This window comes from Schistocerca serialis, chromosome 3, assembly GCF_023864345.2.
Source record: "Schistocerca serialis cubense isolate TAMUIC-IGC-003099 chromosome 3, iqSchSeri2.2, whole genome shotgun sequence".
In the NCBI taxonomy this organism is placed as follows: domain Eukaryota; kingdom Metazoa; phylum Arthropoda; class Insecta; order Orthoptera; family Acrididae; genus Schistocerca; species Schistocerca serialis.
Genome location: NC_064640.1, coordinates 157,503,287 through 157,791,644, shown reverse-complemented (window position 1 = coordinate 157,791,644; position 288,358 = coordinate 157,503,287). Strand labels below are relative to the sequence as shown.

The following is a 288,358-nucleotide window of genomic DNA, read 5'->3' as shown; positions in this document are numbered from 1 at the left end:
TTGGAGGGCACAGCGTGGAGGGTGAGAGTCGTGGAGGGAGACCAAGAGATGAATACACTAAGCAGATTCAGAAGGATGAAGGTTGCAGTAGGTGCTGGGAGATGAAGAAGCTCGCACAGGATAGAGTAGCATGGAGGGCTGCATCAAACCAGTCTTAGGACTGAAGACCACAACAACAACAAATCCCGAATGTCTGTCGTGAATAAAGATTGGTTATTATAAGCAGCTATTTTGGTGCATCTATTCTAATAACCATGTTGTATATAAATTAGTGCTTATGTTAGAATACATCACGGTCAGATAGAGATTCCGAACCCAGATACTGGATTGTGTAAGACATACCTAGTAACAGATATCGATTCAGAACGCAATTCAGTGATGATGAAGAGGAGACGAAGTTTAAGAGATTAGGCAGGAAGAATCAGCGCCCGAAGAAGTTCTGAAGTTCTGAGGAATGAAGAGATACGCTTGAAGTTTTTAGAGGTTACAGATACTGCGATAATGCTTAGCTCAGTAGGCTGTGCAGTTGAAGAGGAATGGACATCTCTAAAAACGGCAATCGCAGAAGATGGAAAGGAACACATTGATACAAGGAAGATAACTACGAAGAAACCATGGTTAACACAAGAAACACTTCAGTTGATCGACGAAAGCACGAAGTACAGAAATGTTCAAGTAAATTCAGGAACACAGAAATAAAAGTCACTTAGGAACGAAATAAATAGGAAGTACAGTCAAGCTAAGGTAAAAGGGATGCAGGAAAAATGTGAAGAAATCGAAGAAGAAATGATTGTGTGAAGGACTGACTCAGCATATAGTAAAGTCAAAACAACGCGCGGTGAAGTTAAAAGCAAGGGCGGTAACATTAAGAGCGCAATGGGAATTCCGCTGCCAAAATTCAGAGGAGAGTGCGGACAGATGGAAAGAGTATATTGAAGGACTCTGTGATAAGGAGGGCTTGTTGGATGACGTGATGGAAGAAGAAGCAGAAACTAACAGCGAAGAGATAGGGGATCCAGCATTAGAATCAGAATTTAAATAATATTACCTCAGAATTTCTAAAACCATTGGAGGGATTGGCGACAAAACGACTATTGACGTTGGTGTGTAGACTGTACGAGGCTGGCTATATGCCATCAAACTTTATGGAAAAAACGTCATTGGCACAATTCTGAAAACAGCAGGAGTCGACAAGTACGAGGATTATCGGACAGTCAGCTTAACAACTCAGGCATCCAAGTTGCTGACAAAAATAATATGCAGAAGAATAGAAAAGTTTGGCTTTACGAAAGGTAAAGGCACCAGAGAGGTAGTTCTGACGTAGTGATTGGTAATGGAAGCAAGACTGAAGAAAAGTCAGGACACGTTCATAGGATGTGTGGACCTGGAAAAAGCGTTCGACAATGTAAAATAGGGAAAGACGTTCGAAATTCTAAGAGAAATAGGGGTAAACTATAGAAAAACACGGGTAACACGCAGTACCAGAAAAAGAGGGAACAATATCACTGGAAGACTAAGAAGGAAGTGCTCGGATCAAAAAAATGTGCAAACTAAGGATGTTGTCTTTCGCCTCTACTGTTCAATCTATACGCCGAAGAAGCAATAACGGAAATAAAAGAAAGTTTCAAAAGTGGGATTAAAATTCAGGACGGAAGGACATCAGTCATAAAGTTTTCTGATGACATTGTTATCCTGAGTGAAAGTGAAAAAGAACTACAGGATCTGTTGAATGGAATAGACAGTCTGATGAATACAGAATACAGCATGATAATAAATCGAAGAAAGGTGAAAGTAATCAGAAATAGTAGAAATAAGAATAGCGAGAGACTTAACATCGCAATTGGGGATCACGGAATAGACGCAGCTAAGGAATTCCGCTACCTACACAGCAAAATAATCCATGAACGAAGGAGCAGCTGACTAACGCTGGTAAAAAGGGCATTCCTGGCCAAGAAAAGTCTAGTAGTATCAACAAGCATAGGTTTTAATTTGAGGAAGCCATTTCTGAGAATGTATCTATGGAGAACTGAATTGCGTGGTAGCGAAACATGGTAGTGAAACATGGACTGTGTGAAAACAGGAACAGAAGAGAATCAAAGCATTTGAAACGTGGTACTATTGAAGACTGTTGAAAATTAGGTGAACTGATAAGCTAAGGAATGAGGAAGTTCTCTGCAGAATTGACGAGGAAAGGAACATATCGAAAGAGCTGACAAGAAAAAGATACAGGATGACAGGACATATGTTAAGACATCAGGGAATAACTTCCATGGTACTAGAGGTAGTTGTAGAGGGCAAAAACTGTAGAGAAAGACAGAGATTGGAATTTATCCAATAAATTTAAAAAAAGTTGCAGCCAGTTTTGAGCGAAATCTGGACGTAGAGTTTTATTAAGAGGGAGGGGTTGGAACGGGATGAACTGTAGCAGTGCATGGAACTAAGATCAGAGCACCAGGAAACTGGTATCGACCACCGTCGTTCGCTGAAGTGCTTGATCTACACTCCTTATTAGCAGCAAGACGCTGCTGAGATACCAATCCTTGCGCAAACGCCCTGGGGCCAGCCATTGGGGAGCTACTTCGGTTCGATCGACTTAGACATTATGACAGCCACTTCAGCCATTACCTGTGTTCCAGAACATTTCAACATGACACAAAAACCCAGATACTTCACCAAAGTCAGCCAGCCGTGTCTACCCTCACTGGGCTACGAGCCTCTGTGTGCCACTTGGGCGTCCCAGCAGGATCTACATCTACATCTGCATCGATACTCTGCCTGGTAAAGGGTTCGTCGAACCATTTTCACAATTCTCTATTATTCCAATCACGTATAGCGGTTGGGAAGAATAAACACCTATATCTTTCCGTACGAGCTGTGATCTCCCTTATTTTATAGTGGTAATCGTTCCTCCCTGTGTAGGCCGGTGTCGACAAAATATTATCACATTCGGAGGAGAAAGTTGGAGTTTGGAATTTCGTGAGAAAATCCAGTCGCAGCGAAAAACGCCTTTCTTTTAATGATGTCCAGCCCAAACCCTGTATCATTCCTGTGACACTCTCTTCCATATTTCGCGATAATACAAAACGTGCTGCCTTTCTTTGAATTTTTCGATGTACTCCGTCAGTCCTATCGTACGTATCCCGCACCGCGCAGCAGTATTCTGAAAGAGGACGGACAAGCATAATGTAGGCAGTCTCCTTAGTAGGTCTGTTACATTTTCTAAGTGTCCTGCCAGTAAAATGCAGTCTTTGGCTAGCCTTTCACACAACATTTTCTATGTGTTCCTTCCAATTTAAGTTGTTCGTAACTGTAATACCTAGGTATTTAGTTGAATTTACGGCTATTAGATTAGACTCATTTATCGTGTAATCTAAGTTTAACGAGTTCCTTTTAGCACTCATATGGATAACCTCACACTTTTGGTTATTTAGGGTCAACTGCAACTTTTCGCACCATTCAGATATTTTTGTAAATCGTTTTGCAGTTAGTTTTGATCTTCTGATAACTGTATTAGTCGATAAACGACAGCGCCATCTGCAAACAACCGAAGAAGGTTGCTCAGATTTTCTCCCAAATCGTTTATATAGATAAGGAACAGCAAAGGGCCTATAACACTACCTTGGGGAACGCCAGAAATCACTTCTATTTAACTCGATGAGTCTCTGACAGGAAATCACAAATCCAGTCACATAACTGAGACGATATTCCATAATCACGCAATTTCACTACCAGCCGCTTGTGTGGTACAGTGTCAAAAGCCTTCCGGAAATCCATAAATACGGAGTCGATCTGAAATCCCTTGTCAATAGCACTCAACACTTCATGTGAATAAAGAGCTAGTTGTGTTTCACAGGAACGATATTTTCTAAACCCACGTTGACTGTGTGGCAATAGACCGTTTTCTTCGAGGCAATTCATAATGCTCGAACACAATATATGTTCCAAAATCCTGCTGCATATTGACGTTATCGATATGTGCCTGTAATTTAGTGGATTACTCCTACTGCCTTTCTTGAATATTGGTGTGATCTGCGCAACTTTCCAGTCTTTAGGTACGGATCTTTCGTCGACCGAACGGTTGTATATAATTGTTAAGTATGGAGCTAATGCATCAGCATACTCCGAAAGGAACCTAATTGGTATGCAGTCTGGACCAGAAGAGTTCCTTTTATTAATTGATTGAAGTTGCTTCTCTAGGGAGAACATTTTGTCGCCTTCTTGGGCCTACTGCAGGGGTGATGGGGGTGATCCAGTCGTCCCAACCTTGCCGAGGTACCAACAGAGGACTTCCATGCCTTGTTTTAGTGAAATATCCTTGACTGTCTGGTCAAATGATACGGGTGTTTTCGTCAATTTTGGCACATTGAACCACTTTTACTTTTTTGAGAGCTAGCTGACACACTTTGCAACAATGATTGATAAGCTGCAGCTCTTCCTGCATTTTGCAACACTTTCCTAATAATATAACGTCCGTGTATATGATCAGAGCTTGCGGAATCCATGTTGTTTCAAAACTGGTTCAAATATACAGGACTTAACATCTGAGGGCATCAGTCCCCTAGACTTAGAACTACCTAAACCTAACTAACATAAGGACATCACACACATCCACGCCCGAGGCAGGATTCGAACCTGCGACCGTAGCAGCAGCGCGGTTCTGGACTGAAGCTCCTAGAACCGCTCGCCCACAAAGGCCGGCCCACGTTGTTTCCTGCAGGACTTTTCGTTTTCATCAGGTCATTATACGTATGCGCAAAATATTTTTTACATTAGTAAACTGTTACTCTGTTGTACGGATTGTCACTTTTAAATGAATAAACGAGTTAGTTTATTTTTTGGTACTCTGATATGTTCATAATTTCTTTTCACCTCTCAGTATGGACCCACTTTCTTCCATACGTAATCGCAAAACTTATAAATACTGAGTCAACGTTTTACGTTCTCTGTGCTCATAAATTTCACATTCCAGATACACGGCAGTGGCAGCAAGTTATTTGGAGCATGAAAGCTTGCCTCAAAAAATCTGCATGGATTCACCAGAATGAACTCACCAGAACATATAACTATAATCTGTTCATACGATTAAATGCGAGAGTAGCATTCTGGTCTTCGTAAAATTCTTGAATGTGGTATGTGGATGTAAACTGTCTCAACTCCGTCCTGTTGGTGGTTGTAGTTTCCATGTTGTGAAAAAACAATGGCCTGTATTCGCAGATGACATTGTTTCAGTTTGATGACCACAATTCCAATTTACGCATTTTCACATCTAACATTTATTTATTGTTGGTGAAACATCAGAGGAAGAAACATGGGTGGAGACAAACAAGAAATTATGATTTGCTCAAGGGTGCATCTTCAGAACATATTTATCCGCAGATCAGTGGTACATTTCATATTTTCTCATTTATCCTTATACCTTTCGAAGGAACACAGCATCGTAAGTCAACCAGGGAGAAAATCCAAACAGATTCTGGTCGTATGTGAAATATGTTAGCGGCAAGAAACAATCAATACCTTCTCTGCGCCATAGCTATGGAGATACTATCGAAGACAGTGCTGCCAAAGCAGAGTTACTAAGCACAGCCCTCCGAAATGCCTTCACAAAAGAAGACGAAGTAAATATTCCAGAATTCGAATCGAGAACAGCTGCCAACATGAGTAACGTGGAGGTAACTATGCTCTGAGCTGTGAAGCAACTTAAATCACTTAATAAAAGCAAGTCTTTCCAGACTGTATACCAATTAGGTTCCTTTCAGAGTATACTGGTGCAATAATTCCGTACTTAACAATAATATAAAACCGTTCGCTCGACGAGAGATCCGTACCCAAACACTGGAGAGCTGCACAGGTCACATCAATGTTCAAGAAAGATAGTAGGAGTAATCCAGTAAATTACAGGCTCATGTCATTAACGTCGATATGCAACAGGATTTTGGAACATATATTTTGTTCGAACATTATGTCTTACCTCGAAGGAAACGGTCTATTGACACATAGCCAACACGGATTTAGAAAACATCGTTCTTGTGAAACACAAGAAGCTCTTTACTCTCATAACGTCTTGAGTGTTATTGACAAGGGATTTCAAATTGATTCTCTATTTCTTGATTTCCGGAAGGCTTTTGACACTGTACCACACAAGCGGCTACTTGCGTGCTTATGGAATATCGTCTCAGTTATGTGACGGGATTCGCGATTTCCTGTGAGATATGTCACAGTTCGTAGCAATTGACGGAAAGTCATGGAGTAAAACAGAATTGATTTCTGGCGTTCCCCAAGATAGTTTTATAGGTCTTTTGCTGTTCCTTATCTATATAAACGATTTGAGAGACAATCTGAGGAGCCGTCTTCTGTTGTTTGCAGATGACGCTGTCGTTTACCGACTAGTAAAGTCATCAGAAGATTAAAACAATTGGCAAGACGATTGAGAAAAGATATCTGTAGGGGGCGAAAATTGGCAATTGACCCTAAATAACGAAAAGTGTGTGGTCATCCGCATGAGTGCTAAAAGGAATTCGTTAAACTTCGGTTACACGATAAATCAGTCAAATCTAAAGGCCGTATATTCAAGTAAACACCTAGGAATTACAATTACGTTCAACTTAAATTGGAAGGAACACATAGAAAATGTTGTGGGGAAGGTTAATCAAAGATAGCGTTTTATTGGCAGGACACTTAGAAAATGTAACAGATCTAATAAGGAGACTGTCAACACTACACTTGTCCGTCCTCTTTTAGAATACTGCTGTGCGGTGTGGGATCCTTACCATATAGGATTGACGGAGTACATCGAAAAAGTTCAAAGAAAAGCAGCACGATTTGTATTATCGCGAAATGTGGAAGAGAGTGTCACTGAAACGATACAGAATTTGGGATGGATATCTTTAAAACAAAGGCGTTTTTAGTTGCGGACAAATCTTCTGACGAATTTACAATCACCTAATTTCTTCTCTAAACGCTAAAATATTTTGTTGACCCCGACCTACACAGGGAGGTACGATCACCATGATAAAATAAGGGAAATCAGAGCATCCACGGAAAGATATAGTTATTCGTTCCTTCCGCGCGCTGTACGAGACTGGAATACAGGGGAATTGTGAAGGTGGTTCGATGAACCCTCTGCCAGGCACTTAAACGTGATTTGCAGTGGATCTATGTAGATGTAGATGAAACTGACACATGCGGCCTTTTCCGTCCTCCCTGACAGTTTGAATCTTCATTAAGACACTACGTGTAAATTAAAATCGTTGACATCGGACTTTCCACTGAAACCTGGTGACGCTTAGCGGCTTCCAAGATTTCCCCATACGTCGCGCGGTGATCAGCATACACTGCACAGCTGGGCGGTACCGTTGCGACAGGAAGAGGACGCCCTGTCCTCCTGACGCCAGCCGAGGAATTCCCTACCCGCCGGTTCTGACACCGTAAGAACGCCTTGCAGGAAATACGCATCCGGCGTGTTTTCAGACGCACGCCGCTGCAGCTGCCGCTGAACCAGTTTCGGCGTGCGGTTTCCGACTCGGCTACTGCTTCGGGGAATTCTGTGGTCTGAGAATGTGTCCTGCGGGAAAACGGCTGCAAAGCGTCAAGCACTGCGACTACCGGCCGGCCACGGAATTCCCCCTGCTATAAAGGCCCGTAACAGGTGCTTCCCCAAGCTTTCAGAAACCGCACAGGTATTAACTGAATTTTTGCCTTATTGAATTAATGCAAACAGGTGAGACGGGTCACTGGGTCGCTTCTGAACAAGGGAATTGCTACAACACGTTTCTGCTCTTGCCTCGAGTACTTTCGTTTTTGTTAAATACACATTACCAAAGCTCTATTTTTATCTGCAAATGCTCTTTACCACTCCAGCTCTCTGCGCGTTATTTCCGCTCGCTGCCCATAAACGAAATAAAAAGTTGTTATTCGCTGACAACCGTTCTGCGTCCTTGTTAACAGACACGGTGCGATTCAATACAGAATAGGGCTGTAGTTACACACAGAGTGTTTAACAGGGATCGTATCACTTCTCATGCTATACAGTCAGGGAAAAGGCTGAAAAAAGCGTAATTTGATGCTGTATGCTGTATCTTTTCACTCGAAAATAAATCTAGTCAATAAAAAAAGCTTTTTCTTGGCTGTAATATCTGGTACAACTTTAGATCCTCGAACCCCTGCGAGTATGTAACGCCTGTACGAGGGGACTACAAAAAGTACGTTGCACTTTAGCATGTCAAGGCAAGTAATATGTGTTCAGTGCTACACTACATTTCACAGTGACAAAGATCAATTACGCTATTTGGCGGTATAGTCATCAGGTCTCAGCAACCAACGATCGGAACATTCTACAGATCGATCAATTCCTAGACAATAGTAATCCGCGAGTTGTTCACGGAGCCATTCGAGAACCGCTGCGCGAACGTTCTCAACGTTGGAAAATCTGTCATTCCTGCGAATCAGTAAGTCGATTGCCTGGACATTTTCATCTGTTGCTGATGTCAATGGTCTTCCTTCCCCATCGCCACCACCAGCTTCTCTGCGTCCTAGGTCAAAAATGGTTCAAATGGCTCTGAGCACTATGGGACTTAACATCTATGGTCATCAGTCCCCTAGAACTTAGAACTACTTAAACCTAACTAACCGAAGGACATCACACAACACCCAGCCATCACGAGGCAGAGAAAATCCCCGACCCCGCCGGGAATCGAACCCGGGAACCCGGGCGTGGGAAGCGAGAACGCTACCGCACGACCACGAGATGCGGGCGTCCTAGGTCAAACTGTAGGCACCATGTCACTACAGCTGGAGGCGACATAGCATTTGGACCATATACCACCAAAATTTCAAAGTGAATCTCTGCGCAATTTAGATATTATGGCCACAAGAGTGGTACTGTGCTCCGTACTTCAACCTTGGGGTTCATTGGCAGTTACCGCTCCACTTTGCTCGCACGCTGTGGTGCTATGTCTCTAGGAAACCCAGGACGTGTACTTTCTTCTGACAATGACCGAGCGGGTTGCCACAAGAGTGGAGCAAAGTAAGTGTTACCCCGCTCTCCATTGTTGCCAGATTTATTCAAGATGGAGGATCCAAGATGGTGACGATAGATTTGGCAAAGTCGCAATAACGTCATGGCGGGAAGTTCATATACGTACAAAAAAGGGGGTTACTATACTTTCCACTACTTCATTTCAACTACTTTTCAAGGTCATCTGACTACCTACTTTCTACAACCGAGATACATGCCCATGGATCATTGTACATAGGAAATGCCTTAGGAACTTTGGTAGATTAGCGAATAAGACAAGCAAATATTCTAGTACCAAATCTTTATTAACTTTTACATTTACATTTACCTACAGAAAACAACTCTTTCCTTATTTTTGCTAGGTTCAAATGGTTCAAATGGCTCTGAGCACTATGGGACTTAACTTCTGAGGTCATCAGTCGCCTAGAACTCAGAACTACTTAAACCTAGCTAACCTAAGGACATCACAAACATCCATGCTCGATGTAGGATTCGAACCTGCGATATTTTTGTTAGGTCTAGCTTTAATAATGTCCAATTTAATTTTTAGCTTATAACTTAAATCCACATCTGAATCATCTATTTCTGTCTCCAGCCAGTAATTTGAAAATACAGAAGAGGTATGTTTTCGAACTCCAGTATATATCTATATTTTTTCCTATTAACTACCTCTTTTATAGCTTTAACAATTAGTTCTGTTCCTTCTGACAGTTCTTCTAGACGAGAGCATTCGGTAACTTAAATTTTTCCTCTTATTTCCCGCACGAAACTGTTATTATAACACTCCACATCCTTCTGGGTGTAAGCTGTTAGTTCTTCTGCTGCACATTCTTGCGGTATTTCGGTATAGAAATTTAAGTTCATAACTTTTGTAAATGAATTGCCATTAAAGGTTGCTATTCCGTTGGTTTTAAGCTCTGCAATCCGTTGATCTATTGATAAGTGTATGACATCGAACACACCACATTTCGAAATAATGTATCCATCCTTTTTAAGCAGCCACGAGGATGAATGGAGTTTGATAAACAGATATTTCGTGTGTCCTTTAACATAGTAAACATCCTCCAGTCAGTCATTTTCGGCCAGTACTCTTAACATTTGGCCACTTACCACTGCTCTTTACAATAAACGCTGTTATCTTGTGTTCCCCAGTCGTAGCTAGATTTCTCCATACACTTTGTTTAAAGCCATACGTCAACCTGGCCTGCACATCCGCTATAGCCTCTTCCTTTTCCATTTGGAGCTTATATTGTTCCTTTGCAACAATTGTCTTCTCTGTATACTGTAGATTTCTTTTCTATACTTCGAAGTCTTCCATTTCCAGTTTCCTTTACAGTGCACGTAACACGTTAACTGAATTGAAAGGTGTATAATTTCTTTAATGGGAATTGGTTTAAGTCTGTGTGTGTGATACATTTACTCTTTTTCTTAGGATTTATGGAATAATGTTGCTCGTGTCAACCAGTCCCAATTCCGAAATATCTATATAGGACGATATTGTGGGGAACAGTGTTCTAGACTGAGAAAAATAAATTTCTCCTGCTTTAACATAACACTTCTGTATAATACTTATATTGTCTTTATTCGAGTCTGAGTTAAGAATCTCCACATAGTTTATGGATAGATAATTAAAACTGTATGCAGACAGAGCATAGCTGATAAACTTTTCTCTGTCTGGAGTATCTGGAAGACTTACTTGTACACCTGTCAGTTTTCGGGTATTCTTAATTGACCCATTACACAAACTGCAGAACGTTATTAAACACACACAACAGTTACTCTGTACGTTATCCGTTAATTGACGTCACATGGAAGCAAGTGACACAGAGTAAAGTGGAGCACATTGTAAATACTGTTTATTGGTGACTAATACACGTAAACACGCAAACCACAAACCGAAGCATTCGTCCGTTGGTCTTGTCTTCATCCCTAACAGCTGAGAGATGTTCAACACTTTGGAGGAATCCTTGTGGGCATTTTCAATGCGGCACACGTAAGGGGAAAACTGTCCGCTTTGAGAACTGTGAGATGTTGTTGTTGTGAGTTCGACAAAAGCCGTGAAGTATTGCACGACAATAAGCGGTCGGGGAGGTCGCTTTCGTCGCTGACTGACGACAACATTTCCCGCTTGGATGGAATGGTGAAAACAGATCGGCGTGTGCACATCATGGCCATTTCCCGGGAACTTGGCATATCGTATGGGTGTGCTTACGACATCGTTTACGGGTCCTTAGGGTACCGGAAAGTTTCATATCAGTGGGTACCTAAGTAGTTGGATGACATGAAAGGCAAGAGAACGATGTCTTCACTGAATCATCTGGAACGGTACTCCCAGGAAGGCGAAGGTTTCCTGGACCGCATTATCGGCGATGAAACATGAATACTGCATTTTAAGCCGGAATCTAAGCAGCAGAGCATGCTGTGGAAACATCTGGGTTCGCCTGTAACAAAAAAATTCCGTTCAGCATCATTTGTTGGGAAACTGGTGTTAACGGCCTTCAGGGATAGCCGTGCACCGCTCCTACTGGATTTCATGCTACAAGGTGCAACCATCAATGCCGACAGCTATTTTCCACACTGTTACGTCTGAGGGATGCCATCAGGCGAAGATGCCGTGGGATTCTCGATGTGAACAGCCTCATTCCGCTCCACGACAATGCGAGACCACATGTGGAAATCAGAACTGCCGAACAGCTCTGGGCATTTCACTTGGTGGTTCTGGAGCACCCACTATACAGTCCCGACCTCGCCCCTAGCGAATGCTACGTATTAGGGCTGCTGCATAAGTTCCTGGCGGGACAGCTATTCACAAGTAACGATGAAACCACGACAGTAGTCCGAAGGTGGTTCCGTAGTCATCCAGACGAATTGTACCCCAGGGGCACCTCAGATTTAGTGCTGGGATTGGACAAATGTGTGAACCGGTGTGGGGACTATATGGAAAAATAGTGTAAGGTACGCAAGAGGCGTATTCCGAAAGTAAGATCCGATCGGTCGTGAAATGGAAACCACAGTAAAAATTCGATAAAGCTTTGCATAGGTGTACTGGACAGTGTCTCTAGTATGCACGTTGATTGAGTCACGTCTGTCTTTTCGATTGTGAGGGCACAGTGAGGACGTGAAGATACCTAGAAAACAATGTCTCCCGTCAACTATGAGTGCCCGTGGGAGATTTCGCCTGATTTAATGCAGCCCACACAACATAACTATCATACATTTCCTTCTTCATGACAGTTCTCTGCCGCAGTCTGCAGGGGCAATGTGGGCGCCCCTGCAGCGTTTTCGATGGGAAGTGTTTAATCTCGCTCCATACTGCACGGACATTGCTCCATCTGATTTTCATCTCTGCTGACATGAACCTCTGGCTATGAAGTCAACGTTTTGGCACAGACAACGAAGTGCAGATCGGCGTAGAGAATCGGCGTAAAGTGCAGGCAGCTTTCTTCTATAACGAGGGTATTGGAAAGTTGGTACAACGCTACGACAAATGTCGCAGACGGAACGGCGACTATTTAGGGACGTTGCTGGAAGGTGTGGCTAACTATTTCAAATAAAACACTTTTGATTTTCACTGTGGTTTCCATTTCGCGACCGATTGAACCTTATTTTCGGAATACCCCTCGTAGAATTGAATCTACGACGGTTGCTGAGAAAGTAATGTACCGACTTTTTTTCTCCAACAGTTCCTTATTGAACGTAATGAGAATTACACACACTAAAGAATAGTGTTTTATTTAGACACCCTATTTTTCCACGTAATCTCGATCTCGTTCTATGGCCTTCCTCCAGAGCGAAACAAGGGCGTGTGTGCCCTGTAGGTATCAATCCCTGTCCTGGTGGCGGAGCCAGTACTTCACTGTGTGAACACCTCCTCATCGTCCTCAAAATGTCTTCCACGAAGGGCATGCTTTAATGGCTGAAACATCAGCTCGCTGCATGTCAGGTGTGAGAGCCGTGGATGGTCTCCCCGACCGCCGCAAACCGTGGAGCTCCGCCGAACCGCCCTCTGATGACCTCACCCTCCGTGCCCAGCCACTAACTGTATTTCTGTCGACAGCAGATGCTCCATAGACGTAGCACAAGCGTTTCTGAATATTTCCCACAGTTTCTTTCTCTGCAGTGAAAAATTCAATGACAGCACGTTGCTTGTAACGTACGTAACCTACAGACGCCATTTTGAAACTTTCCTGCAGCTAAGCTATCTGTCGAAAGTGACAAAAGCTTGGCGCGCTCACTGAGTGGGATTCAAATAATAAATACGTAATTTTTCGAATTCGTTGATGCTTTCTCAATACAAGCGGAAACTGCCAATGTTGAAGAGCTTTTCAACGTGCAGTATGCGTAAGATACAGAAAATCCGAAATAATAACAGGCTCACTAAGCCGAGAGTGGTGCTGAGATTCTATGCATCGCTTGCGCCGAGTGTTATTAATTAACGTTTCAATATTAATGGCGCCCCTAGGCTACCGCAATAGTCATATGAAAGTTATCGAGTTGTATTACGGTGGCACAGATGGACAGACGGTTCTAGAATTTGTAGACGCTATCCATATGGTGCTGAATCATAATGCCAAACTATCACTACATCAGATTATAGGCCATCTTTAATTTCTACTTGTGAAATAATTGCTGAACAGTGGGTGAATAGCATCAACACCACTAACCCCTCACCCTACGCACAATACAGCGTAGTAGCCGAAGTAAAACACTATTTGCATATCCGACAGAACAAATGGAACCAGTATCATGTTATTAGCCATCAAAAAATTAACCAGTGGTAGTGTCCACTCCCTTTTGACCTCAAAATTCTGCACCAGCAACACTTTGGCAACTGTGGACGACTACGGAGGCAACATGGCTCAATATTTCTGCAGGGGACGTCCAACGACTTGTTGACTCCATGCCACGTCGTGTTGCTGCGCTCCGAGCCGAAGGAGATCCGACACCATATCAGAAGATATCACATGACTTTGGTCCTCTCAGTGTAACTTGGATGCAAACAAAATTTGTACCAACCACGCTATAGTTTCATTCTCGATTACAGGCTTTCGTACTTTGCCGCCATTTTACCGACACATCCCCCAAACCTTACAACACACTAACAACATCCAGTCCCAACGAAATTTTAATCACATCCTCCTAGCTCAGTGGTTCCCAGCCTCTCTTAAACCATTATCCCCGAGTGCAATTAAGACATTAACTAGTGCTGCCCCCCCCCCCCTTGGCCGGTTGGAGTGGCCGGGCTATTCTAGGAGCTACAGTCTGGAACAGCACGACCGCTACGGTCGCAGGTTCGAATCCTGCCTGGGACATGGATGTGTGTGCTGTCCTTAGGTTAGTTACGTTTAAGTAGTTCTAAGTTCTGGGGGACTGATGACCTCAGCAGTTAAGTCTCATAGTGCTCAGAGCCGTCCCCCCCCCCCCTTTCCCTTTCCCACATTATCACCAACTTTAGCATCTAACTAAACTGTAGAATGAAAGATTTTTCTTGGAACTCTTTTAATTCTAAGATTATGAAACATGAATGATATTTAGATTGTGTATGTACGTGTGTGTGTGTGTGTGTGTGTGTGTGTGTGTGTGTGTGTGTGTGTGTATGTGTGTGTGTGTGTATGTGGTAGAATTAATGATGAAAGAATTTTCAAGGTGCATCACAAGCGTTACCCACAACTCTTTCTCAGATAAGAAAGTTAACTACCCACAGTGGGGTTAGACACTTGTTACAAAACATACAGCCCCTGCAATACTCCTCTTCATTGCGGTATTTGCTTGACCTACACACTGCAAGCCCATTTAAAATGAACCAGTTTTAAATTTGTGCACTATACTTACTGATCATAAATCACTTAATTGCTGCACTCCTTACTTCTGAACTGTGAAAAATTGGAAGACTTCAGACTGTTAATGCTTCGTCTCTGACCACAGCTACTGATGGTAATAGTAATAATAATGATAATAATAATAAGACTGCGTGCACCACAGTAGTAGCCCTTATGTAGTTAGTGCTAAGTCATCCTGTCAGTTAATTCATTTATGTGTTTCGTCCTGAGTAATGAAGCAATTTATGGACTACTACAGGTACTATCTACAACTCCAAGGCATTTTCTTGAGATATTTAGCATTTGTTACGTATGTGTCTCACTTTTATATTCAGCGGTGTACGGGAAAAAGCACAGCATACGGGTGTAGTCGATGGATTACATGAGGAACCTGTAACAACCACCGCATTAATTCTATTAAGTGAGAAAAATAAATTGTTGCTAACATACACTGAGGAGCCAGATAAACTAGTACACCAGCATAATACAGTGCAGGGCCCCCACGAGCACGCAGAAGTGCCGCAACACAAAGTGGCATGGACTCGACTAATGTCTGATTAGGCTGGAGGGAACTGACACCATGAATCCTGCAGGGCTGTCCATAAATCCGCAAGAGTACGGGGGTCTGGAAATCTCCTCTCAACAGCACGAGCCGGCCGCTGTGGCCAAGCGGTTCTAGGCCCTTCAGTCCGGAACCGCGCTGCTGCTACGGTCGCAGATTGGAATCCTACCTCGAACATGGATGTGTGTGATGTCCTTAGGTTAGTTACGTATAGGTAGTTATCAGTCTAGGGGACTGATGACCTCAGATGATAAGTCCCATAGTGCTTAGAGCTATTTGAACCATTTTTCAACAGCACGTTGCAAGGTATCCCAGATATGTTCAATAATGCTATGTCTGGGGAGTTTGGTGGCCAGCGGAAGTTTTTAAACACAGAAGAGTGTTCCTGGAGCCACTCTGTAGCAATTCTGAGCGTGTGGGGGGTCGCATTGTCCTGCTGGAATTGCCCAAGTCCGTCGGAATGTACAATGGACATGAATGGATGTAGATTATCAGACAGGATACTTAGGTACGTGTTACCTGTCAAAGTCGTATCTAGACGTATCAGGGATCCCATATCATTACAATTGTACACGCTCCAAACCATTACAGAGCCTCCAACAGCTTGAACAGTGCCCTACTGACATGCAGAGTCCATGGATTCATGAGGCTGTCTCCATACCCGTACACGTCCATCCGCTCGATAAAATTTGAAACGAGACTCGTCCAAACAGACTACATGCTTTCACTCATCAACAGTCCAACATCGGTGTTGACGGGCTCAAGCGAGGCGTAAAGTATTGATCGCGCAGTCATCAAGGGTACACGAGCGGGCCTTCGGCTCCGAAAGCCCATATCGATAATGTTTCGTTAAATGGTTCGCACGCTGACACTTGTTGATGTCCCAGCATTAAAATATGCAGCAATTTTGCGGAAGGGTTTCACCTCTGTCACGTTGAACGATTCTCTTCAGCCGTCGTTGGTCCCGTTCTTGCAGGATCTTTTTTTTGCGGCCGCAGAGATGTCAGAGACCTGGTGTTTTATCGGATTCCTGATATTCACGGTTCACTCGTGAAATGGTCGCAAGGGGAAATCCCCATTACATCGTTGCCTTGGAGATAGTGTGTCCAATCGCTTATGCACTGACTATAACACCAAGTTCAAACTCACTTAGATCTTGATAACCTGCAATTGTAGCTGCAGTAAGCGATCTAATAACTGCACCAGACACTTGTTGTAGTTTCTTTGGCGCTTAAGTGTATATAATCACTATCTGAATCTTACAAAATTGTGATAATGGTAATGAACTTTTGAAAATAATTTAGTTTAGTGACTGAAACAGAATCGAATCGTTCAGTTTTTTCCCCTCAGATAACTTCATTTCACCCATCAGGGGGTAATTACCTACAGGTAATTGACCACTCTCCTAGCTGATCACTAAATGAGCCTAGCGATCTGTCCATCCTTCCAGTTTTAACAGAATGCTCCTTTTCCTGTAAATATAAGGGCTTCGCTTCTGCTCATTTTTCTCCTTCCCTTTCCAAAAGATCACTATTACTTCTTTTCCAGCTCATATAGTTTTCAAAACAGTTCCACATTAACACTTGAAATATACTGTTCATTTCATACGACATGGCGAAAATGATTAGGAACTAAAATGCACTCAATGGTTCTAGCCCGGGCGTAAAAATGTAAAAAAATTATGTGAAACAAAATGGACCCGCACTAGGCTCCAAGATGTAGTATAAATTAAAACAAGGATAAGGTACAACAATAGTTACGTTTATTACTTGTAAGTGACGAATCACAAAAAGATTTATCAGGACTGGGTTTACTGGGCGTAGACACAAATCAGTAATTTGGCATGTAAGAGGGAGGGGGCATTAAGCAGTTTATCTCATCACGTGATGAAACTGGCAGTGCATGAGAACATACGCTGCTCGCGTAGAAGTTTCAGTCTCCCAGAGGGCTGGTGTAAAATCACATGTCTATTGAACGAGAGTGAACGGCTTTTATCCATGCAGCTCCATGCACCTGCGGCTTTACGGGTGGCGCAGAGGGCTGCGTAACCCATGCTCTGTCCACTGTTTCCTGTCGTTGTCCCAGCTGCAGCAACCGTTCACTGTTATCCAATGCTCATGGAGTGTCTTTAGCCTACAGTAATTAGCTGATTTTCAGACATAAAGAACCCATAAGGCCGAAATGTTTTTGCGTAATTGTCGAAATTTGTTTTATGGTCTAAGGCAAATTTTCTCTGCCTAATGTTTCGTCTTCCATTGCTGGACACATCGTCAGAGGCTTTAACTATTCAGAAAGCAGTTACAGCCCCAAACAAACTCAGCTTGCCTAAACAGTGTGAAAAGCTTGTAAGGGTGTTCAAAAATGTTCAAATGTGTGTGAAATCTTATGGGACTTAAGTGCTAAGGTCATCAGTCCCTAAGCTTACACACTACTTAACATAAATTATTCTAAGGACAAACCCACACACACACCCATGCCCGAGGGAGGACCTGAACCTCCGCCGGGACCAGCCGCTGTAAGGGTGTTGCAGGCTAGGTTGTGCTGAGAATAAATGTTAAGAAAAAAATGATGTTTTTCCCCGTTTAGAGTTAATTAGTATTGAAGTTAGCCAATTAGCCTATTGTACTTGGAGGTTTAAGCATCCCGCCAGATACAATCAATGTCGGTTGTTATCATAGCATAGATGATACCGTACGAGATAGTTCAGCCTTTGGATCGTGTTCGATCCTCACCACTGCGCCATGTCTAATTTTGACATTGCAACACGTTTGGCAGCACCTTTGTGGTGGGAGGGGCGCAGGCGGAGTGGGCTTGAATTTGCGCACGCAACGGCCTGTTTGGCTAACTGCAATGCTAATTAACTCAGAAACGGCGTAACGTATCGGATTTTTTCTTAACAGTTACTTCTCAGCACAACCTACCCTACAACACCCTTACAACCCTTTCAGACTGTTCCTAACAACTCTTTATGTATCCACGCAGCTACCGGTTCTTGACGTCATCAGACCGCGTCCTAAGATCGCGGAGTCGTGCCGACGTACAGTACTGGTCATTAAAATTGCTACACCACGAAGATGACGTGCTACAGATGCTGTGATATGCAAATGATTAGCTTTTCAGAGAATTCACACAAGGTTGGCACCGGTGGCGGCACCTACAACGTGCTGACATGAGGAAAGTTTCCAACCGATTTCTCATACATAAACAGCAGTTGACCGGCGTTGCTTGGTGAAACGTTGTTGTGATGCCTCGTGTAAGGAGGAGAAATGCGCACCATCACGTTTCCGACTTTGATAAAGGTCGGATTGCAGCCTATCGCGATTGCGGTTTATGGTATCGCGACATTGCTGCTCGCGTTGGTCGGGATCCAATGACTGTTAGCAGAATATGGAATCGGTGGGTTCAGGAGGGTAATACGGAACGCCGTGCTTGATCCCAACGGCCTCGTATCACTAGCAGTCGAGATGACAGGCATCTTATCCGCATGGCTGTAACGGATCGTGCAGCCACGTCTCGATCCCTGAGTCAACAGATAGGGACGTTTGCAAGACAAGAACCACCTGCACGAACAGTTCGACGACGTTTACAGCAGTATGGTCTATCAGCTCAGAGACCTTGGCTGCGGTTACCCTTGACTCTGCATCACAGACAGGAGCGCCTGTGATGGTGTACTCAACGACGAACCTGGGTGCACGAATGGCAGAATGTGATTTTTCGGATGAATCCAGGTTCTGTTTACAGCATCATGATGGTCGCATCCGTGTTTGGCAACATCGCGGTGAACGCACATTGGAAGCGTGTATTCGTCATCGCCATACTGGCGTATCACCCGGCGTGATGGTATGGTTTGCCATAGGTTACACGTCTCGGCCACCTCTCGTTCGCACTGACGGCACTTCGAACAGTGGACGTTACATTTCAGATTTGTTACGACCCGTGGCTCTACCCTTCATTCGATACCTGCAAAACCCTACATTCCAGCAGGATAACGCACGACCGCATGTTGCAGGTCCTGTACGGGCCTTTCTGGATACAGAAAATGTTCGACTGCTGCCCTTGCCAGCACATTCTCCAGATCTCTTACCAACTGAAAACGTCTGGTCAATGGTGGCCTTGCAACTGGCTCGTCACAATACGCCAGTCACTACTCTTGATGAACTGTGGTATCGTGTTGTCCAGGCGTATCAAGGCCGTTATTAGGGCCAGAGGTGGTTGTTCTGGGTACTAATTTCTCAGGAACTATGCACCCAACTTTCGTGAAAATGTAATCATATGTCAGTTCTAGTATAATATATTTGTGCAATGAATAACTATTTATCATCTGCATTTCTTCTTGGTGTAGCAATTTTAATGGCCAGTAGTGGATGTTATGGAGACTGGAGTGAGAAGAGTCGGCGCTGTTTGTTTTATTTATCACTGAGGTAGACAACTTCTCTAAATTCAGTCCCCCTTTTCTATTAAAAGTGGTTTTGTACTTTCAATTTCTATGGCATGTCTATACATACGTAGATCTTGCTAAGCCACAGTGATCGAGTACCGAATGCACGTGCATGACCTGCTACTGCTCGCTTAACCGTGTTGCCGAGGAGACAATTACTCTTGTGTTAATTAAATCCTAGATGACGCAACCCTCTGATATCATAATCTATGATGATGGTCTAAGATGGCGACCTGTAAACACTAGGAGAGACTAAAGTATCGCATAGTTCTGCAAATTCTAGATGACAATCCAAGATGGCTACTGATTTCCCCCCTCCCCCCATGTCATCACATGCTGCTTGTCCTAAGTTTAAGTCAAGTTTTCTTATGATGGAACGACAGCCCCCCCCCTCCGCCCCCCATCCCTCTGTCCCTCTGACATCACAGTCCAAACAGCTGTCACCCTAAGTTTCAAATCCAAGGGCAGATTTGTTCTAAGTTTGAAATAATATGCTATGTAGTAGGAACAGGACAGGAGCATTTATGTCTTTCCTTAAACAAATGCCACACTGGGAGGGCATCCATGTGCCGCTGACACCATGTCGTGTGACGTGAGATGTCTTTGGGGTAGGCAACGCTTCGTGCCAGGTTAATCTGCAGCCATCTCTGCTGCTGGTGGCCTAATGCTGTGCACGCACCTCGACTGCTGCATCACCCAAGCCCCCGCACCACTCGCCTCACCTGTAGTGTTGCTGCCACTGGAGAGTCAGGATCATGAGCACAGAGTCGCACTCATCGGCTCCTGACAGCTTTGGGCACAGGGACGCCACGCACATTCTGCCGATCCGACTCCCTAATGTGAAGTATATGGCAGTAGTTCCGATTCCCAGCACTAGTATGCTACTTGTGATGGCGCTACTGTCACAGAATATGTGACCGAAGTTCCAATGGCGGGGAAATATGAAAATGCAAAAAGCACATTTACGCTTTAACCCACATTTAAAAATGACGGGAAATTCTGTAGTCTCCTCCAGTTAAAATGAAGAATAACCCACAGATAAAATCTCCAGGGATATTCGCGGAGGCATATCGTTCATCTGGGGGAAGAGCTGTGCAGTGGCTCAGGAGAAAAATGCTTCTATGTTTATCGAAGACACCTCAAAAAAGTACTGCGTAGGCTGGACGGAAGCTATTAAAACACGCAGTAACGGGTCTCGGTCATAGCCAAGCCATACTTCTGCCATAAACATTTCAATCTCATGCATCCAGCAGTGAACTTCACTGAACCTGTAGAGTTTCGTGAGAGTTTTAGAGTAGACCCGACATGACAGGCTGATACAATTTCTGTGTCACCCACATACCGATTGTGCTATTAACAGATGGAGTCTCAGAGATATCGCAAGGATCTCTTAGCTCTTACAGAGCTGTATCCTACTGGGTTTTTCCACGATAACGCTGTAGAAATAGAAGCTAGTTCCAATTTCAAAATTCAAAGTGGCAATCCAAGATGGTGCATCTATGACGTCACCATCCAAGATGATGATCCACGACGCCAACAGTGATGTCAGAATCCAAGATAGCGATCCAAGATGGATAACCTGAGGATATGGGGGCACCATGTAACGTTATCACTCCAAAATAGATGTTCCAGTTTCCGTGGCCCGGCAGTCACATACCCTACCACGCATCGTCACTGTCCAGGGTTACTAGCCATAAGCGGACTCGCCACTTGTGTTCTGCTGACTGTAGTGAAAGGCTGATAATCACTATGAAGTGTTATCAGAGCTCTTGGCAACACCGGGTGGTACCTCAAGACAGAAAACAACTGACACGCACAGTTGGATGTAACTACTAACTCATTCATCTCACTCAACGTTTATTATTATTACTAGCTGAGTTCCTGGTGTTGCCCAGATACACATTTATTCCAATCATCTATTAGTCCAGGTCAACATTCCTGCACTCTTTGTCCACCTCCTTCCTCCACTCCTCTATGTCCATCTGGTCAAACACGTTTCTCTGTTCAGTTCCCCCACCCACCACTCTCCGTCCATCTCCTCGTGGCCCACAATCTGTCCATCTCCTACCCTGTTCTGTATCTGTCTGCTCCTCACCACTCTCTCTGCCCATCTACTCCTCCACCCTTTGTCCATCTACTCCTTTTCCACCTGTTTCTCTCCTCCTCCCCCTTCTGAGTCCATTTCCATCTTCCTACTCTCTTTGTCCGCCTTCCCCTCCCCCCTCTCTGTCCAACTCTTCCTACCCCTCTTTCTGTCCATGTCCTCCTATCCTCTCTTCGTCCATTTCCAACTCACCTCTCTTTCTGTTCATCTCCTTCTCCCTCCTCTCTCTGTCTATCTCCTCCTCACCCCTCTATTTATCTGTCTCTTCCTCTTCCCTTTCTCTTTCTATCTCCTTCTCACTTCTCTCCGTCCATTTCCCTCTCTGCCCGTCTACTCCTCTCCCTCTCTGTGTTCACTTCCTCCTCCTCCTCCACTTCTCTCTCTTTCCATCTCCTCCTCCCCCTTATCTCTCTGCATTATCACACCCACCCCAGTAGGAGATTGCTTGTTTTTACACCTCACAGTATTGCTTGAATATTATTGTTTTCCTTAGTCATCATCCAAGTAGTATCCATCCTATCCCTTTGTATTAACCGAGATAATCAGAAAACGCACTGAAAATGAAGTGAACATTAATTTACTAGATCATCAAAATACAATTTTTACAACTTTTGGACAGTTACATAATAATGAAATCTTTGGCTGTAGTATGAATAATGTCAGAAATAGAATGATGCAAAAGCCAGCATTAATTCATTTGCTTAAATTGAGTAACTTTCATAATAAAAAAATTGGTAGTAAAACTTAACGTAACTTTGACACTGATTTGCACTGTGAAAGCTCAGTTCTAATTTATAGCTTGTGGCATAATTTATAACTTTTACTACAAAGAAATATCAGAGTATCTGCTAGGCATATGACAGTCCATACCAATGAGTAAATGCCAACAATCATTCTGCTTGCTGCAATTACGACAGTCAGTATTACGGTGAGTAACGTAACAAAAAGTTTCTGTCCACAGCCAGTAAACAATCTTGCATTGTATTTTATTGTATGTTAACCGGGGACCTAGAAACAACGGACAGGCTCCGTCCCCGCCGCAGCCGCAGTGGTCCACAACCCCACGACGACTACCACAGTCCACTTCAGCCCTCCGCCGTTCCACACTGAATCCACGATTATTGTGCTGTTCGGCACCCTATCGGCTAACCGGGCGGGCTAACAATCTTACTTTAATTGATCTTTGAAAATTATAATAATATGTTGAATGTGTTTGCTATTTGATTATTATCTGACTACTGTGACATGTGTGGTGTGAAGTACTTGAATGTGTGGGTTAGGTACTGTTCCTGATCGTGATGCCAATAACTATTCTTACGTAAGCTTGATAACGAGTATAAAGTTCAGTTTCAATTTAATTGTTCTTGTTCCGGTGAGAAACTGGTGACCGTTGGTTATTTTCATTAATGATACACACTGAAAACCTTTTTTCCAAATTTTCCACTAACTGCTGTTAATTAAAAACTAGTTTATGTAATAAAAATATACAAAGGTAACCGAACTTTGCTTCTAATCGTCATTGCCAAAATTCTGAACACAGACGATTCGATTATAGCTTCATCTACTTCTCTCGGTTTTGCATTATTCTTCGGACTAGATGCCTTTTCCCCACAGATTAGCAACTTTAGGTACATGGTCATATAGAAAAACCCAATTAACTGGAGATGTAGGAGTGTTATAACTTGATGCTGTATCGTTTGCTGAAATTAAAACAGAGTGAATTACTACACACATCAAAAAAAAGTTTGCATCACCTCGGTTCCGAGAGTTTCTGAACCCGTACAGAAATTTGGAACGCAGATCAACATAAACATCATTTCCGCCCTTTTTATTGCTCATGAAAACCACACATTGCATGTTGTACCACCATACAGCGAGACCTACTGAGGTGATGGTCCAGATTGCTGTACACACTGGTACCTCTGATACCCAGTAGCACGTCCCCTTGCACTGATGCATGTCTGTATTCTTCGTGGCATATTATCCACAAGTTCATCAAGGCACTGTTGGTCCAGATTGTCCCACTCCTCAACGGCGATTTGGCATAGATCCCTCAGAGTGGTTGGTGGGTCACATCGTCCACAGACAGTCCCTTTCAATCTGTCCCAGGCATGTTCGATAGGGTTCATGTCTGGAGAACATGCTGGCCACTCAAGTCGAGCGATGTCGTTATCCTGAAGGAAGTCATTCAGAAGGTGTGTACAATGGGAGCGCCATATGTCGTCCATGAAAACGAATGCCTGGCCAATATGCTGCCAATATGGTTGCGCTATTGGTCTGAGATGGCATTCACGCATTGAACAACCGTTATGGCACCTTCCATGACCACCAGAGGCGTACGTCGGCTCAACATAATGTCACCCCCCAAACAGCCGTGTACCTCCACCTTGCTGCAATCGCTGGACAGTGTGCCTAAGGCGTTCAGTCTGACCAGGTAGCCTCCAAACACGATTGTCTGGTTGAAGGAATATGCGATACTCATCGGCGAAAAGAACGTGATGCCAGTTTTGAGTGGTACATTCGGCATGGTGTTGGGCCCGCCTGTACCACACTGCCTGATGTCGTGGTTGCAAAGATAGAACTCGCCATGGCCGTCGGGAGTGAAGTTGCGCATCATGCAGCCTATTCTGCACAGTTCGAGTCATAACACGACGTCCTGTGGCTGCACTAAAAGCATTATTCAACATGGTGTCGTTACTGTCAGGGTTCCTCCGAGCCATAATCCGTAGGTAGCGGTCATCAACTGCTGTTGTAGCCCTTGGGCTGCCTGAGCGAGGCACGTCAACGACAGTTCCTGTCTCTGCATCTCCTCCGTCTTCGAACAACATCGCTTTGGTTCACTCTGAGACGCCTGGACATTTCCCTTGTCGAGAGCCCTTCCTGGTACAAAGTAACAATGCGGACGCGGTCGAACCGCGCTATTGACTTTCTATCCACGACTGAACTTTAGACAACACGAGCTGTGTACCTCCTTCCTGGTGGACTGGAGTTAATCGGCTGTCGGACCCCCTCTGTCGAATAGGCGCTGCTCACGCATGGTTGTTTACATATTTGGGAGCGTTTAGTGACATCTCTGAAAAGTCAAAGGGACTGTGTCTGTGATACAATATCCACAGTCAACCTCTATCTTCAGGAATTCTGGGAACCGAGGTGATGCAAAACGTTTTTTGATGCGTGTATATTTGGTTATTCAGTGAACAGGTCCAATGGTAGGGGAGCAGATCTGAAGCAAAAAAATGAGACGATCACAGAAAATCTGTGTTAGGAAAAGTGAATGGAAGACATCAGCTGGAAAGTACCTCGGAAAATGCCGTGTCTTGTCAAGGAAATAGCATAGAAAACGCTAAGACGATCTGTTGTAGAGGTTTGTTTGGAGTGATTATGAAATATGCTTTGCAACAGACATGGAACAAAATCAGAGACGTTCAGCTAGGATCGTAATAGGTGCATATAGCCCAGATGAAGTTGTAATGGAAAGGAGCAGACTTGACGCAAAATTAATTGGTTTAGGTACAAATGTCCTCGATTTCGTTACAATGTTAACTGATTTTTGGCGTAAAAAACGTAAAGTTCAAAGATATTCCTTATGCACTATACTGCATATGTCCCAGCTTGCTAGCAAGTAGAAGTATCACTCCCCCACTGATCGAGTGTGGCCTTCCGCGGATCTGTAGCGCTGCCCTCGGCCTCTGAGTTCCCTCTAGGCCAACAGAGCGCGTGATCCTGTGACTTGGTTGCCGGGGGCTGCGTCTTTGTGTAACACAGGACACGACCGCGTGACTCATGTCTCCAGGATCTGTTTACTGACAGACCGCCTGCGGCTGTATACCACTGGACTACTGTGTTCAGCATCCCTACACTAGAGGCACCGAGGTCTGAACCTGACACTGCCGACTATGTTTCTTGCTGAAATGCTGCATTCAGCTAGCTACTATCGTAAAATGTAGTTCTTTTTTCATCATACAAATCTGCAAAGTTTTTGAAGGTTACGATTCGACTTACTGGTTCGAATAAGCATGCTTCGTTCTCAGATGCGCTTGATTCATTGTGTGCGCATAAAAGACGACGAGTTTATGACACAATTGAGGCTTGGCTCCAACCAGGGCATATTTGTGCCTGATTTAATAGGTGCCGTCCAGCCCTCAAATAAACTTTCTGTGATAAATTTTCTAAGCATAGAACCTAAATTTGTTCTGCCTTTGTCTCTTTCTTCCTTTCTTTCGTTTTCTCTCTCCAGAGCCGCTGCGTAAGCCCTTCCGCAAGAGGGTGAATATAGTTTTGTGATTTTTCTAATTTCCTGTGGAATATACGTATCGGTTATTGATCATTTTAAACAAAGGAGTATACTGAATTCCCTTAGCATTTTTCGATGTTGTTATAGTATAAATATAGTTACTGTGTTTTCCAATTTTCCGCTCATTTTAACTTAGGTCACATGGACCGTGACTGCAGCGCCATCACATATAGCTTACTAACGGTGGGAATCGGGATTACTAATCTGTACTTCGTATTAGGCGGTCGGATCGGCCTCTACACCTACAGAACCCTGATCCGACCCATCCTCTTCTATGCAAATGTTGCATGGATTTGAACCTCATCAAAATTCTACTCGAATCCTCGATCGCCACGCTCTCCGTCTAGCTCTCCACATCTGTTTACCTTCTCCCACACGAGTCCTCTACCATCTCATCCAGTTCCCTCCCCTCCCCACCTATACTAACCGAAAACTAGATTCCAATAACTCCATTGTCTCCGCTCTGATCACCGACCCCGGCATGCTGCAGTGCCTTTACAAACACATCACACCGTCCATACACCTACCCACACTCCATGTATACTTTTAATGAACGTAGGAGCATGTGGAATAGGTTCCCAGATATGTGAGTGGCTCGAAGACTTCTTAAGTAACAGAAGCCCGTATGCTGTCCTCGACGGGGAGAGTTAATCAGAGGCAAGGGTATCGTTAGGAGCACTCGAGACGTTATGATTGGACTGTTGTTATTCTCTCTATACATATAAATGATCTGAAAGACAGGATGGGCAGCAATCTGTAACTACTTGCTGATGATGCTGTTGTGTACGAGAAGGTGTCGTCGTTGAGTGACTGTTGGAGAATGCATGGTGACTTACACAAAATTTGTAGTTGGTGTGATGGATGGCAGATAGAGCTAAACGTAGAAACACTGAAGTTAATGCAGGTGAGTAGGAAAAATTAGCTCATAAATTTCGAATACAGCATTAGTCGTGTCCTGCTTGACACAATCACTTTGTTTACGTATCTTGGCGTAACGTTGCAAAGCGATATGAAATTGAACGAATGTCTAAGCATTGGAGTAGGGAAGTTGAATGGTCGACTTCAGTTTAGTGGGAGAGATTTGAGGTAGTTAGTTTCGTCTATACTGTACTGCTCGAGTGTTCGGAATCTGCACCACGTCAGATTAAAGACAGACATTCAAGCAATTTAGAGGCGGGCTGTTAGATCTATTACTGGTACGTACCAACAATACGCAGGTATTACGGAGATGCTTCGGGAATTCAAATGGTAATCCCTGGAGGGAAGGCGACGCTCTTTTCGAGGAACACTAATGAGAAAATTTAGAGAACCATCATTTAAAGGTGACTCAGAACGATACTACTGCTGCCAACGTATATTTCGCGTAAGGACGTCGAAGATAAGATGCTAGAAATTAGGGCTCATATGGAGGCATATAAACAGTCTTTTTCCACCCTTCTCTTTGCTAGTGGAACAGGGTACCCTCTGCCACGCATTGTATGATAGCTAGCGGAGTATACATGTAAATGTAGGTATTTATCCCTCCTACCAACTACCTCACGTGTCCCACTCCACTTCAGGACTCCTCTCCACCTATTTCTCTCCATTCGTCCCCATCCCTTTCCTTTTATTGCCATGGCCCTACCCACACATGGAATTCCTCCCCACTCTTTATCTTTCCCATATTCTGTCTTCTCACTATCCACCCCAGCACCCACCTTCTTTTCCATTGTATTGTATTGTATTGTGTGTTAACCGGGGACCTAGAAACGACGGAGAGGCTCCGTCCCCGCCGCAGCCGCAGTGGTCCACAACCCCACGACGACTACAGCAGTCCACTTCAGCCCTCCGCAGCCCCACACCGAACCGAGGGTTATTGTGCGGTTTGGCCCCCGGTGGACCCCCCAGGGAACGTCTCACACCAGACGAGTGTAACTCCTATGTTTGAAAGGTAGAGTAATGGTGGTGTACGCGTACGTGGAGAATTTGTTTGCGCAGCAATCGCCGACATAGTGTAACTGAGGCGGAACCATCCCGCATTCGCCGAGGCAGATGGAAAACCGCCGAAAAACTACCCACAGACTGGCCGGTTCACCGGACCTCGACACAAATCCGCCGGGCGGATTCGTGCCGGGGACCAGGCGCTCCTTTCCGCCCTTCTTTTCCATAGTTATGCTATCCCTCAGCCCTATGGAACATATTCTCTCCTCCCGAAATAATTTTCTCCCAGTGTTGGTCCTTCTGAATTTAAGTGAAGGAACACTGCTTTAATCCTTTTTCTGGGAACAGTTTCACAATTGTGCAATGTGGTTTTAAATGTATATATTGTCTATGTTAGATATCCGTGTTTTAATTTAAAAAATAAATTCATTTCTCATGATGTTTTCTCATCTTTTTTATATTTTTAAAAATGTCTTTGGCTGAAGAGTGGAATATTGTGCTGCTCACAGCCCAGCCCCCGTCCATATGGAACGAGGACATGAGGTAACAATAAAGAAAAAAAAAACGAATCTGCAGCATGCGTGCGGCGTCCCAGTAGGCGGAGCTGTCACTAACGGGAAAGAGGGACTTTGTACGCACGACTCTGACACTCTCAAGGACGACAGCAGTATCAGTGTGGGGACTTGGCTGACAGAGTGGTGTTACGCGTGCATAGTCGCAGGCTTGGCGGTAGCGTTGACGGCTGCTGCCTAGCCGTGCATGAAATGTTGCCCGCCCCACAGACATCTAACGTCACACAACGCGGTGGCAGTGGCACACGGGGCCCTGCTAATTCTGTCCACTGTTTTGGCAGACAAAGAGAGAAATGTAGTATAAATTTTAAGCTCTTGTGAAATCCCTCAACATACCTAAAACGGAAAAAGATAAGCTTTTAAAAAATGGTTCAAATGGCTCTGAGCACTATGGGACTCAACTGCTGAGGTCATTAGTCCCCTAGAACTTAGAACTAGTTAAACCTAACTAACCTAAGGACATCACAAACATCCATGCCCGAGGCAGGATTCGAACCTGCGACCGTAGCGGTCTTGCGGTTCCAGACTGCAGCGCCTTTAACCGCACGGCCACTTCGGCCGGCGATAAGCTTTTAATGTAGTACCAGAATTATTAGTTTATCCCAATTTTTGTAAGGTATCAGCCAGTAACATTTCTCTGAGTATTTATTTTAGCCTTTGCCGGTTTTAAGAAGGTTTGGGAACAATGACAAAGTTAAAATTTCTTAATGTTTACTATTACTGTGAATGTACGAATGAATGGGGAACAGAATACGAATGAAAATGGAAGAGGGTGAGTGCAATTTTAACTAATGAATATTTTAGCGTTATTACGCTTTGCGAGGTTGAACCACATCCTTGTGCGAATATTTAAACGGTGGGGGTAACTAACTCTCCGCTGAGAGCTCTAAATCTTCTCTCTATCTCTTTCTCTCTCTCACACACACACACATACACAACGCTGATATCGAGACCATCTCAAACTGGTTAGCAGCTAAGACAGACGACGATAAATGTGTGAATAACTATGAAATTATACGAAGTCCCTTCTTATGCAGCGAAGTTTTACAGTGGTAAGACACTGATGCGTATTTTAGAGCACACGGGTTAAAATATCTGTCTGGATATCCAGACTGAGGTTTTACCTGGTTTCCCTAAATCAGTTATGGCAACTTTCTGGATAGTTCCATTGAAAGGGAACGCCCATTTTCCTTTCGAATCCTTCACCATTCTGAGCTTGTGCGCAGGCGGCTCCAGTACTTAAGAAGCTTAAATGAACGAACCCGCAAAGTTACAGACCAATAATCTTAACATCGGTTTGCTGCAGAATTCTAGAGCATATTCTGAGTTCGAATACAATAAACCTCCTAGCGACCGAAAAGTTGATGTCCACGAATCAGCATGGCTTTAGAAGGCATCCCTCGTGCGAAATCCAACTTGCTATTTTCTCACATGATATACTGCGAACTATGGATGAAGGACAACACGCGCATTACATATTTCTATATTTCCGAAAAGCGTTCGACACCGTAGCCCACTGCAGACTGTTAACGAAAGTACGTGCATATGGAATAGGCTCCCAGATTATGTGACTGGTTCGAAGACTTCTTAAGTAATATAAACCAGTATGTCGTCATCGACGGCGAGTGTCCATAGGAGACAGGCACAACATCAGTAGCGCCCCAGGGAAGTGTGACAGAACCATTATTATTTTCTATATATATAAATGATCTCGCAGACAGGATGGGCAGCAGTCTGTGGTCCTTCACTAATGATGCTGTCGTGTACAGGAAGATGTCCAACATAAGTGACTATAGGTCGATACAAGATGACCTAAACCAAATTTGTAGTTGGTGTGATGAATGGCAGCTGGGTATTAATGTGGAAAATTGTAAGTTACTGCGGATAAGAAGGAAAAACAAATCTGTAATGTTTGGATACAGCATTAGTAGTGTTCTACTTGCCCTAATCACATCGTTTAAATATCTGGGCGTAACATTGCTAAGCGATACAAAATGGAACAAGCCTGTAAGGATTGTGGTAAGGAAGGCGAATGGCCGACTTCGATTTATTAGGAGAATTTTAGGAAAGTACGGTTCATCTGTAAAAGAGGCCGCACATAGAACGCCAGTGCGACCTATTCTTGAGTTCTCTTCCAGTGACTGGGATCCGCACCATGTCGGATTGAAAGAAGAATCGAAGCAAGTAAGACGCGAGCTGTTAGATTTGTTACCGGTAGGTTCGATCAGCATGCAAATGTTACGGATATGCTGCAGGAGCTCAGATGGTACTCTCTGGAGGGTGGAAGACATTCATTTGGAAGAGGATTAATAAGAAAGTTTAGAGAACCTTCATTTGAAGCTGACTGCAGAACGATCCTAGTGCCGCCAACATACATTTCGCGTAGGGACCATGAAGATAAGACAAGAGAAATTGGGGCTCATACGGAGGCATATAGACAGTCGTTTTACCCTCGCTCTATCTGCGAGTGGAACGGGAAAGGAAACTACTAGTTATGGTATGGGGTACAATCCGCCACACACCGTGTGGTTTCTTGTGGAGTATGTTTGTAGATGTAGATGTAGATGCTTCATCTCTAATGACTTTGGCGTCGACGGGGCGTGAAACCCTAATCCCTGTTTAGTTTTCTTGTTGGGATCATCGTTTCTCAGCTGAGCAGTTCCTTCGTATCTATAATTAAAAATTTTCCCTCTCACCTGGATAACATACACTCCTGGAAATTGAAATAAGAACACCGTGAATTCATTGTCCCAGGAAGGGGAAACCTTATTGACACATTCCTGGGGTCAGATACATCACATGATCACACTGACAGAACCACAGGCACATAGACACAGGCAACAAAGAAGTCCGCCGCTCGTGGTCTCGCGGTAGCGTTCTCGCTTCCCGAGCACGGGGTCCCGGGTTCGATTCCCGGCGGGGTCAGGGATTTTCACCTGCCTCGAGATGACTGGGTGTTTGTGTTGTCCTCATCATTTCATCATCATCCAGGAAAGTGGCGAAATTGGACTGAGCAAAGATTGGATAATTGTACGGGCGCTGATAACCACGCAGTTGAGCGCCCAACAAACCAAACATCATCATCACCCCTCAGGCAACAGAGCATGCACAATGTCGGCACTAGTACAGTGTATATCCACCTTTCGCAGCAATGCAGGCTGCTATTCTCCCATGGAGACGATCGTAGAGATGCTAGATGTAGTCCTGTGGAACGGCTTGCCATGCCATTTCCACCTGGCGCCTCAGTTGGACCAGCGTTCGTGCTGGACGTGCAGACCGCGTGAGACGACGCTTCATCCAGTCCCAAACATGCTCAATGGGGGACAGATCCGGAGATCTTGCTGGCCAGGGTAGTTGACTTACACCTTCTAGAGCACGTTGGGTGGCACGGGATACATGCGGACGTGCATTGTCCTGTTGGAACAGCAAGTTCCCTTGCCGGTCTAGGAATGGTAGAACGATGGGTTCGATGACGGTTTGGATGTACCGTGCACTATTCAGTGTCCCCTCGACAATCACCAGTGGTGTACGGCCAGTGTAGGAGATCGCTCCCCACACCATGATGCCGGGTGTTGGCCCTGTGTGCCTCGGTCGTATGCAGTCCTGATTGTGGCGCTCACCTGCACGGCGCCAAACACGCATACGACCATCATTGGCACCAAGGCAGAAGCGACTCTCATCGCTGAAGACGACACGTCTCCATTCGTCCCTCCATTCACGCCTGTCGCGACACCACTGGAGGCGGGCTGCACGATGTTGGGGCGTGAGCGGAAGACGGCCTAACGGTGTGCGGGACCGTAGCCCAGCTTCATGGAGACGGTTGCGAATGGTCCTCGCCGATACCCCAGGAGCAACAGTGTCCCTAATTTGCTGGGAAGTGGCGGTGCGGTCCCCTACGGCACTGCGTAGGATCCTACGGTCTTGGCGTGCATCCGTGCGTCGCTGCGGTCCGGTCCCAGGTCGACGGGCACGTGCACCTTCCGCCGACCACTGGCGACAACATCGATGTACTGTGGAGACCTCACGCCCCACGTGTTGAGCAATTCGGCGGTACGTCCACCCGGCCTCCCGCATGCCCACTATACGCCCTCGCTCAAAGTCCGTCAACTGCACAAAGACTGCGATGGAGCTCCGTATGCCACGGGAAACTGGCTGACACTGACGGCGGCGGTGCACAAATGCTGCGCAGCTAGCGCCATTCGACGGCCAACACCGCGGTTCCTGGTGTGTCCGCTGTGCCGTGCGTGTGATCATTGCTTGTACAGCCCTCTCGCAGTGTCCGGAGCAAGTATGGTGGGTCTGACACACTGGTGACAATGTGTTCTTTTTTCCATTTCCAGGAGTGTATATGCTAAGAGAAAAACAGATACATGGTCTCGTCAAGAAAAGATTAACGTTAATAGTAATGGGAAGTATGCCGACATCGACTTGTTCAAACGTAACAGCAGGGGTCCGTAAGTAACGTTATTATGTTAAAGTTTGCTCGCCAAAGTACGTAAGCAGCGAAATGAATGGAAATGCTACCTAGATGAAGTAAAAAGAAATAAAACCGTGGACAACGGTTATCACACAAGAGTGATATTCTGCCACTATATATCGCACTTTAATTGTGTTTATTTTAAAATGTGATATATCAGTTTCGGGCCTGCATAAGAGCTATTGTAGTTAACCATTGAAAAAGTCAGCAATTTTAGAAGTAGGTCGTGAGAGTTGCGCAATACGTCAATGGTAAGAAAGGGATGTAATTGAACTTACTGTGTATTTACCACTTTAATCTTTACACACAGGCAAAAATTAACTGGGCTTCTGTTTCGTTACTTTTCCTGTGCTACTTGCACTTGGACTAATCACTCACACTTGGGGCATATCGTGTATAGCCTTCTCAGCCGTTACGTAGCATATATCCTACACCGAACCATAATTTTTTGTAGCTCAGGCAATTAACTAGGCCCGGTGTTCCTCATTGCAGCGTATACGTTAGAACTTGTGCTTCCAGCGCACCGCCTGTCTTCGTTTCAGCATGTTCCCAGTAGGTGGCGGCATCTGTTTAAAGACAGTAGTTGATCGCAGAGTTAACATGTCTTCAAATGTGCTAATATATCATACACTGTGAAATAAATGATTGTTTCATCACAAAAATGCAGCGATTTTTTTTTCCGATGTACCACTGGGACTACATTCAACAACGGCTTATACCTTCATATTTCACTAACTTTATCTTCATAATTTTTAGATGTTTAATACTGATTTTTCTGAAAATTACAGATATTTCATTTATTTTTCAAAATAATAATTATCAGTATGAGCATGTTCTAAAATTTGGCGAGTCGTACCAATTTTTTAAATTTAATATGTTAATGTAGTTTTATCCCAGATCAGTTGCATTGACCTCGAATATAAATTTTGCATTCATAAAATAAAAGCTCATTACTGCATAGGAAAGTAGGTTGTATTAGAGGAAAATCTTGTCACAGGTGACATTCATAGCAGGTGTCTTAAATTTTGCAGCTGATACGTTTTACAGCTCGTTGTCTGATACTCAAGTATTGAAATACTGCGCGTTTCCGGCGGGACTGGAAAACAGTTTCGGAAATACACATAATGGATTTTTGAACTCATAGTAAGTATGCTTGAATCTTTTTGTTCCTTTCCGGTTTTAACATGCAATCAGTATCACTACTACTACGATTAAGTTAATTTTACGTATTAGTAGGAATACAACATCGATTCTTGTTTAAAAATAACCCTCAATAGTCACAACCCTGAACATCGTCATTGGCCTTCAAAATCGTTACGTGACGGTCATGTGATCATGAAATTCACAAATAACATCATCAATTATCTTTATGCATGCACACATAATATCATAATCTATATCAATTATACCACCAATTAATTAAATCAATCGGCCAATCAATCAATAAATAAATTTTTAGAATCCAACTCTCTCAGTTGCGTTTTACGTACCCTCCCCCCACCTCCCCGGTTCCCCTCCCCCTTCCTCTCTTGTTCTCCCTGCCCCTTCCTCTCACATCCTACAATCTCCTACCAATCACATCTAAGTACCGGATCCTTGCAATTAAAGTGGAGCTACGTTCAGAGTTCCAGTGTTGGTTGTAATTGTCGTATGGCAGCGAAAGATGGTAAAATTCTAATACATTAACGCGGAACCGATTTACGGTGAAAAATAAATTGCTCCAATTTTGGCCACCAGGTGAAAATCTGGCGCTGTAAAAGTTCCCATATGCGAAGGATTAGAATGGGACGTGGGCAGAAATGGTGTAACAAGTAAGAAAGGAATAGTGTTGATTTTGTTATTAACCGCAACTTACACAATTTGTTGAATATGAGCACTGGAGGCGTCGACGAGATGCTGCATACGTAAAACGTCGTGATCAATAGTTGATCGTAGCAGATCAACTTCGATCTGTGCCAGAAACCGAAGAGCAAATTCACAACGTTGCTTCGAATCATGATGTTTCAGTCGCTGCATCGTCTTGTTTTTGTAGGAGTACCAATGTAAAACAGACCGTAGAACTTTCCATTTTGTTGACCATACGAAGGACAATTCTTGTGATACTGCACGAGCACTACCACTATCTGGGGCATCTGGTGCATGGTCAGTCACACCAGCAGCAACCTCGTTAATAGCTTCCACCGGCTTAAATGGTTATTAATGAATGAATAGTTAGCTGGAAAGTGATTCGCAAACAAAAACTGGGAGAAGTTAGCCAATGTGGAATTCTTTCAATCTACTGTTAAGTTCTATGTACCACAAAATTTTGCTGGGTCGCCACCCAGTTGAATTAAAGATCCAAGTGAATAGGTGGAAAGATCATATGGGAACAATTTAAATACACATGATAAATCAAATAATTCAGAGCAAACAGGAACATAAGTAAAAAAAGTGATCAGACAATAATTTAAAAATATAAGGCCTGTCTTTTGCGCTTCAGAAACTCTAGGTTGGATACATTAAAATAGTCTTACGAAAGGGAGGGGTTTGTTTGAGAAACAGTCATCACAGTTTAACACAGTTTGTTGAAACAAAACATCATATTAAACATTCACAAAGCAATTTTAAACTATGATTTATCGTTGCCTATTATTTAATTATTAACTGACTTATTCCATTATTATACTGAGTACAGAGGTATATTGTGGTGATAAATAAAAAAGGAAATCTTAGGTGCGCAAGGGAAAAGCTCACCTAATCATACACGATTGCGGTAGCGTTCTCGCTTCCCACGCCCGGGTTCCCGGGTTCGATTCCCGGCGGGGTCAGGGATTTTCTCTGCCTCGTGATGACTGGGTGTTGTGTGATGTCCTTAGGTTAGTTAGGTTTAAGTAGTTCTAAGTTCTAGGGGACTGATGACCATAGATGTTAAGTCCCATAGTGCTCAGAGCCATTTTTTCATACACGATTCGCACACACGAGAAGACAGATAAAAAGAATTTTGCCCATCGCAACAAGCAAAAGGATCAGAGGTTCATCCCCATAGCTATCATTGATTATTGTGAGTAGTAACACTACGGAACACTTTCCGACAAATGAATTTTACTGTATCATCTTCCACCTGAAACTGAGGTACACTGGCGTGAAACACCCACAAATACCATGTATATTGAGCAACAAAGCAAAATTACGCCGGCCGAAGTGGCCGTGCGGCTAAAGGCGCTGCAGTCTGGAACTGCAAGACCGCTACGGTCGCAGGTTCGAATCCTGCCTCGGGCATGGATGTTTGTGATGTCCTTAGGTTAGTTAGGTTTAACTAGTTCTAAGTTCTAGGGGACTAATGACCTCAGCAGTTGAGTCCCATAGTGCTCAGAGCCATTTTTGAAAGCAAAATTACTAGGACTCGTGAAAACTTCAAGAACGCAAAACATGTAATCCGTATGGACACAAAGAGGTGTAAAATTTCATGCGGAATTAAGAATAAATCATATACAAGGGGGTATAGAAATTACACACAGTGAAATTACCGCCACGTGGTACGAACAAAGGTACCCACCTTAAAACTGAAACGATGATGATGATGACGACGATGATGATGATGATTTTTGGTTTGAGGGGTGCTCAACTACACGGTTATCAACGTCCGTACAAATTCCCAGCCTTTGCACAGTCCAATCTCACCACATTCATGAATGATGATGAAATGATGAGGACAACACAAAAACCCAATCATCTCGAGGCAGGTGAAAATCTCTGAAAAATGGTTCAAATGGCTCTGAGCACTATGGGACTTAACATCTTAGGTCATCAGTCCCCTAGAACTTAGAACTAATTAAACCTAACAACCTAAAGACATCACACACATCCATGCCCGAGGTAGGATTCGAACCTGCGACCGTAGCAGTTCCGCGGTTCCGGACTGAAGCGCCTAGAACCGCACGGCCACCGCGGCCGGCGAAAATCTCTGACCCCGCCGGGAATCGAATCCGGGACCCCGTGATCGAAAAAAACTGAAACGAAATGGAAATCATAAGAAATAAAACACATACATTCGAGAAAAGTTCACACTTACATTCTAAGTAAAAGAGAGGAAAACCTGTGCTAGATTAACGAACTTCCTACATCACGAGTCCTGGTTACACAAAGGAAGGACCGGAAAAACTTACTAAACACAGAAAATACAGTGGTGGCCAAACTTTGAGAAATATACTAACACGACTACAGAACTTGAAACTGAACTGGCAAATTAAACATGTATATCAGTTAGAATAGCTACACACCATCCCACGTTGATACACTCACCAGCGCCAAGTCACTCTTAACATCTTCACTCGCCAAAGGTGACAAGAACTTCTCCCAGGTAATCGGATGGAACGAGAGGGGTCCTTTCCGCCACCGACTTTTACTACTTTCAAATGACTACCGAAAGGGTACAAATCTCTATGCCTGGACTGATAAGCTGCATTGTAGGTGATATGCATAGGATTAGGTGCTTGCTGGAAGTATCGATACTGTAATGTAGCTCTGTATTACTGAATGGTAACAAATGCGAACCAAAACAACTAAATCACAAATTATATTATGGCGACAGCATGAAATACAAATCAAATAATATGAAACGAATCTAACAGAGACATTTCAAGCTCATCCATGTTTTAGAATTTCATTATCATTTTCTTAATCCACTTAATGACATCTGGCCCCTCCTCAGACCTTTCAGTAGGCGATTCTCTCGCAATTCAACACTGTAATTGCTGCCGTTCACGTAAAACAGTTTAGCTAGCAGTACACTGCCTTTCTTCTCGTGTTCACCCACCCTTACGGCTTGTCATATAACAGCATAGATGTCATACCATTCTACAAACCGTGTGCAAATTCGCACATGGTGTCCAAAATTGGAACTAATTTTTTCCAGCATAAATCAGTTCGGCATTAGCACACTAGCATATCTACCAAGTTTCACTGTCGTACGATAATTACAACCCACACTGCACCTCCTTGAGTATCTGCATCTTTATTATAACCACCAAGTATTAAGAATGAATCAAGCAACCAAAAATTCAAAAAGATGGAACTAACTCAACTGTGTTAATAAGAAATCTCCCTCTCCCCTCCACATTTCTTTATTTCCAATCAGTCACAGCGTACTATTAAAAGAGAAAGAGCCAATCAAAAAACCCAGGATGATGAAAATAATCCAGGAATTATAGTGCTAAATTTCAAAGCCACCTCCCCTTCCGGTTTCCAACCAGTCATAGTGAAGTATTAAAAAGAGGTGTAATAAACTGCGTAGCGTCCACTTGAATGTACAAGATATACACTGAGGTGACAAAAGTGATAGGATACCTCCTAATATCGTCCAGGACCTCATTCTGCCCGGCATAGTGCATCAGTTCGACGTGGCATGGACTCAACAAGTCATTGGTAGTCCCCTGCAGAAATACTGAGCCATGATTCCTCTATAGCCGTCAATAATTGCGAAAGAGTTGCCGGTACACGATTTAGTGCACGAACTGACCTCTCGATTGTGTTCCATAAATGGTCGATGGGATTCATGTCGGGCGATCTGAGTGGCGCTTCAGTCTGGAACCGCGCGACCACTCCGGTCGCAGGTTCGAATCCTGCCTCGGGAATGGATGTGTGTGTTGTCCTTAGGTTAGTTAGCTTTAAGTAGTTCTAAGTTCTAGGGGGCTGATGACCTCAGATGTTTAGCCCATAGTGCTCAGAGCCAGTTTTTTTTTTGTTTGAAACCTGCTTTCTCGGATCGCTAGACAACAATTCAAGAAAGTCGTGTTAATGTAGTTTATTACAGTAAGATAAATGACAGTACTTCGCGTATTCACAGAGGTGTGTCGAAAACAAATTGCGACATGCAAATAATCAATGTCCTTCAGTACATACAGTTCCAATATAAGCAAACAATACAGTTCTTAAGTCACTGCTGCAGCGTTCGTAGGACGGCTCGTCTTCAACTCGGCGGGGGCTAGGCGGCGTGGCGCTTATATTCTCTTCGTGAAGAGGCCGCTACTGTCTCGGTGTCGACCTAGAGCGGAGTCCGCCAGCTAGTATTGGCCGACGTCGTCTCACAGCCCCCTCTGCTCTGATATTCTGCACCGACGTGCCAGCGCTTGATGTTACGCTGGAGCACCAAGAGTGGCTGCAAATGGTCACCAAGTAGCCGAACATTCAGAGAATCCCGATCATTCCGTGTAAACACAGCCCACATCATTATGGAGTCACCACCAGCTTGCACAGTGCCTTGTTGACAACTTCGATTCATGACCTCGTGGGGTCAGAGTGTGGTGCACACACTGGAAAGCTATAATTAGTTCTTACCAACTGAAATTGAGGCTCATCTGATCAGGTTATTGTTTTCAGTGGTCTAGGGTTCCGCCGATGTGGTCACGAGCCCAGAAGAGAGGCTACAGGCGATGAAGTGATGTTAGCAAAGGCACTCGTACCGGTGGGTTGCTGCCAGAGCCCGTTAACGCCAAATTTCGCCACACTGTCCTAACGGATACATTCGTTGTACGTCCCACATTGATTTCTGAGGTTATTTGATGCGGTATTGCTTGTATGTTAGCTCTGATAACTCTACGCAAACGCCGCTGTTCTCGGTCGTCCGTCAAGTTACGGCTGTAGACCACTGCGTTGTCTTTGGTGAGAGGTAATGTCTGGCATGTGGTATTCTCGGCAGACTCTTGACAATTTCAAGTCTCTTAATTCCCGTCGTGCGGCCATAAAACGTCGGAATTCTTTCCACATGAATCACCAGAGCACAATTGACAGCGTCGCCAGTGCATTGCCCTTTTATACCTTGTGTACGCGATACTACCGCCATTTGTGTATGTGCATATTTCTATCCTATGACTTTTGTCAGCTTAGCGTACATTGTTTGTGTTGAAGCCTCATACCTCTGGCGTAATGAAATGGTGTCAAAATACATTATTCCCGAAAGACATTTTATGTACACATCAAGTCATGCCCCTTCACCCTCCCGTCGTTCCTATATCCGACCAGTCTGAGCGTAGTATTAAAATGAGACGTAGAAATCTCACCATTAATGTAGTAAAAAATTACGTAACTTCCACCTAGAAGCAAATTATATTCACTATTTCCAGCATAAAAATGATGTCAGGTTACATTGTTTACTTACGCATACAAATCTCTGACATAATATTAAAGCGATACCGGGCCAAAGTCGTGTATTATGAAATGTTCATATAAATTCCTTTGGCGTAATATTAAAATTAATCCATCGTGAAAGATATGCATTATATACCTGAAGTGGCGTACACTCACATACAGAAGCGGACACACACACACACACACACACACACACACACACACACACACACCTCCTTACTTTTTAAACAAACATAGATCTCTGTCATGTAAAGTAATAATTCTCTCTCCTTCTCCCCCCCCCCCCCCCTATCTCTCTCTCTCTCTCTCTCTCTCTCTCTCACACACACACACACACACACACACACACACTCAAACACAAAGACACACACATGCACTACCTTACGTACCACTGACCATTATTGTCCACTGACCATCACAGACCAACGACCAACGCTGTCCACTGACCATCAATGATCACCGACTATCAAAGACCAGTGACTATCCTTAACCGTTGACCATTATCGTCTTCTGACCATCATTTCTAACTGAGTATGTTAAATTCTGTACTCCTTAGAAAGATGTGATGTGTCTATATTTAATACGTCAAATACTATACTCCTTTAACTCACCTGATCTCCCTCATTCACAGTAACCATTTCTGTTTGTATTTCATTTGTCAAAAATACTGTACTCCATAAAACACCTCTAACACCTCTCTCTCTCTCTCTCTCTCTCTCTCACACACACACACACACACACACACACACACACACACAAAATTGTCTCAAATTACGGTACCATTATAATCTACTACTGAGGTAATGGAAGGAAACACAAACACTAGACAGGGTGTCCGTAATTAAAGTTCCAGTTCCCAAGCGCTGTAGGAAGAGAAAGACTGCTCAGAATGGTGTAAAATTTGAATAGAATATTGTCGACGCAGGGGGAAACGTCATGGAAAAAAATAAAAAACAAACGCAAATTTGACCACTAGACGGCACTGAAAGTATCAGATTATGCACACGGCTGTTCTCTGTTCTTCAGCTGGCGTTCGAGACTCTCAACATGACTGTCTCCATGAGAGATAGCGCCCTACTGGAAAATTTCTTTTACAAGAACGGTGAGAGTGCGCCGGTAGCCCTGCAGAAATGCCGTACACTCAAGAATATGTAAGAAGGTAATGGTCCTATATCTGCTAAGGGTCAGGAGAAAATGATTACAAAATTCGAAAAGACAGGTTCTTTTGAAGTTCAGTGTTGCAGAGGGAGGAAAGCAGTTGATTTGATGTCTGTTGAAGATATTGCCACAGCTTTGCAACAGGGGTCGAGCGGTGGTGTGCAAACCATGCAGTAAGCTGTGAATTAAACTTATAGGTAAACGTTTCCAGTTGGTATAAATATAAGTGTTGTTACATCAGTGGAAGTGTTAGTGAAGTGTTAAATAAGATTAAACGGGGTAAGAAGTTTATTTTCCTTCTCACGCCTATAGCACGGATTTTAGGCTTAATTTCACGCGCGCGTATCGTAAGTAAACAGTGACTTAAACTTATATGTAATCACCAGTTTTTTTATTCAATACTTTTTCAATTTATTTATATCTGCGTGAATAGTTTCTAGTCTCCTTTGTTTACGTATTATTCAGTACATAAATCACTTTATGCGATTTCTGTTTTTACCATGAGTGAGAAGTGTGTGACATGCCGGAGGATCGTTAGTTCCGGGGTACAGTGTGATGGGTGCTGTAGTTTCTTTCATTGGTGCGAATGTAGTAGCGTGGGAAATGAGGCTCACCAGTGGTATTGTAGGATCTGCTATAGAGATAGGTAAATACTGGAACAGGAATGGAGAATTGCAGCTCTTCAAGCTGACCTAGATAAAGGAAGGAAGGATCTGGACAGGTTAAAGAGGGAGAAGGGTGAACAGAGGTGGGAAGTGACAACAGGTAATAGGAGGAACAGCCAAAGGAGTGCATCAGACAGCTTTGTGATAAATCTTGAAAATAGATTTGACCTGTTGCCTCAGTCAGAATCGGATAAGCCTCATGTAGCTGAAGCTGTAGCAAGGGCGCAACAAGCTTTCAAGGACTTGAAAAAGGTAGGGAAATTTGTAAAGAGAAAGAAAGTTCTGTTGTTAGGTAGTTCCCATGGTACAGGTGTTGGCCAACTACTGCAGGAAAATCTAGGTCCACAGTACCAGGTCACAAACTTTTTCAAGCCTAGTGCAGATTTGGGTCAGGTAACGGAGGATGTAGGTTCTTTGTGCAAGGATTTCACGAAGGAGGATGCCGTGGTTATAGTGGGTGGTCCAAGAAATAGCATTGACAGAGACTCTGAATATTCCATAGAGAGTGACCTGGTGAAGGTAGCATCAGTAACGAAGCATACGAGTGTGGGATTTGTGTCTGTGTTGAGACGCCATGATCGGCCGCATTTGAATTCTTCTGTAGGGAGGGTGAACTTGGAGTTAGAGTGGCTGCTTAGGACGGAAATAGGGTACCATATTGGTTTGATTCCTGTGGATGCTGTCGATAGGTGGGACTACACTAGGCATGGCCTTCACCTCAATAGGAAAGGGAAGGGAAAACTGTCTGGGTTGATTGCAGAAAACTTAAGGGGGGCACTGTCAAAAGTGGTAAAATACCAGTGGTCACAGGTGTCAGAGGGACACCCACTGGTATAGATATGTTAGACATTTCAGGATTTAAGCTGGCTTCCTACTTCTGCAGAGTAGATATGGATGGAGGAGGAGTTGCCACATTTATTAAAAACTGTCATAAACTCAAGAACATTGACATTAAAAAATTCTGTTTAGAGCAGCATCTAGAAGCATGTGCAACAGAAGTAGAGGTCCATAACAGATCCTATGTAATAGTAACTATTTACCGAGCACCTGCAGGAAATTATAATCTATTCATAAATAATCTAGAACCTCTTTTGGGTTATTTAGCAGGAAGAAACAAACAAATTTTGATTTCTGGTGACTTTAATACAGAGTTTCTATTGCAATCTTCCAGTAAACATTTACTGCAGTTAGTAATGTTGTCTCTCAATCTAACTCACACTGTAAACTTTCCAACTAGGTTCACTAAATCCTCAAGGACAGCCTTTGATAACATTTTTATAGACAAATCAAAGGAACGAAATCATATCATAAAACCTGTAACAAATGGACTATCAGATCATGACATGCAGCTCCTTGTTTTAGATATAAATTCCAAGCAGATTATCAAGACTGCGAAATCTGAGTACAGGAGAGTATTCAATCAACCAAACATTGACTGTTTTAGAAAACTGCTCAATGATATGAACTGGAAAGATGTTTATAGTGCTCATGACATGAATGAAAGATATAACACCTTCATGAACAATGTCAATACCATGTTTGAAAACTGTTTTTCTCTAAAAGTTACTCAAATTAAACAGAAGTCTATAATAAAGGCATGGATCACACAAGGAATAAAGATTTCCTGTAAGACAAAAAGGAAAATGTATCTGTCGACCAAGAATAGCTCCAATGCTGATTATTTAGCTAAATACAAGGAATACTGTAAAATATGAAAAAAAAGTAATTCAGACATCTAAACAAATGCACTACGAGAAGAAGATAGCAATGTCAGGGAACAACATAAAAACAATATGGGTTATAGTGAAAGAGGAGACTGGTAGAACCAGAAAGGAACAGGAGCAAATAGCACTAAGGGTAGATAACACATTAGTAACCGATGGGCATAGTGTGGCAAATCTATTTAACAAGTACTTTATATCCATTACTGATAGAATGGGATTGTCAGGATCAGTAAATAATGCCCTTGAATATCTGAAACTAGCCTTTACAAATAGCTTCAGGTACATGAATATGTCACTCACTTCACCAAAAGAAGTAACTTCCATAACAAAATCTTTAAAAACGAAGCTTTCTAGTGGTTACGATGAAATATCAACAAAGTTAATTAAGGCATGTTCTTGTGAGTTTAGTACAATTCTAAGTTACTTGTGTAAGCAGTCAATTATAACTGGGACATTTCCTGACTGGCTAAAATATGCAGATGTTAAGCCTCTATTCAAGAAAGGGGATAAAGAGATACCATCAAACTACAGACCGATTTCACTTTTGCCAGCGTTCTCAAAAATTTTAGAAAAAGTAATGTACAGGCAGCTTCTCAACCATCTGACCACAAATAACATATTATCAAGAACACAGTTTGGATTTCTGAAGGGTTCCGATATCGAAAAGGCTAGTTACATCTACCATGAAATTGTACTTAATTCATTAAATACCAAGGCGAGCCAAAGGTTGCGTTTCACTGGCAGGACACTTAGAAGATGCAACAAGTCCACTAAAGAGACAGCTTACACTACACTCGTTCGTCCTTTGTTAGAATATTGCTGCGTGGTGTGGAATCCTTACCAGGTGGGATTGACGGAGGACATCGAAAGGGCGCAAAAAAGGGCTGCTCGTTTTGTATTATCACATAATAGGGGAGACAGTGTGGCAGATATGATACGTGGGTTGGGATGGAAGTCATTAAAGCAAAGACGTTTTTCGTCGCGGCGAGATCTATTTACGAAATTTCAGTCACCTACTTTCTCTTCTGAATGCGAAAATATTTTGTTGAGCCCAACCTACATAGGTAGGAATGATCATCAAAATAAAATAAGAGAAATCAGAGCTCTAACAGAAAGGTTTAGGTGTTCGTTTTTCCCGCGCGCTGTTCGGGAGTGGAATGGTAGGGAGATAGTATGATTGTGGTTCGATGAACCCTCTGCCAAGCACTTAAATGTGAATTGCAGAGGAATCATGTACACTTAGATGTAGATGTAGAAGTTACAAGCAGCAGGTATTTTCTGTGATTTGTCAAAGGCATTCGATTGTGTGAACCACAACATCATTTAAATAAATTAGAATTCTATGTTGTCACGGGCAGTGCTGCAAAATGGTTCAAGTCATACCTCGCTAACAGGAAACAAAGGATGTCAGTGCAAGGGACTAGTGAATTAAGTCACCAGTCATCATCAGAATGGGAAGTAATTACATGTGGTGTCCCACAAGGATCCATCTTAGGGCCATTGCTTTTTCTTGTGTACATTAATGATCTCTCATCAGTTACACTGCCAGAAGCAGAGTTCGTTTTGTTTGCAGATGACACAAGTATTGCAATAAATAGTATGTCGAGTGTAGTTCTAGAAAGATCTGCTAATGATATTTTCATGGATATTAATATATGGTTTAAAGCCAACTCACTGACATTAAACTTCGAAAAGACTCACTATATGCAATTCAGAACCTGTAAGAGGTTTCCACCCAGCATATGCATAAAGTATGAAGAAGAGCAGAAGAAGAGGTTGACAGCCTTAAATTCCTGGGATTAAAACTTGATAATAAATTCAGTTGGGAGGAGCACACCACAGAACTGAAGAAACGCCTTAACAAAACTGTATTTGCAATTCGAGTGTTAGCAGACATAGGCGACATAAAAATGAAAAAGCTTGCATACTTTGCCTACTTTCATTCCATAATGTTATATGGTATAATATTTTGGAGTAACTCTTCAAGTGAAACAAAAGTTTTCAGAGTCCAAAAGCCTGTAAAACGTACTATTTGTGGAGTAAATTCACGGACCTCCTGTAGAAACCTCTTCAAAGAACTGGGTATACTAACTACAGCCTCTCAGTATGTTTACTCCTTAATGAAATTTGTCCTAAATAATAAATCTCTTTTTCCAACAAACAGCTCAGATCATACATACAATACCAGGAACAAAAATGATCTGCACTAGGACTTCAAAGTACTTGCTTTAGTTCAAAAAGGGGTCCACTACTCAGGGACACTCATCTTTAATAATTTACCAGCAAACATAAAAAATTTAGTTACAAATAAAGATCAGTTTAAAAGGAGCCTGAAAGACTTACTAGTGGCCAACTCCTTCTACTCCATTGACGAATTTTTTAATAGAAACAAATAATGTATTGTATATATTCATACTATTAGTATTGTTATTTCAGCATTAAAAAAAATGACATGTTCGACATCCACGAGCATCTCCTCAACACGGATCTATGGAACGAAAAACTAATCTAATCTAATCTGCACGGGGAATTGCCCGAATGTTGGACATGCCTACGAGCATGGTCCATGAAATACTACGAAACATCCTACATTGCTGTTCAAACCCAAGTTCAGGAGTTGCTTCCTGCTGACCTGCCAGCAAGACAAACGTTTGCTCTGGAATTTCTTGCTCTCATGGACGTGGGCACTGAATGGCCATGGAACACTGTACACATAGACGAAGCCTACTTCCATCTCCAAGGAAATGCCAATACACAGAATTACAGAACATAGGCAACGGAAAATCCGCACGCACAGCAACCGGTACCGCTTCATTCTGCAAAGATGACTCTGTGGTCGGCATTGACGACATCGGTTTATCGTAAGGCTCTATTTTTTTCCAGAAGACGAGTGCTACGTGTCCTGTTACTTGTGCCAACGCTGGGAAACGCTATGAGAGGTTTCTGCGCACCAAATTTATTCTGACCCTTGAACAGCGTGGATGTGTGGGCAGGATCATTTTTATACAAAATGGGCCTCCTTCACATATTGCGCGGCCAGTGAACTGGTAGCTAAAGAGAGATTTCGGAAATGCTACGAGGGGCGTTCAATAAGTAATGGAGCATATTTTCTCTCTGAAAGAAGTCTAGTTTTATTCAGGATTCCAATACACCACATTATTCAACACAGTTTTGGTTGGTTACAAAATCCTATTTTTCACCATAATCTCCGTTCAATGCGACGGCGTTACGCCACGTTACTGGGAGGGCCTGTATGCCCGCATGGTGCCACTGTACTGGTTGACGTTGGAACCAACCTCTTGAAGCATCAATAACGTCCCCATTATCCAGGTACTGTATCCAACGGAGCGCTTTCTTCGTTGGGTCAAACAGACGGAAATCGGAAGGTGCGAGATCTAGGTTCTAGGGTAGGAAGGAAGAACAGTCCAATGAAGTTTTGTGAGTTTCTCTCGGGTGCGGAGACTTCAGTGAGGCCGTACGTTGCCATGTAGAAAGAGAAGATGGTTTGTACTTTTGTGGCGACGAACACGTTAAAGTTGTTTCTTCAATTTCCTGATGGTAGTAGAATACACTTCAGAGTTGATCGTTGCACCATGATGGAGGACATCAAACAGAGTAATCCCTTCTGAGTTCCAGAAGACCGTCGCCATAACATTATCGGCTGAGGGTGCGGCTTTCAACTTTTTCTTCGGAGGAGAGACGGTGTGGCGCCACTCCATCGATTGCCGTTTTGTTTCGGTTCGAAGTTGTGAACTCGTGCTTCATCGCCTGTGACGATGTTCGACATAAAATTGACACAATCAGGACCGTAGCGCGCAAGCAGTCCCGCAGAGGTGGTCCTTCATAGTCTTTATCGTTTTATGATAAGCGGCGAGGAACACAGCGGTTACACACCTTTAAGTACCCCAGCTGGTGCCCAAGTGTGTCAGCACCACCCAGAGAGGCAGCCAGTTGCGCAGCAAGCTGTTCGATTGTGATCATCCGTCGATCATCTCGAATGAGAGTGTCCGCACTTTCCAACACTGGAGTCACAGCTATGTGCGGCCAGCCGGCACATGGGAGATCAGAAAGGTTTGTTCTACCTTGTTGCGATGATGAGAGGTGCCTCACCCAACGACTCACCGCGCTTTCGTTCACTGTTAGGTCTCCGTAGACATTCTGCAAGCGCCTATGAATATCTGCGATACTCAGTTTTCCCGCTAAAAGAATCTCAATGACAACTCTCTGCTTGGAACGCACCTCCGTAACAGACGCCACTCTGATGGCTAAATATAGTGGCGCCACCAAGTGGAACTTCATGAAACAATAGGAGCTGAAGCGGGAATATTCCGCTATGTCCTACTGCAAATATGTCATTTTTTTTCAAATTTGCCAAACGCCCCTTGTGGGGAGAAGTACACGAATCTTGAGAGCGAATCTTGCATGGCAGTCAGTACTTACGGGACCCGCAAGTGTTCTGGCCCAAAACTCGGAATTTCCTTCATTAATTATTAGTTATTAAAGTCTACTTTTGACATAGCGGATACTAAGAGGAGCTTATGGTCCATAAGGGCTGCAATACCATAAGATTGCTATGCATTAAACCATTTAATTCAGTAGAGAAATGAATACTATCAAATTACCGAATATGTACGTAGAGTTATGAAGTTATGTGATGTAAGATATTTCGGCCGCATGCCAACTAGCCAGTCGGCGACAATATGTGCTCGGAGACTGTTCGTATATGATATCTGGCTTTACCATCTTCTCGAAATTTATTAACATTAGGAGATGAATCGTTTCAGACTACTTAACTGTTACTCTCTGTGGTTTTCGCTACAATCTAATCATAATGGCAACCCGAGACTTATTTCAAGTAAATTAGCTATTCAAATGCCCTCTTATAATCACAGATAGCCTGCTTGCATCTGTTGAAGAACCAAATGCGCTACAAGAATTGTTTCGAGGGACAGCATCTATAAGAGGTTCACAGAAAACAGGAATGAGAAAGCTCTATGTGCCGATTCATTAAGGTAATCCATGAAAGAATTGGCTTAATTAGCGTAGTCTCTGGAGGGAAGGCATAACCAGTTATAGTGTATGCCACGTAAACCACTTCAAACACAATCGAGGCGCAAGTGTGAAACTTTTATGTCTGTTTAGTAAATCGAGGGGATTTTGCAAGCTGGCAGTATGTATGTGCAGTCAGTGCTAGCTACTGAATTTGGAGCCTATAAGATAGCTTAAATTTATTGTCATATGAAGAGTTTGTTAGGTTAGAAATATAATTGCGAGTGTGTGTGTGTGTGTACGCCCGCGCAAGTGCCGTTTTACATAAACACTGCGTATCTCTGACCTTGGAGTCATTTTAATTTTACGCTAGAGTTATGTATTTGTACATAAATAAAGCATAATTTTGATCTTGGCATTGCTTTTACAATTAGATCAGAGGGATGTATGAGTTTGTTGAAAATATAACTTGGCACCGTTTTTATGCCAGGAATAATGAATACCTTTTACTTTCAAAAATATAATAATTCTGTTTGTCTTTTAAGGGGAAGTGTGTATGTGGCGCCATTTATACGTCTCTTTTAATACTACACACATCAAAAAAATGTCTTGCATCACCTCGGTTCCTAGAGTTCCGGAACCTGTACCGAAAAATGCAATAGAGATCAACATAAACATCATTTCCACCCGTTTTATTGCTCATGAAAACCACACATTGCATGTTGTACCACCATACAAACAAAACCTTCAGTGCTACTGGTCCAGATAGTTGTACACACTGGTACCTCTAATACCGAGTAGCACGTCCTCTTGCATTGCTGCATGACTGTATTCGCAGTGGCATACTATCCACAAGTTCATCAAGGCACTGTTGGTCCAGATTGTCCCACTCCTCAACGGCGATTCGGCGTAGATCCCTCAGAGTGGTTGGTAGGTCACGTCGTGAATAAACAGCCCTTTTTAACATGTCCTAGGCATGTTCATGTCTGGAGAACACGCTGGCCACTCTAGTCAAGTGATGTCGTTATCCTGAAGGAAGTCATTCACGAGATGTGCACATTGGGGGCGCTAATTGTCGTCCGTGAAGACGAATGCCTCGCCAATATGCTGCCGATTTGGTTGCACTATCTGTCGGAGGATGGCATTCACATATCGTACAGCCGTTACGGCGCCTTCCATTACCACTAGCGGTGTACGTCGGATTCACATAATGCCACCCCAAAACAGCAGGGAACCTCCACCTGGCTGTACTCGCTGGACAGTGTTTCTAAGGTGTTCAGTCTGACCGGGTTGCCTCCAAACACGTCTCTGACGATTTTCTGGTTGAAGGCATGTGCGACACTGATCGGTGAAGAGGACGTGATGCCAATCCTGAGCGGTCCATTCGACCTGTTGTTGGGCCCATATGTACCGTGCTGCATGGTGTCGTGGTTGCAAAGATGGACTTCTTCATGGACGTCGGGTGTGAAGTTGGACATCATGCAGCCTATTGCGTACAGTTTTCCTGGTGGGATGACTGAAACTGATCGGCTGTCGGACTCCCTCCGTCTAATAGGCGCTGCTCATGCATGGTTGTTTACATATTTGGGCGGGTTTAGTGACATCTCTGAACATTCAAAGGAACCGTGTTCTCTGAACATTCAAAGGGACCTTGTCTGTGATACGATATCCACAGTCAACGTCTATCTTCAGGATTTCTGGGAAACGAGGTGATGCAAAACTTTTTTTATGTATGTATATTGTGACTGGTTGGATATAGGTTGGAGGGGAGGGGGAAAGGGCATGGCTTGAAGTGTATGTAAAATGTCCCTCGATAATAATATAGTTTCAGACTGTTTGTACTCATCATTAAAAAATTCCGCCAGAGGTGTGTGACTTCCCAGTGAACAGTGTGTATCTTTGATTTTCAAGTGGAGGAGGGAAGGGAGGTTTAAAATATCCTGCTAGACAGCTGGGGTATTTCCGCTGTCATGGGTTTTTCGATTGGCTGTTTCAATTTTAATACTACGCTGTTGGTTGGCCATAAGGAGGAGGGGACGGGAGAGGGAAGGGTGGAGGTTTTTAATTTTTCGAAGCACAATTGGGTTAGTTCCACCAGTTTGAATTTTTGGTTGTCTCTTCCATTGCTAACACACTGCTGTGATTGGATGACGATGACGGAGCAGGGAGAAGAGAGGCCGGAAGGGGTAGGCGGCACGACAGAGGTAGTCCGATTTTTTAAATTTATTTTATTCTATTTGTTGATGATGTCACTGATAAGGATCAACACGTCAAGTACTCAAGTATCGAAGACACTGATGACGTCATGCATGACCTTAAAGGTCACGTGACAAGTGGTTGAAGGTCAATGACCGCTATCACGGTCATTTCTGATCCAGAATCGGAATTGTATTCCCAGTTTCATACACAGGAAATGGACATAGTATATTAAAAAACTGTCATGTGTAATGGAATCAAAGGAATATTGCTAACATATTTTTTAGACGAATGAATAAATAATCGTACTTAGTACCCCGACTGTCCATCTGTCACTAAAGGTGTTTGGCAATTGAGGTATGCATGATTCTTTGTTCGCGTTTGTGTGTGTGTGTGTGTGTGTGTGTGTGTGTGTGTGTGCTCGCGAGCATTCTCATGTTTGTGTATGTGCAGAGAGAGAGAGAGAGAGAGAGAGAGAGAGAGAGAGGGCGGGGGGAGTGAGAGAGAGACGCAAACACCTGAAGATGACATCAGCCACTCAGTCTGCAGGCTTCGAGAATTCTAGGTCACAACCGCATTTTCACTTTCTTACCTCCTCCACACTTCTCCTGCGGATACCGTTTACTGAACGTTAGAGGGTTGCCTCAGTTCTGTAGTTCTGTGGGTTTGAAATGTCAGTTTCTGCGCGTGTGTTCTCTTGTAGACGGCAGCGCTTCACACTGAATGTGAGTACATGTCTACTCCTTATAATAAATTATTCACAACTTAAGGAAGCATGTTTAATGTACTATAGTAACTGTTCGTTCTTAGTGAAATTATCAGCATTGTTGTTGTTGTGGTCTTCAGTCCTGAGACTGGTTTGATGCAGCTCTCCATGCTACCCTATCCTGTGCAAGCTTCTTCATCTCCCAGTACTTACTGCAACCCACATCCTTCTGAATCTGCTTAGTGTATTCATCTCTTGGTCGCCCTCTACGATTTTTTACCCTCCACGCTGCCCTCCAATGCTAAATTTGTGATCCCTTGATGCCTCAGAACATGTCCTACTAACCGGTCCCTTCTTTCTGTCAAGTTGTGCCACATAGCCCTCTTCTCCCCAATTCTATTCAATACTTCATCATTAGTTATGTGATCTACCCGTCTAATCTTCACCATTCTTCTGTAGCACCACATTTCGAAAGCTTCTATTCTCTTCTTGTCCAAACTATTTATCGGCCATGTTTCACTTCCATACATGGCTACACTCCATACAAATACTTTCAGAAACGACTTCCTGACACTGTCAGTAGTTCTAATGGAATGTTGTCTACTCCCGGGGCCCTGTTTCGACTAAGGTCTTTCAGTGCTCTGTCAAACTCTTCACGCAGCATTAGTGAAATATAAATCCAGGCGTGTGTACGTTAGGACGAAGCCATCCTAGAACTGGCCTCTGTAAATGAAATAATTAATAACCGGTTTCAAGCCGTAAGTTCTTATCTGCAGATGGTTAATAATCTATACATGTCTCTTCATACGATGCCTGATTCCTCTGATTTGGATTTCCGAACAGTTCACCATCCTATTTAAACGGGATATTGTAGGAAATTTAGAAAATTGACAGCTGTCTCCAGAGACCTTCAACAGAAAAATAGTTTTGTTGCATGCATGTACTAAATAATCTCAAATTTCATGTGCGTGTCAGTGGTAGATGCGCCTGCATCGTATATGACGACTTACAGGCGTGTCAAGCGCTAAATTTATACCTAACTGCCGAATTCGTGCAAATCACTTTATTGCATACATACGAGCATTAACGAGGCACAGACAGAGCGACCAATATCATTTCTAAAGTATCTCCTTATATTTTTATCTTTAAATCACGAAAATATTGCAGTGTATTCAGATGACACTCTTGGTATTTGATTTTATAGTGCCAGGAGCAAACCACTGGAACTTTTCACTACTACCAACACGAAAGTCTTAAATGGCTACACTACTTGAATCCAATAATTCACATTACGCGTTCATTCTTTTCTAAAACTCCCCTACCAATTTATTCTTGTCGATAAATAACTAACTTCATAACGTTTTAAAAATGAAGTGGCATTAACTCAGTTTAGTATTTGCAGCCATTGTTCTTGAAATTAAGTTTACTACAGTGTCAGCCGTAATATGACAACTAAATACCTAAAATTGATAGAGGATAATAACATGAAAGCACTTAATGAATGTGTGTCAATCTATCATCTAGAAACCGCAATTTTCATAAAACACGCACGACCGCATCTGCCTGTCACGGGCAACGAATTGCCGTTAGTGATCACATTACTGCAATAGGAAATATCAGTTCCAGGACGTCGGATTGCCTACAAAAATTGTCTTCCAGGAATTCATTTTAATGTTGGAACCTTAATCCACGCCGTGCGACCGATAGTAACTTACGTTAACTTTTCTACCTTTGACATTTATTGTCAGGTCGACAAAGGGATTTTTAGAGTCAAATTGAGTTAAACAACATCTAACTCCTCCCGGTTTGCCTTAAGAGAAGGTAACTCTGCGTCTGATAATGAAATGCGTAGGCTTCATTGTAAACAGAGCTTCTTTACGGAGCAGATGATGCGGAACCGGAGTATGAAGAAACTTTCGCCAACACAAAGTAGAAGGTTGTTAAACGCCACGAACGCTGCAACCTGGCTCCTACCTACTTCTCCTTCTTCTTCTGAGAACCATGTATTAAAAGTTTAGGCTCAAGATAATTTCTGAACGATGAGAAACTCCATGTCGAAACATGTTCTTAGAGTAGAGTCTTGGTAAAATGCCATTGGGCTGACATTTAATCATGCCGCCTAAGGGCTCATTCGCGCAAGTGTGATACAAATATTTCCGAATTAACATTTTCAAAAAGTTTGGAACATTGTACGATTTGGCTTATTATGTAGACAGACTGTGGAGTTCTGTTGTAAATGACAAAGAGCATCATAATCAAAGAAAATCAGCACTCCACCAATGAAATTTCGGTGGTTATTCAGACACGTAGTCTGAGTATTTATGTATAAGGGACCCGCGGTCTTCGGTGGTTCTTTACAGAATATTTACATTTCGTTTGTCTTCTTAACTCTAGTTATCTTTATACACTGAAGCGCCCTGGAAACTGGTACAGCTAGCGTGTTCAGACATAGAGATCTGTAAATATGCAGAATACGGCGCTGCGGTCTGCAACGCCTATATAAGACAACAAGTGTATGGCGCAGTAGTTCGATCGGTTACTGCTGCTACAATTGCAGGTTATCAAGATTTAAGTCAGTTTGAAAGTGTTGCTGTAGTCGGCACATGAGCAATGGGACACAACATCTCCGGGGTAGCGATGAAGTGGGTATTTTCCCGTACCACCATTTCACGAGTGTACCGTGAATATCAGGAATCCGGTAAAACATCAAACCTCCTACATCGCTGCTGCCAGGAAAAGATCCTGTAAGAACGGGATCAACCAAGACTGAAGAAATTGTTCAAAGTGACAGAAGTGCAACCCTTCACCAAATTGCTGTGGATTTCAATGCTGGGTCATCAACAAGTGTCAGCGTGCGAACTACTTACCGAAACATCATCGATATGGGCTTTCGGAGCCGAAGGCCCATACCTATACGCTTGATGACTGTATGACACAAAGCTTTATGCCTCGCCTGGGCTCGTCAACGCGGACATTGGACTGTTGATGACTTGAAACATGTTGCCTGGTTAGACGAGTCTCGCTTCAAATTCTATAGAGTAGATGGACGCGTACAGGTATGGAGACAACCTCATGGCTCCATGCATTCAGCAGGCGACTCAAAAAAAATGTTCAAATGTGTCTGAAATCTTATGGGACTTAAATGCTAAGGTCATCAGACCCTAAGCTTACACACTACTTAACCTAAATTATCCTAAGGAGAAACACACACACACCCATGCCCGAGGGAGGACTCGAACCTCCGCCGGGATCAGCCGCACAGTCCATGACTGCAGCGCCTGAGACGGCTCGGCTAAATACGCGTGGCTCAGCAGGGGACTATTCAAGCTGGTTGAGGCTCTGTAATGGTGTAGGTCGTGTGCAGTTGGAGTGATATGGGGCCCCTGATACGTCTAGATGCGATTCTGGCAGGTGACACGTATATAAGCGTCCTGTCTGATCACCTGCATCCATTCATGTCCGTTGTGCATTCCGACGGACTTGGGGAAATACAGCAGGACAATAAGACACCCCACACGTCCAGAATTGCTACAGAGTGGCTCGAGTAACACTCTTCTGAGTTCAAACACTTCCGCTGGCCACCAAACTTCCCAGACATGAACATTATTGAGCATACTGGGATGCCTTCCAACGTGCTGTTCAGAAGAGGGTTTATGGACAGCCCTGCAGTATTCATGGTGTCATTTCCCTCCAGCACTACTTCAGACATTAGTTGAGTCCATGCCACGTCTTGTTGCGTCACATATACATGCCTTCCAACGTGCTGTTCAGAAGAGGGTTTATGGACAGCCCTGCAGTATTCATGGTGTCATTTCCCTCCAGCACTACTTCAGACATTAGTTGAGTCCATGCCACGTCTTGTTGCGTCACATATGCATGCTCGCGGGGGCCCTTCACGATATTAGGCAGGTGTACTAGTTTTTCTGTCTCTTCAGTGTATATGTATCACACTGAGAAGATCTGCGCAGCACGGAAATGACGGCGGCAATCGCTATGTGTATTGTTTGGAAACAAACTTGTTCCATGTAAATACATAAATCTGCAACCAGTCACTTTTTCGAAATAGTTATTTAACATTCCAGCCATTTACTACACAACTGTATAGCACATCCTGGATGCTGCCAAAGTTTCTTTATCACAGCGTATATGCAGACATATTGTGTAAAAGTGTGTGATGCGGCACCGACTGGCCATCACAATGGAAGCAGATAGATGGATATTAACAACAAAATCCACCCCTACTGTCGCAAACGAAAATCATCTGAAGATGGGCCTGAAAATGTTCGAAAACCGTTTCATGGGATAACAAATAACTATTTAAAAAAGTGGCTGGTTGCAGTTTTATGTATTTACACTGAATAAACAGTTATGGCTTCTAAAACATCGGTAATGGATAAGCTTAAACTTGTTCCATTCACTCACGTTACCTGAGCTTGAAAACCGTAGTGTCCACCACTTCACTCTTCGCTCTCGAATTCGCATTCACCGGAGACCGCGGATCTCTTACACCAAAATACTCAGAAATATCTTGTAACAATCTCCGGAACATTGCTTATGGAGTTACTTGTTAAAAAGAAAAGAAATAGCCTGTACGGTGTGTGTTCATCCCGGGGGATTCATTTCAGTATCCTACTCACTTATGTAGCAAACGTTTAGTGTAACTTGACACGCAGTGACGTGGAGATCGGTGGAGCAAAAGACAGCCTGAATTGGCCTGTAATAACTAACAGTAAGTTGACGTAGCGAACGGCTAGCTAACAACAGTCCTAAACGCAGCAAAGTCATCATAAGCATATATGATCAGTCCAGAGCGTATGCGGAATGAGAGAAAACCGAAACATATGCAGCAGCTGGACACTATATCAAATCGCGCAGTCTGAAGCCTACAAGTTGTAACAGGTATGTGGCAGTACGTGACCGCGCGCACGTATCAAAGCGCTGAACTCTATCTAGCGTACCTTCTACTTGGGCCGTCTGAGAAGCTGCGAGAAACTGTTATTACATGTCAAACGCAGCAGCTCAGATTACATATCGATACTGTTTATTGGCGGGGAGTTCGAATCACTGTCAGAAACAAGATTTACGCCATTTCACGTGGAGTCTGAAAGTGGTGTGTACAGTGCAGTAAGACCTACAGATAATGTTTGCGTTTCATCTGCAGTGCGTATTTCCCAGTTCGACCCAACCTGAATTGTGATTGATTCAGATTTATCATTCAGAAGAAGCATATCACGAAGCGAAAAAGTTACCTTAAGTGCATTAGTATCAAAGACGTGGACAAGCTACTGCGAAGATACTGACAGACGAAATATCAACAGAAAGTGACAACCATGGAGGTGCAATAGCGGGAGATGGCATTCCAGACTTAACGATGTACATTTATTTGAAGCCAACGCCGCCATGTTAGATGCCCCAAAACATTAGCTGACTAATGTTTACGATTGCTTCTTGTGCTTAATGTCTATTTTTTTTAAATAGAAAGTGTTACTGTGCTTCCGTGAATAACACAGCACCAGGATAGCATTTTCATACTTTTTCAAGTCTTAGATGCATATTTGGTCCAGCATTATGACATATTTCGCCTCGTTAATGCAACTTGCTTTTTTGTTTATTACGTTTCGAGTAACCAAAAAGGGAAGTATGTGACGTGAAAAGGCTGCTTTCGTGAAACATTTTTATTAATACGGTTCGACAAAACTGATGTTCGATGTACGTCCTCTTCTCGAAGTCGCTGTAAACATATTTTTCTGTTTGGTCCGTTTCCAATCTTTCCTTCTCACAGTGGCCACCCAGCGAGCTTCTTATGTTGTACTGATAGGAAATCTAAAGTCAAATGACAGAAATAAATCCACTACGCTAAAAGTACACAGTGCAACCAAAATTCTTGACCGAGGTGGCGCAATGATAGCACACTGGACTCGCTTTTGCGAGGACGACGGTTCAAATCCGCGTCCGGCCATCCTGATTTAGGGTTTCCATGATTTCCCTAAATCGCTTCAGGCAGATGCCGGAATGGTTCCTTTGAAAGGGCACGGCCGATTTCCTTCCCCATTCTTCCCTAATCCGATGGGACCGATAACCTCGCTGTTTGGTTCTCTCACCCAAATCAACTAACATACTAAAATTCTTGTATATGAAAGAAATATAGCTTCGACGAGTCCACTTACGAATGAAATGTGATTCATTTACACATTAGACTATAATCAGAATGAATAGTACACTCGTAAATAGCGCAAGGAAGCATTTTTTTTTATCAAAACACTTCCACCAGTATCTAATGTTTGGAGCAACTAACATGGTGGAGGTTGGCTTCAAGTTTGTGACGTCATGACAGTTCCGCTTATCCAACTTTGATTCCATAAGGCACCGTTGTGCACAGCGATTAATTTAAGGATGCAGCAATCAGTTGCAATCCCACTAGTTTTTTAATATTCTTGGATATGCAGACTTCAGCTTTAAACACCATTCTACAAAAAATAAGCAAAATACCACGTTATCCAATAGAAGTGATCAATACTAGTCAACATAACATTTGAGGGAGTTGGGAGTTACCATCCAATTAACTCGCACCAATACGAGGCGTATAGGCAGAAGGAAATTAAGGTAGTTGTTTACACGTATAGCAGCCTCAGTTTGTGTCATTTAATATAAGTAATGCCTTCTACATTACGAAAATAACTAATCCAGTTTCATTTCAAGATAGTAGTTTAAAACCAGTGTTTGATAAACGAAAGCCGGAATCTGTGACCGAGTGGTTCTAGTTGTTTCAATCTGGAACCACGCGACCGCTACGGTCGCAGGTTCGAATCCTGTCTCGGGCATGGATGTGTGTGATGTCCTTAGGCTAGCTAGGTTTAAGTAGTTCTAAGTTCTAGGGGACTGATGACCGCGTATGTTGGTCCCATAGTGCTCAGAGTCATTTGAAACATTTGTTGTTGTGGTCTTCAGTCCTGAGACTGGTTTGATGCAGCTCTCCATGCTACTCTATCCTGTGCAAGCTTCTTCATCTCCCAGTACCTACTGCAACCTACATCCTTCTGAATCTGTTTAGTGTATTCATCTCTCGGTCTCCCTCTACGATTTTTACCCTCCACGCTGCCCTCCAATACTAAATTGGTGATCCCTTGATGCCTCAGAACATGTCCTACCAACCGATCCCTTCTTCTAGTCAAGTTGTGCCACAAACTTCTCTTCTCCCCAATCCTATTCAGTACCTCCTCATTAGTTACGTGATCTACCCACCTTATCTTCAGCATTCTTCTGTAGCACCACATTTCGAAAGCTTCTATTCTCTTCTTGTCCAAACTAGTTATCGTCCATGTTTCACTTCCATACATGGCTACACTCCATACAAATACTTTCAGAAACGACTTCCTGACACTTAAATCTATACTCGATGTTAACAAATTTCTCTTCTTCAGAAACGCTTTCCTTGCCATTTCCAGTCTACATTTTATATCCTCTCTACTTCGACCATCATCAGTTATTTTACTCCCTAAATAGCAAAACTCCTTTACTACTTCAAGTGCCTCATTTCCTAATCTAATCCCCTCAGCATCACTCTATTTAATTTGACTACATTCCATTATCCTCGTTTTGCTTTTGTTGATGATCATCTTATATCCTCCTTTCAAGACACTGTCCATTCCGTTGAACTGCTCTTCCAAGTCCTTTGCTGTCTCTGACAGAATTACAATGTCATCGGCGAACCTCAAAGTTTTTACTTCTTCTCCATGAATTTTAATACCTACTCCGAATTTTTCTTTTGTTTCCTTTACTGCTTGCTCAATATACAGATTGAATAACATCGGGGAGAGGCTACAACCCTGTCTCACTCCTTTCCCGACCACTGCTTCCCTTTCATGCCCCTCGACTCTTGTAACTGCCATCTGATTTCTGTACAAATTGTAAATAGCCTTTCGCTCCGTGTATTTTATACCTGCCACCTTCAGAATTTGAAAGAGAGTATTCAAGTTAACATTGTCAAAAGCTTTCTCTAAGTCTACAAATGCTAGAAACGTACGTTTGCCTCTTCTTAATCTTTCTTTTAAGATAAGTCGTAAGGTTAGTATTGCCTCACGTGTTCCAACATTTCTACGGAATCCAAACTGATCTTCCCCGAGGTCGGCTTCTACCAGTTTTTCCATTCGTCTGTAAAGAATTCGCGTTAGTATTTCGCATCCGTGACTTATTAAACTGATAGTTCGGTAATTTTCACATCTGTCAACACCTGCTTTCTATGGGATTGTAATTATTATATTCTTCTTGAAGTCTGAGGGTATTTCGCCTGTCTCATACATCTTGCTCACCAGATGGTAGAGTTCTGTCATGACTGGCTCTCCCAAGCCCATCAGTAGTTCTAATGGAATGTTGTCTACTCCCGGGGACTTGTTTCGACTCAGGTCTTTCAGTGCTCTGTCAAACTCTTCACGCAGTATCTTATCTCCCATTTCGTCTTCATCTACATCCTCTTCCATTTCCATAATATTGTCCACAAGTACATCGCCCTTGTATAAACCCTCTATATACTCCTTCCACCTTTCTGCCTTCCCTTCTTTGCTTAGAACTGGGTTTCCATCTGAGCTCTTGATATACATACAAGTGGTTCTCTTCTCTCCAAAGGTCTCTTTAATTTTCCTGTAGGCAGTATCTATCTTACCCCTAGTGAGACAAGCCTCTACATCCTTACATTTGTCCTCTAGCCATCCCTGCTTAGCCATTTTGCACTTCCTATCGATCCCATTTTTGAGACGTTTGTATTCCTTTTTGCCTGCTTCATTTACGGCATTTTTACATTTTCTCCTTTCATCAATTAAATTCAATATTTCTTCTGTTACCCAAGGATTTCTATTAGTCCTCGCCTTTTTACCTACTTGATCGTCTGCTGCCTTCACTACTTCATCTCTCAGAGCTACCCATTCTTCTTCTACTGTATTTGTTTCCCCCATTCCTGTCAATTGTTCCCTTATGCTCTCCCTGAAACTCTCTACAACCTCTGGTTCTTTCAGTTTATCCAGGTCCCATCTCCTTAGATTCCCACCTTTTTGCAGTTTCTTCAGTTTCAATCTGCAGTTCATAACCAATAGATTGTGGTCAGAATCCACATCTGCCCCTGGAAATGTCTTACAATTTAAAACCTGGTTCCTAAATCTCTGTCTTACCATTATATAATCTATCTGAAACCTGTCAGTATCTCCAGGATTCTTCCAGGTATACAACTTTCTTTTATGATTCTTGAACCAAGTGTTAGCTATGATTAAGTTATGCTCTGTGCAAAATTCTACAAGGCGGCTTCCTTTTTCATTTCTTCCCCCCAACCCATATTCACCTACTATGTTTCCTTCTCTCCCTTTTCCTACTGACGAATTCCAGTCACCCATGACTATTAAATTTTCGTCTCCCTTCACTACCTGAATAATTTCTTTTATCTCGTCATACATTTCATCTATTTCTTCATCATCTGCAGAGCTAGTTGGCATATAAACTTGTACTACTGTAGTAGGCATGGGCTTTGTGTCTATCTTGGCCACAGTAATGCGTTCACTATGCTGTTTGTAGTAGCTAACCCGCACTCCTATTTTTTTATTCATTATTAAACCTACTCCTGCATTACCGCTATTTGATTTTGTATTTATAACCCTGTAATCACCTGACCAAATGTCTTGTTCCTCCTGCCACCCAACTTCACTAATTCCCACTATATCTAACTTTAACTTATCCATTTCCCTTTTTAAATTTTCTAACCTACCTGCCCGATTAAGGGATCTGACATTCCACGCTCCGATCCGTAAAACGCCAGTTTTCTTTCTCCTGATAACGACGTCCTCTTGAGTAGTCGCCGCCCGGAGATCCGAATGGGGGACTATTTTACCTCCGGAATATTTTACCCAAGAGGACGCCATCATCATTTAATCATACAGTAAAGCTGCATGTCCTCGGGAAAAATTACGGCTGTAGTTTCCCCTTGCTTTCAGCCGTTCGCAGTACCAGCACAGCAAGGCCGTTTTGGTTAATGTTACAAGGCCAGATCAGTCAATCATCCAGACTGTTACCCCTGCAACTACTGAAAAGGCTGCTGCCCCTCTTCAGGAACCACATGTTTGTCTGGCCTCTCAACAGATACCCCTCCGTTGTGGTTGCACCTACGGTACGGCCATCTGTATCGCTGAGGCACGCAAGCCTCCCCACCAACGGCAAGGTCCATGGTTCATGAACCATTTGATAAACGAAAATAGCAAGTATATTTCCAAAAAAAGTGGTTCTGAGCACTATGGGACTCAACTGCTGAGGTCATTAGTCCCCAAGAACTTAGAACTAGTTAAACCTAACTAACCTAAGGACATCACAAACATCCATGCCCGAGGCAGGATTCGAACCTGCGACCGTAGCGGTCTTGCGGTTCCAGACTGCAGCGCCTTTAACCGCACGGCCACTTCTGCCGGCCAAGTATATTTCCATATCACGTTTAAAATACATCAGTAAATGCCGATTTGCGATGTGTTTGTTCCTGCATTAGGGGTGAAGCGCTTCACCTAATCTTATGCAAGAGATATTAGTAGGTTCCTATAGCTGTCGGATACAGTACTGTTACAACGGCCGGCCGAAGTGGCCGTGCGGTTAAAGGCGCTGCAGTCTGGACCCGCAAGACAGCTACGGTCGCAGGTTCGAATCCTGCCTCGGGCATGGATGTTTGTGATGTCCTTAGGTTAGTTAGGTTTAACTAGTTCTAAGTTCTAGGGGACTAATGACCTCAGCAGTTGAGTCCCATAGTGCTCAGAGCTTTTTTTTTTTGAACTGTTACAACGTATTAGGAATAAAAAATTAAACATCTTTTAAAAATCATCTTGATAAAATATAGATCCACATCAATTTGAAATTCGTCAAATGCCAAAACGTAGCGTAGTCGCTCGTATCATTGCGGTTAAGTGATCCACTAAATAATTAGTATAAAAGAAACGTAAAAAAGTTCATGCAAATCGTTTTTATAAAGTTCTGTTAATATCATTGTAAAATACTGAAGATCAACGTGACAAGACTAATTTAACCATGTACATTTAATAAAAACATACAAATGTCCTCTACTGAAGTCAATTTCTTACGTGACGTAAGGCGTAGCTCCAATTGCAGTACGTGTGATATGTTGATTAGAATGGATCATTGCTACTGGATAATGTGGTGTTCTAATTAACTCTTTATGTAAATCAGTTCTCATTCTGTAATTTCCTTGTGTGTCAGCAAAAAAAAAAAAAAAAAAAAAAAAAAAAAAACTATGTTCAAATGTATGTGAATTCCTAGGCGACCAAACTGGTGAGGTCATCGGTCCCTAGACTTATACGCTACTTAAACTAACTTATGCTAAGAACAAAACACACAGCCATGTCCGAGGTAAGACTCGAACCTCCAACGGGAGGGGCTGCGTAGTCAGTGACATGGTGCCTCTAACCACGCGGCCACTGCGCGCGGCTGTTTTAGCACTGAAGATAGTTATTTATTACTGAAATCTGGACATCCAATAATAATAAAAGAGCACTGGGATCGTGACTGATTGCTGTGTTTCTATGCTTCCTTAAAACTGCTATTATTACACCTCCTTGGTGACAAAGTCACGTCATTGTCATGTTTCATTTCGCAGAGTACTGTCATCTTAAGATTCTTTTTTTCATTGTGATTAATGGACAAAAACATAGAAACTGATAACTTATCATAATCGGGTATAGGTCCTTACCTTAAGTGCTTTGCAATATTTGCTGAAAACTGGTGGAACAATATATGCTTGGACTTGCTGCATCCTGCTGTGCGAAAAAGTCAAGAGTTAAGCAATTTATCATTGGTCAAGAGAAATGCTGTACCACTTAACGACTAGATGAAGCAACCTGATCCAAGAACAGCATTTATAAATTAGACACCTCGATAATTATTTTGGAACATATGTTTCACAGATAGAGCAGCTGTCGAAAATTCCTTTGGGAAGGTCTCTCAGGTTAGCATGCCGATCACCTACAAATTTGGGAAAATGGACTATAGAAACTGCCTCTGTAACTGACACTACTAATGAACACAAGTAGGATGGTGGTTGATATGGAAATATTTATTTTGAATCATGGTCGTGAAAAGCATATTCATTATCAATATCCAACCGTCAAGGGAAGAAGAGGAGAAAGCATTCAGTTCGGGATCACCAGACTGCCCCTCTTCGATCTGTATAATAGAGTGAAGGCATGTGACCCTCTGTAGCTGGCATTTTGATTCCATTCTTGAGAAACAAGGTAACTCCCACCTTCTCATGACCCTTCTTCCGGAGTACTCCATAGCTAATTTAACAGAACAGCACACTGCTCAGACCCATCAGCCAGTATTTTTAGCCTGAAGAACCGCCTAATGCCCAAATAAGTGTGGATTCAAATCTAGTTCAAATGGCTCTGAGCACTATGCGACTTAACTTCTGAGGTCGTCAGTCGCCGAGAACTTAGAACTAATTAAACCTAACTAACCTAAGGACATCACACACATCCATGCCCGAGGCAGGATTCGAACCTGCGACCGTAGCGGTCGCTCGGCTCCAGACTGCAGGGCCTAGAACCGCACGGCCACTCCGGCCGGTTCAAATCTAGTGTTTGGTAAAACTTTATAGTATCAAATAGCGACTACTCTAAACGTAAACGTTCGTCTCCACAATGTCACTACTATATAAAATGTTGCAGTGAAATATGACGTGTCACATACCATAAAATATCACATAAAGCTGAAAGAATATTTGGAAAATTAAAAAAAAAAGTTTGGAAAACCAAAACATGGAATATCGCAGATTCAGTGGAATAATTAAGGTTTATTTATTCTAATTTTCAACGTAACAAACAGTAAAATTCATAATTAAGTCTCGTTTTTTGTGAAGTTTTTCACATCCTCACTTGGCCTCAGTGCATTTACGGTCTCTTCTGTCTTTATGCAAGTCTCTGATAGACTGTGACAGACTTGAGGTCAACTTGATGAAAAAGCGTCCATATAGAAACATGTTCCTATTGTGTACTCTTGATGTCATTCAGTTGGTTTTCAATTCAGTCATGCTGCCTGGCAGCTCATTATAGCTTATTTATTTATGAGTACTTATAAGCAAACACCTTGAAAAGTTTGGAATATTGGGAGACTAGTCATGGACCCCCGCTACAGTTTGACAACTCTGAAAGTGAAGTCCCGGTGACAACGAGCTCATTAGAGACGCTGGACAACTCTAATACGGCCTGCCAGTGCTTATGTAAATTGTGAAAAATCAAAATCAGTCGACTTCAATCTGTCTCACGTGCAGTTCATGTCCGGTGAAGAAGCTAGTCAGTTCACACGGTTCACGCCCACATCAGTCGTGAAGCTGCTGACTGACGCATCACTATGAGGGTGAGATTGGTCATTGATGAAATTGAATACATCGCCACATTCCACCTGCAACTTTTGTACAAATAATCGAAGAAAGCAGTTGGTATACCGCTGGTCAGTTAAAATCTCTCGAATTGTTGTCAAAAGCGTCTTAGCATAAAACAAGACACCGCAACCTCCAAATGCATGCATCTGTTAAAGATTTTGGTACTTTCCATTGTGTTGTTAACGGCATCGAACGCTTTGTCGTCCTGTATGTTCCTTTGGCAGTATCAGTGTTTAATTCCCAAGCGTGATATTACACCATTTAACCTCCAATTATGATACTAGATAATCAATGATATCCTCTTCACACGATGATGATGTTCTGTTCACACAAACGTGCGTCGGCTTCAGTGACTATAATCCGGACTTCATGGAGCCGACTGTCCACAGTTTCTGCATGCACACAAATGCCATTTATCCTCAAGAAGTCCTAGTAATTGGTTAAATGTCGATGACGGACTCCACTGCAGTGTTCGATTGGCATTTTTTAAAGACGAGGTTTAATTTGTTGTCCATGGAGCTTCTGAAGCATCCATTTATACAAGGTTGAGTGCTCGATTTTCTTTTTGTAGAAAGTAACAAGGCTGTCGGACACCGTCGCGTCACGTCCCTGGGCAAATTCATTCGGGAAAGAGACCATAATTGAAAATATTACAGCATCAGTGTAGCACCGTGTGAAAACTGAGACAATATGTAGTCTGGAGAAAGGAAGGAAGATTAGCGTTTAACGTCCCGTCGACAACGAGGTCATTAAAGACGGATGACAGTTTGAAAACACGCTAGTGAGAAATGTTATATTCACCATGAACAGCCTAAATGTCTGCATTTGTGTATCCTTCATCAAAAGACGAGATATGATACGTCATATAAATATTGCTGTATTAGAATGTGATATTATAGCATAAAATTAAAATCTAGCTCAGGTTTTAGAAGTAAAAAGAGTTACTAAAAATATAAAGTTAATTGCGGTTACAGTAACAAGAACTCTCATACTTTGCTCCATCACATTTATTGCCATACAGTGAGCAGACTGAGCAACGATTCATGGACTAAGTTGTCCAGCAGAATGATACATCACTTCAGAAACAATATATTGCAACTGAAGGAAAAACTCTTCCCAGCCCGTTTTGAATGAATGATTTATTTCACCATAACTAGTTTCAGGCCTGGCCTGGGCCATCGTCAACTAGCAGATAGGATTTCTCGCACAAATTTCAGACTTTTGTGCTATAATATAACAGGATATTCATGAATTTCTTGATTATAAAAACTGTTACGTTATGTGCAAGATTATTAAATTTTATTTACTGGAGGAAAGATTTTGGGTTATACGATGAGGTGACAAAACGCATGGGGTACCTATTAACATCGTAACGGACCTCCTTTCGAACGGCGCAGTGCAGCAACTCGACATGGCATGGACTTAACAAGAAGTTTGAAAGCCACTGCAGAAAAACAAGTCGTCGGAAATTCCCGGCGGAAATAATGAGGCATGCTGCCTTTTATAGGCGGCCGCAATTACGAAAGTGTTGCTGGTGCAGGATTTGGTGCGCTAGCTGACGTCTCGATTATGTCCCATTAATGTTCGATGGGATTCATATCGGGCGAACTGGGTGGGCAGATCATTCCCTAGAATTAACCGGTAACATGGTGTTTTATCATCCATAAAAATTACATCGTTGTTTGGGAACATAAAGTCCATGAATGGCTGCAAATGGTTTCCAAGTTGCCGAACATGAACAATTTCTAGTCAATGATAGGTTAAATTGGACCAGAGGAACCAGTCCATTCCATGTAAACACAACCCACACCATTATGGAGCCACCGCTAGCTTGCACAGTTCCTTCTTGGCAACCTGCATTCATAGCTTCAGGGGGCCTGCACCACACTCAAAAATACCATCAACTAAAATCGGGACTCATCTGACCAGACCACGGTTTTCCAATCGTTTAGGGTCCAACTGATATGGTCACGAGCCCAGGAGAGACACTGCAGGCTATGTCGTGCTGTTAGTAAAAACTCTCGCTTCGGTCGTTGTTGCCATAGACCATTAACGCCACATTTCACCGCACTGACCTAACGGATACGTTCGTCGTGTGTCCCACACTGATTTCTGCGATTATTTCATACAGGGTTGCCTGGCTGTTAGCACTGACAACTCTACACAAACACCGCTGCTCTAGGTCTTTATGTGAAGGCGTTGTCCGTGGTGAGAGGCAATGCCCGAAATTTGGTATTCTCGGCACACTCTTCACACTTTGGATCTCAGAATACTGAATTTTCTAACAATTCTGACATGCAGTGTGCCATGTGTCTAGCACCAACTACTATTCCGCGTTCAAAGCCTGTTTATTATCGTCGTGTTGCCATAATCACGTCGGCGACCTTTCCATATGAATCTCTGAGTACTGATGACAGTTGCACCAGTGCACTGCCTTTTTATACCTTGTGTACGTGATACTACCAGCATCTGTATATGTGCATAGCGCTATCCCATGACCTTTGTCACCTCGGTGTACATTAAAACATGAGAGTATGCATAACTAGTATGTGACATGCTGAAAATGAGCTAGGGTGTGAACTAGATGGGGCATACATGTGCAGCATGTCAGCTAATGATTTGATTGGCTGTACCCATGTACAGGGTGCCACAGTGCTGGATTACTTCTACAGCAATGATAGAAATTATTGCTAAGATTCTTGTTTTTAGACTAGATCATGAAGGTAGCTGTAAATTTAATATGTTTATAAAGTGTGCCAATGTCCAATAAAGTTTTATTTTTATTTTTTATTATCTAACCTAGATAACTATGGCAGTATATAAGGGAGATCAGAATCAGTCTGAATAACTTTGAGGGGTGTTCGAGGGTAGCTGTGCTCATAAATTGTTGTTAAGAAAAAAATTCCGTTTGTGTTTCCGAGTTAATTAGCATTGAACTTACAAGGAAATGGTCCCATCTGACATGTCGAACCTGCCCTGAAATTATTCACGCATGAAGAGTACACAGAAACAAATGCGCTGTCAAAATTTTAGCTCCAAAGGCGCACTGTAAATATTTTTATAAAAAATGTTGAAGTTGCTCTTTTTGGCACTCGAAGAACCGCTTGTAACAGCGGGTTGTACAGCCCTTCCTGCCTAGTGCGTGAATCAGGCGAATAAGCAGACGCAGCTCTGGCAAGTGAACGTAGCGCCCGTAGCACAAAGTCCAAAGAGCACACATGTAAGTTTTAAGTTTATACTTTACGTTTTTATTCCCTGTAGTAGTTACAAAAATGCGAAGTGTCTATTGTATGACGGAAACAAACATTTTCCCTACACCAGGCAACCCTGATACGCGGAAAATTAATACATTCAAGAACTTCGCAGTCATTACTAGTTTTATTTACACATAACTGTAACTGAGTAAGAAATGGTCATCGCGTTGTTCTACATATTGCGCTGCGTACTAGGAATACTTGATCAGATTCGTAGAATGTGGTGACACAAACTGACAATGCAGAAAAGACTGTTTTACAGTACAGTTCCGCTGATAAACCTGAAATGGCAAAGAGCTATTGGAAATTATGGAGCCCGACAATTCTCTGAAAAATTCTTTACTCTGTTGAAAATGTTTTTTCGAGAGTTTGAATCACACTATTAGTTCAGTGTGGAACCCGAATTTCTTTTCGTTGTCCGCCTAAAGACAGAGGTGTCATTATGTCCAGGCCAAGAGTCCAACAGAAGCAATGAACCATATTCCGCAAATGGTAAGACGTTTCTGATGTAACAATGAAAATTATTCTTTCTCGTTTTTCCAGAGTTTGCTGCTACGTCGATTACATGATTTTTCCTAGTAACTAGTCTTTGTTTTTTAATTTGTTGTCCCAAACTGAGTTGATGTTCCTGAAGACGGATATACAGAATGTCGAATGGTAATCCAAAATTACTTATCACTGCCACTGTTGTATAAGAAAATATCTTCGCATTCATCGACTGCAAAAGCGACTTTCTGTTTTTCGCTCGAAATAATAAAGTACGATTTTCATGCAGCTCTTGCACAAAACCTGACTGATTGGCTTTATACACAACATTTCAGTGGACAGAGAGAAGCTTCGTCTAAATGTCAGCTACGCATTTCTTTTTAGTATAATCTATTAATGACATCGCCTCTGCAGGTTTACTAGAGGTATACTTCATAATTTTGCGATTTCCTTTCCTTATAGGTTCCTGATCTGTTTAACCAGATCCAAGAAGCCTGGAAATCAGTAATGTTTGTATCACTTGGAACGCATGGTGTCCAGTCTCGTACATCTCCCTGAGTGAAGGTACACTGACTCTCACGAGCAGTCCTAACTCTTCTGAATAGTTTTTATTTCACGCTTTTGAAAGTTTCATTGTGGTACTCATTTCGAACTTCAAGCAAATTCTTCTTCCATTTATACAATTCATGTTCAGATTTTACAGAAGGGAACCTATTTTGCACAATGTTTCTCCCTTCTTCATTTAACTAAAAAATTTTGAGCCTTTGCTTTGTCATTGAGAACTATCACTCTTAAGTGTTTCCTCTCGGCTTGGATCGTACTCCATTTTTGTCCTGCACTTTAGTTAGCGTATCATCATTCGAACCACAATTCGTGAAATCGTCAGAGTTATTTCCTGTTACTTCTAATGTTTTCAGGATTTATAACGAAATGTCGACGTCATTCTAATGAATTTCCAAGAAATTAACTAATAAGTAACACACTTGTAGGTTTTCGGGATAAACAAATGATTTAGATTGCATAACACATTCTTCATATTTCTTCTTACCTCTGGATTTATTGCTACACGGATGTTCACCTGAAGACGTGGCTTGTAGTGCCTCGAAACCGGCAGTGATACAGTAATAAAGGGTTAAATACATCTGAAGCTGTTATTAATACCCAAGATCATCTTTGTAAGGTTGAAAATATTAATTGAACTCCACACTATGAAACTCTGGAATCTGCACAAGGACAGCTGCCATTAGCAAGCATATACAAGGACATCACAAAGAAAATTAATTCAGTTTTATCTTCACTGTTGACACTTAGAGATACTATAAACGCAACTGTTAATTACCATGGATATTAAATGAGTTGCAAATTCGAGTGGATAGTAACTGAGTAATTTTTGTGTCATAGACACTATCTGAAATTAGCTTTACAAATTACGATCGTGTTGTACCATGTTATCTGCTTACTTATGTGCCGCCAACCAAGGACATGTGCACGCCGTGTTGGGCATGTACTGTCTGCTACAGCTGCGGCAGAGATGACTTCCCCAGCCGCCTGGTAAACTACGAATTTGTCAAATTTTCAACATTTTTTAAAAAATCCTTGCAGTGTGTCCTAGCAGCTAAAATTCTGATGTTGTGTTTCTTTCGACGCATTCTTCCTGCACAAAATATTTCAGGGCCATTTCGACATGCCAAACTGGATCATTCCATAGTTAGCCAATCAGGCCATTGCAGATCCAAATACTGGTGGCCCACCAGGTATGGTGTCACCAAACGCGTTCTTCGTTTGGTTTACTAAAACTGAAGAAGAGGATGATACAAAAATTGGACGTGGAACGGTAGTAAGGAACGAACCCGAACTGAAGTGTGACCAGCATTGTGTGCTGTTATGTACGCTATGAGAACAACTGACACTAACTATATCTGGCAAGCAGCTTGAATTTGCAAGTGCAATAGCCTGACTGACTAACTTCAATGATAATTAACTCGAAAACGGCCCAACGTATCTAAATTCTTTCTTAACGTTTATTTCTCAGCATATCCAACCCTGCAGCACTTTACAAGCTTTGCAGAGTGTTTCTGACCATCCTGTATATTTGCTCTATCAGTACAAAATTACAGAATTGGATACAATTCTGTAGTCACACTACTGATCGAAAATATCCGGTCACATATTCCAGGGCAGCAATATGAGACGTCCATCCTCCGCCTAACACTGTATGTTAAGATACAAATGAATTACAGACATTGGGTGCTAGTGGACATTGATGTAAATCAAGGGAGAAAGTTGATTTACATCAATGCCTCCTCACAGCCAACGTAGGTAATTGATTTGTGGCTTAAGTCATAGTGGCTGCCGGATCAAAATTGGTATCTGTTGTTTTGCATATGTCCGAAAGAACAGGCGCCACATATATACAATTAAGGTGAAGGCGGCCAATGATCTCTTCAGTGCGGATGCACACCAGGCTCGAACTCTTACGGGAATCGGCGAAATGCAGTGAGTAATGAGGATAATGGGCAAAGAGGACTACATTCGTAGAGTTCGGATAAAAAAAAGGATGATTTTCTAAGGGAAGAAACTGCTGAGGCTAAAAAAAAAATGGCTCTGAGCAATATGGGACTTAACTTCTTAGGTCATCAGCCCTCTAGAACTTAGAACTACTTAAACCTAACTAACCTAAGGACATCATACACATCCATGTCCGAGGCAGGATTCGAACCTGCGACCGTAGCGATCGCGCGGTTCCAGACTGTAGCGCCTAGAACCGCATGGACACTCCGGCCGGCAAACTGTTGAGCTCATCGGTCCCTAGACTTACACACTATTGAAAGTAACTTATGCTAAGAACAATACACACATCCATGCCCTAGGGAGGACTCGGACCTCCGGCGGGAGGGCATGCGCAATCCGTGTCATGGCGCCTCTAACCACGCGGCCACTCCGCGCAACAGTGTGCGGGTAAGGTGAGGATTTGGGTCTGATGGGAGGCATTCTAAGGTTGCGCTCACGACTGCGTCGGGATGGCTTAGTGGATGCCGGCACGGTAGCTCAACGTCTTCGGTCAGAGGGTTAGCTGCTCACTGTAATAAAAAAAGAACTGAGTGAACGTATCAACGATGAACTTCAACAGGTGTCATTAAACGTGTACCTGGAGCAAATGCAACTAACAGTAATGAACAAAATGAGATCAGAAAAAAAAGTGGTCAGAACATCTGCTTAGAAAGCAGGATACCTGCGTTCGAATCCCAGTCCGCCACAAACTTTCAACTCTCCCCATTGATTGACAACAATGCCCACTCACAGTCAATGTTCGCAATTCATTTGCGTCTTAATTCATAGTGACTGTTGGATCAAAACTAGTCTGTTCTTTTAGACATGTCCGAAAGAATACACTCTGTATGTTATCGTCTATAACAGGGGCCGCCAAGAATTCGGCTCACGAGTCATGCCATGAAACGAGTGCTATAGCACTCAGCCTCGCTGAGTGTTTCCCCCACTACCACGGTAACCGTCACCCATCAACTGAGTGCGTGAAGACGGAAGAGGGGGGGAACTACGAATGAGCCATATTTAAAAGACAGTACAGTCGCACATCACACAACTTGGTTCTATATTTCACATTTCATAACAATATAGATGACAAACAAAACAAATTATCAGTATTATTCAGTTACTTTTGGAGCGCTGAAGACGTAATATAATTTTTATCTGGTGCAAACTGTCGGCATACGGACACACGCAGACAGTTTTACCGATTTTCACAACCAGATCGCCGCGTATCGTGACTTACTTAGTTTCAAACTCGAAATACGCTCCATCATACAGATACGTCGATCGGAATGTCGTAGCACTTTTGGAATCTCATTACGGAAACGTAGACAACCTACCTGAGAAAAATAACGTAGACAACCAGGACAGTTTCAACCTAAAAGTATTTAATATTAAAACTGGAAGTTCCCTGCAGGTGAATCAGTTACATGTACATCGACAGGGGTGCTATCAGCTGAAACGACAAACGGTCTCGAAAGCAGCTTGAAAACTGATGTATGACTAGCAATGTCCTCAAGATGTTTGGGAGACTAACTTCTTAAAATGCCAGGTCTGAAATCCATTCTGGGTGTTTTAATTTTCGTTCCTGCATTCCTTTTACTTTCCTGAATTCAACAATAGCGGGTTATAAATCGAAAAATGGTTGCAGATATGCCTCTTGACTTAATCAACTTACTCTGGAGTAATATATCACATCTCCATACCCTTCGTTCAATTCCAGCCAAAACCTTTGCAATTGACAGTGGAATAATATGTGTGACTTCAGAAATTTTGCTATTCATACCACCAATTTCATCACGTGATATGTATTTCCAAATTTAACACAAAATACAATTAATTCCGTCATTGAGCGTTGTAATTTTTTGCTGTTTCATTGTCAACTAAATCTTTAAATTCTTTCTGCTTGGTATTGTAATATCGTTTCAAAGCAAATCTGCAGTACCTGTCACTTGTGTAACTGCATAATATACAGGGTGATTCAAAAAGAATACCACAACTTTAGGAATTTAAAACTCTGCAACGACAAAAGGCAGAGCTAAGCACTATCTGTCGGCGAATTAAGGGAGCTATAAAGTTTCATTTAGTTGTACATTTGTTCGCTTGAGGCGCTGTTGACTAGGCGTCAGCGTCAGTTGATGCTAAGATGGCGACCGCTCAACAGAAAGCTTTTTGTCTTATTGAGTACGGCAGAAGTGAATCGACGACAGTTGTTCAGCGTGCATTTCGAACGAAGTATGGTGTTAAACCTCCTGATAGGTGGTGTATTAAACGTTGGTATAAGCAGTTTACAGAGAATGGGTGTTTGTGCAAAGGGAAAAGTTCTGGACGGCCGAGAACGAGTGATGAAAATGTAGCACGCATCCAGCAAGCATTTGTTCGCAGCCCAGGAAAATTGACTCGCAGAGCTAGCAGAGAGCTGCAAATTCCACAATCAACTGTATGGAGAGTCCTACGAAAAAGGTTAGTTATGAAACCTGAACGTCAACTACCCGAGGCGATGGATCGGCCGCCAGGCAGCCCATGACAGAGCACTTCATCACTGGCCTCCAAGAAGCCCTTATCTTACCCCCTGCGATTTTTTCTTATGGGGGTATGTTAAGGATATGGTGTTTCGGCCACCTCCCCCAGCCACCATTGATGATTTGAAACGAGAAATAACAGCAGCTATCCAAACTGTTACGCCTGATATGTTACAGAGAGTGTGGAACGAGTTGGAGTATCGGGTTGATATTGCTCGAGTGTCTGGAGGGGGCCATACTGAACATCTCTGAACTTCACTTTTGAGTGAAAAAAAACCTTTTTAAATACTCTTTGTAATGATGTATAACACAAGGTTATATTATGTTTCTTTCATTAAATACACATTTTTAAAGTTGTGGTATTTTTTTTGAATCACCCTCTTATATCGAGAAATCGATCTGTCTCATCTGCCATTCCTATTCAGTTTCATAGGTTTGTGATTATAGATCGCAAGACGTTCTCTTTTTGTGCAAACAGCCACGGGACTTGTGAACGTCTTTCGTAGTACAAACAAAGGAGGGTAAAAACACTGAGCTACAGTAGCAGGTTCCAAACCTACCTCGGGCTTGGATGCGTATGATGTCCTTAGATTAGTTAGATTTTAGTAGTCCCAAGTTCTAGTGGACTGATGACCTAAGATGTTAAGTCCCATAGTGCTCAGAGCCATTTGGACCGTTTGAGTTTGAAAAACACTGACACAACAATTCTGCCGAAATGGGCACTGTTGCGCTGCCAGGAAAATGCCACATCACAATACTAAATAAAATGTCCTGCTGTTGTTGTTGTTGTGGTCATCAGTCCTGAGACTGGTTTGATGCAGCTGGTTCAAATGGTTCAAATGGCTCTGAGCACTATGGGACTTAACGTCTGTGGTCATCAGTCCCCCAGAACTTAGAACTACTTAAACCTAACTAACCTAAGGACATCACACACATCCATGCCTGAGGCAGGATTCGAACCTGCGACCGTAGCAGTCGCGCGGTTCCGGACTGAGCGCCTAGAACCGCGAGACCACCGCGGCCGGCCAAGATGATGCAGCTCTCCATGCTACTCTATCCTGTACAGCTTCTTCATCTCCCTTTACCTACTGCAGCCTACATCCTTCTGAATCTGCTTAGTGTATTCACCTCTTGGTCTCCCTCTACGATTTTTACCCTCCACGCTGCCTTCCAATACTAAATTGGTGATCCTTTGATGCTTCAGAACATGTCCTACCAACAGATCCCTTCTTCTAGTCAAGTTGTGCCACAAACTCCTCTTCTCCCCAATCCTATTCAATACCTCCTCGTTAGTTATATGATCGACCCATCTAATCTTCAGCATTCTTCTGTAGCACCACATTTCGAAAGCTTCTATTCTCTTCTTGTCGAAAGTAGTTACCTTCCATGTTTCACTTCCATACATGGCTACACTCCATACAAATACTTTCAGAAACGACTTCCTGACACTTAAATCTGTACTCGATGTTAACAAATTTCTCTTCTTCAGAAACGCTTTCCTTGCCATTGCCAATCTACATTTTATACCCTCTCTACTTCCACCATCATCAGTTATTTTGCTCCCCAAATAGAAAAACTCCTTTACTACTTTAAGTGTCTGATTTCCTAGTATGATTCCCTCAGCATCACCTGACTTAATTCGACTACATTCCATTATCTTCGTTTTGCTTTTGTTGGTGTTCATTTTATATCCTCCTTTCAAGACACTGTCCAATCCGATCAACTCCTCTTTCAAGTCCTTTGCTGTCGCTGACAAAATTACAATGTCATCGGCGAAACTCAAAGTTTTTATTTCTTCTCCATGGATTTTAATACCTACTTCGAATTTTTCTTTTGTTTCCTTCACTGCTTGCTCAATATACATCGGGGAGAGGCTACAACCCTGTCTCACTCCCTTCCCAAACACTGCTTAACTTTCATGTCCCTCGATTCTTATAACTGGTTTCTGTACAAATTGTAAATAGCCTTTCGCTCGCTGTATTTTACCCCTGCCACCTTCAGAATTTGAAAGAGAGTGTTCCAGTCAACATTGTCAAAAGGTTTCTCTATGTCTACAAATGCTAGAAACATAGGTTTGCCTTTCCTTAATCTAGCTTCTAAGACAAATCGTAGGGTCAGTATTGCCTCACGTGTTCCTATATTTCTACGGAATCCAAACTGATCTTCCCCGAGGTCGGCTTCTACCAGTTTTTCCATTCGTCTGTAAAGAATTCGCGTTAGTATTTCGCATCCGTGACTTATTAAACTGATTGCTCGGTAACTTTCACATCTCTCAACACCTGCTTTCTTTGGGATTGGAATTATTATATTCTTCTTGAAGTCTGAAGGTATTTCGCCTGTCTCATACATCTTGCTCACCAGATGGTAGAGTCAGGACTGGCTCTCCCAAGGCCGTCAGAAGTTTTAATGGAATGTTGTCTACTCCCGGGGCCTTGTTTCGACTCAGGTCTTTCAGTGCTTTGTCAAACTCTTCACGCAGTATCGTATCTCTCATTTCATCTTCATCTACATCCTCTTCCATTTCCATAATATTGTCCTCAAGTACATCACCCTTGTATAGACCCTCTATATACTCCTTCCACCTTTCTGCTTTCCCTTGTTTGCTTAGAAGTGGGTTCCCATCTGAGCTCTTGATATTCATACAAGTGGTTCTCTTTTTTCCAAAGGTCTCTTTAATTTTCGTGTTGGCAGTACCTATCTTACCCCTAGTAAGATAAACCTCTACATCCTTACATTTGTCCTCTATCCATGCCTGCTGAGCCATTTTGCACTTTCTGCCGATCTCATTTTTGAGACGTTTGTATTCCTTTTCGCCTGCTTCTTTTACTGCATTTTTATATTTTCTCCTTTCCTCAATTAAATTCAATATTTCTTCTGTTACCCATGGATTTCTACTAGCCCTCGTCTTTTTACCTACCTGATCCTCTGGTGCCTTCACTACTTCATCTCTCAAAGCTACCCATTCTTCTTCTACTGTATTTCTTTCCACATTCCTGTCAATTGTTTCCTTATGCTCTCCTTGAAACTCTGTACAAGCTCTGGTTTAGTCAGCTTATGCAGGAGCCCATCTCCTTAAATTCCCACTTTTTGCAGTTTCTTCAGTTTTAATCTACAGTTCATAACCAATAGATTGTGGCCAGAGTCCACATCTGCCCCTGGAAATGTCTTACAATTTAAAACCTGGTTCCTAAATCTCTGTCTCACCATTATATAATCTATCTGAAACCTGTCAGTATCACCAGTCTTCTTCCATGTATACAACCTTCTTTTATGATTCTTGAACCAAGTGTTAGCTATGATTAAGTTGTGCTCTGTGCAAAATTCTACCAGGCGGCTTCCTCTTTCATTCCTTAGCCCCAATCCATATTCACCTACTACGTTTCCTTCTCTTCCTTTTCCTGCTACCGAATTCCAGTAACCCATGACTATTAAATTTTCGTCTCCCTTCAGTACCTGAATGATTTATTTCATCATACATTTCTTCAATTTCTTCATCACCTGCAGAGCTAGTTGGCATATAAACTTGTACTACTGTAGTAGGCGTGGGCTTCGTGTCTATCTTGGCCACAATAATGCGTTCACTATGCTGTTTGTAGTAGCTTACCCGTACTCCTATTTTTTTATTCATTATTAAACCTACTTCTGCATTACCCCTTTTTGATTTTGTATTTATAACCCTGTATTCGCCTGAATAAAAGTCTTGTTCCTCCTGCCAGCGAACTTCACTAATTCCTACTATAGATAACTTTAACCTATCCATTTCCCTTTTTAAATTTTCTAACCTACCTGTTCGATTAAGGGATCTGACATTCCACGCTCTGATCCGTAGACGCCAGTTTTCTTTCTCCTGATAACGACGTCCTCCTGAGTAGTCGCCGCCCGGAGATCTGAATGGGAGACTATTTTACCTCCGGAATATTTTATCCAAGAGGACGCCATCATCATTAAACCACACAGTAAAGCTACATGCCCTCGGGAAAAATTGCGGCTGTAGTTTCTCCTTGCTTTCGGCCGTTCGCAGTACCAGCACAGCAACGCCGTTTTGGCTAGTGCTACAAGGCCAGATCAGTCAATCATCCAGACTGTTACCCCTGCAACTACTGAAAAGGCTGCTGCCCCTCTTAAGGAACCACACGTTTGCCTGGCCTCTCAACAGTTACCCCTCCGTTGTGGTTGCACCTACGGTACGGCTATCTGTATCGCTGAGGCACGCAAGCCTCCCCACCAACGGCAAGGTCCATGGTTCTTTGGTGGGGAAAATGTCCTGCTGTACCGAGTATATCTGGGAAGGAATGACAAAGGCTGAGGCAGGCTGAGAATTGGCCCACATGCGGTCTGCGAGATGTTTGGCACGTCGTGGATACCGCTGGATTGAACTAGCCGGAACTGATGCAAGCCATCTAGCCCATTTTATCTGCGAATTCTTTGTGGCACTTAGCGGGGTGGTGCAGTGCTTAGCACTATCGACTCGCATTCGGAAGGACGACAGTTCAAATCCCCGATCGACCATCCAGATTTATATTTCCGGTGATTGCCCTTAAACTCTCCAGGAAAATGCCGGGATGGTTCGCTCGAAAAGCGCACGGCCGATTCCCTCCTCCATCCTTCCGTACTCCGAGCTTCAGCTCCGTCTCTAATGACGGGAGGTAAAACTCTAATCTCCTCCTTTTCATCCCTCCCTTGAGCTACGCTCAGAACTGAAGCTATTTGCAGAAAATAACTATGCGACCGAGTTGCTTCTTCTCGCCCATCGTTCCGTTCCTAGTTCCAGAGCCACCGACTGCTTCGGCTCCCATTAAGCCAAGCACAAAGTCCAAAGCGACTGGAAAAAAACGCAGGTGACTCCAGTAAATAAGAAAGGTAAAACAACCGACCAGCAAAATTAAAGACCAACATCCCAAACTTCTGTTTGCTCCAGAATCCTTGAACACATTCTCAATTCGAATACAATAAACTTTCTTGAGGCTAAGCAGCTTATGTCCACGAATCAGCATGGTTTTAGAAAGCATCGCTCGTGCGTAACTCAGCTTGCCCTTTTCTCACTTGATATACTGAGAACTATGGATCAAGGTCAACAGGCAGATTCCATATTCCTAGATTTCCGGAAATAATTTGACACGGTGCCCCACTGCAGGCTGTTAACGAAGATACGAGTATACGGAATATGTTTATAGATATACGAGTGGCTCGAAGACTTCTTAAGCAATAGACCCCAGTATGTCGTCCTCGGCGGCGAGTGTTTATCAGAGGCAAGGGTAGCGTTAGGAGTGCCCCAGGGAAGTGTGATAGGACGGCTGTTGTTCTCTATATACATAAATGGTTTCGCGGGCAGTGTGGGCAACAATCTGCGGTTGTTTACTGATGATGCTGTGATTTACGGTAAGGTGTCGAAGTTGAGTAATGGCTCTAAGCACTATGGGACTTAACATCTGAGGTCATCAGTCCCATAGACTTAGAACTACTTAAACCTAACTAACCTAAGGGCATCACACACATCCATGAGCAAGGCAGGATTCGAATCTGCGACCGTAGCAACCGCGTGGTTCCGGACTGAAGCGCCTAGAACCGCTAGACCACAGCGGCTGGCGGTTGAGTGACTATAGGAAGATACAAGACGTCTTAGACAAAATTTCCGGTTGGTGTGATGAATGACAGCTAGCCCGAAATGTGGAAAAATGAAAGTTAATGCAGATGAGTAGAAAGAACAAACCTGTAATGTTCCGATTAGGTATTACTTGGGTCCAGCTTGACAAAGTCAAGTCGTTTAAATATCTGGGCATAACGTTGCAGTGCGATATGAGGTGGAACGAGCGTGTGAAAACTGTGGTAGAGAAGGCAAATGTTGACTTCGGTTTATTGGAAGAATTTTAGGTTCAAAAATGGCTCTGAGCACTATGGGAGTTAACATTTGTGGTCATCAGTCCCCTAGATCTTAGAACTACTTAAACCTAACTAACCTAAGGACATCACACACATCCATGCCCGAGGCAGGAGTCGAACCTGTGACCGTAGCGGTCACGCGGTTCCAGACTGAAGCGTCTAGAACCGCACGGCCACACCGGCCGGCAAAGAATTTTAGGAAAGAGTGGTTCACCTACAAAGGAGACCGCATAAAGGATGCCGGTGCGCCCTATTCTTGAGTGCTGCAAGAGTGTTTGCGATCCACACGAGATCAGATTAAAGGAAGAAATGGAAGCAGTTCAGAGAAGGGCTGTAGATTTGTTACCGGTACGTAACTTAAGTATTACGGAGATAGTTTGGGAACTCAAATGGAAATCCCTGGAGGAATGCGGCGTTCTTTGCGGGAAACAATATTGATAAAAGTTAGAGAACCGACATTTAAAGCTGACTGCCGAACGATACTGCTCCCGAAAACATACGTCGCGGGTAAGGACCACGAAGATAAGATACGAGAAACAAGGGCTCATACAGAGGGGCACAGACAATCGTCTTTCCCTGTTTGCGAGTGGAACAGGAGGGAAACCGAGCGAGGTGGCCGGCCGAGGTGGCCGAGCGGTTCTAGGCGCTACAGTCTGGAACCGCGTGACCGCTACGGTCGCAGGTTCGAATCCTGCATCGGGCATGGTTGTGTGTGATGTCCTTAGGTTAGTTAGGTTTAAGTAGTTCTAAGTTCTAGGGGACTGATGACCTCAGCAGTTAAGTCCCATAGTGTTTAGAGCCATTTGAACCATTTTCGAGCGAGGTGGAGCAGTGGCTAGCACACTGGACTCGTATTCGGGAGGACGACGGTTCAATCCCGCGTCCGGCCATCCTGATTTAAATTTTCCGTAATTTCCCTAAATCGCTCCAGGCAAATGCCGGGATGGTTCCTTTGTCCTTTGAAAGGGCACGGCCGACTTCCTTCCCTTTCCTTCCCTAATCCTATGAGACCGATGACCTTGCTGTCTGGTCTCCTCCCCCAAACAACCCAACCCAACAGGAGGGAAATGACAAGTAGTGGTACAGGGCACTCTCCGCCACGCACCTTACGGTGGCTTGCGGAGTATCGATGCAGAAGTAGATGTAGAAATGAGGTATTTCACGACAGCAAATTAGTGAGCCCGGCCGCATAGGCAAGAGGTGCGCAGATCTCGGTACAGTGACCAGGACGCGGGTGTAGAAGGGACGCGGCGTGAGTCAGCTGGCTGCGGTGTTTACGCGGTCGCGGCGCGCGTGCTGGCCGTGGCGGCTAGCGGCGGCCTCGCCGTGGGCAACCGGTTCGTCTGCTCACTCCGGCAGCGCTCGCCCGGCCGCGCGGACGTCGGCGCAGCACGCAGCACGCACCAGGTCAGTACCACCGCACCGCAGCTAACGAGCGCCGATACGCATCGTCTCGCCAGTCCCAAACGCAGCACGTGGCCTCGGGGCATCCCGATTGCTTCTGTGAAGTTGTCGGTCGCCTCGTATATTGCAACTCCGTTGACTGACATTCCGTGTCGCACGGTAGCGAGTGAGGTCGTTTAAGAACACAAAAAGGAATATTAGGTTCAACGTACTATCGACATCGAGGTCATTAGAGACGGAGCACAGGCTCGGATTGTGTTAAGGATGATGAAAGAAACCATCCCGGCATCTGCCTGCAGCGATTTAGGGAAATCACGGTGAACCTAAATCTGCTTGGCTGGACGTGGGTTTGGACCGTCGTCGGGAGGACGAATTCAGTGCTGCACCACCTCCCTCGGTGTTTAAGAACACGCCTCTTCGTGAATACTCGGGGTGGAGATTCAGAGATGACGTTCATTTCTATGTGCCTGGGCAACCCATCAGTGTCGCACTTATTAACGACTGTATAAACTATTTTACTGCTTCACAGATCCAAGAACACAAAGCCGCGTAACGCACCCTTAATGGAAGCGGGACTCCTTCAATTTCAGTACCTTAATGATCATTGTACAGCATTACTAAACGATCAGCGAGGGTCTGGGAATCTTTTTCTAAATTTCGCGTTGGGATATTTTGTAAGCAAATTTCGTCTGTTCTGCAATCGTGTGGCTACAGTGTCAGTATTTTTTGTACAGTTGTTTCAGCTATTTCAGACCTGCCTCTGCAACTAGTAGCAATTAGCAACTGAAAATACGGATTTGAATTTCCGTAAATAAGTTTCGTCGGATTCAAGTGATGTCGCCTAGAAAACCTCTTCATATTGTGATTTCGTGGTCGGAATTGCCGCTGTTCATACATGATTGCAGTTGAAACAATACTGAGTTCCACTGCAACTATGACGAATTCACTTAATTTTGAGCCGGCCGCGGTGGTCTCGCGGGTCTAGCCGCGCAGTCCGGAACCGCGCGACTGCTACGGTCGCCGGTTCGAATCCTGCCTCGGGCATGGATGTGTGTGATGTCCTTAGGTTAGTTAGGTTTAAGTAGTCCTAAGTTCTAGGGGACTGATGACCACAGCTGTTAAGTCCCATAGTGCTCAGAGCCATTTGAACCATTTTTGAACTTAATTTTGTGTTAATGCTGCGGGCTTCTAACAAATCGTGTTGAAAACTGTTACAAGTTCTGCATAATTCCGGCAGAAGTATTGTCAGCTTTTTTGGTGACAATGATTGAACACTCATCACTTCTCACGACAATGGCAGCATCTGCTTGTTTCATCGTCATCAAGAAGCAGATTGGTAGATTAGCGGCAGGACATTCCTGCGTTAACTAAGATACGTTATTTTGTTGTCATCTATAGATTCATTTTACACTCACTTACGAGCTATTTCTTTTGAGCTGTGATGGCTTTTTCTTGCTTGTCCCGGCATTTGAAATACGCTTTGAGGTGCCGTTTCTTCCTCTTCGGCGCTATTCTCGTCTTTAAGGCATCAGCATTTGAGTATTTCCTCGTTTTACACTTTTGTTTCCGCATCGTGACAACATCCCTTTAAATTTCTCGGTAACTAGTATAACTTTTATGTATGATAGTAACACACTGGGGGAGATTTTTATTTATCTATCTAACTTTCGTACCAGCTTTTGCTCTATAGTTCCAGAGATCCGAGAGCCAGTATCCGTGAATTTTTTCTGGAGATATGGAAGTGCATTCTTGTCACTTTCTTCAGACCGATTATCAAAAGCACTAAGCAGCAGAAAATACTGATTAGAAATTGCGTATATGTTCTCCAAGAAATGAAAATTGTATGGAGTGAATTGTACATTTGTGAAATGAATTAATTTCATTCACTTCTTTTAAATATACAACCGAGGAAACTGAAGTTAATTGCCTGAATAAAATAATGTACCTTGAAAATATATGTGACGCAAAGTCGATCCGTGAGGAAGTCCTTTGGGAATAATTTTAATTTTGTGGCTATATAGTACCACTCTCAGATACGTGTGTCGTTAATTGTATTAGTCTCCATCAAAATATATGTCACTTCATTTAAAAGTTAAGCAAATTTTTGATTAAGAAAAAAGGCAGTTATAGTAACAGCACTGGAAAATTTGTGAAGACAGAGAAGCTTCCGATTTTCTCAAATGGAATGTCGTGTATGTTATGCCTGTTAAGGTTTCTGGATGGTATGGCAGAGTGTTGCCGTATGGCGCCAATATTCATGACCATTATAATACATATAGAAAAGAATGGAAAATGAAGACATCAAAACTAGTTCTATTAGTTACATGTCATCCACGTTGTGTTGGAGACAAAGATAATCGTCGTCGTTGCGTATTTGCTGATGTGATAAACAATATAGCATCCAACCAAAAGTGTTCATTCTTTTTTTCAACTTTGAAACGGAACATGCTCTGTTCAGTATTGTTTCATCACTAGATGAACAAGATATGTAGCTTACCAACGAAGAACCGAGGACTGCTGAACAGGATATCTAATTTGAAAACTATACCTTGTGTAGTTCTGAATCAGTTCCAAGCAATGTGCTCACTTCACGAGACCTAGGCGTATACGAAATGATTTACGTGATCATATTCAGTTGCATGCTCTTTGAAAACTCGTATCCTGCCACCAAATTTATCTGAGCATTCAACAACAAAACCACTAGGAACGCTCAGTTTTCTGCCACTCTGCACTGTATATACACGTCACATATTAGCACAAAATGACCTCAGCGGTGAAGTTCCCGCCAACGCAGTGACATGTGCAAACCAGAAACGAGAGTACAGACAAGTCACTGTGCACTCTGAGATATTCCGAGTAGTTATCACATCTCTTCATGGTTCAGATCCTGTTCTGCGGGAAAATACGCTACGTTCGAAGAGTCAGCACTTTCGCCACACAAAGAAGACGGTTTGTCCACACAGGTCTGCACTTCATTAGTGGTCATAACGTGCTGTAAGAAAATAAGATAACAATTATTTACGCACAATTATCTAATGTATGTAAATTATAAGGGGCGTTCAAAAAGAAACGAGCCGGAGGCATAATTACAGAAATCAGTACCTGTATGTTAGAAGTACTGACTCTGGCTGATGAGACATTTGTCCCATTGTGACACAAAGCGGTGAATGGCTGTCTCATAAAATTCTCGGGGCTGCAATGTTAACCAGTTCCGCACGTACAGCTGGGCGTCGTCGTCCGAGGTAAATCGTTTGGCTCTTGCAGAGCCTTTTTAAGGGGACCAAACATGGCGTACCCACAGGGAGAGCTGTCCTGACTGTATGGAGGGTGGCCGAGAGCCTCCCATCTGAATTTCTGTAGGAGTGCCACGACTGTGTTTGCCGTATGAGGCTTTGCGTTGTCGTGGAGCAGAATGACCCCACGCCTGAGATTGCCTGGTCGTTTTGATTTGAACGCTTGGCGAAGGGTAGACAAGGTTTACGAGGAACGCTGGGCATTCACTGTTGCTACAGGAAGCGAATGAGAAGGCGCCATCTAGATCAAAGAAGAACGTCAGCATAACCTTTCCGGTTCACCTCGGACGACGACGCCCAGCTGTACGTGCGGAACTGGTTAACATTGCAGCCCCGGGAATTTTATGAGACAGCCATTCACCGCCTTGTGTCACAGTGGGACAAGTGTCTCAACAGCCAGGGTCAGTACTTCTAACACACAGGTACTGGTTTCTGTAATTATGCCTCCGGCTCGTTTCTTTATGAACGCCCCTTACACGCATCCTTTGAATTAATGTCGTAAGCTAAAGGTGCAATTAAAGATGGGTTTCATAGGAATAGAAAACACAGTAATGAACCACTGAATTAGAGATACGAGTTATCACAATTAATACAATATTACGGGCTGTTATGTCGTGATCGAATGGATTTCACATTAAAACCCAAAGTTTCGTCCCCATCTGCTGAGGACATTTTCAAAGATGATCGTAGCTTCTTTGAGTGTTGGACCCACATCCTGGCTCGCTACTGAATGAATGTGAAATCCATGTGACCACGACTTAATAGTCATAGTATTTTATTAATTGTCACATTTTCGGACGTGAAAAAAAAAATAGCTCTGAGCACCATGGGACTTAACAGCTGAGGTCATCAGTCCCCTAGAACTTAGAACTACTTAAACATAACTAACCTAAGGACATCATACACATCCATGCCCGAGGCAGGATTCGAACCTGCGACCGTAGCGGTCGCACGGTTCCAGACTGAAGAGCCTAGAACCGGTCGGCCAGCCCGGCCAGCTCCGGACGTGAAAGTTTACATTTTACTAACGATGCCACTTGTGTTCGACAGACAGTTGTAGTGTCTCCCCGACGAATGGTATAGCTTAGCATACCACATTGAAACGTTCCTTTCGTCCTTACTTCGTGGCTTCCACGGCGTCGCGTGAAATCAAAGTAATGGCCGCGGCTAGAATCCATGTAACTTGGCGATGTCTGATGCGACACATTGTTCCGCCGTTAAGCGGAAATATTTACTGGAGAACCAGATTAATTCTCTACGCTAATACATCTGTAGAACAAGGTGAAACTAAATAAGTTAAGCTAAATAAAATAAGCTGAATAAGGTCGCCAGATTTTCTTCGACCTGCGAGGGAGGTTTAAACATCTCACTACTCTGACGTCACCAGTTAGGAGCTCTATAGCTATCAACCACTCTCAGGATGATTACGGCATCCGACCACTGGACTGAATGTTTACACAGCTACCAGCTTATACTTCGCCTCCAACTGGCTTTGATCACTTTCCGCAGATTATCTCCGCAACAGCAAATCTGGAATACAGTTCAAAGTCAATAGGGAAAGAGTCACACAAAAGCAACACACTCATATTTCCACGGAAAAGAATATAATTTATTAGCTTCAATGGAAACCCTGTGAAGTCTGTCTCGTTCAGTAAACGCGATGGCCCAGCTAGGTACTTGGATCCACAACGCAGTCTGAGTTCTCTGACTACTGGGCGTCTGCACATTCACGAAGTGGGAACACTCGCCTAGAAACACGTAATGACTAAATCCTAAATTCACATCAACACACTTACGGATTCTGTCCATTTTTATTACTGCAAAACATAACTTTTTTGATCGCGGAGGAGAACCTCCTGGAGTCTTCCGAAATACACCAGCTCCACCCCTGAGACTACACCACCTGTACACTACGTGATGACTGCAGACAGACTATCCGATTTCGCGATTCCAAACTTGTCATGAAACTGTTATAATATTCAGGTAATTCAGCCAACCACAATCAGTAGCAGTAATATAGGTATTTTCATTGCAATTTCCTCTCTCAACTAATAGCACTTCTGTAAAGTGCTGCCTCCTGCCAAGACGATCGGAAGTTTCTTTCCAACCGATGTCGGAAATCACCGGCCATCACTGGAAATAGCGAAAATTTAAGCCAGCATGTAGGATCCAGACACAAACCGTTACGAGAAATAGAGAGATAGATCAGTACATCATCTCGAGGCTGGGGAAAAGCGCCATTGCCATTGCTACGAACAACTGTCCATGGCGACAAAAGGCAGCTCGAAATCTGCTGGGGGCACTTCCAATGACATGTCTGAACGTCTGTGGAACAATGATAGCCCATTCTTCCTCAAGAGCCGAAATCAGAGAAGGTAGTGATGTTGGCCGCTGGCATCTCGAGCGAACTTGACGTTCTAACTCCTTCCTAAGGCGTTCCGTTGGGTTCAGGTCGGGACTATCAGCAGGTCAGTCCATTTCAGGAATGTTAATTTCCGCAAACCATTGCCTTACAAAGGCTGGTTGTATTATCATGTAGAAACAAACACTCATCGTCTCTGAACTGTTCTGCTACTGAATCCAGTACACAATGCTCTAAAATCTATTCCTGCACTTCGGCATTTAGCGTTTCCTAAAGCACAATAAGGATACCACACCCTGACCAGGAAAAACAACCCCCCTCCCCCCCCTCCCCCCAACTTAACACTAGCTCCTTCCTGTACACTTCACTGTTGACCCTACACATAATAGCAGGTAACGTTCTGCAGGCATTCTCCAAGCCCTAACCCTTTAATCGGATTGCGACAGATAACCGTTTCTATTCATCTACTGTCCAGAGAGGTCGCTCTTTACACTACCTCAAGCGTCACTTAGCAGTCACTACAGAAACGTATGACATACAAGGAGATGCTCGACCACTGTACCCCATTATTTTTAACTCCATATACACAGTGATTGTGCTAGCTGGACTGCCGGTAGCACTTCGCAACTCACGAGCGATTCCTTTCGCTGATTTCGTACTATTTTTTACAACTGTTCTCCGCAATGCTCGACGGTCTCTGTACATGATATCTGCTTGGTCTTGTTTTACCTGTGGGTATTACTTTGCGTTTCCTCTTCACGGTCACACCACCAACAGTCGACTACGGAAGTTTCAGAAGGTTTTAAATATCGCTAATGGATCTGTTACTCAGGTGACATCCAATGACTAGTCCACGATCGAAGTCACTGAGCCCTCCAGAATGACCCATTCTGCTGTTACAATTTCTCTACTGACAACACAATACTCCCCGCCTCCTGTTATATTAGCGGGTCCGCCTCTCGTGATATTTAGTGGTGGTGATGATGATGATGCTTTGTTTGTGGAGCGCTCAACTGCGCTGTCATCAGCGCCCGTACAAAGTCCCAATTTTTACAAGTCCCATTTTTATACAATCCAATCCAGGCACTCTCACGAATGATGAAACAATGAAACAATGATGACAACACAAACACCCAGTCCCCGGGAAAAAAAATACCCAACCCGGCCGGGAATCGAACCCAGGACCCCGTGATCCAGAGGGAGCAACGCTAGCCACTTTTTGTTTCTATTGATCTTTATTGCCTTTCATAGTAGACCACGAGCTGCGGACACATTTATTGGTGAATTTCGCGTTGCGTACGGGTGTCTGGATAGTTTTGATCAGATACTGTATGAAACAACGTGACTGGGATTTCATCAGCCATGTACTGGCAGATGGTGTCACAGTCGCACGTAGGTTGGACAAGCTGCGTAATATCACTGTATTTCATCGTGGCCAGAACGTGAGTCGCCTGGACTGATCAGTCAAGGTACATGCTGAAACGGACCGACAGCAGGGGCGTCTAAAACCATTTTTAATTAAGCATACCACTTGTGAACAGGGTACAGGACGGAGTTAGTCTCGCGGGAGATTATTATATCTGGTGGAATGGGGGCTCTGGTACATTTTGGGATTAACCGAGCGGTCTTAGGCGCTGCAGTCATGGACTGTGCGGCTGGTCCCGGCGGAGGTTCGAGTCCTCCCTCGGGCATGAGTGTGTGTGTTTGTCCTTAGGATAATTTCGGTTAAGTAGTGTGTAAGCTTAGGCACTGATGACCTTAGCAGTTAAGTCCCATAAGATTTCACACACATTAGAATATTAGAATATTTATCTCTACCTCTCCTTACGTCGAACGACACAGGAATCTACTGCCCGAGCTTTTGCAGGTACGCTGTACCTTCTACAAGACAATACACCGTACAATTGCCCCCCCCCCCCCCCCTCTACCATAGAAACTGACAGAAGAACACAACGAAAGAGAGTTTGATTGTGTGGCCAGGAAGGTTACCTGATCTCAGTAACCATACCTGCACGCCGTAGAATGAGATGAACGCTCCCGGAATACGGCACCGACTAACTTGGCCGAGTTTTAGGTGACGTATGAGCGCCCATGGATCGCAATGGCATTCCCTTTATTTTCTGCGTTTCCATACCTCTACGTATCACGGCAGCAAACAGAACGAAAGAGGGTGCTAAACGTTACTAGTTGTCTGCCAGTAATTAAACTGCTCGCGAGTGTGCGTGAATGGAGTACTTAGTACAGGGGCAAGCTTAAAGCGAAGCGAACGTATCAGCAATAGCCACCAACATGAATCTGCTGATAGAAAAAGCAAGTCAGAAGTAAAACTTTTCTCTATCCACAATTAATAGTTGCCAGTCAGTTAAACTGTAAAGCGCTAGTAACCTTTTAATAATTGAAAACCATTTCGTAGAATTTACCAACTCAATTTCCGTGAAATGCTGTCCATTATTTTCCATTGTCATATCTTTTGCATTACTATCTAAAGCGAAACCATGAACACTCACTTTGCTCTTCAGTAGATGGCCTCAGTTTTTCTCTTAGTTCATTCCGATAAACCCTGCATTTTGAAGCACTATTCTAGTAAAGATCGTACAAGCTTCATATGAAAATTTGCTTCGTAAACAGTTTCCTGTTTTACAATACCCTATGAATCGTCCGAAACCTGGCAACTAGTTTATTCGCGAATGACCGTCTAAACCTTGTTTTCCACGACATGCGTGCAGATTGTTACTTTCAGGAATTTGGATGATATATCTGCCATTAGTTTTAGTGTCAACACAATTTTTCTCCCAAAATGAGAGAGAAATAGTACACAGACATAGGTGACAAAAAGTCGAACTCTAACATCTGTGCTTGAATTGCATGTATAAAAACGCACCTGTAGAGATAGCTGTAGTCCGTTAATCAATCAGAGAGGTACGCCTGTAATTGAACTATAAAGCTTCTGTCACCCCAGCAGGAAGATACAACCAAAGCTAAATGTCACATACACTGCCAGAGAAGTATCATAATTCTCTCCAAATAAAGCAGAATTTGAACAGAATACACAGAGGCAAACACAAATAGTAGCCTAACAGCTAGATATCGTTCTGCGCGGCTAATGTAATGATTCTGTTACAGAGCGACGGAGCAGGAAGTGTATAGTTGGAAAAGATTCAGACTCTCTTGCTGTAATAGGATCCTTACCCCACTGGAAAGACAAGTGGAAGGAAAAGTCAGAATCATAAAACGACCCCCATACTCCAGTCGAACTTTAAATGGATGACTGACGCATGTGGACGAACTGAAACTTTTAGCAAGGAGATCGCTGTTCTTGTGTATACCAGGCACAAGCTCTTGCTCTAAGTGCATCTAACGTTCCGTAGAAAGAACGACCTCATCTGATGGAGAACTAAACGCTAAGTGGCCGCAGCAATCTTTTTAACATATGCTCCTCTCATAGAGCTTTCCGTACCATTCCTCATAAGGAACATGATAACGTCGGCTAACATGGGTTGAGGTATTGAGAGCCTCATGATATTGGAAAATGTGTGAACATTGGAGAAAACTTACAATATTGTTGTAAGCCATCACGTTCTCCGACTGTGGCAGACACAACTCAGTGAGAAGTGCTCGGCAGTCTTCATATAGATTTTCGTGTCAGGCAGAAAAGTGCCCAAAATTATGTCACCGAGAAAAGTTATTGGCGAGGTAAATTTAACGTTGGAGAGACAACTTGCTGTGCTGAAAAATCGCAACTAGGTCCAGAAATGGGTGAATCATATTACCAACACGATCCACCACTTGGCTGAGGCGCCCATCCATTAGTCGTTAGAGCAACTACGAAGGAGCCTGTCCCATGGTGAATTGATGATTGCTACTTTGCAGTCACGGGCAATCCAACAGTACTGCGAAAGTTCAAATGCCACCAAAAAGCAATGAACTCTGCAGGGTCTTGGTTAAAGAAGGTTAAATGATGATGAATTATGTAAGAAGAGTAAGTCATTCCACACACTCATCGCGTAACAGGTGTCTTTGTTTTCGATGACAAAGCCTACGATATTACTTAAACACGTAACATCCTCGTAGAGCTCCATAAATCGGGCTTCTCGGGACGTTTTTCCAACTTAACGTCCTTTCATTGCTTCCATCCACCCTATTTTAAACATCAAACCAATGACGCTCTGTCTAACTGCTTTGAACAGCAGAACGTGCCAGTAGCAGATTGTAGTTGGCAGGCTGCCGGAGTAGGTAGACAAAACGGGTTTCAATTTTCGATGATGATATAATCATTTGTGTGCTCTCATCGAGATCTTTAGTGCCCATACTAAAATATGATGAAATATGAGTGGTTGAAATGGCTTATCATTAAAAGAAATGGCGGTGCGTTTCTAGGCGCTACAGTCAGGAAACGAGCGACCGCGGCGGTCGCAAGTTCGAATCCTGCCTCGGGCATGGATGTGTGTGATATCCTTAGGTTAGTTAGGTTTAATTAGTTCTAAGTTCTAAGGGAACTGATGACCTCAGAAGTTAAGTCCCATAGTGCTCAGAGCGATTTGAACCAACCATTTTGAACCATAAAAAGAAATCTACACTTAAATGAAAATAAAATATTTCGCTTGAAGTTCGATTGTACAGATATCATCAATACACACACAACCTCTCTCTCCCTCCCCCCCCCCCCTCTCTCTCTCTCTCTCTCTCTCTCTCTCTCTCTCTCCCCTCCCTCTCTCTCTCTCTCTCTCACACACACACACACACACACACACACTCACACAAAATAAAAGCTGTTCATATGACAGTTTTTAAAAGTTTTTCTTTAATAGAAGTAGAACTCAATAAAGAAGTGATTAACAGAGTGTCCGGCCCGCATCTCGTGGTCGTGCGATAGCGTTCTCGCTTCCCACGCCCGGGTTCCCGGGTTCGATTCCCGGCGGGGTCAGGGATTTTCTCTGCCTCGTGATGGCTGGGTGTTGTGTGCCGTTCTTAGGTTAGTTAGGTTTAAGTAGATCTAAGTTCTAGGGGACTGATGACCGTAGCAGTTAAGTCCCATAGTGCTCAGAGCCATTTGAACCATTTGAACAGGGTGTCCGATATATGTGCGTAGCTGATAATTAGATGACAAACGATGAGCCGGTCACTCTCCGACACCCTAAAACTTCCTGTGTAAGACTTTAGGATGGAGTGCGCGCAATGGAAAACACACTTGTCTCGTCATTAGCTAAAGCAGAGGGCATGTCCCCACTTACATTAGCCAGTGCGCTCAAGGCCGAATTACTTTAAACTCTATTAAAATCTAACCCTGGTAAATGGTACGCCACAAGCTCTAGAGACTGGAGATCCTTCTGCTGTAGTAGGAATCCATTCGTTAGTGGACACCGTTCTATTCGACCGCAGTTTATTGTCCCTTACGCGCCGCCAGTCTTCATCAGACAACCTCATGGCTTTTTTACCCAATGCCGAGGTGCCAGCTTGCAAAGGAATCACACAAACTCACATTGAATTCCCTGCAGGCCTTCTTGGCTGCTACATCTACTAGCTAATTTCCCCAAATTCCTACTTGCTCTGACACCCAGAGGAGTGGTAATACCTACTTCTTCTGCTGTTGAAGGAAGAGTAATTTTTCCTGTGTTATTTAGACAAAAAAATGGTTCAAATGGCTCTGAGCACCATGGGACTCTACATCTTAGGTCATCAGTCCCCTAGAATTTAGAACTACTTAAACCTAACTAGCCTAAGGACATCACACACATCCATGCCCGAGGCAGGAGTCGAACCTGCTACCGTAGCGGCCGCGCGGTTCCAATCTGTATTTAGACAATTATTTCTGCCGAGACCGTTTGTTGCAATGCATGTAGAGCACTAAGGGAATCGGAGCAGATAAGAAAAACTTTGACATCACCTCTTTCGCACCATTGCCACCAACATATCGCAAAGCTCATTACTAAAAACTATTAACCGAATGGGTAGTCGATACGTGAATAGTTGGTCAGGGAAGACTGTGGTGAACCTATATCTTTTTGCCTTAAGTCATCTACACATAACTTCAGTAAAATTGCCGTGTTTATCTAGAAGTACTAAAGAAATAGATTTACATTTTATATTAGGAGAGCATGATTTCTTGAACAGAGCCGATTATAAAATAATTCTGTGCGTCTTGAGAAGTGAATGGGAATTTTTATGCGGCCCTCGCCTAAAACATCGATATCTGCGACACCCATTTGTGAAAGGCTGCCGTAGTAGGAATTATTTACGTGTATCGTAAATAACCTCGTTGCTCGCCGTCGTATAATAAAGTATCGTTCAAAATTTGGGCGGTAAATGGAGTGGTATGTATCTGAGAACGGATAAGAATACATTTTGTATGCTTGTCGCACCAAAAGGATTTTCCGTTTGAGGTGCAGTGTTGGTCACCAACCACGGTGCAGAGGCTGGATATGGTTCTCGTCTTAAACGCTACAGTGGACGGCGTTTAATATTTGTAAGTATTATTCTCTGTCTGACTCAAACACTGTACAGCTATACTCGTGACGGGATCATCCAAAGTTCGATAAAAGCGGAGAAGATAAGTTCTGCCTCCTACCCAAGCCATGTGATGAACACATTATATCTACTGCTCTCGGACACCTTGTCTTTACATTTTTGAGGTGTTACTGCCAGAAAATTTTTCATCAAGATTAGGCCCAGTAATCTTACCGCTTATGTGAAGTGGAGTCCCACATGCTCTAATCAGGTAAATTAAAAACAGGGAGTGCAAACGGATAAAAAAGGAATTTTCAGTCGAAAATCTGAAACAGGTTTTACCTGCCCTTTCGTCCCCTAATTTTCAACTGTAGCTCGCGTGTGATACTTGCAGTGCTGGGAGACGAGCTAATAAGAAAGAAGTCGTCCACGATTAGGAATCACTCTACAGGGCACCTCACCGTGAACATAATACCGTTAATAGCAACAGCGAACAAGATCAAACTCAAAAGACTACATTGAGGGTCATGGTTTTCTTGCTCAAAACTATGGGGTAAGATATTGCCGACTGTGTATTTAAAATGGCGTGTTGAAAGGTATGACCGTAGCACTAGTGATAAACTTCCACCAGACGCGACATTCATTGAGCTGTTCGAGGATATTATGCCTCCAAGTGCTATTGTATAACTTCTCAAAGTCGAAGCAACCAATTGTTACGTGATGTCTGCACAGGAAAGCCTGTTCTATAGCAGCCTTCTGGAGGGTCAGATTGTCGATGGTCGTTCGACATCTCCTGAACTCACATTGAGGTCGATTAAGGAGCTATCTGCATTCTAAGCCTCATTCAAAGCCGACGCTTACCACACACTCCATGCTATTTGCGAAGTAGGTAATGTTGGTATCACTACTATAGATACTCAGGTATGATCAGTTCTCGCGAGATTTTAAGAGGGTCATTGTAGTGGACCCTGATACTCAAAACGTCTCAAAGTTTCCTGCTGTCGCTCAAGAACTGATCCTATGCATAGCCCTAGTTTGCACCTGATACTAGAGCGGTATTCACCACTCTACAAGGGAACAAGCGGTCTTCAATGTTGGCTTGAAGACTGTCGTATATATGCTTCATTGGCGTGATGGCTCACCTTTTTTAAATTAGCTAACCATTCTCCGACTTTGTCATCGCGTTCAACAGAGCGGTTCATGTTTACAGGGTCCAGTCCATCGTACTGAGCACCCATTGTGGCGGCTGATATTCTGGCGCAGCTCTATCTGATTGGTGAATCCAGACTGAGAAGACGTTTAGAATGTAAGTCGTCAATCACTTCCCAACCATCAGTGTGTGTGAGGCCGAAATATCGATTGCAGAGAACAATCTCGTAGCAACGCTAAAGGTAATATGGCCACACAGGAAGAATGGGCGGGGAAACTGGGTCATGAAGTTGGAGTTAGCGTCCTGATCGATTGGCTGATGAGGGGGCAGGCAAAGGGAAAATATGTTACCCTATGTTGCACATAAGCGATGGTAGAAACTACTTACGTGTTGGTAACAGCGGGGAGAAGAGAAATATGCATAATCTAAAGTTATCACACTGGACTAGCATTCGGGAGGACGACGGTTCAATCACGCGTCCGGCCATCCTGATTTAGGTTTTCGTGATTTCCCTAAATCGCTTCAGGTAAATGCCGGGATGGTTCCTTTGAAAGGGCACGGCCGACTTCCTTCCCCGTCCTTCCCTAATCCGATGAGACCAATGACATTGCTGTTTGATCTCCTCCCCCAAAACAACCCAACCCATAATCTAAAATGACGAGCGCTTCATTCTTAGCCCTCTCCGCACGCAGGTCGTCCATTGTGTGGAGACTATATCCACTTGGCAGAGGGGTCTCGGAAATCTGAAAATGTGTCTCCTGTAGACAGAAGAGCAGTAGTCTGTCCCGTACTATCAATTTCAGTTCCTTCACGTGACTCCTGAACCCACTGATGCCCCAGTGTAGTATGGAGGTCATTCTAATGGTGACTTAATGTTTTTTATAGTCTCTCTGCAGGGATGGATACCCTACGGCACTTAGCGGATTTATTTGAAGGGCTAGAAGGGTATCTTAGGCAGGTTTCATATTCCATTCACTCCAAAGCGGAATCATTAGAACGACCAGACAGAATTATATCTGCAACGCCTAACGGTTTACAAACTGTTTTCTTCTGTATTTGGCACTTATGTCGTGGTTATTCTGTTGGAGGAGATTCCGGGGGAAATTTCTTGGCACTGGCAGTGCTTGACTCTGCCTTTTAAGTTCTGGAAGCTCTATAATGTTGGCAAACGTTCTCTCAGAGGTCTGTCTGGAGGGAGCTGCCGCTTTTGAGATAATAATACCGTTTGCAATTGCATGTAAAATTGCAGGTATTTCTGCTGGTACTGTTTATCTATGTTTTTGAGAGCAAACGAAATAGTGAATGTGCGAATTGAATAGCTTTATAGGCTGTGTTTGCTTCACCATACGTAATTCGTTTCGTTGTTTTTAGCTCCCGTAACTTCTTTCCTGAGTGGTATACAGTGCAGTCTCTAATGAAGACAGATCGAAAGCCAGAGAAAGGAATAGTCTTCAGAGGCGGCGAATAAACGTGGGAAGTCTTACCACATTTGCCGCCAGTGGCTTCTCTATTATACGCTTGAGCTGACACTTGAAACAGAGAATCGGCTTGTGTATAGAAGGCCGCACTTTTAAACAAATTTATCCTTAAGTGATGTTTCCTAGGAGTGTTGAGCTGTCTGATGAAAAGATAAAAGCTTCTGATTACACTAATTCGCCATCTAAGCTTTTCATTATATTTTACACCCTAGCACGCGTTCTTGAGCTGACTAGTCTTTCGGCTCTGCTTCTGAAACATCTATAATATCTCTGTATGAAGTAATATATTTGATATATCGCCATATGTTGTGCAGAACTGTGTCTATGGCATAAACCCCAGTACATTTAGATACCTTAATTTATGTTGCTTATTGAGAAGTGGATGTTTCAAACAACAGTGTCCTGTTTCTCAACTATGGTACAGGTTTTATGGTGTCAGCAGTGCCGTCAAGGTCCATGTGGATGTAGATAGGTGAAGCTTCCTCATAGATGGCTACTTTCCTCTTAACGATTAAAACACATTTAAAACACACTCCCAGAGAATTTTCATTAGCTTTTGGTACATTAGGAAAGTTTCCTCCTGCCATTAACTCTTCGAAGCATCTTACATGTTAAATAAAATGACCGTTCTGCAGACTGATAGCTTCGCTACACGACAATTTTCTAGACCTCAGTCGCTGGGGTTCTGATAATGAAAATTGTGAATGGATTGGTAATTCTAGATTTTTCATGTACACACGTTCAACAATGAATGTGATATTCTTGTGGTTGGTGGTGGAATATTGCTAAGAACTGATAGCCAGTTCGTGTTTGCGGGAAGAATACACCCTGTGATGAAGCGTATTGCTTCAGTCAGCTGTGTGTCAAATATTTCAGTGCGAACGCTGTTTAGCAAGGTGGAACAACAATATTCTGCTATTGAATATAAAAGAGCTACAGCTGATGATCTGAGGATTGTTGCAACAGTACTTCAATCACATTCGCAACCGGTTGGCAGTGCTGAAGAACCACGATGTTTCGGAAAGATTAACAATCATGATCTGGTGAAGACTTCAGAAGATTACGAGTGCGACATTCGTCGAAGCGCTGCGATATCTCAACACTGCCTCCGGCTAGAGATCCGAGAGCTGTTCTACGGAAGCATACACTAGGAAAGTCTACATTCACAATCGGGGTATGGTCTTGATCGTTCCAGTGGCTTAGCATATATCGTCGTGCTCCAGATTATTCGACCTGACATACCTCTGGTTTGTGAACCGGCTAACACAGTCAATTCCAGAAAATCGGGTTGATAGTTTAATGTGGAATCGGGAGCATCGTACAGCATCTCATTTCGTTTTTGCGCAAAGAGTGAAGAGCTGAACCATAGACTAAACTATGTATCGAAGCAAGAGTGTACCCAGGATATGAGCTAGGGAGGGACGGAGGCGGGGAACGGAAACTGCTATTAGTCTCGTGGATGGTGTAGGCGTGGAATCAACGAAGCACAATTTCTCACAAAACGAATTTAAAAAATATTGCAAAACTAAGTATTAATCACCAAGTATACTAATACTACTACTTTATAACAGGTAATTACTAACTTAAACCTTATACATGATTGACTGACCAATTCATACTGTACAACAGGTGTTTAAATACCGCTGTTGAACCTATTGGAACATAAAACTGAATGAAAAGTTCAGTAGTCCGCTGTAGCTGTACTTATAAATACCGCTACAGCGGACTACTGGACTTTTAATTCAGTTTTATGTTTTAATAGTCTTAACACCTATATTTAAACATCTGTTGTACAGTATGAACTCGTTAGTCAGTTCTGTATAACGATTTTAGTTGTAACTGCCCTGCCGGCCGGGGTGGCTAAGCGGTTAAAGGCGCTACATTCTGGAACCGCGCGACCGCTACGGTCGCAGGTTCGAATCCTGCCTCGGGCATGGATGTGCGTGATGTCTTTAGGTTAGTTAGGTTTAAGTAGTTCTAAGTTCTAGGGGACTGATGACCTTAGAAGTTAAGTCCCATAGTGCTCAGAGCCATTCTTGTAACTGCCCTAGTTTTAAAAACTATCTGTACCTGCAAAATACTTTATTGAGACAGCATAATTAGTATGAGATTAGTGCATGTTATTTTTATGTTAGGCAGGCAATGTTCAGATACATAAAAATGCTCTTTATTTTATTTTAACCACTGAAAACGGTGGTTGAAAGCCTGAGGATGTAAAAAAAGACAATGGATTTGTTATAAAAGCAGCAAAAGTTAAAATTGGGTTGTTTTTAAAATCAGCCTTATGCAAACATAATTTGTTTATTTTTGTATTTACCCAGACATGTTTCGACATCTATGTGTCATCTTCTATGGGTCAAATTTTTTACTTCTGTAAAGTACAATATGAAATTTATAACAATTTAACTGCTGTATGCCTAAGAATTACAATATGTGCTATTTGTTTTGTTTTGTTTAGATGCTCACCTTAGAATTACATCGCTAAATGAACTGCATTATTATACAACGGTTTTTTGTGCTCTTTATCGTCGTTCTTTTGACAGCATGTCATCTGCAAACTAGCCATGAAAGAAAATTAATGTGTGTTTATCAAGAACTGTTTAGTGGATAGAGGTTGGGTTTCTGTACTTATATTTTTTCGTCGTGTTGCGTGTCTGGTTGGTGTCTCGATCAATGGCTATTCAGTGTACTACTTCACACAGTTTTTCACACAATTTGTGCTTACTAATTCACTTCAGATGCACTTACACAAAATGTGACGAGACGTGATCTGAGCAGGCACCACTGACACTATTCTCTGTGAGAGGTGCTATGTTATTGCCACTGCTCACTTGTTCATCGTTGGTCTTGTGTTTGTTGTGGCTCTAATTTTGAATGTTTCGTCAGAACTGGTGTAGTGTGGGTGCTGGGAGAGAGCTGAATATATATACATGGTGGTTAAAAAAATCTGAAACGGTTGTAAGGATGTTGCAGGGCAGGTTGTACTGAGACACAAATGTTAATAAAAAAATTCGATACTTTGCGCCCTTTCCGAGTTATTTAGCATTGAAATTAGCCAATCAGGGCGTCACGCGCTCACATTCATGCGGCCTGCCAAGGGCGGTGCTGCCCAACAAGTGCTTCGTTTGGTTACTGGAACTTGAATTTGCGCGCGCGTCTCCTTGATTGGCTAACTTCAGTCCTAATTAACCCGAAAACGGTGCAACGTATCGAATTTTTTTCTTAACATTTATGTCTCAATACAATATCCCCTACTGCAACCCTACAAGCGTTTCAGACATTTTCAGACCACCCTATATGTGTGTGTGTGTGTGTGTGTGTGTGTGTGTACATGTGTGTGTCTGTGGAATGAGAGAGAGAGAGAGAGCTGAAAAAAAAACGGATGGGGAGGGAACCGAGAAAACAGAAGGTTTTTTTTCTTTTCTTTTTTTTGTTTTTTGACGCTGTTTGAGTGATATGTTTTATGTGGGGAGGTATCTTTGTATAGTTCATTAAGTGTTCCAAACAGTGTTTTGTTGCACTGTGTTGTATTGTCATTCAGGACTCTCTTTCCTTGTGTTATTGGTTTTTGTATGTGGTAGTTCTCCTCTCTTGTGAGGAGCGATGTAATTTTAACCTATCTAAACAAAACAAAACAAATTGCACATATTGTAATTCTTAGGCATGCAAAAGTTAAATTATTATAAATTTCATATTGTACTTTATAGAAATAAAAAGTTTGACCCACAGTAAATGACACACAGATGTCGAAACATGTCTGGGTAAATACAAAAATAAACAAATTGTGTTTGCGTAAGGCTGATCTTCAAAACAACCCGATTTTAAATCGCAAACACGAAAAAACATCAAAAGGAGCTTCAAACCTTAGTACAACAAAAGTTATTTTATAAAAAATGAAACCAATATTCTTCAAATTCACATTCTTAGTAGTTATCACATTGTCTCAAAACACGAGAAAAACATTACGATTTGTGTGTTCGTATGTACAGGAAACTTTTAAACCGCTGATCAGCCTGAAATTTTCAACTGCAAGCACAATAGTGGCGCCGGCCGGTGTTTGCTGTGCGGTTCTAGGCGCTTCAGTCCGGAACCGCGTGACCGCTACGGTCGCAGGTTCGAATCGTGCCTCGGGCATGGATGGGTGATGTCCTTAGGTTAGTTAGGTTTAAGTAGTTCTAAGATCTAGGGGATTGATGACCACAGATGTTAAGTCCCATAGTGCTTAACGCCATTTGAACCACAATAGTGGCGAACAATGAAAAACACTTCCTGACAAAACACGTGAAGCACCTAGAGGACATGGTCGAAAGAAAATGTAACTTTGTACGCGTTCTTAGCATATGCGGGTGTGTTAATGATTAGAACAGTATTCTCTTTGGCAGGTAAACGGCCAACAGAGTGCAGTAATGTTGTTCGTGTTTAGTGTTGTTACCAGTCCTGGCAGGGTATCCAAGCGGCGTGGGCAGCTTCAGATGTTGAGTTATCGCGGCGAAGGACACAGAGATGCCGAGTAGTCGTGTGAGCATCTGACAGAGTATCGAACAGGGCTTCATTGTGCGTCTCCCTTTGGTCGGCTGGTCAAATCGTGGAATGTCGTAATTTGTGGGGGTTTCGGGACGTGAGAGCTGGCGTACTCGTTGTCAAGATTCCAGGTCGACCACGTCTGAACACATGAGGGAGGACCACAGATCGTACACCAAGCACATGATAACCCATTCACATCAGCACCTGCCATCCAAGAACAAGTAATTGACTCCCTGTAACATTCTGTTTCATCCTACGCCATTATTCGGAGACTAGCAGCAACCTGGCTAAGGAATAACCGTCCCAGGGGTAGGCTGCCGTTAACATCGCATCACAAACGGCTCCGTTTGGAGTGGATCGAGACTGGCATGCATGGACTGCTGATGAACGGCGTGAGATTGCGTTCACCGATCAATTGCGTTTCTGAACTACTCTGGAAGAGCTTCGTCGGTCGGTATAGGGACTACTTGGGAAGAGGTCCCAATTGACAATGTTTTAGAGAGGTTGGTTGGTTGATTTGTGGGAGGTAAGCAAACAGGGAGGTCATCGGTCCCATCGGATTAGGGAATGATGGGGAAGGAAATCGGCTGTGCCCTTTCAAAGGAACCATGCTCGCATTTGCCTGAAGAGGTTTAGGGAAATCACAGAAAACATAAATCATGATGGCGGGATGCGGATTTGAACCGTCGTCCTCCCGAACGCGAGTCCAGTGTGTTAACCACTACGCCACTTCTCTGGGTATTTTAGAGAGGCATAGCGGTGTTCCTCCTGATGACATGATGTGGAGAGCCATTGTATATGACTTCAAGTCACAGTGGTGGTGACTGAGGGACCTCTGAAGACCTGCGTTGTCAGATGTCAGCTCTCATTCCACAGTATCGTGGTGACATTTTCCAACAGGACAACCCTCGTCCACACATGGCACGTGTCTCTATGAACTGTCTGCTTCATGTTGAGGTACTTCCGTGACGAGAAAGATCCAGAGATCTGTTGCCGATAGAACATGTGTGGGACTAACTGGGATGTCAGTTCTGTTCCATTGTCATTATCCAGGATCTCAAGGACAAGGTAGAACACTTGTGGCCCAGCTTGCTTCAGGAAAAGATTGAACGTTTTATGACACCTCTCCCAACCACATACCGGGGGTGCAACGTAACGCTGTTAAATGGGTTTATACTTCCAAGTTACTTGTAAATTCTTCTCGATATTGTAATCACTGACGTAATATCGCATATCCTCTCGACTCGTGAAGTTTCATTCCGTTTACTACTTCTTCTCTCGGTCCTTCACTTTTTTTTTCAGTCGAGCAATATAGTTTTGAGATCTTACGACGAATGGCCCTGTGTACTGTTGCGTCTAACCGAGTAGTACGTCTGTGTGTTGGGCGGGCAGAATGCGAGTTAAACTTCAAAATATCATTATTTGTTTCTTGCCGCTCGCTGGGACGCCATTGAATTGAAATCCGCGTTTTTTAATTTGTCTGCCGCTTCCCTTTTGAGCCACGAAGAAAATTTCACAGTGAGGTAGCAGTTACTGAATTACAAAGTTGTAGAATTGCTACTGCTGTGTTTATACCATGAGTACACTAACAATTTCTGATCTAGTTTGTTGGAAGCAGTATCCGGCTTTACAGCGAAAATGTAGGTCCGCAGTGAAAGGAAACTCATACGTATTTGAATGTATAATGTGCAGAGACTACATCATTCGATTCGCTACTGTGCCTTCGCAATTCGGCTCTAGCTTCCCAAAATACACTTCGTTAGTCATCTGTTAGATGTATACAAAGGTTGGCTGTCTTGATTTTTCGGAAGTGGAATTTCTTGAATTCTTGAAAAATAAAAAAATGGAACTGGGTAAATAATGACCACGGAATCGGCTGAGACCAAATCAGAACACTTCATTCATAGATATATTGAATCGTTCTTCAGTTTTTAGACGTACATGCTGATGTTGCTTCACAATATTACATAGAGATTTGCGCTTTACCTGCCTGATTTCGTGTATAGGAATCTGACGAGTTTCTCCTTCAGTTCTAACTCCAGTAAAATACAACAAAAATGAGTGGAATAAAATTCAAGGCAGTGTCTTATCTGAATCGTAGTTTAGCATCACGACAACAGTAGTACTCATTTTAAATTCTTGTACGTTTTTACTGATTTTTCAGGTTTTGCATAAAACTGTAGTGTAGTTTCCTCCGTCTTGTTGCTTGTTCAGTATTCTGTGACAGTGTAAATATATTTGATAATGTGGCAGGAATACCAAATTTTGCTGATCGAGCCCCTGCCAATATATTTTATGTATTACGCTTTGCTTACACCAAGCAAGAGCCTACATCTCTGCTCGGTTTACCGTCGTGTATCCACGCGGCCTTGAGTGATGACGCAAAGCGCCGTCTAGTACAGACGTCCGCACTCTTAACCTGATACGTTTCAAATGCCGGTCTCCCCCAGACGTCAAGGCGCTGGGAAATTCAACTTTTTGCACTTACCAGACGAGAGAGAGCACAATCTCAAGATTGGGAGGATGAAACTTTTTAGTCATGCTTGATAAAATTCAGTACTGTTTTGCTGCATCATTGGTTAAATGTCACAACGAAAATAAGAAATCCAGTGAAGTGGTGCAGTAGCTGAAATCATGAAATTGTATTTGCGAGGAGTAGGTTTCAAATCTCATCCGACCATTGTGTTGAATTTGTCCATGGTTTCCTTATATCATTTCAAGAATCTGCCGACATAGTGTGGTTTCTAGTGACCATGCTGTCCTTAATAATTTCCTTTTAAATCAAAATGCAGGATTCTAATGTCGGTCGGCACTGTAGCATTTAACGTGACTCCCGTCTCCAGGAAATCCTTTCGTAGGTGAAAACCGTCAAGTTGAACAGCGGTTACAATATTGCTTTAGACTGCAGATCCTCAATAATAGACAAATCGAGCCGTTTCGCAGGTTGCATGCAGTAAAGCAGTAGTGTGTAGAAACTATAATCCTGGTTGATAATTCTTTTACTTTAATGACAGACAGCCCATTTCCGATAGTATATCTGGATCATTTGCCATGTTGTAATGCAACAATCTGAGATATCTCTCAGTACGGTGAATTCCAATTTTTCTTTATTTATTTATTCGTATAGCCCGCATGCGGTTTAAAAATACAGTTACAGAACATCAGTAAATGTATGTAACAAGAATACAAGAGGACAAAACTATATGTGAAACTAAGTAGATGTCAATATCTAAGTTCTTAATCAACATAAAAGCTGTATCGTCAGCTTTCATGGGTCGCTTCAACTTCCCTGTTATGAACGCAAGGGGCATTAATCTCTAATGTGCTTGATTGTCTTATTCGGAGCCCCACAGCGACAAACCGGAGACTTTGTAGCACCCCATTTGTAAAGAGAGTCTGCGCGTCGCCTCTGCCGAGTCCGAGCTCTGTTCAATTTGACCCATCGTTTCTTGTCGAGTTTTGTGCCAGCAGTATCACAGTCGTACTTTCGGAACCATTCACGCCCTTCAGGATTTTCAATAAGTTGACATTTTGATCCCACAGGTCTATCACCCCGATATTACTGGTATCTAGCTGTTACGCTTGCCACAGAGGTGGGTTTCTTGAACGGAGACTATTTCGTAGTAGACTTGGTGTGCCTTCCCGTTAGGGCTATTCCAGGTTCTCCTCTAACTTGCGGTATTCACTAAACAATGCCTCGCTTCTACGGACTGCGGATGTTCAGCAGAGGAAACCAGTAAATCGGTATTGGTCGGATTATCCCAGTTATTAAACTGAAGCCAGACAAAATATTGCGTTAATAGCTAACACATGCTGACATTTTCAAAATAAGGTGCCCAAATTCGAGGTGCAGATAGCTTGGTGTTGTTTATATCTACAAAACAATATGCTCCACATTAAAACTTGCAGCTGTTTATATATGTTAATAAGAAAATGAGTTTGTGAACGAAACGTTTCATTTGCAGTATCTGTCATGTTTCATATGTATGCTTATGTATGCATAATTAACACATCGTTGACGGGTTCAGCTGGAGCAACGAACATGAATCTATGTATTATCCTAGCACCGTATGATTCGGACTTCCATCTAAAATAAATTCAGATGAATAGTGTATGCTGAACGGTTTGTATTGATTGTGAATGGAGTTTTGATGGTATGTGCGATTGTCTTTATAACTCATATTTCGCCTCTGATGAAATAAATGTCTCACGGCAAGAGGGAGGGGCTAAAAGTACAACAGGAATATCACGACAAAATAATAACAAAAAATTACCTTCAAACAAGGCAGGTAGGACAGAGGAATGGAGTGCTTTTGCAAATCAACCTCAGGGTTGATCTCTAAAAAGTGAGACCTTTGAGTTCTGCCTCTCAGATAAAAGAGAAATTGTCGATTAGAGCTGAAAAGATATTATATCTGCCTAAATGAACACGCTGCGTATTTGCAGGACACTGTTTTTGTTGCACTCTTAACGAAGCCAACGGTATAAATGATTAATATTCTTTAAGTTTCTACTGGTGAAGCCGGATGCATACTTACAATCTCACAATTAAATCACACGACCATAGCTGAAAAAGTGTTACTATGAGTCAATGCTGTTAGAACAAACTTCTAGTTGTGTTACCAAGCTATCCAAGACGTCTTACCACTCCATCTGTTCATTTCAGCTGTGCCCAAGACAGCGAACGTGTACGAGTGAAGAAAGTGCATCATACTAGATTAGTTAGCAGTTACTAAGAGCTAGTGAGAATGTTAACTGGAATCCAGCAGATGGTAGACTTCAATTTATTGGAATAATACTGGGGGAGTGCAATCAGTCTGCAAAGGAGATTGCTTACAAATCATTCGTGTGATACATTCTAGAATATTGCTCAAGGGTGTAGGACCCGTACCAAATAGGACTAACAGAGGATATTGAAGGTATACAGAGAAGGGTAGCACGAATAGTCACAGGTTTGTTTGATCCGTGGGAAAGTGTCACAGAGATACTGAAGAAACTGAATTGGCATACTCTTCAAGATAGACGTAAACTATCCCGAGAAAGTCTATTAATAAAGTTCCAAGAACAGAATTTAAATGATGACTAGGAATATACTACTGCTCCCTATGTATCGCTCACATAGTGATCGTGAGGATAAGATTAGAATAATTACAGCAAGATGGAGGCATTTAAACAACCATTCTTCCCACACTCCATACGGGAATGGAACGGGAGAAACCGTAATAAATGGTAAAATGGGACGTACGCCCCGCCATGCACTTCACGGTGGTTTGCAGAGTATAGATGTAGACACTTTTAAATTCTGATTGTAGTCACTGAGAAGGACGTCAGACTGGTTGTAAACTATCCCCCATGTTATTAAATCTGTACATGGTTAAACAGGAAAGAAAACCATGTGTTAAAGTTTGCCGATGACATTGTAATTATGTCAGCGAGATCACCTCAGTTGAACTGAATGGATACTTCTTTAAATCTGTGTATAAGGTGGCCACCATCTAAATGAAAAGCAGTGTAACAGAGTGTAATCGAATGAAATCAGGCGACGCATAAAGACTTAGATTGAGAAACGAGACATTAGAAGTAGTAAACGAGCTTTGTTATTTGGGCCGAAAAATAATTGACGATGGTCGAGGTAGAGATGATATAAGACAGAGACTAGCGAGAAATAATTATTTGTGTTATTATCTGATTGACTAGTGTCTACTTACAGTTGGAATTTGCGTATTTATTTCCTGAAGTAGCCTTTGTGTGAGCTGAGTTAGTAGTGTAGATTCAGACCTTCATTTGCACCACCGTCGTCTGATTCGCTGCGACCAGTTGTTTTTTAAACAATCTAGGGTCAGCTAACCACGCAAGAGGAGAGCCCAACAGCGGCAGGCCAGCAGTTTGAGTTGCGACGAGAGCGTGCTGAAAAGTAATGCCTCCGAATTTTTTGTGTGGTAACTCTGAAAGCTCTTTCAATAAAACAAATGTTATTAAAAGTCTCCAACTTTGTTCTTTATGTCTACATATTTCTCTCTCAACATAGTCACCCTGGCACGATCACATTTCCCCCATCGGAAGATCAGTTTTCTGATACCATCGCTGTTCACACAGGGTCGCAGCCTGATTTCTGCTTGCACCGCTTACCCTGTCAAAGTGACGACTTCGAGAGTGTTCTTTAGGTTTTAGAAACAGATTATAATCGGATAGGGCTAAGTCGGGACTGTATGGAGGATGACCGATGACAGCGAACCCAAGGCATCAGAGTTTGCAGATGTCACAGCGCTCTGTGTGTTCTGGTATTGACATACTGAAGGACGAACTCTTCATATTCGAAACTCTATTACAGCACGCTGTTTCTTACTCACGTTACACATTGCCATATTACAGTTCGGACCCTCTAACCACAGGGGGCTCCAGATGTGTAGACATGAATAGTAAAGATGTAGAATGTTAATAAAACTTGTTTTATTTAAAAATCGTTGAGAGTTTTCACATAAAAAATTCGAAGGCATTACTTTTAAGCACGCCCTAATACACTGTGTTTAGTTTATTTCTGAGTGTTTTTCACGTGCTTTTGTGTTTGTGTTGTTATCCGCTTGTCTAGGGTCTGTCTCCATTTAGAGCTCGCATATTTATTTGCTGCAGTAGCTTTTGTGTAATTTGAGTTTCTGGTGAAAAATCACTGTGGTACGTCTGTATTCAGTAGTGAAATTTATTTCTGTTTTAAGCGTTCGTAGAATTCGTGATCTTAGTGTTTAGTGAGAACTGTGCAGGTCAGATTTCAGAGTTTGTTTATTCTTCTCGTTTAAATCAGCGTACACGCGAACCTCAGTAGCGCCACAGTTGGGTAATTTTCTGTCCTACAGTGATTTGTTTGTTCTTTCCCGCTTACTCCCGCTTTTTTGTGTTTTTGAGAATTTATTCAGTGCACACAGTGCAATATGGATTGGGACTGTGTTTGTTGTGTATGGACACTAGGGGAGTTGGCCGCTGTCCGTTAACAGCTGGAAGTTGCTTTGGCTGCAGTTGACAGACTTCAGGCCACTGCTCAAAGCTGCAGCGATATCTTGGCGCCAGTGACGACTTCTGCTACACCTTTGGTGCCATTGGAATCCCTCGTTGACCCGGTTGTCACTGCGCCTTCTGATAAGCGACATCCGACAGACCTGTCGTCACTAGAGAGTCAGCGGTGGATAGCGGTGGACTCGCGTGTCTCTAGTCATTAGGAGAAAGTGGGAACAGGCCGCACGGCAACAGGTAAGAGGTGTTATCCAGAGTTGAAGACACTTCTAAGCCAACACGGGACGCCTCTCCTGTCGAACCAATGGCCGAATTTCCAGCCCAGTCCGGACAAGTGCAGCGGGCAGGAATGTTACTCATTGGGATCTCCCACGTTCGCAGGCTTATGGAGGCCCTCAGGAAAGTAGCGGACATATCGGGAAAGAATGCTTGTGTGCTCTCATTATGTTTGTCGCCATGTCTCATCCGAGACATGAAGGATGCTCTGCCGGCAGCTACCGAGCGCTGTGGTCGCAACAGGCTGCAAATCCGCAGAAATGACACCAGCGGCTAGGGTTTTGAGGCCATCTTCGGCTCCTTTCGGCATATGGCAGATTTGGTGAAGACAGCATGTGGGGTGGAGACTAAGCTCACTATTTGTAACATCATACCCAGAATCATGGTGGTTCTCTGGTTTGGAGCAGAATGAAAGGTCTATACCAAAGGCTGCGATGATTCTGCGACGGTATCGGATGCGAACTATTTGACCCCCACTATCTTCTCTTAGGTTTAAGCCTTCACTCCCCTACCCTCCTCCTCCCCCTCCCCCCCCCCCCCTTGGGATTAAACATCAGGTGCCTACCGAAATCGAAGAAACATCAGCCTCACTGTTCTTAGGCAACGCTCATTCTGCGGATCAGAAATAGAAAAGATTAATATGAATACGTATGTTTTTGGATAGGGCTGCAGCTGCAGCATCTTCTGTGGGCTTTTATTTTATGGCTGTTAAGGATTAAGAATGTTCTTTACTTGTTTGTATGCATGTAACTATTAGTTTTTAAATCGTAATTACAGATATTTGAGAAGAAAAACACATAAAATTATGAATTCCTACATTTTTACCATATGGTGTGCTTTTTCTGATGTGTTTCTACAGAGACTGTTTAGTTCCACAGTTTTTCATCTGCAACCACTCACACCTTAAAGTAGAAAAATTGTTTAATCCAAAATTACGATTTGAAAATTGTTATTTCTATGCCTGAAATTAATTAATTCTGTGTGTGTGTGTGTGTGTGTGTGTGTGTGTGTGTGTGTGTGTGAGTGTGTGTGTGAAAGAGAGAGTATGTGTAAGTCTATTTACATTATGTTTCACTTACGCTTTCTTTTTCCTCATCTTCATCACTGTCAAACACAATATATTGAGCAGTCACTGTCACAGTCACTGTCACTGTTTCACTGTTTACCTGCTGTAAAAACAAACATGGCTGACAGTGGAACAGTTGAAGGTGTTCCTGGCGGTTGTTCTGTATCTTTCAGAGGTGTCTAAGCATATTTTTTATATATATATATATATATATATATATATATATATATATATATATATGTGTGTGTGTGTGTGTGTGTATGTGTGTGTGTGTGTGTGTGTGAGAGAGAGAGAGAGAGAGAGAGAGAGAGAGAGAGAGAGAGAGAGAGCAGGTTTGAGGGTTTGTCATTATTATTACAAGTACTTTTGCGTGTGTGTTTGTGTGGGTGGGTGTGTTGTGTGTGAAAAGGGAAGGGCGAGAGAGAGAGAGAGCTGTTAGAAAACTGCCGGCAGCATTAGGAACAGAAAGCTGATTGAGGCAGGAAGTGAATAGCAACGAAATCCTAAATTCAGATTTATCGTAGGAATAGGCTAGACGCGAAAGGTAGAGGCGTATTTATTGTAATAAAGAAAGAATTCGATAATATCGACTGAGGTTATGATGGTTTCCAAATGTGAATTAAGCAGGATGAAGAAAAGTATAAAAGGTGGATCAAGAATTGTAATCGGATGCTTTTATAGACCACCTGCTGCAGGAGCCTTACTTATAGAGTACCTCAGAGAGAACTTCGCGAATAAGTTTCCAGAACATACTATTGTGAAAAGGGTGAGGATGATGATGATGGAGGGGCGCTCAACATCGTGGGCATCAGCGCCCGTACAAGTTCCAAAACTTTCTATTTCCAGTTTCGGCACTTCCAGAATGATGATGGGATGATGAGGACAACACAAACACCCAGTCCCTGGGTGGAGAAAATCCCCAACGCTGCCAGGAATCGAAGCCGAGATCCCGTTATCCAGAGGCAGCAACGCTAGCCACTAGACCGCGAGCTTCGGACTGTAAAAAGGAGGTGACTTTGACTTGCCAGATATAGAATGGGAGAGTCATGCGATCAAATCTGATGCCGGAGACAGGGATTCGTGAAACATTTTTCTTAGTGCCTTGTCTGAAAATTACTTTGTGCAGACCGTTTGAAAACCAACTCGTTAAGATAACGTCTTACACCTCCTCCCAACAACCAGGCCTGAATTTCCCGAATCAGTTGTCGTAAAACATCGTATCAGTGACCATAAGGCAGTGATTTGGTCTGTCACAATGGGTACTATAAGGAATGTTAAGGAAAGTAGGAAAACAATTTGCTTTGCAAGAGTGATGGGATACAAATTGCTGACTGTCTGAGGCCAACATCAAACATTCAGTCCTGAGGACGATGGTGTGGAGTACAACTGGAAAAAATTCAAAACAATAGTCCAATCTACCATAGACAAATATGTTCAGAGCAATGTATTTAGGGATGGGGAAGACCCACTGTGGTTTAATAACCGTGTCAGAAAATTGTCACGTAAACAAAGAGAGCTTCATCACAGATTCAAGAGAAGTCAAAACCTAGCTGACAAACAAAAGCTGAACGAAGCGGAAGAAGAGCAATGAGAGAAGCTTTCAATGGCTTTGAAAGTAGAATTTTGCTAACCGATCTTACTAAAAACCCTAAGAGCTTTTAGTATCACGTAAAATCAGTGGGTGGATCGAAATCGTGTATTCAGTCACTCAGGCACCGTACAGGCACCGAAATGGAAGCTGACAGACAGAAGGTCGAAATACTTCATTCGGTCTGCCGAAATTGTTTCACAGCGTAAGGTCGTAGTACAGTCCCTCCTTTCAGCCATCGTACGAACATCGGAATGGGAGACAGGTCTATTGAAATAAGGCATCACGGAATAGAAAAGCGGGTACAATCACTTAGTAGTGAAAAGGCATCAAGATCAGATGAGATATATGTAAGATTCTACATAGATTATGAGGGAGAACTTGTTCACCTACTAACAGCACTTCATTGTAGGACGCTCGAACAACGAAGGGCACCTAGGAACTGGAAAAACGCAGGTCATTTCCGCTTCCAAGAATGGTCGTAGGCAGATGAATGTAGCTATAGACCTGTATCGCTAACGTTAGTCTGTTGTAGAATTAAGGAACATGTTGTATGCTCAGATATTATGACATTTTTGGAGAACGAATATCTCTTCCATAAAAATCTACATTGATTCCGCAGAGATCTTACTAAACTCGGTTAGCTCTGTTCCTCCGAGAGATCCATAGCGCTGTATACAGCGGTGCTCAGGTTTATGCCGTGTCCCTTGACTTCAGGAGTACATTGCCATTTAGTGAAAAAAAAAGAGCTTATCGAGTATCGGACCAGATTTGCGACTAGATTCAAGAGTTCCTTGAGGAGAGAACTCGACACGTCGCCCTTCACGAGACAAAATTGACAGATGTGAAGGTAATGCCCGGAGTACCCAAAGGAAGTACCATAGCACCGTTACTGTCTATAGTATATAGAAACGATCTAGTTAAAAATGTCTGAAGTTCCATGAGGCCATTCCCAGATGATGCTGTCGTGTACAAAGTGATAGCAACGCTAGACGACTGGAGAAATTTGCAAAATGTCCTGCAGAGGACTGATGACTGCGGCACGGACTGGCATTTGTCTCTGACCTAAATAAATGTAACCACTTGTGCATACATAGGAGAATAAATCCACTACTGTACAAATGACAAATTGCTGGAACAGTATCTATCGCAAAGTATCATGGAGTAACTATCGAGAGAGACCTTGGGTAGTCCAATGAGACAAACAGCAAGAAAAGCAGATGCTATAGTTGGTTTCACAAGAAAAATTCAAGGAAACGTAACTTATCACCACAGAAGTGGATTACAAAATATTTGTTGGACTAAGGTGTTGAGTAATGCTCATGACTCTGTGCCCCTTACCAGGCAGGACTAGCAGAAAGAGGCAAATATAGATACACAGATAGATAGATAGGTAGATAGATAGACAGAGAGAGAGAGGGAGTGAGAGAGAAAGAGAGAGAGAGAGAGAGAGAGAGAGAGAGAGAGAGAGAGAGAGATACAGAGAGGAGATCCAACGAAGAGAAGTGCGTTTCGTCGTAGGGTCGTTTAGGAGGCACGAGAGCGTTACAGAGATGCTCAACAAACTCCAGTAGCAGACGTTACAAGATAGATGTTGTGTATCACGGACTTGTTTAATTTTGAAATTCCTAGAGAGTACGTTACAGGAAGAGTCAGACAGCATATTACTTCCTCCCACATACGTCTAGCGAAGCGACCACAACGACAAAATTCGAGAAATTTAACCTTATACAGATGTTTACCGCAGTCACTCTTCCCACGTGCCATTCGCGAATGGAAAAGGCAAAGGGAGGTTACTTAGCGGTACCAAAGTACCCTCCGCCGCACACCGTCACGTAGCTTGCGAAGTATAGATATACATATAAAAGCGTTTCTGGAAAAGTGTGGTACGTTACCATCGAATACAATTTTAAGTATTAGGAAGTGTTGGTGTGGGGTGTAGCTTTATTTGGAAGCGAAACATGGTTCAAAATGGCTCTGAGCACTATGGGACTCAACTGCTGAGGTCATTAGTCCCCTAGAACTTAGAACTACTTAAACCTAACTAACCTAAGGACGCCACAAACATCCATGCCCGAGGCAGGATTCGAACCTGCGACCGTAGCGGTCTTGCGGTTCCAGACTGCAGCGCCTTTAACCGCACGGCCACTTCGGCCGGCCGTGAATATACACTCACGCTCATAAATTAAGGATAATGCTGATACATGGTGAAACAACGCTCTAGTGGGCGGTTTGCGGATTGAAACCACCTAGGGGTATGACCATGCGGTGCCTTTGACCTGCGGTCGTCGCACGGTGGCGCTGGCAGCAGTCCACATATACTGAGGTGTGTTGTTGCGTGTCAGAGTACGGTGCAGCGAATAAGTGTGCAGACGTTTTCAGACGTGCTAATGGTGACTGTGTGTTGAAAATGGCTCAAAGAACACATATTGATGACATTATGGGGGGTGGAATACTAGGGCGACAAGAGGCTGATAAAACACAGAAGGTCGTAGCACAGGCCCTCCGTGTGCCACAAAGTGTGATCTCAAGATTATGGCAACACCACAAGAAGACCGGTATCTCACCATCAGTGTCCGGAGACGGCCACGGAGTACTGCAGGTAGCCTTGCTCGGGACCTTACTGCAGCCACTGGAACAGTTGTCTCCAGACACACAGTCTACAGACGACTAAACAGAAATGGTTTATTCGCCCGGAGACCCGCAAGGTGCATTCCACTGACCCCTGGTCACAGGAGAGCCCGTAAAGCCTGGTGTCAAGAGCACAGTACATGGTCATTGGAACAGTGGTCCTAGGTTAGGTTCACGGACGATTCCAGGTATAGTTTGAACAGTGACTCTCGCCTGGTTTTCGTCTAGCTTGAACCAGGAACCAGATACCAACCCCTTAATTTCCTTGAAAGAGACATGTATGGAGGTCGTGGTTTGATGGTGAGGGGTGGGATTATGATAGGTGCACGTACACCCCAGCATGTCTGACAGAGGAACTGTAACAGGTCAGGTGTATCGGAACGTCATTTTGCACCAGTATGACCGCCTTTTCAGGGGTGCAGTGGGTGCCACCTCCCTCCTGATGGATAACAACGCACGGCCCCACCGAGCTGCCATAGTAGAGTAGTACCTTGAAGCAGAAGATATCAAGCGAGTGGAGTGGCCTGTCTATTCTCTAGACCTAAACCCCATCGAGCACGTCTGGGATGCTCTCGGTCGACGTATCGCTACACGTCTTCACACCCCTAGGACACTTCAGGAGTTCCGACAGGCTCTGTTGCAAGAATGGGAGGCTATACCCCAGCAGTTGCTCACCACCTGATACAGAGGTTGTCAATCCGTTGTGCGGCCTGTGTACGTGTGATCATATCTCATATTGACGTCGGGGTACATTCGCGGGAAACAGTGGCGTTTTGTAGCACATGTGTTTCAGGACGGTTTTCTCAACTTATAACCAATACCGTGGACTTACAGATCTGTGTCGTGTGTGTTCCCTATGTGCCTATGCTATTAGCGCCAGTTTTGTGTAATGCCACGTTGTGTGGCACCACATTCAGCAATTCTCCTTAATTTATGAGAATCAGTGTAGTAAGAAAATTAAAGTTGATGCAGTGTGCAGTAGTTATCAGATATGAAACAGTATGCACAAAGTAAATTAGCGTGGAGGACGGCAGCAAAGCAGTCCTTGGACTTATGACTACACACTAAGCGATGCCAGCGAATCACATGCAGCACGTTATACCATGTGTGCATCTTCCTGACGCCTCATTCTCTTACTGTTCGTCTGTGGTCTTGCGTCGTTCCTGGTTTTTGAGTAGAAAATTCCATGGTATAGTGTGTCGTGGTTTAGAATGCTTCCCTTTATGTCACAGTCTGGAAACTATTGACTGACACTGTAATATTATTACAGTTGCTATATTTTTACTGTTCTTTTATAGACATTATTGAACGGCCAACAGTGAAGCGCTTATTTACGCTTCAGCTACATCTACATGGATACTACGCAAGTCACTTTTAAGCGCCTGGCAGAGGGTTCATTGGACCACCTTCTCAATAATTCTCTATAATTCCAATCTCGAACAGCATGCGGAACACACGAACGCCTATATCTTTCCATGCGAGCTCTGGTTTGAGGTCTTTTATTATGATGTCGTTTCTTCCTACGTAGGTCGAAGGCAACAAAATATTTTCACATTCGCAGAAGAAAGTTGTTGATTGAAATTTGGTACGAATATCCCGCTTTTGTTTTAATGATGTCCACGTCACATTCTGTATCATACCCGTGGCACTCTCTCCCCTATTTCTCGATAGTACAAAACATGCTGCTTGCCCTTCTTTGAACTTTGTCAATATACCCCGTTAACCCTATCTGGTAGGGATCCCACACCACACAACAGCACTCCAAAAGAGGATGGACAAGCGTAGTGTAGGCAGTGTCTTTAGTAGGTACGTAGCATCAAATAAGTGTTCTGCCAGTAAAACGCAGTATTTGGTTCCCCTTACCCACAACATTTTCTATGTGTTCTTTCCAATTTAAGTTGTTCGTAATCGTAATTCCTAGATATTTAGTTGAATTTACGGCATTTAGATTTGATGGATTTATAGTTTAACCAAAGTTTAACGAATTCCTTTTAGCACTCATGTGGATGACCGCACGCCTTTCATTATTTAGGGTTGATGCCAGTTTTTGCACCATACAGATATCTTTTCTAAATAGTTTTGCAATTTGTTTTGATCTTCTGGTGAGGTTATAAGACGAAAAACGACAACATCACCTGCAAACAACCTTCATGCTACTATTATCCTGCAGAGTGAAAGTATGACATATACAGCTTAGAAGAACCATATGTAGACCAAAGCTACTGGACTGTTAGGCATCTGACTGTTCCATTTAAACGAAGAATTTCCAATAACCATTGTAGGTTCTTTACGCAACGTAAGATCGCCACTGTGCTTAGCAAATAGAAATTGCTACAGAAACAATTATGAAACAGGAGCTACACGCAAATAATACTTACTGAATTGTGCTTCACGTCCGTTTCACTACAAGATTGCAAATCAAAGGATAACAGGATTTGGAAAGGATGAAACAGAAATTCACAGACTAACATATCCATAACAGAACTTCCTTATCACAATTACACTAAAAAAATAAATAAATTGAAATGAAATATTCAGTATCTCGTAGCAGCGCAAGGTGTCCTAAAAATAAACTGATGTCTAGTTCCGTCTGGTTAAACTATTAAAAGAACGTAGTAAAATTAGGATTTCACCTTGATGTGGTCATTAGAGACGGAGCTCAAGTTCGGACTGGGGAATGAAATCTGTCGTGTTATTTTAAAAGCAACCGTCCCGGATTTTTCCTTAGGGCGACACGCCCATGAACGGGCTGCATTTTTAGCATATCTTCATATTGCATCTGGTCTATAAATGAGAGATAGCTCAAAGTTCTTACACACAATTAGGGACACTTCCCTAAAAATCATTGAGATATTTATCATATTTTGCTACTGACAACTATATTTATCATAGTATAAAAAACGGAACACTATTTCACTGCAGTACCATTTTCTTTGGAACCACTGACTGCACAGCTTGGAAAAAGAGCCAGCGTATAGACAACATCCACATAAGTGTTTTATGCCTCCAGTTTCCTTTCATGATGCTGATCTGTGAAAAGACAAGTAATTTATTTTACTACAACAAAAATGTTTAAAAATGTAGCTCAAATATCAACGACACCATCATCATGTTAAAATTTTTCAGGAAATAGTAGGCAAGGGAGATAGAGGAGGTCATCCCAAATACCTGTACCAGTTTTTGTGAGTTTAACTTCAGTCATTTAGGAGAGAAGTGTACCTGAATGATGAAAATTCAAGTTTTCGGTAAATCGCAAAAGAAGATTTACAGATTTGTTAGCTTACCACTATGCTCGTTTAGAACATTCCAGTTGCATACTCCAGTTGTCCTCCTGTTTTCTTATCCTCCATGCTCTTTCTCTTAATTCTTTTCTTTATCCTTGACTCCTTGGTAGCAGCTTCTGCAGCTGTCTCTGCTTCGGTTACCCGCCGCTTGTCAATAGCGGTTGGAGCTGATTCCATATTCCTTCCCGTCTGGATGTTCAATTTTTTCATGTCATTGATCCTTGAAATTGCACCATCATTGAATGTTATTATTGCATTTATTACACCAACCTTCAGCATTGTCAGCCAAACAAATACAGTTTTGGATATTCTCTCCCATATACAGCTGTTGAAATTTTCATTTACACTCTGAGAGAGACCATGCATACATTTCCTAAGTGGATTTTTATTTGCCAGATCCCTATACATAGGCCTAATGTCCTCCATTACAGCAAGTGTTAAGGAATCCTTGTGTGTATATTGTATGCCTGTAGCATTGCTCACCCAGTACTTGCACCACGAATCTTCCCCTTTCAAAAATGGTTCAAATGGCTCTGAGCGGTATGGGACTTAACTTCTGAGGTCATCAGTCCCCTAGAACTTAGAACTACTGAAACCTAACTAACATAAAGACATCACACACATCCATGCCCGTGGCAGGATTCGAAACTGCGACCATAGCGGTCTCGCGGTTCCAAACTGTAGCGCCTAGAACCGCTCGGCCACTCCGGCCGGCCTTCCCCTTTTGGACACAAACCATGCTGTGGGGTTCCATCTGTTGACACTCTGTGAAACCATGTTGTCCAAACAGCTCGTCTCAGGTTCTCCAAATATCCTACATTTCACCTTATTGCTAGTCCAAATATTGAGCCAAAGAATCAGTTTCTCATTTTGTAAGACTACCTGGACCACCTATGTGTTTTCCGTCTGACAGTTTTTTCCACTGAAGTCTTTACATAATTTCCTCAGCCGAGTTCTCATTCTTTTTTGTACATGCCCAACACATTCAAGCTTTTCTGTCAGAGTGTCCCCATATGGTCTGTCATTAACAACAGTAGTGTGTCCTTTACAGCCTCCATCCCCAAGGTAGCCTACATACGTCACACCACGACTGACTTCTGATCTTCTAAAAATGTTAAAACTCCGTTCGTTTCCATGTTTACACTTAGGCTATCAAAGTTCTTTACTCAAACATGGGTGTCAATAAATTTACTTGAGAAACCTTGGCTGTGCTTTGTTAGACATTCATAATCTAGTATCTAACCAGTTTCGATAAATGTGGTAGTTACAACTCTATTCAGAGAAGTATGACCTCTCTTCTGCCAAGATCCAACAAATGCTGCTGCAATGTCTGTATTCTCAGACAAGGCTACTGCTTCTTCTGCTGCTCTTTTCATTGAATGTTCACTTACACCACATAAAGCATTATCTATTAATTTATTGTATCTGTCAAACATCAGTGGAGGTGGAGGCAAATCTATCACTGCACAAAAAGTCTGGGCAGCTCTCCTTCCCCTTCCAATACATCGCATTGCATAAGCAAGCTGAATATTTACACTGTAATGTCGATTATCAGTTACTGGCGACGTCATAGTATCACTGTGCATATTACATGACTTACAGACAATCACTAAGCGACTTAAAAGACCCTTCCTGGATGAAAAGTCCTCAGAAACGTGAATACTATCTTCACAATTGCAGTACTTACATTTCACAGCACTCTTCAAAAGTCTTGACAGCATAGTTAGGTTCACAATAACATTTCCGTCGTTGTTGCCGCTCAGAGTGTACTATGCTTGTTCTTGTTACATTCAGAAAGCGAAAGCTTACGTCTATAAGCGCTGCCTGTAGACAGTTTCCCTGGGCGACTTTTAAAGCAACTGATGTGTATTATTCGGTTGTGTTTGGAACTGGTTGCCACGAAACTTTCGTTTGGGGCTAAATTTCTTTACTCTCGACGTTTGCATCACAGAAAACACACACACAGAAACAAAACAACACACAATAACTACAATACCACACGCGTATGAAATTCCGAAATTATATATCTCATATCGTTGTTTACATTCGAACCATAGCCTTTTAGACATGACATTAGACTTTGGTTCCGGGAGTCAGTGCCTTCTAGAATACACCTGTGTTGACGATCCGTAACTAACGACGGAAAAAAACAGAAGAACAAAATAATGCGTCACGTATTCTGACGCACTTCAAACTGACAGATGGGCGTGGTCCCTGTGCAACATTACGTTCAACCTCAATTTTAGAACGAACGGAAAATGAGAATAGCCATAAACTATACATTTTTGAAATCAGCATGAAATGCTCTTTTCAATAGACCAAGAAATTTTTTCAAATTTTTGTTCATTTTCACGACCATGTCCCCTTATGCTATGTCGGGAAATAACGCGGAACTTAAATCACAATGACCGTACCGGGATTTGAACTGTGGTGCTCTCGAACACGGATCAAGTATCTCAATCGCTGCGCTGCATTGCTGAGTGTCAAACAATTACAGCTACACTCCTGGAAACGGAAAAAAGAACACATTGACACCGGTGTGTCAGACCCACCATACTTGCTCCGGACACTGCGAGAGGGCTGTACAAGCAATGATCACACGCACGGCACAGCGGACACACCAGGAACCGCGGTGTTGGCCGTCGAATGGCGCTAGCTGCGCAGCATTTGTGCACCGCCGCCGTCAGTGTCAGCCAGTTTGCCGTGGCATACGGAGCTCCATCGCAGTCTTTAACACTGGTAGCATGCCGCGACAGCGTGGACGTGAACCGTATGTGCAGTTGACGGACTTTGAGCGAGGGCGTATAGTGGGCATGCGGGAGGCCGGGTGGACGTACCGCCGAATTGCTCAACACGTGGGGCGTGAGGTCTCCACAGTACATCGATGTTGTCGCCAGTGGTCGGCGGAAGGTGCACGTGCCCGTCGACCTGGGACCGGACCGTAGCGACGCACGGATGCACGCCAAGACCGTAGGATCCTACGCAGTGCCGTAGGAGACCGCACCGCCACTTCCCAGCAAATTAGGGACACTGTTGCTCCTGGGGTATCGGCGAGGACCATTCGCAACCGTCTCCATGAAGCTGGGCTACGGTCCCGCATACCGTTAGGCCGTCTTCCGCTCACGCCCCAACATCGTGCAGCCCGCCTCCAGTGGTGTCGCGACAGGCGTGAATGGAGGGACGAATGGAGACGTGTCGTCTTCAGCGATGAGAGTCGCTTCTGCCTTCGTGCCAATGATGGTCGTATGCGTGTTTGGCGCCGTGCAGGTGAGCTCCACAATCAGGACTGCATCCGACCGAGGCACACAGGGCCAACACCCGGAATCATGGTGTGGGGAGCGATCTCCTACACTGGCCGTACACCACTGGTGATCGTCGAGGGGACACTGAATAGTGCACGGTACATCCAAACCGTCATCGAACCCATCGTTCTACCATTCCTAGACCGGCAAGGGAACTTGCTGTTCCAACAGGCCAATGCACGTCCGCATGTATCCCGTGCCACCCAACGTGCTCTAGAAGGTGTAAGTCAACTACCCTGGCCAGCAAGATCTCCGGATCTGTCCCCCATTGAGCATGTTTGGCACTGGATGAAGCGTCGTCTCACGCGGTCTGCACGTCCAGCACGAACGCTGGTCCAACTGAGACGCCAGGTGGAAATGGCATGGCAAGCCGTTCCACAGGACTACATCCAGCATCTCTACGATCGTCTCCATGGGAGAATAGCAGCCTGCATTGCTGCGAAAGGTGGATATACACTGTACTAGTGCCGACATTGTGCATGCTCTGTTGCCTGTGTCTATTTGTCTGTGGTTCTGTCAGTGTGATAATGTGACGTATCTGACCCCAGGAATGTGTCAATAAAGTTTCCCCTTCCTGGGACAATGAATTCACGGTGTTTTTATTTCAATTTCCAGGAGTGTATAAGCAATAGAAACTTACAGACGTCGGAGTCTACAGAATAACTGTGATTGATTCAGTTTTAATAAATTTGCTTTTTGGTTAGTTTCTGTTAAATTTTGTCTTCCATTGTTCCGTTAAGCAGCGTCGGCAGTTTATGCCATTAATAATATGATAATCGAGCTTTGCGTCTTATACAGATTAATTTATTAATGAACTTAGAAAATCTGTTAAATATTTGGTATCCAATATGACAATGTGCATTTCGTATAGGCCCTGAGAAAACAGCAGTTTCCTTTATAGCATTCAGAGAAAGAACACCTACAACTAATAAACTTTCGGCATCATCTGACTGCACTCCTAAAGAATCAAGGGTTTTAAGAAACTCGTTCAGAATATGTAGCATGCGCGGGAGTTGCACTAAATGCAGAAAAATGATTATTAAATGAGAACTGACATAATAATTAAACACATGAAATTCCGTTAGTCGCTTTGGTTGCTGGTAACGTGTCATAATCATTAAGAGCTTTTACGTTGCTCTCGACGTCTGGTTGATATCGAGTTCACGGAAGACGAAGCATTGGCTGAGCTTACATAAGATGGAAGGAAGATGCCACCATATATAATAGCAAGGTGCATTGCATCATTGGCACATTCGTAGACAGTCTGTGAATTCGAAGCGACAGAATTTTTTACTACCAGAAAGAAAGCGGAAAACTGCAGTTATAGGTTCGCGTAAATTTAGGAATATGAACATTACGTATTACATCTTACGAACAGAACTGACTGGTATATAGGCACTGTGATCACCACACTAACGAGGTTGATGCTATACTGAGTTTAATAATAAATGACGGTAGGGTTTTCTGTATTCTCCAAGCGAACGTTGAGCATATCAGAATTTATGTTTCTGCTATTCTTTCCGTACAAGTATTTCACAATGATTCAACAATATGTATGCTAATGGAAGTAAGTTTAGGATATAAAACTCTATCAAAGGCGACGTACTTAATGACGGAACACAAAATAGGGATAATCGTATGCGTATTTCATCCCTCCTTCTGCCGAAATGTGAGTCCATTTCTTAACCACTGCGTCACATCACTCGGTTAATATATTCTAGAGCTCAAACTTAAATATCATGGAGGTTGGAGTACTATTAATAACGCTACCGCAAACGAAACAACGTAATATGAAATGAAATGTCAGAATCTTAAAACTTTTCCTTTGTCATTTTTCTTCATCTTTTAAGTTTATGACTAATGCCATAAACCACCACTGACCGACAAAGGCCAATGCTGCTAAGTAGGCCGTTTCGAGCAACGGAATTCGAAAGATATTTTTTGGCTTTTAATGCGGTAGTCGGTCTATCGAATGATGCGGTGGTGAAATATTATACGCCCTACCATTTCCAATTCAATTCTCAGGTCTCACAAGCGTTTACGATAATTCCGCCACCCAGTTCACCCAGTCCACTTCACACATCCTTTTCCCTGCTTTCCATCGAGGAAAAATTATGATAACGAAGTTTCGTAGAAAAAGACGACCAACTCACTTTATTTATTTGTAATTGTCTGTTGCTGGTAGTTTTCAAACAGAGAAACGTACATTCAGTCAAGGAGAGACTACCGATGCCATATCTGCGCTTACGATTCTGAGTGTCGAAATTGCAGAGAGAGGAAATTTCGCGGCTGAGTTGATTCTACAAGGCGCACTAGACGTCTGTTGGATGGTGCGGAAACAGAAATGAAAAGTGACAGGAGCGGCGCATGGCCGCTGGGGACTTGCTTCTCGAGGGGTGAAAGAAATTTCAAGGGACGCCTTTCGAGCGTTGTGCTGGCGCCCTTCCACCTCTCTCCAGCAGAGTCACGAGAAAGCAAGCGGTATTTCATTACGTGTCGTGGAAATGGTAAAATTTCCTGACAGGGTATTGCCATTATGAGTCTTTTGGCTGTAACATAGGCAATTTCCTGATTACGAGCATCTTATTTATGTTTGCGTTGTATGGATGTTACTAAGCAGTAGATGGGACTGATCTTGTTTACATTTAAAAAGAAATTTAAATCATGACAATATAATGAAATCCTATTCTTTTTGTGTCTGTTCTTTGACATCTTGCCGTTTAACTACAGACGATGTAGGTTCTGAACTCTCTCTTGTCCTTGGAGTGAGAAAGTACCCCAAAAGGTGGAAGAGCCAACAATTATCATCGATATGATAATGCAGAGGATGTTGTGAATCACTGAATTCAGCATAACGTAAAGTGTATCATAGAACATGCAGTCTCTAAAATTCACGATGACCTCATTCATTGAAACAAAATTTCTGGCGCTAAAGTAGTCGTCAGTTGGGATCTATGGGAGGCGACTGTTCAGGAAGGGATTATTAAGAGTACGAAGACAAAGGCTTACTACTGCCACAGATCGCATATTATTTTATTTGTGTTTGACTAGTTTTATCAGCCGAAAGACCACTCAGCTATTAATTGCCTCGGTGGTAACACGTCATAGTTTTAAAGCACCGCTCGGTCCCATCGCAGCAGAACTCGCATCTGCCTACCGAAACTAATCAAATGATTAGCCGGCCGGAGAAGCCGAGCGGTTCTAGGCGCTACAGTTCTGGAACCGCGCGACCGCTACGGTCGCAGGCTCGAACCCTGCCTCGGGCATGGATGTGTGATGTCCTGAGTTTAGTTAGGTTTAAGTAGTTCTAAGTTCTAGGGGACCGAGGACCTCAGAAGTTGAGTGCCATAGCGCTAAGAGCCATTTGAACCATTTAATCTAATGATTGTGCCACTAAATCCGTACACTGATTACAAAGGTCGCTGCAGCCATGCAGGTGATGCTTGCGTTTGCTACATATTGTTAACATTCCAAGAGTCGGAGCTTGGAGTCTTGGAGGTCTGAATGTTGGAGGAAACTGGAGAACCTGAAAAACGAGATGAGAAAATAAAAGTAAGACTTTTTATCAATTGATGAGGTGAAATTGAAAGAAGATAGAGAAAATCGCGGGATTTGTAAAATGTGTCAAGGGTGTGAAAATTTGATAATCCTAGGTAATTTTAACATTTTTATAAGGCAGGAAATGGAAGGTAGGGATAATGGGGAATAAGAACTGAAGTAAAGGAGTGAGGGAAAGGAGGAGGGGAGATGAGGAAGGAAAAAGCTCCTGGGGTTGGTTTCAACCGGATTTAGTGAACACACTCTTCCAAGGTAAGAGGAATAAAGGTGTAATTGGAAAAGATTAAGAAACAGTTCGATGTCAACAAAAATACACTGGTGGGAAAAAATCGCAATATCAAGAACTAATTAATGTAGAGTAATGAAATTTCGGGAATACATTTGCCTAGGTAACAAATTTCAGTGCTTAACACTGCAAGATCACGGGGTAACGTAGGCACGAGATAAGTCATTGCAAATGTGAAATGCCGTGGCATTAATAACGGGTGTAGCCGCCAGAATATTGACTGCAAGCATGCTGACGTGCGTGCGTTGTGTTGTACAGGTTCTGGATATCAGTTTGTGGGATGGAGTTTCATGCCTGTTGCAGTTAGCCAGTCAATACAGGGATGTTTAGAGCATGTTGGGTTACAACCGCAGCGTGTGTGCGAGCGCAAACCTTTTGGGAAATACTCCATAGAATGCTGTTCATGAATTACAATGCAACAGGTCGAACCACCAGATTAACGTACAAATTTGCAGTTAGGGTGCGGGCGATGACCACGACAATGCCCCTGCTGTCATACGAAATCGCACCCCAGACCATAACTCCAGGAGAGTTCCAGTGTGTCTAGCACACACATAGGTTGGTTGCAGGTCCTCAACTGCCCGCCTTCTAACCATCACAATAACAGCACTGGCGACGAGGCAGAACCAGCTTTCATCAGAAAACAGAACGGACCTCCACCTTACACTCCAATGAGCACTAGCTTGATACCACTGAAGTCACAAAAAAAAAAAAAAAAAAAAAAATGTTCAAATGGCTCTGAGCACTATGGGACTTAACATTTTAGGTCATCAGTCCCCTAGAACTTAAAACTACTTAAGATTAACCAACCTAAGGACATCACACACATCCATGCCCAAGGCAAGATTCGAACGTGCGACCGTAGCGGTCGCGCGGTTCCAGACTGAAGCGCCTAGAACTGCTCGCTGAAGTCACAAATGGCGATCGTTTGGGATCAGTGAAATGTGCCCTACAGGGCATCTGGCTCGGAGCTCTCCTTGAAGCAAGCGATTTGTAACAGTTCGTTTTGTCACTGTGGTGCCAACTGCTGCTCAGATTGCTGCAGCAGATGCAGTACGATGCGCCAGAGCCACACGCCTAACACCGTGGTCTTCCGTCGCGGTAGACCCACGTGGTTGTCCGCATCCCTAGTCTTCTTGAGACCGTACATTCTCGTGACTACCGCTGCCAGCATTCGTGTAGAGTGGCTATATTCCTGTCAAGTCTTTCTGCAATATCGCAGAAAGAACTTCCACAGCCTAGTAGCCCTATTATCCGTCCTCGTTCAAACTCAGTGAGGCGTTGAAAATGGCGTATTTGTCGCCTTAAAGGCACTCTTGACTAACATCCAATCTCAAAAGTAACTAGCGCTCATGACCGTTACAACGTGTATTTAAAGCAAACGGCACACAGATAGTGACACTTCTAGAGCCAATCTTATGCGACTGGTGCGAAATTTAAATAGATATAATCTTACAGATGTAGAAACAGACCTACCAACTTTTGTTTATGTCGCACAACTCCTTCTTGGTGCTTCGATTTTTTTTCCGTCATTGTACATCGCGGTTAGACGAAGATAAAGATTTTGATATCAAATCCTGAACTGCAAAACATACCCGGATGTGAACAAAGATTCAGACCATAGGTACCTAGTAATGAACAGCTGGTTGAAGTCTGAAATAATAAAAAAGAAATCTGTGGTGATCTGGAATACTAAAAATTTAGGTCAGAATGAAACGAATTGCAAATACTCTCAGACATTGAGCTATTGTCAAAGCAAATGTCTTTAAAATCGTTCGATAGGAGAAGAGTGAAATATACGAGTAATAAAGACGGGAAGTGATAAGGCATAACCGGACACCGTAGCAATGGCAAAAGGAGGGGGGGGGGGGGGGGGGGAGTGGCGAAGGAGCCCTGGTCGTGTCAAGAAATTTTCTGTCTTACAAGTCACAATGTGAGACTTATACGAATGAAGTAGGTAGACAACAGTATAGGCTTTTAGGTACGAAATGAGCATGGAGGAATACTCGTATTTCCTTATTTAAATAATTTGTCAGAATTCAGAGCAGAGATATCGGTGCACCCCTTTTAGTTGCAATGTTCCTCACATATGACACGCTGATATTCTACATCTACATCCATACTCCGCAAGCCACCTGACGGTGTGTGGCGGCGGGTACCTTGAGTACCTCTATCGGTTCTCCCTTCTATTCCAGTCTCGTATTGTTCGTGGAAAGAAGGATTGTCGGTATGCTTCTGTGCGGGCTCTAATCTCTCTGATTTTATCCTCATGGTCTCTTCGCGAGATATACGTAGGAGGGAGCAATATACCGCTTGACTCTTCCGTGAAGGTATGTTTTCGAAACTTCAACAAAAGGCCGTACCGAGCTACTGAGCGTCTCTCCTGCAGAGTCTTCCACTGGAGTTTATCTATTATCTCCGTAACGCTTTCGCGATTGCTAAATGATCCTGTAACGAAGCGCGCTACTCACCGTTGGATCTTCTCTATATCTTCTATCAACCCTACATGGTATGAATCCCACACCAGTGAGCAGTATTCAAGCAGTGGGCGAACAAGCGTACTCTAACCTACTTCCTTTGTTTTCGGACTGACTTTCCTTAGGATTCTTCCAATGAATCTCAGTCTGGCATCGGCTTTACCAACGATTAACTTTATATGATCATTCCATTTTAAATCATTCCTAATGCAGACTCCCAGATAATTTATGGAATTAACTGCTTCCAGTTGCTGACCTGCTATATTGTAGCTAAATGATAAGGGATCTATCTTTCTATGTATTCGCAGCACATTGCACTTGTCTACGCTGAGATTCAATTGCCATTCCCTGCACCATGCGTCAATTCGCTGCAGATCCTCCTGCATTCCAGTACAATTTTCCATTGTTACAACCTCTCGATATACCACAGCATCATCCGCAAAAAGTCTCAGTGAACTTCCGATGTCATCCACAAGGTCATTTATGTATATTGTGAAATAATGTATATTGTGAAATAATGTATATTGTGAAATAATATTGGTTATTTACTTTACTGTGGAACACCAGTTAACATAACTTTTGCCACATGCTACATACTTCACAGGTGGAAACTTTTTGGCAGATGGGTATTCTCATAGGAATCGTTCTTTTAATAACAAAAAAGGAAACAGTTACATTTACTAACTCACAAATCACTTACCGATTTCTTACATCATCATAAGGTCGCAGACCGAGCGAGGTGGCGCAGTGGTTCGACACTGGACTCGCATTCGGGAGGACGACGGTTCAATCCCGCGTCCGGCCATCCTGATTTAGGTTTTTGCGTGATTTCCCTAAATCGATCCAGGCAAATGACGGGATGGTTCCTTTCAAAGGGCACTGCCGAATTCCCTACCTGTCCTTCCCTAATCCGATGAGACCGATGACCTCGCTGTCTGGTCTTCCCCAAAACAACCAACCAACCATAAGGTCGCAGCTACAAATAAAATGATGTGCGAGATATAATTTACGTGGTCACAGTACTTAGAAAGAAAATGTTTACGAAAAAACAGATTACAAAATAAATCGATTCAATTTAAAAATAAATAAGAAAGTTTATTTTAATATTGTAATCAGGTTCAATCACATTTCCAGAACTGAATTTAAAACACGCTCCTTTATACAACACCATAAAAGTACTGTCAGCTTTTATTTTACAAAACGTTTAACCCTGTTCGTGTTACTGATGGTTAATTTAAGCAGTCGGGCTCAAAATTAATTATTCTTCTACAAAAAATACCATAATCAGTCGATAGAACAACGCAGATTACAAATTGTTTGTTAGGTCACACAAATCTGTAATTATGTGGTGTAGGGAGATAAAATTACGGTCGCCAGTCTCATTCGGACACACTTTTTAATGAGTAGAGAAATCGCAATAATTGAGTCCGAAATTTCAATTATTTATTAATTGTCTGCCCTAACTGTTTGATGATAAAGCTTTTGAAATAACTTTTGCGTATAATATTGGTTATTTACTTTACTGTGGAACACCAGTTAACCAACAAGTCGTTCCCTCACATTAACGGTTACGAAAATATTCTGTAAGGTTTTCACCTAAGCAACAACCAACGTAACGTTAGAAATTTATCTGTAGTTCTGTATTCTCTACACAGATGTCCCTTAAAGATTAGCATGCATAAATGAGCATTACTTGCAACACTTGCCAAACAGTGACATGTTAGTAAATTGTTAATCGTTTACCTTGAATGACTGTTGAATAATAATCTCAGAATAAATTTACTTTTAGATTAGTGGTTGATTTCTCATGAAAAACTGATTATATTCCAACATTATGCAACAGGACAAGCCTTTAAACCTTTGAAAATAGATTCAGTCTGTGAATTACTTTTCAAAAAAACGTAAATTACTGATAATCTTTGTTAAGAAAATAAGACAGTGTTCCGTTTAAAATTATGAAGTTAAGTTAATCTTTCGGATTTGGGCCAGGAACCTATCGTAAGCAGAATGACTTGGATTAAAACAGTCTTTATGCACACGTTAATTAAACTATACTGACAAAAGAACACGTTGTACATTCTGTCTATGTAGTTTACGATGCTAAAGAGAAGAGTACATTTCCTGTACGCCAAGAAGCACAACACTACACCGTTGTCGGCGAATATTCTGTAGTTTGAGGCTCAGCATTTACAAGGATCACACATGGCTCTCCATTCAAGTAACAATTGACATGGAACACTGTTAACAAGTACCACGTCTTTACTATCGGAGCCAACAACTATCCGAGTTGTTTAGATTTTAGTCTCGTAGCCTATGAAGGCTGACTACTGACTGCTGCTTTGTCCTCAGTTGGGGCGCTCTTCATGCTCCTACCATCTTTTCCACTTCCGCAGTTTTGCCTCACTAGCGTAGAGGACTTAGAGGGCCTCGGGAAAATACATGAAAAGGCTTCACTCTCACAGGCTGCAGGTCAAATACAGAATGAGGATAGACAGAGGAACAATCGGTATTATAGTCGTAAATTGTGTTGGGAAATAACCTGGACCCCAAGCTCTAACAGAAAGCACAGAAGCTCAAATCGTTGTAGGTGTTGTGAGTTGGCTAAGGCCGGAAATACGTTCAGACGAAACTCTTACAGAGCACCTGACGGTGTTCAGAAAGGATGTATTAAATGCTGTTGGTGGTGGAGCGTTTGCTGCTGTTACATGTAGTTTATCTGGTAGTGAAGTTGCAGTAGACAATTGCTGTCAAGGTGGGTAAAGGTTATACTTGACAACTAGAATAAATTAATAACTGGCTCCTTTAAGTGAGTCCCAGACTTAGATGACACGGTTGCCCAAAGGTTTGAAGAAAACTTGAGTCTCATTTCAAACAGGTACTCCACTCGTACATTTATTGTTTGGGGTGACTCCTAACCTCGATATGTTGGTGAAAATAGATGTTTGAAGTCGTTGGTAGGTATAAAACATCGTCCGAAATGGTACTAAATACTTTCTCTGGCAATTATTTTGAGCAATTTGTACAGGGGCCAACTCGAAGTGCAAATGGTTGCGAAAGCGTACTTGACCTATTAGCAGCAAATAATCCTGAGAAAATAGTGAGCATCTTTACGCATGCAGTGATTATGTAGCGAGACTGAATACTGTAACATCCAAATCCACCAAGAGTAAATGTAAAAAAGGAGATAAAAAATCGCTTAATTTCTTCCTAAGAGGCAGTCTCCACACCTTCCAAAGTATGTAACCGTTGATCAAATGTGGCTTAAAATTAAATGAATAGCCTCGACGGCAGTTGAGAGATTTACACCAAATAAATTAATGATAGACGGAACTGATAACCCATGGTACACAAAATGGGAAAGAACACAGTTACAGAGCCAACGAAAAACGCATACCAAATTTAAAGGTAGGCAAAATCTCCAAGACTGCCGATGTTTAACTGGTGCTCGAAATTTATCACGGACTTCAATGCATGATACTTTTAATAGTTTTCACAACGAAATTCTGTATCAAAATCTGGCAGAAAACCATTGAGATGCTGGTCGTAAGTAAAATACATCAGCTGCAAGACAGTGTTACTATTCTCACTGCACGATAACAATGGTAATGTTTTTTTTTTCAGGATTCCTTCACAAGAGAGGACAAAGTAAATACTCCAGAATTGGAATCAAGAACAGCTGCCAACATAAGATTCTCTGAAGTCAACATTCTCCGTGCAGCGAAGTAACGTAAAGCTCTTAATAAAGGTAAGTCTTCCGCTACAGGTTCTACAACGATTTAATTCCTTTCAGTGAACGCTGATACAATAGTTCTATACTTACCAATCTCTCGATGAAAGATCTGGAACTAAAGACTGGGAAGTCGCTTAGGTCACAGCAATACTGAAGAAAGGAAATAGGAGTAACCCGCTGAATCACAGATTCATATCACCGATGTCGATTTGCAGTAAGATTTTGGAACATGTATTGTGCTCGACCTTTATGAATTACCTCGAAGAAAACGATCTGTTGACACGTGGTCATCATGGCTTCATGAAACATCGTTACTGTGAAACACAATTAGCTCGTTATTCAGATGAAGTAAAGGATGCTATTAACAGGGATTCTCTGACTGTTTCCATATTTCTAGATTTAGAAGAGGCTTTTGATACCGTTCCTCATAAGCGACAAATAATCAAACTGCGTGCCTACTGAATATCGTTTCTATTTTATGATTGGATTCCTGACTTCCTGTCGGAAGGACCACGGTTGGTATTAGTTGACGAAGAGTATTCGAATAAAACAGAAGTGATACCTGGTGTTCTCCAATGTAGTGTTATTGGCCCTATACTGTTCTTAATCTGTATAAATGATTTAGAAAACAATCTGAGCAGCCATCGTAATTGTTTGCAGAGATTCTGTCATTTAACGTTTAGTAAAGTTATCAGAAGATCAAAAACAGTTGCTAAGAGATGTATACAAGACATCTGTGCAGTGCGAAAAGTAGTAGTAGACTAAACGGAGATAAGTGTGCCGTCATCTACCTGAGTACCAAAAGGAATGCGCTATATTTCGGTTACACGATAAACCACACAAATCTAATGTCCGTCAATTCAAGTAATTATCTAGTGATTACAATTGCAAACAATTAAAATTAAAATTATCACATACAAAATGTTGTGGGGAAGGTGAATCGAAGGCTGCGTTTCATGTTTGACTGACAGAACACTTAGAAGATGCCACAGGCCTACTAAAGAGGCTGCGTACACTACGCTTGTCCGTCCTCTTCTGGAGTATTGCTGTGAGGTATGGGATCCTTACAAGACAGCACTGACGGAGGACATCTAAAGTGTCAAAAGAAGTGCAGCTCGTTTTTTTATGATCGTGAAGTAGAGCTACGAGTTTCACTGATACGATAAGCGAGTTGAAGTGGCAATAATTAACTCACGAAATTTCAACCGCCAACTTTCTCCTCTAAATACGGAAATATTTTGTTGGCGCTCACCCACAGTGGGCCTCCTCGATGTTCGGGAGTGGGACGGTAGGGGAACAGTGTGAAGGTTGTTCGATGAACCGTCTGGCAGGCACTTAAATGTGAATTGCTAAATAGTCATGTAGATGCAGATATAGATGAGGGACTTCCGTCCAGCTGTTCGTAACCTATCGTTACAATTCTATCGATCCTATACACATAGTAGTAATCTATACAATATTTTCACAGACTACATTTGACAGAAATGGTTGATATTTGGTACAAAATCAGAAATGATCATAAATAGTGGTCATATACATAAAACTCAGGCAAATAATTATGTATAAACGACTGAAAATTATGAATGACATAAAGTGTTGGTGTTACAAAATATAATTTTTTTAACTTAAAACTAAGCGCATGTCAAATGTATCTTGATTTTAAGGATTTTCTGTAGTGTCATCCTCCCGCTATTGTTAATAACACGTAGGTCATCATAGCGTACATCGTATGGCTGGTGATCTGTTAAAACATGCCCCGTAAAGGTTACATCCGTCTTTCGTAGTCTCCAGCTTCTCCCATGTTACGACAGTCTCTCACACCTCTACCTGATTGATCTACAGTGGTTGCAGCTTATCTTATTCACACCACATTATACCAAAGGTGAAAATGTGTCTTTCCTATTAAAAAATAGCTTAACTACGTTGTTGTTATTGTAAAACGCAAGTCTATAGTCGCAAGATTTTAGCTTTTCCATAAAGCTACCAGAATTTTTGTCAACAGAAGGATAGTGCACCAGTCTCTGTCAATGGTTCATTAGCGTACAAGAGTAGAATAATTTTAGGCCTTCAGTTTTTTTCGTAGAGTCTGATCAGTCATCAGCAAAACCAGATCTCTGACTGTTCGTAATTCGGTCTGAAAGATCGGTTCGGATAACGGAACTGGTATACGGTGGTGCTCCATGGAAGCGGAAGGTGCTTGTTCTTGACTTTGTGGGTGCTGGAAGCTGGCAAGCACTGCAGTACCTGTGTCTCTTGTTTTCCGTAAATGTTAAATGAGCGTTTCTTTCTTATAATATCTACATTAATGTCCAAGAAATTCGTAGAGGAGCATCCCAGATTCATTGTGAATAGAATTTTATTTTCTTGGTACTTTAAAAGTTGAAAATTTGTATGTTATTCTCGAATGGTGCCATTCATTACAAAGCTCATCGTCCGAGTATCTGGTGCATTACTTAATTCAGCAACTCGGAGGCTCTTTAATAACAAAATTTGTTCACAATTATACACGAAACTTTTAATTGTTATGTGACTGTGAATCAGAAGGTGACATACTATGTTGGCGTTGTTGTCGTATTGCCCGAAGACAGTTTGAGGATACTCTCCATGCTATTCTATTAGTCGACCGCATTATTAGTGCACCTAAGAGTGAGGGCGCTTGGGTGAGCTCGTGTGTTAACCTGTGCGCTTGAAGCCCTTACGAACGTGGTCTGCTGTTCCAACAACAAGACAACTTACTCGGGAAGCTGTTCGGACTTCCACAGTGTATACGACAGTTTAAAAAATAGATATGGTTTTTGTTTACTGTAACGTCACGTAGCGGTTTCCGATAACTGCCACGACAGGCCAAGTGAAATAACATAGCGATTGTGTAATACATGATGTAAACGATAATTGTTTACAACCACCAAAGATAAGAATGTGTCTTTCCTTATGAAAACTAGCCTAAATGCGTTTTTGTTATTGTAAAACGGAGTTCTATAGTCACAAGATTTTTAACTTTTTGCAAGGCTATCAGAATAAAAAAAAAAAAAATGGCTCTGAGCACTATGGGACTTAACATCTATGGTCATCAGTCCCCTAGAACTTAGAACTACTTAAACCTAACTAACCTAAGGACATCACACAACACCCAGTCATCAGAATTTTTGTCAACGGAGGAATAGTGCACGAGTTTTGACACCACAATGGTGTAGGGGAAGTCGATACAAACAAATAGATACAAGGCGCCTGTGGTCTATGAAGTCGGGAAACTACTTCAAACTGGCTCACAAAAACCGTCTAAGCCATAGCGCTTTACCGGCCGGTGTGGCCGCGGGGTTCTAGGCGCTTTAGTCCGGAACCGCGCGACCGCTACGGTCGCAGGTTCGAATCCTGCCTCAGACATGGACGTGTATGATGTCCTTAGGTTAGTTAGGCTTAAGTAGTTCTAAGTTCTAGGGGACTCATGACCTCACATTTTAAGTCCCATAGTGCTCAGAACCAGAGCCAGAGCCGAGCCATAGCGCATGTGAATCACGTGAGGTGTTGCTATCCTCTTACCCTCTTTTTTTTTTTATTTAATTGTTGACATTTCGCGAGAATCATTTGGCCAGAGAAGTGGGTAATTACAGACTTCGAATACAACTTCTTACATACAACATAAACCTATTAAATTAGACTAATACCTGTTAAACTTCACGGTACACTTTATTCATTCAAAACAGTCCAACTATCACATTCTCTCACGTTGGGTCCTTTACGGCTGGTTTATAGCTGTATGTCTCCTTCTTCCAGAAACAACTCTCGCCCTCTCAGGCCTGCAGCTGAATCGGTCTTAGCTGTTTGAAGCTTATTTGTTTTTCTCGCTAAAATCTTCCTTGAATATTAAATGAACCTACTTCTTGCGATTGCAAATCATAAATTTGACGCATGAGTAAATTTTACCTCAAAATTTTGTGAACTTTAACACCTCAACCATGAGAAGCGCGGTAGTCTCGTAGGAAGAAGGCCAAGAAAGAAAACGATTTGTCAGTTTTTTGCTCTTAAAATTCACAGTGGTTGGCAGAGTATAGATGTAGATGTAGATAAAGATGTAGAATCTTCCTGCTGTAGTCAAGTCTCAGTCTCTATTTGCAATTTTTATCACCAATCTCCTCCCGACACTTCCTCCAGTAACAAATTAACTACTACTTAGTGCCTATGGAGGTAGCCTATCAACCTATCCCTTATTGTAGTCAAATTCTGTCATAAAGATCTGTCCTCCCCAACTCGTTTCGCTATCTCATCGTAGTTTATTCGATCTACCTATGACGTCTTCAGTATTTTTTTTTTTGTAAAGTCACGCTTCAGGGGCTTCTATACTCTTCCTGTATCTACTGTGTATCTTCAACGTTTCCCTTTCTTACAAGGAAACACTCGAAACAAGTAGTTTCAGAAAAGACTTCCAGACATTTAGATATACATTCGATGTTAACGTGTTTCTCTCCCTTTCAGAAAAGCTTTCCATACTATTGCCAGCTTGCGTTTTATATCCTCTTAATTTATGCCATCTTCAGTTATTTCGCTGCTCCAATAGCAGAACTCATCTATGCTTTTTGTATGTAATTTCGAAATAAGGGTAATTTTGATAAACGAGGACAAACAGCTGGAAGCGATCCATGATAGGACAAGGAGCAAATAAGATCACATGGGCATGTGGCCGTAAATGCGTTTGGCTCAAATCAAATGGCTCTAAGCACTATGGGACTTAACATCGGAGGTCATCAGTCCCTTAGACTTAGGACTACTTAAAACTAACTAACCTAAGGACACCACACACATCCATGCCCGAAGCAGGATTCGAACCTGCGACCGTAGAAGCATCGCGGTTCCGGACTGTAGCGTCTAGAAGCGCTCGGCCACAGCGGCCGGCTAAATGCGTTTCAGAGGAGGTACACCCACTTGGAGGTGGAGGTTAAAATATATTTGACAGTGCACCTTTCAGTGATGGAAGGGACACATGAGAACACACCAGGCAAGTGGAAATGTTCTGCCTGCACTAGTATTTCAACGTTGAAGAGGTCAATTATGTTGGCTATGACGCCTGCCACTCACTACTTGTCCTTGAACTGAAATTTCATTTTCACCTCTATCTTTCGTTTCACTTATGTATATTTCGACCATGGACGCACTTTTGCCCTCTTCAGTGTGGGGCTAAGACACTATGACAGAACATTTCCAGGAACCTGGTGTGTTCTCATGCGTGCCTACACTGTCAAAGATCCTCTCAGGGACTGTTTCCCGTAGTTTGTTCCCATTTAGGAAAATCATTCTGCACAATTTCATCAAAATCATCAAATTAATTCAACTACACTACTTTAAACTTGTTTTACATTTGTTGATTCTCATCTTATAGCTTCATCTGAAGGGATTATCCATTCTGTTCACCTAAACTTTTCCAGTCCTTTGCCGTCTCTGATAGAATTACAAAGTCATTGGCAAACAAAACACTACGTCTACATGACCACTCCTCAACTCCCACTTAAGTGCCTGGCAGAGGATTCATCGTACCAGTTTCACACTATTTCTCTAAGGTTCCATACATTAATAGCGCTGCGAGAAAAACGAACATTTCAGTCATTTCAGTCTGATTTCTCTTACTTGATTACAACGATAGTTTATCCCTGTGTAGGTCGATGTCAACAAAATATTTTCGCATTCAGTGGAGAAGGCCGGTGAATGAACCTTCGTGAAAAAAAATCTCTCTGTAGCGGAATACGCCTTTTTTTTATGACTGCTACATCAACTCGTGTTACCATATCCGTGACGCTATCTCTTCTACTTCGCGATAATACAAAACGAACCGCTCTTAAATGTCCTCAGTCAATCCTTTCTGGTAACGATCACACCCTGCACAACAGTAATCTACCAGAGAACGGAGAACCATAGTGTAGGCCGTCTCTTTAGTAGACCTGTTGCACCTTCTAAGTGTCTGTAGATTTGTGTGATTTATCATGTAACCGAAATTCAAGGGATTCCTTTTAGTACTCTTGTGCATGACTTCACACTTTTGCTGCTTTAGAGTTAACTGCCACTTTTCGCGTCATGTAAATATCTTTTCTAAATCATTTGACAATTGGTTTTGATCTTCTGATGACTTTACTAGACCGTAAATGACAACACCAGCTGCAAACAATCCACTGTGGCTGATCAGATTGTCTCCTAAGTCGTTTATATAGATTATGAATAGCAGAGGGCCTATAACAGATCCTTGGGGAATGCCAGATATCACTTCCGTTTCACTCGAGCAATGATTTATTTCTTCTTCCAAAACTTTAATTCCCTTTTCAAGTTTTTCTTTCGTTTCCTATACGTATAGTTTGAAGAACATAGGGGATAGACCGCAACCCAGTTCCATTCCTTTTCCAGTTATTACCTCCCGTTTATGTTCTTCGATTCATAACTGCTTGAGATGCCTGACAGCGCTGTACGTTTGTTTCAGGCACGATGAAGCTGTACGTATGCATGCTGCTGCTTGGCCTCGTGTGCGCACATCCCGCACTGGAGCTGAGCCGCGGCCGGAAGGAGGGCTTTGATAGCGATAAGATTTCCTTCCCGGAAGACATCTCGTCACCGTTCGTCGAGAAGCAGGAGATTGTGGCCGACCACTACAAGAACGCCGTGAAGGCTCTGTTCGAGGTGGTGATACGGCTGAAGAGGGTGGTCGCTGGCGCCGAGGAGCACGGCGGGAACTTCATCGTGTCGCCGCTCAGCGTCGCCGTGGCGCTGGGGCAGATCTTGTTAGGCGCCCGCGGAGACACCCGGCGGTCAGTCCCGCTCACCATCAAACTCTTAAGTTTAAACTCAATGTCTGTTGTAGAGCTTTATGTGCGCGTGTTACGGGATTTATGGAGCCTGACAATCTCCTCTGTTGGGATCGCTCACTCTGATCGTCCACGAGAAAATGACGACAGAAGATATCGAGGCTCAGGATGGAACCATGTTACGATTCTGTTCATAGCTATAGTTCGGCAGCTGTAGAATATTTTAACAGAGATAAAAAAAAAAAAAATCAGTCGTCAGCTGAACAAGAACAAGCTGACGACCGACGTTTTACCTATGTGAAACTATGAACCCTGAATTCCGAAGGTGCTCGATACAGTTACGTACTGTTGCCTAATAGGCAAAATACGAGCGTAAGAAATATCAGCAGTTAATAGTTCCAAACAAACAAATCACATCACGTCGTTCTTAACGGAGAGATAATTCAAACATAAAAATCACTTCGGGTGTTGTCCATGGAAGGGTTATAGGACTATTACTGTTCGGAATTCACATAAATGGCATAGCGGATAGCATCGAAAGGACCATGACAGAAAATGATGGTTTTGTATGTAAAGATATCGCAGCACTAGAAAAAACAGAAAAAATGAAGCAACACCTGTAGAGGATCGACGCTTGGTGCAGATATTGTCGGTTGTCCCTCAGTATCAAGAATGTTACCTACCGATCATAAGTAGGTGGAAAATCTCGTTATTGTTTGATTAAACGATTGCCGAACAATTTCTGGAAACAATTACATCAGATAAATACACTATCTAGTCTAAAGTACCCGCACACACCTATGTTATGCGGAACTGACAACGAGATGCCTCGAGAGGCGGGGGAGTATTGTGTTGTCAGTGGGGCAGCAGTAACAGCAGGATGATTTGGTCTGGAAAGCTCTGTAACTTCGAATGTGGATTAGTCAATGGATTCCATCTGAGTAACAAATCTATCAGGCACATTTCTACCCTTCTAACGTTACCTAAGTAAACTGTTGGTGATGCGATTGTGAGGTGGAAACACAAAGGAACAACCACAGCTAAGCTAAGACCACGCAAACCTCACGGACGGACAGACAGGGACCATCGACCATTGCGGCGGGTGGTTGTAAGAAATCGCGTGAAATCAGCGGAAGGAATCATGAGTGAGCTCCGAAGTTCTACCAACAGTCCAGCTAACACAATGACAGTTAGTCTGGAGTTAAAAAGAACGCGGACCAATGGTCGAGCAGCTCCCCATAACCCAGCAATGCTAAGCGATGTTTGATGTGGTGTAAAGAGCGGTGCCACTGGCCATAAATGACTGAAAACGAGTGCTTTTGGAGTGGGGAATTACGCTATACCCTGCGGCAAATCTATGGAAGCGATTAGGAGAATGCCTGTATAACGTTTCCTGCCATTAACCGTAGTGCTAACGCTAAAATATGGAGGAGCAGATCGGAGATAATGATTAAATCAGCATGAAAATGGAGCCTGTAATAAAGCAAACCTATGAGGACATAATTAGCGGAAACTACATTCCTGAAATGGACTGGCTTGCCCAGATACCGAACCCGAACACAGTGAAACATCTTTGTGATGAGGATGAGACTCTCACTCTGCAGCGGAGTGTGTGCTGATATCAAACCTCCTGGCAGATTAAAACTGTGTGCCGGACCGAGACTCGAACTCGGGACCTTTGCCTTTCGTGTCGGGGCGTGAGTCGTGCTTGGGTAGCTCAGTTGGTAGAGCACTTACCCGCGAAAGGCAAAGGTCCCGAGTTCGAGTCTCGGTCCGGCACACAGTTTTAATCTGCCAGGAAGTTTCATATCAGCGCACACCCAGCTGCAGAGTGAGAATCTCATTCTGGAAACATCCCCCAGGCTGTGGCTAAGCCATGTCTCCGCAATTTCCCTTCTTGCAGGAGTGCTAGATCTGCAAGGTTCGCAGGAGAGCTTCTGTAAAGTTTGGAAGGTAGGAGACGAGATACTGGCAGAAGTAGAGCTGTGAGGACGGGGCGTGAGTCGTGCACGGGTAGCTCAGTTGGAAGAGCACCTGCCTGCGAAAGGCAAAGGTCCCGAGTTCGAGTCTCGGTCCGGCACACAGTTTTAATCTGCCAGGAAGTTTCATCTTTGTGATGAGTTAGAACGTTGACTTTAGCCCAGATGCCTGCCTCCGACATCATTACTTTTTCCTGGTTTCGGCTGTTGAGGAATACTGAGCTGCTATTCCTCCACAGACGTTCAGATATCTTACTGAATGTGTCCCTAGAAGAGTTGAAGCATTCATAAAGGCGAAGGGCTGACACATCCCATATTAATGTTCAGTAAATGGTGACTGGATAGTTTTTCTCAGGCAGTGTATCTACGAGTAAGTGTTGGGCATCATTTGAAGTGCAGGATAGAGCAGACGCCAGATTGAGGTTCACTGTGAAGACCCTCTGGAAGTTTGGCCCACTGAGGGAGGCTACAGAACGATACATGAGTAATGGTTCTGAGTATGCTACATTTAACGGGTAGGATTCTTGGAGGAAATAATGAAGATCCAGAGAAAAGCAACGAGTTTAGTAACGGAAAGGAAATAAAGATTAGGGTTTATCGTTCTATTGTCGACGACGTTGTTAGAGACGAACGGCAAGCTTGCATTGGGGAAAGATGGAGAAGGAAAATCGGTTGTGCCCTTTGCATGGAACCATACTGGAATTTACTTTAAGTGATTTACGAAAATCACGGCAAACTTAAATCTGGATGACCGACCGGGGATTTGAACCGCCAGCCTCCCAAATACAATACGTCCTTGCTCGGTGTTTTAACACGAGATCTTTCAGTAACTGCTCCTAGAAGAGGAAAATACAGGCTTTTCTTAAAGAAAAGGGCACGTATTTCTACAGGAAATAATACTGGTAAAAACTAGCAGAAAAGTTCCCATAATGCTACGTCAGAAACCAATACCTGTTGAGAGGTGCGACAATCAGTCTCCTCAGTCCCATCTGTCTGTTACGTAGTAACGGACACGATAGGAAGTGCTGTAGGTGGTTACCACGCACCTTGACAAATCCTTCACCTCTTCGTCATAGCGAGTGACGCACTCTTTCAAATACACGTGGATCCATTTAGATTACATTGCATGCGTTGGTCACACGCTCCTGTAACGTCTGCACATCTTCAATGGGTTGAGCATACACCAGTGCCTTTAATAGTGCCCAAAGAAAGAAATTCGACGGTATCAGGTCTAATGAAAGGGGAAGCCATGCTACCTAGCCCCTGAAACGCTGAAGTGAGATACTATCTCACAATCGGTAGAAGATGGGGTGATGCCCCCCTCGTGCATAAACTACAGCCATTGACTTCCTGCATGGGTAACGTTCTGCAATAGCACTGGTAATTCGTGTGTTTCGCCCTAAGAGTCTGTCAGTGACAATTCCTACCCATTCATTGACACTGGACCAATCCTGATACCTCACCTCGATGATTGCTCAAGGATTTTCACCTGTCCACACGTTCGCAATGTGGTTATCCACTATGACGTCTCTTATGAATACTTCGTCATATGTAAATAAAATGCAGACAGAGCACTGCAGATATTTAACAGCACATATCTCAACAGGTACTGAGTTCTAGACCTATGATTATTGAAAGTTTTCTCATATTTTTGACCTGTACTATCTCTTGTTCAAATATGGGACTTTTTTTAAACACCCTGTATGTTACATGGACATGAATACGGAAATGATTTATTTCCACGATAGAAGTAATTTTGTGCTACTCTCCACAGTCCACAGTACATCGTGGTGAATATACAGGAACAGAATACAACATGAAACTCGCTTTGGAATGAAATGTTCAAAAGCCCTTCGTTAGCATTGCTACATACAGCAATCCGCGTTTACATTGAATCTCTGGTGTGATTATGCATTTTTGGAGTTTTGCGTATGCTGGCACAGTTGGATGATGATGATGATGTTTGGTTTGTGGGGCGCTCAACTGTGGTGTTATCAGCTCCCGTACAAATTACCAACGTTTGCTCAATCCAGTCTCGCCACTTTCGTGAATGATGATGAAATCATGAGGACAACGCAAACACCCAGTCATCTCGAGGCTGGTAAAAATCCCTGACCCCAACAGGAATCGAAACCGGGACCCCGTGCTCGGGAAGCGAGAACGCGACCGCGAGACCACGAGCTGTGGACAGCACAGTTGGAAGAAAAGATATAGCGGAAAAATGATGACGACGATGATGGTGGTGGTGATGATGATAATGATGATGATGATGATGTATTTGGCCGTGCGTTTCTAGGCGCTGCAGTCTGGAACCGCGAGACCGCTCCGGTCGCAGGTTCGAATCCTGCCTCGGGCATGGATGTGTGTGATGTCCTTAGATTAGTTAGGTTTAAGTAGTTCTAAGTTCTAGGGGACTGATGACCTCAGAAGTTGAGTCCCATAGTGCTCAGAGCCATTTGAACCATTTTGATGATGTATTCGTTGGGCACACGACAGCCAAGTTCTTAGTTCCCGTGCTGTAGAGGTGGCTTACCACAGGGCAAGGGGTTATTTCCGGAATGGATCTTTACAATCTGCCAGAAAGTTTGAAAACCGCACACACTACGCAGTGTGACGTAACTGCTGTCAGGAATAATAAAAACATCAGCTGAGGTACGGCTGTAATGGCCATTTGAACCAAAATCCAGCCACACTGTTACCTGTGTGTGATTGGAAAGGGGGTTGTCGCATCTGGTGCTGTGAGCTCCTAAAAGTCCACAATAAATAAATTTTGGGATGATGTTGTTGTTGATGTAACCGAGACGAACTGCTTGTGATACAATGGAGTAAAATAAAACAGTTGCTGGAGCATGCTAAGAGTTTAAACTGGATGCTCCCTTGGTACCATCAGCAAAGTCTAAATCCAAACATCCAATCAGCATAACCTACTAAAAAATGTTGGAAGTTCTCTTTGGCCGCACTCGTAATTATCGGCGAAGTCCGAGAAACCACGAAATAAAGCCGGAGTATGAACCGCGACTGAACTCTGAAATTTTTAAAAGTGCTAGTGGGACACTCAAGAATGTTCGTAGTTAAATTCGAAGCCTGCTTTTGAATTTCTGCACTACCTGTCACTGGTCCACTAGCCATCGTAGGCCTATACAGTATCTTCACTATAGCGTCTTACAGTAACCACGGTCTGGATTTCCCGTAAGTACCTGGCGTTAATCTCACAATTTGCTCCACTATGAATTTACCATTTCTGTATCCTTGATGCTAAGTATGTGCAATTACACAGGAAGATGCACGCTATCATGTGGATTAATTTGAAATGTTGCTGTGAGTCGTACTGTTGCTAGTTCGCCAACAATTAATAAAAATATAATTAGCAAGCTGGCACAAGTTTATTAAAATTTTATGGTGTCTAAAATTTATTATTAAGAAACTAAATGACATATCAGTCAAACGTCAAACGAGTACTCACTTTCCCTTCCTGTTGGTGCAGTAATTTTTCTCAGAACTTAAAACGAACTTAGATTATTGGTTATCATAATTACAAAAACGTTAATCGGGTGGATAAACGTTATAAAACTTGTATGATAAAATCAGTGTGTGATGTGTACGGCAGTATCTTGACCATGCTACCCTGCTATTAAGTATAACTTTCTTGTTTGATTAATTTATGGTTCAAATGGTTCAAACGGCTCTGAGCACTATGGGACTCAACTGCTGAGGTCATTAGTCCCCTAGAACTTAGAACTAGTGAAACCTAACTAACCTAAGGACATCACACACATCCATGCCCGAGGCAGGATTCGAACCTGCGACCGTAGCGGTCTCGCGGTTCCAGACTGCAGCACCAGAACCGCGCGGCCACTTCGGCCGGCCTTGATTAATTTAATTCATTTTTGAAAGAATTTACGCAAAATGTGTTTATCGGCGAAATCTAATGTTTTCGAAGAAAGTGGCCGTATTACCTGATGCGTGTTGCCAAGCTCTGTAATGTGGCACCATGCATAAGTAATCTTCAGTGTTGTGACTAAACAATTTCTTCTGTGAGTAATAGTCCCGTAACGTATGCAGGAGAGCTTCTTAAAGTTTGAAATGTGAGAAAGACAAACTGTCGGTAATGAAGATGGGAGACGGTTTGTGAGTCGTGAGTGTGATGACACACAGAAATAGCACTGCTACACAAAGTTACGTTTCTGAGTCCGTATCGAGCACAACGTTTCAAGCTGCCAGGAATTTTAAAAACGGCGCAAAAACTGCTACAGAGCTATGGATTCATGTTAAAATACAGTGAGCCTAGGCCCGGAGAACATAGAGGGCAGGATATTGATCCACCTCCTCCTATCCTCCTGTTCTTTAGAAGTCGACGGACATTAACAGTCAAATGAGTGGACCTGGATAAAAGAACAGGAGGCCTTCACAATTACAGGCTTGCTTAGATGTAATGAAGAGGGGATATTGAGTTTTTCGTGTAGAAAGAGTTATACGTAGTATGGTGGCATGTTCTATACCTCGGTTCTCCCATGTTTTATGTACTGTCAACCGTTTTCTGAAGTGAGTTCTAACGTGGAAATAAAGCGTTTTACTGCATAATGTATTTTACACTTCTATGTGTGAGTAGTACCAACGCATTTTCAATTACAGATGCTATCGACAAGGAGGTACATTATGACCACAAAAAAATTAAATCTCATTAATAGTTGTTGACTTTTGTTGCCAACATACTTTTTAGCGAGTACTGACGCGTAAGTAAGGTCAGTAACGTGAAAATTTTGGTTATGAAATTCGTTATGAAGAGCCGCATCTTAAGTTAAACCAAAAACATTAAAACAATTATAGAATACTGTAGACGAATGCATTAAAACAACAAATTTATTTTTTCAAAATTTAAACTATAAAATACATGACTAGAGTACAGTATTCAGGAAAGATGTGCATGAATTTCTTGTTTGTTGCTGCTCTTATTGATTGTTTCTGAGAGTAATGCACAACGCAGTTTTCATATGTACAGTTTCTCACGTAGTTACTGGATGACAATTATTGAACTATGTGAAATAAAATCGTCATAAATTCTGGAATGTTTGCGTTAGGAGGTTCAAACTGCACGGTTGGAAGCGGAGCATGATGGGAATTAGTATGCATGAGCATACACTGGTTTAGCGACGAAGTCCACTTTCGTTTGGATGGGTTCGACTGTTGTGGGTTGGCAGGAGAGCCAACACCGGGATACAAGAGGAAGCCGAAAGGCACGCGTTTTAGCTCACGCAGGCTGGCGTGAGGTCTGGAACAGGTAAAGGAATTTAGAAAAACCGGACGTAGCTGGTGGAATACTTAACTTTAATCCATAAATGGTGAACGTCGCTCTTGACGATACATTATTACAGTATCAATAGTAACTGGTAATGGCGCCTTGCTAGGTCGTAGCAATTGACGTAGCTGAAGGCTATGCTAACTATCGTCTCGTCAAATGAAAGCGTATTTTGTCAGTGAACCATCGCTAGCAAAGTCGGTTGTACAACTGGGGCGAGTGCTAGGAAGTCTCTCTAGACCTGCCGTGTGGCGGCGCTCGGTCTGGAATCACTGATAGTGGCGACACGCGGGTCCGACGTATACTAACGGACCGCGGCCGATTTAAAGGCTACCACCTAGCAAGTGTGGTGTCTGGCGGTGACACCACATCGACAATAACCAAAATTGGCACATTTGGGGAAAAGAGAATCTGCATTTCACGATCGAGAAGTCTCTTCACCCTCAATGGGTGACTGTGTGGTGTGCAATGTTCAATCACGGAATAAGTGGTGCGATATTCCTTGATGGCACGGGGACTCCCGAACGGTACGTGAAGCTTTCATAGATGATTTCATCGCCATTACACAAAGGGACCATTATTTAGACAAGATGTCGTTCATGCAAGACGGAGCTCGACCCCAGCGAAGCAGGAGTGTGTTTGATGTCCTGGAGGAGTACTTTAGGGACCGGTCTGGAATCACTGATAGTGGCGACACGCGGGTCCGACGTATACTAACGGACCGCGGCCTATTTAAAGGCTACCACCTAGCAAGTGTGGACCCAGAGACCACTGACATGAAGACATGCGACTCCTTTTCGTGGGGCTATTTTAAAGACAATGTGTACACAAATAACTCCAAAACCATTGCTGAGCTGAAAACTGCCTTTCAGGGGGTTATCAACAACCTCGATTTTCCGACACTTCAGCGTGTCATGCAGAATTTCGCAATCTGTCTGCGCCACATCATCGCCAATGATGGCAGGCATGTCATAACATAGATCCGAATATCTGTAGTGACGTTTACGTGATGAATAAAGTGTGTGCACGCCATAGTTTCTAACTAATTTATGTTTTTCTTTCCATATAGTTCAATAATTTTCACCCTACATATAACAATCTAAAATAAACTGTAGAGTTTCTAAGGAACTGGCGTCAGAGCTACAGGTAAATATGAAGTTTAGCGTATGACCCAGTGATAATCGTACGATTTTATTTCGTATCTATATAAAGCTTACAATGTTCAGCATACATCAATATTAACAAATTAATTTGCGATGTGAATGTAGAATGGTGCGCTCCACATTATTTACGCCATATCGTGCAAATTATCCATGGACATGAAACTAACTAACTAGTTACAGTCAAAGAGCCCTGCCACATTTAATGCCTGCGTTAAAAGCGCATCGGGTAAACTTTTCTGCAACAGTGGCTTCGCCGGCCTCTGTGGCCGAGTGGCTCTAGGTCCTTCAGTCCGGAATCGCGCTGCTGCTGCGGTCGCAGGTTCGAATCCTGCCTCGGGCATGGATGTGTGTGATGTCCTTAGGTTAGTTAGGTTTAAATAGTTCTAAGTTCTAGCGAACTGATGACCTCAGATGTTAAGTCCCATAGTGCTCAGAGCCATTTGAACCATTTCTTTGTTAAGTCCCATAGTGCTTAAAAAAAAAAGAAACCACTGTCTTCACTCTTTGAATCTCTTAACAGGAATAAAGAAATATGCTGCCTATCGGACTGACCACGACCTATTAAGAACAACTGTCGATCCTGTTGCCAATTGGTAATGCAACGCTGACACGTAGAACTTGCTTTAATTACAAACTTGTGGCTCTACTATACATAGGTTGTTGGAAGAGGCACAAACGTAGATGTTTAATTTAATATTCGTGTCGTTTAAGGGCGTGTGGAGAACAGTGGACAGAAACATTACTTTAACAGTATACATATGCTATCACAGCCTAAAGCACAAGATTTAATATGAGGAATGTGACACATTATGTTTAGCTCAACCTGAATAGATATCGTGATGCAATAATAAAACCAGAGAAAGATCCCATGCATGGCTGAAAAACAAGATACGTTGTTTAAGCATGGCATGTGAATAGAAAAACTAGTAGCTAAATTGTGTGGATGAAAGTTCATTCATCAACATTTCCTTGTGCCTTTGTCGCACTTCAACGCGAGGTCGACCTTGTTACTATTGATTTGGCGTTAGTGTCAGAGGGTGGCTGGATGCCCTTCCTGTCGCCACCCCATAAGCCCCCCCCCCCCCAGGACGGAATTAGTGTACTCCAGCTGTCTGCGTCTAGTGTAATCCATGGAATAGTGTGAACGTGTTCAGATGTCTGGGAGTCGGGTAACTGAGGCGGGGCGTGGGGAACAACCCCATATTCACCTTGTGGGATGTGGAAAACCACCTAAAAACCACATCCAGGCTCGCCGGCACACGGGCCCTCGTCTGTAATCCGCCGGGCGGGTTCGATCTGGGCCTGGCGCGCCTACCCGAGTCCAGGAAGCAGCGCATTAGCGCTCTCAGCTAACTTGGCGGGTCTTGGATGAAACCTCAGTAAATGATATATTCCAGTCCAGTTGTTGCTGTCAATATTTATTACAAAATAATCGAAACAATATAGAAGATCACGGTACTTGGCGATTTCAGGCAGAATAATTTTTATAGTAAAGATACTCCAGTGCCCCGTATTATGAATTTCAAAGGAGAGTCTTTTAATTACGCACCAACCGAAGTGGCTCAGTTGTCCCCATCCGATCCCAAGTCTACGTTTGTTAATTTTTTCTCAAGAACTTTTGTGCTCACACTCTATAGAGATCCCTTCGTCGATGGGACATTGAACCCTGATCTTGCTTCCTTGCTACCGGCAGTCACGCATAAATTGCTCCAACTGAGTTTATATACTTTGGTGGACAACGCTCACTCCCAATAGTAACATTCTTTACACTGAATGCAGATTTGCAAATAAATAAATAAATATATAAATAGCTTGTAAAGAATTGTGTCTTCAGAGAAACAATAATTTTACAATAACTAAGTATCTTTGACAAATCTTTTACGAAATTTACGATCACGCTCTGATTATCAAAAAAGCACCAAAGCACGCTGTTAAATATTTGAGAAAAGACCTTATATAAAAAAATTTCATAAAGTTATTTTACAGTACAGTACGGGGTTAAGATAAAAGCATTGCGACTCATCAGTGAGTGTGTTCCGAGGAGTAACTTATGAACCAAGGGTACTTCCTCTTTCAGAACTTTTTGAATACTAATTTATTTATTCAGCTTTAACGGATAAACATTATTAAAGGTGACTGTTGGAGCTGTATTTGCATTTATGCTATTTTTTTCAAATTGGCGCGATACACTGCTTCTTTAATAACATTTATCTACTCTATTTACATCATTTGTGTATCATTTTCTTCCCGTATTGGGTATTTTATAGTAGCATGAGGTAGTTGGCAGAACGACACTTCCTTTCGTTTCTCTACGTTTCTTTCTGTCTGTAACTTAATGCCCATTAGGCTTAGAGGTTAGCACACATTTTCACCAGTGTTCAGCAACAGAATATTATGTGGTTTATTTGTTACTCCCTAAAATACTTTATCTGTAAATCGATGGCTCCTCAGAGCTGCAGTTTGACGTATGCGTTATAAGCTACCCTTCGTGGATGCCGCATCTACCGTAATGTCTGAGGTAGTTGGAGATTTTACCTCCAAAATTTTGAAGACTTTTTAATTTACGTTATTTAACTAGGAAATATATAAAATCACAATCATCTGTTCCTAATTTTTTTTGGTGTAACTTGAAAACTACGCAATTTTCGGGGACCATAATTCGATACTAAACCGAACAAAAAATTATTCCCTTGAGATTTGATCTTTTTTTTACCTGCTTCGTAGACTTTTTCCGTCAATGATATATTTGGTTCCCTGCTGCTAAAAATGTTCAAGAAATTATTGAAACATAATCAGGGATGAAAAGGAGCTGTAGATATAATGAATGTAATGGTATTTACGTACGTAACATATCAACTATGCGTTATGTACAGCAGGTGAATAAAATTAGAGGAGATAAGTAACCAAATTAATTTCCGTCTTTATGTGGTGGAAGGTCCAGACAGCTCACTGTCTTCTTCCTCATTTCCACTTACTCTCAGCAAAAGGCATAACCGATACTGAAAAGTTCCTTAAGGTCACTACTTCCACTATGACAAATATTACACCGTGAAATACGTTAAGATGTGGTATTACGATAAGCTTACATAGTTCGTAGTCTCAATGTCAACTTGCTGTAATAGATCAGACCCTCAGATACAATGGCAGTAGGAAGGTAATGGGCATTCGAGATACAAACTGAGCAGTGACCTTTCGGTTACCTACTTGCAGGGTCAGGGAAACCACATGATGTCCTCAAAGACCTTTGACCCTGACTGCATGACGGCATGAAAGACGCTGAACGCATTGTATAATCATACGCTCCTCTTCCTGTACATTTATCCCGAAGCAAAGTATACGCTACAAGTATACACTTTTCCATCATCCACTGATGCATAAACAATCTTCACGCCATGGCAGTAGTGATCGGCTGTGTGTGCCCAACAAAAACTCCAAAATATTTACTGCTTTGAAAGTGTTGTCAATCTCGACGGTCTGTTTGTTTTTAAGCCATTAACAGAAAACAACAATGGTTTGAATTCTGTCTCCCTAAACAACTGTGTTTAAAACAATAGATCACAGTGTGGCCGACAGTACAACGACACTTAAAATTAGAATTTACATGTATTAGAAGTACTTAAACTATTACTGACATTTAGGCAAACACCAAATTTTTAACTGCGTAATTTTCATAATACAGTAATGCACGCCAACAACGCCATGACAGGAATAAATTTCATACCACAGTGAGGCATGCTAACAATTCTGCCTAGCAGAAGATAGTGTTACTCAAACACGAAGCTGCACCAGCTATAACCTAGATGGCTCATGTATGCAAAGTCCAACTTTTACGTCTCTAGCAACCTCCACGCATGAAACGAACGTTAATCGTATTTTGTCTGTACAGATGCCACTGTCAGTCACTTAACGGCACTCCATTCTATTTGTCTTACGGTACAAAAATGAAATATGACTCCCAGGTATGTCACAAACTGTCACAGCGGGATTTTCACTTCTAAAATGTCAATCTAACTACGTAAATGATACAACTTGCAGTGTTTCCACATTTAAACTGTTCTGCTACTTTACAAAAGACATGTGCTCTGCTAAAATAACATGCTATAGACCTCCTTAAGGCATGATGCATTTTGAGAAGATATTTAATGCACTGTATCAAAGGGTAACTTCGCAATGCTCTACATACAAAATGTAAACCCACATAATAGCCAAAGACAATGATGGAATAGGCTTCCATACAGAGAGGAAAGGATGGTAACTCGAAAATGCAGTCCTTGCAACCAAATAAAATTATTTTCCAAAAACGTAAAGCACAGACCACATGCAAGCTGCTTATAACAATAAGCACTATAACTGCAGATCTCTGATCGAAAACAAAAATTCGATCTTTGCACCATATTAAAAACATTTATGAACAACAGACCCAGATGGTACTACTGTCGTAAACTAATTTCCCTATACCAGAAAAAAAAGTACACATGGTTCACATAATAGTGTCCCGCATGGGGACGTATCAATAAGCATCCCTAATGTAGAGAAACCACTGAAAGAGATAAAAGCAAATAAGTTGCCAGGTCCGGATGGGATCCCAGTTCGGTTTTACAAAGAAAGCTCTACGGCATTGGCTCCGTACTTAGCTTCCACTTATCGCGAATTGTTGCCCAGCCATTCCTAAGCGACTGCAGAAAAGCGCAGGTGACTCCTGCATGTAAGAAGGATATATGAACAGATCTGCAAAATCACAGACCTATATCCTTATGATCAGTTTGCTGTAGAGTTCTTGAACATATTCTCAGTTCAAATATAATAAATTTCTTTCAGACGGGAAAGCTTCTTTCCACGAATCAGCTCGATTTTAGAAAGCTCTGCGCGTGGAAAACTTAGCTTGCCCTTTTCTCACATGATATACTGCGAAATATGGACGAAGAATAACGGCAGATTTCATATTCTCAGATTTCCGAAAAGCATTTGACACCTGGGCCCAATGCAGACTGTTGTTGAAGGTATGAGCGTACGAATAGGTTTTCAGGTATACGACTGGTTCGAAGACTTCTTAAGTAATAGAACACGTTGTCCTCGACGACGAGTGTTCATCAGAGACAAGGGTATCGTCAGGTGTGCCCCAGGGAAGTGTGACAGAACTGCTACTACTTTCTGTATACATAAAAGATAAGGTTGAAAGGGTGGGAATCATTCTGCGGTTGTTTACTGGTGATGCTGGAATGTACGGGAAGGTGTCGTTAGGTGACTATGGTAGAATACAAGAGGGCTTAGAAAACGTTTCTAGCTGGTGTGATAAACGGTAGCTAGCTCTAAATGTAGAAAAATCTAAGTTAAGGCAGATGAGTAGGAAAGGCAAACCCTTAATGTTGAAATACAGCATTAGTTTTGTGCTACTTGAGAGTCGCATCGTTTGAATATCTAGGCGTAACGTTGCGAAGTGGTATGAAGTGGAACGAGCGAAACTATACACTTTCAACTAATTTTCAGTCAGTCAGCATTATAGCGACACCACGTTAGGGCATCAACTCTATCTTGGTGTCATGTTAACTTACATGGAGATTAAATGACATTTTACCTCCATAAATAGTCATGTTACACAAAATTGCAATGAACTACACTATATGTCACCATGTTATAGCAAAACTGTAATAAATTACCCCAAATATCGTCGTGTTACAGCAAAATCGGTGGGAAAATGTTCCCGCTATGGCAAAATTGTAACAAATTACCCCACATGTCAACATTTTATAGCAAAATTGTATCAAATTACCCTGTATATAACCATAATTATACGAAATTGTGACAAATTTTCCCATATGTCTCGAATGCATGGTGAATACTGTTGGTGCACTATGGTCGAACTGTTTGTCAAAAAGCTCGACATGTTTTGCTAAATACAACACAACACTTGCCAGAGTCCAGCCATCGAGGCATATCATACGTGGTGATTGGAGCCTCCCTCCACAGTACTGGAACCTCTACTGTACCAGACACAGCGCTTGTGTACACCCTGTGCAACACTCACAACAGAGTCTGATGATCAAAACACAGTATATGCAGTTACTGACACCTGCTCACCATTATTTGAATCTGTAGAATGTGAGACACACAGTGCTTCAAACATGGTGGCTACCATTACCCCTTTTGCTAAGTGTGGCAATGATGGCCGGGTGATATGTGGTGACTGCCATTACCCCAAAAAATGGTTTTCTTCACGAGTTACGAAAAATAATGTGCTGACTGGGGGTGTCAGCTAGTGGATCTCAAACAACATTCTAAAACCAGAAACTGACAATTCACTCAGCTTCTAGTCTTAAAACACAAAGATCGAGTAGCTGACACCGATTGAGATGTTATGGCACTGTGTTAGCGTTTGGTGCTAGAATACTATTTGAGATCCACTAGCTGTCACCCACTAACAGTAAATTATTTTCCTCAGTTGTTGTGCAATGCTGCTATTCAAATGGTAAAGTAAAATATGGGGGCTGCCACATTTACTGCAAGGAGCCCACGGAGGGAAGACAGAAAGGGACTGGGCAGGCACAACTACAACAGGCCTAACCTGTTGATGTAGCAAGAATCAGTGTCACACTACTGTGGAGATACCTCCGACCAGAGACATAATACCGCCAGCACAACAGAAGGCAGGGCCTCTGTCATGTCAGTGCTCTGATAAAGACACGGTCAATCTACGGGACTCCTATGGGTTACATGATAAAAATCGACACTGTGGCTCAATAGGGGCCAGCCATACCCATATAAATACCCTTAATTTTTAGACACACGTATTCAGTCTGGTAGATACCATCTATGGGAAGAGAGTAATGCCAGCCTACTAGTTGACGTCAGCCTGCAGCCTTCCACTGTCAGATTCGACTTCTACTAACAGCTAGCCTGTCAATTGCGCTAAGTCAAATGCTGGTAACTTAGTTCATTCCAACCAGTGAGCCTCCTGCAGGTCAACCATCTGAAGCCGCCAGTCTCCTACCTCGATGGCCTACAGTTTGGGCCCGGGGTAATGTAGCTGATCACTCATATTCCCAGCGTGGGTAAATACCACCACTGCTTGCGGCTGCTTACATGTGTGAGCATTGCAGCTGGAAGCCATCTCCCCTGCGCTGGGACATTGGGGTGCTTCCTAGTGCTCCAGAGTATGTCCTGGGCAGCCATGCTATCCTACATCTACACTATGAGCTACTACAGCTGTGAGGTAACCACCTTGGTGGAGCTGTTGTCGTTGCTGCTCCACTGATCAGGTGGCACTTTGACTACGGGCAGTCTGCTCATGGCACACTGCTTCATTCACCAGAAACAGCATCCATCCCGGACAACATGGACATATCTGAGGACCATCAAAATTTTGTGATCCAAGGAGTATTACACTATGTGATTAATAATGATATTTCCATAAACAACCATTTGTCAACATCCCAATGAAAACCCATCGTCTCATCACAACCCTGCAGCGTTTGGAGGAATGGCAGTCAGCATATTTCAATTGACTGTCATTGCCACCTAAAAATATGTGGGATAATTGTCATTCACCCCGTAAACTGACCACAATTGCCCCACGCTATAATATTTAATGTAATTGTAGTCACCTTGTGAACTGACCATCATTGTCCTCTAAGTACCTAGGGTAGTGCCAGTTACTATACTTCACGTGACCATAATTGCCCCACAATAGTGTCTGGGGTAATGGCAGCCACCATCTCAACTAACCGTCATTTCCCTACAACAATATCCAACACAATGGTATTCACCATGATTAAGGACGCAAATACTGTATCCACAGTTTCACTGATTCCAGTACTGGGGAGGACATCTCTGATAGCTGCATACACTACGATCATTGGACTCGTGCAGGTGTTTTATAGTTATTAGCTGAATTAAGATGAGATTTGTAACAAATAATTTGACCCTCATTGCCCCACTAGTGTCCACCATATACACTCATGTTCATAAATTAAGGATAATTCCAGAATGTGGCGCCACACAACGTGGCACTATACAAAACTGGCGCTAATAGCATTGGCGCATAGGGAACACACACGACACAGATCTGTAAGTCCACGGTATTGGTGATGAGTTGAGAAAACCGTCCCCAAACACATGTGCTACAAAACGCCACTGTTTCCCTCGCATGTACCCCGACATCAATATGGGATATCATCACCATGCACACGTACACAGACCGCACAGCGGGTTATCATACTCTGGATCAGGTGGTCGAGCAGCTGCTGGGGTATAGCCTCCCATTCATGCAACAGTGCTCCTAAAGGGTCGTAGGGGTTCGAAGACGTGCAGTGATACGTCGACCGAGAGCATCTAAGACGTGCTCGATGGGGTTTAGGTCTGGAGAACAGGCAGGCCACTCCATTCGCCTGATATCTTCTTTTTCAAGGTACTCCTCCCCAATGGCAGCTCAGTGGGGCCGTGCGTTATCACTCATCAGGAGGAAGGTGGGACCCACTGCACCCCTGGTGCAAAATGACGTCCCGATACACCTGACCTGTTACAGTTCCTCTTTCAAAGACATGCAGGGATGTACGTGCACCAATCATAATCCCACCCCACACCATAAAACCACGACCTTCATACAGGTCTCTTTCAAGGACATTAAGGGGTTGGTATCTGGTTCCTGGTTCACGCCAGATGAAAACACGGCGAGAAACTCTGTTCAGACTACACCTGGACTCGCCCGTGAACATAACCTGGGACCACTGTTCCAATGACCACGTACTGTGTTCTTGACACCAGGCTTTACGGGCTCTCCTGTGACCAGGGGTCAGTGGAATGCACACTACAGGTCTCAGGGTGAATAAACCATGTCTGTTCAGTCGTCTGTAGACTCTGTGTCTGGAGACAGCTGTTCTAGTGGCTGCGGTAAGATTGCAAGCAAGGCTACCTGCAGTACTCCGTGGTCGTCTGCGAGGACTGATGGTGAGATATCGATTTTTTTGTGGTGTTGTACACTGTAGACGTCCCGTACTGTAGCGCCTGGACACGCTTCCTGTCTGCTGGAATCGTTGCCATAATCTTGAGATGACACTTTGTGGCACACTGAGTGCCCGTGCTACGACCTGTTGTGTGTGACCAGCCTCCAGTCGCCCTAGTATTGTACCCCTCATAACGTCATAAATATGTGTTCTTTGAGCCATTTTCAACAGACAGTCACCATTAGAACGTCTGAAAACATCTGCACACTTACTCGCTGCACCGTACTCTGACAAGCACCAACACACCTCTGCGTATGTGGACTGCTGCCAACACAACAGTGCGGCGACCGCAGGTCAAATGCACCGCATGGTCATACCCCGAGGTGATTTAAACGCGCAAACCGCCCACCAGAGCGTTGTTTCACCATATATCAGCATCACCCGTAATTTATGAACATGAGTGTGTATAGTGATGTTCATATGGGGTGATTTGATACAATTTAGAGTAAAACAGTGGTGATACATAGGGTAATTTGTTGCAATTTCTCTATAAAATGATAATGTATGGAGCAATTTGTTACAATTTAGCTGTAACATGTCGATGTGCAGGGCAATTTGTTACGATTTCGTGTAACATGACGATGTATGGAGGCAAAGTGTGACGTAGTTTCCACTGCGTAATAGCAGAAATTAGCATTATCAGCTGATGATGACAGTCATTTTGTACTGCAAGATAAAGGCTCTCCTCTAGCATTATAAGGCATTATAGTGTTTGGATGACTTTGATATCGGTTTTAGGCACGCTAAGAAGAGTGACAAATAATACAGATAGTTTAGACATGGGAGTAACATTGTTTACTTTGGTGCAAATATCAAACAGTTTACATCACTTTTATCTGTAAGTTAAATCAGCAGCAGTACCTTGAATGTTTTTTAATGTTATAGAACAAATGTTTATGAATTCTGATAAATAATACAGACAGTTTTGGTTTTTTTTATATGTAGTATGAATATCAAGCTAGGCTTGTTGAATAAGCTGTAAGATAGGTAAGTAGTGCGATTCTACAAGCCATTTATCGTTGTAGAACGATTAGGTTATGACTGCAGTGCCATGTGTGTTTTTGACAAATAATTTTTTTTTTTGGTGCGAAGATCGAATGTGCAGTACTTTGTTATGTCACAGTCTTTGCCCATGTTGTGTGTTTACATTTTGTATTTGGGGTATTTCAAAGTTATAGTCATTTTTTACAAATATATGTACTTTTAGTGATACAATGCATTAAAGACCTTTCCAAAGTGCGTCACTTTTAGTATAGTTTGCTGTGCTAAGGTGTTGGAAAAATGTTACATTAATGCATAAACATACTACTACATGTGCGACACTGACTATATGTAATAAAAGGTCAGTAACACTGATAATATTTTTCTAGTGTAGAACTTGATGCGATATCTTCTTCCCACCTAAAATAGCGTGTGGTGAGGTGAAACAGTAATAAAAAACATCTAAAAATCTCAGGAGATGAAAGTTACATCTTTAAACAATGAGTACAGAAAGACTTCTATAGAATGTTATTCTAGCTGAGCAAATGCATTTTGCTTAGTTACAGAACAATTTGGATATGGAAATGCCGCCAGCTACGCTCTCTACTTATTTTGATGGACATTTTAGACGTGGAAGTGATATTTGACACTCGTCATAAAAATTCTTTATGTCATTATCGTCTTCCCCTTTAAGGTGGTTTTGTAACACAGTGTCATTTAGGCATAGGAGGAACTGTCAACTGTCTCCTTGGTTGTTATTTTAGCAGAGAACATGTATTTTGTACAATTGTAGAAAAATTTAGATTTGGAAATAATGTAAGATACATTCCTCACTTGTTTTAGATGTGAAAATAACATTGCGACACTTGACGTAAACATTGTGTTCCTGACATATACATTTGACATACATTTTAGACGTGATGTTACCATCATGACACTTGACATAACCATTGTGCGTGCGTGTGAACACGCGCGCGCGCGTTCGTGTGTGTGTGTGTGTGTGTGTGTGTGTGTGTGTGTGTGTGTGTGTGTGTGTGTGTGTGGGTGTGTGCCTGCGTGTGAGGTGAAATGTAATGACAAGGCAGAATTAGAGGTGTTTACGTACTTTTGATGTGGAAATACTGTAAGTTACACCCTTTACATATTTTTAATGCTATATGGACACATGTGTCATGGAATTTTGAAATTGGAAATTTGTGGTAAGGTCTTACGGGACCAAACTGCTGAGGTCATCTGTCCCTAAGCTTACACACTACTTAATCTAACTTCAACTAACTTACGCTATGGACAACACGCACACCCATGCCCGAGGGAGGACTCGAACCTCCGACGGGGGAAGCCGCACGGACAGTGACGAGGCGCCTTAAACACTGCGGCTCCCCGTGCGGTTCATGAAATTTACGGACGAAGGAGTACAGTATTTAACATAACTACTTTTTTCATATGTTGATGAATAATATAGGTCGTCCAGATATTTTTGAAGATATTGGCTACATACTGATCGGCCTGTTTTAATGGCCGGTAACAATACTCAGCTGTGATTTGCTGTTTCGTTTTTATGGTAGGTTCAGTACTCTGATTGGAGGAGAGGGGGAAGGGGAGATGAAAATAAGATGAGGGGGAGGGTAGATCGTCATCACATAATGCTTTCAAGTCGTTGACTACGTCATGCAGTCAAGGTCAAAGGTCTTTGGTGACGTGATACCGTAGCTCTTGCCCTTGCATGTAGGCAACTGAAAGTTCAAAGGTCAGTGGTCAGTTGGGCTTCCTACTAACGGCTTATCAAATGTGACCCTACAAGTTCTATGCATAGTCCTTCAGTTTTTTCCACTATAAACAACAAAACTGGGAGGAGCGTTTCTGAACGGCTGGCAACCTGCAAAGGTTAGTTCGAAAATAAGATTTTGTATGATTTCCTCTATGAGTATTTTCCACACTGGAATAGATGCCAGGTCTTAGCTTTATTACCAAGCAACAAGACATAAATAAACGAATAACAGCTTTTGATAATGAATGAATGTTACAAAGATCTTTTACCATAATCGCATCTGTTTCTACAATACTATTACGCACAAACGTTTAAACCTTTGTATATTCATAAATTTGTTTGACAAATTAGTGGTTTGTCTTTTAATCGATAAATATTTTGATCTAGATCAATCATTCTTTTGGGAGTGACACATCTAATGCTTCACATCGTGCGAAAAGACATCAATTGTTCCACTGTAATAACACCAGTGTCGTAGAAAAAATGAAAGAGATGTCACCCGTGAACTTTCATAGAGAGTCTTAGGCCGTTGGTGTTTGAAAACATAAAGCTTCTTGTAGCTTCAGAGAAATTCCTAAATTCTGGGAGCCACATTTTACGGGCATACGTAATGCTAAACCTACTTACTGTAGGGGAAAGAATTTGGCTTCTCGTTTCTGAGAACACTGTGTGCAACATCGATCGACTTTTTCTTCCATCTGTCGATGTATCACGTTTTCCTTGAGCACAACAATATCACTGAAAACACAAAGAGTGTCAGGAACGAGTTCCCTATGTTCTTGTGTGTTAGTGAAACTTCCACCCGTATGTCTTCGACAATAATTCAAGCTGCCGTCTGAACTGCTTGAAAATATTCCTTTTTAAGGAAGATTTCTGCTGATATCAGGAATCCGATACGATTTTGTAACTGTTGTTTTGTTGCGTACAACTGGTATGCTGTTTCGGTTTATGATCATCACTACGTTGCTTCCACACATTCTGAAAAGGTAGGCTTTCATAGTTTTTATGTTCGCAATTCGTACGAGAAAACTCGAGAGACATGGTAATTAGCGAGAAAAGGAAATTTATCTACATAACTGTCTCACAGTCAAACGTGAAAGCACAATTTTACTCTCGATATCACCAGCTCTCGAGCATAAATCTTTGTCACGCAATAAATATATAACTCGCCGCCAGCTGCTATTGAGCCTGACAAGTGCTAAACGTGTATGGCTCTTCCGAACTCATCATCGAGTTCCACACGTAGTTTATGCACATTTTATTGTGCTTCTATCTTCCGAACACTGCACATTAAATTGCGTTAAGTCTTGGGAAGATAGCTTTGGTCATTCAATAAACGCGATATTATTGCCGACGCACAAAGAAAACTGCTTTTGTTTGCTAGATTTCCGCCGCTGCTGAATGAATGGACATCATTTAGCTCCAGCATGACGACGTAGAGGAATCAAGGGCAAAGTTTCAACTGATTGTGTGCCAAGTAAGTGGATTAAGGCTATAAGGGACCCACCGCGATTTCATAATCAAATCCGGAAAGTGCTGGTGAAACAGAAATTGCTGCACTTTCAGTTCCAAAAAGAACGCGGAAATGTTGAGAGGCAAAAGTTAGCTGAAGTTCGTGAGTCCGCAAGAGGATGAGTTCGCGAAGCACACAACAACCACCTTAGCGAAAGATCTTGCTGAGAATCAGAGAAAATTATGGGCGTACACAAAATTACTAAGCGCGTCGTAGGCTTCTATTCAGCCACTCGTCGAAGTCTGAGGTGGCAATAGAACACAGCAAAAGGAGAGCTGAAATTTTAAATACCACGTTTAAGAAATCATTCACGCAGGAGGATCACACGAACATACCGTCGTTTGTCGTACAGAATCCCGCATGGAAGACGTAGAAATAGGCATCTGTGGCGTAGAGACGCAACTGAAAGAGTTGAAAACAAATGTCGCCCGGTCCAGATGGAATCCAAATTTGCTTTTACAGAGAGTAGTTTGCAACACCAGCAGCTCTCTTAGGCTTCATTAATCGCAAATCTCCCGCGCAGTTTGGAAGGTAGGAGACGAGGTACTGGCGGAATTAAAAGCTGTGAGGACGGGGCGTGAGTCGTGCTTGGGTAGCTCAGTCGTTAGAGCATTTGCCCGCGAAAGGCAAAGGTCCCGAGTTCGAGTCTCGGTCCGGCACACAATTTTAATCTGCCAGGAAGTTTCGTAACCATCACTGCTGATATTTATTGTCAACAACTGAGACGTCTTCTAGATGCAGTCTAAGAACAACAAGCAGGAAGCATACTTCAAGATAACACCAGCGCGCATTCTGCTATACTGACAAAGAACACTATGCAGGAGTTGGGTTGGGAAGTCATTCCGCACCTGCCTTATTCACCTGATCTTGCGCCCTCAGATTTTCACCTTTTCTGCTCTCTATTGAACAACCTTCAACGAACTTCCTTTCCGAATGAAAATGCGCTTCGAACATGGCTCGACGAGTTCTTTGATAAAAACTACGTGACTTCAAAAGTCGCGGAATCGGAAAGTTACCCCAGCATTGGCAGAGTGTTGTAAATAGTGAAGGACAATGATGTAAACTTATGTAAAAACGATACGAACGTATGCAGCAACCTAATAGAACACATTATGTGGTCCTCTATGGCCACTGTTCATCAGAGACAAGGGTATCATCAGGAGTACCCATGGATGTGTGATAACACCACTCTTATTCTCTATACACATAAATAATCTGGTAGACAGAATCAGCAGCACTTCACAGCTGTTTGCTGATGACGCTGGTGTACGGGGATGCATCGTCGGTGTGTGACTGTAGGAGTATACAGAAGGTCTTTGACAGAATTTCTAGTTGGTGAAATGAATGGAAGCTTGCTGTAAATGGAGACAGATGTAAGGTAATACGATTGAGTAGGTAAAAAATTCTGTAACCTTCGAATACATCATAAGTAGTGCGCTGTTTGACACAGTCTCATCAATTAAATATCTAGGTGTAACGCTGCAAGGTGGTACGAAATGGAATGAGCTAGCCAGGTTGGTAGTAGGGAAGGCGAATGCTCGACTTCGTTTTACTGGAAGAATTTTGGTAAAGTTTAGCTAATCCACAGAAGAGGTGGCGTATAGAACGCTGCCGGCCGCTGTGGCCGAGCGGTTCTAGGCGCTACAATCTGGAACCGCGGGACCGCTACGGTCGCGGGATCTAATCCCGCCTCGAGCATGGATGTGTGTGATGTCCTTAGGTTAGTTAGGTTTAAGTAGTTCTAAGTTCTAGGGGACTGATGACCTCAGAAGTTAAGTCCAATAGTGCTCAGAGGCATTTGAACCATTATAGAACGCTAGTGCGAACCAGTATTGGGATACTGTTCAAGTGTTCTGGCTCCCCACCAGATCGGATTAAAGGAAGATATAGAAGCAGTTCAGAGACGTGCTGCTAGATTCGTTATCGGTAGGTTCGAACAGCACGCAAATATTACAGATATGCTTCTTGAACTCTAACAGGAATCCCTGGATGGAAGACGACGCCCTTTTCGCGAGGCAGTATTGCGGAAATTTAGAGAACAGGCATTTGATGCCGACTGCAGAATGATTCCATTACCAGCAACACACATTTCGCGTAACGACCACGAAGGATAGATGTCATAACGTAGGGCTAGCATGCAGGCTCTTGGTTGTTTTTCCTTCGCTCTATTTGCGAGTGAAACAGGAAAGCAAAGGAGAAGTAGCGATAATGAGATAGATGTGGTCCTTCGCCATATACCGTGGCTTGCTGAGTATGTATATAGATGTAAATTCAGATGTAGAACATCATACGGCCAGCGATCAGGTATTGACTGATGTCTTATTCCTTACGCTATTCGTGAACTGTTGTTTATCTTTTCCTCAGGAGACCGATGACGATCACATTCACCATATTCAAACTTGCATTACAAAGTATTTCCGAGGCTTTTTCCTTAGTTGTGTCACTGCACTTCCACTCTCATGTATTTTTATCCTTCAGTTTCCTATCACAAAAAAACTCTCCAAACTCAGAACTTCTTTCAAAACAGTCTTTCAAATCTTCCCGTGAACTGAATGCACTGAAAGAAAGAAGATGAAAAACGGACGAGGACTCGTGAGAACAGGATAGGGCTGGTAGGGAGCGATAGTAGGGGAAAATAAGGGGGAGACGAACAAAAGAGCTCCACTCGAAGTCTAGTGAGGGGCTTCGAAATCAAAGGCTGACACTGTAACAGAGGGAGGAATGAATGGGGGCGAAGGGTGTGACTGAGGATGCCAAAAAGAAAAGAAAATAAAGCGAATAGCAAACAGTATATTCCATCTCATTATTTCGCTGCACTTTTGCTCCAAAACGATTGAATGGACAAAGAAAATCATGAGGACAAAACTTGTATCGAATTTATTCCTGTTTAATTTAGTATCAAGAGATGTTCCTCGAAAAATGCATTGCTTCTAAGTTTTCAATAAATAACTGGAAGAAAACAATAATTCTGTATTTTTGCTTTTTTTGTATTTCTGGGAAAAGGAGACATAGAAAAATTAACTTGTGAAATTAGGATACCAAACTTGAAGAACGAGAAAATTTTTATAACTTCTCCAAAACTTCGCACCACACCCATTTCTGATCACTGTATTACTGCACAGCAAACACGATCACAACAGTGCAAACAAACAGTTCGATTCACTAAGGAAAGAACTGCCCTTTGTTGTCCAAACAGCTGACTGACTAGTGGAACTTGGCTGTTGATAGTCGACAGTGGAAAAAAATTTTCTATACGAGTTGTTGCGAACCAAGGGAGAAAACAGACTGGTGCTTAATTCCTAATCACCCTACAGCGCTTTAATGTCCTGCGTTAAGTCCCAAACTCCTTCGCATTGTTTGTCGGCACCAAGGAACATTACAGTATTCATGGGTGACACATCCGCATGATGAGGGTGTGAATCCCGGCGGCTTCCTTAGTGCTTTCCGAAAGGAATTAATTTTACCCTGTTATTGTGTTTTCACCTCCCTTGTTCTTCGTTTCCGTAACCGTCATAACAACACGAATATAACGTTGAACTACAGTTGTTCTGAACCCGACGTTTTATTCGGACAGTACTGTCCTCTTCTACATATGACACTGTTGATGAGCCTTTACTTTTACCTCCCTCCGATCTTTCAGCTAGCTTATCCAGCAAGTTATAGGAAGATCTACGGTTTGATGGTGACCTCGAACCACGGTGCATAGCGAGGTTTTTCACATAAACATACTACAGAAAAATCGTAGAACCGACTACCATTTAGATACACTATAAGGCACAGATACAAACTTAACACGATATGCACACAAGGAAAGTGCTGACCTATTTCGGTGTGCCTGAAGACACATACAAAAAATGGGCAAAACATTCGGGTTCGAAATAGTGTTACGGCGAAAATAATTAAAGACATCTCGTAACTTAGAAACAAAGCTGTCACTATTTCTATATCCGTAATTTTTATTAGGATAAAAGAGGTTTATGTAACTCACACACAATTATGTTGATAGTTTCTACTCTACAGAAGTATGTGCAGCGGCTCTAAAGATGCGGAGGTTAGGCAGTGAGAAACATTCTGAATGTTTTGAATGCTCTGATCGAACACAAGATTTACAACAATCTGCTCCATTTTATCCATAGCTGTCAGTCTTATTTCCGTGGTTATCTCACTTTCGCAAAATAAGACAAACAGACATACGTCACAAATAGCGATGTTTTTCAGCACATGATGCTCTCGAGCCCTGGAGGCTCACTTTATGTGGTCGTTCTGTCTACATCATTTTTCAAATTTAGGTTACTACTGGTCCTTTAAGAGTACGTAGGTGTCACATTGCGACTGCAATATTTACAAACCTAAGATGGAACCGAACAATGGCTTACAGTTCCCACAAATGGTTATATAGCTTTAACCACGGTATAAGTAGACATATTTTTACATATATATACTCATCGCTTCACAGCGCATTTGTAAACAAAATTCAAACAAGTCAAAGAATAGTGAAATGTAAAGACATTATATTTCTTTAAATGGCTCTAAGCACTATGGGACTTAACATCTGAGGTCATCAGTCCCTTAGAACTTAGAACTACTTAAACCTAACGAACCTATGGACATTACACACGTCCATGCCCGAGGCAGGATTCGAACCTGCCACAGTAGCGATCGCGCGGTTCCAGACTGTAGCGCCTAGAACCGCTCGGCCACCCCGGCAGGCATATTTCTACATATACACTGGTGCTGTTCTTTCTAATATGATACAAAGATGTTGTAATGTTATTTATACATAGATGCCGTTTACAAAACAATCACTGTGCTGATATCATATTTTGTTGAAGAATTTGTTGACTGATTTTACTGAGTACCTGTCATTCACTGCAGTTACTTTGATGGTGTCTATTTCTTATATAACGGCTCTGAGTTTTGAGAGTAATATTTGCGTCCTGTTAAACGTGATGCTAAATGCAACGTACTTATATTTTTTTGGATACTGTGATGATTGGTATACTGTGATATCAGTGTACGTTCGTTTACTGTAGATGTTAAAGTTAAGTTTTTGATATTCATTAACACTTGTGAGATGTAAGAAGTTTCGTGAAGGGAAATATAAACTTGCTGAAAAAATCATGTCACAGGAGTTTTGGGGATGCCACACTATGCCTATTTGATGGTATAAAGGATGAACTTCATGAACTTCTTGCATTGTTCTGTTCACAATGGAAGATGAAACAAACCAGTGTATAAATTTATTAGAACTCACAAATGTCATTGCACAACAAGAATATAATCCTTACTTCTACAGGAAACCAACATACAGTAATATCATAATACACAAATCGTCTCACTATCCAAGCATACATATGTACGCTGCATTTAAATCCATCCTGAACAGGGCACACAAGTTATCTTCGAAACCCAAAGCAATAACACGACATCCAGATACCATCAAAGCATTTGCAGTTAATAACTGACATTCAATAAAATCCCCCATGAACCATGAACCTTGCCATTGGTGAGGAGGCTTGCATGCCTCAGCGATACAGGTAGCCGTACTGCAGGTGCAACCACAACTGAGGGGTATCTGTTGAGAGGCCAGACAAACGTGTGGTTCCTGAAGAGGGGCAGTAGCCTTTTCAGTAGTTGCAGGTGCAACAGTCTGGATCATTGACTGATCTGGCCTTGTAACACTAACCATAACGGCCTTGCTATTCTGGTACTGCGAACGGCTGAAAGCAAGGGTAAACTAGAGCCGTAATTTTTCGCGACGGCATGCAGCTTTACTGTTTGGTTAAATGATAATGGCGTCTTCTTAGGTAAAATATTCCAGAGGTAAAATAGTCCCCCAATTGGATCTCCGGGCGGGGGCTACTCAGGAGGACGTCGTTATCAGGAGAAAGAAAACTGGCGTTCTACGGATCGGAGCGTGGAGTGTCAATTCCATTAATCGGGCCGGTAGGTTCGAAAATTTAAAAAAGGAAACGGATACGTTAAAGTTAGATATAGTGGGGATTAGTGAAGTTCGGTGGCAGGAGGAACAAGACTTCTGGTCAGGTGAATACAGGGTTATAAATACAAAATCAAATAGGGGTAATGCAGGAATAGGTTTAATGACGAATAAAAAATAGGAGTGAGTGTAAGCTAATACAAGCAACATAGTGAACGCATTATTGTGGTCCAGATAGACACGAAGCCCGCGCCTACCACATTAGTACAAGTTTATATGCCAACTAGCTCTGCAGATGACGAATAGATTGATGAAATGTATGATGAGAAAAAAGCAATTATTCAGATAGTGAAGAGAGACGAAAATTTAATAGTTATGGGTGACTGGAATTCGAGAGTAGGAAAAGGAAGAGAAGGAAAAGAAGTAGGTGAATATGGAATGAGGGTAAGAAATGAAAGAGGAAGCTGCCTGGTAGAATTTTGCACAGAGCGCAACTTAATCATAGCTAACACTTGGTTCAAGAATCATAAAAGAAGATTGTATACATGGAAGAGGCCTGGAGATACTGTAAGGTTTCAGATGGATTATACAATGGTAAGACAGAGATTTAGGAACCAGGTTTTAAATTGTAAGACGTTTCCAGGGGCAGATGTAGACTCTTAACACAATCTGTTGGTTATGAATTGTAGATTAAAACTGAAGAAACTGCAAAAAGGTGGGAATTTAAGAAGATGGAACCTGGATAAATTTAAAGAACCAGAGGTTGTAGAGAGTTGCAGGGAGAGCATTAGGGAACGATTGACAGGAATGGGGAAAAGAAACACGGTAGAAGAAAATAGGTAGCTTTGAGGGATGAAATAGTGAAGGCAGCAGAGGATCAAGTAGGTAAAAAGACGAGGGCTAGTAGAAATATTGAATTTAATTGATGAAAATAGAAAATATAAAAATACAGTAAATGAAGCAGGCAAAAAGGAATATAAACGTCTCAAAAATGAGATCGACAGGAAGTGCAAAATGGCTAAGCACGGATGGCAAGAGGACAAGTGTAACGATGTAGAGGCATATCTCATTAGGGGTACGATAGATACTGCCTACAGAAAAATTGAAGAGACGTTTGGAGAGAGTCTCCATTCCTTCCAAGCTAATTATGTAAGTGTAGAACAGATATGGCTCAAATTCAGAGATATAGTATCGACAGCAGTAGATAGATTCATACCGCATAAGTTAATAAGAGACGGGACTGATCCACCATGGTACACGAAACACGTCCGAACATTGTTGCAGAAGCAACGAAAAAAGCATGCCAAATTTAGAGGAACGCAAAATCCCCAACACTGGCTAAGATTCAGGGAAGCTCGAAATTTAGTGCAGACGTCAATGAGAGATTCTTTTAATAGTTTCCACAATAAAACATTGTCTGAAAATATGGTAGAAAACCCAAAGAGATTCTGGTTGCATGTAAAGTACACCAGTGGCAGAAAACAGTCAATACCGTCACTGCGCGATAGCGATGGAAATGTTACCGGTGATGGTGCCACTAAAGCGGAGTTACTGAATACAGTTTTCCGTAATTCCTTCACGGAAGAAGACGAAGTAAATATTCCAGAATTTGAAACCAGGACAGCTGTTAGCATGAGTGACATAAAAGTAGATATCTTAGGTGTTGCGAAACAACTCAAATTCCTTAAGAAAGGCAAGTCTTCCTGTCCAGATGGTATACCAATCAGGTTCCTTTCAGAGTATGCAGACACAATAGCGCCTTTCTTAACAATCATATACAGCCGCTCACTTAACGAAATATCTGTCCCTAATGACTGGAAAGTAGCACAGGTCACACCAGTATTCAAGAAAGGAAGTAGGAGTAACCCATTAGTTACAGACCCATATCACTGACCTAAATTTGCAGTATGATTTTGGAGCATATACTGTACTCGAACATTATAAATCACCTTGAAGAAAATGACGTATTGATACATAAACAACACGGATTCAGAAAATATCGTTCCTGTGCAACGCAGCTAGCTCTTTATCTCCATGATGTAATGAGCGCTGTTGACAAGGGATTTCAGATCGATTCCATATTCCTAGATTTCCTGAAGGCTTTTGATACCGTTCCTCACAAGCGACTGTTATTCAAATTGCGTGCATATGGATATCGCCTCAGTTGTGTGACTGGATTCATCATTTCCTCTCAGAGAGGTCACAGTTCGTAGTGATAGACGGTAAATCATCGAGTAGAACAGGAGTGCTATCTAGCGTTCTTGCAGATGACACTGTAATTTACCGTCTAGTAAAATGATCAGATGATCAATTGCAATTACAAAATAATCTAGAGAGAATTTCTGTATGGTGCGAAAAGTGCAGTTGGCAATAAACAAAGAATATTGCGAGGTCATCCACATGGGTACTGTAATAAACCCGATAAACTTTGGGTATACGATAAATCGCACAAATATAAGGGCTGTGCATTCGACTAAATACCTAAGAATTACAATTACGAGCAACTTAAAGTGGACAGACCACATAGATAATATTGTGAGGAAGGCGAAACAAAGACTGCGCTTTGTTGGCAGAACACTTAGAAGATGCGACAAACCCACTGCGGAGACTGCCTACATTACACTTGTCCGTCCTCTGCTGGAATATTGCTGCACGGTGTGGGATCCTTACCAGGTAGGATTGACTGAGGACCTCGAAAAAGTGCAAAGAAGGGCAGCTCGTTTCGTGTTATCGCGCAATAGGGGTGAGAGTGTCACTGATATGATACGTGAGTTGGCGTGGCAGTCACTGAAACACAGGCGGTTTTCTTTGCGGCGAGATCTATTTATGACATTTCAATCACATACTATCTCTTCCAAATGCGAAAATATTTTTTTGACCCCCACCTAGGTAGAGAGAAATGATCACCATACTAAAATAACAGAAATCAGAGCCCGAACGCAAAGATTTAGGTGTTCCCTTTTTCCCGCTCGCCATTCGAGAGTGGAATGGTAGAGAAGCAGTAAGAAAATGGTTCGATGAACCCTCTGCCAGGCACTTAAGTGTGAATTGTAGAGTAACCATGTAGATGTAGGTGCAGATGTAGATGAGGAAAGAGAACCACATGTATGAATATCAAGAGCTCAGATGGAAATCCAGTTCTAAGTAAAGAAGGGAAAGCAGAAAGGTAGGAGGAGCATATAGAGGGTCTATACAAGGGCGATGTGCTTGAGGACAATATAATGGAAATGGAAGAGGATGTAGATGAAGATGAAATGACAGATATGATACTGCGTGGAGAGTTGACAGAACACTGAAAAACCGAAGTCGAAACAATGCCCCGGGAGTAGACAACATTCCATTAGAACTACTGACAGCCTTGGGAGAGCCAGCCCCGACAGAACTCTACCATCAAGTGAGCGAGATGTATGAGACAGGCGAAATGCCTCAGACTTTAGGGAGAATATAATAATTCCAATCCCAAAGAAAGCAGGTGTTGACAGATGTGAAAATTACCGAACTATCAGTTTAATAAGTCACGGCTGCAAAATACTAACGCGAATTCTTTACAGACGAATCTAAAAACAGGTAGAAGCCGACCCCGGGAAGATCAGTTTGGATTCCGTAGAAATGTTGGAACACGTGAGGCAACACTGACCCTACCACTTATCGTAGCAGAGAGATTAAGGAAAGGCAAACCTACGTTCCTAGCATTTTTAGACTTAGAGAAAGCTTTTGACAATCTTGACTGGAATACTCTCTTCCAAATTCCGAATGCAGCAGGGGTAAAATACAGGGAGTGAAAGGCTATTTACAATTTGTACGGAAACCAGATGTTTGTTATATGCGCCGAGGGGCATGAAAGGGAAGCAGTGGTTGGGAAGGGAGTGAGACAGGGTTGCAGCCCATCCCCGATGTTATTCAATCTGTATATTGAGCAAGCAGTAAAGGAAACAAAAGGAAAATTCGCAGTATGAATTAAAATCCATAGAGAAGAAATAAAAACTTTGAGGTTCGCCGATGACGCTGTAGTTCTGTCAGACCTGGAAGAGCAGCTGAACGGAGTGGACAGTGTCTTGAAAGGAGGATACAAAATAAACATAAACAAAAGCAAAACGAGGGTAATGGAAAGTAGTCGAATTAAGTCGGTTGATGCTAAGGAAATTACTTTAGGTAATGAAACACTTAAAGTAATAAATGAGTTTTGATATTTGGGGAGCAAAATAACTGATGATGGTCGAAGCAGAGAGGATATAAAATGTAGACAGGCAATGGCAAGGAAAGCGTTTCTGAAAAAGAGAAATTTTTTAACATCGAATATAGATTTCAGCGTCAGGAAGTCGTTTCTGAAAGTATTTGTAAGGAGTGTAGCCATGTGTGGAAGTGAAACATGGACGATAAATAGTTTATACAAGAACAGAACTGAAGTTTTCGAAATGTGGTGCTACAGAAGAATGCTGAAGATTAGATTGGTAGACATAACTAATGAGGAGGTATTGAAAAGAATTGGGGAGAAGAGAAATTTGTGGCACAACTTGACTAGAAGAAGGGATAGGTTGGTAGGACACATTCTGAGGCATCAAGGTATCACCAATTTAGTATTGGGGGGTAGCGTGGAGGGTAAAAATCTTAGAGGGAGACCAAGAGATGAATACACTAAACACATTCAGAAGGATGTAGTTTGCAGTAGGTACTGGGAGATGAAGCAGTTTGCACAGGATACAGTAGCATGGACTGCTGCATCAAACCAGTCTCTGGACTGAAGACCACAACAACAATATTCAATAAAATAAATTAATAAATTATTTAACAAAGTACGGTCCAATATGACGAACAGAAACACGACAGGAAAAACTTCTGACACAGCATAAATCGTTACAAGTATTCCCTACTTAGGCACATCATCACAAGTAATTGATAACATATTTAGAAATACTAATATAAAATTACATTTCTCAACACGCAACATACTTGGACATAACTTGCCTAAAACAATAAACAAGAACACTCTAATAACGGAGAATAGTGGAACATATAAATTACAGCGTAACAGCCGCCATGCGTTGTACATGCGTAGAATAGGAAGATACACATTACAAATACACCTTGATGCTTTCGGTATCAACCAATTTGATAAATCCTCAGTAGCTAACCATGTGTACATTTATTAGAGGGTCGCAACTTAAATAGTGCCAACTATTTATTCAGAACCGATACAAACAAGTTACATGTTTGCACCTGTTACTGTCCTTCAAAGTAGTCATCAGCGTTCTGTAGAACTCGTTGGCAGCGATATGGAAGGCGTAATATACCGTTAGCAGAGACTGTACTGTTGATCGTGCAAATGGAGCGGTCTACTGCCTGTCGAATCTCTGGAACAGTTCTGAAGCAAATGCCACGGAGTGGTTCCTTCATCTTTGGAATCAAATCAAAGTCACAAGGACTTAAGTCCGGGGTCTATGGTGGATGGTACAGTACTTCCCAGTCCCATCGACCGAACAGAGCAGCCATAGCTGTATGCGCCAGCGCATTGTCTGGCAAAATGATGGGTGGGTTGCGCAGAAAGTGTCGCCGCTTCTTTCGCAAAGCTGGTCGCAGGTGACGCTCCAAAAACGAACAGTACTACTGTGCATTGACGGATAGTAGTGGAGGAACGTAATGCGTTAGGATAACACCATCACAGTCGTACACGAGAATCACCATAACTTTAGGCCGCTCCATTCGCACCTTCAACAGAACAGGCTGTGCTAAAGGTATACTACGCCTTCCATATTGCTGGCAACGTGTTCTAGTGACTACTTTGAAGGACAGTAACACGTGCAAACATGTAATTCTTTTGTACCGGTTGTGAATAAATAGTTGCCACTATTTATGTTACAACCCCTCGTAGTCATACGCTAAGTGATCAAAAGTATCCATACACCTCCAAAAACATACGCTATTCTTATTAGGTGCATTGTGCTCACACCTACTGCCAGGTACTCAATATCAGTGACCTCAGTAGTCATTATATATCGTGAGAGAGCAGAATGGGGCGCTCCGCAGAACTCATGGACTTCGAACGTGGTCAGGTGATTGGGTGTCACTTGTGTCATACGTCTGTAAGCGAGATTTACACACTCCTAAACATCCCTGGGTCCACTGTTTCCGATGTGATAGTGAAGTGCAAACGTGAAGGGACACGTGCAGCACAAAAGCGTACAGGTCGACCTCGTCTGTTGACTGACAGAGACCGCTGACAGATGAAGAGGGTCGTAATGTGTAATACACAGATATCTTTCAAGACCATCACACAGGAATTCCAAACTGCATTAGGATGCACTGCAAGTACTGTGACAGTTAGGCGGGAGGTGAGAAAACTTGGATTTCATGGCCGAGTGGCTGCTCATAAGATACACATCATGCCGGTAAATGCCAAACGACGCCTCCCTTGGTGTAAGGAACGTAAACATTGGACGATTGAACAGTGGAAAAAGGTTGTGTGTAGCGACGAATCACGGTACACAGTGTGGCGATCTGATGGCGGGGTGTGCGTATGGCGAGTGCCCGGTGAACGTCACCTGCCGGTGTGTGTACTATCAATAGTAAAATTCGGAGGCGGTGGTGTTATGGTGTGGTCGTGTTTTTCATGGCGAGGGCTTGCACCCCTTCTTGTTTTGCGTCGCACTGTCACAGCACAGGCCTATATTGATGTTTTAAGGACCTTATGGCTTTCCACTGTTGAAGAGCAATTCGGGGATGGCGATTGTATCTTTCAACACGATCGAGCACCTGTTGATAATGCACAGCCTGTGGCGGAGTGGTTGCAGGACAAAAATATCGCTATAATGGACTGGCCTGCACAGAGTCCTGACCTGAATCCTATAGAAGACCTTTGGGATCTTTTCGAACGCCGAATTCGTGCCAGGCCTCACCGACCGACATCGATACCTCTCCTCAGTACAGCACCTGACTGAGCGTACGCCTGCGGGAGTGGAAGCTGTCATCAGGGCTAAGGGTGGCCTAAACATCATACTGAATTCCAGCATTACCGATGGAGGGTGCCACGAACTTGTAAGTCATTTCAATTAGGCATCCGGATACTTTTGATCACATGGTGTCGATTAGTGACAATCACAACAGCCTAACTGTAGTCCATACAGAAAATAATGGTAGAGAACTTTATCTGCTAGAACAATTAGAAATACTGTTACACATAGGAAATATTCTGAAAACACAAATGAACGAACAGGTTTTAACACCCAAACTTTCTTCTGCAATTTTAAAAGTTTATTTTGTGCTGCAGAAACAAGGTCTAATGCAGTGCGGGAACACTTTTTTTAAACCACGTAATTCCTACTCATTTCGATGCTTAAGTCTGAAATTGGGCTGAAAGTTGCGGACAACCTTTGTCTATAATGTTGCAAAAGCATGATGCTTTGTAACGTCACCCTCGGTCTCGACGATGCTTCAGACAACAAGGTATCGACACATGCAGAAAAAGGCCACAGCCCTGAAGAACATGTGACGTGTACGGTGGGTTAATGAGGTCACATAGGCACCAAATACCACCGAAAGTCTGCCAGTTTCACAGTCGACGTGTCATACGGAGGAAAGTTCGTCACAGTCCCTCTGACCTAGAAGCGCGACGCCAAAAGTCACGCGGGACAACATTCCGGACATGTTGCCACTCAGAATCGAGTCGGGAAGGCCGCAGGAGGTGAAAGAAAGTGCGTCAATGAAATCGCCCGTTTTCATGGCGCATTGGCCATTTCGAAAACGACAGTTCGCTGTGTGATGAGCATTATGAAGACATTCTTCATAATGTTTGAAATGCTGAAACCCTCGGGCGTTTCAGCCATTTTCTAAAAAAATTTTGGGGCTGTATCGACAGCGAACGTGACCGCACTCTTTCGAGCGCAGCGCGGTAGTTTTAGTCTCCTGTCCAAGTCAAAATCACTAGGGACCGATGAAAACCATTCGACGAAGTTTGAAAGTGCTCCTAAGCAACGAAGGGTGCTTTTTTAGCTCACCTATTGTGTGTCGTCATAGAATGCGAAATGTGTGGAAATCAGCGCCCCAGGGAAAGGGGCGGTTTCATTGAGGTTCCCTTTGCCATCCCCTATGGCGTTTTCGTGCCAACTCTGGTCGACGGTATGTCTGAAATGTTTTCCTCGGCCACTCATAAGAAAACTTAGTGATTTCAACGTTGGGTGCGCGACTCTAACCTCCATCGCAGCGGCGTCGGAAGAAGGGAAAAATGTGGATAAGATGTGCTGTGACCATCTTCCTATAGCGTGAAACGTCCACGGCGGAGTTAGGCAGAATTTTGATGTAGTTTGGTGCCAATTTGACATCATTAACCCATCTTACACGTCACATGAACTGCTGAGTCGTGACCTTTTATCGGATGTGTCTTCAACTTGGTGTCTGAAGCGTCGTCGAGCCCGTGGATGACGTCACAGGGCGGCTCGCTTTTGCACCATTACAAAGGAAAGTTGTACGCACCTTCGAATCAAAATTCAAAATTAAGCATCGCAGTAGGCAGGAAATATGCGGATCCACAAAAGTAATCCTTTAATTCTGCTGCGCCGAGTATTTTCAACCATATGATAACGTTAAGTCACATCAGATCTGTGCGCAATAATTATTTTGAAAGTGCCATCTATGTACGAGGGGTGTTGAACAAGTAATGCATAATATTTTTTTCTGGAAGCAGGTTTGTTTTATTTAGGATTCCAACACACCGTATTATTCAGTACTCTTTTGGCTACAAAACGCTATTTTCCCACATGATCTCCGCTCAGTGCGACGGCCTTACGTCATCTTAGTGAGAGAGCCTGTAGGTGCACATGGTACCACTCTACTGGCCAAAGTCCGAGCCAACGTCTTGCTGCAGCGATGACTGCCCTATCGTTCACGTACAGCTTCCAGTGGAGTGTATCCTTCATGAGGCCAAAAAGATGGAAGTCGGAAGGTGATAGATCTGGGATGGAGGGTGGATTGGGAAGAACAGTCCAATGAAGTTTTCTGAGCTCATCTGAGGAGCGCAAACTTCTGTGATGCATTGCGTTGTCATGGAAAAGGAGAAGTTAATTTGCATTTTTGGCCCGACGAACATGCTGAAGTTGTTTCTCCAATTTCCTGAGGGGCAACAACCTATGGTTATCTCAAAAGGTGGTCGAATGTGTCAGCACTACCAACAGAGACGTCCAGTTGAGCAGCGAGGTGTCTGATTGTGACTGGTTGATCACCTCGGATAAGAGTGTCCACACGTTCCAACATTGTAGGCGTCATAGCTGTGTGTGGCTGGTCGGCACGCGAGAGACCGGTCAGATTTGCTCGACCTAGTTGCGATGATGAGAGATGCATCTCCCAACGACCCACCATGCTTTTATTCACCGCCTGGCCTCCGTAGATATTCTGCAATCGCCTTTGAATATCTGGGACACTCTGGCTTTCTGCCGAAAGCAAAAAGCCGATTTCAGAGTACTTGACAGCTCAACACAAAAGCTTTATTTCAAGTACAGATAGTGTTGAGGATCAGTGGACAAAGTTCAAAACCATCGTACAATATGCATTAGATGAGTATGTACCAAGCAAGATCGTAAGAGATGGATAAGAGCCACCGTGGTACAACAACCGAGTTAGAAAACATAGCCAAAGCCTTGCAGACAAACAAAAATAACACGAAGCGAAATGTAGTGTGAGGAGGGCTATACGAGTGTGGTTCAACGAATTCAAAAGTAAAGTTCTATGTACTGACTTGGCAGAAAACCCTAAGAAATTTTGGTCTTATGTGAAAGCGGTAGGTGGATCAAAACAAAATCTCCAGACATTCTGTGACCAAAATGGTACTGAAACAGAGGATGACAGACTAAAGTCCGAAATACTAAATGTCTTTTTCCAAAGCTGTTTCACAGATGAAGACTGCACTGTAGTTCCTTTTCTAGATTGTCAGACAGATGACAAAATGGAAGATATCGAAATAGATGACAGAGGGATAGAAAAACAATTAAAATCGCTCAAAAGAGGAAAGGCGGCTGGACCTGATGGTATACCAGTTCGATTTTACACAGAGTAGGCGAAGGAGCTTGCCCCCCTTCTTGCAGCGGTGTACCGTAGGTCTCTTGAAGAGCGTAGCCTTCCAAAAGACTGGAAAAGGGCACAGGTCATCCCCGTTTTCAAGAAGGAACGTCGAACAGATGTGCAGAACTATAGACCTATATCTCTAACGTCGATCAGTTGTAGAATTTTGGAACACGTATTATGTTCAAGTATAATGACTTTTCTGGAGACTAGAAATCTATTCTGTAGGAATCAGCATGGCTTTCGAAAAAGACGATCGAGTGAAACCCAGCCTGCGCTATTCGTCCACGACACTCAGAGGGCCATAGACACGGGTTCTCAGGTAGATGCCGTGTTTCTTGACTTCTATAAGGCGTTCGATACAGTTCCCCACAGTCATTTAATGAACAAAGTAAGAGCATATGGACTCTCAGACCAATTGTGTGACTGGATTGAAGGGTTCCTAGGTAACAGAACGCAGCATGTCATTCTCAATGGAGAGCAGTCTTCCGAAGTAAGAGTGATTTCTGGTGTGCCGCAGGGGAGTGTCGTAGGACCGTTGCTATTCACAATATATATAAATGACCTTGTGGATAACGTCGGAAGTTCACTGAGGCTTTTTGCGGATGATGCTGTAGTATATCGAGAATTTGTAACAATGGAAAATTGTACTGAAATCCAGGAGGATCTGCAACGAATTGACGCATGGTGCAGGGAATGGCAACTGAATATCAGTGTATACAAGTGTAATGTGCTGCGAATACATAGGAAGAAAGATCCTTTATCATTTAGCTAAAATATAGCAGGTCAGCAACTGGAAGCAGTTAATTCCATAAATTATCTGGGAGTAGGCATTAGGAGTGACATGAAATGGAATGACCATATAAAATTAATCGTCGCTAACGTAGATGGAAGACTGAGATTCATTGGAAGAATCCTAAGGAAATGCAGTCCGAAAACAGACGAAGTAGATTACAGTACTCTTCTTCGCCCACTGCTTGAATACTGCTCACCGGTGAGGGATCCGTACCAGATAGGGTTGATAGAAGAGATAGAGAAAATCCAACGGAGAGTAGAGCGCTTCGTTGCAGGATCATTTAGTAATCGCGAAAGCGTTGCGGAGATGATAGATCAACTCCAGTGGAAGACTCTGCAAGAGAGACACTCAGTAGCTCGGTACGGGTTTTGTTGAAGTTTCGAGAACGTACCTTCACTGAGGAGTCAAGCAGTATATTGCTCCCTCCTACGTATATCTCGCGAAGAGACCATGAGGATAAAATCAGAGAGATTAGAGCCCACACAAAGTCGTACCGACAATCTTTCTTTCCACGAAAAATACGAGACTGGAGTAGAAGGGAGAACCGATAGAGGTACTCAAGGTACCCTCCGCCACACACCGTCAGGTGGCTTGCGGAGTATGGATGTAGCTGTAGATGTAGACAGCTGTATGCTTGGAACGTACCTCCGTTACAGACGCCATTTTGAAGGCTACGCACATCGCCACCGCCTCTCGGAAGCTCATGAAACTCTGGGGGCTGAAGCTCGAATGCTGCACGATGTCGCGCAACAATTTCAGCATTTTTCAGCCGAAGTTGGTGAGAGTAAAAAAATATTGTATTACTTATGTACGCCCCTCGCATGAATAATAACGTATCATATTAGAAATAACATCTGTGTGTATGTAGGATTGTTATTTCTTGATATTCTTTGCTTGTTCGAATGTTGATTACGAATGTACCATGAAGGGTGATTATAATAAGTTTAAAGTTTGAAACCACCGTAGAAATAACACCACTGGACAGAATGACGTCATATTGCAACATAATATTATCGGAGAATGGGGAAAACTAATGGCAGAAGAAAAATATATAGCAATAGATGTCGCTGTAAGCATCGTAATTTAATAGCGGTCGACTAGAAATGACAAACGAATCATAGGATAATACCTAAGATCTACGTTTGACGTTAAACAAACTGCACTACTCAGTGCGCACGGCTGTACACGTGTGATACTGTTAGTTACGTAAGGGCATCCATCACGGCAGGGTTGTATCACGTCGGATGGGAAAAATCGGCTTTTAATTGTTCTGAGGCCAAAACCCGCATAAAGCGCATCAATCAAAATCAAATCGGATTATTAATTTCCGTGTGACTGGCGCAAAACATGTTCAATATGCTGTCCACCGTTTTCTGCAACAAGTTGAAATCGAGAAACAGCATGTTTCACAACTGATCGAAATGTTTCCGGGATCACGTTCAGAATGTGTTACGCAATTCGTGCCTTCAATGCAGATAAGTTTGCAATCGGATCACTGAACACGACATCTTTCAGATAGCCCCACAGCCAGAAGTCACACTGATTAGGATCAGGTGCTCGGGACAGCCAGGCTGTAGGGAAATGGCGGCTCATAATTCTAGCATTTACGAAATGGCACTTCAGCAGCTACTTAACTGGATTTGCAATTTGCGGAGGTGCGCCATCTTGCATAAAAATGATCCCATCCACACATCCACGCTGTTGGAGAGCAGGAATGACGTGGTTGCGCCAAAGACACTCATAGCGGTTACCAGTGAAGGTACAGGTAACAGGACCAGAAGCACCTGCCTCTTCGAAAAAATGTGGCCCTATGATAAATGATGCCATAAAACCGCAGCACACATTGACTTTCTTAGGATGAATTGGTACTGGTTGATTTGCGTGTGGATTTTCCGTTGCCCATGTTCGACAATTCTGTGTATTGACATATCCTGTCAGATTGAAATTGGTTTCATCTGTCCTCAAAATCTTCCACGGCTTAATCGTTGTCCACTTCCATGCGAGCAAGAAATTCTAAAGCAAAGGCCTCTCTTGCTGGCAGGTCAACAGGAGGCAACTCGTGCGCGTGGGCAATTTTGAATGGATAGCAAAGAAGGATGTTTCGTAGGATTTTACACACCGTGCTCACGGGTGTGTCCAATGTTCGGGCAACTCTCCGTGCACTACACGTTTGCACACCACCATTCGTCTCCTCGTGCATTGCGATGCCCACTGCTTCGTCTGAGGTCGAATCAATTCGTTTCCTCCCTCTACCAGGTTGCACACCAAAAGAACCCGTCATTTCGAATTTCCGTATCATTTTCTCCAGACCCTCGGCAGTCATCGGACCAATGTCTTTTTTCAAACCCTTCGGTGTCCGGAACTTCTGCAGAGCGACGTGTGCACACTCATCATCTGTATGCAGGGTGGTCGTAAACAGTCTGAAAAGCTTGTTACGGTGTTGCAGAGTAGATTGTAGTGGGCAATAATTGTTAAGAACATAACTCGATACGTTACGCCGTTACCGAGTTAATTGGCATTGAAGCTAGTCAATCAGGCCGTTGCGCTTGCAAACTCAAGTGACCCTCCACAGGTGGTGTCGCCAAGCATGTGCTGCGTTCGGTTTCGTAAATCCGAGCAAGATAGCGATACAAAAATTGGATACGGGACTGTAGTAAGGTTCGACCACAGCCAAATTCTGAGAAACCACGTGCGCTACCGTCTACGCTGTGAGAACAACTGACACTAATTGTTTCTGGCGGGCTGCTTGAATTTGCTCGCTTAACGGCCTAATTGTCTAACTTCAAAGCTAATTAACTCGGAAACAGCGCAACATATAGAATTTTGTTCTTAGCAATTATTCATCACTAAAACCTACCCTGGAACACACTAACAAGCATTTCAGGGTGTTTCTGACCATACTATACAAATGTCTACTCACACTCATCTCAAACACTAGATAACCACTTCTGGAAACAGGAAGTAATTTTTCGATTTTTAAAAAAAATTAGTTGCAATGTGCCATCTTCAATTATACCTTGTAATAATTCACATTTGTGTTGGTGGATTTTCAGACTGGAACTTCCATTTCTGCTTCATCAGTAGCCTTACCAAGGCTGGGTGGGCACTGTTTTTGTTTCCCCCCCTCCACATCTCCAGGACTCTAGTTGGCAGTACCAGGGATAGGATACTCAGCGACGGAGATGGAACCCATATCGTCATCTTAAACACACATCAGAAAATGCATTTAGCTTCACATCTCATTAGACTGAGCAGTGTTGTGTGCTTATAGATATATTGATTTTTACCAGGCATTCAATTTAAACTTTCAGTAATAAAAGAAAAAAAAGCATCTTACCTGAAGGCACAGCAAACCATTTTATATCTTTTAACTTTATTTGTGTCAAGACGCATTTCAACCCAACAATAACTGGCTTAATAAAAGAACAAAGTGTAATTTATTATTCGTGTGAGTACACTGACTACGAGTTGAATTCTGTAGGTGTCTTGTGCAGAGTAACTATTTGAGGAAGGGATCAGATTGACTTTTAATATTCTGGTTGCCTGCATGAAGGGGTAGGTTCAATTATCTGTGACCTGGTCCTTGACATGTGCACATATGATGTCATCAATTATCTTGAACACAAGACGTTATAAAGATGGTAGCAGGAAATTTGAAAATTGGTAGGAACTTTAAAAACAAGATGGTGGTGGGTGACATATAAAAAAAAAATGCTTTTTTTCCAACTAATCACGTTGCACATGTAGACCACACAGCCACACAGACGTAAACACACACACACACACACACACACACACACACACACACACACACACACACACACACGAATTCATCCAGGAATTGCATTAAAGGGTGTAACTTTCAATATTTAATAGTACTTTACAGGGTGTTCGAAATATTCCCATATCTAAACTGTTGTAAAATGTCACAGGGCAGGAAGATAGGCAGGCATAGGCAACACTGACGTCGCTGAACTCCATGATTGAACGTTGGACAAGTTTTATCCTGATATGGCATCCAACCAGCTTAATAAGACACAAATGCTGATTAGGCACTGGCAAGACTGAAACTGCTGACTGAGTATTTTGCTTGTTCTAAAACGTTTGACATCCGACAGGCGTAATATGCCACACATACAGTGCTGCGAAAGACACATCGTTACTACAGCTTAAAGATCACTTGTTGAGTAGAGTGAACAATGTTATTACCATATCAAAAACTGGACTGATATCAAAACCAGTCAAATATTTTTACTTCCTCGAAGTAATTATTCTCCACATTTATGATTGTTTTCAAGTATTACAAAGTTCTTTCCACGGCTAAAATATAGGCAAAAATACGCCAGCAACGCAAAAAGTGTAATTTTTACGTCAAACAGGCGTGTAAAACACGTCTGCGAACTCTAAGGTAAATATCCCAATGTATTGACAGAGATGAAATGTCTACAAAGATCGTGGTGCAACACGACAGAGTAGATATATCCAAAGAAAACTCTTTGATAAAACTGTCTATCATTTATCCAGTACAAAAAACACGTATAGACTGCTTATCGTAATATGCAAGTATAAACTCAAACCTCTAAAAATGTATTATATATAAGATTTAGAGTACAAAACACACTTTGCAAAAAAATTAAACATTTTCGCACATAAATTGTCTCTATAATTTATTAAAATACATGCAGCTTCTTCAATGATAACATTAAATTAATGTAGAGCACTACTGCAGATCTAACTTACAGCTTGAAGTACACCAAGAATTAGCAAAGTAAATAACAGCAACATTGCAAAAATAAGTCCCCGATACATCTTGGAATGCATATGAATATAATCAGAATGCCTACCACCAACATAGTACAAATTGCACAAATGAACCATTAGAAAACTTAACAGTCAGCGAAATGAAGCAGACTCTGACACATTGACAACATCAATAGAAATGGCATGATACACACAAAAAGCGAACTTGAAAATGGAAATCATTTCGCGAAATGCGTCGTGCGAAAAGTAGATGAAGAAAATCGTGACTGGTCGCTGAAGATTTATTTGTAAACAAACCTGTTAATTAATTTGACCATATGTTGTGTCTTACATCATAGTACAGCAGTCGAATTTTGAACATTTACAAGTGCAGGCATCTGTTGGCGAAGACAAGCAAAAAGGGTCTTATTTTAGCATTTTTTATCTCACATCTTTGAAGTATTGTGTAATACACTCCTGGAAATTGAAATAAGAACACCGTGAATTCATTGTCCCAGGAAGGGGAAACTTTATTGACACATTCCTGGGGTCAGATACATCACATGATCACACTGACAGAACCACAGGCACATAGACACAGGCAACAGAGCATGCACAATGTCGGCACTAGTACAGTGTATATCCACCTTTCGCAGCAATGCAGGCTGCTATTCTCCCATGGAGACGATCGTAGAGATGCTGGATGTAGTCCTGTGGAACGGCTTGCCATGCCATTTCCACCTGGCGCCTCAGTTGGACCAGCGTTCGTGCTGGACGTGCAGACCGCGTGAGACGACGCTTCATCCAGTCCCAAACATGCTCAAAGGGGGACAGATCCGGAGATCTTGCTGGCCAGGGTAGTTGACTTACACCTTCTAGAGCACGTTGGGTGGCACGGGATACATGCGGACGTGCATTGTCCTGTTGGAACAGCAAGTTGCCTTGCCGGTCTAGGAATGGTAGAACGATGGGTTCGATGACGGTTTGGATGTACCGTGCACTATTCAGTGTCCCCTCGACGATCACCAGTGGTGTACGGCCAGTGTAGGAGATCGCTCCCCACACCATGATGCCGGGTGTTGGCCCTGTGTGCCTCGGTCGTATGCAGTCCTGATTGTGGCGCTCACCTGCACGGCGCCAAACACGCATACGACCATCATTGGCACCAAGGCAGAAGCGACTCTCATCGCTGAAGACGACACGTCTCCATTCGTCCCTCCATTCACGCCTGTCGCGACACCACTGGAGGCGGGCTGCACGATGTTGGGGCGTGAGCGGAAGACGGCCTAACGGTGTGCGGGACCGTGGCCCAGCTTCATGGAGACGGTTGCGAATGGTCCTCGCCGATACCCCAGGAGCAACAGTGTCCCTAATTTGCTGGGAAGTGGCGGTGCGGTCCCCTACGGCACTGCGTAGGATCCTACGGTCTTGGCGTGAATCCGTGCGTCGCTGCGGTCCGGTCCCAGGTCGACGGGCACGTGCACCTTCCGCCGACCACTGGCGACAACATCGATGTACTGTGGAGACCTCACGCCCCACGTGTTGAGCAATTCGGCGGTACGTCCACCCGGCCTCCCGCATGCCCACTATACGCCCTCGCTCAAAGTCCGTCAACTGCACATACGGTTCACGTCCACGCTGTCGCGGCATGATACCAGTGTTAAAGACTGCGATGGAGCTCCGTATGCCACGGCAAACTGGCTGACACTGACGGCGGCGGTGCAGAAATGCTGCGCAGCTAGTGCCATTCGACGGCCAACACCGCGGTTCCTGGCGTGTCCGCTGTGCCGTGCGTGTGATCATTGCTTGTACAGCCCTCTCGCAGTGTCCGGAGCAAGTATGGTGGGTCTGACACACGGGTGTCAATGTGTTCTTTTTTCCATTTCCAGGAGTGTAATATGAAAAGTGAAACTTATCTTTGACAACTATATATTACTGTTTTGTTAATTACATTGGATAAGTAAACGTTGGAGTTTAGCTGTTAAATACTCATTCCAAAATTCGAAAGCGAATGATATGCAGCATCCAATGAAATTCACAGACGTAACTGGAAGTCAGTCAACAACCGATTTTTTGTAACCAGTAATGAAAACGCAGTTGACAGTATTATTGATGTAATTTTATTCACTTCAGGTATTTTTTAAGTGTGTATGTGTGTGTGTGTGTGTAAGTGTGTGTGTGTGTGTGTGTGTGTGTACCCGTGTCTGCAATGTGACTGGTTGAAAAAGAGGTTGTTAAAGAAGCAATGTTTTCAAGTCTACCACCTAATCCCATTCATAATTTTTTAATTTCCCACAAATATCCAAATTTACTGCCCAATACCTTCTTTAGTATTGAAATTTCCAGTCAATTTTTAAATATCTCGCCATATGCCATCTTGCTGACGTCACATCCTGCATGTAGGTAACCCAAAGGTGTGTTTTGATCTAGAGTTACCATAGCCCTCCTGTTAACTGTAACGTAGGTATTTCCGTTTTCTGAGTCGACCACTAACGTGTAGTTTACAATTTAGGTCCTTTTATTTTTGATTTGCATCCAGTATCCCTTTCTTCAGTGTTACGCTCGTTTCATACACACGTATAGACGTGCTAGTATACAATGGCAGCTCGACATGCTGACTACTGACGCGCTTGTTCACGCTGGAAACTACGTCTGCAAACATATTACAGTTTTGGTATACGTTCAGAGACGTCCTCAAAAGTCTTTTGCGTTATTTTACATGACGACCTTCAACTACACATACAACTTTGTGAACAAAAACAAGCTACAAAATGTGCCATATTCATTGTTTAATGTACTACAGTGGGTGTTGAAAAAATTGCACCAAAGCTCTTCTCCATCGCATGCACCATTAGAATAACAAGAAATTCTTTATCAAAATTTCGTACGATCCTTTGTTTGCGACAAAAACTCTGATAAAGTAAGGGACATTACAACTTACAGGGAACAAATTACTTTCAAAAATCATTGACAGCAATCCTCCAATTAACCATCGATGCTGACACGTATTGGATTGCTCATAATCACATCATTCTCCGCTATAAATCATGTATTACCAACCACTGCAGCCATTTTGAGCACCAGTCATAAACTAAAGGAAATTCTTTCCGTTCTTTTCATTACAATGAACTGTGCTGTCTGAGTTACAAAGGTAATTAAATTCTAAGTCTACATATTTCTATGCGACACGAATAATGACGAAATCAATTTTAATGCGGTACTATGTATACTTACCACTGCAAAAATAGATGAAGAAATGCTTTATAGTACTGTTCAGTAGCCTGAACTTCAATGTCACCATTCAGTTACAGCAGCTAACTTTCTGCAGTCCTTCAGGAATCGTAAAATAAGAGTCAGTAACGCTCTCCAGCCTGCAGCATATGCACATTAGATACTTCATTTGAACTTTTATCACAAACTCAGGATCGGTTCGGTTGTTTGAGAGAGGAGACCAAACTGTGAGGTCATCGGTCTCATCGGATTAGGGAAGGAAGTCGGCCGTGTCCTTTCAAAGGAACCATCCCGGCATTTCCCTGGAGCGATTTAGGGAAATCACGGAAAACCTAAATCAGGATGGCCGGTGGCGTGGTTGAACCGTCGTCCTCCCGAATGCGAGTCCAGTGTGTTAGCCACTAAACTCAGGATCGCAAAACATTTTGACTCAGAGTGTTTTAGCAGTTAATTCCAACGCGACATCGCATGGTGAAGAGCGAGGGCGCCAATTTCGGAAAATCTGTTAGTTGTACTGTGTTTTTTAAGCTAGCTTGTTTTACAGGCAGGCTTCTGAGTGTTCAGAACCGTGTAGCAGTGACACTTTTGCTGGCACACGTATTGTAAATTTCACTTTAGTATTCGACTTCGAAAAAGCGGTAGCGAAAGAAATTAGTATTTTGCACAGTACAACTACAGAATTCAAAATTCAACTGACATACTCATATTTTACATCTACACCTATACCCCTCCAGCTAACGGTGTGTATCGGATAGTGCTTCTGGTGACATTCGTAATCATCATCATAATCATCAGGTATTTTGCCTGTTGGCAGGTTCTTGGCACCATTGCAGTGTCCATCTGATCCTGTTCAAGACCAACTGCTTCCTAGACTATCTTCCTCCTTCCTCTTCACTCAGTATTTTTAATCTTCTCCTCTCTATTTTCTGCTGTCTTTCCACTGTATCTTCTAACGCTGTTGTTAGAATTTCTTTTCGTCGCCGAATACGTCCCATCGAGTTTTCTGTCGTTTACTTAACGTGTTTTACGATAGTTCTTTGTTCCTTTTCTCTTTTCATTACTTCACTATCTTTCATTTTATCCATCTGTTTTATTTTCTCCATTCTCGTCGAAACCCACATCTCCAACTTTCCCTTTTCTTCAGTGATTAGTTTTCATTTTTAATAGCCGTACAGAAAAGGCTGCACACGTAGCATTTAACCAACCCTTTCCTTAACTTCAGTTCCATTTTTCTGCATAATAAGCGTTTCTTCTTCTCGAAAGCTTTCTGTCCCATTGCAGTTCGTGATTTTATTTCTTCTTCACTCGCCCAGTTATCTGCCAGCATGCTCCCCAAATAACTGTGCTGTTCACATTGTTCCAATTGACATTCTACAATTTTCGCTTTCGTATCTTCTTTGACGTGTACTCTCCTCACCTTAGTTTTCTTTGGCTGATTTTCATTCCGTACTCTTACATTCCTTCTTCAATTGCGGATAGTTTTTTGAATAGATACTGTTTTAACTGCAAGCGGTCCCATGTCATCATCATATCTGATCCATTTGATCCCGCAGCCTAGTACGCTTACTAATTCCTACTCTACTTCTAGCTCATTCATTACTAAGTCTTCGATATGTATGGTGAAAGAAAACAAGCCTCTTTTACTCCTCTTCTGATTTCAAACCAGTGTCATACCATTCCTTAGCTTCATTATTGCTTTCTATCTTGTATATAGTTCCCTTAATTAGTCTCCTGTTCTTCCAGTTCACCTTCTTCAATTTTGCAATTTCTATCATCTTGCCCCATTTCATTCAGTCAATGGCGTTTTCTAGATAATTGGAGCACAAACTGATACTTCTTCATCTTTCAATATATCTTTCAATACTAATTCTGACTAATTCAATAACTTCTATTGCACCACTCCCGAAAGATATGTGACTGTCGGTAATCCTCTGCATGAGATCGAACATCCCTGATTTTCGCGTAGCGGTCACTTCGATTAATGTACACAGGGAAAGGTGATATGTTTCCAGCTTCTTCTCTGAAAGTACTCTCTCGGAATTTTAAGAGTAAACATCTTCGTGGTGCACAACGACTATGTTATAGTGTCTGTCCCTCGAATTTGACGTGCATATTCGTGTTACTCTCGCGCTTATTAAACTGACAAAACATAGCTTTATGTCCTCTGTTAATGTTACCTGTGAAGCGTATCAGACTATCAATACTCGAGAATACCTGTAGAATAGACGATGTGAGGTAATTAAATTTTATTAGCATACTGCACATGAATCTCGGTAAGGCATCTGCTTTCCTTACAATTAGTTTTACATACTTGTTCAGTGTCAGGTTTCTGCGGAATTGTACTCCCAGAAGTTTTATAGTTTGTTTATGTTGAGGGTCAGCTGTAAGTCCCTGTACTACAGCTGGAGTCACGCATTCTCCGGCACCCAACGAGTGTTCCGTAGTGTTCTCAGCACTCTCCTGTCAATGGCGTAGCCAATGGGAACATTAAACATAATCGGAATAATGAGTGTTTATTCCATTTGTTGCTAGTTGTCATAGCTGGTGGTGGTGGTAATCGACAAATTCGGCTCAAGAAGCAGGTGAGAGACATAATTTCTTCAAGTGCAGGGCACGTGTGCGACCGAACGTTCGCTTGGAACCGGCAACAATACAATCCCAGTCTGCGTCTCGAGCTGCGTGAACCGCCATGGTTTGTGGATCGGACTGTAGTTGTCGATCCTCTGCTTGTCTTTCTGCATTTGACTTCAATTTTCAGGCGTTGCGACTCTTTTATAAACAGCCGCATCATATCTGAGCAGCCTTGCAAAGCTTCTGACATTATCCACCAAATCATTTATGTTTTATGCAGTAATTGCCCAGTAAAAGTTCCTTCGGGTATATTCGTAGTTACTATTATGAATTCTCAGATGGGATACCTCCTAAAGTCGTGTCGGACCTCCTTTTTCCCAGCTTAGTGCAGCAGCTCTACTTGTCGTGGACTCAACAAGTTGGAAGTCTCCTGCACAAATATTGAGCTATGTTGTCTCTATATCCACCCGTAATTGGGAAAGTGTTGCCTGGGCAGGACTTTATGGACGAACTGACTTCTTGATTATGTCCCATAAATGTTCGATGCGATACATGTCGGGCGATCTGGGTGGCCAAATCATTTGCACGAATTGTCCGGAATGTTTATCTACATCTACATAGACACACCGCAAGCCACCATACGATGTGTGGTGGAGGGTACACTACTTCATGTTCCACTCGCAAAAAGAGAGAGGGAAAAACGACTGTTTATATGCCTCCATATGCGCCATAAATTCTCGTATCTTATCTTTGTGGTCCTTACGTGCAATATATGTTTGCAGCTGTAGAATCTTTCAGCGCTCAGCTTCAAATGCCAGTTTTGTAAATTTTCTCAATAGTGTTTCTCGAAAAGAACGTCGCCTTCACTCCAGGGATTCCCATTTGAGTTCCCGTAGCATCTCCGTAACACTTACGTGTTGTTCAGACCCAGTGGTATCAAATCCAGCAGCCCGCCTCTGAATTCCTTCGATGTCTTCCTTCAATCCGACCTGGTACGGATCCCAAACACTGGCTCAGTACTCAAGAAAAGGTCGCACCAGCGTCCTATATGCGCTCAGATTTACAGGTGAACCACTCTTTCCTAAAATTCTCCCAATAAACCGGAGTCGACCATTCGCCTTCCCTATCACGGTTCTCACATGCTCGTTCCACCTAATATCGCCTTGCAACGTTACGCTCAGTTATTGAAAAGACTTGATTGTGTGAAGCACGACGCTAGTAATACTGTATCCGAACATTACAGATTCGATCTTCCTACTCATCCGCATTAACTTCAAGCAAACGCGAACAATTGTGGTCCAGTGGCATGGCCCATTGTCATCCATAAAAATTTTGTTGCTATTTGGGAACAGGAAGTTCATTACGGGCTAAAATGGTCTCCAACTAGACGAACATAACCATTTCCAGTCCATGGTCGGTTCAGTTGGGCCAGAGTACCCAGTCCATTCTATTGAAACACAGCCCACACCATTATGTAACCACTACCAGTTTGCACATTGACTTGTTGACAACTTTGGTTCATGGCTTTGTGGGACCTGCGCCAAACGTGAACCCTACCATTAGCTCTTACCAACTAAAATCGGGGCTCATCTGACCAGAACACAGTTTTACAGTAGTCTAGGGTCCAACCGGTATGGTCACGAGCCCAGGAAAGGTGCTGCAGGCGATGTAGGTTCTGCTGTCTACTGCCATAGCCGATTAACTTCAAATTTCGCCGCACTGTCCTAACTGATACCTTCGTCGTACATCCCACATTGATTTCTGTTGTTATTTCACGCAGTGTTGCTTATCTGTTAGCACTGACAACTCTACGCAAATGCCACTGCTCTTGTCCCTTAAATGAAGACCATTGGCCACTGCGTTGTTGGTGGTGTGAGGTAATGCCTAAAAAGTCTGCTACTTTCAGCACACTGTTGACACTGTGGATCTCGCAATATTGAATTCTCCAATGATTTCCAAAATGGAATGTCCCGTGTGTCTATCTACAACTAACATTCAGTGTTCAAAGTCTGTTAATTACCATCGTGCGGCCTTAATCAGGTCGCAAACCTTTTCAAATGAACCACCTAAATACAAATGACAGCTATGCCATCTGTATACCTTGTTTAAGCGATGCTACCGCCATCTGTATACGTGCGTATCTCTATAATATGACTTTTGTCACTTTAGTGTATATGAACATAAAACATGTTCCATAACTCTACAACAAAGAAACTTCAAAACTGTCGACCTACTGTTGAGCGCAAGTGCCCAACTATCATTCTTCAAAGCAGGAATGAGCTGAGCCTTCTCCCAAACGCTTCGAAACCTTTGTTGCTCCAGCGACCAAGATGATCTGCTGCTTGGAAAGGAATAAGTTTCCTTCGCATAAAATCTGGGCACCGTATGAAAAAATTAGTGCACCATAAACTAAACTAGAAGCAAACGTCCGGAAACAATAACTTGTTGGTATATGGCCCAGTCTGTTTAATGACAGCCACAGTCTGTTAATAGTGCTAGGTCTGCTAACTGTGGTTGGGATTCATTTTTATAAATTCCAGTCCCCGTCCTCAAAGAATCACAAACTCGTTCGAACAAGTCTAGGTACCCTCGGATTTGGTCACATTCGTGACATTGGGGCTCTTTTTTACTTGACCCTGTCGTTCGTGGGTGTGGGATACACACAGCGTTAAAATTGTTCCCGTAACCAGACTTCTACGAAATTAAGGTCAGATGCCATGCTACTGGACCTCCTTCATTAATTCATCGCTTATTAAACGTTTCTGTTAAGTATTGTCGTAGAAAGCACATTACATGATGTGATGCAATGTCGTACAGAAGCTACATTCGCTGTTATTCTGTAGGGGTAACGTTTTTCAATAGCAGCATAATTTATCGCGCAGAAACTGGTAATATACAGCACCTGCCAATTTGTCCGATTAAGTGAATGATCCTATCAGTCTGTCATCCACAATTTCTGCGGACATACTAACACTAAAGCCAACCTGATGCATCTGTTCGCTCGTGGATATTGTGGTAATTTATTATCCTACTCTGTGTGAATTCCTCCTCATCTGTAAATACAATACTGGCCATTGAAATTGCAACGGTATGAATATGGCACGCGCCAACGTCAAATTGGCGCGAAGTATGCTACATACTTGGATATGAATATACTTGACTTTTTAGCCCAACAGCACACAGAAGATAGGAGTAACGCCATGTACGTGCTGCATGTAAATAAATACTTGGGAAAGGGTTTCTCATTCACAAAAAGCATTTGAATGGTGGTTGTTTACGAGAAATTCTTATGATGCCCTGAGTATGAAGGAGAAATGTCTACCAGTAAGTGTCGATATTCGTCAACGCCAGTACCATGATCTACCAAGATCACGATATTGCTGCTTGCACTCGCGACCACCATGCGAATATACGAACGGTGGACTGAGAAGGGCTAGAATCATCTCCTTGCAAGATCTCAGAGGGCCTGACCGAGTAGTAACTCATAGTTCGTCAGCGCGTGCGTCACGTACCTTTAGGCAGGAAATGAGCTTGTTTTCAGCAAGATAAGTATCAGCACAGTATGACCACTTTTGGAGCGAAAGGGCTTTCACCTTGGTCGCCCTTGTTGCGGCTTCCCTTGACGCGGCAGCAGAACAGAGGCGCATCGACAGAGATGCTCTCAACGACAATATTGGACACAGCAGTGACATCACCCTATCTCTTCAGATGAAATTCCGGTACAGTGTTCAATATCACGATGGACTTACTCTTGTGCCGAAACTGCCAGAAGAACGAAAGTTGCCAGACTGCATTCGTCATCGTTATACACTTTATTACCTGGCGTGATGGTGTGTGGTATACTTGACGAGCATATGTGATTAATTTGGACGGTAATCGGGACAGGCCGGCCGGAGTGGCCGAGCGGTTCTAGGCGCTACACTGGAACCGCGTGACCGCTACGGTCGCAGGTTCGAATCCTGCCTCGGGCATGGATGTGTGTGATGTCCATTTGAATAATATTTCGTGCGCAGAACACACAACAGAAGGGTTTCTCTCACGAGACTTCTCACGCATAGGGACGGGCCAACGATACTGATATTACAAAATATCAACATTTTCGCCTCGATAACAACTGTGCGCTTTATAGCTATCGATACAATATGTATTGATATTTTTAAAAAAAAGTGGAGGTAGGACATCAGACGTCAGTTGATCCTGGGATGAGCGAAAGCTCGAGAATTTTACAGAAACGTGTTGGAAAACTCTTATTTATTGATTAGTTGCCGTTGTTGCATATGACATATATCGTAGAAGATATCTTAGTCGGTGTTTCACAGTTATTTTGGTTATTAAAATCCACATTGTCATACAAACGCTTAGGCAGGTCGTGGATATAGTACCAACACAAGTCACTAGATCGCGGGCTGATCAAAAGACCGAACAGAACCCGAGATTTCCCGAACTTCGATCTAAAGCAACTGCAGTTCCCCATGCGGCTTGAGTTTGCTATTTCAACACGTCACAGGGCCAATCACTTGTGTGGTAGATATTAAACATCGCGGCGGACAACACCGAGCAGTGCAGCTAGTATCATAATACACTGAAGAGACAAAGAAACTGATACATCTGCCTAATACCGTGTAGGACCCCCACGAACACGCAAAAGTGCCGCAACACGACGTGGCAGGGAATCGACTAATTCCTGAAATAATGCTGGAGGGAACTGACCCCACGAATCCTGAAGGGCTCTCCATAAATCCGCAAGAGTACAAAGGTGTGGATGTCTCTTCCGAAAAGCACGTTGCAAGGCATCCCAGATATGCTCAGTAATGTTCATGTCTGGGGACGTTTGGTGGCCAGCGGGATTGTTTAAGCTCAGAAGAGTGGAGTGTCCGTGGAGCTACTCTGCAGCAATTCCGTATGTTTGGGGTGTCGCATTGTCCTGCTGGAATTACCCAAGTCCGTCGGAATCCATAATGGACATGAATGGATGCAGGTGATCAAATAGGATGCTTACGTATGTGTCACCTGTCAGAGTCGTATCTAGACGTATCAGAGGTCCCATATCACTCCAACTGCACACGCCACACACCATTACAGAGCAGAACCTCCACCAGCTTGAACAGTCCCGTGCTCACATGCAGGGTCCATGGATTTATGAGGTTGTCTCCATGCCCGTACACGTCCATCCGCTCGATAGAATTTGAAACGAGACTCGTCCCACTAGGCAACGTGTTTCCAGCCATCAACAGTCCAATGTGTTGACGGGTCCAGGCGAGGCATAAAGCTTTGTCTTGTGAACTGATCAAGGGTACACGAGCGGGTCTTCGGCTTCGAAAGCCCATATCGATGATGTTTTCATTGAATGGTTCGCACGCTGACACTTGTTGACGGCCCAGCATTGAAATCTGCAACAATTTGCGGAAGGGTTGAACTTCTGCCACATTGAACGATTCTCTTCAGTCGTCGCTGGCCCCATTCTTGCAGGATCTTTATCCAGCCGCAGTAATGTCGGAGATTTGCTGTTTTACCGGATTCCTGATATTCACGTTAACACTCGTGAAATGGTCGTACAGGAAAGTCCCCACTTTATTACTTCCACGGAGAAGCTGTATCCCATCGCTCTTGCGCCGACTGTAACACCACGTTCAAACTCACATAAATCTTGATAACCTGCCATTGTAGTAGTAGTAGCCCATCTAACAACTGCGCCAGACATTTATTGTCTTATGTAGACGTTGCAACGCCGTATTCTGGCTGTTTAAATATCTCTGTATTTGAACACGCATGCATATAACAGTTTCTTTGGCGCTTCAGTGTGTTACTTAGCCGTCAGTTTGCAGCAGTATGTGGTGGGCGCTGTTGCAGGCGGCTGGCGAGCATCCTGACCCCTCTGGCGGGCACTCGGCTGGACGAGCCGCTGCACCGCGAGCTGGGAGCGCTGCTGCGGCTGCTGCAGGAGGCGCCCCGGAGGCACGACTTCACGCTCGACGTGGCCGCCGCCTTCTTCCTGCAGGACGGCCTGCCCGTCCGCGACAGCTACCGCTACTCCGTCAACAGGCTCTACGGCACAGACCTGCTGCGTCTCGATTTCGCGTAAGTACTGAGGCTGTCCGCCGTCACGAAGGCGAATGTAAACTGCCTTTTCAAACCTAGACCGGCACATTTTCATGTACGACCATCACGGCTTTCCGTAGAGCACTGCACCTGTATGGCGAAGCCGATTGAGCTGCATTCGTTTCCCAATACTCGCTATTCACGTGATTTGTACTCCATTAGTTTGACAATTGTGAGTAGTCGTCGACAGTCACCAGACAGGCGTGTGGTCATTTCATACATATGGCTCGGATGATGGACTACTGATAAAACCTACAGGTTAACATAAACAGGCGATGAAAAGAAATGATCGTAAGGCTGTGGACGAACGGTTCTAGGCGCTTCAGTCCGGAACCGCGCGACTGCTAAGGTCGCAGGTTCGAATCCTTCCTCGGGCATGGATGTGTGTGATGTCCTTAGGTTAGTTAGGTTTAAGTAGTTCTAAGTTCTAGGGGACTGATGACCTCCGATGTTAAGTCCCATAGTGCTCAGAGCCATTTGAACCATTTTTTGATCGTAAGGCATTGTTGGCCGGGAGGCCCCATGCGGGGAAGTTCGGCCGCCGTATTGCAAGTCCTTCTTAGTTGACGCCACTTCGGCGACTTGCGAGTCAATGATGATGAAATGATGATGAAGAACACACAACACCCAGTCATCACGAGGCAGAGAAATCCCTGACCCCGCCGGCAATCGAACCCGGGGCCCCGTGCGCCGGAAGCGAGAACGCTACCGCAAGACCACGAGCTGCGGACAACTGGCGATGACCAGCTGTGATTATTATACCAGACTCTGCAAGGCACAACGGACCTACAAATTAAATATTTCCACATCTAAGTTGTGTGTATTTCTTATCAGAATGGTAGAACATCTGCTAAGACATTAGGGAATAACTTCCATGGCACTAGATGGAGCTGTAGAGGGAAAAACTGTGAAGGAAGATAGAAGTTAGAGTACATCAAGCAAATAATTGAGGATGTAGGTTGTAAGTGCTACTCTGAGATGAAAAGGTTGGCACATGAGAGGAATTCGTGGCCAGTCACATCAAATCAGTCAGAAGACTGATGGTTCAGAAAAATAAGGCTTATCGAAATACACATGGCTGGCTGATGGGCACTGCTGAAACAAATTATGAGTTAAGCGAAGAGCATAGTACCAGTTCCTAAACTGATCAAAATACTTAGAAGTTGATTCTATAAGATAACATAAAATAACACGCATGGGTAGTACTGCTGATACAACTTACAGCTTAAAGTGCACTTAGCAGTAGAACTGTCTGCTCTTTGTGCCAAAGTAAACTATGAAGAAGCAAACAGTCTTGGTTGCAGGGTTGTAATTATAATTTACTTACCAATGATATGTTTCGCCACATTTTCTGATTGGCTGATATTAGATGGTGTTAGGCACATGGGATACGAAGCATACAATATGTTCCATCGAATATTTGGCCTTATCAGATATTCTGAAACACAGCGTGGTGTCCTTATTGAGGTGCGTAATATAATCCAGTGCATACAAACTAGGATAAGGCCTACATATGTCTATGTACATGCCTCTGTAACGTAGTCCAATGAATACAAAACAGGCTCAGGTCTACATACATCTGTGTAGAGCTGATTCTATTTTGTAATCACTGGACTACATTACATGCCTCAACAAGGACACTGCACAGTGTTTCTTAACACTTGACGAGAGCAGTTATTTGCTAGAATGTTATGTATTCTTGGTATCCCATGTGCCTAACACCATCTAATAGCAGACTATCTGAAGATGCTTGAATCAGGAGAAATGTGGCATTAGAAAATAAATAATAGTTACAACCACGCAAAAAAGTTTGTTTGTTTCTTCATTGTATATTATTGTTTGCTGTACCATCTCCACAATGAGTTGAAAATATTCCTCTACAAAATAAATTATGTTATTCCCATGTATATATTTGTCGAAAATTCGTCTTCATTTAGCAACAATTGTTATCAAAGTAAGCCAAATATTATAGTGACCTCCACGCTAGTGTCACAACTTTATCTAGTCTTACAAAATTTTTGTCATCTTCTCTTATCCCACAGCAGAGACTACGTAACACTAAGCCCCATACATCATAATTTTTTAGCAAAATTGTAACGAATTACCCCATATATCGTCATTTTGTAATAAACTGGGGTAATAATGGTCAGATTACTTGGCATGAACCGGCTAGAACTAGCAAAAACCTGTTACAACAAAAGTGTAAACGTATTATCCATAAACATCACCATTATTACATGAAATTGTGTGAAACAGAATAATAATGGTAAGATTAAGTGCCATATAGCGACTACCACTACCATGGACACAATGGGTGGCAATGATGGCCAGATGACACAGGGACAGCCATACTACAAACACAACTGGGAAGAAATGATGGTCAGTTGACATACGGTGACTAATGTTAACCTGAGTGCCGTTGAGGAGGGGTAGTGATGATCAGTTTATACGGTGGAACAATAATTCTCAATTTAAAGGATGACTACCACTATCCTGAATGCCATTTTGGGCAGTCGACAGGACTGACTGCGGACCTTTGGTACAGAGCCGAGTGGAGGGTCTGAATCAGAGGCTGAGACGGTTCTGCGACCGTGTGGGCTGCAGATTCCTCGACTTGCGCCATAGGGTGGTGGGGTTTCGGGTTCCGCTGGATAGGTCAGGAGTCCACTACACGCAACAAGCGGCTACACGGGTAGCAGGGGTTGTGTGGCGTGGGCTGGGCGGTTTTTTAGGTTAGATGGCCTTGGGCAAGTACAGAAAGGGCAACAGCCTCAACGGGTGCGGGGCAAAGTCAGGACATGCGGGGACCAAGCAGCAATCGGTATTGTAATTGTCAACTGTCGAAGCTGCGTTGGTAAAGTACCGGAACTTCAAGCGCTGATAGAAAGCACCGAAGCTGAAATCGTTATAGGTACAGAAAGCTGGCTTAAGCCAGAGATAAATTCTGCCGAAATTTTTACAAAGGTACAGACGGTGTTTAGAAAGGATAGATTGCATGCAACCGGTGGTGGAGTGTTCATCGCTGTTAGTAGTAGTTTATCCTGTAGTGAAGTAGAAGTGGATAGTTCCTGTGAATTATTATGGGTGGAGGTTACACTAAACAACCGAACTAGGTTAATAATTGGCTCCTTTTACCGACCTCCCGACTCAGCAGCATTAGTGGCAGAACAACTGAGAGAAAATTTGGAATACATTTCACATAAATTTTCTCAGCATGTTATAGTCTTAGGTGGAGATTTCAATTTACCAGATATAGACTGGGACACTCAGATGTTTAGGACGGGTGGTAGGGACAGAGCATCGAGTGACATTATACTGAGTGCACTATCCGAAAATTTCCTCGAGCAAGTAAACAGAGAACCGACTCGTGGAGATAACATCTTGGACCTACTGATAACAAACAGACCCGAACTTTTCGAATCTGTATGTACAGAACAGGGAATCAGTGATCATAAGGCCGTTGCAGCATCCCTGAATATGGAAGTTAATAGGAATATAAAAAAAGGGAGGAAGGTTTATCTGTTTAGCAAGAGTAATAGAAGGCACATTTCAGACTACCTAACAGATCAAAACGAAAATTTCTGTTCCGACACTGGGAAAAAGTTCAAAGCAATCGTAAAATGCGTTTTAGACAGGTAAGTGCCGAGTAAAACTGTGAGGGACGGGAAAAACCCACCGTGGTACAACAACAAAGTTAGGAAACTACTGCGAAAGCAAAGAGAGCTTCACTCCAAGTTTAAACACAGCCAAAACCTCTCAGACAAACAGAAGCTAAAAGAAGTCAAAGTTAGCGTAAGGAGTGCTATGCGTGACGCGTTCAGTGAATTCGAAAGTAAAATTCTGTTTACCGACTTGACAGAAAATCCTAGGAAGTTCTGGTCTTACGTTAAATCAGTAAGTGGCTCGAAACAGCATATCCAGACACTCCAGGATGATGATGGCATTGAAACAGAGGATGACACGCGTAAAGCTGAAATACTAAACACCTTTTTCCAAAGCTGTTTCACAGAGGAAGACCGCACTGCAGTTCCTTCTCTAAATCCTCGCACAAACGAAAAAATGGCTGACATCGAAATAAGTGTCCAAGGAATAGAAAAGCAACTGGAATCACTCAGTAGAGGAAAGTCCACTCGACCTGACGGGATACCAATTCGATTCTACACAGAGTACGCGAAAGAACTTGCCCCCCTTCTAACAGCCGTGTACCGCAAGTCTCTAGAGGAACGGAGGGTTCCAAATGATTGGAAAAGAGCACAGATAGTCCCAGTCTTCAAGAAGGGTCGTCGAGCAGATGCGCAAAACTATAGACCTATATCTCTTACGTCGATCTCTTGTAGAATTTTAGAACATGTTTTTTGCTCGCGTATCATGTCATTTCTGGAAACCCAGAATCTACTATGTAGGAATCAACATGTATTCCGGAAACAGCGATCGTGTGAGACCCAACTCGCCTTATTTGTTCATGAGACCCAGAAAATATTAGATACAGGCTCCCAGGTAGATGCTATTTTTCTTGACTTCCGGAAGGCGTTCGATACAGTTCCGCACTGTCGCCTGATAAACAAAGTAAGAGCCTACGGAATTTCAGACCAGCTGTGTGGCTGGATTGAAGAGTTTTTAGCAAACAGAACACAGCATGTTGTTATCAATGGAGAGACGTCTACAGACGTTAAAGTAACCTCTGGCGTGCCACAGGGAAGTGTTATGGGACCATTGCTTTTCACAATATATATAAATGACCTAGTAGATAGTGTCGGAAGTTCCATGCGGCTTTTCGCGGATGATGCTGTAGTATACAGAGAAGTTGCTGCATTAGAAAATTGTAGCGAAATACAGGAAGATCTGCAGCGGATAGGCACTTGGTGCAGGGAGTGGCAACTGACCCTTAACATAGACAAATGTAATGTATTGCGAATACATAGAAAGAAGGATCCTTTATTGTATGATTATATGATAGCGGAACAAACACTGGTAGCAGTTACTTCTGTAAAATATCTGGGAGTATGCGTACGGAACGATTTGAAGTGGAATGATCATATAAAACTAATTGTTGGTAAGGCGGGTACCAGGTTGAGATTCATTGGGAGAGTGCTTAGAAAATGTAGTCCATCAACAAAGGAGGTGGCTTACAAAACACTCGTTCGACCTATACTTGAGTATTGCTCATCAGTGTGGGATCCGTACCAGGTCGGGTTGACGGAGGAGATAGAGAAGATCCAAAGAAGAGCGGCGCGTTTCGTCACTGGGTTATTTGGTAACCGTGATAGCGTTACGGAGATGTTTAATAAACTCAAGTGGCAGACTCTGCAAGAGAGGCGCTCAGCATCGCGGTGTAGCTTGCTCGCCAGGTTTCGAGAGGGTGCGTTTCGAATATATTGCTTCCCCCTACTTATACTTCCCGAGGAGATCACGAATGTAAAATTAGAGAGATTCGAGCGCGTACGGAGGCTTTCAGACAGTCGTTCTTCCCGCGAACCATACGCGACTGGAACAGGAAAGGGAGGTAATGACAGTGGCACGTAAAGTGCCCTCCGCCACACACCGTTGGGTGGCTTGCGGAGTATCAATGTAGATGTAGATGTAGAACTGACAACGTGTCCATGGTGGTCAGTGTGTAGGATGGGACAGTTATGCCAGTTTGCTGGGTAGTGCAATTATGGTCAATTTACAGAGTGACTACCATTACCAAAACACAGCTGGGGCAATAATGGTCAGTTGATAAGATGATTGCCATTACCCTAAAAACAGTTGGGTGGGTAGAGATGGCCTGTTGACATTTGGTGACTACCATCAGCCTAAGTGCAATATTGTGGGAGGGGGCGATGGCAGTTTACAGGGTGGAGCAATAATGGTCAATTTACAGGGTAACTACGAGGGCAGTTCAATAAGTAATGCAACACATTTTTTTTCTGAAACAGGGGTTGTTTTATTCAGCATTGAAATACACCAGGTTATTCCCCAATCTTTTACCTACACAACACTATTTTTCAACGTAATCTCCATTCAATGCTACGGCCTTATGCCACCTTTAAATGAGGGCCTGTATGCCCGCACGGTACCATTCCACTGGTCGATGTCGGAGCCAACGTCGTACTGCATCAATAACTTCTTCATCATCCGCGTAGTGTCTCCCACGGATTGCGTCCTTCATTGGGCCAAACATATGGAAATCTGACGGTGCGAGATCGGGGCTGTAGGGTGCATGAGGAAGAACAGTCCACTGAAGTTTTGTGAGCTCCTCTCGGGTGCGAAGACTTGTGTGAGGCCTTGCGTTGTCATGAAGAAGGGGAAGTTCGTTCAGACTTTTGTGCCTACGAACACGCTGAAGTCGTTTCTTCAATTTCTGAAGAGTAGCACAATACACTTCAGAGTTGATCGTTTGAACATGGGGAAGGACATCGAACAGAATAACCCCTCCAGCGTCCCAGAAGACTGTAACAATGACTATACCGGCTGAGGGTATGGCTTTAAACTTTTTCTTGGTAGGGGAGTGGGTGTGGCGCCACTCCATTGATTGCCGTTTTGTTTCAGGTTCGAAGTGATGAACCCATGTTTCATCGCCTGTAACAATCTTTGACAAGAAATTGTCACCCTCAGCCACATGACGAGCAAGCAATTCCGCACAGATGGTTCTCCTTTGCTCTTTATGGTGTTCGGTTAGACAACGAGGGACCCAGCGGGAACAAACCTTTGAATATCCCAACTGGTGAACAATTGTGACAGCACTACCAACAGAGATGTCAAGTTGAGCACTGAGTTGTTTGATGGTGATCCGTCGATCATCTCGAACGAGTGTATTCGCACGCTCCGCCATTGCAGGAGTCACAGCTGTGCACGGCCGGCCCGCACGCGGGAGATCAGACAGTCTCGCTTGAACTTGCGGCGATGATGACACACGCTTTGCCCAACGACTCACCGTGCTTTTGTCCACTGCCAGATCACCGTAGACATTCTGCAAGCGCCTATGAATATCTGAGATGCCCTGGTTTTCCGCCAAAAGAAATTCGATCACTTCCCGTTGTTTGCAACGCACATCCGTTACAGATGCCATTTTAACAGCTCCGTACAGCGCTGCCACCTGTCAGAAGTCAATGAAACTATACGAGACGAAGCGGGAATGTTTGAAAATATTCCACAAGAAATTTCCGGTTTTTTCAACCAAAATTGGCCGAGAAAAAAAATGTGTTGCATTACTAATTGAACTGCCCTCGTACAGTTATACTGAATGCAGTTTTGTATAACGATGGTCAGTTGACAATGGGACATTGATGGTCAGTTTACACTGTGACGATGATAGGCAGTGTACTGGGGGGGGGGGGGGGGAGACAGTGATGGACGGTTTCCAGGATGGGGAAATTATAGTCAATTTAATGAGCGATTACCATTACCCCAGATGCAATTGGGAGCGTGATGGTCAGTTCACAAGATGACTGTCATTATGACAAATACACACATCAAAAAAAGTTTTGCATCACCTCTGTTCCGAGAGTTCTGGAACTTGTACAGAATATTGGAATAGAGATCAACATAAACATCATTTCCGCCCTTTTCATTGCTCATGAAAACCACACATTGCATGTTGTACAACCGTACAGCGAGCCCTTCAGAGGTGGTGGTCCAGATTGCTGTACACGCCGGTACCTCTAATACCCAGTAGCACGTTCTCTTGCATTGATGCATGCCTGCGTTCGTCGTGGCATACTATCCACAAGTTCATCAAGGCACTGTTGGTCCAGATTGTCCCACTCCTCAACGGCGATTCGGCGTATATGCCTTAGACTGGTTGGTGGGTCACGTCGTCCATAAACAGCCCTTTTCAATCTATCCCACTCATGTTCGATAGGGTACATGTCTGGAGAACGTGCTGGCCACTCAAGTCGAGCGATGTCTTTATCCTGAAGGAAGTCATTCACAAGATGTGCACAATGGGGGCGCGAATTGTCGTCCATGAAGACGATTGCCTCACCAATATGCTGCCAATATCGTTGCACTATTGATCAGAGGATGGTATTCACGTATCAAACAGCCATTGTGGCGCCTTCCATGACCACCAGCGGCGTACATTGGCCCCACATAATGCCACCCCAAAACAGCAGGGAACCTCCACTCAGCTGCACTCGCTGGACAGTGTGTCTAAGGCTTTGAGCCTGACCCAGTTGCCTCCAAACACGCCTCTGATGATTGTCTGGTTTAAGGCATATGCGACACTCATCGGTAAAGAGAACTTAATTCCAGTCCTGAGTGGTCCATTCGGCATGTTGTTGGGCCCATCTGTACCTCACTGCACGGTGTCGTGGTTGCAAAGATGAACCTCCCCGTGGACGTCGGGAATGTAGTTGCGCATCATGCAGCCTATTGCGCACAGTTTGAGTCGTAATACGACGTCCTGTGGCTGCACAAAAAGCATTATTCAACATGGTGGCGTTGCTGTCAGGTTTTTTTCCGGGCCATAACCCGTTGGTAGTGGTCATCCATTGCAGTAGTAGTCCTTGGGCTGCCTGAGTGAGGCATGTCATCGACCTCTCTGTATCTCCTCCATGTCCAAACAACATCGCTTTGGTTCACTCCGAGACGCCTGGACACTTCCCTTGTTGAGAGTCCTTCCTGGATCAAAGTAACAATGTGGACGTGATCGAACAGCGGTGTTGACCGTCTAGTCATGGTTGAACTGCAAGCAACACGACCCGTGTACCTCCTTCCTGGTGGAATGACTGGAAGTGATCGGCTGTCGGACCCCCTCAGTCTAATAGACACTGCTCATGCATGGTTTTTTTACATCTTTGGGCGGGTTTATTGACATCTCTGAACAGTCAAACGGACTGTGTCTCTGACACAGTATCCACAGTCAATGTATATCTTCAGGAGTTCTGTCAACTGGGATGATACAATTTTTTTTAATGTGTGTAGAGCTGGGTGGGCAATGATAGTCACTTGATATATGATGACCACAATTAACATGAATGTAATTGGGTTGGTTGATTTGGGGGAGGGGACCAAACAGCGAGGTCATCGTCCCTGTAAGGTTAAGGAACGATGTGGAAGGAAGTGGGCCATGCCCTTTTGCAGGAACCATCCCGGCGTTTAGCAATGCAATTGGGGATACTGACGATCAGTTGATAAGGGGAAATGATGATCAGTTTACACTGTGGATCAATAATGGTCAGTTTATAGTGTGACTATCATTACCTCATATGAAAATGGAGGTAATGTTGTTAAGTTGACATATGGTGATCATGATTATCCTCAACACAGTGTGGGCGCAATGATCATCAGTTTACACTGGTGACTGTCAGTATTGTGTTTACAGTCAGGGTGTAACGATGGTCAGTTGACATATGGTGACTACCATTAGCTTAATGCAAATGGGGGCAGTAATTAGCACTATCAAGAAGGGATGATGATCAGTTTAAAGGGTGGAACAATAATGGATAGCTTATATTATGTCTGGCATTACTCCAAATGCAAATAACAGCCATGATGATCAGCTGACATATGGTGACTATCATTACACTTAAAACAATTGCTAACAATGATGGCCAGTCTATAAGGTAGGGCAATGTAAGTCAACTTACACTCTGGAGAATGGTGTTCAGTGTACACAGTGGGGCACTGATGGTCAGTTTACAGGATGACTACCATTAATCCAAATGCAAATGAGGGGAATGAAAGTCAGTTCACATGGTTGCACAGGTTGGTAAATTTACAGTGTGTCTACCATTACTCAGAACACAGTTGGGGGGTCAACGATGGTTGGTTTTCATATGGTAACCATCATTACGCTGGTCACAAGTATTTTCAAGCCCAGTTCGTGTCTTAGCCAAATGGTAGAGGATGTAGGATCATTGTGCAAGGGTTTCACAAAGCAGGATCATGTTGTTGTAGTGGGTGGAGTGGTAAACAATATTGATAGGGATCAGGGCTACAATACTGAGTTTGACCTGGTAAAAAGTAGCATCTGCAAAGAGCCATACAAATGTTGGCTTGGTTCTTGTTTTCATGCGGTATGATCGGCGCCAACTCTGTCAGGAGGATCAATATGGAAATAGATTAGCTGCTTCAGGCGGCTACTTTGTCAGGCATAGGTTTGGAACTTCACAAGACATGGCCTGCATCTCAGTAGGAAAGGGAAGGGTAAACTGGCTGGGATGATAGCAAAATCTTTAAGGGGGGGGGGGGGGGCGGACACACTGAAACTCATGGGAGTAATTCTTTTTTAGCCTGAGAGTCGAATCAGCCAATATTGATTGAAATTAAGCTTAATGAGAATATCAGACAGGCAGGTACTGTAGATGTTAAAATATCACAAGATTCTCATAACAGTACAGTGAAAAATAATGTTAGTATGCCACTAGGTTCTCGTAAAAGCACAGTGAAATCAATGTTAGCATATCGCATCAGGATATCAGGGGATTAAAAAACAAAGTAGACGAGCTTCTTGTTTGTTTGGAAGATTTAGAAACTGAGGGTGGAATAGACGTACTATGCCTGTCTGAACATCATATATTCACCGGTATGGAAATGATAAAACTAGATTGATACAAGCTTTCAGCACATGTAAGTAGGGACACTATGGAGAGAGGAGGAGTTACCATATATGTTAAAATCTGTCATAGTGTGAAAAATTTGGAAACTAAAAAATTTTGTGTAGAGTAAGATATAGAAGCATGTGTATTTGAGCTTAAACTAAATAATGGCACTTTTATAATTGTAGACATGTGTCGCTCCCCAATGGGAAACTTTCAACTGCTTTTGAAAATCTTGAATTCTTTCTTGTGCTATCTGTCAGACAGAGGAAAGCAAATTATTGTTTGTGGGGATTTCAGTGTAGATTTTCTGAAACAGTCTGATAGAAAGCTTGACCTTGAAGTATAGCTTGGTTCTTTCTATTAGATGTCAGTTATTGATTTTCTTACTCGGGTGGTACAGGAAAGCAGCACACGGATAGGTAAAGTTTTCATAGAGCAGGATAAACTGAATCAAATAAAAACTTCTCCTGTTAAGAATGGTCTGTCTGATCATGGTGCACAACTACTTACAGTATATGATATAGCTCCATACAGTAATGCAAAACAATCCTCCAAAATAGTGCATTCAATTAACGATTTAACAATCGACAATTTTAGGGAAAGTTTGCAACAATTAGACTGGGATGAAGTGTACAGGGAACCTGGCGCTAATTTAAAATTTGATCTGTTTGATGATACCTTTGTGATTATATTTGAAAACAGTTTCCATAAGAAAACAATGAAATATAATTATAACAAGCCATGCAAAGAGCCATGGCTTATCAATGGGATAAAAATATCTTCTAAACAGAAAATGGATATGTATCTTACAGCTAGGAGGAGTAATGATCCCCAAACAGTGAAACATTATTAAAACTACTGCACTGTATTAAGAAAAGTCCAGAAGTATGTGCATTAGTCTGAGATTAGCACAACTGATAATAAAATCAAAACAATTCGGAATATTGTTTAAATAGAGACATGGCAACGAAGAGCACAGGAAGACGGCATTTCTGTCAAACTCAATGAAATGTTTGTTAACAAGAAGTAAGAAGTAGAAAACATTTTAATAATAATTTTTTAAGTGTTGTAAAGATAATAAGATCCAGCTATTGATTAGGAAATGCAAGGGAGAAAATGGAAGAGGCAATACCTATGCAATTTGATAAAATGAAATTCAACCCACCTCTCCTACCAAAATTAGCAATATAATAAATTCACTCAAAAGTGAAAGCTCACATGGAATTGATGGCATTTCCAACAGAGTACTAAAAGCTTGTTCCCAACAAATAAGTAGGATTCTCAGCCACATATGTAGTAGCTCACTGAAACAGGGCATTTTTTCCAGATAGATTGAAATACACTATTGTTAAACTATTGCTTAAAAAAGGGGCTAGGTCTTACGCTAACAACCGTCACCCAATCTCACTTCTGACAGCTTTATCCAAAATTCTTGAAAAAGTAATGTATTCAAGAGTAGCATTACATATTTGTAAAAATGAGTACCAACCAAGTTTCAGTTTTGTTTTCAGAAATGCTTTTCAACAGAAAAAGCTATATATGCTTTCACTGATCAAATATTAAACGCATTGAATAACCAAATATCATCCATTGGGATATTTTGTGAGCTCCCAAAGGCTTTAGATTGTGTAAATCATAAAATTCTTCTAGATACGCTCAAGTATTGTGGATGAGTCAGACAGTGTGCAAATGGTTTGATTCACATTTAGCTGGAAGAATGCAGAAGTTTGAAATTAACAGTACAGATAGTCTCCAAAAATCAGCAGAGTCTTCTAAATGGGGAGTTACCAAGAATGGTGTCCCACAGGGTCCAGTCTTGGGCCACTTATGTCACTCTATAGTCATGAAAATGAAAAGCTAGTTCTTTTTGCTGGTGACACAAATATAGTAATCACACCCAAAAACCAAGAATCAGCTGAGGAAATTGTAAATAATGCCTTTCAGAAAATTATTTAGTGTTTCTCTGGAAATGAACTCTTACTAAATTTTGAGAAAACACTGTACATACAGTCCTGTACAGCAAATGGCATAACACCATTGATAAATATAGACTGTGACCAGAAGTCCGTTGCTGAGGCAGAATATTCAAAATTTCTGGGTGTGTGCCTTGATGAGAAATTGAATTGGAAGGAACACATTTATGATCTGTTGAAACGGTTAGGTTCAGCTACTTACGCTATTAGGGTTACAGCAAATTTTGGTGATAAGTATATCAGTAAATTAGCCTACTATGCCTACTTTCATTCACAGCTTTCATATGGCATCATATTTTGGGGCAGTTTGTTAATGAGAGAGAAAGTATTCATTGCACAAAAACGTGTAATCAGAATAATAGCTGGAGCACACCTAAGATCACCTTGCAGACATTTATTTAAGAAACTCGAGATATTAACAGTACCTTCGCAACACATATATTCACTTATGAAATTTGTTATTAATAATCCATCCCCATTCAAAAACAACAGCGAAGTACATAGCTACAACACTAGGAGAAAGGATGATCTTCACTATTCTTGAGTAAATCTCACTTTGGCACAAAAAGAGGTGAATTATGCTACCACAAAAACCTTTGGCCATTTGCCAAATAGCATTAAAACTCTGACAGATAGTCAACCAAGAATTAAAAGAAAATTAAAACAATTTCTGGATTACAACAATTTCTATTCAATAGATGAATTTTTAGATATGAAGTTGTAACTTGTAAAAGTAATTAATTATTTTGTGTACAGAAAACTTATGTTAAAGTGACACATTCCACATCATTATGAAATGTTGTATTCATGATCTATGGAAGAACGATTAATGTATGTATGTGTGTAATGCAATTGGGGGCAATGAAAGTCAGTTGACTGCTATTAACTAAATTGTAGTTGTGGGGAAATGATGTCTAGTTGAGAAATGGACGACAACTATTAGCAAAATGCAGTCAGGGAGGGCAATGATGGTCACTTTATAGGCTCGAGCAATAAGGCAATAACAGTCAACTTATAGGGTTGCTATGATTGCAGTAAACATAATTTTGGATATATATATATATATATATATATATATATATATATATATATATATGTGTGTGTGTGTGTGTGTGTGTGTGTGTATGTGTGTGTGTGTGTGTGTGTGTGAAAGGCAAGATCGTTTGATTTTAAAACCTTTATTCCAGTTACTAGTTTCGACAGAATCATACTGTCGTCTTCAAATTGGCACTACACTTTGCATATATGGTCACATAAATGGGCTGTAAACATCTTGAGAACAAAGTGTAAGTTCATTAAAGAACTCCACATGGCTTGTCATTTTAAAAATAGAATGCTCCTAGATCTATGGTGCTATGGATGTTGTACTTTTAACTTATATTCATCTGACAACCCATTTGAAATATGGTGACTAAAATTACCCAGTTGCAGTTGGAAGCAGTGATAGTCAGTTGACAAAATGACTGCCATTATCCCAAACACAATTGGGTGGGCAGTGATGATCAGTTGAGATATGGTGACTTCCAATAGCCCCAATGCAGAAGGAGGGATGGGGAGGGAATGATGGTTAGTTTACAGGGTGGAGCAATAATAGCCAATACATAGGTTGACTACCAATATCTCAAATGCAGTTTTGGAGAATGTAGGTTAGTTGACAAGGGACAAATATGGTCAGTTTACACTGTGGAGCAATGATCGATAGTGTACAGGGTTCGGCAGTGATAAACAGTTTCGAGAGTGGGGCAATTATAGTCAGTTTACAGGGTGACTACTATTACCTCAAATGTAATTTGAGGCATTAGTAGTCCGCTCACAAGATGACAGCCATATTTCAAACACAATTAGGCACGAAATGATGGTCAGCTGTAAAGGGAAATGGTCATCAGTTTACAGGGTGGATCAATCATTAATGGTGAATTTACAGGGTGACAACCATTTCCTCAAACAGAAATGGTGATAATGTTGGATAATTGATGCATGGTGACTGCCATTACCCTAAATACGATTAGTGCCAGGTATGGTTATTTTATAGGATGGGGAAGTGACGCTCATGTCATAGGGTGTGGCAGTGAAAGTCAGTTTACATGGTGACTACCATTAGCCCAAAATTAACTGGGTCAGTATCGGCCAGTCAACAGTTCACTGTTTATAGTGTAGGATGTTAATGGTCATTTTACAATGTGAGTCCATTAACCCACATGCTACAGGAGGTAAAACCATCTGTTTACAGGATGATGCAGTGATGCCCAATTTACAACATGACTACTTTTACTCAGATTGCAACTGATGCTCAGTCGACTTGTAGAGACTACCATTACCCTGAACACAACTGGAGGGTCCAGTGGTTAGTTGACATGTGGTGGCTACAATCGCCCCAATCTCAATGGGAGCAATAATGACCAGTTGACAGTTGACATTGTGTAACAATGGTGATTTTGTAATGGTGTGAAAATCGAATTTTCGTTCATAACCAGAGGTCTGTGGTGCGAAGAGATATCGAACTTTCATTTTTGTGGAACTTTGTTTCACCATTAAATTTGGCCATGTTTGCACTGGTACTCAGAGCATCACAAAATATTTGTGTAATACAAAATCATGCAGTTTAAGTTATAAAATACAATAAAGATCTAATCAAAACTCTCTCTTCCCTCCTAAAATCGTGCTTGGTCAGTTCATTTGACTTTGGCTGTGTTGTATGCTTTCACATCTTTATATTGGAGTTAGGATTACATTTGATATTATTTAGTAGCTACGTATTGGAAATACAGTATGTGAAGATTTTAGAGAGCTTTGGCACCATAGCTACAATCCGTAAATGTTGCACCCTTACTTGAAAGTTTATTTTTTTGTACATAACTTCGAGTATACCTGGATCAAATGTAATAAAAAGCAACCTTAGCTAGTAATTGTCATTTACTTTTTCTAGTATAGAACATGATGCATTGTATTCTTGCCCCTTTAAATAATGCTTCGTGAGGTGATGAATTACTGAAAGATTTGTAAAAATGTCAGGGTCTCTTAGTTCGTTTTGTGTAGCATCAGTAACTAAGTTTTAGGTAAGCCTATGGCCGAAATGCCAACAACCTTTAAGTACACTGAGTGATATTTTAGATATGGAGATACCATTGTAACACTTAACATAAGCCTTGTGTGTCCATTGCTAATATTTATATATTTTTGCAGACATTTTAGATGTTGAATCAAAACTGCCACACTTGACAAGCATCTCGTGTTTTGCAGAAAAATTTATAAGTGGCAATAATTAATATTGGGCTCTTTTGTGCCTTACAAGTATAGGCCTAAAAATGAAATTTCACGTATATGCTTGGCATATTGTTTCAGCCAAATGTGTTTTGTTACAATTTAGATACGGAAAAAACATTGGACACTTAATTTCAGAGTCCACAGTCATGTTTCAGTAATCGGTTTTGTCAGCTATTTCAGATGTCGAAATATCATTGATTTCAACTTTTTGTTTCAGATGAAGCTTACGCATATTTGCAGACATTTTAGATATTGACTCAACCTTATGACATTTTGTAAAACAATTTATATCTAGCAATATTTAATTTGAGGAACTATTGTGCCTACAACGGAGTTGGGTACAGAGATCGAATTACATACATCCACAAGCACTGCTTAATTTGTAAGTTCATAAGTGTGGTACAGAGCTCAAACTATGTACGTTCATAAGTGGTGCCTAACTTTTAAGTTCATGGGATAAACGTAGTGTGTGTGTGTGTGTGTGTGTGTTTGTTTGTTTGTAAGAATTGTGCTAATTTATGTAACTCAGGTGAATAAGCTTACCTAATTATAGTGCTGGCAGTATCCTTTTTGAACATGGAGCCATTTTTACAAAATTTAGGGAACCTTATGAACTGTGTGCATACATGCAGGACAATAAATACACCACTTGACATAAACATTTTTTGTTGAATAATACAGTGTTGGAAATACTGTATTGTTAAATATTTTTTAACACGGTGGAAAAAGGTCAGATATTTTTAAACATTAATTTTAATACCTGCTAAAATAGTACACTGTGATTACCTGTTTCATTTTAAAACAGGGTAAATTATTAGCCCTGCTTGGAAGAGAGGGTAGTGGGGCAATAAGGGGGTGTAGTGATATCATACACTCCAGGTCACTGATGATGTTATGAGGTCAAGCCTAATGATCTTTGATCAGGTCACGCACTTGCCCCTGATATGTAGGTAATCCAATGGTCAATTTATATCTTGACTGCGTATTGTCTATCTGCTCATACTTGTGACAAGTATCTGCATTCGGCACAGCACAGCTGTGCTGCACAGATAGTGCAGTTGGTACAGTTTTGCATTAGAATACTTGAGTCTGAGGCTTTGAGTCTGGGACTAGAGGCATGACAGTTTTTGTGGTAGCTCGAGAGATGCCGACACAAATACTAACCGGAGGGCTAAACATACTCAAAGAACGTAAGAATCATAGTTTAATGATGATACCTGTAGCAAAAGTAGTGTATCTCTAGGAGATGAAGATGTTCCTACTGGTTAAAGGCGAAGCTTGAGACACATTGAAGTAGCCGCAAACAGAAGGGCAGCAAGCGAAATTCACAATGGTAATGGTCCTAAAGGCAGATTATCATTTTCATATTTTGTTTTGATTTATTAATTACTTTCATTTCTATTTATTGCGCATTAATTGCGATTGTTGATAATTATTGTTAAAATACGAGGTATAACCTTCAACATTACATTACTGGAGCCGAGAATAACAATGTGCCTTTATATAGGAAACACAGCGTGTGCATTACAGCTCACTTTAAACGCTTTAGGGGGTAGGTTTTCAGAAATCAACTACGTCAGTATATCAGTATATTGAGCTATATCCTTCTTGTAACTACGCAGTTGCTTAAAATTCCAATAATGGCACAAAGGATTTTGTTACTGAAATTAGGCAGTGAGGATGGAAAAATTTTGGTGTTAATTTACTGACTGGATGACATTACACTAGTCTTGAAATATCAGTTTCAAATTTTCTCAGTGTTTATGAATTTCATTGTTTTCTCAAAATTACTGTAGTTTTAGCGAGCATTTTCTCTTCCTCCAAGATAGTCTGTTTTGCCAAACGATAATTTTCATGGAACGATAAAAGGAGTACAGTTTGCCGTGCGGGATTAGCCGAGCGGCTGATCCCGGTGGAGGTTCGAGTCCTCCCTCGGGCATGGGTGTGTCTGTTGGTCCTTAGGATAATTCAAGTTAACTAGTGTGTATGCTTCGGGACTGATGTCCTTAGCAGTTAAGTTCCATAAGATTTCACACACATTTGAACATTTTTGAGTATAGTTTACTGAGCAAACATTGCGCAGTTATTTGGTAGTATTATGGAATCAGTATACAGAACATTATTGATAGTGGTTTACTAGTCGAATACGGACATTCAGCTCAATGGCCTGCTTTATTCTTTTATAAAGCAATAGAAAATGTTCCGGCTCCAAGTTTTATTGACGTCCCACTTTTCATTTCTATCCTTGTTGTTCTTCGCCTTTCTGTTTTATCATCTTCTTCTTCACTTCGTGACAGAGATGTTCACAGCTTTCCCTGTCATGACTTCCTTTGTCTTTCTAAATAGTTTCTTCCAAGTAATTTACAATGGTGGACTGTAGGTCTACATCTACACTATTTTTCTTTTCATTACTGGACTTCGGTATTAAGCTCTTCCATCTTTGGCCTCGTCGTATACCCAGATTTTCCTAGTAATGTCTTCCGTATCGTGGTATCGTCTTTAAAAATCTCATATCACTATACAGCATCGTAATTTTTCTCTTTGTTAGTAACGAACTCTTATTAACATACACAACTAGTTAATAACAACTGTCTTGTAAAGTTTAGTTCTTGTTTCTGGTCTCGTCTTGTTCGTCGTTGTCCATCAAACATAGTGTTACATAATGCTACAGACATTTTGAAAATTTGCTTTCTCCTACTCTGTAGTAATCTTGTGCAAAATTTCACGATTTAATAATTATTTAAGAAATTCTTGATTTAAGTAACAGCTGTTGTTTTCACAATTAGCTCAGTCATTGAATACCAGAAAACGTCAATTAGGAGAAAAATGTGCAGTCGCAAATTTTTGCACAGTGCTTGGAGGGAGGGTCATGAGCAACGTGCTAAAATCTCTCACCTGTTGGTGCAAGTGTTGGGGTGTGGTGGCGTTTAAAGGTCACTCTTTTTGGTGTGGCTTGTAGCGAAAATGTTTCGTGAAACATACTCGAACCACGTAAAATTGCCTACAAAAGAGATCGTACTCATTTTTTCTCTAGGACTAATAGTTCCTACGTTGCAGGGGGTGGAAAAAGCGCAAGTTATTAAAAGTATTGTTAAAAATAAAGACAAACATCAGAATCAGTTTCCCCTCTAGCAGTGTAGAACTGTTTTCAGATATATACATAAATTCTGTCTGTATACATTACTTGCGTTAGTGTTTTTAGTAACTCCTATCTGCATTCCACGTAGTATTAGCGAATTTTGTGCAAAATAAACACTCCCCATGCACGTCTTGCGTCGCCAGCGATTCATAAGGCGTGCTACGGAGGGTCCGTATAACTTTGTGAAATACCGTTTAGTTACTTTTTGCGACGTAGTAGGGTAGACAGAGTGGGGAATCAGCAGTTGTATCTGTAGTTTGCAAATCTATAAAGGAATGAAGTGATTGATCGCGGTCTGGCGACCTACCGTCCTTCGCACTTTTACCTTCACGTCCCCACTCTCCAACCGCACTCCACCCCCTAAACACAGTTTATCACTTATTACGGTTCTACAGCACTTAAATGCGGTACACACATTTAATATGTGTTTTAACCCACTTCATTAAAAGATAAACGTTCATTTTATACCATTAGAACAATATTTTTAATAGACTGTGATTTTTGGCTCCCCCTGCAACTAGAGAGAAAAACGAGTATAACATTGAAACATCCTGACAGATTAAAACAGTTTTAATCTGCCAGGATGTTTCATATCAGCGCACACTTCGCTGCAGAGTTAAAATCTTATTCTGGAGACATCCCCCAGGCTGTGGCTGTCCTTTCTTCCAGGAGTGCTAGTTCTGCATGGTTCGCCGGAGAGCTTCTGTGAAGTTTGGAAAGTAAGAGACGAGGTACTGGTGGAAGAAAAGCTGTGAGGACAGGCCGTGAGTCGTGTTTGGGTAGCTCAGATGGTAGAGCACTTGCCCGCGACAGGCAAACGTCCCGAGTTCGAGTCTCGGTCCGGCACACAGGTTTAATCTGCCAGGAAGTTTCATATCAGCGCACATTCCGCTGCAGAGTGAAAATCTCATTCTGGAGTACAACATTATCTGCAGGAAATTTAATGCAGTTCAATTTTGTACCGGGAAACATATTCGCTATGAGCAGTGGTTTTCGAGTTATTCGAGAAGGAAATAAAAAAGTGACCTTTAGACGCCTCGCACCCGAACGCTCAGACCTGACAGGTCAGGATTTTTAGTATGTTGTTCAAGACACATCCTCCTAGCACTGTAAAAATTTGCGACTAAACGAAATTTTTCCCCTAATTTTCCTTCGTTGACTTGACTAATTGTTGTTCTTCTAGAACTGGCTGAACCAGTGGTGCTTAGATAAACCTTTTTGCTTTGGGGAAAGATAATTAACACCATATCATATGGTGTATGCGCCCTTGCGGTCTTGTCCTGTGGTATAATTTCTGCCATCATTTGCTTTCGTTGTGTATGCTATCTAAAACACAGAAATTATTTGAATGTATTCCAGAGCTTTCACGCTTTTGTAGATATTTACGAAACTCTGTCGCCTCTAATTGATCTTTAGGTATTCTGGAGAAACAATGGTAGTCTTGGAATAAAACGGTTTCTTTTGATCCGAATATGGCATACAAATGATAAAAAAATACATATTATACAAAAAAGCTTACAGACCGCATTTTCATTATATATATATATATATATATATATATATATATATATATATATATATATGGGATATCACTGATATTTATGCTTCTTTTTTTCTTTGTCCTCACATTTTTACTACCACCCCTGCGGAATGATGGTGCTTCGTAACCCCACAGTGCTTCTTTCCAGATACCAAATAACCAGTAAACCCAGGATTCCTTAAAGAATCGAACTCCATTGCACAATACAACTTTGAACTTCTGATTATAAGTCAGTTAACATGTTAAATAGTTTAGGTAAGGTATGAAGTGAGAAAGAATTTGAAAAGATTTGAAATTATGTTTAAAATTTATTGGAAGTGGCTAGGTGCTCTCATTAACAAACACTGGATGAGTATTGTCCGGGTAATTTGAACTCGGTCATAAGATAAACTAGTTTTTGTCCATCTCCGTGTCTGATATGTCATGTCTCCTGAACCATGTGTCGTACACTGATGTAATCTTGCTGATATATTCTGTGGTATGTGTGACTATTGCCTACAAAATGTGTTGCGAGTAGAGTTAGTAGTAAACAAGTCATAAATTAAAACGTCATGCTTGATGCAGCAGTTTTTCACGCATGTCAGTGTTTATGACGTAATATCTCATCCATTATGTGTGGTGCAATGATATGATTTTTCAAGCACATGTAGTGACAAATGTAGATCTTCTTTCTTTCTTTCGCTTGCACCTTTATCCCATGGTTCTCGCAATGTCGGCGTGGTTAGGATCGGATTTGGCAAGGTTAATGTTAAGGGGTGGTCGGATGCCCTTCCTGCCGCCACCCCATACCCCCCCCCCCCCCCCCCCCAGGGCAGAATTAGTCTACCCCAGCTGTCTGCGTCCATGGAAGCGTGTGAACGTGTTCAGATGTCTGCGAGTCGTGCAACTATGGCGGGACGTGGGGAACAGTCATGTATTTAAATATTGGGATGTGGAAAACCGCCTAAAAACCTCATCCAGGCAGGCCGGCACACTGGCCCTCAACACCAACATATATAGATACTGCCTGAAAAATATGTTGAGAACACAGTTAGTTGTAAAGAAGGAAGACATTAAAACGTTATGCCTGATGCGGTACTCCGCAACTCGTGGTCTAGTGACTAGCGTTTCTGCTTCTGGATGTCGTGATCTCGAGTTCGATTATCGGCTGGGTTGGGGATTTTCTGTGCCTGGGGCCTGGGTGTTTGTGTTGTCCTCATCATTTCATCATCATCATTCGTAACAGTTTCTAGATTGGATTGACTTAATCATTGGACTGTGTAAAAATTGGGACTTCGTACGGGCTATGATGACAGGGCAGTTGAGCGCCCCACAAACCAAACATCATCACCTGATGTGACAGTTTTGCTACATGAACAGATAAAATGTAGTAAGCTATAAACTTTCTTCATTTCGTAATTTTGTGGAGAGTGTTTGCGGCAAAAAGTTTGTTGCAAGTAGCTAACTAGTGTCATTCTCAGATACTGGATGAATAAAGTCTAGGGACTTGCGAGCGGTGTGTTACGCTTCTTTTTCAGCCCCACCGCTTTTAGAGGCGGGTGGTTCTTGACTCCACAGAGCTTCTTTCTGTATAGCAAGTGATAATTGTACCAAGTCTAGCTGAAATCGGTTCAGTAGTTTCGAAGATATTGCAAATACATACACTAAGTTTTAAAATATACAGAGCTTTCTTAGCCGTCAGTTTAATCTCTCAGTTCGCGCTTGCAAATTTTCCTTTAAAGAGGTTTCAGTGAAGGGCGCACCTGTACTGATTTCTTCTCTTCCGTTTTTCAGTTATATGTTATCGATGATTCAGCATGCCGCGTTCGCAACTGTTAAGTGTGTTTTTGGACGGTAAATCTCGCCTGGTAGGCTAAATACCCTCAGACTTCAAGAAGAATATAATAATTCCAATCCCAAAGAAAGCAGGTGTTGACAGATGTGAAAATTGCCGAACAATCAGTTTAATAAGCCACAGCTGCAAAATACTAACGCGAATTCTTTACAGACGAATGGAAAAACTAGTAGAAGCCAACCTCGGGGAAGATCAGTTTGGATTCCGTAGAAACATTGGAACACGTGAGGCAATACTGACGCTACGACTCATCTTAGAAGCTAGATTAAGGAAAGGCAAACCTACGTTTCTAGCATTTGTAGACTTAGAGAAAACGTTTGACAATATTGACTGGAATGCTCTCTTTCAAATTCTGAAGGTGGCAGGGGTAAAATACTGGGAGCGAAAGGCTATTTACAATTTGTACAGAAACCAAATGGCAGTTATAAGAGTCGAGGGGCATGAAAGGGAAGCAGTGGTTGGGAAAGGAGTGAGACAGAGTTGTAGCCTTCCCCCGATGTTATTCAATCTTTATATTGCGCAAGCAGTGAAGGAAACAAAAGAAAAATTCGGAGTAGGTATTAAAATCCATGGAGAAGTAATAAAAACTTTGAAGTTTGGCGATGACATTGTAATTCTGTCAGAGACTGCAAAGGACTTGGAAGAGCAGTTGAACGGAATGGATAGTGTCTTTAAAGGAGGATATAAGATGAACATCAACAAAAGCAAAACGAGGGTAATGGAATGTAGTCGAATTAAGTCGGCTGATGCTGAGGGAATTAGATTAGGAAATGAGACACTTAAAGTAGTAAAGGAGTTTTGCTATTTGGGTAGCAAAATAACTGATGATGGTCGAAGTAGAGGGGATATAAAATGTAGACTGGCAATGGCAAGAAAAGCGTTTCTGAGGAAGAGACATTTGTTTACTTTGAGTATAGATTTAAGTGTCAGGAAGTCGTTTCTGAAAGTATTTGTATGGAGTGTAGGCATATATGGAAGTGAAACATGGACGATAAATAATTTGGACAAGAAGAGAATAGAAGCTTTCGAAATATGGTGCTACAGAAGAATGCTGAAGATTAGATTGGTAGATCACATAACTAATGAGGAGGTATTGAATAGGATTGGGGAGAAGAGAAGTTTGTGGCACAACTTGACTAGAAGAAGGGATCGGTTGGTAGGACATGTTCTGAGGCATCAAGGGATCACAAATTTAGTATTGGGGGGCAGCGTGGAGGGTAAAAATCGTAGAGGGGGACCAAGAGATGAATACACTAAGCAGATTCAGAAGGATGTAGGTTGCAGTAGGTACTTGAAGATGAAGAAGCTTGCACAGGATAGAGTAGCATGGAGAGCTGCATCAAACCAGTCTCAGGACTGGAGACCACAACAACAACAAGAACAGTGCCTCTAACGCTGCAATTACTCTTATTTAAAAAGGGGCTTTACATGACAGGAGTACATTTTATGACATCCAGATTTAGAAATTCCGGAAACTAACTGTGATTTACAGGATTAATTAGTGTATGTCGTCGTCATAGTGGCACAACAAAATCCATTTGCATTTAATATTTTTTGTTTGGTACACGTATGTTTCTTAGTTTTATGATACTAAGCGTAATCTTGACGCTAGGCGGTTTTGACAGCTTCTGTTAATCTGCAATTTATCAGTAAATAAGGATAATCATCCCTAAACCAAAATTACGCTGTTCTCAGGGCACAATCTGCTTCTATGTTTCGTACTCTAACAATGCAGAAGATATTATTTTTATTTCATGAAATAGATTCACAGATGTAGAGTACTTTCTTACATCAGTGCGTACTGCCATATTTCCGGATCGGCTAGTTATAAATGACGTGAGTTTGTATTTTCTGTAACAATGAACTTTTTATTTATGATGCTGTTTACGCGAAATATACAAGGAATTCCCTAGTTACGTTTAGTTTCCCTCAAGCTCATCGTTGTTTCTGTACGATTACGGAGTACGACTATTCGCGGGTGATGCGAATGCGTCTGCTAAACTTGGGAACTATAGGCCCACACCCCGCCAGATACGCCACTGACGCTGCGAAGAGAATTTGCATAAATTGTGCAGTGTCCCTGAGGACTGCAATGTAGCTCCCTACTGCGTTAGAGACATGCTCTTAGCTATAATTCTGTCTCAACGGGCCAACAAAAGCGATACAGCTAGTCGTAACACATAAATACGCTTCATAGGCTACGCCAATAGAAAGCTGAAGACGCAAAAAAGAACTGTCAGTTGCTACGAAATATAAGAGAAGACCTCATACCAGATGCATCATTTTATGTTGACTTTACAGTTGTCTACAGTACTACTTCAGTTTAGAAACATTCAGTGTGGTTTTTTTAGAAGTTATGTCTTCAGCGCAACTTAATTATCATAAATTTTTTCGACACGTAAACATCCACGTCATGGTATTGGACCCTAAACTAAACATCCATTGACGTACATTCTTCTATATCTTTTATATGTAAGTATGTTAGTTGGGCAAAACTGTATTAGATAAAAGGTATGTTAAATCACCATATTTCTGAATTTCTTTATCATAGAGTAGGCGAGGGAAGAATATTTGTGGGCAAAATCACTTATGATTTCGTGAAAAATATTTTAGTGAGTTAACCGCATGTGCTCACGGTCACTCACGAAAATGCAAATACTAGTGATAGATGAAAAGCTTGAGAAATTTGAGGTCGTGGTATTGATTAGAAGTTAAAGAAGAGGAACCTATCAAGGTTATTGAAAATTGGGCATGTGAGGTCAATGGTACGCTTCTAGTACTTTAGCACAGTAATTATTTCCACACCTAAATCGATTTCCGTCGGTTGTAGAGCACGAGTGTGGCAGGTATCGATTACTCGCTACAGACTAGCCCTCGGGCGTCACGGCCGCAGGCACATTATCGTACCTCACGCCTCGTCGCGCTTCAGTGGACGCTTAGCCGCTCTATTCCTGCCACATGACTCCCCACTTCTTTCTGCATTGTTATCCGATTCGTGGAAGTAGCTTTTGCACAGACATCCTGGATACGGAACAAATATAATGAATCTACTCACCAATCGGAGGCAGGAGAACACACACATAAAGGCATTGAAAGCAGCAATCTTTCGGAAACTGGCTTCTTCTTTCACCAGAAAAATTGAAGGGAAAGAAAGAGTGGTGAAGAAAAAGGTCTGGTGAGGTTTAGGAAATGGGGGAGCTCGAAAAGTCGCCCAGAACATCTGATCAGGGCTGACTTACCGAACGGCATGAGAAGGAAAGGTATTTTCAAAAATAATTTATTGCCATTGATGGATACAAAACCATATTTTCTTGAAACAGGGCGTTATCAAATACCCTAGCCTTGGAAAAACGTTTGAACCATGAGTTACAATTTAAGTGCCTCTTGGGTTAGGTATAAAAATGGCTCTGAGCACTATGGAACTTAACATCTGAGGTCATCAGTCCCCTAGAACTTAGAACTACTTCAACCTAAGGACATCACACACATCCAAGCCAGAGACAGGATTCGATCCTGCGACCGCATCAGTCGCGCGGTTCCAGACTGAAGCGCCTAGAACCGTTCGGCCACAACGGCCGGCGGTTAGATATAAATAAATAAGTAACTGTAATCAGTCTTTTTGTTGATATTTTCATTACGCATAGCCGAGGATTATAGATCCATCTTCAAGGGGTTTTATTCAAGTACGGCTTCTCTGGGTAACATGTGGCACTATCTGACGGCGGAAGATTAAAAAGTATTTGTTCGTGGGTCAAAGTTGTGTGGAAGCTTTTACGACAAATGTTAGGCAACTAATACCTTTCAGAGGTCACAGTCTGCTTTTCTGAACCTTTTTTACTGTACACACACTTTCTGTAAAATGAAATAAAAAATGATAGTCTATCAGGAGTTTTCGAGTCGAAATAACATAGGCATAACACAGTGATACTGGCAGCGGTGTTTGTATTTGATAAAACACTTAATTTAAATTATTAGTCGGTATACAGAGGGGCTCGACTAAAATATGGAAACACCGCCAGAAATGCATTCTTGAACACAAATACAGATACTAGCCAAACTTGCATATTGTTCTGTTGTATTTGACGATGAACGGCACCTGTGCAATGTCCTCAACAGGCCGTACGTCTCAGTCGTGGTGAGAACAGCGTTCTCTGTATTTTTGAGTGCATTATGTCGAAAGTATGTGAAATCTAGCGTGGGAAAATTGGTTGTGCTCTTATAGTGGGTGCTTCCGTAACCAAGGAAGCCGAAGTATTTGGTATTTCAAAAGGCACCTATTGAAGATTTGTACCTCATAAAGCAAAAATGGGAAAACATCATCCGCTTTGTCACAATGTGGACGAAAGTGTTTATTAAACGATAGTGACAGACGATCATTGAAGAGGACGATGACGAAAAATAAGTGGATGACAGTTGCAAAAGTTACTGCTGAACTAAATGTCGCACTCATGAATCCTGTCAGCACCAAAGGAACACGAAGAGAGCTCCGTAACCAGGGAATTGCAGAGCAGGATGGAATTCCAAAATCATTCATCAGGGATGAAAATGTGCCGAAGGCATAAAATGTGGGGTATGGAGCAGCGGAAGAAGGTTATTTGGTCGGATGAGTCTTGCTTCATACTGTTTCCAAAATAAGGCCGAGTTTACGCCCCAAGAGTGAAAAATGACGGCAGTTCGGTGATGATTTAGTCAGCCGTACCGTGGTATTCCATGGGACCTATGGTTATTTAGCAAGGCAGCATTACTGCCAAGGATTATGTCAACATTATGGTTGAGTAGGTCCATCCCATGGCACAGTGTTTGATCCCCAGTGGTAATGCTGAGCGCCAAACGAACAGGGACGCATTTCACGCAGTTTACGTCGTCCAGGACTGGTTTTGTGAACACGAGGATGAATTGTCACATCTTCCCTGGCCACCACAGTCAGCAGATCCTAGTATTCTTGAGCCTGTGTGGTCAGCTTTGGAGAGAAGGGTGCGTGAATGTTATCCACCTCCATCATCGTTAGCTGGACTTGAGATTACCTTGCTGGAAGAATGGTATAATATCCCCCTGGAAACTATAAAGGACCTGTATTTATCTACTCCTAGACGACTGGATACGCATGCTAACTGGTTTCCATATTTTTGTCCACTCCTTGTGTGTGTGTGTGTGTGTGTATGTGTGTTTGTGTGTGTGTGTGTGTGTGTGTGTGTGTGTGTGTGTGTGTGTGTGAATTGCGTTGGGGCGGTGGCAACGAGGGGGGGGAGAGGGGGGAGGGGGGAGGGGGGAGGGAGAGGGAGAGAGAGAGAGAGAGAGAGAGAGAGTGAGTGAGTGTCCGCAGCTCGTGGTCGTGCGGTAGCGTCTCGCTTCCCTCGCCCGGGTTCCCGGGTTCAATTCCCGGCGGGGTCAGGGATTTTCTCTGCCTCGTAATGACTGGGTGTTGTGTGATGTCCTTAGCTTAGTTACGTTTAAGTAGTTCTAAGTTATAGGGACTGATGATCATAAATGTTAAGTCCCATAGTGCTCAGAGCCATTTGAACCATTTTTTGCTCTCTATCGCCGCCGGCAGGGCCTCCTCCACATCTCGGATGAGACCCCCCGGCTAGCAGACAGAGTGAACACTGGCCTTCTTCCCCGACCTTTCCTTCAGAAGATTAAGGTACTAGTGCGATCTGATTGCGCTCTTGGTTTAAACTTTGTGGATTAGTTCTTCATGACTATTTTAAAGGTGCTACACACACACACACACACACACACACACACACACACACAAATTAAGCACAGAATAAATCGATTTTACACATGACAGTTATTTTTTTAACAGTCGGAAATCTCGGACAATCAAGACCCTCCTGAGATTGCTGTTCTGTCTCACCAACCAAGGTTTCTCATGAACATGTGGGCTGGACGAATTGGTAGCCATTTTGTAAAATTAGTACTTCAGCCCCCACTGTTAACTAGAGCGTCTTTCTATCACTATGTGTGTACCACACGTAGGCAACGGTTGTAAGTAGTACCACTCGTCGTTCACAACAACCTCGGCTTTCAGCATGACACACACTTAGTAGTTTCGCTGTAAATGCGGCTAGCTATAAACTTTGGGGTAGTTGATCACCAGCATTATGAGTTAAAGACGCTGGAAGACAAGAGAACAGTTTTAAGAAGAACTTGAAATCACTGTTACTTGGCAACTTTTAGTTCATAAAGAGGTATATGTATAAATAATAATATTTGATTGTAGTTGGTTTAAATTTATCAAATTTTATTGTAAATTAATTAAAAATCCTGATATGTAAATGGTCAACGTCTATTCATTTTTACTTAGAAAATATGTATTTGTAAATTCACAGATATTCTACATCGTAATGAGTTGCAAATAAGATTAACGGAATGTGTACATAGGCCGAAGGTTACATGTTATGTGACACATTCGCGAATTTAACAAGAATTTCTTTTGAGGACATACTAAGACTTTGAAACAAGTTATTCCATTACCCGCCACGGGTGAGGGATTGTCGCCGTCCGCTGTGGCCGAGCGGTTCTGGGCACTTCAGTCCGGAAACGCGCTGCTGCTACGGTCGCAGGTTCGAATCCTGCCGCGGGCATGGATGTGTGTGATGTCCTTAGGTTAGTTAGGTTTAAATAGTTATAAGTCTAGGGGACCTCAGATGTTAAGTCCCATAGTGTTTAGAGCCATTTGAACCATTTTTTTGAGTGATTGTCCGAATGTGTAATGTGTTTCACGACTTGATGCAGTCACCCGACACGTCGCAAGCGTTCTGAGCTCGTTCATGCGAGTAAAGAGACTCCCGACATACTGTTTGACGTCTTTGGTAAACTTATTCCAAGGTATCTCCACTACAGTGCAGTTTCTGTGGAACAGTTGTTATTCATTCGCAGAACCGTACAGACGTCTCATGCATATAATTCACAAACGATAAAAAATTAAATGATCGATAACAAGAAATTCTCCTCTGTGTGTGACCTTTCGTATCACACCATTTGTCGGCGAGGACCTGAAACATTATGTCTGTCGTTGTTTTGTCGACACTGACAGGAAAAGTGATTTGGTGTGTCAGATTTCCTTGTAAGAAAGACCGTAGGGATATTTTTTCGGAGCAGCGGATGTGGTTGTCGCTATTGCGACTTTCGTCGCGAACGGAAAAGGCGGTCCTGCCTTTCGTTTCCACAAGCGAAACGCAGAAGCCTTATAACATTATTTAATATAATATAACTAATCACTGATTGCGAATGTGTGCACCTAAAAGTTGTCTTAGATTTATAGTAAAGTGACTTTTATTGTTCTTCAACCATAGCGAACGACAGAAGATATTATGGTTAACTGATAATGATATCCTTATTCATTAATTTTACGATACGTTAATGTGACTGTGAAATATTAACAACTATTACGCACTTGCGTAAGATGCCAATTTTCACAGTCATTATTTCTCTGTACCAAACACTGAATTTCACTACCAAATGTTCCTGGATGGCTGTTTTGATAAGTACCTACAGGAGAAATTTTCTGTGTACCACTAGTTAGTGTGATTTATAGGTTTGATTCGGGATGCGCATTGTTATATGTAAAAAGGTTGATTTTATTTCGGTTAGTTTAGAAGAACAAGAAACATTAAGACTAGATTTCCTGTAGATGTCTGGTCTTGCGTTAGGAGAATGAAGATACGTAGTGTCGCTTCTTTTTAGTCTAGACGTTACTTTGAAGCCATTTGATGAAAGATCACCAGTTAATATGCCGAGAGCAGCGTACAAAGAAAACACGCCTTGAATGTCAATATTTTAACAATATATTGCCATAGAATTCGTGACGAAGTCTCGCAATTTATCGCCCTCTGAGAGAGCTGTAGCGCTCAGACTATACACGGAACAGACAGCTGGATGCAGTCCGAAGCAGACAGCTCCCAAATATTTAAAGTGCTTCAGACGTATAGCGAAAGGACTGGTTAGACAACATAAGAGGGGGCATGTGCATGGCAATCGGTAAAACTGAGTCCGATTGCAAAGTTATCTGGACGCGAGTAACCACCCTTGGTAAACTCAAATTAATTAAAGGATGTCTTTACTGGCATCCATTTTCACTGGGATTGTTGTAGAATGATTCAAAGTAAGTCTCCGCTCAGTAACGCCGAATTAACCCAATTATGCGATATCAGCTGGAAGCGACTTTAGTCTGCCGAATATAGACTGAGAGGTATATGGATTCATTGTAGGTGGTACAGACAGAAAGTCTTTCTCCGACAACCGTCTTGAGTAACTAGTTCGACTACCCAAACGTAGTTGGAATATTTTAGAACTCGTAGATATGAACAGGTCTGACCTCATCGAAGTTGTCTGTATAGAGACAGGGATTAGCCATTAAGACGTCATCGTAGCCTCGATGGTCACTGTCGTTAACAAATACATTAAAATGTCTAGGAGAATTTTTATGTTGTAAACATCAGATAAGCATTTGTTAACGGCCTACTTAGAAGGGACATAATCTACTTCTGTTCAGAAAAAGAACGCACAAATGTCGCTAGACGAAAGTTATCAGAAATTAGTGAGTCTAAAGAGATAGGTGCGTGAGACATACAATTTTCACCGTCGTACGTTAGCAACGATCTTGCTGAGAATCTTTAAAAATTATAGTTTCGTGTAATATCGCTAAGTAGGTGGAAGGCTTCCATTCAGTTACTCGTCGACCATTCCAGTGTGTTCGACAGAAGACAGCAAAAGAACTCCTGGAGTATTAAAGTACGTGTTTATAAATTATTCAGAGAGGAGAATCGTACAGAGATACCATGGTTTGACCATCGCACAGACTCCCGTATGGAGGAACATAGAAGTAGCCATCCCCTGCCTTGTAAAACAGCTGAAAGAGTTGAAAACACGTGAGTCGCCAGGTCCATAAGACATCCCAATTTGGTTTTACAAAGGGTACTCTTCGGCTTGGCCCCTCAATTACCTCGTAATTACCACGAATATCCCGCACAGCGCAAGTCCCAGGAGATTGGAAAAAAGCACAGGTGACTCCCGGGTATAAGAGTAGTGAAAGAACGGACACATAAAATTGCTGACCACGGTCCTAAAGGTCTGTTTGCTGCACAATTCTTGAGCATATTTTTTAAGTCCGAATGAAGCTCAACGTGCCCTTTTCTCGCACGATATCTTGCGAAAACATGGATCAATGGCATTACGCAAATTCTATATTCCTGGATCTGCGGAAATTGACTGGAACAGCGTCCCACTGCAAACTGTTAACGAAGTTCCGAGCATTCGGAATAGGTTGTTAGATGTTTGAGTGGCTCGCAGACTGTTTAGGGAATAGAACCCAGTCCGTTGTCCTTGGCGACGAGTTTTCATCAGCGGCTGATACAGCGAGCGGCAATCTGCGAATTTTGACGCTGTAGTGTGCGGAAAAGTATTGTCGTTGATTGTAGAAGGATAAGTACAGAATGCCTTATATTTTGTGTGATGAATGGCAGCTTGCTCTAACTGCGTAAAATTGTAAGTCAATTCAAAAGACGAGGAAAAACATTCCTGTAAAGATCGAATGTAGTATTAGTGGTATGCTACTTGACACAGACACGTCGATTAAATGTTTAGGCGCGTCGCAAAGAGACACGAATGGAACGAGCATGTAAGGTCAGAGGTGCGGAGGAAGAATATTCGAATTCGGTTTGCTGGGATAATTCTAGGGAAGTGTAACTGGTATGTAAAGAAGACGGCCTAAAGAACACTTTTGTGTGCCGTTTATGAGTGCAGCTCTTGTGTTTGGAATCCATACTATGTCGGATTAAAGTAAAACATTGAAGCAGATCAGAGGCGTGCTGTTACACTTTTTCAACCGGTAGGTTCGATCAACATTTGCACGTTTCTCTATGTGACTCTTTCTTGTTTTATGAAAACCAGTGTCGGTGATAGTGTTCAACTTCTAATCTGTTCATAGCGAAACTAACAAAGAGTTTTGAACAAAAATGCATATAAAAGTACAAAGACAAGAAACAGAGGAGATTAAACTACATGTGACCTTAGGCGCTGTCGGTAGAGTCCGGTTCAGTATAATTGATTTCACTGTTTGACCGCGTCATGATGTTTTGCAGACACCACCATTTTGTCTCCTGTCACTGACGGTCATCATCACGGTCGCCGTGACAAAAAATGTTTTCCTCTGTAGCTGATTTGTCTATTTTTACGTCCAATTATGACGAGGTTTTTCGAGTAGTCAGAAGGGATCAGTAGTTGCCCAAAGTTATGGGGTGTTGCATTAGAGTCCATGCAAGAGAAGTTACACTGCAGCGGTAATGTGTATAGACTGTAACATTAGCAGATGACGTGTTCTTCGTATGATTTCGAAGTGTCAGATTATCAGTAGCAACTAACGAAACTGCCGGCCGCGGTGGTCTACCGGTTCTAGGCGCTCAGTCCGGAACCGCGCAACTGCTACGGTCACAGGTTCGAATCCTGCCTCGGGCATGGATGTGTGTGATGTCCTTAGGTTAGTTAGGCTTAAGTAGTTCTAAGTTCTAGGGGACTGATGACCACAGATGTTAAGTCCCATAGTGCTCAGACCAATTTGAACCATTTTTTGAACTAACGAAACTACTTACCTCCTGCTGAAAACGGACGGAGCAAGAATTCCTAGTATAAAATTTATCAGTGTAGCTCTTAGAAGTTTAGTAACGAGAAATTTAGGAGTTTTTCCATATGAACGTCGTAATTTCACACATCCTACAGAGAAACAGAGAATGCAGGGAAAAAAGTAAAAACTTGATACACGAAATTATAAAAATCGCAGACAGGAATTAAGACTTCTCTTGATAAAAATTATGGCGTTCTACTAATCTGTATTGTCGTTAGATGTAAAATAAGGTGCGGGGGTTTGGGCCCATTGGTTACAGTCTGTGAAACCAGCTTCGTTAATCAGAACAGTGCAACGAGATGAGCTTCTGGAAAACTGTACGAGGCATTCAGCCACACGTGAGCATGCTGCCATTCCTGCAAGACAACATTCCGTATAAACGCAGCGGAGGCAACTGCGTTGGCGACCGCGGAATGAAACTGTCCTGAAAACTGCTCATCACGTTGGTGCAAGTGTTTACGGAAATGTAGATTCTAAGAAGCTACGGTGACGCGTTGAATCGAATGTGACACTGGAGACGCTGCTGACGTGCAGCCCTACACCCAAAGAATCCAGCAGACGATGGCTGTTGACCGAGGTGGTTTCATGGCGGATCTGGCAACAGAAACAACGTGCTGTAGTTTTGATGTTTGCTAATGAATGAATAAGCATAGAGGCGGGCTGACTTTAGTTACAGAAGTATTGATACCAACAGAAGTACTAGTAGTTGGAAAATCGTTTAAGGGACTCACTATAGATTATTAGATGGCTAAGCTGTGGAGTTTGCTCCTAGTCCAGTTTTGACTTAAATATTCGAGGGAAATTCTGAACAATGTTTATGGAATAAAGACCCTTTGAGAGTAAATACTAAATACCGTAAATATGGGCAACTTTCTGACACTTTCAGCGCTTCTTGTAACGTAACATATACGAGTATGTCCTGCGACGTTTGATTTCCACATACTGGTACTTGGAATTTTGTAACTTTATCTTTTAATTTTGACAGATGTAATGTTCTTATGTGCAATGAGGTATTCGTAATATGGAATATTATTTGTTACGAAGTTTACCCCAGCTCAGGACAACATTGTGACAAGAAGTCAAAGACAGAGAAAGTACCGTTAAATTTATCTGCCACAACGATGAGCTGAATTTGTGTTCCTTTATTACACATAACTGTAAGTTTGATACAGATTTTCGATGGTTCATGAGTTTGTTTTATCTATATACAGAAAAAAATTGTCACAAATTTTTCCAAATTTGTAAGACTAATTTTCCTAATTTTCTTAAAATCCAAATAGTTATATCCCCATCCCCAATGAAATAAAAAAGAAAAATGTGAAAAAAATAAACTGCACTAAGGAAGGTAATAAAACAGTTCTTTAGCACACTTACATATGAATCTGTTATTGGAAAGAAATGAGAAAAAATATCACAACACCTGCATTCAACACAAAAGCCTTTAAGCAAGGCAATTGGTTTAAATTGATAGACACTTATAAGTTCACTGGTGGGAGAAAAAACAAAGGCATTACACATTAAATACAATATTCGGAGCTTGTGTATATTATATTTAAAAAAGATAATAAAGGGAAACAAAACTTACCTTTTTTACTCATCCCTTCAGAAATGACACTAATTTTAGTAACGAGACTTGTTTTCTACAATTTCAACTGCCACAATTGTTTCTGCGGCTATGTGCGCTGTCACAGAGGTATCCGTTTCTCTTATGGTATGTGGATTTGCAGATGACCAAATTCGTGAATTTAGGGAATGAATGTAGTCTGACAGGTGAAACCAAGCTGCACCAGTGAAAAAGGTTCGATCTGAAACACCAAGTCCATGTCGGTTAGCAAATAGCTGCAACAAGTCTCAATTCTCAATACGCTATTCGTTTCTCGTGGGCCATACGTTGCAATTATTGCACAGCAGTAATTTTATACGAGTACATCTCCAGTTCATTGTTTACGGCCTTAAGTGCTGTCATACGTGAGACTTTAGCCTCTTGCAATAATCTTGTCGCTGATTTTGTTGGACGCCGCAATAATATGTCTGAAATGTCGTCAATCTTCCATTTTGTTAAAACTGTGGTCCTACCAGTCCGTGGTGCATCATGAACAGAACCCGTTGTCTGGACTTAGCGAAATAAATCGCATACAGTGTCACGATGGGGACTACTCGAAGCAGGAAAATGTCGCGTCACATTCTCCGTAAAGTTTCCTTCTGCACGGAAAACATCTTCCACTAAACAAGCTCTATCTGCAATACTAAACATTCTCACTAGACTTAGCTTACGCAAGAAGTAGACAATAACACAACTAATAGCAGCAACGCACACGCGCTACTGCTACCACTGCAGGGCGAGAGATTTGAATGCGCTGCCAACCTTACGCGCACTGCAAGCCGAGACACGCAAGGCTTCCCGCTGCGGAGAGACAGCGGACGCACGGTGTAAATATGCTGTTGTTAAAACTGTGATTTCAATGTTTTGCTCTGTTTCTGTATCGCTTTTCGTATGTAATGCCTTTTTAAGCTGATCTTCAGTACTCTTATCGAATATCAATTTTATTTTATTACAACTGTTAATTTAATTTAAGTTTTTGTGTAAGCAGTGATTTTTCTCGGTTAGTGTTACTGTATTTTCTTGCACGTTCCCTTTATATATATTTACTGTTTAACTTTTACCTTTTTAACTGTATTACCATTCCACTGTCAAAGAAATATTTACTCTGTTTCTGTGTCTCACACTTGGCGGCCAATGTTTTTTACAGTGGAGCTCACGAAATTGTACCTCTCTGAAGACGTTAGTTAGTTCAAACCGGTTTGTAAAATAAAGTACACTACTAGCCATTATAATTGCTACAACAAGAAGAAATGCAGATGATAAACGGATATTCATTGGACAAATATATTATACTAGAACTGACATGTGATTACATTTTCACGCAATTTCCGTGCATAGATCCTGAGAAATCAGTACCCAGAACAACCACCTCTAGCCGTAATAACGGCCTTGATACGCCTGGGCATAGAGTCAAACAGACCTTGGATGGTGTGTACACGTACAGCTGCCCATGCAGCTTCAACACGATACCACAGTTCATCAAGAGAAGTGAATGGCGTGTTGTGACGAGCCAGTTGATCGGCCACCATTGACCAGACGTTATCAATTGGTGAGAGATTGGAGAATGTGCTGGCCAGGGCAGCAGTCGAACATTTTCTGTATCCAGGAAGGCCCGTATAGGACCTGCAACATGCGGTCGTGCATTATCCTGCTGAAATGTAGGGTTTCGCAAGGATCGAATGAAGGGTAGAGCCACGGGTCGTAACACATCTGAAATGTAACGTCCACTGTTCAAGGTGCCGTCAATGCGAACAAGGGGTGACCGAGACGTGCAACCAATGGCACCCCTTACCATCACGCCGGGTTATACGCCAGTATGGCGATGACGAATACACGCTTCCAATGTGCGTTCACCGCGATGTCGCCAAACACGGATGCGACCATAATGATGCTATAAACAGAACCTGGATTCATCCATTCGTGCACCCAGGTTCGTCGTTGAGTACACCATCGTAGGCAGTCCTGTCTGTGATGCAGCATCAAGGGTAACCACAGCCATGGTCTCCGAGCTGATAGTCCATGCTGCTGCAAACGTCGACAAACTCTTCGTGCAGGTGGTTGTTGTCTTGCAAACGTCCCCATATATTGACCCAGGGATCGAGACGTGGCTCCACGATCCGTTACAGCCATGCGTATCAGATGCCTGTCATTTCGACTACTAGTGATACGAGGCCGGTGGGATCCAGCACGGCGTTCCGTATTACACTCCTGAACCCACCGACTATATCTTCTTGCTAACAGTCGTTGGATCTCGACCAACGCGAGCAGCAATGACGCGATACGATAAACTGCAATCGCGATAGGCTACAATTCGACCTTTATCAAAGTCGGAAACGTGATGGTACGCATTTTCCTCCTGACACGAGGCATCACAACAACGTTTCACCAGGCAACGCCGATAAACTGCTGTTTGTGCATGAGAAATCGGTTGGAAACTTTCCTCATGTCAGCACGTTGTAGGTATCGCCACCGGCGCCAACCTTGTGTGAATGCTTTGAAAAGCTAATCATTTGCATATCACAGCATCTTCTTCCTGTCGGTTAAATTTCGCGTCTGTAGCACGTCATTTTCGTGGTGTAGCAATTTTAATGGCCAGTTGGGTAATTCAGTAGATCATGTACAAATTTGTGGATTTCATTTACGTTTGCTAGTATCTTTTATAGTGGTAGAACGTAGTTCTGTATCCTTGTTCTATTCCTTTATGTTAGTATCAGGTTTCTTTCTTTGAAGTGTTTGTAGTATTGCTGGAGTATGAGGAAATATTTCCCTCGTTGTGTATGTAAATACCATGTAGTAGTAATTATTATAGACATTTCTTACTGTACACAAAAATGTCAATTTTGTGGCCTATTTTAACTTTCTAGATAATAGCCTGCAACTGAGAGGCATACATAAATGAAATAAAAAATAACCAGAAGAGTTATACTAAAAGAAAATCCCATTCTATACAATTGGCCATTAAAATTGCTGCACCACGAAGATGTGCTGCAGACGCGAAATGTAACCGACAGGAAGAAGATGCTGTGATATGCAAATGATTTGCTTTTCACAGCATTCACACAATGTTGGCGACACGTAAAACGTTCTGACATGAGGAAAGCTTCTAACCTATTTGTCATACACAAACAGCAGTTGACTGGCGTTGCCTGGTAAAACGTTGTTGTGATGACGCGTGTGAGGAGGACTTTGATAAAGGTCTGATTGTAGCGTATCGCGATTGCGGTTTATCGTATCGCGACATTGCTGCTCGCGTTGGTCGAGATCCAATGACTGTTAGCAAGAAGATACAGTCGGTGGGTTCAAGAGGGTAATACGGAACGGCGTGCTGGATCCCAACGGCCTCGTATCACTAGTAGTCGAAATGACAGGCATCGTTTCGGCATGGCTGTAACGGATCGTGTAGCCACGTCTCTATCCCTGGGTCAGCATATGGGGACGTTTGCAAGACAACAACCACCTGCACGAACAGTCCGACGACGTTTGCAGCAGCATGGACTATCAGCTCGGAGAACTTGGCTGCGGTTACCCTTGACGCTGCATCACAGACAGGAGCGCCTACGATGGTGTACTCAACGACGAACTTGGGTGCACGAATGGCAAAACGTAGTTTTTTCGGATGAATCCAGGTTCTGTTTACAGCATCATGATGGTCGCAACCGTGTTTGGCGACATCGCGGTGAACGCACATTGGAAGCGCGTATTCGTCATCGCCATACTGGCGTATAACACGGCGTGATGGTAAGGGGTGCCACTGGTTGCACGTCTCGGTCACCCCTTGTTCGCATTGACGGCACCTTGAACAGTGGACGTTACATTTCAGATGTGTTATGACCCGTGGCTCTACCCTTCATTCGATCCCTGTGAAACCCTACATTTCAGCAGGATAATGCATGACCACATGTTGCAGATCCTGTACGGGCCTTTCTGGATACAGAAAATGTTCGACTGCTGCCCTGGCCAGCACATTCTCCAGATCTCTCACCAATTGATAACGTCTGGTCAATGGTGGCCGAGCAACTGGCTCGTCACAATCCGCCATTCCCTACTCTTGATGAACTGTGGTATCGTGTTGAAGCTGCATGGGCAGCTGTACGTGTACACACTATCCAAGGTCTGTTTGACTCAATGCCCAGGCGTATGAAAGCTGTTATTACGGCCAGAGGTGGTTGTTCTCGGTACTGATTTTTGAGGATCTATGCACGGAAATTGCTTGAAAATGTAATCACATGTCAGTTCTAGTATAATATATTTGTACAATGAATACCCGTTTATCATCTGCATTTCTTCTTGTTGTAGCAATTTTAATGGCCAGTAGTGTAGATTCTGCTTGTTATACGAAGGTCCTTGGTTGTGAAATCGCATTTCCATTCTTGTGCTTGCAGGAGGGACCCAGTGGGTGCGCATAGGCGTGTGAACGCGTGGGTGTCTGAGCACACTCGCGGCCACATAGACAGCATCCTGTCCCACCCTCTTCCGCCGACGACGGCCGCCGTCCTAGCCAACTGTATCTACTTCAACGGTCGCTGGGAACAGCCGTTTGACCCGGATGTCAGCATAGAGGCACCTTTCCACCTCAACTCCAGCAGCACTGTGCCAGTCACTCTGATGCGCAACACCATCGAGGCTATGTACGCCAACAGCAGTACTTTCAGCCTCGTTGCGCTGCCCTATCGACACCAGCAGGCTGCTATGTACCTCGTCCTGCCACATGACAAGCACGAGGACATCGGACAGTTCATGTCTGAACTTTCATTACAGGAACTGCACCGCGTGATCGAATCAGTAACTCTCCACGTTGTCAATCTTGTCATGCCGAGAATGAGTCTGTCGACGGTGTTCAGCCTTCGTGGACCTCTTGCGAGGCTGCAGAAACGGAAGGTGCCAGATGAGGAGAACGAGTATGAGAAGACCTCGGAAAACGTGGTAACGCTACAAGGAAAGGAACAAAACAATTCCTGTAATAGATCTCATCTAGAGTGTGAGCGGCTTGTTGATAGTGAACACGTTAATGAATCAATCATAGTTACACAGACGGCTACGCACGGAAATGGCACAGATGTCTTAAGAATGTCGGCGCTGGACGACACCAGTTCTGATGAGTACAGGTTGGCCAGGTTATCTGAAACGGAACGACAGTACTTTAAAGCGAACAACAATCACAGTTATACTGAAACAGCTGCAGCGCTGACTGACTTCTACAAGCCCTACATTAACTCTGCCTCGGTTCCCAGCAACGGCAAAAAACCGGGTGATTTGTCGCTTAAGTGGACCCGAACGCAAAACAAAACGACTGTATCGAAACCGGGCAGTACTCCGCCGGATCCGAGCTTCAAGCCCGCGACGAGGCAGAGCAGTCCGGCAACGACAACAGAAACATCGAATACTGGCAGCCCACGGCCGCCCAGCGAACTCGTGCTGGACGTGACCGGGGCTTCCGACGATCCGAGATTCCGTATCGACGACATCATCCACCAGTCGTGGCTGGAAGTCACCGAGACGGGGACTGAAGCGGCCGCCGCCACTGTCTCCGCCATCGACTACTCGGGAGATTCGGTCGTCTTCCTCGTCAACAGACCGTTCCTCTTCTTCATCAGGCACGAGGTGACGCTGGCACCTATCTTCTGGGGAGTCATCACAGACCCCACGTCTGCCAGTTCCTCGCTTTCTGCTGTGTAGCGACCTGAACAGCTGGAATAGTGTGTGTCGAAAACCTTTTGGATGAAAATTATGCAGATGGCAAAAAATCATGATATGAATAAATTGCGATAAGGAATTGATGACTGGCAATCACTATTTAGTTTCCTGTCGGCGTAAACTACTTTCACTTTCTAGCAAAAATTTTAGTTCATAGCAACTGTTAAAATCGAGAACCACCAGTCTCAGTTCACGCCATAAAACATCCCATAAAATTTTGCCGTACTCTATCAAATAGCCCCGTTCTCCTCCGAGCGAGGTGGTGCAGTGGCTAGCACACTGGACTCGCATTCTGGAGGACGACGGTTCAATCCCGCGTCCGGCCATCCTGATTTAGGTTTTCCGTGATTTCCCTAAATGGCTCCAGGCAAATGCCGGGATGCTTCCTTTGAAAGGGCACGGCCGACTTCCTTCCCCGTCCTTCCCTAATCCGATGAGACCGATGACCTCGCTGTCTGGTCTCCTCCCCCAAAACAACCCAGCCCCCCCCCCCCCCCCCCTGTTCACTGTTGCACAGTGAGATATTTAACTCCGGCCTCTACCATCTGGTTTTAGTTCAGTTTCTTCTGGAGTTTCATGCACCGGGAATTTCGAGGGGACCCCCCCCCCCCCCCCCCCAAGAAAGAATCCGTAGGAGTGAAATGCAGCGATAAATTTGACTATGGTTTAGGACCACTAATTGAAGTCTGACAATGAGTTTATGTGTCCAGCAGGTGCTCGTGGATATTAATATCGAAGTGGAGTCGCACAGAGCAGTGTTTGAACCAGAAGTTTTGCTGAAACGAAGGTTACTCTCTCCAACAATTGTTTTAGCACATCTTGAATGAGCACCATATACCGGGTGATCAAAAAGTCAGTATAAATTAGAAAATTGAATAAATCACGGAATAATGTAGATAGAGAGGTACAAATTGGCACACATGCTTGGAATAACATGGGGTTTTATTAGAACCAAAAAAATACAAAAGTTCAAAGATGTCCAACAGATGGCGCTTCATCTTATCAGAATAGCAATAATTAGTATAACAAAGTAAGACAAAGCAAAGATGATATTCTTTACAGGAAATGCTCAATATGTCCACCATCATTCCTCAACAACAGCTGTAGTCGAGGAATAATGTTTTGAACAGCACTGTAAAGCATGTCCGGAATTATGGTGAGGCATTGGCGTCGGATGTTGTCTTTCGACATCCCTAGAGATGTCGGTCGATCACGATACACTTGTGACTTCAGGTAACCCCACGGACTGAGGTCTGGGGACCTGGGAGGCCAAGCATGACGAAAGTGGCGGCTGAGCACACCATCACCACCAAACAACGCGCGCAAGAGATCTTTCACGCGTCTAGCAATATGAGGTGGAGCGCCATCCTGCATAAACATCGTACGTTCCAGCAGGTGTTTATCAGCCAGGCTGGGGATGATGCGATTCTGTAACATTTTACCGTACCTCTCACCCGCCACGGTAGTAGTTACTGACGTTTTCCTGTCCAGCGCCATCTGTCGGACATTTTGTGAACCTTTTTTTTGTTTGTTCTAATAAAACCCCATGTCATTCCAAGCATGTTTGTTAATTTTTACCTCTCTATCTACATTATTCCGTGGTTTATTAAGTTTTCAAATTTATACTGACTTTTTGACCACCCTGTATAACTTACAAAGTTCACATAGGATGATATTACAAGTTTATTTTACAGAATCTGAGCTCACAAAGTGATAGAGTACTTAAGGAGCATTTGAGACGAGCGTAGCGTATGTTTTTCAGCACTCCAGACATGGATATCGTTGTAGTTGGAAACACCGTAACGGTTGGAAAACGTCTCATCCATGAACAATGTTAACTTCATAAGTTCGGCACTGCAGTGCTGTGCTGATACTCCACTGACGTAATTGAAATAAAGTTGCAGAATCACTTGGCCTCATTGCTTGCTTACTTTGTTTATGATAGGGTGTAATTGCTGTTCCGCTAGACTTGAACTATCGAGTTTTTCTAAGTTTCTATCCACGATGATAGTTTTATTCTACGTGTATGACGACTCCTGTGAAGCTCTGCTCTAGGCATTCAGTCTACCTTTCGAGCACTACAGTGCGCTATGCCATAAATTAAATAGGTATCTACGAGTTTTTGCGATATCGAAAACTAGTCTTGAACTGAATAAGATGACGAACTCCCTTGTGGACTCACCGGAGACTGCGTACACCCAGAATGCTTAATATTTTATGTTTCGTGCCACATCTCTGATTACTTAGATTAAGATTCACTACCAGCTTATGATACTGACCTTAAAGTTATGGAACACACTTTTCGCATTAAGACAAACTGCGCATATGTGAGTTCGTGGATGGAAGACGAGATACAAATCCATTATGTTAAAAGTAGACGAGGTTTCCGCTTGCCTTCGTAACTTACATGTTAAAAATTACCTTCTCTCCATCATTACACAGATCTCTCTATATTGTCATACTTTACACGACTATGACAGAAGAAAAGTGGATAACTTCGAGGATTATACCAAGTAGTATAATACCTAGTTTCCAGTTTAATTTGGCTATCCTGCCCTTTATGTCACCATCAAAATGACAGAATAAAAGTGCAGTGCATCAAGTTAACTACGTTCTAAAAGAGTTCGTGAAAAATGTATGCAAAAAACTTCATTGATAAAGCCCGTGGCTAATGCGCGTAGCAAACACAACTAACCTACTGCAAAGAAGTTTAAGTTTGTAAAAAGTCAAAGACAGTGGTTTTCATTTTCTTATGGCAATAAGTAGATACAAAACCATAAGCGTCTACACAAATTTTCCTTTCTTGCCTCTGATAAAAGATTTGATTCATGTACGTTGACACTGAAATAGCATCCACGTTTGACTGCTTATTGAAATCAAATACAACAGAATTTGTATACTTCACAGTAAATAAAATAATAAGGATATTTGCAAAAATGTTTTGAAGTCACGACCTTATTGCACGAAAGAGGATAAATAGTTTCTAAACATGTAAAACGTATTTACAGTAGAACGAAGAAAATGATTATTGAGATGACTTGGTGGAGGGGGAGAATGTGAATGACATTGTACTCCGTAATTTCCCTCGGTAATTCTAATATTAATTATGGTCGTTGCTGGGAAGTGAATAAACAGTCCTATCTTTGTTCAATAGCATCGAGAGGAGAAAATTTGCTTGCTCTCAGCTGATGACCATCGTAAAAGAACAGAAAACGACCGATATTATTATTTTTGTGAAATGGTGGCTTTCACCTTTTTGTATTTAAATTTTCTCTGGAGACTGGATGATGCTGCAGCATGTCACTTCCATTTTCTGTTCGATAGTTTGAAGCTGAAGAGACTTGTAACAGGGATTCATCGTCAGATCATGAAATAAGACGTGAATTGAAAATGCTTGCATAATTTAAACCGTTTAATTTTTTATGATGTGTGATTGTTGCGTATCTGATCTACACATCAGGTGAAATAGTCTATACTAGGTTTCATTAATGCGTTAATGACCAATTTTTTTTTGAACTTGGGGATCTATCAGTGACTACTAAAAGAACATTTTAATGCTTAAAATCGTTAAGTTATCTTAAGGCGTATGAAGTTGTATTTATGTTTAATTCAATATACCCCTGAAAATCGATAACTCAAAAGCCATATCAAAAATGAGAAAGGCCGTTAACTGCTATTTTTTGTACGCGATTTCATTATTAATATTAGTTGCCAGGTATTCATTACTTAGCAATTGTATTACACGTTTTGATGAGAAACAAACGATGAATTATTTTGTGTTGAAATATTTAACCAGTAATCTTTGACTTTGGAAGAAAGATAAACATCTGTTTTCCACGTTTTTGCGAATAAGTGTACCTCAGTTTTGTGTTGATACAGATCGATGCGTAAAAGCAAAGAAATAAAATTGATATATGTGAATATGAGAATAAGTCTTGACAGATGCTTTGAAATGTTCATAGTAAAAAGAAACGATTCGATAAATTTTGATGCAAAGACTACGTACAAAAAAAGATATGTGGCAATAAAGTTTGGTGCTCATCCCTTTTTGTATTTCCGCTGTTCGCAGCTGTAACATATTCAGCAGATCTTTGTGTGCCGCCATTGTCTCGGATCTCCGCGGCGAAATTTACACATGTGATCTGTATTCATGGACCGCAACGCACAACGGCCTCTGCTTCAGAAAATAGCCCTGTATCAGAGAGGACCTGCCTAGTGTCGAATACTGATTTCTGATTAATTTTTTAGAGAGTCCGTGAAAATCTTTGGAATTACCACGTTAAGAGAATGCAGTAAAGCACGTTTCTCTGTATTACACAGGCAGAAAATTGCGCTTTCATAAACTGATATGTTGAAATACTTCTAATGTCTACAAAAGTTCAAAAGCTACTCTCCAACAGTAAAACGCATGTGTTACATTACTTTATTACGAAATATATTACAGTAGCAAACTTCATTTTGAAGCTCATTATTAATTTATATGCACGTAATTGATATGAAAGCAGAGAAGTGCGAAAAGTATGTGCACTTCACACTAGCTTTGTTATGTTAATAACATTGTGATGCATTTTATCTTTGTGTGTGCCGCGAGTGTTGTCCTTGTAAACAAATGAAAAGAATGCATACACTAAATGTAGTTAGCGTTCTTCTTCACTTTCACGTGTTGCGATACCTAATACATTAGAATGCAAAACAATCTCGTTTTTTTTTATTCGTAGACGTCGTGTCCTCTTACACTTAGTTTCTGAATGCTAGTTGCTGTTCATCGACTTCAGGTAATACCTTTGTATCTAAATGCACAGACATTATTATGTACTTAAATCTTCACAAACGGTATTGTAACAACTATGTGGAATTAACATAGAAGACACAAAGTGGCTGGAATGGTTTTATTCTTATAAATTACAATTAGTTCATGTAGATGCACCATGGAAAATGTTAATTTAAATACGTACACGGTTAATTCTATTATTTACACACAAAAATCCAGTAACAGCTTCTTTTTCTGGTAGTGGTATTCACTACGTCTATAGATGACGATTTGTTGCAACAGATGGAGTGCACACATCTTCTTTCCGCTAGGCTTATGTGGAAGTTTCGTTTAAGAAATGTAACCTGAAACTGGAACTTTTTGTGTTCCTGTACATGCTAGCCGTCTGATCTCACGTTATAATACGTTAAATACACAAACATTTCAAGATAAATTCTTAGAGAAATACATATGCTCAAACTACAAGAACGTAATTATGAACTATGGTATCACGATTTCAGATGACAAGCCCGTATTCAGAAAAGGAGCGCAAACTGAAAGAGGAAAGCAAAATTATGTTTTCCGTGAAAGGGAAACGAATTTGAAGACAACAGAAGAGAAGAAGAATTAGATAGAAGTGAGATAGTGGATACGATAATATATGTCGAATTTGACACAGCGCTGAGACACATAAGTACAAACAGGACCCTAGGAATCGATTACGTTCCTTCAGAATTACTAACATCCTTGGGAGAGCCGGCAGTGATAAAATAATCACTACCGGCGTGCGAGCTACGAGAAATAGTGAAATGGCATAACATTTAAAGAAGATTGTATTGAATCCTATTCCAAAGATGACAATACTTACTGGTGTGAATATTAATGAACCGTCAGTTTAATAAATCATGGTTGCAACTTACTGACTCGAACTATTCAGAGAAGAATGTAAAAACTGGTAGAAGCCAACCTCGATCACTTTGGGTTCCGGAGATACGTAGGATCACACGAAGCAATTCTTACCCTACGTCTTATCTTTGAAGAATGGTTGAACAAAGGCAAACCTACAAGTATAGCCTTAGTAGATTTAGTGAAAACTTTTGACAAAGTTGACTGAAATACGCTCTTTGAAATTCTGAAGGTAGCAGGAGTAAAACACAGGAAGCTAAAGGTTATTTGAAATTCGTACAGAAACCAGACGTCATTTGTAAGAGACGAGGCGCGTTAAAGGGAAGCAGTGGCTGTGAGGCGAGTGAGACAGAGCTGTAGCCTGTTTCATATGTTATTCAACCTCAGTAAAGGAAACTAAAGAAAAATTTTGAGAACCAATCAAAGTTTAGGGAGAAGAAATAAAAACTTTGAGGTTTGTCAGTGCCATCGCAATTCTGTTAGAGACGGCAAATGTCTTTGCAGATCAGTTGAACAAAATGCATAAGGTCATGAATTGGAGGTATAAGATGGCCATCAACAAGAGTAAAACATGGGTAATGTAATGGACTCGAATTAAATCAATCGTTACTGATGGAATTAGATTAGGAAATGAGACACTGAAAGCAGTAGATGAGTTTTGTATTTGGTTCGAAAAATAATTGACGATGGCTGGTGTAAACGGAATATAAAATGCAGACTGGCGATAGAAACGAAAAATTTTCTGAAAAAGAGAAGTTGTTAACGTTGAGCATAAATTTAAGTGTTAGAAGTTTCTTCCGAATATATTTATTAAGAGCGTAGTCTTGTACTGTAGCGAAACGTGGAAGATAAGCATTCCAGATAATAAGAAAATAGAATCTTTTGAAATGTGGTTCTACATAAAAATGGTGAGAACAACTAATGAAGAGGTTCTAAAGCGAACCCACACACACAAATACACAAAAAATATACTGTATGCATAGTGAGTCATAAATGGTTTAAAATATTCCATATGCGGTAAAGAACGGTTCTCGTTTTTTATTCTACGGGACAGTAGTATACAAAATACCGACAAAATTTAACTTGTTAAAAGATACACTTATGGTGCGTTATTGAGATACCAAAGTACTGGTTTGTACCAGCTAGCGCTGAGTAGATACGATAAAACCACGTCACATCGAGGAGTACGAGCAGTCGCACACTACCTTGTGAGCCATACGTAACCGACAATGACAGAGTATACACTCTCTTCTCACGTGAAGTTAGATCTGTACACGGAAAGGGTGGCCGATGTTTCAAGGAATAATACTGTTTACAACAGCATAGTATGCGGATAAGCTGCACAGTCTTGCCGCTATTTCCTCGTGACGAAAGCACGTGCGAAGGAACACACGAGACTTTCCTTTTCGTTTTTGGATTCTACGAAAATTAGTTGAATTGCAATTCGTTGCTGTAATAATATGGAGAGAAATTTTTTGTGCCAATAGTGAAATGTGTGACACTATGAACGAAATGTCTTACTTCATTTGTGACTCATCTGATAGTGCAAAGAAAGCTACGTTAATGCAACTATACTACATCCTGAAAATCTGTGTTTGGTGAACAGGATAAAACCACGGAACGTCATTTTATATAACTTAAATGTTACGGCTACTGGAATATTCTCATTAGCAAGTCTCCGACGACTGAATCCCAGGACATGCCCCGTGGCGAAATGTCAAACGAATGGCCAGGCCAGAGAGAACGCATCCCACGCGTGTAACGCAGTGCAGATTATTAGTCACTGTGTAGGAGTGCGTGTAATGCTGCGCACATTATTAGTCACTGAGTAGCGAGTACGACTGGTGCTACACATGGTCAGATTACTGCTTTGATACGTATGAGACGTAAATATTTTAGTGCGAATTTAGTTTAACGATATCCCTGTTTATATTTAGTATTTGGGGTTAAATAACTTTAATCAACAATTTCAGTTAAGGAACGTTGTTGAACGTTACAAGAGCGTTATAAAAATATTAAGCGATTTCAAGGAGAAATCAGTGAACTAAAAGTAGAGCTTATCTCTCCTCTGTTCTGTGTTTTCAGAATATTTCCGTCCATATTAAACACCATGAGACACTTTCTGCAGAACATACTTTCGCCCGTTTGTTCTTTACGTGATCTTGGCTTATGTGAGTAGTTGCCATTTATGTCAAAGATAACACACAGACTGAAATGACACAGTAATTCAGAGATTGGGCACATCTTCTGGAGGAGCATACTTTAAAGCCCCCTTCAGCTACTCTCATTTAATATTTTACTCATTGCCCTAATTTCCAGCAGATATAATATATTTTATTCTGAAAAATATTCAAATTTTTTTTAATGTATCCCTATATCAATTCAAATCCGCCTAAAACGACAGAGCTTATTACTTTCGTAATTAATGACTTAATTATACCTGAGCCCAGCAGTAACGACGGGACAATAAATCATAATCTTCTTTCCTTCCATCCAAGATCTCATTCCGACAAACCGACGTTTCAAAACTTTGTAAGTACAAGTCTCGAGATACTGTAGGACAATGTGTAAAATCATGGCTGTGTTTAAACCACATCAAATCTGATTTAAAACTGGAGTTTTGGAATATCTCACCACCTTCTTCGTGAAAAGAAAAAAGTGTGCTTGCAGCAATGTCTGCTTCCTTTATGGTGGTTTTCAAGCTGGTCGTCGGTCGATTGGCGTCCATTGGCACTCTAAATTATATTGGCAGAGCGGATAGCGCCTGAGCAGAAGCGGGAATTCGCCAATGAGGCACTGTGCTCCCCACCCTTAACAGCCTGCGGTTGATGGACAAAAGTTGCACAGAGACTACCGTCTTCTATAATGACGTTCACGTTTATTGGTTTTATTTGTTAGAAGAAACTCCGTCTCAAGTCCTCGCCTCCAGGCAGCAGTATGTGTGTAAGTTCTGTCCCTCTTAAAACTGTTGATTTATATGTGAATTTCTACCTCTTCATTTATTACTGGGGTTTCACCATGCAGGTCACGTAGATTTTAGATCACCGAAGTCACCTACTCAATGACAAGATGGAACGCTACTATAAAGGACGCAAACTTTGATCCCGCCGCATAGTCACCTCCTGATGAAAGTGGTGATGAATATTTTAGAAAGCTAGATTTTAAGCTCAGATGTAACACGGTGTGAATACAGAGGAAAAAAAATGAAAGGAAGTGATCGTGTGGCATTGATGGCCAGGGGGCCCCATCCGGGGAAGTTCAGCCGCCGGGTTGCAAGTCTTATTCGAGGCGACGCCACATTGGGCGACTTGGGCTTCGATGATGATGAGAAGATGATAACACAACACCCGGTCAGCGAGCGAAAAAAGTCTCCAACACGACCAGCCGCTGTGACCGAGCGGTTCTATGCGCTTCAATCCGGAACCGCGCTGCTGCTACGGTCGCAGGTTGGAATCCTGCCTCGGGCATGGATGTGTGTGATGTCCTTAGTTTAGTAAGGTTTAAGTAGTTTTAAGTTTAGGGGACTGATGACCTCAGATGTTAAGTCCCGTGCGGGTCTAGGCGCTGCAGTCTGGAACCGCGAGACCGCCACGGTCGCAGGTTCGAATCCTGCCTCGGGCATGGATGTGTGTGATGTCTTTAGGTTAGTTAGGTTTGACTAGTTCTACGTTCTAGGGGACTAATGACCTCAGAAGTTCAGTCCCATAGTGCTCAGAGTCATTTGAACCATTTTGTTAAGTCCCATAGTGCTTAGAGCCATTTGAACTTTTGAGCCAACACGGCCAGGAATCGAACCCGGGCCCGTTGCATGGTAGGCAAACACGTTACCTTTTTTTCATTTTTTGGTTTGATCTCATTTTGTTCTATATTGTTCGTTATATTTGTTCGGGGCAGACGTCCCATGACACCCACTCAGGTTCTTCGTTGATCCGTTCACTCAGTTTTTTTTTTTTTTTTTTAATTTCAGTGGATAGCAAATCCTCTGACCGAACATGCTGAGCTACCGTGCGGCTCAGCTAAGCAGATGGACAGACCAGAGAAGATTTTGTACGATGATGCTGCCGTGGAAAATTTTGATGACTATTCAACGCTGTCTAATTTTAATGAAATTAGGTTTTAGCTGACACTGATTTGCAGATTTATCACTTCAAACTTTGGAATGTCCCTGAGAAATCTCGAAGTAGTGTTACCTTACACTTATAAGAGAAGCTTCACTACAGTACTACATGAAAACTTCGTGGGTATTCTACAGTCAGGAAAGAAGCAGAAGATTTGATTACTTCGTTGAAAGTCCTTTCAACTTTCGTTACAAACGTACAATGCTGCAGCAGCACGAAAATCTTTATACTTTCTTTTGAGACGGATCATCCTTACGATTAGATTATTTTCCACTATCTGATTTCGGGGGGAAGGACGTCAAACGGGCCGATTTAGAGCAGGAGAGTCACCACAGGACATTTTAATTTCTGCTGTCTATACTTTTACAAATAAATTCGTAAGACTTTGTGACGATGACCAGGAAGGATTGAGGACTCACACTTATCGCAGCGGAAGTTCAAAAACGTAGCAAAATACCTTTTTTTTACATGTGATATTTCATCATTTTTTTTCGCTTATTACTGGCTGCATTTGTTGCTATAGGTACACTTTTCTTCCTAAGTAAAAGAGAGTCTTCGATGAATTTTTCATAGCATACAAACAGTAGTTACAGGTGTATGAAACTCTAGAATTTTCCAAATCTATTAAAAAAGTGTGGAAAAAATTGAGATAATTAAATATAAAACTTGAGTTTTTTCTAAACATGAAATTTAAAATGTAACAGTTCATTCATTTTTTCATAAATTAAATAACTTCTAGAGTTTCATACACCTGTAACTATGGTTTGTATGCTGTGCAAAAGTCATCGAAGAATCTCTCTTACTTAGGTAGAAAAGTGTACCTATAGCAACAAATGCAGCCAGTAGTAAGTGAAAAAATGATGAAATTTCACATGCAAAAAAAAAAGTGTTTTGTTACGTTTTTGAGTTTCCACTGCTATAGGTATGAATCATTCCTGGTCATGCTATTAAAGTTTTATGAATTTATTTGTAAAAGTATAGACAGTGGAAACTATAATGTCCTGTGGTGCCTCTCCTGCTCCAAGTCGGCCCGTTTGACGTCCTACCCCCCATAAGTGTTAATAGAAACGTATTTAAGTTTCGTACTGGTTTTCCTAGGTGACATTTTGGATAACATTTTAGGGCAACTCACTTCATGCACCGATATTATTTACAGTACAAAAGTCATCAAGCGAGTTTTTATGTGATCTTAGTTCACGAGCCTCATGTACCTCTTAATTTAACGATATGGCGATTCTTATGATTACGTCGCATTCACTCTACTCGCAAATGATATTATGTTTGACAGTATCGTCTAATTTGAAACGAACAGAAGCGTCCATTCAGTGGACAGTTCCCTCGATTTGAGAGTGTTTCTCCTGCAAACACATTCTATTCTCTGCAAGATTACTTTTAAGTCTAAATGTTTTTGTTGTAGAACTGTAATTCACAGACGTGAGTGAAACAACAGAAAAGAGCTTAATTTATAAATAGTTCAGATTGCCTTGATTGTCGTTTTCAACTGCCTAAAGTTTACTGAAGCGAGTAAGTAACTAATTATATAAAGAAGACTCGGTAACAACCATGAAGGCAACCAGTTGTGGGTTTTTATATGATTTTTGCAAACGGTCACAATGAATCTCGGAATGTCCCTAGTAACAGGCTGCGGCCGAAACCTTCCTCTTTCCTTGTTCATAATTAAGCTTTATAAATTCATTCTCAAGCCCCATACTGTAGCGCATTGCGTAATTGCAGCCCTGATACAGGTGTCCAACAGCATAAAAAATACCGCAGTGATCACTGTTGAGTTGAGCCGCTTAACTTCAGCTCGGCTGTCGTATCAGACCATCTTACCTGTTTGCCCTTTTCTTTACGTTTTTGCAGCTACTTTGGTTTTTATTTTTATTCCGGTCGGACAGTATAACACGCACACTAGTAGACCCGGACCAGAAGAGCCGTCATCCTAACTGTTATACCGAGACAAGTGCCTTATATTAATTGCTTGTATGGACATTATCTATAGCGCAGGACATTGATTATTTGTATGTCACCCATCGCTTGCGACAACTCGTTGTAAATCAAAGTTAAGTGTTGTCAATCTCCTTTATAGTAATAAAAACCATTAATGTGATTTGCTTGAATTATATAACTATCCCGGAAAGCAGCATCCTTCAGGTACCCTGTAAGGGACGACTGGGCAGGATCCCACAATAATAATAAAAAACCGCAGGGTGCTAGCCGCGCGGTCCAGGGCGTCTTGTCACGGTCCGCGTGGCTCCCACTGTAAGAGGTTCGGGTCCTCCCTCGGGCATGGGAGCGTGTGTTGTCCATAGCGTAAGTTATTTTAAGTTAGACTAAGTAATGTGTAAGCTTATGGACCGATGGCATAAGCAGTTTGGTCCCATAAGATCTTACCACAAATTTACAAAATAACAAAATCATAGATTACCGAGCTATTTTATTTTACGTAGCTCAGTTGTAGGCAAGAAACAGAGTGGCGGGTCGAATGTAATTACCTTCAGTTTTCCTGAAACATCCATTTTAATTGTATGCAAATCTAGCTTTGAACACACCCATCTAGAAAACTTATATGGATATGGTGTCCGAAAGAACAAACACCATATCCATATAAGTATATCGTTCTGGCAATACCGACCGTGACCTTCTTCTTCTGTGCGGATGCACACGTATTACCCGAACTCTTACGGGACTTGGTAAGAATGTCTTCCACGAGTAATGAGTGTGTTGGGTAGGGACACTACTAATGTAGTGTGTGTACATATAAGCTGAGAAAGTGTGTCTCGCGGGAGGTGTGCGCGAGATAGTCCCTGCAGTCGCACTATCCTGTGTGCCCTCGGTGGCTCAGATGGTTGCTGGCATGGTAGCTCAGCGTATTCAGTCAGAGAGCCGGTTGGCCTTTGTAATAAAAAACTGAGTGGAAGGATCAACAAACGAACTTGAACGGACGTCATGGTGACGTCCGCAACGACCAAACACAACGATCAACAACGAACAAAATGCATAAAAAAAGTGGTTAAGGCCTCTGCCATGTAAGCAGGAGATCCCGGGTTCGAGTCACGGTCGGGGCACACATTTTCACCTGTCCCTGTTGATATATACCAACGCCCGTCAGCAGATGAAGGTATTAATATGTAAATCTAATTTCGTCTAGAAAACAGTTGACTGGTGACTTTTAACCTAATTATCTGATCTGTCAACGCTTGAACACGCCTGCCAACTCTTATCGCTGCAGTAGCAGACGGCAGGAATGCTGCACTGTCCACGGCCAGCTGTCAGCCGGATTTGCAACTATTATACAACTCAGTAAGGCCTCTGTGACGTCAACGGAGCTTCAAGTCTGTGTGGCTCCGCCGCAAATATGTCGCGGAGGTCGCCAGCTTGTCCTGCTGTCGGCATGATATATCGACAACCCGACTCGAAACACAACTCTCATTTCATTATTACTGACAACTCATTTACTGGCTTGAGTTTTTTATCACATGAAGGATGGTGTATGCACTGACAGTAATTTATGAGATGTATGTAATTACAGGTTATTGTGTGGAGGCTAATTTACTTTTGTTTGTAAAAACAGTACGAAACAAGAAACTAAAACTCAGGCTGAACACATACATCTGAATGTCCCGTCGATTTCAGATCGGCCAAACTATTCAGTCTCCCAATACGAGGGATATTCAGAAAGTAAAGACCGATCGATCGCGAAATGGAAACCACAGTGAAAATCCGATGAAGCTTCGCGTAGATGTGTTGTACAGCGTCTCGAGTATCACCACCGATCGCATCACATCGCTCTTTTCAATTGTGATCGCACAGTGAGCGCGTAAAGAAGTCTGGAAAACGCCCAAGTATGAGTGCCTGTGGGAGATTTCGGCTGATTTCATGCAGCCCACACAACTTAACTGCCATGCGTTTCCTTCTCCATGACAATCCTTGGCTGCAGACTGCAGGGACAATGAGGCGGCTCCTGCATCGTTTTCGTGGGAAGTGTTTCGTCACCCAACATACAGCCCTGAATAGGCTCCCTCAGAGTTCCCTCTCTGCTCACATGAACCGCTGGATATGAAGACAACATTCTGGCACAGACAACATGATGTAGTTCAACATAGAGAATTGGTAACAAACACAGACAGCTGCCTTCTGTGACGAGGTTATTGGAAAGTTGGTACTTTCAGTCAGAGCGGCGACTGTGTAGAAAGTAGTTACTTTCCGAGCAGCTCTCGTAATTAATAGAAAGGCACTTGCCTATGCTTCGCTTGATGTAGTATATAAAACAAATAAAGGAAAAGAGAAATACATTGTACATCTTATTATGAAATATGGACTATTTGCTAGAAAATTCCAAATATTACTTTTCAGTTTAGAGAAATACCCAGACAAGTAGCTCTAGTTTTATAGAATAAGTAAACAGAATTTGAATGAACCAGTGCCACCAATAAATTCAGTTTCTTCAGACCTTAAGGTACCTGTAATTGGAACATACCCTATCAAATCAAAAGAATCCGGACACCTATTTGAAGGCACTGATGTGTGGTATGTCCATCCTTCGCCTTTATGACGGATTTAACTCTGTAGCGTGCACTTTCAGTAATGTGTCGGAATGTCAGTGGAAGAATGGCAGTCCATTCCCCCTCAGTAGAAGAAACCAAAGAAGGTTGTAATGTTGGACATTGGGCTCTGGAGAGAGTCGACGTTATAACTCGTTCCAAACGTGTGCCATTGGATTCAGGTCGGGATTCGGGACAGGTCAGTCCATTTCAGGAGCATTATTACCCAAGGACCATAGCCCCAGATATGCTGCTCTATGACAAACAGCATTGTCCAGCTGATACAGTCATCGTTTCTGAACTGTTTCTCTACTGTACGCAGTACGCTATTATGTAAAATATTTTCGTAGCCTTCCTTATTTATCGTTTCTTTGAGGGGGTAGGACGTCAAAGGGGCCGACTTTGAGCAGGAGAGAGACCACAGGACATTTTAATTTCCACTGTCTATACATTTACAAATAAATTCGTAACACCTTGTCAGCATGACCAGGAAGAATTCAGGATTCACACTCTGGCAGTGTAAGTTCAAAAACATAACAAAATAATCTTTTTTTACATGTGAAATTTCATAATTTTTTCACTTGCTGTTGGCCGCATTTGTTTCTATAGGTACACTTTTCTTTCTAAGTAAGAGAGATTCTTCGATGAATTTCTCATAGCATACAAACCATAATCACAGGCGTATGAAACTCTAGATTTGATTTTATTTATGAAAAAATGAATGAGCTGTTACATTTTAAACTTCAGGTTTAGAAAAAAAAACTCAGATTTTATAGTTAATTATGGTTTATATCATGTGCAAAATTCATCGAAGAACCTCTCTTACTCACGAAGAAAAGTGTACCTATAGCCAATAGTAAGTGAAAAAAATGATGAAATTTTACACGTAAAAAAATTATTTTGTTATGTTATTGAACTTCCACTGCTATGAGTGTGAATCCTGAATCCTTCCTGGCCATGCTAACAAAGTTTTATGAATTTATTTGTAAAAGTATGGACAGTGGAAATGAAAATGTCCTGTCGTTTCCCTCCTGCTCCAAGTCAGTCCGTTTGACGTCCTATCCCCTTAAGCAGAATAAAGGGTAACACCCTAACCACGAAAAACACGATCATACTGGAACACCATCTACCCGTAGCTCACTGTTGGCACTACACGGGCCGGCCTGAGTGGCCGTGCAGTTGTAGGCGCTACAGTCTGGAACCGAGCGACCGCTACGGTCGCATGTTCATATCCCGTCTCGGGCATGGATGTGTGTGATGTCCTTAGATTAGTTAGGTTTAATTAGTTCTAAGTTTTAAGCGACTGATGACCTCAGAAGTTAAGTCGCATAGTGCTCAGAACCATTTGAACCATTTTTTGGCACTACACGTGATGGCAGGTAACGTTCTTCAGATGGTCGCGAAACCCAAATCCTTCCATCGGTTCTCTAAATCCTTGCACAAACGAAAAAATGGCTGACATCGAAATAAGTGTCCAAGGAATAGAAAAGCAACTGGAATCACTCAACAGAGGAAAGTCCACTGGACCTGACGGGATACCAATTCGATTCTACACAGAGTACGCGAAAGAACTTGCCCCCCTTCTAACAGCCGTGTACCGCAAGTCTCTAGAGGAACGGAAGGTTTCAAATGATTGGAAAAGAGCACAGGTAGTCCCAGTCTTCAAGAAGGGTCGTCGAGCAGATGCGCAAAACTATAGACCTATATCTCTGACGTCGATCTGTTGTAGAAGTTTAGAACATGTTTTTTGCTCGCGTATCATGTCGTTTTTGGAAACCCAGAATCTACTCTGTAGGAATCAACATGGATTCCGGAAACAGCGATCGTGTGAGACCCAACTCGCTTTATTTGTTCATGAGACCCAGAAAACATTAGATAAAGGCTCCCAGGTAGATGCTATTTTCCTTGACTTCCGGAAGGCGTTCGATACAGTTCCATACTGTCGCCTGATAAACAAAGTAAGAGCCTACGGAATATCAGACCAGCTGTGTGACTGGATTGAAGAGTTTTTAGCAGACAGAACACAGCATGTTGTTATCAATGGAGAGACGTCTACAGACGTTAAAGTAACCTTTGGCGTGCCACAGGGGAGTGTTATGGGACCATTGCTTTTCACAATATATATAAATGACCTAGTGACCAACAAAAATGGCATGCGACTAATCCAACTTTGTCAACAATTCAACATGAAAATCAGCTCAACGTCGTTCAATAAGAAACCAAGAAAACAGAAGACCTGGAGATCCCCTATAAGCCAATTGGGAGAATTTCAAATTGACCATGTGGCCATCTCATATAACTTCCAAAAAGAGATCAGAGATATCCAGGTTAGGAGAGGTGCAAATATTGACTCAGATCATTATCTCACAAGAGTTCGGGTCCAATTCACCCCAAGAAGGAAAACACCAAGAATTCCACCAGCAATCCCAAAATTTGACCTACAAAAACTAACAGAATCAGAAACAATTAAAAAATGGGAAAATTCTCCCGCAAACAACTGGGAAACATTCAAGGAAAAAATCACAAAAATAGCGAAGGAGCAAATACCACTGAAGAAGAAGCACAAACATCCATGGTGGAATATGGAATGCGAAAAGGCAATTCAAGTTCGTACAGAAGCCTTTGCGAAGTACAGTTCAAATAAAAATGAGAAAACTCTTCAAAACTTTTTAGAAACACGGAAACTTTCAAATAAACTTATTAGACAAGAGAAGAGAAAGTATGTAACTCAGCAACTGGAATCAATAGAAGCAGATTTTAAAAATTATAATACGCATGGATTCTACAAAACTTTTGCAAACCAAATTAAAGGGTATATCCCACAAAATGTCTGTTTTCGGAAATCAGATGGGAATCTGGCACTAAGCGACGAAGAAAACTGTGAAGAATTAGCCAAATATTTTGAAACGCTACTAAACTGTCCAGAACCAACAGAAGCTCTTCCAACATCCAGCACTAAAGCCCCGCAACAGCAAGACTCTGTACCGCCAACTGAAGAAGAAATTATCAAACACATAAACAAACTCAAAAATAACAAAGCATCAGGAGAAGATGGAATTGTAGCCGAATTTCTCAAAAGTCTAGGGTCTAACTCAAGAAATGAGCTAGTTAAAATTATTCAAAACATATGGGTTACTGAAGAAATACCAGAAGATTGGAAATGTGCCCTAATACATCCGTTACATAAAAAAGGGGATAAATCGGATGTGAACAACTATAGAGGAATCTCCTTACTTGCCGTCACATACAAGATATTATCAGCTTGTCTTCTTGAAAGAACACAAAAACTGCTAGAACCCAAAATCTCAGATTTCCAAGCTGGTTTCAGACCAAACAGATCATGTCCAGAACAAATTTTAAACTTGAAATTGATTACAAGGATGAGACAAATGCGAAGGAAGCCTACAGTATATGTCTTTGTCGACTTTAAAAAGGCATATGATTCAATTCACAGACCCACACTATTTAAAATTCTTGAAGAACAAGGACTGGATAAGAAGACACGGAACATCATAGAGCAAACATTAACAAATACAAAATGCAAAGTGAAATTCATGGGAAAACTTTCAAAATCATTTGGCATAAAAACTGGGGTTAGACAAGGTGATGGATTATCACCTCTGTTATTTAACTTAGTTCTGGATAGAGTCATGGCAGAATGGGAAAAAGAACTCAAAAAAGAAAAGTACTGGAAACCAATATCACTGGGAACCAAAAAAGATGACCTACAAATCCCCTACTTAGCCTACGCAGACGATCTTGCAATAATGGCAGATTCTAGTGAAATGGCAGTCAAACAGATAGAAACCTTAAAAGAGTGTGCAGGAAAAGTTGGCCTACAAATATCTTTTGAGAAAACGGTGTTTACAACAACAAATCTAGAAATTTCTAAGTTACAAACCAAATATGGAGAAATTAAGAGGGTACCATACTTTAAATATTTAGGAGAGATAATTTCTGAAAAATACTCACAACAAGAAAGATTATTAAAAGCTCGTAGGGGTCTAGGGCTGGTCCAAAACATTTACAATAAAAAATGTCTATCTATAAATACAAAAATTAAACATTATAAGTCGGTAATTAAACCAATAATGCTATATGCCAGCGAAACCTTGACACTTAAAAGGAAAACAGATATGGAAAACCTGAAGAAAGAGGAAAGGAAAATCATTAGGAAAATTCTGGGACCAAGATGGACCAAAGAGGGCTATAGATTACAGAAAAATTCTAAAATTGAAGAATATTCTAACATAGAGATAGACATGAGGAAGAGGCGTCTAAAATTCTATGGCCACATAATGAGACTTCCCGATCACAGACTTACAAAAAAAATAGTAAGATACGTAGCATCCCTTGGTAATGGAGGAGAATGGATCAAAAATGTAAAGAAAGATCTGGAATTAGCCAACATTACTACTGAAGACATGAACAAAAGAAACAATTTCAAACTTAAAGTTGACAAATGGGAGGTCAAACCAGAGACAAAAGCGCCGAGTACTGGAACAAAATGGAGCGAAGAAAGAAAAGCTGAATTCTCGCAAAGAATGAAGACCTGGTCGGCAAACAAGAAGAATAAGAAGCCCCAGAAGTGAACCATCTTTACTTAGCGTCTTCCATGTTGGGAGCTTTACGACTAATAATAATAATAATAATAAATGGCCTAGTAGATAATGTCGGAAGTTCCATGCGGCTTTTCGCGGATGATGCTGTAGTATACAGAGAAGTTGCAGCATTAGAAAATTGTAGCGAAATGCAGGAAGATCTGCAGCGGATAGGCACTTGGTGCAGGGAGTGGCAACTGACCCTTAACATAGACAAATGTAATGTAGTGCGAATACATAGAAAGAAGGATCCTTTATTGTATGATTATATGATAGCGGAACAAACAATGGTAGCAGTTACTTCTGTAAAATATCTGTGAGTATGCGTGCGGAACGATTTGAAGTGGAATGATCATATAAAATTAATTGTTGGTAAGGCGGGTACCAGGTTGAGATTCATTGGGAGAGTCCTTAGAAAATGTAGTCCATCAGCAAAGGAGGTGGCTTACAAAACACTCGTTCGACCTATACTTGAGTATTGCTCATCAGTGTGGGATCCGTACCAGATCGGGTTGACGGAGGAGATAGAGAAGATCCAAAGAAGAGCGGCGCGTTTCGTCACAGGGTTATTTGGTAACCGTGATAGCGTTACGGAAATGTTTAGCAAACTCAAGTGGCAGACTCTGCAAGAGAGGCGCTCTGCATCGCGGTGTAGCTTGCTCGCCAGGTTTCGAGAGGGTGCGTTTCTGGATGAGGTATCGAATATATTGCTTCTCCCTGCTTATACCTCTCGAGGAGATCACGAATGTAAAATTCGGGAGATTCGAGCGCGCACGGAGTCTTTCAGACAGTCGTTCTTCCCGCGAACTGTACGCGACTGGAACAGAAAAGGGAGGTAATGACAGTGGCACGTTAAGTGCCCTCCGCCACACACCGTTGGGTGGCTTGCGGAGTATAAATGTAGATGTAGATGTAGATGTAGAAACCGGCTACAGTGTAACTCATCAACTCAAATCACTCGTTTCCAATCATCCACTGTGCATCCACTTTAAGCGTTGCTTAGCATTCACTGCAGAAATGAGTTGCTTATGAGGAGCTGCTCGGGCTTTGTGCCCCATTTTTTCAACTTCCTACACGCAGCTATTGTGCTAACTAAACTACTGGTAGCGATTTTGAACTCGCCAGTGATTCGTCCCGCTGATTTCATGTGATGTTTTACGACAACCTTCTGCAATGCTCGACGGTCTTCCTGTACAAATTTAGCTGTGTTCTTCATTCACGTTCCCACTTCACAATGACTTCACCAACAATCATCTTGGAAAGCTTCAAAAGTATTGAAATGCGTCTGACCGATTTGTTACTTAGATGACATCTAACGACTAGTCCACGTTTCAAGTCACTGAGCTCCTCTGATCGACCCATTCCGCTGTTAATGCGTTTCTACTGACAACACAGTACTGCCTTCCGCGTTTTATACTGACACGTCCGCCTCTCACGACACGTCGTGGTCGATTCTCGATTACAGAACTCTGTCTGGGTACTTTTGATCAGATAAGATATTTAAATTTTTTTATTATTTAAACCCTTGATAGCAGGTATAACACTTTATATCTAAGGCCTGAAATCCTTCACGTATGTTACAGAAAAAGTTTTAAAAGTATTTGGTGTTAATGAATGAGAGCATTGGAAGTAAGATAACTCGTTGCAGATAGATGATCCTGCAACGAGTCCTGTAGAGTAGTACTATTTGTGTTATTTCCCCGAAAGACGGTCATTCTACTAACCTTTATTAAACATTGTATTTGATGGATCTTGATATTTGCTTCAAACTCCATTTTCGGTGTTAATTTTGATATCCAGATCCACTTAGCCGTATACAACTTCTGATGTAACTTATTCCCACAGTTCTTTGTCACATTTCTCATCGGAATACGATTTTGAGTAATTTTAAATGCAGCATAGTCCTCTTTTCTATTCTGTCAATACAAAAACTCCGTACCATGGGTGAAAATTAACAAAAATTGTGACCATCCGTTTTGACAGTTTAAATGCATTTCAACGATCGCAAATCAACTGGTTAGTTGAGTGTATGCATCCACCAATACACATCCACGTGCGTACGATTTTCGATCATTAGGTATCCAACTGTTTGATCACAATGTACACTCCTGGAAATGGAAAAAAGAACACATTGACACCGGTGTGTCAGACCCACCATACTTGCTCCGGACACTGCGAGAGGGCTGTACAAGCAATGATCACACGCACGGCACAGCGGACACACCAGGAACCGCGGTGTTGGCCGTCGAATGGCGCCAGCTGCGCAGCATTTGTGCACCGCCGCCGTCAGTGTCAGCCAGTTTGCCGTGGCATACGGAACTCCATCGCAGTCTTTAACACTGGTAGCATGCCGCGACAGCGTGGACGTGAACCGTATGTGCAGTTGACGGACTTTGAGCGAGGGCGTATAGTGGGCATGCGGGAGGCCGGGTGGACGTACCGCCGAATTGCTCAACACGTGGGGCGTGAGGTCTCCACAGTACATCGATGTTGTCGCCAGTGGTCGGCGGAAGGTGCACGTGCCCGTCGACCTGGGACCGGACCGCAGCGACGCACGGATGCACGCCAAGACCGTAGGATCCTACGCAGTGCCGTAGGGGACCGCACCGCCACTTCCCAGCAAATTATGGACACTGTTGCTCCTGGGGTATCGGCGAGGACCATTCGCAACCGTCTCCATGAAGTTGGGCTACGGTCCCGCACACCGTTAGGCCGTCTTCCGCTCACGCCCCAACATCGTGCAGCCCACCTCCAGTGGTGTCGCGACAGGCGTGAATGGAGGGACGAATGGAGACGTGTCGTCTTCAGCGATGAGAGTCGCTTCTGCCTTGGTGCCAATGATGGTCGTATGCGTGTTTGGCGCCGTGCAGGTGAGCGCCACAATCAGGACTGCATACGACCGAGGCACACAGGGCCAACACCCGGCATCATGGTGTGGGGAGCGATCTCCTACACTGGCCGTACACCACTGGTGATCGTCGAGGGGACACTGAATAGTGCACGGTACATCCAAACCGTCATCGAACCCATCGTTCTACCATTCCTAGACCGGCAAGGGAACTTGCTGTTCCAACAGGACAATGCACGTCCGCATGTATCCCGTGCCACCCAACGTGCTCTAGAAGGTGTAAGTCAACTACCCTGGCCAGCAAGATCTCCGGATCTGTCCCCCATTGAGCATGTTTGGGGCTGGATGAAGCGTCGTCTCACGCGGTCTGCACGTCCAGCACGAACGCTGGTCCAACTGAGGCGCCAGGTGGAAATGGCATGGCAAGCCGTTCCACAGGACTACATCCAGCATCTCTACGATAGTCTCCATGGGAGAATAGCAGCCTGCATTGCTGCGAAAGGTGGATATACACTGTATTAGTGCCGAGATTGTGCATGCTCTGTTGCCTGTGTCTATGTGCCTGTGGGTCTGTCAGTGTGATCATGTGATGTATCTGACCCCAGGAATGTGTCAATAAAGTTTCCCCTTCCTGGGACAATGAATTCACGGTGTTCTTATTTCAATTTCCAGGAGTGTATTAAAAAAGACGGTCGACGGAATTTATTATTTTTCTTCAAGTTACCCAACTTTTCTGTCGAACAACAACGCGTCGAATATATGTGTATCTCCATGGTGTCCTGTTACGGTTTCACATCTATTCAAACAGTTCTTCGACAAAATATAACGTGTATGCGCCTGGTGTAACTGAGGCTAGAGCTTTGCCAACAGGTTACCTGTAGCATAATTTATGCGTAACGTATTGGTTGATGGACCTTCATATATATATATATATATATATATATATATAGTCCACCCTCCACCCCCTTGTGAAGACATTTCCTTTCTGTGCTAAGAATCCGATTTAGTGTTAATGTAGTAATTCTTATATCTACAGTCAGAGAGATAGGATTATTATATTGACTTATGTCTAGGGTTAGTGTTCAAGACGAGAAAATAATTTCTAGCTTACGTCTGCTGTTTCCCAGGTCATCCAGTCCACAAATGTTTTCCTCTTGCTTAGTGACGTTCAAATACTCCCCACTTGTTACAGTAAGATGAGAAACATGTACAAGTGACAAGCATGTAGCCAACCTAACTTAAACTGAGGTATAAGGGACCGTTCAGTAGTAATTAATGTCAGGCAACATGTATGACTGACCGAAAAAATGTTGACGAGGAAGTTCTAACGGCCTTCTTTCAAGACGACTTGTCAGGCACTGCGTTACTCTCACAGAACAACAATTACCAATAAACTGCTAAAACGTGGTATGCAAATGAAGCAAGGATACATCCATTTTATGTTAAATTTTCAGAAAACGTCGTAGTTTTGAATAAAACATAGGCGCGCAGGATTAGCCGAGCGGTCGCAGGCGCTGCAGTCGTGGACTGTGCGGCTGGTCCCGGCGGAGGTTCGAGTCCTCCCGCGGGCATGGGTGTGTGTGTGTTTATCCTTAGGATGGTTTAGGTTCAGTAGTGTGTAAGCTTAGGGACTGATGATCTTAACAGTTAAGTCCCATAAGATTTCACACACATTTGAACACATTTTTTGTAAAACATAAAAAATCCTCATTTATTCGTTTTGTATTTCTTGCTACGTAACGATGCTCATTTGCTTTTTAGGAAACGATTAAGCTCTTGTATGTGTTATAATCTCACATCGTAACTTCACGATGAACTGACTGTCGTTTCATTATTCATTGTAGTTATCATGATGTTTCTGAGTCAACTGAGCAATCACATAGCATTACACGATTTGACATCATATAATGTTCTTACTGGATGATTTGCGTTGAGATCATGTAAGTAAAGCGTATGAAACAGGTACTTCTTCGGAAATGTTTTTAATGTCGGAAGAGATGCCGTATTTCCTTCCGTAGTAGATAAATTTACCAATGAAAAGTGCGCCTTGCTCTTGGAAGTTATTATACGCCACGTTGAATGTGCTAACTGAATGTCATGAATCTCATTCTCAAGCGTGATCATGGAATTGTAATGAATTTTTTTTGTTTTTTTTTTTTTTTTTTTTTGCATTTAGACTTTTCTACGCGTGTTTTAGGATGCCATTTCAGTCAGGTAAAGACATACTTATACACATCCAAAACATTCAGTTGTCTGCAATGTGACTGTCAGTATGCATAAACGGCATGCGTTAAAAATTAAACGCATGTCTAATAAATGGTAATTGTATCAATGTTATCGTTTTATTGAGAATTCCTTTAATTCTTGTCTTGCATAACAGTTCTCTGAAAGAGCTAACAGACGTTCGGCAATATTGGAAAAACGTTTGCGTCTCATTTAACACTTCTCAATAAAGCACATGAAATGCTCTTTAGTGGTCAGGAGTTTGTTAACAGACTGTATACAATTTCCTATTTTACGTGTTTTCTTGTGTATTTTACCGAAAAACCACTTCCAGTTTATCCATTCCACCCTCAGTCAGAACAGATACTGACGAGCATCAGCGGCAAAGAGCGGTGTGGAAGGGGATGTCGTACGTCGTTGTATGTATACGGCAACAGTCACCTGCTTACCTGTCACTACCACAACTTCTGCTCATGTGAAAGCACCCTAACGTCATTTCGTTGCAGATTGTGGCGTCGCACAATTTTAAATACCGACTGTCAGAAATGTTCTCACTATTTGGATCACACAGAACGTTATCAACTCATCAGCTTCTCCATCACACGACATACGTCATAGCCCATTGTGGCGTCTTTCATTGTAGTTAAATAACAGTCTACTACATACATTATGCTGTACTCCATCTATTTCATTACAAGTGTTACGAGACGCAGGGTCCGCCTATCGGCACTGAATCTAATGCAGTCTAGGATCAGCCGTTCTGAACAGCCAGCTGCTCTACGCTCCGCTCAGGTAGGTCACTTGTTGGCAGAGTTCGATCTTTACGGAGTGCATAGCAATACTACAAGTAGGAAGAACACATTCGCCGGTCCTTAACTACACAGTCGCACTGAGTTTCACAGGTACCCTTCTTCCAGAGTCTTAGCTACATTTTGTTTTAAGCCCTGTTGTTAACACGCTGTACCATTGTCATATTTTCTTTCTTGTGCCAGTACTGAACATAAAATTCGTTCTGGTAAGTATAGCTTGAGCGTTTGGGATACTCACCAGCTGGAGCTAATGTTCGATAAAGTGCTGGGATGCACAGAAAAACTGGTTAAACCATTACAAGAGTCTTAAAAAAGCTGTTAAGAAACTTCTATGGGTGATTTTTTGAAGACAGTGGCATGCATAGTAAAATGAAAATCTAACAATATTTTTTTATTGTATTAAGAGTATTCTGTGGGCAGGAATATGTGCTTATAGTCCACGGTGCAAAGGACGCCGATAATCTGTGAACCGGTGGGGCCTTCATACTACAGCCGGTGTAGAAAATTTACTTTTGAAAGAAGGTAATAATGTTTCTAGGCAATAGTCACAAATTAAGTGTAAGCCGTCAGTTCCAGGAAATGCTAGGTCCAGGACATCCCTCACAGAGGCTAGTGGAGGTAAGAGATGAGGAGGTAACGGAACCAAATGTATCAACAAACGATTGTTTCTGTTGAGGTGCAACACCATTTTCACGGCTCTAATGAAAGGTGTTTGTCCAACATTACTTCTTTCTCAATCAAAAATGGTTCAAATTGTTCTGAGCACTATGGGACTTAACTTCTGAATTCATCAGTTCCCTAGAACGTAGAACTACTTAAACCTAACTAACCTAAGGACATCACACACATCCATGCCTGAGGCAGGTTTCGAACCTGCTACCGTAGCGGTCGCGCAGTTCCAGACTGTAGCGCCTAGAACTGCTCGACCACCCCGGCCGGCCTTTCTCAATCCAATTCGATAATTACAAATCCTGCAGACTACTGATTTCGACATTTCGTCGGCATTGATAGCACTGCGACTCATACTTGACAAAGCCACAGATAGAACCGATAATGTACTTGCGAGACGAATGCGGCAAGTGCCATAAATAGATGGCCCAGAAACTTCGCTCAGTGGAAGGGGGTGTTGGCTTATTTGTAGATACTAGACCGTTTCTGAGAAAACAATGGTCAAAGATTGCTATGTACCTTATGTGCCTCTTAGCAAGCAACCAGATCGACCGCGGCTTCACACTTTTGCGCTCCGTGACCGAAACCCTTTTATTATTTTTACTTTAGTTTTTCGTTTGTCTAGCCAGGTCTGTAGAAGGTTACTACACGAATGTTTCCCAGAATATATTGAAATACTGTTATCCTTATTCGTTTACTAATTATATGTCTCGACAATGAGCTATAAAAAGAAAAAAAATCAATAAAGGAATGAGAAAATTATTTGAATTATTTTGGGTGAAACTCCGTACTGTATCTTGATTAATACTCAACTTCAATCGTCAGTTTTCGATATAGTGATCCGCTATGGGTGGAGTGCCACGAAACTTGTGCCAATGTGTAACGTTTTATTTGCGAGTGAAATTCATAGAAGAAATGCCACTGCGGCAAACCTACATTCGCGCTATGCTCGCTGTGTTCGTAATTTCTCTATTTCGAATTTTTTTAACGATCGGTATCATCCAAGCGAATGCACTAAATCTTCCTGAAGAATAAGAATAATAAGAATAAAACATGAGAACTGATATAAGAAATGATATAAGAATGAAATGTAAGTATATGGGAATTTAAAAAGGTTGTAACCCTTCAAAATACTAGGCACACATATTATTTAATAAATGTATGACACTTATTGTGAAAATCAGTGGTAATTTTACAATTAATATAGCACCTTTGCATCTCCTAACTTGACAAGAACCATTCGTGTAGTAACCCTCTACGGACACGCCTAGATAAATGAAGAAAAAAATGGAATATTTGGGTTTCGCCCACGGGGCATAATGATGAAAAACCAGGGCGCTAGCCGCTGTGCCACCGCTTTGGTTGAATCAGTCACTCGGTAAAAGGCACATAATGTAACTAGAAACTTTGACCGTCGTTTTCTCAGAGACGGTTGAGTATCTACGGATAAGCCGAACTACACGTGTTCGCTTACTTCCACTCCTCTTCCACTGAGCGAACTTCCTCAGTTTCGGGTTATGGCACTTACAATGTTCTCCTCGTTGGCGTAGAAATAGAACCCAAAATAGCTCTATTCGCATGCTACGGGAAAACTTTTGGCGTGTTCGAAATATACTGAGGAGAGAAAATTCATGGGATTCCTCTTAATATAGTAACAGATCTCCCTTTGCCCGGCGCAGTGCAGCAACTCGACGTGGCATGAACTCAACAAGTCTTTGGATGTATGCTGCAGAAATTCGAACACGTTACCTCTATAGGCGTCCATAGTTGCGGAAGTGTCACCCATGCAGGAGTTTGTGCACGAACTGACCTCTCGGTTATGTCCCATAAATGTTCTAGGGAATTCATGTCGGGTGATCTGGTGCCAAAATCATTTTCTAGATTTGTCTAGAATGTTATTCAAACCAATCGCGAACAGCTGTTGCCCGGTGACATGGCGCATTGCCATCCATAAGAGTTTCATCGTTGTTTGGAACATAAGCTCCATGAATTGTTACAAATTGTCTCCAAGAAGCCGAACACAACCATTTACAGTCAACGATCGTTTCAGTTGGACCAGAGGATCCCACACCATTATGGAGTCACCACCAACTTGCACAGTGCCTTGTCGACAGCCTGAGTCTATGGCTTCGTGGAGTCTGCACCACACTCGAACCCTACCATCAGCTCTTAACAACTGAAATCGGGCTTCATCTGACCAAGCCACGGTTTTCCAGTAGTCTTGGGTCGAACTGATATGGTCACTATCCCAGGAGAGGAGCTGCAAGCGATATGGTGCTGTTAGCAAAGTCACTTACGTCGTTCGTCTACTGCAATAGTCCATTAATGTCAGATTTCGCCGTATTGCCGTAACAGATGCGTTCGTCGTACGTTACACATCGATTTCTGCAGTTATTTCACGCTATAGTGAAGAGAGGGTACACTGTAAGGCTGTATTCATACTGCGCGCCAGGCTGGGACGGCGGAAAGAGCGATTTTCCGGTATATAAGACTGTGCTACATTGTTTCATGAGCTAATGTTTTTCTTAAAAGATTTACTTTCCTCGTGAAAAAGATTTTGAAGGAAGTATGTGGTTATAGAATATAATTTTTATGCATGTGGTAGTGTAGCATTTTAGTTTCTCAACAAATCTGTTACCTTTTCATAAATCATAACAGTCTTTGTGAACACGTGCACTGATTTTCAAACCTTTCAGTGAAAACGTTTGATGGCTTACTCTTTGATCAGTTTTAGACTACATATTATTGCAAGTGAAATATAACTAAAAGTGCAAAAATGTTTTTGAAATGGTAGCGACACTGATATCTTTCTGCGCTCACAAGTAAATGCGAGGTACTGAGTGGCGTCAATGCCGCGATCGCAAACTTACGGAGTTTGCTCATGTATAGAGTAGTGTCAAACACTGCTGGACAGGGGGGGGGGGGGGGAGGAATTACTGGTAATCAGTGTAGGCCAGGAGCCAGTCTCTTATATTATTTCAGTGATCTATGTCCAGAAAACTCCAAATACATACGAATTCTCCCTCGGCAATGACCGATTACACTGGCTATAGTTTTACAATAGGCCATACTTGACGTTATAAAAGGCGAGTAATTATTTCTTGTCAACATCTTACAATTAGTAGAATGTACATTTCGTATTTGGAAGCAAAAGATAAGAATAAATTATCCTGAGACTTTTTTGCGTGTGCTCAATATTAAAAGCCTGTGACATTCTACTTTATTGCTTTCTAGTTGGAGATGAAAAACGGCAGAGGCTAAAAAATAGAACTATTTTTATAGATGTCTATACGTCTAAGCTAACTATTGCACAAGTTGTTCTGTTTTCAAATTGTCACTTTCGTATTTCTGTGAGAAATTTCGATTTTTCTATTTTAACAGAAAGAAGGAAGGAAGTTTAGGATTTAATGTTCTGTCGATATAGAGCTCATCTGAGACTGTTAATAAAAATAATAATGAGCAGCTTCAGCGTACCCTCAAACAATGCTATGCAGGTGGACTAATCACTTTCAATCGACGCAGATTTTCCATTATTGTTGTTTGTTTTTCCTTCTTTTTACTTTTTCTCCTTGGCCGGCGGAGCTCCACCGGCTAGGGAATCCCCACTCTTTGACAGCTGACATACAAGTTCGAAGATAACACAGAAGCAGCCATCAGTTTTTCACCGCCAGCCAGTGTGTGCTATCAGACAGAATAGGGGTAGTCAACCCTGTTTTACCTACCGGCCACTTTTGTATCTCTGTTAGTAGTAACGTTTCCTAATCGTCCACTGTTTCCACAGTGCTGGTGACTACTAAAGTACGGAAGTAACTTTACCTTATAAAATTTGTAGAACAGAGTGCATCCCGTTAAGACATATATTAATAATTACTTACCAAATAATGTCATAATTTTCTGAGAGCCTCACGAAAGTGTACCTAAAATCCCTACCGCGTACAGCCAACCATGGAAGCCGTAATGCCGACTAGTGGGCGGTAGGGACCGGGTTGAAGGCCACTGGTGTACAACAGTGACTTCATCACTTTATTGGTATTGTTTTAAAAGTACAGTGACTCCTAAAGTTTTTAAGCACAAAAGAAATAGGAGGTTATGGACTCATCCCATATATAGTGACAGTCATTTAGGAGAGTTTCTTACCTTACACAAAAGAACTTCCCTGAAAACTTTTATTCGTTATACAGAATGAATCATAATAAATGTCAGCGTATGCTGCAGATGCATCAGAGTGATCTTGTCTTGTGGCACAGATTGAGAGGCGAAAATTCTTGAGATAATGCCATTTGGCTCACTGGTTCTGTTTCCACTGTCAAATATCTGTGTACAGCCCTCAGGATTAAAAGAGCTTTTAAGAAACTGTGACGAAACCACTGTCAACTGGAGCTTTGCCGGTTTTTCAAGTTTTTCTCTCTAACTGTATCTAGGGCGTTTATATTTGAATTTACTATTTTAATATGAATAATAATAAAAATGTATAAAATGTGCCTCTAGTTCCCTATTGTGACAGATCTATGAAAATAGAAGCACTACATAAATGCAAATGGATTAAGTAACTTTGCAAGTATTATAACAAATACCTGTAATTTTTCCTCCACCGCGACGTGGCGCAGTGGTTAGCGCAATGGAGTCGCATTCGGGAGGGCGACGGTTCAATATCGCGTCCGGCCACCCTGATTTAGGTTTTCCGTAATTTCCCTAAATCACTCCAGGCAAAAGCCGGGATGGTTCCTCTGAAAGGGCACGGCCGACTTCCTTCCCTGTCCTTCCTTAATCCGATGAGACCGATGACCTCGCTGTTCGCTGTTTGGTCTCTTCCCCCAAACAACCCAAGTTCTTCTCTTCCCCCCCCCCCCTCTCTCTCTCTCTCTCTCTCTCTCTCTCTCTCTCTCTCTATATATATATATATATATATATATATATATATATATATATAGTGTGCAGTAACACCTCTAATAAAGAAAGATAAGAGACGTCTGATACGTGTACTGCAGAAGATGAAGCGTAGCTCAGCGGCTAAATCCGGCCGCCGGCAGGCGCCAGAAATATTAAACAACCGGATGCCGCTGGCCCGGTCCGACCGCCAGTGTGAACACCGCAATGCAAAACAATAGATTTGATATCCCGGCGAATCATGGTCTAGTCCGACACATTTCGGCCTGGCGAAGTGTTAACAAACTTTACACTCGCACCCGACCGCGAGCTTAAACAAATTACAAATTTTGACCGTCAGAGGAAAAACGAGTGGTGCAGGGAAACAAGCGGGCAGCCAGCCTACACCAAAGGTACGTGTTTCTTCGAAAGGAGAACTTGACACAGGCTCATTGGGATCACCAATCTGGTCTGGTATTTTAATGGTCGTACTGGTAATAGAGCATCGTGATGAACTAGAATTAGCTTCTTCACACATAAAAAAAATAAGTAAATAAAAATAAAAAATAAAAAAGGAATGAGGACCATGAGCAATGCACAATGCAGATCATTCGGTAACAGCTGCCGCGCAATTGCTTGCTGATGTCGGCAATGTCATAAACTAGGTACGTCAAACGCAACATCTACTAGTGCTTGATCCAAGCAAAGTTCGAAACACGCTCACCTGACTCTGCCGTGTTAAAGTGTCCTTATTGTACCAACTTTTGAAGTTTAGCTAGCAGACAAACTTATGCTTTTCTTTGGTCTAGTATGATAGGTCCCACGGTTGAGTCCTATGTTACACTACGTAGCGCATACCTCACGCAGACCATTCACTCATGCAGAAATGGTGTAACACGAGACCATCGAGCGCACTGATGCGTCGTTGCGTTCTTGCGCTTTTTATTTTGTAAACACAACCTTACACACGTAATCTTTGGAAACCGGGCTTTGCTAGAAGAATGGAAACACCAGCAACCGAAAACTGAGTACATTTGCGGTATTTATATGCAGAAAATATAGCTATTTGAAATTATCTCTGATAAAATACACGGTCCAGTAAAATTAATCAGTGACCCCTAACAGCTGAGGATGACACGGCTGTCGGTCGGTACAGCTCGGCCTTCCGAGACCGGTTCAGCCACATTAGTATGACCACCGCCTGTGTTCCACGCCAACGTGCAATTACAAGTCACCGACGGCAGTGGTAGCACTAACAATGGAGGGTGTATACAGCATGCTGGGAAACGCGGGAAAAAATGCAATCATTGTCGTAATGCGGAAACGGGGTGATTTATCTGACGAACAGACGGGCATGTTCATTGGTTTTCGGGCCAAGGGTGGAAGCATTTCCGAAACGGCTAAGTTTGTGAACTACTGGCGTGCCGCCGTGGTTAAAGTATACCGTGAATGGCAAAATGGCGCTATCCAAAACACGCGTCGAGGAACTGTGGTGCACCACGGATCGTAGATGACAGCGATGAACGACGGCTGTGGAGACGTGTAAGGGCGAACAGACGTACAGCTGCTGAGCGGTTAACCGTCTAGATGAACAAAGACGCTATCAACAGTGTCTCATCAGTAACCTTTCAGCTGGCGCCTGGTTCGTGCGACTACGCTGACTGCTGCTCGTCGGCGACGAAGACTTGAATTTGCACACCAATGCCGCAACTGGGCGTCAGCTGAGAGGCGACAGGTGGCCTTTTCAGATGAATCACATTTTTTGCTCCATCGGACAAATGGCCCCTGGCGTGTACGGCGTGAAACGTCTGAAAGCAAAGAAAGATGGAGCGTTGTGGACTGGGGACTGTTTTCGTGAATATCACTGTGTGATCTCGTCACTCTGGAAGACACACTGGATCAACACAAGTTTGCCAGTGTCCTCTAGGACCGCGTTCACCCATACATGCAGTTTATTTTTCGTCGGCACGATGGTAACTTCCAGGGCGACAATGCAACGTGCCACACAGCTCGCAGTGTACGTGCTTGGTTCGAAGAGCACCAGGATGAGTTTACCGTGCTTCCTCGGCCACGAAACTCCCCGGATTTAAAACCAATGGAGAATCTATGACGTCGCCTCTGTCCGGCCGTTCGTACCGTGGATCCTCAGCCGAGAAACCTAGCGAAGCTGACCGCGGCACTGTAGTCGGCATGGCTCCACATCCCTGTCGGTGCCTTCCAGAACCTCATTGATTATTCAGGCTTTTGACAGGTAGTTACGTTAATATGACTGGTCGGTGTAGTTAATCTGGATACAGTGAACTATGAAACAGAAATTATTAGATAATTTCGCATTTGGGCGTTTTGATGTAGAATTCGCTCACATATTCGGATTTATCGCAAATTGCAACTTTTTCAGCTCCATGACTACTCGCCACTGAAACTGTAACATCATAAATGCGGAATTCAAAAAACGACAGAGTGGCAAGACATGTACTTCACGCTTGTATTTGCAAATGCTTAGCATTTTAACAAGTAAAAAAACTATCTAGGAGTCATTTCATCTACACTCTGTTTACGCAGATTTTACATTCACTGATAAAATTTGAATTTCGTTTGTTAGTGAGGAGACAGTGTTGTGCCTCTTTGAAGATGAGAAACGCCTAACTATACATACTGGAATTCGACAGCGACAACAGACTGCAGTTTATGATTCCGCGATACCTACATCTACATTTATACTCCGCAAGCCACCCAACTGTGTGTGGCGGAGGGCACTTTACGTGCCACTGTCATTACCTCCCTGCTGGAGTTAGCCGGGATTTCACGATTGTAATGTGAATATGGAACTAATGTGTTTTGGAGAGCCGTACTCAACGCCAAGCACGATCTCAGTGATACCAAGTGACTAGCACCCGAGTGGACAGACATAATGTTATCTCAACTGTGCAGTGTAGTACAGCCATGTCACCTACAGGGAGAGGACAAAAACACGAAAACTCCACAGACATAACACATTACCATGGCTAACACTCTGTAAGAAAATAGTTGGCATCCAAAATAACTTCCAGTCGTCTCGGAATTGATCTATACAGGTCCTGTGTGATTTTCAAGGGAATCTTATTCCATTCTTCCTGCAAAATAGTTCGGTAACGATCATGGAAGTGGATAACGATCACGCAACGTTTTCTCCAAAGTAGACCACCGAGCATCAACAATGTTGGGATGTGGTGACTGTGTTGGCCAGGGGGCAGGCGACAGTTCATCGTAGCTCTCACAAAACCTTTCCTGGACGCTGTAAGCTTTCATCTAGGAACACAGCATCACCACTGGGGAACAAATGTTGTACCATGAGATTGACCTGATCGCCAAGAATGGTCACATAATACATGACAGTAAAGCGACTTTGCTGAAGAACCGTGAGGCCCATGGAATACCACGATATGTCGGCCCAAATAATCACCTTACTCCCGCCATGTTTCACTCTTAAGGCTTAAACTGGACCGGAAGCTGTAAACAGTGTGGAACAAGACTCATCCGACCAAGTGATTTCTTCCATTGATTCACAGTCCAGATTTCATTTCTTCGGCACCACAGTTTTATATTACGTGCATTTTCGTCACTGATGAGAGGTTTTGGAATTTTAACTCGTCCTGAAATTTTCTGCTTCTGAAGCTCCCTTCATGTTGCTTTGATTATGATAGGACTTCTGCAAATGGCCGGCCGCTGTGGCCGAGCGGTTCTAGGCGCTACAGTCTGGAACCGCGCGACTGCTACGGTCGCAGGTTCGATGTGTGTGATGTCCTTAGGTTAGTTAGGTTTAAGTAGTTCTAAGTTCTAGGGGACTGATGATCACAGCGGTTAAGTCCCGTAGTGCTCAGAGCCATTTGAACCATTTGAACCTTCTGAAAATGTCACTCAACATACGCTTTCGTCAGCGTTGTGACTTCACTGATGATGTTTTCCCTGGTGTAAATCTTTGGAACGGGGTCTCTTGATGAACCAGACACTTCGGCTGTTGACTGAGCCACCCTTCATTTCGATTACGTATTTTTGCATATGGATTACGGGAGAGTCCTTTGGTATATATTCCGACCACTCGCTGGTCCATTTCGGTATCGCTCTGCTACATAGGAGGTACAGAAGTTTCACTGGCGATGTTGAAGGGAGTATCTCAGCCAATGAACTCCTAGGGGGTGGTGGTGCCACGTCAGAGTGCTGTATTTGAGGGAAGGAAGGGAGACAGTTGCAATTTGGTATCTGTAAAAAGTCAGTTGTATAGAAGCAGTTGCACTGAGGTAGTCAGCCTGTTGTTGTCAGACGTGGGCTTACCATGCAGCGCAGTGGATGTTATTATGAGTTAGCCAGTGCCGAGCAGTTTACCGTATGAACTGCATGTTTTGTGAGTTGGTGCGAGCAGGCAGTGCTGATCCGTAAGAGGCCGGTTGAAATTTATTTGTATCAGAAGAGATGTGGTCTCATAATTCTGTTGACACTCAGTTGAAGAGAAGGAGTGCAAGGTATTAGTTTTGGTACTGAGAGTGGCTGCAATATAAGTTTTGAGAGCGCAAGCTATGTATTTTGAATTTATTTTGGCCAGCATATGTTTTCCCTCTCTAGGCACTCTGCTCAGCTATCCGAGGTAAGATGTTACTGCTTTCTTTTCTTTACGGCTTAACTTGTATCTATTGACAGTGTGATTATATGTTTTGACGAACCATGTAACAGACTGTCGATAAGGCTGAGCTCAATATTCTGTGTTGCTTACGTTTGCGTCCAATATTTAATACGCGAACTGGAGTTAATAAATCATTGTTTTCATTCACCAAACAAGTGGGAAATATTTCTTTATTTCATTAATATTACCGGTTCAGGAATCGAGCCAAATGTAACTGTATTAAGTGTAGCAGATGCTACGTGTTGTATTAATTTATACGAGGGTTTGATGTAGTAATTTTTCTAATAAACCAGAAGTTTATCTGAATTATCCATTTACTTTACCTTGATCAGAGTAATCCTTCCACTTGATGCTTTTCTGAAGTAATAATCAATTAATGTTTTGTGGTTAATGGTAGTGTTTATTATCAACTTTCGTTGCCTCAGTACGATGTCTATGAGGAGTAGCAGTTACATGCTAGGGTCAGTTTTATAAAAGTAAGGTAACTGACGCTGCCGAACGACGAAACTGGGCCTGCCGAGTTCTTATCTTATTCTTTTCAGGTGGTGTGGCGTGGATTGTTCATGCATGAGTGATTTAATGTTTTATTCTCGTATGTAAGGATACAAAATAACCATCAGTAGCCTAAAGTATCAATCGAGCCTCACCAGAACATCTCTAAAATATACCTGTACTCAATACATTAGTTAGATGCTCATCGATGTAGATATCTCCTTTTAACAGACTCCATGGAATGTGCAACGGAGTCTGGAGCACAACGGAGTGTCCGCATGACGACTGTTGTTGCGGTTCCTTTGATGTGACAGCAGAGACAGAGCGCAGACAGATGTGCACCCAGCGACACCATTAGACACAGGGGTGTAACCGAACGGTGCCAGATTTCGTTTGTCACCATAGTGTGGATCTGGCACCTGGTGTCGATGGCATAGGGTACCAACGGGCATACAATATGACCACCTCTGGTTTACATAGCTGGTAATTTTGACGCAGGCGGTACATGTCTAACGTTTTAAGTCCGGTGGTTGTGCCTTAGTTCTGAGGCCTCCATAACGTTATCTTTCAGAAATATAACCCGAGACCGCGTGTTTTGACTGTGTACCAGGGAATGGCCTGAGGATGGTGCTATATACTGAAAATGGTAGCCAGTAGGCAAAATAAAAAATTGTGACTATGGACTAAAACATATATTGCTTCTAAAGTCTATTGTTCGCGGTTCCAGACGACAGCATGTCGAGAACATCCGAAGTAGTTATAAATATTATGAGAAGGGATGTTTTTGACGTCACAGGCGGAGAAAAATTTATGAATAGGGTTAGTGTCCCCTTGTTCGAGGCAGATCATGACACAGGTTGGCAGCAAGCAGACTATGTAGCCTTAGGCGGTCGAACCTCAGCGGCACAATAAGCTTTATTGGTAGTTCGACTGATATCTCGAAGTAAAAACATGTACAATCACATTGGAAAACTGACTGGTGCTCAGGTCTGTTAGTTTGAGTGGTGAGTGACTTTGATTGGTGCTCAGAAGTTTTAGTGTCAATGGTGTCAATAACTACAAACATCGACATGGTTAGATCAGGTAAATAAAGCTTATGTTACGCTACTGCATCATGTCTCCCATTACGTTCACTATCGTGCTGTGTATATTCACAGTGTTGTGGTAGGTGGCCGTCTTATCGTAACTGAGTAGATCAAGATAATAGTGGTGGAGAATCTTGTAGGGAATGGTGCCAAGATATATCTTAATTATCCTGGCAGTTCACATGTAAAGTCCTACATGGCAGCATATTTTATGCAGAAGTCCTAGAATGTGTGTGGTAATGCACGTCTAGTGAATAATGTGCCACTGGGATCGTCATTTCGCCAAGAGTACATTGGGGGAATAATTACTTAGACTTAATGGCTTCTATGAAGGCTACTTGTATTCTGGTGTGATGCGCATCTATCATTGATCTGAATGTCATACTGATGTATACCAACTTAGTTGGAGGACATAGGGCATCAACAATATATTCTGTTTGTAACAGACGCGTCGGGCACATCTTTTCTCGTCAGACAGCCTCTGTCTAGGCCTATAATTTGATCTAAATTTTGTGCATAACCCACAATCAGAAGAACACCGTCAGAACCTGTGCAGTGAAAGAAAGGGAGGTGAGTGTTTGCAGGTGCCATGGCGCTTATATGGGTCGACAAGCAGAAAACAACAGATGATTCTCCTTGCCGTGGACCACATGTTCCTATAGCTTAATCACCCACCAATGCGGTGAGTTATTTTTCGCTGAGAAGTTCTGTATGTTGCGATTTTCATCTAACCTGTAGAAACTGATGCGTAAAAGTAACTACCAGCTAAATAAGCTGCAAATAGCTGTTATAATAGTTATTTTGCTTGTTCCCTGTTAATATTTCTGCAAAATAAGACTGAAATTCATCAGATGCATTTCACTTGATTTACAAAATAAGCTTACGAAAATAGTTAAGTGACTAAGCGCCAGACTACGATCATAGTTCCAGTCGCCAAAGAGGTCTGGAATGTTTTCTGTTACTTATCGCCCCTTTTATCATTTTCAATTAATTTTAAATTTGAAGACAGATATGAAGCGCTGTGGTTCGGTTCCACATTAAATTGTAACTCCTGTACTAACTATCTGGTAAGTCAGTTCAGAGGTTAGAGGAAGCAAACGCATACCGTCTCCATTTGGACCATTCCTAGCAAAGTTCTATGATGTTCAAACCAACCTTCTTATTGAGGAAGGCTTTAAGTAAGCTTAGAACGCAAAAAGCGAAATAGTACTTGTGATATAACAGGGAAGAATGTAAGCTATTTATTGAAGAACATGCCATGGAAAAGCTGATTGGTATACTCATCTCAGTAAAGCCGTATTTGGGGCAAAGATATACCCAAACCAGCGTAGGATAGGTAGCCTCTTTCACAATATGGTATATACATTAAGGAAGAATTTACATGTGAGTTGTGACAAAGGACCAAGACGAAGACAGTCACCATAAAATGTGCAGGTATTGTCGATTTATTACCTAAGAACATAAGCCAAATTCTTGCAGTATATCCGTCTCGACGATCACCGAGGTCAACTGCTGGAGCTCGCAGGTGTTAGTCATAATAGAACTCTTCTCAAAATACTTGAGCTGTGGTCCATTGTGCAACACCAATGGCAAAACTGTAGCCGTAGACTGCACAGGGATTATTAAAAGACGGTGTATATCCAGAAGAAGTATCCACTGCGGCAATTTAACAAGCTGGTTATGGACAGCTAGTCATACCATAAATAACACAGCTACTTGTAAGTATTTCATCGAAAGAGTGAAAGCTGTTCGTATTTATTAACGCACAGTTCACGCTTCAGTTACTACAGGTTAGATGAAAATCACAACTTCTACGCACCTGATTAGCTACTTTAGGTCCAGTGTATCAGCTATGTCGCGTGAGCGTTATAGGTAATTTTTCAAGCTTCTTTAAGCACAGGCATATCCTAGCCTAGTTCGTAAACTCAGCCTTAAAAGAAAACGACACAGAAACAGCAGAAAATTCGCACGATTCACATGCATCTGGCGCAGCTGTCTTTCTTCTTTTAGGTAAACTAACCAAAGTGGTGTCAGGGATGTTTACTGTTCTCATTTTAATATTGTTAGGTACAGCAGAATAAGGTTGTTCTGAAGCTCCACTTAAAGCCCCGTGTAGAGCAATATACAGATCTGTATACATTCCACAAAATCCACAATCCAATAATCCAATGAACCTTCGTGACTGTAAGAATTACAGTCTAGTGTTGAATGAAACAGTTTTTTCTTATGGAAAGTGATAGCAACCACATACACTATGTGATCAAAAGTATCCAGACACCTCCAAAAACATACGTTCTTCATAAGGTGCATTGTGCTGCCACCTGCTGCCAGGTACTCCGCATCAGCAATCTCAATAGTCATTAGGCATTTTGAGAGAGCAGAATAGGACGCTTCGCGGAACTCACGGGCTTCGAACGTGGTCAGGTGATTGGGTGTCGCTTGTGTCATCTGTCTGTACGCGAGGTTTCTACACTCCTAAACATCCCTAAGTCCACTATTTTCGATGTGGTAGTGACGTGAAATGTGAAGGGACACGTACAGGACAAAAGCGTACAGGTCGACCTTGCCTGTTCACTGACAGAGACCGCCGACAGTTGAAGAGGGTCGTAATGTGTAATAGGCAGACATCTATCCAGATCAGCACATAGGAATTCCAGACTGCATCAGTATCCACTGTACGTACTATGACAGTTAGGCAGGAGGTGATAAAACTTTGATTTCATGGTCGAGCGGCTGCTCGTAAGCCACACATCACGCCAGTAAATGCCAAACGACGCCTCGCTTGGTGTAAGGAGCGTAAACATTGGACGATTGAACACTGGAAAAACGTTGTGTGGAGTGACTAAACACGGTACACAATGTGGCAATCCGATGGCAGGGTGTGGGTATAGCTAATGTCCGGCGAACATCATCTGACAGCGTGTGTAGTGCCAATATTATAGTTCGGAGGCGGTAGAGTTATTGCGTGGTCGTTTTTTTTTATGGAGGGACCTTGCACACCTTGTTGTTTTGCGTGGCACTATCACAGCACAGGCCTACATTAATGTTTTAAGCATCTTCTTGCTTCCCACTGTGGAAGAGAAATTCGGGGATGGCAATTGCACTTTCAACACGATCGAGCACCTGTTGATAATGCACGGCCTGCGGGTGAAAGGTTACACGACAATAACATCCCTGTAACGGACTGGCCTGCACAGAGTCCTGACCTGAATCCTACAGAACACCTTTGGAATGTTTTAGAATGCCGACTTCGTGCCACGCCTGACATCGATACCTCTCCTCAGTGCAGCACTTCGTGAAGAATGGGCTGCCATTTCCCAAGAAACCTTCCAGCACCTGATTGAACGTATGCCTGCGAGAGTGAAAGCTGCCATCAAGGCTAAGGGTGAGCCAACGCTCACACTGTACAATATTACTTAGAAACAAGGTTACGATGAGGACTTGCGTGTTATTAAAGCAACCCGGTAACTTTTACTGAATGCTGTACTACGCATTAAAGTGACACCGATACATAACACTGATTTCAATATAGTCATCAAGGCTTTTGGAAGGGTCTACCAATCGTTCAGTTCCTCGACGACAGGAATTCGCTCCTCGGTCGCGGTCCCATTCGAGAACTGCCGTGTGAGCGTCCTCATAGTTGAAAATATCTTTCCCCCAGGTGTTTTCTGACCTTGCCGAAAAGATGGATACCGTAATGTGCAAGATCCGGTCTGTATGGCGGATCAGTATGACTCACGCCTCTGCAACCTTGGTCAAATTGTTGACAACATTTCACTACCAACGGACGCGGCAATGCGTTTGGTCCATATACCGCCAGAACTTAACGGTGAATCTATGTGCAATTTAGACGTTTTCAGCACAAGAATCTTACTGTTCGGCATACTTTAACTTCAGATTATATTTCCAGTCTCCGCACCATTGTAAAGCCACCGTTTTTCGTGCAGTGTCAGAACTGTGCCTGTAGCGAATCCAAAACGTGTGCTCTCTTCTGGCAATATGCCAGTGTTGTGGCACAAGGGTCTTAGTGTGGGTTGACATGTGACTGACTTTCTGAATTACCCACGAAGTTAATGAAATCTCTTAGTTGTAAGTATCATGTTGTACAAAAGTCTTGCACGCTTTTAAGACCAACCGGGAAAATTTTAAGAGCTCAAAATTACTTCCAAAATAGTAGAGTCCTTTATAAGAGCATTATATTGAATAAATTGACATTATTTAAGCAGAAAGATTTCATTACCAAATATGATAAAGTGTTATCTATTGTTCCTGTCTTTGACATTATTATTGTAAGTATGCTGATGTGTATTTTAATCTTTTGCAAAAACATTCCAGAAATAACAAGTCGGTCTACGTGGCCATCCTCCACAACAAGCACAGAAATATTTGCTTTGTAAATAAAAACCTCCTTTTCTTGCTGCACGTGTTTTATTTCTCCCACACGCGTTTCGTCTTCTTTACCTAAGAGCATCTTCTGTGATATCTAGAATGATACAGTTTTGTTTTGATATGGCCGGCCGGAGTGGATGTGCGGTTCTAGGCGCTATAGTCTGGAGCCGAGCGACCGCTACGGTCGCAGGTTCGAATCCTGCTCGGGCATGGATTTGTGTGATGTCCTTAGGTTAGTTAGGTTTAATTAGTTCTAAGTTCTAGGCGACTGATGACCTCAGAAGTTAAGTCGCATAGTGCTCAGAGCCATTTTTTGTTTTGATATGTGTTATTTTTAGATTATAAAACAGTTCCCGTCTCGTTTTTTATGTAAATAAGTGACTACTTACAGTTATTCGCATTTTTGGTTGGAATCTGTCTACCCTCTCATCTGCTCATATGCAGAAGGCCGCACAACAACTTCACTTAAGAAACGTAAGCACGTTTTTATGTTCCGAACTTTTTTCTCTGCATTATTCATCTTGCTTTCCCTTATTGTTGTGGTGCACTACTAGTTATCTGTCACTAGTTACAGATATCTGATCGAACACTGTGATCTTAACACGTAAACACCGTGAGTTCACTGTGTGTCTCACCCTGTTTGGTTTGTTTATGTACATGTTGCAAGCCTAACGAAGTATATGCTGAAAACGAACGCCTATTAATCTCTGTTATGTTTATATCTGTGTGTGTGTGTGTGTGTGTGTGTGTGTGAGAGAGAGAGAGAGAGAGAGAGAGAGAGAGAGAGAGAGAGATGAAGAGTATATATATGTATGTGTTTTTGCGTGTGTGTGTGTGTGTGAGAGAGAGAGAGAGAGAGAGAGAGAGAGAGAGAGAGAGAGAGAGAGATGAGCAGTATATATATGTATGGGTTTTTGCGTGTGTGTGTGTGTGTGTGTGTGTGTGTGTGTGTGTGTGTGTGTGTGTGTGTGTGTGGGTGGGTGGCGGGGGGGGGGGGGGGGAGGGATATGTTGGCGACTGTTGAGTGCGAGTTGTAGAATGATGTTGAACATGACTGTAATAGTTGTCAGAAGGTGGTTGAAAGTTTTGGAGTTCAGCTGATTTGAGTTTTGATTTAAATGTTGCTAGGAGAGGTTCATGTACAAGTGAGTGGAAAGGGATTGGCTGGTATTATTACACTCCTGGAAATTGAAATAAGAACACCGTGAATTCATTGTCCCAGGAAGGGGAAACTTTATTGACACATTCCTGGGGTCAGATACATCACATGATCACACTGACAGAACCACAGGCACATAGACACAGGCAACAGAGCATGCACAATGTCGGCACTAGTACAGTGTATATCCACCTTTCGCAGCAATGCAGGCTGCTATTCTCCCATGGAGACGATCGTAGAGATGCTGGATGTAGTCCTGCGGAACGGCTTGCCATGCCATTTCCACCTGGCGCCTCAGTTGGACCAGCGTTCGTGCTGGACGTGCAGACCGCGTGAAGCGACGCTTCATCCAGTCCCAAACATGCTCAATGGGGGACAGATCCGGAGATCTTGCTGGCCAGAGTAGTTGACTTACACCTTCTAGAGCACGTTGGGTGGCACGGGATACATGCGGACGTGCATTGTCCTGTTGGAACAGCAAGTTCCCTTGTCAGTCTAGGAATGGTAGAACGATGGGTTCGATGACGGTTTGGATGTACCGTGCACTATTCAGTGTCCCCTCGACGATCACCAGTGGTGTACGGCTAGTGTAGGAGATCGCTCCCCACACCATAATGCCGGGTGTTGGCCCTGTGTGCCTCGGTCGTATGCAGTCCTGATTGTGGCGCTCACCTGCACGGCGCCAAACACGCATACGACCATCATTGGCACCAAGGCAGAAGCGACTCTCATCGCTGAAGGCGACACGTCTCCATTCGTCCCTCCATTCACGCCTGTCGCGACACCACTGGAGGCGGGCTGCACGATGTTGGGGCGTGAGCGGAAGACGGCCTAACGGTGTGCGGGACCGTAGCCCAGCTTCATGGAGACGGTTGCGAATGGTCCTCGCCGATACCCCAGGAGCAACAGTGTCCCTAATTTGCTGGGAAGTGGCGGTGCGGTCCCCTACGGCACTGCGTAGGATCCTACGGTCTTGGCGTGCATCCGTGCGTCGCTGCGGTCCGGTCCCAGGTCGACGGGCACGTGCACCTTCCGCCGACCACTGGCGACAACATCGATGTACTGTGGAGACCTCACGCCCCACGTGTTGAGCAATTCGGCGGTACGTCCACCCGGCCTCCCGCATGCCCACTATACGCCCTCGCTCAAAGTCCGTCAACTGCACATACGGTTCACGTCCACGCTGTCGCGGCATGCTACCAGTGTTAAAGACTGCGATGGAGCTCCGTATGCCACGGCAAACTGGCTGACACTGACGGCGGCGGTGCACAAATGCTGCGCAGCTAGCGCTATTCGACGGTCAACACCGCGGTTCCTGGTGTGTCCGCTGTGCCGTGCGTGTGATCATTGCTTGTACAGCCCTCTCGCAGTGTCCGGAGCAAGTATGGTGGGTCTGACACACCGGTGTCAATGTGTTCTCTTTTCCATTTCCAGGAGTGTATTATTATTATTATCATGATAATAATCTTCTGTTGGAGTGTTACTCTATTATTTTATCTATTAGTGTAAACAATGAGTTATTTGGCATGTTTACTTGATCATTCAGCAGGATTTTCTTTTCTGCTTTGGTTTTCTGTTTGTGGTAATTTTCCTGCAGTTTTAGGAGGTGGTTTTTGAATTGTTGATCGTAACTATTTTCATGTCTTCTGCTCATGTGGTTGGTTTGTGATTCCGTTCTCTTAGGTGTTCTGCAAGTGTGGAGCGGTTTGTCCCATACCTCCAGGCTCTCATGTGTTCTTTGTATCTGACATCAAATGTTTAGAATGTTTTCCTGTGTATCTGTCATCACATGCGCTACTCTGTAATTGGGATATATCTGCTTTCTGGCCCATGTCCCTGTTTTTTATCGGTTTTGGGGTTTATTTTTGGATAGATTTGTCTGTTGTGTATGTTATGTCTATTCCTTTTGAAAATGTTAGTGATTTTATGTGTAAGTTTGTGTTTTTAAGTCATTGTATGCTGTCTTGTGTTTTCTGCAATATATTCTTTGTTATTCTGTGTAATTATTATGGTACTTAGTGGTTGTGATTGTGTTTGGATCTGCTCTGTTGTTTTCTGTCACTTTGTGCTTTCTAATTTTATTTTATTTCCGTTTTGTTGTTCAGCTTTGTGACTGGTTACTATTGTGACAATTGTTATGCTTTATCTGCATTATAATGTCAAGTTCTTTTAAGCAGTGTTCTTTGTTGAGTGGCACTATGTTGAGTCTATGGAGCATGTGTCGAAGTGGTACTTGCTTTTGTTAGTGTGGGAGGTTCGAGATTTGTGGAATGTTAATGTTAGTTATTGTGGGCTTACGATAAATCTCAGATGTATGTTTATTACTTTGTTTTTTGATTGTTATATCCAGAAAGTTAATTTGATTATTCTGCTCTTTTTCAGTTGTGAATTTTTTATTTTTTGTGTATCTTGTTTATGCCAGTATGTAATTTGTAATATTACCTATTTTTCTGAAAGTAATATCTTTAATATGGTTTATAAAACTATTTGCTACTTGCCAAGACTCCACTGGTAAACCATCTCGTTGTAAATAAAATTCATTGTTTAACTGGAAGTAATTGTGCTCTGTTATGAGCTTTATTAAAGAGAGTATTTCATTACTGTGTTCACTAAGGAGCTGACTCTGTGTTCTCAGGTTCTTATGTATGATTTCTATTGTATCTGGCACTGGTGTGTTGGAATACCTGCTTTCTATATCAAATGACAAGATTGTCGCCGTGTCTGCAATTTTTATATCTCTTATTTGTTTTATTGGCTGTATACTGCTTTTAATGGTTCTGTCTTCTTGCAGTCTGAAATTTTCAGACAGTAATTTTAACACGTTTCTTGTAGCCTTGTAAGTGGGGGGTTTTCTGAAATCAGTACTGACCTCATATGAAGATACGGTTTGTGGGTCTTCGGTTGGCTTTGGAGGGCAGATGCAGTGGGAATAATCTGTGTCAACTTTCTTTTATCCATGTTATCCAGTAAGATGTCTACATTTTTCAGAGTTTTCTTACTTTTATTTTGAATCTGTTTGTTGGATCTGATTTCAACTTTGTAATGTTATATGTGAGATGAATTCTAGTGTTTTTTTGATGTATTGTTCATTGTCTGTAAGTTCTACGACATTCCCCTTGTCTGCTTTCGAAATGATGACGTTTTCATTTTGAAGTTTTTTCCTAAGTTTTTTCTAGTGTTATAGATCCACTGTTTGTGTTGTTGTGTTTTCATATTGTTCATTATATTATGGATTCATATTTTCACTAGTTCTCCAGTTAATCCACTCTTGACACTGATGTTTTCTCTCCTATCGTCTCTTTTCAATACACTGTCTGCTTCTATAATCAGATTTTTTACGTAATCTTCATTTATTTCTGACTTGACATTGCATATTAATCCGTTCTTCAGCAATTGTCTTTCTTTACTATTTATTTACATGTCCGCAATGTTTACTAATATGGGTAGACTTTGTGTGTGTGTGTGTGTTTTGTTGGTTTTGTGTAGGGTTATTGTGTTGTGATTGGAGTTTTTTGAGTTGACTAATCTTCCTTCTATGAACTGTTTCTATTCTTTGTATAGAATTTTTGTATGGCTTTCGACCCTGTTGAATTATAGTATAATTATCAACTAGAGTGTAAAACTTTTGCTGGCAAAGAGACAGGGCAAACATGCTGAACATTTGATGTCAGATATAAAGAATATATGAGAACCTGGAAGTATGGGTCAAACCTCTCCACATTTGCAGAACACCGAAGAGAACACAGTCACAAACTAACCAGTAGAGACAAAGACATGAAAATAATTAGAATCAACAATAGAAAACACCTCCTAACGCTGCAGGAAAATTGCTGGATACAGAAACCCAAGGAGATAAGAAAATTCTGTTGAATGAACAAGTACACATGCCAAACAACTCTTTGTTTACACTAATAGATAAAATAATAGAGTAACACTCCAACAGACGATAATAATAATAATAATAATAATAATAACGATAACAGCCGGCCGCGGTGGCCATGCGGTTCTAGGCGCTGTAGTCCGGAACCGCGCGACTGCTACGGTCGCAGGTTCGAATCCTGCCTCGGGCATGGATGTGTGTGATGTCCTTAGGTTAGTTAGGTTTAAGTAGTTCTAAGTTCTAAAGGGCTGATGACCTCAGATGTTAAGTCCCATAGTGATCAGAGCCATTTGAATAACGATAACACCACACAACCCCCTTCCACAAAACATTTAAACCAAAACTCAAGTCAGCTGATGATCAAAACTTTCAACCACTGTCTGACATCTATTCCATTCGTGATTAACATTCTGCAACTCGCACTCAACAACTGCGAACATTGTCCACCCGCCCCCCTCCCCTCCCATACACACACACAAAATCTATGTATATATATTCACTCTTTACCTCTCTCTCTCTCTCTCTCTCTCTCTCTCTCTCTCTCTCTCACACACACACACACACACACACACACACACATATGCAGATATGCAGATATAAACATAACAGAAAGGAATAAGCGTTCGTTCTCAGCATATACTTCCTTAGGTTGGCAACGTGTATGGAAACAAACCCAACAGGATGAGGCACATAGTGAGCTCAGAGTAGTTACGTCTTTAGACCACAGTCTTCGACCAAATATCTATAGCTAGTGAAAGATGACCAATAGTGCACCACAACAATAAGGGCAAAGTCTGGAACACAAAAACGTGCTTACGTTTCGTAAATGATGTCGTAGTGCGACCGCCTGCATGTGAGCAGATGAGAGGAAAGGCAGATGCCAACTAAAAACGCGAAGAACAGTAAGTAGTCACTTATTTACATAAAAAAGAGATGCGAACTGTTTTATAATCTACAAATGGGACATATCAAAACAAAACTGTATCATTCTAGGTCCCACAGAAGATGCCTTAAAACAAAAAACGCGAAACGCGTGTGGGACATATAATATACAGCGTAACAATAAAAGGTAATTTTTATGTACAGAACAAATATTGCCTGACATGGTCTTTAAATAGGCACCAAGAGCAATGCCGCAGTCAGCCTCTATTCAGCCTGCATTGAGAACAGTTCTGTAACGGCAATCTGTATAAAGTCACCATTCTTAAATAAACTTTATCCATTACAGTGAGCACTTTCCTTCGAGAAGAATTCAAATGTCAGTATTTACATACGTGCGTAAACAACCTAGGCACTAGATGTTCATACCGCGCGGGATTAGCCGAGCGGTCAGGGGCGCTACAGTCGTGGACTCTGCGGCTGGTCCCACCGGAGGTTCCAGTCCTCCCTCGGGCATGGGTGTGTCTGTTTGTCCTTAGGACAATTTAGGTTAAGTAGTGTGTAAGCTTAGGAACTGATGACCTTAGCAGTTGAGTCCCATAGGATTTCACACACATTTGAACTAGATGTTCATTATTAACGTCAACAACGGAAGTGTCTGCTTCTTATCTGTTAAAGTATTTAAAAGAGAAGTACATTTTCTTATCTTGGTTTTTGTACTATGTTTCTCTCTCCAGAGAGATAATTAAAAATCCAAATACTCAACTTGCAAATGTTTCCAGTAGGGGGAGGAGATTGCAAAGTAAGTACAAAGGGCATCAGGCCGCAAAGTTCGAGCTAAATAATTTCTAATTCATGAAATCGTGCACACCATCACAGACTAGGTGACTGGAGATATCCAGTGACATACGGGAAAATATCTGGAAGAAAGTGAAAGAAATTGTTAGTGAACAGTGGGGTCTGTGAGCACTTCTAGTATAGTGAAGAAGTTTTTCTGAAGGAACCAGGAGAGGCAATGAGGAACTGCCTTGGCGTGTTGTGTGTCGCGAGCTGGCAGCGGGCAGAATCTCCAGAGTGTCGTGCGCTGCCAACAATCCCATCACGGCCGGCCGCCTGCGGCTGGCTGTCACAACAGTGGGGGACCCCAGCCGTCATCCTCCCACCCGGTAGTCGTAAACAAACGCTCCGCGATTCCCTGGGTGGTGCCGGACGCTGTCGCATCAGACCCGTCCACATCTCCCAGCGCGGCCGTATCCCAGAGTATCGGCGTCAACCCGCAGCCTACCAAGTCACCATCCAATTTCGGCAGCGATCCAGATATCCAGGAGCAACAACGATTCGTTTTGTCGATATGAAAATGTTCTATGCAGGAAATGAAAAGTGTTTTCCTTAACAGATAATTTATGAAAGGGTATATAGAATTAATAAAATTATAATTTCAAATGTTAACGATCTGAACACTGTATCACTCCACTTTTGAGATTTTTGTGCCCAGTATTTTGTTGATCAATTTCCTATTAGTAAAAGAAATCTGTAATTGTTAGTGTTATAAATGAACACCATTAGAGGTTATTTGCTTATTACGTAACTGAAAATGTTTAAAGAATAACCTCCAGACTTTGAAAAAAAAAAAGATATTTAAATATCTTCAGTATGGCTGATTTTTTACGGAAATATGAAAGGTACCTTCAGCACCCATCATGAAATTACTGTTTAGGATGTTATACTTGGTAATTTATTAATGCTTTTGTGATTTTCATTTAATGCTTATGTGTTATACGGATTTTACTGAGTTTTGCAATATTTGAATTATTTTAAAATGTTACAATTTTTCTAATTACGATTTTGAGTTCTGATGGGTGTATACAAACATTTACTAGAAAAAAGTGGCAAATGGAAGTTGTATCTTGCTTACGTTTGAATGTTCATTTGTATGTATATTTTCTGGCAAAAATTGACAATGTTTCCTTTCACTGTACACCCATGCGAGAACTTCTACACTTAGCACATCATTAAACTTATTCAGAAATAACAGGAACAGCACACTTTATAGACACATGGATTCGGCAGTTCCACGTCAGTAGTAATCTGTATGTAATTTATCACTCCACCAAGGTTTTTTTGACTTGTAAGGTCGAGAGAAAGAGTGGGAAAAGGGTGGAGGATAGAACGAGGGAGAAGGATGTAAGCTTACAATATTTATAGTGTTATGAAAGATAAAGTACAGAAAAACCAAAAACAGAAAAACTGTTAAATATATGCCACATGCATGTGTTTCTTGAGAAAATAGGCAACTTCAAAAATTCAAATAGCTCTGAGCCCTGTGGGATTCAACATCTGAGGTCATCAGTCCCCTAGAACTTAGAACTACTTAAACCTAACTAACCTAAGGACATCACACACATCCATGCCAGAGGCAGGATTCTAACCTGCAGCCGTAGCGGTCGCGCGGTTCCAGACTGAAGCGCCTAGTACAGCTCGGCCACAACGGCCGGCCTAGGCTCCTTCAGTGGAGCTGTTCTTCACCGGCGCAATTCTATATACGTGACAATACCAAAAAATTGTACATAAATATAGGACCAGCTTCAGCCAAATAAAAGAAAACCTCACATAATAACTATGAAATTGAAGAAACATTTGGCCGGCCACGATGGCCGAGTGGTTCTAGGCGCTTCAGTCCCGAACCGCGCGACTGGTACGGTCGCAGGTTGGAATCCTGCCTCGGGCATGGATGTGTGTGATGTCCTTAGGTCAGTTAGGTTTAAATAGTTCTAAGTTCAAGGGGTTGGTTGGTTGGTTGTTTCGGGGAAGGAGACCAGACAGCGAGGTCATCGGTCTCATCCGATTAGGGAAGGACGGGGAAGCAAGTCGGCCGTGCCCTTTGAAAGGAACCATCCCGGCATTTGCCTGGAGCGATTTAGGGAAATCACGGAAAACCTAAATCAGGATGGCCGAACGCGGGATTGAACCGTCGTCCTCCCGAATGCGAGTCCAGTGTCTAACCACTGCGCCACCTCGCTCGATAAAATTCAAGGGGACTGATGGCCTCAGATGTTAGGTCCCATAGTGCTCAGAGCCATTTGAACTATATTTTGGAGAAACATTTGACTGGAAAACAGCAAGAGCCCATCATGCAGTGGCAGAGAATAGCTGCATTACAAACGACTAAAATAGACTGGTACGCCTGCCTAATACCATGTACGGCTCCCGCGAGCACGCAGAAATGCCTCAACACGACGTAGCATCGACTCGACTAATGTCTGAAGTAGTGCTGGACGGAGTTGACAACATGAATCCTTCAGGGCTCCCCATAAATCCGTCAGAGTACGAGGTAGTTGGGTTCTCTTCCGAACAGAACGTTGCAAGGCATCCCAGATATGCACAATAATGTTTATATCTGGGGAGTTTGGGGCCAGCGGAAGTGTTTAAACTGAGAAGAGTGTTCCTGGAGCCACTCTGTAGCAATTCTGGACGTGATGATGTCGCATTTTGCTGCTGGAATTTCCCAAGTCCGTCGGAATGCACAGTGGACATGAATGGATGCAGGTGATCAAACAGGATTCTTAAGTACGTGTAACCTATAAGAGTCGTATTTAGATGTATCAGTTGTCCTGTAGCCGGCCGAAGTGGCCGTGCGGTTAAAGGCGCTGCAGTCTGGAACCGCAACACCGCTACGGTCGCAGGTTCGAATCCTGCCTCGGGCATGGATGTTTGTGATGTCCTTAGGTTAGTTAGGTTTAACTAGTTCTAAGTTCTAGGGGACTAATGACCTCAGCAGTTGAGTCCCATAGTGCTCAGAGCCATTTTTTAGTTGTCCTGTATCACTCCAACTGCACACTCTCGACAGCGTTATAGAGCCTCCTCCAGCTTGAACAATCGCCTGCTGACATGCACGGTCCACAGATTCTTGAGGTTGTCTCCATATCCGTACACGTCCATCCGCTCGACACAACTTGAAATGGGACTCGTCCGACCAGGCAACGTGTTTTCAGTCATCAACAGCCCAATGTCGGTGTTGACGGGCCTAGGCGAGACGTAAAACTTTGTGTCGTGCAGTCATCAAGAGTACACGAGTGGGCCTTCGGCTCCGAAAGCCCATGTCAATGTTGTTTCGCTGAATGGTTCGTACGCTGACACTTGTTGATGGCCCAGCATTGAAATATGCAGCAATCTGCGGAAAGGTTGCACTTCCGTCACGTTGAACGATTCTCTGCAGTTGTCATTGCTTCCATTCTTGCCGGATTCTTTCCCGGCCGCAGCGATGTCGGAGATTTGATGTTTTACCGTATTCGTGGTACAATCGTGAAATGGTGGTACGAGAAAATCCCCACTGCATCGCTACCTCGGAGATGCTGTGTCTCATCGCTCGTGCACCGACTATGACATCACGTTCAAACTCACTTACATCTTGATAACCTGCCATTGTAGCAGCAGTAACCGATCGAACAACAGCACCAGGCACTTGTTTTGTCTTATACAGGGGTTGGCGACCGCAGCGCCGTATTCTGCTTTTTACACATCTCTGTATTTCAATATACATGCCTATACCACTTTCTTGGCGCTTCAGTGTAGAAACGTGCTGTAGTTCGTTACCAAAGCAACGCGCTCGAAGTGAACGCATGTATGAAACAAGTGATTTTTTACTCAGATCCATGTGAGGGGCAGAATAAAGCATTATGTTTGTTCCCTCGACGGAAGAAAATGAATCTGAACTTTAGCGTAAGGTCTTGCAGAGACATGGAATGTAACTAAGACATTGGAAAAGAAGGTACAAGTACCGGTAAACTACCCAAATGTCAGGTGTTAAGTGAACCATCTGTAGGAGAAGAAGGAATCTTAAATTGTTGAGTTGTTGCAGACAGATTTCTTGGTCTTCAGAGGTTTTCTTGAGTCTTTGAAGGGTGGGCACCATTGTAACCTACGACATATGTAGACACTTTCAAAGGGCGATCGTCACTGTGGCTAAGCACATATTTTTCTCAGTTTACCGCAAACGGCCGGTAGTTCTCTCAATTTACCAACTAACTGTTGACTAAAGTTTCGCTAGATGGCACGATAATCACAGTGTAGTATTACCCGTTAAGTTTACAATTGCTGTTTTAGCTGGGTTCGCTGCCAACTGTTGACGTGTGCTCTTGTTGGTTGTTTGAGATGGCACTCGAACGGTGTGACTGCACTCTGTGAAAATGTAACACGGTTCTTGAACTGTACTTGGTATACGTGCAGCAGATAAAACAAATATACATTCTGTTAACACATTCTTCTATATAAAAGCAGTGGAAATGAACAATAATATTATAAAACTGTTGTTTTACGATCGAACGATGCAGCTGTGCGTCCGTTTAGGAGACAACGGTACATTCTCTTTTAATATATTTTTCTACAGAAAACGTTGGAAATGAAGAAACAAAACTGTTGTGTTACCATCTAATAACTGCAGCGAACGAGTATTACAATTATTATTAATACATTCTTCCACCGAGAATCGTTCGAAACTAAAATAAAACTGTTATATTTGTATCCAATAACTTGAGCTGGGCGTGCAGCAAATGAAAATACATTCGCTGTTCTACGCTAAAACATAAGGAATGAAAATGATATCTTGGTGTACGATCTGATAACTAAAAAAGAGTGGTCTCCGCTGGAGGGGGGATGAAATCGACTTTTGAAATCATATATACGGTGGTGTAGGTTAGGGTCCCACATATTACATCCTGGAACGATTTACCCTATTGGATCCTCGTTTTCAAGTAATGGACAAATAAAAAAGTTTCGGAATATCGCGCGAGGATCTATACCATTACAATAGACAGCACATACTGGCATGTGAAGTTGTGCAGAGGGCAACCTGTTTGCTTAATGTGCGTGAGGTTGTGGATTCAGATCTTGTCAGCTACTGGAACCCTTTTTTTTTTACTTTCAAATCTTTATCGAAATGACTTTGATCACTCTCGTAGCGAAAAATACATTTCTGACCGCGTTTCACAGCCAACAGAAACAGATTATTCGACTTTTGTTTTTAATCAATATATCAGAATTTTCAAACGTTTAAATATTATGATGGATAAATAAAAACAATTAAAACCACATACACAAGGATTCCAAATGAAAAAAGAAATACAGGAACAAGAAATGTGACCTAGTGAAAAAAGTTAATAGAATGTTGTCAACAACCTTTAATCCGTATGTACAGGCAGAACACCTAATACTTCTGCACACAATACTGCCTCATCTGCTGACTCGGTAGAGCTGTTGCTGATGTCCAAAGCAGCTGTTTCCGTCGAGCCTAATTCTGCCTCGTTCGATATATCCTCAGAAGCACGCGACGAAGTTTCACTGTCACTGTCTGGTTGAAGCTGAATAATTACAGTCTCAGTAGCTTCGTCCATCAGTGTGTCCCTGTGGCAACATTCGCCCATAGTAGTTTTCACAGTATCACACGCCTTCTTCCAGTAGTCTTTCGTAATGTTCTGTATTGCAGCCGTAGTCATTTGTTTATGTTGGGAATGTGTAACGCTACTAACGTTGTATGAAATTTTCTGTTTCATTAAATTCCAGTTAACTTTGACGGGGTTCAGGTCACTGTTTTAGTGTTAAAGGCGTAACATTGTAAGTCCATTCCCAGGTTCCTTTAGTACTCTGTCTACTTTATATTCTGGCTCAGGTTTGTAATGTTCAGTAGCTTCCAAGAGCATGTTACGTGTTAAATCGGCACCGAACGGAATTTTATGCTTAGTCCACCATGACTGTACATCTACTTTATGAGAAGACGTGTTAGGCACTTTATTTTTGTGATCACAATGGTAGGGTGCATTGTCTAATACGACAATACTTCCACCTGGAATATTTGGTATTAGACACTGTTCCAACCGTTTGATGTAATTTTCACTGTTCATTTCGTTGTGATAATCTTTCGATGTTGATCTCGCATCATAGATGACCTCTGGACGTTCAGTGAACCCCGTTTCTCCTGCTGCATGAACCACTATTGCTCTTTGCCCACAACCTTCATTTTTCTGCACGCCTGGTAGTCACTATGCTGCCAGCATATACTGAGCGTATAGTGTTTAAGTACCCATGTTTCATGAGTATACATGACAGGTGCCTTCGCATCTTTCTCGTTTTCTCTCAAAGTTGTTAGAAACACAGGGTTATTTGGTAAGCGTGATAGCGTTACGGAGATGTTTAGCAAACTCAAGTGGCAGACTCTGCAAGAGAGGCGCTCTGCATCGCGGTGTAGCTTGCTGTCCAGGTTTAGAGAGGGTGCGTTTCTGGATGAGGTATCGAATATATTGCTTCCCCTTACTTATACCTCCTGAGGAGATCACGAATGTAAAATTAGAGAGATTCGAGCGCGCACAAAGGCTATCCGGCAGTCGTTCTACCCGCGAACCATACACGACTGGAACAGTTGATAAATATAGATGAACATGCGCACCATGCTGCACTGTCTTCTCTCGCAACAAGAAACGTTCGTTCGTTTTTACATTTTTGAAAACAAACCCCATAATCCTTCAGAAGCCGGCCGCGGTGGTCTAGCGGTTCTAGGCGTTCAGTCCGGAACCGCGCGACTCCTACGGTCGCAGGTTCGAATCCTGCCTCGGGAATGGATGTGTGTGATGTCCTTAGGTTAGTTAGGTTTAAGTAGTTCTAAGTTCTATGGGACTGATGACCTCAGATGTTAAGTCCCATAGTGCTCAGAGCCATTTGAACTAATCCTTCAAAATTTTCCATAAAGTTTTTTGCTTCCCCTTGAAATTAATGTCTGTATCCTCCTTCACCCAATTGTAAAGGTTTCGAAGAATGAATATTTCTCTTTTAACCTCGTAATATTTCAAGAACTTTCTTTTCAGTACACATGTATCAAATTTGTCAAGACACTTCATGTTCTTCCTCTATCTCTTCTTGCTTAGAGTCACAATTTTCTGACCACTTGCTTAACATCATTCACAACATTACGCACTTCCTTCACTCTTTCTTGCCACAGCTGTCACTCTCTCTTTCCACCATTTTGCCGATCGGTTCGATACGCGAGCCCACCGTACGGTCTTCTTTTCGAAGGAGAGCTCCATCGTTATTCTGTGAGCATTTCGGAAGCGATGCCGAATGGTCCTAGCCAACCGAAACGTTGTAATCAGTCCTACTCGCGCCAAACAATCGAAAGCAATCGGCCTCAGATCCGCACATGCGCACTGCAGCGCCACAGCAGCACAAACTCGAAGTGGTTAGCAGCCGACACAGGCACACTATTCTTCACAGTACCGAAAAGTGCTGTTAGAATATGTAATACTGTTCAAATTTCGCTGACCACATGCTTCCATGAATGCATGATAACGACAGAATATTGACTATGTTCTGGAAACTGTCATAAATGGCATATTATGTCATTTTATTCCCAATTACAACGACATCTTGTTTTGGATTTTACGTTTCGGAATATGTGTTAGGATTGGGGTGTAGTACCATATTGTACAAATACATCTATAGAAACAGCCGAAAAATTCATCTTGTTTTCTGTTTTCTGTCGTTCCTTAGTTGCTTCAAAATTCATGGAGGTTTGTTCCATCTATGCAACTTATTGAAGGCAGTTTGTTTATTGCCATAAGCGTTTCGTTCCTTTTATTCTTGAAGACTACCATACACATTTCGTTTCTTTCTTGAAGATGATTCATAAATAAAGGAAGAGAAACGCAATGGCAATAAACAAACTGACTTCAATTAGTTGCATTGACGCAACACATCTCCACAGACGCGAAAAATTGCTTAAGAGAGTGTCAAAGAACAATAAGATGCATAGAATGTGTTTGTAGCTCGCTCCTAGATATCCAAATGATGGAGTAGCCTACTTCCCTATATGATACATCAACGATTTAGTTCATAAAAACAAAATTTAAAAAAAGGCCTTTTCGAGAGCGTGTGGTGAATGCAGCTGTAGAAGTTCGTTGTAGCTTATAACATGCATCTGATGATTCATATATGGTAATATAGACTGAAAATATTGTGGCTGGACTTCTTTATCTCTGTCTACTGTTGTTAAGGATTCGATCGCAAATAAATATTTGTGACAAGCTACAGTGTAAACATGATTGCTGCTAGTTTCATTCGCAGTAATTTAAGTTCTGCTCTTGGATTCCTGTTTGACCACACTGTCAGAAATCGCCACGTATTCAGAAAAAAATGGTGAATTATTTGTGACAAGGAAAAGCATAAATGACGCTGTCATTTGTTTTACACACAGCAATTTCATCTTTCATTTCTTAAAAATATGAAAGTCACGAAATCGAAGATACTCGTTACTGATAAAGCGCCATCTTACGTGTAAATAACAACGAATATTTCAGAAAAATGCTTAACTTTGACGATCAACAAAATCTCAGAATGTGTTACAAACACGAAGAGAAAGAAAATATTTTCACAATCAACAGTACGCGAACCTAGAATCTTCGAGACGGCAGTGCGTTGCTTTGCCAACTTAGCTACTACAACTCACATACGTTTGACGCTTGAGCAGGCTGACTTCGTTGCCGAATTATGCGGGTGTAAGCCGTAAATGAATGAAATTTTGGAAGATTTCCTCTATCAGGCTCCACAAAAATCCTCTGCATTGTTACTTAAAGTTTTAAACGCGTTTCGTTAATTAATAAGTAACCAATCTGCGAA

General features: G+C 42.5%; 1 protein-coding gene across 1 annotated transcript; it reads left to right on the top strand.

Annotated features, from left to right (window-relative positions):
- The first annotated feature begins 81,174 nt into the window (after positions 1–81,174).
- On the top strand, positions 81,175–231,906 carry LOC126469862 (serpin A3-1-like). Its single transcript, XM_050097172.1, has 5 exons — positions 81,175–81,272; positions 129,615–129,738; positions 136,184–136,508; positions 191,378–191,605; positions 230,512–231,906. Exons 3-5 carry the CDS (start codon positions 136,189–136,191, stop codon positions 231,803–231,805), a joined length of 1,842 nt encoding a protein of 613 aa, XP_049953129.1. The 5' UTR covers positions 81,175–81,272; positions 129,615–129,738; positions 136,184–136,188; the 3' UTR covers positions 231,806–231,906.
- Positions 231,907–288,358: the final 56,452 nt, after the last annotated feature.

What these genes read in the sequence shown, in the direction of transcription:
- LOC126469862 (XM_050097172.1), top strand. Translation starts at nt 136,189, where the DNA reads ATGAAGCTGTACGTATGCATGCTGCTGCTTGGCCTCGTGTGCGCACAT. An exon ending in GCCCGCGGAGACACCCGGCG is followed by an intron (nt 136,509 to 191,377) that starts GTCAGTCCCGCT and finishes GCGCTGTTGCAG; the next exon opens with GCGGCTGGCGAGCATCCTGA. An exon ending in CTGCTGCGTCTCGATTTCGC is followed by an intron (nt 191,606 to 230,511) that starts GTAAGTACTGAG and finishes TTGTGCTTGCAG; the next exon opens with GAGGGACCCAGTGGGTGCGC.